The sequence below is a fragment of the Vulpes lagopus genome, chromosome 23, assembly GCF_018345385.1.
Source record: "Vulpes lagopus strain Blue_001 chromosome 23, ASM1834538v1, whole genome shotgun sequence".
Classification (NCBI taxonomy): domain Eukaryota; kingdom Metazoa; phylum Chordata; class Mammalia; order Carnivora; family Canidae; genus Vulpes; species Vulpes lagopus.
The window spans coordinates 19,783,892-20,072,249 of record NC_054846.1 but is presented as its reverse complement, the minus strand read 5'-3'; the positions used below and the strand labels follow the sequence as shown (position 1 = coordinate 20,072,249).

The 288,358-nt window shown below is 42.0% G+C and overlaps 2 protein-coding genes and 1 long non-coding RNA gene across 13 annotated transcripts; 2 read left to right on the top strand and 1 right to left on the bottom strand.

The window, feature by feature from the left end:
* The first annotated feature begins 38,521 nt into the window (after positions 1-38,521).
* MMAA (metabolism of cobalamin associated A) lies at positions 38,522-61,073 on the top strand. 7 transcript variants are annotated; one of them, XM_041738879.1, is made up of 8 exons: positions 43,015-44,068; positions 48,521-48,667; positions 49,444-49,947; positions 52,120-52,242; positions 54,697-54,867; positions 56,897-56,982; positions 58,059-58,208; positions 59,252-61,073. In XM_041738879.1, the coding sequence occupies exons 3-8, from the start codon at positions 49,503-49,505 to the stop codon at positions 59,537-59,539; spliced, it is 1,263 nt and encodes a 420-aa protein (XP_041594813.1). In that variant the 5' UTR covers positions 43,015-44,068; positions 48,521-48,667; positions 49,444-49,502; the 3' UTR covers positions 59,540-61,073. The 7 variants fall into 7 exon arrangements, with proteins under 7 accessions (XP_041594818.1, XP_041594816.1, XP_041594812.1 ...); XM_041738884.1 differs by lacking the exons at positions 43,015-44,068; positions 48,521-48,667 and adding an exon at positions 38,522-38,541; XM_041738882.1 differs by lacking the exons at positions 43,015-44,068; positions 48,521-48,667 and adding an exon at positions 38,565-38,792.
* Positions 61,074-104,514: 43,441 nt separating this feature from the next.
* LOC121481427 lies at positions 104,515-118,120 on the top strand. The gene is made up of 3 exons (XR_005985287.1): positions 104,515-104,710; positions 113,051-113,120; positions 116,238-118,120. It is a non-coding gene; the product is annotated as an uncharacterized LOC121481427 (long non-coding RNA).
* Positions 118,121-118,553: 433 nt separating this feature from the next.
* ZNF827 (zinc finger protein 827) lies at positions 118,554-287,750 on the bottom strand. 5 transcript variants are annotated; one of them, XM_041738082.1, is made up of 15 exons: positions 287,158-287,750; positions 255,876-256,919; positions 246,441-246,613; positions 240,409-240,889; positions 223,077-223,310; positions 196,638-196,877; positions 194,221-194,278; positions 177,142-177,245; positions 138,139-138,276; positions 136,551-136,722; positions 135,330-135,496; positions 126,628-126,819; positions 126,091-126,268; positions 124,060-124,071; positions 118,554-122,571 (listed from the first exon to the last, which is right to left on the bottom strand). In XM_041738082.1, exons 1-15 carry the CDS (start codon positions 287,198-287,200, stop codon positions 121,752-121,754), a joined length of 4,056 nt encoding a protein of 1,351 aa, XP_041594016.1. In that variant the 5' UTR covers positions 287,201-287,750; the 3' UTR covers positions 118,554-121,751. The 5 variants fall into 5 exon arrangements, with proteins under 5 accessions (XP_041594016.1, XP_041594017.1, XP_041594019.1 ...); XM_041738085.1 differs by having other exon boundaries at positions 122,435-122,571; positions 124,039-124,071; XM_041738084.1 differs by lacking the exon at positions 124,060-124,071 and adding an exon at positions 124,354-124,420 and having other exon boundaries at positions 122,469-122,571.
* Between the last annotated feature and the right edge of the window lie 608 nt (positions 287,751-288,358).

Genomic DNA, 288,358 nt, shown 5'->3' with positions numbered 1-288,358 from the left:
ACCCCACCAAAAAGGGGAATTATAGACCAATATCCCTGGTGAACACAGATGCAAAAATTCTCAACAAGATACTAGCCAATAGGATCCAACAGTACATTAAGAAGATTATTCACCATGACCAAGTGGGATTTATCCCCGGGGTGCAAGGCTGGTTCAGCACTCATAAAACAATCAACATGATAGATCATATTCACAAGAGAAAAAACAAGAACCATATGATCCTCTCAATAGATGCAGAGATAGCATTTGACAAAATATAGCATCCATTCCTGATCAAAACTCTTCAGAGTGTAGGGATAGAGGGATCATTCCTCAGCATCTTAAAAGCCATCTACGAAAAGCCCACAGCAAATATCATTCTCAGTGGGGAAACACTGGGAGCCTTTCCACTAAGATCAGGAACAAGACAGGAATGTCCACTCTCACCACTGCTATTCAACATAGTACTAGAAGTCCTAGCCTCAGCAATCAGGCAACAAAAAGAAATAAAAGGCATTCAAACTGGCAAAGAAGAAGTCAAACTCTCCCTCTTCACCGATGACATGATACTCTACATAGAACCCAAAGCCTCTACCCCAAGATTGCTAGAACTCATACAGCAATTCAGCAGTGTGGCAGGATACAAAATCAATGCCCAGAAATCAGTGGCATTTCTATACACTAACAATGAAACTGAAGAAAGAGAAATTAAGGAGTCAATCCCATTTGCAATTGCACCCAAAAGCCTAAGATACCTAGGAATAAACCTAACCTGAGAGGTAAAGGATCTATACCCTAAACTACAGAACACTTCTGAAAGACACAAGAAAGACACAAGGAAGACACAAAAAGATGGAAAAATATTCCATGCTCATGGATTGGAAAAATTAACATTGTGAAAATGTCAATGCTACCCAGGGCAATTTACACGTTTGATGCAATCCCTATCAAAATACCGTGGACTTTCTTCAGAGACTTGGAACAAATCTTAAGATTTGTGTGGAATCAGAAAAGACCATGAATAGCCAGGGGAATATTGAAAAAGAAAACCACAGCCGGGGGGCATCACAATGCCAGATTTCAGGTTGTACTACAAAGCTGTGGTCATCAAGACAGTGTGGTACTGCCACAGAAACAGACACATAGATCAATGGAACAGAATAGAGAACCCAGAAATGGGCCGTCAACTCTATGGTCAACTAATATTTGACAAAGCAGGAAAGACCATCCCCTGGAAAAAGGACAGTCTCTTCAATAAATGGTGCTGGGAAAATTGGACAGCCATGTGCAGAAGAATGAAACTAGACCATTCTCTTACACCATGCATAAATATTAACTCAAAATGGATGAAAGATCCAAATATGAGACAAGAATCCATCAAAATCCTAGAGGAGAACAACAGGCAACAGCCTTTTGAACTTGGCCACAGCAACGTCTTGCAAGATATATCTATGAAGGCAAGGGAAACAAAAGCAAAAATGGAACTATTGGGACTTAATCAAGATAAAAAAGCTTCTGCACAGCAAAAGAAGCAGTCAACAAAACTAAAAGACACCCTACAGAATGGGAGAAGATATTTCAAATGACATATCAGATAAAGGGCTAGTATCCAAGATCTATAAAGAACTTATCAAATTCAACAGCAAAGAAACAAACAATCCAATCATCAAATGGGCAAAAGATATGAACATAAATTTCACAGAGGAAGACATAGACATGGCCAACAAGCACTTGAGAAAATGCCCCACGTCACTGGCCATCAGGGAAATACAAATCAAAACCACAATGAGATACCACCTCACACCAGTGAGAATGGTGAAAATTAACAAGGAAACAATAAATGTTGGTGAGAATGTGGAGAAAGGAGAACCCTCTTGCACTGTTGGTGGGAATGTGAACTGGTACAGCCACTCTGGAAAACTGTGTGGAGGTTCCTTAAAGAGTTAAAAATAGAGCTACCCTGTGACCCAGCAATTGCACTGCTGGGGATTTACCCCAAAGATACAGAATCAGTAAAATGCCAGGACACCTGCACCCCAATGTTTATAGCAGCAATGTCCACAATAGCCAGACTGTGGAAGATGCCACAGTGTCCATCGAAAGATGATGGATAAAGAAGATGTGGTCTATGTATACAGTGGAATATTAGCTATTAGAAATGACAACTACCCCCATTTGCTTCAATGTGGTTCGTACTGGAGGGTATTATGCTGAGTGAAGTAAGTCAGTCGGAGAAGGACAAACATTATATGGTCTCGTTCATTTGGGGAATACAAAAAATAGTGAAAGGGAATAAAGGGGAAAGAAGACAAAATGAGTGGGAAATATCAGAGAGGGAGACAGAACATGAGAGACTCCTAACTCTGGGAAATGAACAAGGGATAGTGGAAGGGGAGGTGGGCAGGGGATTGGGGTGACTGGGTGACAGGCACTAAGGGGGGCACTTGACGGGATGAGCACTGGGTGTTATGCTATATGTTGGCAAATTGAACTCCAATTAATAAATGAATAAAATAAAAATAAATAGATTGCAAGCTATTTTCTCTGGTTATGTATGGTATTTTTTAGGTATAAAATATATTTGTGGTCACAAAAGCAGGGTATAAAATCTCATATAAATGATTTCTTGTACAAACTGGGGTTAAAAACAAAATCATACTGGAAGAATATGAGGTCAAATGTCTCCCAGCAAACCTTGGTTACCAATTAAGCACAAAGAAATATTTATCAAGAACTGGCATATAGCTCTTCCCCTAAGTGGCCTGAGGTGACCTCTGAAAATGGTTTGCTATCCTCTTGACCCAGAAAACCCTACAAAACCATGCAAATCAAGAGGTTCAAATCCTTGTGTTCACTTTAAGAACACATGTGAAACTGCCCAGGCCATCAAGGGTATGCATATCCGAAAAGCCACCAAGTATCTGAAGGGTGTCTCTTTGCAGAAGTAGTGTGTGCCATTCTGTCGCTACAGTGGTGGAATTGGTAGGTGTGCCCAGGCCAAACAGTGGGGCTGGACACAGGGTCAGTGGCCCAAGAAGAGTGCTGAATTTTCACTGCACATGCTTAAAAGCGCAGAGAGTAATGCTGAACTTAAGGGTTTAGGTATAGATTCTCTGGTCATTTAGCACATCTAGGTGAACAAAGCGCCCTAGATGTGGCGTAGCACTTACAGGGCTCTTGGCCACGAGCTCTCCCTGCCACATTGAGATGATCCTTACTGAAAAAGAGCAGATTGTTCCTATACCAGAAGAGGAGGTTGCACAGAAGAAAAAGATATTCCAGAAGAAACTGAAGAACAGAAGCTTATGGCCTGGGAGTAAATTCTGCATGGAAGAAATGCAAATAAAAATAAATTGAAAATTGAAAAAATAAAAATATAAAACAGAAAACCTGACATATAAGCACAGAGCTTAGGCAAATAAAACTTTTATCAAGAGGGCATACAAAAAGAGATCTGTGTAAAGAGTATCAACTAACCTGCCTTCAGGCTCCCCCATCCTCAATCCATCCTTTACACGCTCTTTCTAAAATACCAGTGTTATCAGTCGACTCCAAAGGAAATCCTTCAGTTAGGCCTTATCACCATATATGGCGTGTATAATAATGAGCTCAGTGAAGTGCCACCTTCTTGCAGAGCCTGGGCTGGCTGCTCCTGCCTCCTGGCATGTCCCTGAACAGGCCCTAAGCTCCAGTCACTCTGGAAAAGTTGTTATCCTCAACCACGATGACCACGTGCCTTTACACAGCCTCTGTCCGAGGTCCTTCTGCTCCCAGAAAATTCCAACACATTATCAAGAAGTATTTGGGGCCTCCCTGCAGCTGTCTTGGGCGGCGTTGCACCTCCCGCTCCATTACGCTAACCTAACACCCTTGATACACTCCCACGAACACTCCTAGGATAATTGTCTCCTTATGCTCCTCCACTCAACTAGCTGCTGTTTGAAAGCAAAGAGGAAGACAGTATCTCATTTATCTTAGGCTCTCAGGTGTTACCCGAGGTTCAGAATACAATAGGCACTCAGTGAATGCTTGCCTGAATGAAAAAATAAATTTACCTAAACGTTTATGATCTTTTGCCGGGGTAAACTGATATTCCAAGAACTGCTATTCTAAATATGATTTTTACCCTCTCACACCTGAACATGATTTGCTTTTTCCATAGGGTAATCTCACCCCGAGTCTGACTGAGATCTGTGCTGCCTTTCCTTGGGATTCTCAGGTTCTGCTTCTTCAGAATAGTGTTCAGTAAAAACACAGAAGATTCGCGGAGGCAGGTGAATATTTATGAAGGCGAAATTCGACAAGCTTTGACCAGGTGCATTTGTGACGAGAAAGCTGTCATGAGGGGGTTTCCAGAGGGGAGGACGTGGCCCAGCCTGTGGCACAACTAAGCTGAGATGGCCCAGCGACAGTCACAGGAGGAGAGACCTTGGAGAACCAACCAGAGAGAGCGGGTGGCCCCCAAGCGCTCAGACCTCCAGGTGCACGGGGTGGGGCTGGGGGGCTGGGAGGGTGGGGTGAGCTCCGGAAGCTGCGTGTGCAATGTTTTGTGCATGTGCAAAGGTGGATTTTCCCTGCAGGCGGATGGGCCCATAGCTTGCATTACAGTCTCAAAACCACCTGTGACCAGTAAAAGGTTAAGCTCTAGCCCAATATCGACGGCCTTCCGCCAACGAAGGAAGTTTCGGCCTGGGGGGTTGGGGGAGTCGTCCGCGGCCTGGCACCTGGGTGTCCTAGCTCTGGGTGGAACCCAGTCTCCAGGCATCTTTGCACGGCTCGCCCCTGTTGCCTTCCCATCAGAGAAGCCTGACGCTTCCGGCAGTTTTGTTAGAAAGGGTCCTTAAACTGATGGCAGTATTCCGTTTGCCCTAAATTAAGTAAGGAAGGGAGCCACTCTAAAGCCGGAGCTAAGGCGTCTGCACCGGCGCCTGACCTCCGTTTTACACCAGGTTATGGGACGGTGCCACCGCTGAGTGCTAGTCGATACTTTGGTTTGTCCCGCACCCCCCCAACCCCACCCCCACCCCACACCAACCCCACTTTTGAGATACTTTTAAATTTCATTTAGGGATCCCTGGGTGGCGCAGCGGTTCGGCGCCTGCCTTTGGCCCAGGGCGCGATCCTGGAGACCCGGGATCGAATCCCACGTCGGGCTCCCGGTGCAAGGAGCCTGCTTCTCCCCCTGCCTGTGTCTCTGCCTCTCTCTCTCTCTCTCTCTCTGTGACTATCATAAATAAATAATAAAAAAGTTAAAAATTTTTTCATTTAAATTCGGGCTGCAGGTCACAATGCAAATTCCCTAATAAAATTGCTGAGCTGTGTGGGAGCACTTAAAACTGTGGCGACCTGCTTAACTGATACATGGGCCGAGTCGTTCAACTTTCCTCTCAGGGACTCTGCGTTTTGTTGCTTCGTTTTCTCTGTGGGGAAGAACAAAGAGACGTTCCCTTGAAAATTCTCGTTCCAACTCCAGGTCTGTGCTTTGAGAAAGACGAGCGAGCGTCGCAGCCCTTCCGTGTGGAACGGCCAGAGGAGGTTCTCTTTTTGCTCGCGGCGCAGGCGCCTCTCTGGAACTGCGGCCTTGACGCGGCGGCGTGCGGGGCGCCAAGAGCAGGCCGTCAGGGTGCGTCCGTGCCGCCGGCCTGAGGTACCGCTGCGGAGCGCGGGCTCTGCGGGGTCGCACGGGCGCCCGCGGTGATGCCGCTCGGGGCTCGGGCTCCGCCGCTGAGGCGCCCGCACCGTGGGGAGGAGGCGCAAGAGCTCCGCGAGGTGCGTCGGCGTCCGGAGGCCGGGGCGGGGGGGCTGTCCCCCTCTCTTGGAATTCCCAAGGAAGCCGAGAGCCTGGAGGGAGGAAGGCTGGGCGGGAAGTGACGGGGCGGCCTGGGAGTGCGGGCGGCGGCCGGCTCGGGGGTCGGCCCTGCCCAGCCCCACACCCCCGGGTGCCCGCCCTGCCCGCCCCGCAGAGAGAACGCGCCCCACCCGCGCCCTGCGCGCCCCCTGCAGGCCCGTCTTGGAGCCTTTTCCCGCCAGCTTCTCCTCACCTTCCCGGGTGCGAGCCTTTGTTCGGCGAAAGCTTATCGAGAGTGGCTTCCGGGAGACCGGGGTTCACCGGGCCTCCTGCCGGGAAACCGCGAGGAGGGCGAAACCGGGCGCCGCTCGACGGCAGCGCGATCGCCCGCCCGGGTCACGGGCCGCGCGGCCTCGCCTCCGGCTTCCCCCGCGGGCGGCCGAGAGGCGGCTGGATGGGCCGCGGGCGGTGGGCGCGCTCCTCCCCGGGCTGCCCAGCGCGGCCCGGGGCGGCCGAGGGGGCCTGGGGTAGTGCTGGGTTTCCGATGGCCACGCGGCGGCGACCCCCCTGCTCTCTCCCTTTCCTTATCTCACACAGCCTTTGTGGCCTGGGGTTCGGTGGTTTTTGTTTTTTGTTTTTTTTTGTTTTTTGTTTTTTACAAATACAGTTGTTTACGTTTCTCATTCAGGTGACATGCCTGTGGTTAATTAAAGAAAGGACAGGGGATCCCTGGGTGGCGCAGCGGTTTGGCGCCTGCCTTTGGCCCAGGGCGCGATCCTGGAGACCCGTGATCGAATCCCACGTCGGGCTCCCGGTGCATGGAGCCTGCTTCTCCCTCCGCCTGTGTCTCTGCTGGGACACAGAGTGTGTACACGAGGGGTGATGGGGTACAGAGGGACAGAGGGAGCAGGACAGGCAGGCTCCTCACTGACAGGGGAGCCTCACTTGCTGTGACCCCAGGCCCCTGAGACCATGATCTGAGCGGAAGGCAGATGCTCAACCGACTGAGCCACCCAGGTGGCCTGGCCATAACTTCTAATGATGGCATTTGTTTGTTTGTTTTTCTTAGAGTTACTGTTTTTTTTTTTTTTTTTTTTTTTTTTTTTTTTTTTTTTAAGATTTTATTTATGTAGTCATGAGAGACACAGATCAGCAGAGACACAGGCAGGGGGAAAAGCGAGCTCCATGTGGGAAGCCTGATGTGGGACTCGATCCGGCGACCCCGGATGGTGCCCTGGGCCCAAGGCAGATGCTCAACCACTTGAGCTTGAGCCACCAGGCAACCCAAATTATTGATTCTTTTTTCTTTTCTTTTCTTTTCTTTTCTTTTCTTTTCTTTTCTTTCCTTTCCTTTCCTTTCCTTTCCTTTCCTTTCCTTTCCTTTCCTTTCCTTTCCTTTCCTTTCCTTTCCTTTCCTTTCCTTTCCTTTCCTTTCCTTTCCTTTCACCTGCATGTCATGAGAGCTTTGATATTGTCACACGGCTAGACTACGGTCCTATTATTCAAACTCCAATCTATGCAATGCTGTGAAGGGATTTTGAAGATGTAAGCAAAGCCCCCATCAGATGATTCTAAGTAAGGAGAGACTAAAGTGGTGGGCTGGTGTCTCCCTCAGAGGAAAAGAAATTCTTCCTGCTTCCAGATTCAGCTTCACCAGTACTTATGGTTTCAACCTGCTGCCATCTTCCCATCCTGATAACCTGTCATGTGGATTTCGGACTTGCAGAGCGAGGCCCCATGATCGTGAGAGCCAATTCCTTGTAACTGACCTCTCTTATCTATCTCTCATCCACCTATGCCTACGTCTAATCTATCAATCTTCTGTCATCTCTAATTAGTTCTTTTCTCCTTGAACGCTTCTCGTCCTTTATCACATCTTCAAGTTTTACTGAAGTCTTCATCGTTATTTTTTGGTCTACCACATGCTGCCCCCAACTTTTTTCTGGAGCTCTCCTTCCTGGAACTGTCTCCCTTGCCCCATCTATGTAAGTCAGCAGGCCTGGATGGCCACCTTCTCAGGACTTCCTTCACGGCTCTCCCAGGTTGAACTTCAGTTTCCTGGATTCTGTATCATCCTCTTTGTTGGCTTACTTCTTCGTTGTGTTGGAGTTCAACTAAAAGTTATTTCCTTTAAAAAAAAAAAAAAAAGAAGACAGACTTTGAGAAAATGTCTTACATTTCACTCTCTCCCTTGATGGATAGTTTGATTGCAGAATTGCAAGTTGAAAATATTTCCCAGAAAGAACTTTGATGGCACTGGTAGAGGTTTTCCTTGCTATCTGGGATTGTTGGTGAGAAACTGATGCCAGACTGCTTACCAATCTTTTTTAGATGATCTTTTTTTCCTCTGGAAATTTGTGGGATCTCCTCTTTCTTTGTCATGTGGAAAGTCACAATGATAGTTCTAGCTGTTATTAAAATTATTTTTTTGGTTTTGCTAGGGACATCCTAAGCCCTAGAATCTGTGAACATGTTACCTTGCATGGTGAAAGGAACCTCATGTATGTGAGTTAAAGATCTTTAGAGGGAGAGATTAGCCAGATGAGCCCAGTGAAATCACAAATGTTCTTATAAGGGATAGAGGGAGCCTGGAGAGTCAGAATCAAAGAAGGAGATGGAACTGGGAAACAGATGAGAGAGAGGGGTCGGAAGACACTGTACTGCCAGCTTTCAAAGTGGAAGAATGAGCCACAGGGTAAGGAATGCAGACAGCCTCTAGAAGCTGAAAACATCAAGGAAACTGATCCTCCTCTAGAACATAGACCTGCCCACCCCTTGAGTTTAGCCCAAGAAGATCCATTTTAAATGTCTGACTTCCAGGGTAATAAATTTGTGTTGTTTTAAGCCAGTGAGGTTGTGGCAATTTGTATAGGAATAATATAAACCAATACAGATTTCTGAGAGATTTACTTATCTTTGTCAGCCAGCCCTTCAAAAGAATGCTTTATTTCAGATATCATATTACATTTCCTCTGCCTGTTGTTCCTTGATTGTTTCTCTTCTATACGATCTGATTCTTACTTTAAAGATATACATTATATTTTATGGACATGTATCTTCTTTCAGATAGAGTATCTCAAAGTGAATTTGAAATATCTTTTATTTTCAAAATTTCTGTTTTCTGAAAAATTTTTTTAAAGATTTTATTATTTATTCATGAGAGACACAGGGAGAAAGAGGCAGAGACACAAGCAGAAGGAGAAGCAAGCTCCACGCAGGGAGCTGGACATGGGACTCGATCCCGGGCCTGCAGGATCACGCCCTGGGCCGAAGGCAGCGCTGAACTGCTGAGCTACCAGGGCTGCGCGTGTTTTCTGAAAATGTTTGAAATATCTTCTGTTTTTTTCTTCCTTGCTACAGATTTTTCCAGGTGTTTGTTGTTGCTATTGTTGTTGATTCTTAATTTTGGACTTTTTCTCATCATGGTGTTTGCTTTTCTCAAATGTCTGTTGAACCGCTACGTTCCATTCATCGTGGAGAAACAGGCAATGGAAAGGCTGATTAGAAGCCTAACACCCTCTGAGTGTCAGCAAGGGGCTCATTGACCAGCAGGGGTCCCTTCATAGGCACTCTGTTAGGGGCATCCTAAATGCCAAAATGAGCAGTGTTTTATTCTGGAGCCTAAGACCCATGCTCGCTGCTGGTTCTTTCTGGAGAGTTTGATGGAAAAGAATCCTCCAATTTCTTTGTCTTGGAGTAATTGCCAGGCTGGAGCAGTCCTCAAGCAAAAGTTGGAGAGGGAGATGAGAGAACGCTTCTAAATATTAGTCCTTCTATTCTCTGCCTCACTTCTCTTTCTCGTGCTGTGATGTCTATCATTTCCAGTCCCCTTCCCGCAGCTCTAGCTCTCACTTCTTACATTCTAGGCAGCTGCTGCTTCCTCTCTGCCTCATGGTCAACACACATCATCTTCATCACGAATTCCAGAAATGTGTTGAGCTCTCTTATCTGCTGATGGATCCCCTTGCCATTTATTTTTTTTATTGCTGAGAGGGTTGTTTTTTTTTTTTAACATTAAGTTACTTTAGTATAATGTTATACTAAAGGAGAGAATGGAGCTCCATGTGTGCACTTTGGTCTGCCATCTTGAATAAGGTCTGCTGTGGAATTCTGACACAACAAAAAGTGGGCCAGAATGTGGTCAAAGGGAGAATCCACAAAAGCAAATCTGAGGCAAATGGGCTTGACTGTGCCTTGAAGGACAGGAAATAAAACCACAGACGAAATAACATGAGGTTCCTATATATATATATATATGTGTGTGTGTGTGTGTGTGTGTGTGTGTGTGTGTGTGTGTGTATGTATAGGAATTACTAAGAATAGTTTTAAGTGGGCCATGAAGGAAGCACTTCCAGTGTTGACATGCATCCTTGTGATGGTTTGTTTTATGTGTCACCTTGACTGGGCTAAAGGATGCCCAGAGAGCTGGTAAAATGTTATTTCAGGGTGTGTTTGTGTGGATATTTCCAGAAGAGATTAGCATTCAAATCCATAGACTGAGTAAAGAAGATAATCCTCACCAATGTGAGTGGGCACTATCCAATATCCTGAGGACCGAAATACAACAAAAAAAGCAGAGGAAGGATGAATTTGCTTGTTTTGCTTGAGTTATGACCTCCATCTTCTCCTGCCTGACATTGGTGCTCCTGGTTCTCAGACGTTTGGACCTAGACCATATTATAGCCCTGGCTTTCCTGCATCTCTCTTAACCTCCACAATATGTGAGCCAATTCCTATAATAAATTTATATACATATAGATAGTTATGTAATCATGTGTGTGTTTACATTAACTCAGCATTTTTTGCAGTCATTAGCATCAGTGATCACCATTCATTCAATAAATAATTAAGCATCTATTTAGGAGGCCCCTGGGTGATTCAGTGGATAAATTAAGCATCCAACTCTTGGTTTTGGCTTAGGTCATGATCTCAGGATAGTGAGATCAAGCCATCCCATCAGGCTCTGCGCTCAGCAGGGAGTCTGCTAGAGATTCTCTTCTTTCCCTCTGCTCCTCCCCCTGCTCACACACACTCTCTCTCAATCTGACACACATAAATACATACATAAATCTTTTTTTAAAAAGCATCTAATTAGTGCCAGATGCTTTGCTAGAGGCTTGGGATATAATAGTGAGCCAAAATAGATGTGTTCTATGTCCTTACAGAGTTAACAGTCTTGTGGTCACACCAGTAAATGTGAAATTATGTCTGGGGTTAGTGCTCTGAATGAGGGGGACATTAGTCTATGAGAGTGAATGGGGGCTTGCTGACCAAATCTGAGGGATAGGTGAAGATTTCTGTGAGGAACTGACTTAGTATACTATCAATACATGCGAATACATCAATACTTAGGAATAGTATAACTTTCAATACATGCCACTGTATATTTTGTGTATATATTGCTATTGCGTACGTGGATTTCCTCAAACACACACCATGTAAGAAATGGTAGAGTAGGAGTGGAAAGTATTCAGCTGAAGTTTCCAGAGGCCTGGAGTCCTTGAGTTTCAGCTTTGCCAACAGATGGCTCTCTGGCCTTGGATGACTCGACTTCACTTCCCTGGGGCAGGAGGCCCTTTATCTGTAAAATGAAGGGGTCCAATGAAATTATCTGTTGGGTCGTTTTCTGATCTAAAAGTCTCTCAAGGGGGATCCCTGGGTGGCGTAGCGGTTTGGCGCCTGCCTTTGGCCCAGGGCAAGATCCTGGAGACCCGGAATCGAATCCCACGTCGGGCTCCCGGTGCATAGAGCCTGCTTCTCTCTCTGCCTGTGTCTCTGCCTCTCTCTGTGTGTGTGACTATCATAAATAAATTAAAAAAAAATTTTTTTTAAATAAAAGTCTCTCAAGGGACGCCTGCGTGGGTCAGCAGCTGAGTGTTTGCCTTTGGCTCAGGGCATGATCCTGGAGTCCCAGGATCAAGTCCCACATCAGGCTCCCTGCATGGAGCCTGCTTCTCCCTCTGCCTCTGTCTGCCTCTCTCTCTCTCTCTCTCTCTCTGTGTGTGTCTCTCTTATGAATAAATATAATCTTTTAAATAAATAAATGTCTCTCAAAATATGTACATTTCATTAAGAGTTTTGTCTCTGTTAAGTGTCTTAAGAAATAATTCTGCTCCTGTCATGTACATATACTTTGCAGTTCTAAGGATCATTTGTTCAAGAAGTATCTTTTAAGAGCTTATTATTATCTGATTGCATGAGTGTGTGGAGAGACAAGAGAATGACTAAGCACATATGAGTAAGTTGAGCCATTTTGAGTGAAAATAGAAATACATCTCTATGTCAGCAAATATATGTTTTCTTTCTTGGAAATGTGTTAACTAGGGGTTTCAATCAATTATTTTTTGAGCATTAATTAAGTATTCCTTTGGGACTCCTGCTCCTGGCTTCATTTTAAATTGTAAGTTTCTAAAATGTTAACATACAGTAGTGTTGACTGCTCTTGAAATATTGTTCATGAAACTAGATGGAAGCTTGTGTCTGCGCGCATGAGTGCATATTTATGGAGTTTATTTACTGACACCAAAAACCCTCGTTGGCAGAAACACAAGATACTATTTTCTAAGTCCATAGAAACATCCTTAGAAATGGTCTGAGTGATTTGGCAAATTGAAAGGGGATACTTCTACATGATAAATAAACCAAAGTAGGTTTTAGAATTAGGCTAGTTCTGTTTCTTGAAATGTGCAATCCTTCATCTTCAATCAGTTTGTGTTTATTCTTACACCTGAACACGTAAGTTCATGGTTTAGAAATGATAAGATCACTAAGCGAACCAACCACCCATATATTTTTAAAATAAAGGCAAGCACTTCCATTTTTGAATTTAATTTCAAAGTATCCCCCAGGTGTTCCTACCTTTTTTTTTTTTTTTTTCCTTTTTCGTGTTCCTACTTTTAATTCCTACTTTGGAGTAAACCCTCTAGCCTTCTGGAGCTTCAAGTCAGTGATCCACTAGGTCCTCAAACTTAAGAGAGTTTGTTGTTTTAGCAGAGGAGTGATCCCTCTCCTCATGGTCAGGTGTAGTGTAGCTAAAGTCGCAGAAGTACCTTGCTGGACCCTGACTTTCATGGGTGGTATTAAGGTGGTGAGAAAGGAGGAGTCATGATGACAAGGGCGGGGGAGGGGCCTTGCTGGAGTCCTTGAAAAAGACCTTGGCTTTCACCAACACATCCTTTCCTTCCTGAAAACAGTGGTTCCGCCAGCAGCATGCAGTCCTCAATCCTTTTTGATCTCCGAGGGCCTTTGAAATATGAACATAATTACACATAAGGCTTTGGGTGGCACATGGAAATACTTAGGTAGCATCATCTTTGGAAAAGAGGGTGATTTCTCTACAGATATCAATTCAAAAGCCAAATTCCTTTCCTGGAAGAAGGTTTGCATTTCTTCTCGCTTTCTATCTTGAACTTTGAGTTTCTGTTGCTAACCACCATTGGTCATCCAGAGGATGCAATGAGATGACACAAATCAATGCACAAATAAATATACGTGAATTGCTAACAGGTGCCTATAGACCTTATAGTCCCTTTTCAGGATTCATCTAAGAACTATGTTATAGGCAAATGTATTAGAGACACACATAACCTTGATCAGCTGTGACTCTAACTAAATAGTCAGAATGCAGCTGTTGAGGGATTAGGAAAAGCTGACCAAATCCTTTCTTTAAAATGGCATTAAAGTGAACTCGGAAGAGACAAATGAATGAAGGCCTCTATGTATTTCCTGAGCCTACAAAGTCTGTGCCAATAGTTCAGACCTGCATTTTAATATTATATGTATGTATTTACAATTGAAGTTTTTAGCCATTAGAAATGATATTGTAGACAAATACTGGCATGGGAAGAAGTTTATGCTAGATTGTTAATTTAAACATCAGGTTTAAAGTGTGTACTGAATGGTCTTCTTGTAGTAAATAAATGTATATATTTATAATAAGAAGAGGGCTGAATTGATATGTAAAAATTGTTGACAGTGATTACCCCCAGATGGTGGGATCACGGATATTTTACTCTTTTTTGCTGATCTGAGTTTTCCAATTTTTCTTCAATAAGATCGCATTGCTTTCCGAATAAGAAAAAAACCCAATAAGATTTAAACATACCATATAACAAAAAGTGTTAAGATCATTTGACAGCAACTGAGCCAATGATAGCCTGTGATCACATAGAACAGGGTGAAAAGCCAAGAAATGGTGATGTAAATGATTCCTTTAATTCTAACACCAATTCCAACATGTGGGTTTTTTCCTTGCCACCAAGCAATTCTCCAATACCAGCTGGGTGTTCTACAATTCAGTTCTGGCACTGTCTACTCAGATAGATCACCCCAGATCCCACAGGTTCAGGGTTCAGTCCATCTCCCTTCCTCCCTCTCCCTCATCCCTCTCCCTCCCTCCGCCACACATACTTCAGATGCCAAATGCAAGTCCAGGTTGTCACCTGTGATTCCAACCCTCCAGCTATAGATCAGAGGTTCCCTGGACCCCCTCCTTGGGTTGGGTTAGTTTGCAAGAGCAGCTCACAGCACTCAGAGAAACAGTTTACTTACCAGATCACTGGTTTACTACCAAAGAATATAACTCAGGACCAGACGGAAAGATGCACAGGGCAAGGTGTGGGGGAAGGGCAGAGCTCCCATGCTCAGTGAACAGGCCTTTCTCTCAGCACCTGCACATGTTCAGCAACCCAGAAACTCCCAACCCTATCTTTCTGGGTTTTTTTTTTTCTTTCTGGGGTTTTTATGAAGGTTTCATCATACAGACAAAACACAGATTGATTTAAATCATGGGCCATTGGCAATTAATTCAATCTCCAGCTCCTCTCCCATCTCGAAGGCAGTGGGATGGAACCAGAAGTATCAACCCTCTTCTCAACTGGTTGATTCCTCTGGCCACTAGCCGCCAGTCTTTGGTACTTTCCAAAAGTCACCTCCTTAACATAAACTCAGATAAGGTTGAAAGCAATTTGTTACGCATATCAACACACTTTTATTGCTCTTAACACTTAGGAAATGCCAAGGATTTTAGGAGCTCTGTATCAGAAATGGGGATGAAGACCACATATGTATTTCTTATTATAAATTACAATATCACAGTTGTATAGGGCCGGCCTTTCCCAAAGTGTGCTTCCCAGATCACAGGTCCCACAAAATGCTGCATGAAAAATAAAAAGGAGGGATCCCTGGGTGGCGCAGCGGTTAAGCGCCTGCCTTTGGCCCAGGGCGCGATCCTGGAGACCCGGGATCGAATCCCACGTCGGGCTCCCGGTGCATGGAGCCTGCTTCTCCCTCTCCCTATGTCTCTGCCTCTCTCTCTCACTCTGTGTGTGACTATCATAAATAAATAAAAATTTAAAAGAAAAAAGACAAGAAAAATAAAAAGGTCTATTTTAATACGTATGGCAATGTCAGCAGCATTGTCTCAAAACGTACTTTGGCAATAAGAAGTAAGTTCTGCAGTGAAGAAACCTATGGCAGCAATTGCTTACTTACCACAAATACCTCTTTTCATGGAACACTTATGAATATTCCATGACCCCCTTCAGGAAATACTGTCCTTTAGTAAAGCTCAAAGCTCAAAGAGAACTGCTTCTTCGTTTGAAGTCCCAAAGGCCTCTTATTTTGATTACTTTGCCTAAGAAGAAACTCCACAACCAAAGGTTTTCAGTTTAACATGCCTAATGAGTTAAAATGCAAAATAAATACAGAACTATCAAACAAACAGCAACGAATGTGCTTTGTTGCCTGACAGTGGACAGAGTTGTCCTCAGTGGGAAGAAACCCAAATGCTAAATTTCTCTTTATCTCCCCAATAAGAAGAGAGCGTATTCTCCTGGAACAAACCACAGAACCTCCAACTTTCACTTGCTGGCCTTAACTCCATAAGGCATCTTCTTGGTCATTTCCAGTGGGTTCTCATTTCTTCCATCCTGTAGAAATGATGCTTCGAATGTCCCAAATAAGACAAATTTCCAGAGCTGGCTTTCAGCATGCACAGATCACTTGCTGGATGTTGGCACACATAAGACTAACAATTTGGAGAATATTGAAATATGTTTTCATTATAATTTTAAAATAGCAATAAAACAGTTTTTTACTTTGGGGAAATACAATATTATTTATCATTTTGATCACTTTTAATTGTTTAATTCAGTGGCATTAAGTACATTTGCACTGTTATGCAACCATCCGCACTATCCATTTCTAGAACTTTTTGATCACTCCAAACAGAAACTCCGTACTCACCAACTTCCCATTGCCCTTCTTTGCCTCCCAAGTCCCTGGTAACTTCTATTTTATTTTCTGTCTCTATGAATTTGATTATTCTAGGTACTTCATATAAGTGGAACCATACAATATTTGTATGGTAACAAATATTTCATATAAGTGGAACCATACAATATTTGTCCTTTTGCATCTGGCTTTATTTCACTTAGTATGTTGCCAAGGTTCATCTAAAACAAAAGTGTTCAATTAGTAGTAAGTATCTTATATCAGTGAAAAAAGATGATACTGTTTGTAATCTTTTTCCAAGGCTTTTGTAGTTCTCTAAAAGATGGAAGGCTTGAGTCAGTGTCTTTTCTTACTCTATTTCTACTGAAATAGAAGTTCTAACCATAACTATTGGTTATCAGAATTGGCGAAATTGTTCAGGATCTCCATCTGATAATCCTAAATATATGGCTCAAACATACACCCAGAAAGTTGTTCTGATTTCTCTCTTGGCAATAAGTCAGGCACTAGAATAAAAGAACATACCATACTTAATACTTGGAATGTTTTGTTTCAACCTCAGAGATGATGGTAAATGGAATCCTACTCCACTTGGATTTTATTTGTCTCTAAAAAGTGTTTTTCTAGTTTGGGAAAAGTGTATTTGGATTGCTTTCTTTTATTTATCTTATTTTTGGAGAACATGACATATAAGGATGTCCCATACTGTGTTGGATTTCCCCAGTGAATGAAAAAATCAAGTTTTAAGATCAAGTTGTTGATTAAAATATTTATACCATAGTTTGGCTTAAGAAATACTTATAGTGACAACATTTAAAATGACAAAACTCCCACTCTAGCGTGATACCCTGAGGTTATTAAAAAATAGAATATATCATTGAAATGTGCCACTTGAAGAAACTTTTTTTTTTAATTGCCATTTCTAGTGTCACGAAGAAATGCTTTTATCTCATCCCTGATTTCAAAAGCTTGTCTAAACACTTTGACCTTGATAAACAGTTTACTTCTGTGTGGAAAGGAAGGCTTGTACTCACTGCCAGCTTCTTCACAAAGCATGCTTAAAAGGTAAACACTCAGTGACCACGGTTTGAACACATTAACTATGTTTGCCAACTATGTTGTGAGATGAAGCAATAGGTAAAGGGACAATTTATCCAAATAGGCAAACACTTCCTTGTTGAAAACATTACTGGTGCTGTGGGTGTCTTTCCAGCCTGCATCATGGCACAAAAAATCGCCAACTACATGAAATATCTCCTCTGGCACGAGAGTGGAGCACTAAACTCACCAGTAAGTCCCTGAGCACCTCCCTTTTCTACATTTCTGCACATTTCTGCCAAGTGTTGATTGATACTCTGCACATCTGTGATTCTTTCCAAATGTAAGCCAAATGTCGGCTAGCAGGCACTCATGATAGACATTGCCCTTCTGTGCTATATGCCATTAATATTACATGATGTACAATGGCCCGCTTTGATTATGAAATTCCCAGTAGCTAATTTAAGTTTCTTCCTGGGCATGGTAATTATTATCATTAGCCTTACAATTGGATTTATAAACTTTTTAGCAACAGTGTGATTCGCTTCTTTGGTTTTGGGGTTTTGGTGTACAATTTTGAATAATGTTTCTTTTGTTTGGGTCTCTTCACCTTTAAATGACAAAATTTATCAATTTCATATTAGAAAGCATTATTTTGTGCTTGTTCAGGAAAAACTCAATTGGTTTATCAGAAAGGTCACGGTACTTTGAAAGCAATGCAAAAGCTTCTGTGGCTTCTTGCCATTCTTTAACAAAGTTTTGTAACAGACAATGCAATAGAAACTAGAGGCAAATTGATTGCTGGTCTGATAAAATCCAATTTTCACATATTCATCAAGATTCACTTGTTCTAGCATACAGTTTCACATTGATATTTGCATTGGGCTCTTGTTCACTGCTTACATTTATAGGGTTCTATTATGTTTATGTTATCGTTGCAACACTACTTTTACACTTAGCTACCTTTAAGCACTTGATTTATTCCTGTGAATTGGCTATCATGACATGCAATCAAAATGTAAAATTAGCAGATGTAAATAGCACACTTAGATGTATAAATTCAATAGTCAAGGCAAAGTTCACCATGAATGGAATATTAGCTGGGATGGGCAACTTTTAGGAACACAATAATAATTAAGTATGCAAATAGATTTCTATAAAATATAATAAATTATTCTTAACTTCCAAATTTACAAAATGAACATGAAATTGTTTCCTTGCTCTGTCCTTCTATAGATAGCCAGGGGAACACCAATGATCCGTGGTTTGCCTGTGGGCAGCACTTTCCTATGGGGTACGATTTTGAGGTGTTGGGATGGCTACCTGCAGAAATAGCTCATCATCCAACTAGCCTGATATCCAAAATCCCCAAGTCATTTGTTATTCTTCCTATGACTACAAGATAGATCAACGATATTTGTTAAATATCATGAAGCACATAAAGCATAAAGGTAGACTATAGATAGAGACTATATATAAAACATACAGTCTTTACCTTCCAGAGCTTCTGATTGAGACTTTAAATAGATAAACACAAATAAATTGCAAGCTACCAACTGTGGTAAGTGCTGAAGGAAAAAGGAAAAAGATGAGAGAGAATAATAAAGTAGGTGGGTGAGAACGGCAAGGTCTAATTGAAACTGATGGGTCAAAGGCAAGTGCTGTGTGAGCTATTTCCTTTGAGATCCTCAAAGAAGAATAATCCATGGATACTTAGGACATGTTCTTTTTCCTGATAACATTTGTGTAGTGTAGAAATAACTAAATACAGGCTTGCTTGTTCCTTCGCTCTATTACTATTATTATTAGTGCTTAACTGCCTTATGGGCACTGTTCTAGACTCTGGAGGTGTACTTGTGAATGAGCTTTTCATGAAGCTTTTATTCAGGGTCAAGATGCTACTCAGAATATGAAAAGAAAAGAGAAAAATATGACTAAACTCTGGAGTGAGCCATTAGAAAAGCTTATGAAGCATCGTTTCGCTAATAACACAAGATCTCCATGGGAATAAAGAAAAGTACTCTTACCTAACAACACTCTACTGTCATCTGACGGAATATTTAGATATATGTGGGGAAAAAAAACTATATATCAGTCAAAACTGGTGATGAGCAGTGTAGGAGATAAAACCCTAAAACGAAACTGGTGTACTAGGTATTATAGATCAATAACGCTACTACTAAGATCATCTGACTCCTCTTGTGATTGAAATTTGGCCTCAAGTGGAAATTGGCCTGTAAAATTATTGACAACTAAATGTTATATTTTTATGACCAATCAATAAATTGGAATTCTGGTCACACACATTAGTGTCCATGAGTGCTTACAATGAGTCTTTACCTGAGAGATCATAAATCACATGTGAGTCTGCCAGGCTGAAGTTTGGCTGTACCCCACTACCCATGTTGGGGTGACCAGCAGGCTTTTCCTATGAGACTCCTGGCTTTAGGGTAACTTCTCTTTCCAATCAGGAATTTTCATTAATCAAAAATCATGAGATATTTTGGAGGCACTCCATCAATAATCCCTAGGGAAGAAATAATGATTTAAAATGTGAGGTAGGAAATGGTTATTTCAAGTCTCAGAATAAACCATTTTCAAAAAATTGGCTGATACTACTAAGAACTATCAGAACAGACTAGAAAATGAGGGGAAATTGTACCTGCAACTTTTGATCCTTTTTTAAGTAGAGTTACCTTCACTATCAGTAGGAAGACGGGCTAACAGCCAAAGGAAGTCTTTTAATTAAATAAACAGACATTTCTTATTTATTCTAACAAGTTGAAATAGTGTATGAGATTAAAAAAAACATTCAGCAGTTTGGTCTTGTCTCCCTTTTTTGTGAAATTGAAAAGAAACAAAATAAGCACATTGAATCTGGTGTAAAGGGAACTAAAGATATAGACAGTTTAATATTAGTCTTCTGAGACCAAAGCTACTCTTTCCAAGTTCAGCAGAAATACACAAACAATTTGATAAATATTGAATTATGCTTCAAGGCAATTCTCATACTTTAATATAATCTGTTTTTTAAAAATTTATTTCCTTCTACTTTGAAATAAAAGTCCATCACCAAATACAATTTAAAAAATACATTGAATTGCTTTTCATTTCAGTTTAAGAAAGAGCCCTTGCTTGTTTTTATACCATCACCTTTAGCAATTTTTCTCCTGAAAGAGAGGAAAGGAAGCTTGAATGTTTCCAGAGAAATGTAGTAAAAAAACAGGCAGCCTGTAAAGTGATGGGGTATTGTCAGCTAAATTGCACATACTACTGTCAAGTTAGGACAATGTATTTAAAGACATTAAATTAGATTATGGTAACTATTGTGGAAGTTTGATTTTTCATTTTATGGCATTTTGTATAAACTGGAGAATACTCAAACATTTGAAAACATTGATCCAGTTTTTCTATACCTTGCACATTAGGATTCCCTGGTTGGGAGACGGGTGAGGGGTGGGGGTTGATTGTGAAAATACTGATGCCCCATTCCCACCCCTGAGATCCTAGCTCCCTAGTTGATTGTAATCTGTCATTAAAGTTAAGAACCACTGCTCTAAGATAATTGTGGTAATTTAACCATTAAACTTCTAGAAGTCCGAAATGCATTTAGGTTTAGGTTAGATTGCCAGATAAAATAGAGGATGCTTAGACAAGTTTGAATTTCAGATAAACAATAAAAACATTTTTAGTATTTGGAATATTGCATTAGACACAGTATTTTTATTTACTAAATCTGGCAACCCTAATTTTTCTTTGCTTAAAACTTCTTTGGAACAAAGCTGTTTATCCACTATTAGAGTTTCTTTAGAAAAGACTTCTCTGAGTCAGATGACAACAGCAAAACTGGGTAAACGCATCAGATGTTCTCCTGTCCTGGGGTCCTGAATCAATTCATCTCCTCTTTATACTTTCAGAGTTTTCCTTCCATTGTGTCCTCCTGCTTCTAATGAAGTCAATTCTTTTTGGGTTCCCCAGACCCAGTTCCAGTGTGGGTTGCGGGGAACACCACACAAAACAAGTCTGACACTGTCTACCTGGAAGCAGCATCAGATGCCACAGGTTAAGGGTCTAGTTCTGTGAGACTGTCCCGTGCCCCAGTCCAGATGCCAGTGGCCAGTGAGTCCCAGGCTGGTAACATGCTTGTGACCCACTGGCTACAGACTGAAGGTTCTGGCCACCTCCTCCTTCGGTCCTTTTAATTTGCTAGAGCGGCTGGCAGAACCCGGGGAAGCACTCAGCCTGCCAGTCCATTACAGATACAATACAGGGTACGAACGAGCAGCCCGATGAGGAGATACACGGAGTGCGGGGCAGAGGTACCGAGCTTCCATACCTTCGCTTAGCTCCCTCATTCCTCTCCCCAAACACAAGCGCCTCCAACTTCAGGTAACCATGATAGTGACTTGAAAAATAATCACTTTTCTATTTTATTCCCCTTAGTTTCCTCACCCGGGTATGTATCCATAAACATTGTAATTTGCTTATTTTTGAACTTTAAATTGAATCATATAGCATAAAAATTCTGTGTCTAAATTCTTTCCCTGAATATTTTGTTGTTGTGACTCCCTAGTATTCATCCATGTAGCAGTTTATTTGTTTGAAAATATCACTATTTATCCTACTGTTAATGGACATTCATATTCATTTCTTTCTATGTTAGGGCATAATGCTTCTGTGAACATTCTTTTTGAATATTTATTTATTTATTTACTTATTTATTTATCTATTTATTTATGAGAGAGAGCACAAACAGGAGGGGCAGAGGGAGAGAGAGAGAGAGAATCTCAACCAGACACCATGCCGAGTAGCCGAGGTCGACATAGGGCTTGATCTCCTGAGCCTGAAATCATGACCTGAGAAGAAATCAAGAGTCAGACACTTAACCAACTGGGCCACTTAGGCGCCCCTGAACATTCTTACATATTTCTCCAGGGACATGACTGCCAACACTTCTTTATGGTATATACCTGGGAGTGGCATGACTGCATCATAAGACTTGCATATGTACAACTTTATTTTGAAATAATTGTAAACTGTTAGAAAAGTTGCAAAAATGGGGCACCAGGGTGGCTCAGTCACTTAAGTGTTTGACTCTTGATTTCAGCTTAGGTCATGATCTCAAGTTCATGAGATTGAGCCCTGAGTCAGGTTCCTCCCTGGGTGTGGAGCCTATTAAGATTCTCTCCCTCTCAACCTTGGCCCCTCTCCCATCTTGTCCCCATCCTCAAAAAAAAAAAAAAAAAAAAAAAAAAAAAGTTGCAAAAATGATACAGAGAGTTCCCATATACCATTCACTAAAATTTCCCTAATTATAGCATTGTAAATAATCATAGTACTATTATCAAAACCAGGAAATTAATATTTATATAATAGTAAAAACTAATTATACAACTTATTCGAATTTTGCCAATTTTCCTACTTTCAGCACTTTTGTATTCTTATGTTTTAGATGTGCCCCTTGTAAAAAGTATTGATTTTTAAAAATCCAGTCACACAATCTGTCTTTTGAGTATTAAATCCATTTACATTAAGTGTAATTGCTAATAAATAAGGGGTATATCTGTATAGATCATTATAAACTACCATTTTTTAAAAAAGATTGTATTTGTTTATTCATGAGAGACAGGAGGAGAGAGGCAGAGACACAGGCAGAGGGAAAAGCAGGCTTCCCACAGGGAGCCTGATGTGGGACTCGATCCCAGGACCCCAGGATCACGACCTGAGCCAAAAACAGATGCTCAACCACTGAGCCACCCAGGTGCCCCATAAATCACCATTTTATTTTGTGCTTTGCATTTATTTCTTCTGTTTCCTTTTTCTCTACATTTAGGTCTTCCTTTGGGTTGATTGAGTCATTTTTATCACTTCAGTTTCCCCCATTCCTTTTAGTGTTTGCATAGAAATTACAATATTAATACTTAATTTTATTGGAACCTAAAGTTAATATATTTATCTACCAGGACCTACAACACTTTTAAATCCATTTACTTTTTGTGCCCAAATAACATTTCATTATTTTAATAGATTTTAAGTCTAAGTAATTTTTCATTCCACTAAACACTATTATTTTTTGTTTGAAACGTGCAATACTTGTTCACATTTACTCATACCATTTGGCCTTTCCTCTGCCCTTTATTTCCTTTTGCCTATCAGACTCTTCCTGTCAGATCATTTTCCTTCAGTCAAAGTTGTATCTTGTAATTTCTTTTTTGGGATTTTTGCACTGGTGGTAACCTATATTTTTTGTTTAAAAATGTTTGCTGGATGTATGATTTTAGATTAGCAGTGACTTTCTTTCAACATATTAAAGATATTTCACTATCTACTGGCTTTCATCATTTGCTGTCAATCTAACTGAAAATCTTTTGAATATAATATCCTTTTTTTTTCCTTCTGGCTTCCTTTAAAATCTTAAGTTTTGCTTTCTACAGTTACACTGTGTTTCCAGGTGGAGGTTTATTTTTAGTGTTTTGGGTACTTCTGGAAAATCCTCAGCCATTATCTATGCCTCATCTCTTTTTCTTTCCTCTTTAATTGGAACTATTATTAGATGTGTAGTAGACTTTACTACTCTAAGCTCCATGTTACATAAACTCTTGTTCATACTTAACACCTCTTTGTATCTCTGCATTAGGAATGATTTCTTCTTACCTATCTCCAAATGCATTAACTCTTTTTTCAACTATTTCTTTATGTTGTTAAATCTCCATTGAGTTTTTTATTTTAATTATTTTTTATTTTTACAAGTTCTGTTTTGTTCTCTTGCAAACATGCTAGCTTATATTTTATAGTTTCCTGTTCTCCGAAAATATTTTAAGCTTGTTTTTTATTTTTTTAAAACATAGTAAGTAAGCATAGTAATTGTATTACCTGTCCCTGAAAAATTCAATAGCTAAATTCAATATATGTTTTTGTTTCTGCAGTTTGTTGTTTCTTCTGGTTTTTCTTCTTGGTGATTTCCCTGTGGCACTTGGTTACTTTTGACTGTGAGCTGCTTTTTGTTTTCCCTTGGAAAATTATTTTTAAGGATTCCTACAGGCCTAGAGTGCTGATATCTTTGTCTCTGCCTGGTACAGAAGAACACTATCAATTGAAAAACAGCTTAAAGGTTTTGGAACCATCTTGGTGATGTACTATGATTTGCAAGCTCCTGAAGCATTTATCTGGTTAAAACATCTCAGGGATGTTTTTTATTTCCCATCCCTGCTCTGCTTAGAGCTCAGGCAACCTTCCTGCACAAGTGGGGTAGGTTAACTTTTGATTCATCCTTAGATTGAGGGAATATCCTTGGGTATCTTGACTTTATTTGGGAAGGGTTTCCTTTTAGATCTTCACCTGGGCTTTGATTTCTGTTGTCCACACTCTACAAGGTCACTAAAGTGAAAGTTTTTGGGATGCCTAGGTGGCTCAGCTTTTGGGCCCTGCCTTTGGCTCGGGGCATGATCCAGGGGTTACCAGATCAAGTCCCACATCAGGCTCCCAGTAGGGAGCCTGCTTCTGTCTCTGCCTCTCTCCCTCTCTCTCTCTCTCTCTCTCTCTCTCTCTCTCTCTCTGTGTCTCTCATGGCTAAATAAATAAAACATTTAAAAATAAATAAATAAAGTGGAAGTTTGCTTAATTTAGCAAATGCTCTTAAGGGGAAAGCAACTGAAGTGCTCTGCTAACATCTGAGGGGTCCTTCTCTATTTTAATTTTGGCCCAGAAATTCCTTACAGTCTCATCAGATCTGTGTTGCTTTTAAGAACTTACTTTTTGTGTAACTCACTATTTTAAGTTGTCCTTCCTTCCAGCTGGGAGGGTTGGCCTGTATAGTGTAGCCTGCCATATGATTAGAAAGGTAGGTCTTATTTTATAATTTAAAAAATTATGTTCAACTTGTGTTTCTATCCCCTTCCTCATTCTTAATGTATTAGTGTGTGTGTGTGTGTGTGTGTGTTTTAATAAGAAATTCCCAGGACTGGGATCCCTGGGTGGCGCAGCGGTTTGGCGCCTGCCTTTAGCCCAGGGCGCGATCCTGGAGACCCGGGATCGAATCCCACATCAGGCTCCCGGTGCATGGAGCCTGCTTCTTCCTCCGCCTGTGTCTCTGCCTCTCTGTCTCTCTCTGTGACTATCATAAATAAATAAAAAAAATTTAAAAAAAAAAAAAAAAAAAAAAAAGAAATTCCCAGGACATTTTTATAGTACTTTTCCTCTAATGAAACAACTTGGTCCACTTATATGTCTAATAGTTCTTATTTCATAGTTATTTAATTTCTTTTTTTATTTTTATTTGCTTTCTTATGATTTTTAAAAAAAATTCTTCCTAACTTATTGAGTTGAGTACCTCATTTAAGTTTTCTTTTTTAAGTAATGAGTAATGAAAATATTTAATTAATAAATGTCGTTTTGACTTCAACTTTGGATGCATCCCATTAGTTCTATTGTTCACATGCTCCTTTTCTGAAGGTTTGTAGTTTTGATTTCCTTTTTGCCCTAAGACTTATTTGGAATCATTTACCTCCTCCATTTTCAAACAATTCCTTTCTTCCCCCTCTTATTTGATCATTTATTATTGATTTTGATTGTATCTTATTATTTTTTAGAGAGTGTGGCCTGTTTAGTTTCAGATTTAAAAAAAATTTTACTAAAAAAATATAAATAAATGAAATTTACTGAGTTTTTGTGGCCTAATATATTTATCAATTTCAACATATATTTTACAAGTGCTTGTCAAAAAAAAGAATCATATGTAGGGTCTAGCATTCAAGATATTTATACACATAGATATTAATCTTTAAAATTATAGTCATATGAGGGATTTTTTCCCCCTACTTGATTTGTCAGGCCATTAATTCAAATGACATAGGGACAAAATAAGCAGCTTTTTGGGAGTAAGATGTTTAAGCCTGTTCTCTTAAATTTGAAGACATTTTCCTTTACATTACTTTAGAATGCTTAATACTTTAAGTAATGATACTTGAAAGAGTAAAGCTCCTGGTTAGTGTATGTAAAAAGATTATTTTCTCTCAAATTTTTACTTCCTATACCACTTTCAACACTGAATACATCAACTCTATGATCTTTCTGTGTGTTGTCTCTCCAGTAAGCAACATAAGTACATTTCTTCTTTATGCTTTAGGCTGTCACTATGTCAACGTTCCCCTAATTAACCATATATAGAGAAACAAATGGGCAAGAATATAATCTGTAAATAGTATTTTGACTTTGGAAAGTCTAAGGTTTTTAAAAGTTGTTTAAATCATTATATTGATAGGATTGGGTTTTTTTGTAAAATGGCTTCTCATAGAAATTTTGAAAACAGCATCTGTAGTATAAAGAAGCAGAAAGAAAGATGCATATAATCCTATCACTCCAAGGCAACCATTGTTAACTGGTCTTGCTTGTTTCCTTCTATTTTTTCCAGAACTATTTTTACATAATTGAGATCAATTTTGTATTTTGAATTTTCCACTATTTGTATACTGAATTTTCCACTATTACATTTATTTTTTATTATTAAAAACTATCAGAATTGCTTAAATGCCCTGATAACATTTCATTATTTACTTAATATTCTTTTAATGTTATAAATTTCAATATCTCTGTATGAATAATGTTTTGATGGATTTCTTCTTTTCTTTGTTTTTCTTAAGTGATACAGCTGGACTTCAATCTTTTGGGTGCATCAGAAGCACTGGGAGAGCCCCGTGCCCAGAGTTTCAGATTCAGTCTGGGATGCAGCTGAAGAATTTGCACTTCTAACAACTTCAAGTGATGCTGATTGTCCAGAGATCACATATAGCATCACTGGAATAGCTGTAATTAACAGGATGTATACAGATTTGCTTCAATAAATTTCTGAAAAATAATGCTTCTTCCTTCCACAGTAAGTTGTATCTTTGATATTGCAGAGAAAAAAATAGTAATACTTATCTTGGCTAGAGAAAGAAATAGTGATGTCTATTAAAAGGTTCTCTAAAATCCTTACTCACTGGCTTTTGCTACCGCATTTGCACTTACTGTGGAATCTTACTGGAACACTTACCCATTTGACCCTGGAGCTGCATCACTATACAGCTGGTCTCTTTTTTTCTTTTCTTTTCTTTTTTCTTTTGTAAGTCACCTGCTCTCATTTAATTCATTTCCTTTGGTGTTTTCCTTCCTGTGGGAAGTCTCTGACATCTGTCCCACATACTTCTTTATGAATACAAAGGCTCATCTTTTATCTTTATTTTTAACTTTTATGAGTCAGTTACTCTTAGCCTTTTTATAGTTATGATCTTTTCATTCTTTATGTTTTAAAGAGATATTCTAGACTGTAATTCTTTGTGGCCGATTTTTTTTAATCTTATTTTTTTAACACCTTTAATTATTTTCTGTTGACATTTGTATTTAGGTCTGAGCCTCTGTCAATTACCGGCAGCACAAGGCTTCTCACTTCATTGGCACCATCATGTGGTGGAATTGTGTATAACATTAGAAAACCTGCCACATAGAGGAAGACAGGGTACCATTATAGCACATTTTATAGAGAGAGCACTGAAATTGGAGAGTCATAATAGTTGGGGGATCTGAAACAATCCTATGACTTTAGTTAATGCACAGCAAAATTAGACCTAGTAAACACCAATGATTAATTATGTGGAGACTGTAGTCAATTATAAGAACTCAAGCCCTGGGTTTCTTACTCATTATGATAGGATCTTGGGCACTTTGGTTAATCTCCTTGAGTCTCCGTTTCCTGATAAGTATGTGGACACCAGTGGTATCTATCTCATAGGAATGTTGGGAGGAACAATTAGTATTATGATAATAGCATAATGGCCATAAAATAGCTCAATAATATCAGTTATGATTAGCTATTAACAAACCATCACATTTGGTTTTTTGTGTTCAATCCTAGAATAGAAAGAGTATTAGAAAAGAAAACTTCCCATGAGATTTTAGAAATGTATGCCAAAATAGTATAACAAATTACCAAAATGGTATAATTATTTCAGAATGATCAGAAGTAGCATGAAGTTAAAAACTGCAAAAGGTAGATATTGAAAGAACAGTTAAATAAAGATATATTTTTAGAAAAAAAGGAAGGAAACTTCTGGTAAGAAAGATCTTCTAAACTATTCTTACAAAGTGAAATTTGAAAATTATCTGGTTAAATTAACCATAATTGACAGTAAAAATCAATAATTATGGGGTGGGAGGTAACCTAAAATTCTTTCAAAGGATGGAAAAAACCTTTTAATATTAAACATGATTTATAGCCCCAAATCCTCTGAAGGTCTACTAAAGAGAAATGTATACTTTTATAAATTCCTGAAAGAGATACATTTAGGATGAATCTGGATGCTGGAACTTTTTCTGTTAGAAAATGAATTGTAACTATTTCCAGAAAAATAGGATGAAAAGATATTTAAGATCAGTGAGAATATAGCATGTGGGGTATCCCTCCCTCCCCTTGAAAGCCATGTACATCATTAGACAGAATGGATAGTCTTGCCAGGATCAGAATCTTATATTCAGTTTCCAAAGTGTAGTTTCCCCAGATAGTTAGCATCATTCAAGGAATTTTTGTTATGCCATTATGCAAATGTAGTCTAGGTTCATTATCTGTTCACTTATTAAATTCATCAAAAGCTGTCCAGGAACAGATTTTCTGTTTTGTCAACTACACCCACAGTCTTGTTCCCAGATTTTTCATCACTTTTTTCAGGCTGTGAGGGAAAGAAAGCAAAAAATGGGAATGATCTCATGAATTTTAAATATGCTATAATTCTGTTCCAGTGCAATATTCAAGTATATAACAGCCGTCTACAGTTGCTCACAGCATACCCCACGCTCAGGGGAGTGCCAGGTTAGTGCAGTTGGTTAGAATGTGGTGCTAATATGTCCACAATCAATTCCTGTATGATTCAACTGGCTGTGGAGAGAAGAAACATGTCTTCAGTGTCAGCTGGAATTCCTGTGGCCAGCAGTTCAGAAAATCTATGCCTTTGATTACTGAGATTTGGAGATTTTCCAGAAACTTATTATTGACATCTATTTTAATTTTATTGTGGTCAGAAAACATATTTTGCATGATTTCAATCCTTACAAATTAATTGAGCCTGTTTTATAGCCCAGAATGTGGTCTTTCTCGGTGTATGCTCTGTGTGCATGAATAGGAGGAAAGAGAGAGAAATCCATCCACACTCACATATCCATTTATTTAGGTCTTTCATTTCAGCAATATTTTAGAGTAGTACAGTTCTTGCATGTCCTTCATTAAATTTATTCCCAGGTATTTATAATGCTATTTTAAATGTTATATATAAAAACTAATTTTCTACTTGCTGCTTGCTAATACATAGAGATACTGATTTCTATATACTGATCTGTTATCCTGAGCTCACTAATTTCCATTATTCATTCTAGTAGATTTCAAATATTTTCTACATGGACAGATATTAACCTAAAGGCAAATAATTAATAGTTTTTAAAAATAACTTTCTGGGCAGCCTGGGTGGCTCAAAGGTTTAGCGCCGCCTTCGGCCCAGATCTTGACTCCGAGGTCCTGGGATTGAGTCCCACATCGGGGACATCAGCTCCCAGCGTGGAGCCTGCTTCTCCCTCTGCCTGTGTCTCTGCTGTGCTCTCCCTCTCTCTCTGTGTCTCTCATGAATAAGGAAATAAAATCTTTTAAAAAATGAAGTAAAAATAACTTTCAATGTAGCTCCCTGTGAATAGATGGTTTTGTTCTTCCTTTCTAATCTTTACAGCTTTTATTTTATTTTTGCCTATTGCAGTATCTAAGATCTCTGACACAAAGTTGAATAGAAGCGGTGAGAGCAGACATTTTCAACTTTTTCCTAATCCTAGGATTGAATATTTCACCATCAAGCATGATAGTAGCTATTGGTCTTTCATAGGTGCTCTTTATAAAACAAAGTCAGTTCTTTTTTTTTTTTTTTTAAAGATTTTATTTATTTACTCATGAGAGAGACAGAGAGAGAGAGAGAGAGGCAGAGACACAGGCAGAGGGAGAAGCAGGCTCCATGCAGGGAGCCCAACGTGGGACTTGATCCCAGGACTCCAGGATCACACCCTGGGCTGAAGGCAGGCACTAAACCACTGAGCCACCCAGGGATCCCCAAAGTCAGTTCTTTTTTATTTCTAGTTTTGTGAATGTTTTCCACATAGATTGGCAATAAATTGTGCCAAATGCTTTTTCTAAATGTTTTGAAATTATTGTAAAATTTTTTCTCTTTTATTAATACGGTAAGCTACATTGTTTAACTTATTTAATGTTGAGCAAAACTTGCATGCTAGGAAAAAACCCCAATTGGCCACTGCATTTTATCCTTTATTGCTAGGGTCAACCTGTTAGTATTTTATACAGTATTTAAAAAAATTTTTTTTTAAATTTATGATAGTCACACAGAGAGAGAGAGAGAGAGAGGCAGAGACACAGGCAGAGGGAGAAGCAGGCTCCATGAATGGAGCCCCATGTGGGATTCGATCCTGGGTCTCTAGGATCGCTCCGTGGGCCAAAGGCAGGCACTAAACCACTGCACCACCCAGGGATCCTCTTTATACAGTATTTTTGCACTTATATTCATGAGTGATTATTGGCCTGCGATCTTTTTCCTTTAATGTCTTTGTCAGATATTTCTGTCATGGTTATGATGTTATTATAAAAGTAGTGGGATAGTATTCTCTCCTCCTGTTTTCTCAAAGAGTTTATGTAAAATTGACAGTATCAGTGTTGATAGAATTCACCAGTGAAAGCATCTTGGCATGGAGTTTCCTTTGCAAAGTGTTCTTTAATTGTGAATTCAAATCCTGTAATAGATGTACAACTACTAAGATTTTCTATTTCTTCTTTAGTCAGTTTTGGTTGAGTTTTGTTTTTCAAAGAATTTATTCATTTCTTCTAAGTTATCAAACTTTAGTACCTTAAATTTATAATATTCTCCTTTTATTGTTTTAATTAGAATTTTCCAGCCTCAATACTGTTGATTTTGGGGGCCAGAAAATTGCTGTGGGGAACTCTCCTGTGCAGAACAGCATTCCTGGCTTCTACACAATAGACACTGGTAGCAGCCTCCCCAGGTGTGATAACCAAAAATATCTGTAGACATTGTCGAATGTTTCTTGGGGGCAAAACTCCTCCAGTTGAGAACCAGTGTTTTAATGTCTGTAGGATCTTTACTGATCTTTCATTCCAAATACTGGTAATTTGTCTCTCTCTCTCTCTCTCTCTTTTTTTTTTTTTTTTTTTTTTTTTAGCTCTGTTAAGAGCTTTGTAATGTGTACAAAAGTAGGCTCTGCCCCAAATTTGGCCCATGGATCATTTTGCTGACCTTGACTTAGATCATTAATTTTCTTTTTTAATAAGGGAATAAAAGAGCTATACATATTTCCTCTAGAACACTTTATCTGTATCCCATAAATTTTTATTTATTTTTTTTAAGATTTTATTTATTTATTGATGATAGACATAGGGGGAGAAAGAGGCAGAGACACAGGCAGAGGGAGAAACAGGCTCCATGCAGGGAGCCTGATGTGGGACTTGATCCCGGGACTCCAGGATCGCACCCTGGGCCAAAGGCAGGCGCTAAACCACTAAGCCACCCAGGGATCCCCTCCCATAAATTTTTAAATGCTGTGTTGTGTTGATTGATATTAGCTAAATAATGGCTAGGGAGAGTTACTGTTTATCTATGGAGAGACTATATGAGCATTATTGTTATTCCAAATTGATTACAAATGGACTTGGGATCTGTGAGAGACAATGAAGAACAATATTAATATAAGTATTAAATATAAGTCACATAAATACACCCTCCCACATAGTTGATAAATTGATATAAATTCCTACAATCTGGGCAGCCCCAGTGGCGCAGTGGTTTGGCGCCGCCTGCAGCCAGGGGTGTGATCCTGGAGACCCAGGATTGAGTCCCATGTCGGGCTCCCTGCGTGGAGCCTGCTTCTCCCTCTGCCTGTCTCTTTCTCTCCTTCTCTCTCTCTGTGTCTCTACAAATAAATAAATAAAATATTTTTTAAAAAAATCCTACAATCTGTAACAATAGCCTTTTTGCTCTTCTAGCTAAGAAAAGCCACAATCTACAACACCAGAACGCTTATTGAGACAAGAAAATTTTAATAATTTTACAGTACCTTATCAAATATTGATTTGCTGCCACCTGCTGGGAGGCAGAAGTGAGTTTCCAGTGTCCTTAAAGGGCAAGAGTGATGACCTTAGACGTTGTAAAACTTTGCTTATCCCATAAAACGAAGAATATAGGTACCCTTGGGCCTGAAAGAAATCAATAATTTTAATTTTTTTTAGAAATCAATAATTTTAGAATAAATTAACTGCAGATAAAGAAAATATGATCTGTATATAAAATTGGGAGGCATTCTTTTCTACCTAAGAGAAATTAGATGAGACATTTGCACTTACCATGAAATGATGTACAATAAAGTCCATTACAATGGTGAGCTTCTCAAGTATTGATTGTGTATTTGTGTAAAGGTAATTAACCTCTTGACTGGGGCTAATGGAGAAACTTAAGAGGTAAAGAGCCACTACTGAATGAAGATTAGTAAAAAATAAAACTAAATCTAATAACGATGTTTGTGATGGGCAGAAAAATAGTCACACAAAGATATCCATGCTGTAATTCCCAGTGCCCAGAGTGGAGCCATTGTGAGCCCAGAGAGCAGAACCAAGAACCACAGATTATTCCTAGGCCTTGAAATGTAATGGAGATTGCCTGATTGGGTTTTGAAATTCTTCAGGGTGGTGACTACTTTTATTCTTCCACTTTCTCCCTTTTTGAATGGAAACGGCTGCACTTGTTCTCCTGTGCCTCCTCTTCCAGGGCCTGTCTGAGAGCAGACATCGTGTTTTCTAGCTTCCCAGGTCTATAGATGGAAAGGGATTTTTCCCCAGGATGGATTATCAGAGCCTCATCTATACATAATTTAAATGAGGTTGGGAATTTTGAAGTTTAGATGGACTGCTGTAATATGTTGAGAATTTGGGGGATCGAGGGAGGAGGCAAGTAGATTTTGCATATGAATGGACATGAATCTTTGGAGGCCAGAGGATGGACTGTGGTAGGAGCAATGCCCCTCCCATAGATGTTCACACCCTAATTACCAGAATCTGTGAATTATTTTATAAGGATAAAGGGATTTTGCAGATGTGATTAAGGTTAAGAACCTTGATATGGACAGATTATCCTGGATTATCTAGGTGTACCCAATTTAATCACAAGAATCCTTAACAGTGGAGAATCTTTGACCAATGTTAATGGCTTTGAAGATAGAAAGGGGCCACAAGCTAAGGAATATAAATGGCCTCTATAAGCAGGAAAAGGCAAAGCAACAGAGCCTTCCCTAGAGAGGATTCTGTCCAGAAAGGAATGCAGTCAACTGATACCTTGATTTTACCCCCAGTGAGACCTGTGTTGGACTTCAGACTTACAGAGTTATAAGGCAATACATCTACATTCTTTTAAACCACTAAATTTGTGGTAATTTCTCACCACCACAACAGAAAATGAATACAATAAGAGTTAGCAGTTACTGTGTCCTACATGTACCAGCACTACAGCAAGTGCTTCCCAGATGATAGCTAAAGGAGCGAAAACACCTCTGAAAGCATATTACATGATCTGGCCTTGGCTACTTTTCTCACCTCATCGCCTACAACTCTACCTCCTGCTTTCTACCTCTTTCATTCATTCTTCTTGGTCTCCTTGCTATTTTTGAAACATGCTAAGAGTGCTATCCCCTTCAGTCCACACTTCACTTATATCCACAACCCACTCCCTCACCTCCTTCAGATCTCTGCTCAAATGTCACCTTCTCAGTGAAGTCTTCTTTGTTCACCCTGTATAAAGTAGTATTTGCTCATCCTTACCTGGTGTTCCTTAATCTGAAAAGCCTAGTTTATTATTCTACATAGCACTTATCATTCGATAGGTATTTGCTTGTACTCTGTGTTCTTTCTTATTCCCTAAATGTAAGCTGTGTGTGGGCAGGAACTTTATCTGTACATTATTGATGGAGGCTTTATCTCTAGAACCTAGTATAGTGCCTGGGCACACAGCAGTAAAGAAATACTTGTAGGAATAAATGAACATTTAAAAAATTATTAACAGATTACAAGAGTTCATTAATATTGTTAATTCTGATGCAACATACACGGCATAGAGCAGGGATCATTAGACGATGTACATGAACATTACTCTAGTGAATAAGCCTCAGTGTAGATTCAATATAACGCCTTTAAGAATGAGGTCATTTCTCAATTTCCTACAGTTCTTATACATGGTACACCACTTCTTAAGGTCAGATTACAAGAAAATCAGTATATAAATGAATTTTGTATTTTCCTATAAATAAGCATTATTAGTATATTTTATTTCCTAAAGTAATTGCTAGCAAAAAAATAAAATAAAAGCTAGTAACTGCTAGCTACAATTTCTTCCCCGACTTTTATTTTTTTTTAAATTAATTTTTATTGGTGTTCAATTTACCAACATACAGAAAAACACCCAGTGCTCATCCCGTCAAGTGTCCGCCTCAGTGCCCGTCACCCATTCCCCTCCACCCCCCGCCCTCCTCCCCTTCCACCACCCCTAGTTCGTTTCCCAGAGTTAGGTGTCTTTATGTTCTGTCTCCCTTCCTGATATTTCCCAACATTTCTTTTCCCTTCCTTTATATTCCCTTTCACTATTATTTATATTCCCCAAATGAATGAGAACATACGCTGTTTGTCCTTCTCCGATTGACTTATTTCACTCAGCATAATACCCTCCAGTTCCATCCACGTTGAAGCAAATGGTGGGTATTTGTCGTTTCTAATGGCTGAGTAATATTCCATTGTATACATAGACCACATCTTCTTTATCCATTCATCTTTTGATGGACACCGAGGCTCCTTCCACAGTTTGGCTATTGTGGACATTGCTGCTAGAAACATCGGGGTGCAGGTGTCCCGGTGTTTCATTGCATCTGAATCTTTGGGGTAAATCCCCAACAGTGCAGTTGCTGGGTCATAGGGCAGGTCTATTTTTAACTCTTTGAGGAATCTCCACACAGTTTTCCAGAGTGGCTGCACCAGTTCACATTCCCACCAACAGTGTAAGAGGGTTCCCTTTTCTCCGCATCCTCTCCAACATTTGTTGTTTCCTGCCTTGTTAATTTTCCCCATTCTCACTGGTGTGAGGTGGTATCTCATTGTGGTTTTGATTTGTATTTCCCTGATGGCAAGTGATGCAGAGCATTTTCTCATGTGCATGTTGGCCATGTCCATGTCTTCCTCTGTGAGATTTCTCTTCATGTCTTTTGCCCATTTCATGATTGGATTGTTTGTTTCTTTGGTGTTGAGTTTAATAAGTTCTTTATAGATTTTGGAAACTAGCCCTTTATCTTATATGTCATTTGCAAATATCTTCTCCCATTCTGTAGGTTGTCTTTTAGTTTTGTTGACTGTATCCTTTGCGGTGCAAAAGCTTCTTATCTTGATGAAGTCCCAATAGTTCATTTTTGCTTTTGTTTCTTTTGCCTTTGTGGATGTATCTTGCAAGAAGTTACTGTGGCCAAGTTCAAAAAGGGTGTTGCCTGTGTTCTCTTCTATGATTTTGATGGACTCTTGTCTCACATTTAGATCTCTCATCCATTTTGAGTTTATCTTTGTGTATGGTGCAAGAGAGTGGTCCAGTTTCATTCTTCTGCATGTGGATGTCCAATTTTCCCAACACCATTTATTGAAGAGACTGTCTTTCTTCCAATGGATAGTCTTTCCTCCTTTATCAAATATTAGATGACCGTACATTTCAGGGTCCACTTCTGGGTTCTCTATTCTGTTCCATTGATCTATGTGTCTGTTTTTGTGCCAGTACCACACTGTCTTGATGACCACAGCTTTGTAGTACAACCTGAAATCTGGCATTGTGATGCCCCCAGCTATGGTTTTCTTTTTTAAAATTCCCCTGGCTATTCGGGGTCTTTTCTGATTCCACACAAATCTTAAAATAATTTGTTCTAGCTCTCTGAAGAAAGTCCATGGTATTTTGATAGGGATTGCATTAAACGTGTAAATTGCCCTGGGTAACATTGACATTTTTACAATATTAATTCTGCCAATCCATGAGCATGGAATATTTTTCCATCTCTTTGTGTCTTCCTCAATTTCTTTCAGAAGTGTTCTATAGTTTTTAGGGTATAGATCTTTTACCTCTTTGGTTAGGTTTATTCCTAGGTATCTTATGCTTTTGGGTGCAATTGTAAATTCTTCCCCGACTTTTAATCTTTAAAAATTTCAAACCTATAGAAGAGTTGAAAGACATATACTCTTCTCCTAGAACCATAATTAACACAGTGCTATGTTTTCTCTTTACATATATGCTTTGTTTTGGCCTGGACTATCTGAAAGAAGTTCCCAGACAAATATCATGATCTCTCCCTAAAGATTTGAACATATATCTCCTAAAAACAAAAGCATTTTTGTAATAAACACAATTTATCATACCTGAGAAATTAAGTCAACAACATCTCTATTTTGCTGTCGTGTTCAAATTTCTTCAATTGTCTATGGATTCTTTGAAAACTTAAAAAGAAAAACAATCCACAATGCTATCGAGTTCAGTTGCCCTAATGGCAGATCAGTCTTTTTTATTTCTTCTATGCTTCGACCTTACTGAAAAGTCAAAATAAATCACACTGTGAATTTATCTGAGTGCTCCTCACAAATTCAGGCTAAATGTTTTTGGCAAGAATGCTACATAGATGAACTTGCAATAAGCAAAATGTACGGCGTTCCCAGCACTGATGCTGGAAATTTTTTCCATGAAGCATCTATTAACATTTTGCAAAGGACTAATGTTCCATAGAACAGTTTAGGAAACACCTGGATATATTTAAAAAGAGAGAGAGAGAGAGATGAGAAATGAACTAAAGCGTTAAACAGTTTGTAGAATAAAAACCGGTAAGGATTAAAAACCATTTTTAAATTACAAGCTGCCTCATTTCCTTCGGTAATGCAAACAGAGGTTTGCTAAAAACCCCAAAAAAAAAAAAAAACAAAAACACAGGGATCCCTGGATGGCTCAGCGGGTTAGAGCCTTCCTTTGGCCCAGGGCGTGATCCTGGAGTCCTGGGATTGAGTCCCACATCGGGCTCCCTGCATGGAGCCTGCTTCTGCTCTCTCTGTGTCTCTCATGAATAGTCTTAAAAACACACACACACAAAACATTGTACAGACGAATAACCCCCAATTTAAAGAGATGAAGTAACTTCTCCCCAGTTTTTGTCCTTATTGTATTTACTGTGTTCAGGAGCTGGGATTTGAAACCAGATTTGAGTACATCCATGTTTTCCAGGACTTACTGTTTAGTTTTCTGTAACTGACTATACTCGAGTAAATTACAATTGGGGTAAAAGTGGTGGGCTTTTAGCCTCAAAAATAATGAAGACAGTGAAGAAAACCAGCAGTCCATTTTTTAAAATTGCTCTATATCCAGCAACAATGAACCCATATCAAGCACTTGAGGAAGGCCTAACCCCTCACAATGGCACATGCACATTATGGGGGGGCGGGCTGCAGCCTCGGCTTGATACTGATTATAACAGAGCCCCAGTGATGACCATTTCTATTTGCCTTATTGGTCCCTATTTATTGCCTATCGGTTACAGCAAACATTTGGGAGACTTCATTTTTCCCTAAAAACCCTAGAACTCAGGTACAACTCAGGTTTTATCACGTATTATACAATCCAACAGGCTTTCAAAAACTTAGTTCCCGCGCTGCCCCCGCAGCGACGTAGCGAGCATTAAGCAGGTTCGCGTCCATCTCCGCTTCAGCGCGGAGCCTTCGCGCCCTCGGCGACGGTCCAAGGGCAGTCGCGGGTCCTTACTTTTGGCCCGAGTTAAAATGTTAATAGCAATGGTTAACTTTTAAGAAAGATGAAAACCACAAAACTCTGCCCCGACTTAAACGCTTGAGCTGTACTTCGGGCGACATTCATGCCCAGAGGCTGGGAAGTGCTCTGCGGGGCTGGGAGTCTTCCTGCCGGGGCCGGGGGGGCCGGGGTGTCCGGGACCCCACGGCTCGGCCTCTACCCCACCCTGGAAGCCTCCGCGCTGGCGGGACGGGGCGAGCGCTACCCCCGGCTCCGGAGCCGACGGCCAACGCCCAGCCGCGGCAGAGCTCCCGAAGCCGCGAACGCCGCCCTCCCCCACCCCTTCCCGACAGCTCCCCGGCGCCCCGCCCACCGCCGCGCCGACGCGGGCCCGCAGGCCTCCGCGCGCACGCGCCCTCCCCCCCCCCCCGCCGGAATTCCGTGGCCACGTCCGCCGGGCCCTAGCCCCGCCCCCGCGCCCCCGTCCGGGCCCCGGGCGCCCCTGGGCTTCTCGCGGCGGGCGGTGCGCCTTGCGCCTGCGCGCCGTGGCCGGCGCGGGGCGGGGCGGGCCCCGTGCGGCGGAAGGGGCGGGGCGGGCTGCGCTTCCGCGGCCTCGGGCGGGTGAGTCCGGAGCCGGGGCTGGGCTGCCGTAGGGGGCCCACCCCGGCGTCGGGGGCGCCCCCTGGAGGATTTGGGGTGGGGGAGGGAAAAGGAGACTGTTACTATGTTGGGTGCTCCTGGGAATGCGGGGTATGACGCCCGCTGGCAGGCGTCGGCAAAAGGGGTTCCACAGAGAAGTTTCGTTGCTTTTTTTTCCTTGAAAAGGAAACGTTCTGGACGCTGTGATTTAAAATCTGCATCATTTTAGGCAGGTTTGTGAGCTGACCGTTCTGCCACAGTAAGGAGGCTTTTGGAAAGGGCGTTGGTCCCTCCGCTGCCAGAGCTGGCGGGTGGGTAAGCGGAGAGTGGATCGGAGAAAGCACGGAGCAGTGTAGCTACTACCAAAGAGTGAAATTAAAACTCCCCTTCCATGGAATAAAATCCAGGGTGCACCCCGATGTTTCTAGCAGCAGTGTCCACGATAGCCACACTGTGGAAGGAGCCTCGGTGTCCATCGAAAGATGATGGATAAAGAAGATGTGGTCTATGCATACAATGGAATATTACTCAGCCACTAGAAATGGCAAATACCCACCATTAGCTTCAACGTGGATGGAACTGGAGGGTATTATGCTGAGTGCAGTAAGTCAATCGGAGAAGGACAAACATTATATGGTCTCATTCATTTGGAGAATATAAATAATAGTGAAAGGGAATAGAAGGGAAGGGAGAAGAAATGGGTAGGAAATATCAGAAAGGGAGACAGAACATGAGAGACTCCTAACTCTGGGAAACGAACTAGGGGTGGGGAGGAGGGTGGGGGTGGGGGTGAATGGGTGATGGGCACTGAGGGGGACACTTGACGGGATGAGCACTGAGTGCTATTCTATATGTTGGCAAATTGAACACCAATAAAAAATAAATTTTTTTTTATTATTATAAAAAAAATCCAGGGTGTAAAAGTAGGGCTCAAACTGAAAGTCGCCCAGAGAATCTAGGCTTTGTCAGATACTCTGGAGCGGCCAAGTCCTTTCCAGCAGTCGTGCCGTATTCAAATTTATATTTGTCTTTAGCAAATGAAAGAGCATCTAAGCAGCAAGGGCATAAAATTTCTTATTTTATTACCTTTCTTAAGAGCTGTGCCCTAATACGTATACTTTGGAAAACGAATAGATTGCTGTAGCTTTTCCAAGTTGGTAGAAAACCCCAGTTTCCAGGACGCCTGTGAAGATTCTTAATCATTTCTGGGTCATCTGCAATGTCCAAAATACTCTTTTACTGGTAAACACTTAATACTGTTTTGTGTTCAAGGTAATAAGAATTTTTATAAAGGAACAACTCAGCTATTTTAAGGGCTGCTATTAGAGGCAAAAGAAACATGAAAGTTTAGATAATCACAAGAAATCTAAATCTCAACTTGAGATATTTGAAGATGTCTAAAGAAAACGTGTATTTAGCATGGAAAGGACTGGTGAGTGCCTGAAACATTTGCCCCTCAGCTGACTATTACCATGTGGGCATGTGAGTCCCTCATAGGCAGATCACACATAGGGCTCCCTGAGACCATTTTGGATTTGAACTTAAGTGATAGCAATGGGAGTGAATGTTTAATGGTGATGAAATTTAGAAAAATAGAGATTTCTCCAACAGATTGAAACCTAAAAAGTGGAAATTGGGAAATCTGAGTCTTAACTGGAAAAGTAATAAAAGGTAAAGTGGACAGAGAACCTTAGAATATTCCCTGATGAGTTCAGTATGTATTTGGTACTACTCTTATATAACAATGACCTATTTAAGGGTTGCTTGTTAAAAAAGTCATTCTTCTCTACTAAAATTTCCTGAGATTATTTGAAAAGGACAATGTAAAATCTTCTGTGGGGGATGGTGGGAAATGGGAAACAGATTATTGGCATCTGACAGTTTATCTTCAAATCAAAAATGATTAGCATTGAGAAATGGAAACACATGGTGTAACACTGTATTGCCTGTATGAACTGTGCTTTGCTGCAGACACTGACCTAATGTATTGATTTTGGAAATCCTGTATGCTTTTTCTTGCCAGAGTAGTTATTGAAATTGAGAATATTCATTGGATCAATGTCAAGACAAATATCCCAAGTTAGACTGGCTGCTGCTGAGCAAATTTTTAATGAAGGAAAACATCCATATATTGAAATAAGACTTTAAAAAGAAAGTCCTTAAAATAAACATATATTTACTGTAAAATCTAGAAAAATGTATGTTTTCAAACATTGAACAATCAGCCTAATGGAGTTATTGACCCAAGCACAATTATAGTATACGTTAATTCATTCTATGACCAATAAACTATGCTGTGGGTACAAAGATAACCCATAGTGTAGGCAGGACGAACAACTCAAAACAATGTGACCAATATTAGAGTAGAGGGATGTGACCTATACATGATGACAAGAGATAGGAGTGACAATTGAAAGGGCATGGGAAGGGGGAGCATTGTTTCTAGTTTCAAGAACTTAGTTCTTGAAGGCTGAAGAGGAATCTGTGAGATTATTAAAGGAGAGAAGGGCATTCCAATCAGAAAGAACGTCACAGACAATGCGCAAAGAGTATGTTTTTTCTGGGACCTGTGTGCAAATCAGAATAGTGACAGCAATGCGGTAAAAGTGAAGGAGGAAAATGAATTAAATTGGAAAGGTAGATAAGAGCACTCCTAAAGAGTATGTAATATTTTTGTAATAACTGTCTTCACTGGATGGTAAACTTTATGATGTTAGGACCTATGTTGGGTCCATACACCAATGTATAGCACAGCACCTAGTGTGTGCAGTAGGTTCTCAATAAATAGCTGCTGAATAAATGAATGGCTGAATTAAAGAAAAACGGTTTCTTTTACAGATAAGGCAAAGGGGACTCTAAATGTATTTTAAGCAGAGGAGTAAAATAAATTTGCATTTTATGATAAGTGGTAATATGGAAGGTGAATTAATAATGGTCATAGAGGTAGCTGTAGTAGATCAGGGTTTTTCAAACCTAATGTTGCGCCTGTGGTAGTTTGCAATCTGCATTTTAAAATGCAGAATAGAGGGGCAGCTCAGGTGGCTCAGTGGTTTAGCGCCATCTTCAGCCCAGGGTGTGATCCTGGAGACCTGGGATTGAGTGCCACGTCAGGCTCCCTGAAGGAGTCTGCTTCTCTCTCTGTGTCTCTGCCTCTCTCTCTCTCTGTGTGTGTCTCTCATGAATAAATAAATAAATAATCTTTAAAAAATAAAAAATAATAAAAAATAAAATACAGAATAGAAATATAATATTAGAATGTATCACATATACTAACAATGAGAAATGTTTTGTGAAACTTTTCTTTCACTTATGTTCCTATGTGTTGACTGATGTAAGCACATTTCTTCCTATGGGCATTGATCATAGCTTGAAAGCCTTTAGAGTAGAGAAATATGGGAAGGAGGTGGAGAAGGAGGAAATGGATATAAAAGGTATCAGAGGGGCACCTGGTTGACTCAATGGGTTAAGCCTCTGACTTTTAATTTCAGCTCAGGGCATAATCTCGGAGTGGTGAGATCAAGCCCCACTTCAGGCATTATGCTGGGTGTGTAGCCTGCTTAAGATTCTCTCTGTCTGCCCTCCCCCCAGCCCACCCAACACTTGGTCTCTCTCTCTCTCTCTCTCTCTCTCACTCTCTCTCTCTCTCTCTCTCATTCTCTGTCAAAAAAAGAAAGAGAGAATTTAAAAAGAGATATTGGAGGAAAACAAATGTGAATCTTAAATGCTGCCGTCCATATCGAACCTTTTTCCCTGAGAGGGGAAAAAGGCCTACTTCATATTTTTCATTGTATATTAATAACATCCTGGTTTATTAAGAATGGCAAGGCTTTGAGGGATCTTACTGAATGTTGTAAATGTGAAATTTCTCGTGTATTTAGGTAGTACTGAGCTTAAAATTATAGGATGAGACCTCCATGATTCTCAGGAATCATGAAAATTCATTGAAACTGTTTGATTTGATTTTTGGCTAAGTTTTAAAATGTCTTTCCATAAGAAAGCAGGAAAAGGTGCTTAGTTACACAAGTAGATGGGAGGTCTTTCTCCCTACCTCGATGATTTTGCCACTCTAGTAGATTTAGTTTTTTCTGTCGGTGACATGTTATAAGAGTTGTTCATACAAGGATGAGTTACATGTTATGCCCTTGATTGTCAAATGTGAGTTATTCTCTGGAGTGAAAAACATTTTAAAACTGTAGAAATTTGGTTGTTCTGTCAACTAATACACTATTGGGATGTCCTGCTGGTAAGGTTTGCCCAGAAAATGTAAACCTATTTTTCATTTTGGCCTAAGCAAAGAAAAGAAACAAAATGAAGAAGACAGTTTGCCATAATCATTCCTTTTTTTTTTTTTTTTTTAAGATTTTATTTACTTATTCATGAGAGACAGAGAGGCAAAGAGAGAAGCAGAGAGTGAGGCAGAGACAGGAGAAGCAGGCTCCATGCAAGGAGCCCGATATGGGACTCAATCCTGGGACTCCGAGATCACGCCCTTAGCTGAAGGCAGAAGCTCAACCACTGAGCCACCCAGGCATCCCTCATTCCATATTTAAATGTTATTTGGTATTCCCTTGGTGCAACATTACACCACTTCTCTTGTATACATCTGGATTTTTAAAATCTGTCATTTCTCCCAAGTTCTGCCGCTCGTTGTGAGGCCTTGGTCAATCAGTGTAACTTTACTGAGCCTCACCTGTAAAAGAGAATCGTGTGTACTGTTGTGAGGCTCAGCTGAAGAAATGTATGCAAAAATATCTCACACATGATAAATGGTCAGTGAAAGGTAGCTGCTGCTCTGCCATTCCCATGGTCCAGAAGGTTTGGGGGCATCAAGAAAATCAGCCTCCATGGAGAGATTTGAAGGTGTAAAAACCTTGGATTATATACATCTGGATAGCTTTTTGGTTTTAGCAAATGATGTCATCCTTTTCCTGGCTCTTTTTTTTTTTTTCTTTTACTTAAGGCCTTTTAAGATTTGTATTGGCATCAAAGAGCAGACCACTTCACAATCCCAATTTGTGCTAAACCCTGCAATATAAACCATGAGCTTGTCAGCACGGATTTTCTGAGAAAGACTTCGATTACATTGTTGTAAGAAATAACTCTTCTGTTAGAGCAACCTGCGTACTATTTATTAGACAATTTTTTCATCTCATTTAGAGACTACTGTTTGCTTGCATTATTATAAGTGGACATATTTTCATCTAGTAAATCTCATTACTAGGTCTTGATTCCTTACAAACTTATCTTTCTGTTTTTCTGTTTTGGAACATTAGATGTCAACGGTGCTTTGATTCAAAACAGGGAACAGGAACCTTGAAAAAAATTTAACACATTACTATGCTGGATTCTGAGGAAACATAATAAAATACTGTCTTTTCTTTAGGAGGATCATCAGCTGGGCTGAGGGATAAAATTAGTGGGGAGAGATCTGTAAGTGGATAAATTAGAAAACAAGATGAATAAAAGGCTGTGGAGCTTTGCAGATGGAACAGTTGATTGCCTGGGAAAGGTAGGGGAAGATGTGTCTTAGAAGACGTGATATTAAAAAAAAAAAAAAAAAGAAGAAGACGTGATATTTGAACTGAGTAGGACTTTGTCAGGCAAAGAAGTGGAAGATAAGCATCCTGGACACCTAATTTTTATTATAGCATAAAGACTTTTTTTAAAGCTGCCATGCTCAAAATGATTACTAGCCCATGTGTATCCCATTATTTCAGAGTACTGTTGAACTTCATATCTTAATGTGATGATTCTGATAGAATGTGCATAGAAGCATAGCTAAAACATGATTATCACTTTTTTCACCTTGTACATAATTCTTTTTACTAGGTTTTAAAAGTATATATGCTAATTTTATGTCTAATTTAGAAACTGACATAAATATATATTTAATGTAATGCTGATAGTCATAGTCACTGTTTAAATTAAGGACTCATCAAGTTTGATTCTCACATTATGAAGAAATCTCAATACAGAAGGAAGCAAGTTACAGGTTATAGATACAGAAGTAAAATTAAATCATGAGTAGTTATTAGATATTTCTTATTAAAAGTATACAAATTTTGGGGATCCCTGGGTGGTGCAGCGGTTTGGCGCCTGCCTTTGGCCCAGGGCGCGATCCTGGAGACCCGGGATCGAATCACACGTCGGGCTCCCGGTACATGGAGCCTGCTTCTCCCTCTGCCTGTGTCTCTGCCCCTCTCTCTCTCGCTGTGTGACTATCATAAATAAATAAATAAATAAAAAGTATACAAATTTTGTTTTATCTTTTAAAAAGATTTTTTTTACAATAGCAATTGTATTAGTTTTCTTCTGCTATAACAAATAACCACAAACTTAGTGGCGTAAAATAACACAAATTTATCATCTTACAGTTCTGTAGGTCAGAAGTCTGACATGGGTTTTACTGGACTAAAACCAAGGCATTAGTAGCCCTTTGTTAAGACATGGACATCTTTGGGGGGAGGGATCATTATTTTGCCTATAACAGAAAAATATGATTAGCTAAAAAACAACATATAAGCACTATAATACCATTTAGCTACAGACGAAGTTAACATTTTGACATATGCATTTCTGTGCATGTGTGTGTAAAATTATATGAAAAATGGTGTAACACCTCTTTAGCCACTCTTCTGCTGATCTCATTTGGTCTTATAGATTTAATTAACACCTAAATATTAATGATTCTCAAATTTACACTTAAGCTCTGACCTCTTTCTTACACTAGTAATGCAACTTCCCACTTAGGATCCCACTTGGCAGTTTGGTAGGCATCAGTCTTCCCCAGCTCATGACAGGGCAACTCCATCTTTGCTGTGGCTCAGGGTAAAACCTGTGCTGAATCCTTGACTGCTTTCTTTCTCTTCCATCCCACATCTCATTTATTAACAGATCCTTTAGAATTCATCCAGAATCTGTTTTAACACCAGCCCCACCTGATCCATGTCCTCATCAGTTCTCAGTTCTCATGTGCAGTATTGCAGTCATCTCTTAGCTGGTCTTCCCATTTCTGTTCTTGCATCCCCATCAGATCTTTTTAGAACAGAAGTCAGATCAGGTTCTCCTTTGTTCTCTTGCTTCCCTTCTTGTTCGAAGTCAAAGTTCTTCCAGTCATATCTGTGGCTATATATCTAACCCCCTCTTTGGCTTTCTCATGCTTTCCCCCTTGCTTATTCACGTCTAGCCACACTGGCCTCCTTATTTATATGTCTGTTGTCTCTCTTCCCTTACTATGTTAGCTTCAGGAGGGCAAGAACTTTGTTCTGTTTTGATCTTTGTTGTATCCCCAGTGCTAGACTATTGCACGACACATGGTAAATGCTCAAATATTCATTGAATGAATGCTTTATAATCTTGTTTCTCTCTCTCCCTCTCTCTCAGCATATACTTTGCTGTTTTTTGATCATAACTATGTTGGGTAACGAGATAGTCATGGTAAGATTTGTTAATTAAAGGGCATATTTTAAATAGCTAATTTTTTTTTCTTAGACCACATAGATAGCATCTCTCCCTAAGGGAGGGTAGGCCTAGGTTTGGTAGTAAGAATGTTCTGTATCTTGGTCAGCATTTCCTCTTCTGTGTTCTTTGGCTCTTCCTAATGCCACCACACTGCACACTTTTTTTTTTTTTAAGTTTATTTATTTTAGAGAGAGAGAGAGAGAGAGGAAGGAGCCGAGGGAGACAATCTCAAGTAGACTCCCCACTGAGCTTGATTTCATGACCCATGAGATCATGACCTGAGCCAAAACCAAACTAAGTCAGATGCTTAGCCGACTGAGCCACCCAGGTGCCCCTCACTACACACTTTAAAAAAAAATGTTTTTTACTTGCTTTGGGAAGGGCAGGATTAGTAATATCTCTTTACCTTTTAGCTAGAGGACTTTTCTTTGATCCTAAAATAATTTGTTAAGAAAAAAATGCCATAGTCAGTCCTGGCCCTCCCATTGTCTATGACATTAGTCACCTAACTCACTCTTGCTTTCCCTCCCTTGTTAAATGAGAATAAATCATCATAATAATAAATGTCAGCATAGAATTGTCTGGGAGAATAAAGTGAGATGAAGTGCTGGGATTATGTCATTTAGAGTAATATAATAAGACAGTCTGCCTTAGAAGGTGTAGTAGATTGAATGGTGGTCTTCAAAAAGATATACCCATGTCCTAATCCTTGGAACTTGTGAATATGACTTATATTTGGAAAAAGAGGTTTTACAGATGATATTTAAGTTAAGGATCTTTCTTTCTTTTCTTTCTTTCTTTCTTTCTTTCTTTCTTTCTTTCTTTCTTTCTTTCTTTCTTCTATTTTCCTTCCTTCCTTCCTTCCTTCTTCCTTCCTTCCTTCCTTCCTTCTCTTTTCTTTTCTTTCTTTCTTTTCTTTTTTTTTTCTTTTCTTTCTTTCGAGTGTGTGCAACCAGGGGTGTGCAGAGGGAGAGGGAGAATCTCAAGCAGGTTTCATGTCCAGCACAGAGCCTGTCTTGGGGCTCAGTCTCACGACTCTGAGATCATGACCTGAGCCAAAATCAAGAGTTGATGCTTAACTGATTGAGCCACCCAGGTGCCCCTAAGTTAAGGATCTTGAGATGAAATCATCCTGGATTATCTGTGTGGATCCAATTCAGTGACAAATCTCCACACAGAGGAGAGACACAGAGGATAGAAGACCATATGAAAGCCAGAGGCAGAGATTGCAGTTGTGTGGCTGTGAGCCAAGGAACACCAGGAGCCATGGAACACTGGAGGCCACCAGGAGCTAGGAGGGACAGGAAGAGTCTTCCCCTAGAGCTTTCATATAGAGTGCAGGCCTGCTAGCACTTTGATTGCTGACTTCCAGCTTCCAGAACAGTGAGAGAATAAATTTCTGTTGTTTTAAACCACCCAGTTTGTGGTAATTTGTTACAGCAGCCTTAGGAACCTAATATGAAAGGTCCTAGTAAAATGACTGGACCATAGTAAAATAATATTGTCGCCACCAACACTAACACTGTCATGATTCTTCTTCTTCTTCTTTTTTTTTTTTTATTCATGATAGAGAGAGAGAGAGGCAGAGACACAGGCAGAGAGAGGGAGAAGCAGGCTCCATGCTGGGACCCTGACGTGGGACTCGATCCCGGGTCTCCAGGATCACGCCCTGGGCCAAAGGCAGGCGCTGAACCGCTGAGCCACCCAGGGATCCCCATGATTATTATTCTTAAACCTAGTATGGGACCTGAAAAGCAGTATATGCTCAGAAAATAGTGAGTGGTTGAGTAAAAATAACAGTTCTTCCTTATGAGCTTCCAGTCTGTAGGAATGGCAGTGGTATTGTTGAGAAGTGTGCTTAAAGAGAGTTTCCAAAATAGATCCCTTCTTAACTCTCTTCTTTTAGATGTCTTTTTGTATGTTTGCATGAAGGATGTTTTTAAATTTTTTTAGGACTGGTTTTACTAGGTTTTCCATAAACTGTCCTTTTAGAATAAGACTAATTTTGTACAAATAGAAGTCCTAATGCCCCTTTGCCCCCCCTCCCCCATGGAAAAATAATGAGCAGTTGTAGTTCTAACAATAGAAAACTTAAAATATGTCTTCTTTTTCCTATTAGAATTTATTTAGTAAAATTAATTTCATGCTGATTGGCCTTGAAATACAATTTAGAGATGTACTTTGGAGCACACTGGTAATTTATTTCATTCTGCTATAAGGTAGTTGAAAAATCAAAATTTTCAAATAGTAAACCCAAATTTGGTAGGCCATATGTATCATTTGTATGTAAAGTCTAGTTTGCCACTGGAAGCTAGGTCTATGACCTAATTTGTACTAATGTTTTATAAATTGGTATAATAATAATAAAAGCTAATGTTTATTGAGGTCTTACTCTATGCTAGACACTGTTCCAGGCTTTTTACTTGAGGTTTTGTGCATGAATTAACTGAATTCATTTTCATAGCCATCCTATTCTCTTTACCTGTTTTGTTAACTCAAGAGGATGCCGAGGCACAAGGTGGTCATATCATGGTAGCTTAAGTTGGCAGAGACTCACAGTGGCCAAGGCTCATAACCTCAGCACTTTCCCGACTTTCCGTGTACTGTCAGCTTCACTGTGGAATACGGTTTGAAGTGGAGAGGATCAGTAAGTCTATGTAAAGCCTCCTCATCTAATTCCATAGTGGTTCAGACTTCAGTGTGCTTTTTTACCTACAGAGATTGTGATGCCTGGACCTGGGAATATGCATTTTTCCTAAGCACCAGGCAGTTTGAGCCAAACTTAGAAATACCCTGATCTAGTTCCCATACAAACCTCACAGTTCTTTTCACATGAAGGCCTGGGGGTGGGGTGGGGGTGGTAATGGTGTGCTTATGTTAGGCCATTATTTGCATATATCTGTGTTCGAGGGTGAGCCCATTGAATACATACATTTATCTAAACTTATGCCACAAGTGTCTACACTACTATTCACTTTTTTTATTGTTTTTTTGTAGAAAAGAATAAAAGGCTAGCATCGGAGGATTTTTTTTTTACCTTTAGAATGCAAAATAGGATGTATTTGACCTGAGGAAATTGTTAAGTCTGTAGACAGAAGAAAATAAGCATGACATAAAATTTCCACCCTAACAGGATTTTTTTAATATTATTTTTTGTTTAGAAGAAAATTTTAATGTACCTTGTATTTCACAGTAGAGCAATAATCCATCATTTGGGCTCCTCTGAATATTAACTGTCGGTGGTGGTTGGGGGGTGGAGATCTTCTCTTAGATTTGATAAGAAATTTTCACCCATTTGTACTGCCCAGAAGCTTGATTATGTGTGTTTAGAATATAGGGAAAACACTAAGCTTGCAGTTTTACTAACTTCAGTATCTTAATTGTATATTGAATTGGCAAAAACTATGTTTTTCTTTCTTCTAGGGAGTCACAAATCACATTGAGCCAAAAAACATCCAGTGTTTTCTGCGGTTACAAACAAAATGAATATTCCCATGCTACTGCAGCATTCTCACCAGCGTTTCCTAAAAGGCCTTTTAAGAACACCTTTCCGTCGTTACCACTTCATCTTTCAGTCAAGTACTCATCTCGGATCAGGACTCCCTTGTGCTGGGCCATTTAATTCTCTCAGACTCCATTGTACAGAATGGATACTGCTGTCAAATGGTTTAAAGAGAAAATTATGTGTACAAACAACCTTAAAGGAACACACGGAAGAACTTTCTGATAAAGAACAAAGATTTGTGGATAAACTTTATACCGGTTTAATCCAAGGGCACAGGGCCTGTTTAGCAGAGGCCATAACTCTTATAGAATCAACCCACAAGAGGAAAAAAGAGTTAGCTCAGGTGCTTCTTCAGAAAGTATTAGTCTACCACAGAGAACGAGAACAAATAAATAAAGGAAAACCACTAGCATTTCGAGTGGGTCAGTCTTTTTTTTTATTTTCCTTTCGGTCCATTCAGTAACTATTTTTCTAAATTTTCTGCTTTAAAATAAGTCTAAACATTTTGTAATCTAATGGAAATTCTTTTTTTCTTTCCAGAATTTTGGGCTGGATTTTAAATGCTCCCCGCCCCCTTTTCCCCAAATATTAGTCTTTTTATGTTGAGGGGAAAATATCATGGTCATTTGAGCCAAGGCTCTATATTTTAAGAGAATAATATAAGACTCCTATTTTGGCAAGAATCTGTGGCTCCCAGAATAGAATATGCATATGAATAACTGTTAACTGGTTTACTGCTTTCTCTTGGTAGTCCTTCTGCTTGATGGTCTGAAGTGAATGCCTTGTTTTTTGTATTTATATCAAGTATAATTATCCTTACCACATTTCAAAATTCTACTTCTTAGGTGTTTTATTAGTCTCCCTACGGCAAGTCTCACTTCTTTCAGGTACTTTTTGTTAAAGTTTCTGGGAGTTGCTTGACTCTAAGCCCAACGATCTCAATACCAAAATGTGTTTTAAAGGAGAGACCATATTCATTTGCTGTCTAAAAATATGAGATGTTCACTTGATTTCTTGAACAATTGATGAGGTTACATGATTGCAAATAAGCTTGTATATATTTTTTAATTGTGCATTTTTAAACAATTTAAATATGTTTGGGTGGAATGAGAGCTTTTCATGATGGCAAAGTAGGTGATTCCAACCAACCGTCCCACTGAAAAGAACTTGAAATGGTAGACGAAGTGCAGAAATTTTGTGAGGATTGAGTAAATACACTTAAAAATTGACTGTCATTATATTAGACATATATCTTAGTTTATTGAAGATATGGGATTAAAACCTTCTAATTTTAGGGTAACAGGGTATAAATTTTTAAAGATCATTTCAAAAAGAGTTCACCAACATATCTGGTACTAGTCTGCATTGTTCATACATCCTATTCTTCTGTCCTGAAGGAACTCTCATTTTGAGAGTACTGTGTTGACTGTTGTTAATCTTTATGTATTGTGTAGACAGACAAAATAGCAGACTCCCAAAGAGAAATTGCAGTTATAACAAAGTGTTTACTTATTACATCTAAAGGATATTTGAAGAGAAAACATCCCAGAAATACACTGAGTTAACCAGCAACTCAACAGTAACTAACTAGTAACTCACAAATTTTCATTGCTATTCTGGTTCTTTCATTTTGGTCTTATGGGGCCAGATAAACCTGTCTTTATTGTAGCTATTTTATCACCATCATAGATACAAGTAACAAATGTTTGTTCCGCACCCATAAAGATGTTTTTAAGAAAGAGACCTGCCCTGAAAATTACAGAAAGGAGCCAAGCATACCTATGACATATACATACTTTGGAATATAATTACAATTAAATGCTTAAATTCTATATATTTAATGCCATGTGCTGTTCTAAGCGTTGCAAATATCAGCTCATCTAATTCTTACAACAACCTGAAGAGATACGTACTATCGTATGCGTTTTATTGCAGAGTGTAGTCAGGTACAGAGTGGTTAAGTAACTTCACCAGGATTACATAGCGCATAAGAGGCAGTGCTAGAACCAAAACTGGCCACCTGGCTCCAGGGTGTGGTGCTCTTAGCTGCCATGCTCTGTGAACTCTCCAAGCAGAAAAATTTTCTGCCTTTCTTAAGACTAATTTTTTCAGGATTCAGCTTATATCCTATATTTTGAGTATGGGTAAGATGAAGAAAAATTATCTTTCATAAATAGAAAATTATTTTTGCAATCACTGGGAATTTCTAGAGTAGTGAGTTGTTTTTCTGATGGGGAGATAAAGTGTACAGCAATGGGGTAGGTGGAATAATCACTGATCATGATGAAATGTGGGAATTCGGCACATTAACAACATAGGCAATGAAGTCTGTCCAAAAAGATCTATGTTATTGTAAAAAGGCAAATCATATTTTTACAAAGTGAATTTGAAGAACATATGGAACTCAGAATTGTTTTCTTCCTATATTCCTATTACTCAGGAACTTAAATGGTTTTTCGTTTAGGAAATGTTAAAATACTTTAATGATGGCTTCAATACATTATGAGAAATAGAAAGTAATCTAATATTTGAGTAGAACTTATCATAGTGCTGATCTCATTCCTTTCATTAAATTAGGTTTCTCTCTAACATAGGATTGTCTGGGCCCCCTGGTGCTGGAAAATCAACCTTTATAGAGTATTTTGGAAAAATGCTTACTGAGAGAGGCCACAAATTATCTGTACTAGCTGTGGACCCTTCTTCTTGTACTAGTGGTGGTAAGTATTGCTGATTCTTTTTAAATTGCAGAGCAGGGGCTCATTGGGCTCCCTGTTACATAATTTAATGGGAATTTGCACAGTCCCGTGACTTCTAACCTCCAGCTGAGTTTGGTCTCACTGAAAGGAGAGAGTTTTAGGGGGCGAGGCAGAGATTGGGGCCTTGGGCTCCTTAGTTTGTGGGTAGTCCAGGAGGAACTTGGGGACTTCTTAGAGAACTAGGAAAAGGGGGCCAGAAGTTAAAAATCAAAAGCCAATTTCAACTCTGTGTCTATTCAGCTGACGCTAGGCCCCTCTTCCCTTCGTTGTTTTTTTTCCTGACTGTATCAGCCCCTACACGGTTCAGAAATTGGGTCCATGTCCTCAGTCACTTTTTTCTTATATTGTCGTAACATCTCTTAAGCTTTAAAGAGTATCTTACTGCCTTTTATAACTTGTCACCTGTTCACATTACATGTTCAGTGAAACAAAGCTCTTAGAGGGACCATGTAACACGCCACTGTTCTCCCTCCAGCACTTAGCTTGGTGTGTCCCTTCTAGGGCTCAGCAACTACGTAACTGGTTTGAGGGGACACAGTCACTCAAAGTTTAAATTGCAGCTCATCAGAGAGAATATGAATGAACTTAGTTTCCTCAAAGGATCATTTCAGGAAAATATCAAGCATACCATATGAATATTCAGGAAACTTGCTTCCCTTACCCCTCTTACATTGCAGTTCCTCATTTAACAAGTATTTGAATGTCTACTATGGGCAAGGCACTGTACCAAGAAGGCACTGTCTTGTGTGATGGTGACTGAGACACAGTCCTCTTGGCCTTCTAAAGGTTTATATCTAATGAGGGATTCAGACATGTAAACACAGGCCACTACAACATAATGTGTGTTGTGAGGGGAAAATACAGGGTATTTAGTGGAAGTGTTTGCTTTACATACTATGGGTTTATTGCTAAAAAAAAATAGAGATGATATGATCATATTTCAAGGGCTTTAGGTCAGTAGAGAGGCAGATAACAATTTCTGTTACCACCTATTGAGAACTTTAGCTGAGAATATGCACAATTTTTGATTCACTATAATAAAAATGTTAACCATAAAATAAAATTTTATTTTATGTAGAAACACTCTAAGTTTCTATATTTCTGTTATTGCTCCAGTACCATATATTTGAAAAACAGCATGATGCTAAAGTTGAGAAGTATTACTTTTCTGGCCTGGAATCAATCCTTGTTGTGCTTTGGATTCACAGACCCTTTGCAGGAGCTTTGAAACCACCCCGGCAGTCTACAACAGACAGTTTTGTATTCATTGGCCGAGACCATTAGAGGAGAGAGTAATTTCATAATGTTTAGTTCTGTATATTCGGATCTATCAGATAATAATTTCAAGTACAACTTTGGCAGATTGTTGACTTACACAGAGATGATTTCATGTAGGAAATGACTTTAGAAAAAAGTTTTGTGTGCAATAAATAAGGTAGTTAAGATATGTGGTAGAAGTATGCTCTCTAGAATTAGAACCTATGAGAACTCTAAACTGGAACCATGAGGGGAGAGATCATATCTATCTGTGAGGGACTTCTCAATGTTTAGCATCAACTTTATGTGGAAAACTTAGCTCTTAGGCAGAGTGGAAAATTAAAATCCAAGTTAGAATAGCACTATACCTTCAAATGTTGTTATATGGCTAAAGGAAAGTAAAAGTTTGAGGTAATTTCAACAGTTCCAGGTCTTTTAGTCTTCTAGAATTTGCGAGGAGTGATATTTGCCAAAATCCTGAAGTAAGCCCTGGAACATCACTAGTTTTATTCCATAGGAGGCATTATATTCAGTGCCTACTGTGAACAAGCACTCATTACACAATCTGTAAGGCATGATTCCATGGGCAGGGAGCTTATATTAAAGCAGAATTTCTCAGCCTTGGCACAAATGGCATTCTTGTTTGGGGCAGCTTCCTGACACTGAAGGATGTTTAGCCTTGCCCTCTACCTACCAGGTACCAGTAGCATCCTACCTCCAGTTACAAGTAAAAATCTCGCTAGTCATTGCCAGGTTTCCTCTGGGGGCAAACTCATCCCCTGTTGAAAACCATAAAGATAACAATGTTAAGATGACAGTAAAGAAACCATCTTGGCTGAATGGAAGATTGGTTTAGGGACTGTGGAAGCTGAAATTGGACGGGTAAGGTAGGGCTGCATCCTGAGGGCCTTTTGTGGTAGGCTAAAGAATCCAGACTGGAACCTCTAGTCAGTGGAAAACCATTACAAATTTTGAGGGGCTTGAAATGTTATACATGATTACTTTGGCATCACATACACAGTGTTGCACCAAAGCTCAATAATATGAAATAATTTTGAGGTTTTGGGAGGAATGTCATAAAGCACTTAACCTGGGAATTGGCTGACAATTGGCCCTGATAGGTGTTCCATGATTATAAAATGTAACTCTCTATTTTAGGATCACTCTTAGGTGATAAAACCCGAATGACTGAGTTATCAAGAGATATGAATGCATACATCAGGCCATCTCCTACTAGAGGTACTTTAGGAGGTGTGACAAGGACCACAAATGAAGCTATTCTGTTGTGTGAAGGAGGGGGATATGACATCGTTCTTATTGAAACTGTAGGTGAGTGTGATTTTCTATTTCATAACAATAAAATACTATTATAACAAATGCTATATAAAGATAAGTGATAACTAACAACATTGTGTTCACTCACCGTATATTTACTAAAGGTAGCTTGGATTCTATAGGAGATATAAAAATACAGGCTATAATCCGGACCTTAAAAGAATAGCCATGTATCTGGAGAACTGTTACACAGAGTGGTATGTTGTAAGTGCCAGAGGAGTACTGTAACCATTGGAAACAATACTTAATTCCTGTTTTGTTTAAGTACATTTCACATGTCTACAATATTTGCTGAGAAAATTCATGTAGTTGGGTATCTCTTTAATTCAGGGCCATGTTTTATTTCATCTTTATATCCCTAGTACATAGTTATACACAACGAAAATACTGAAATGGAAACCCCAAGAAATCCACCTGCTTATGGAAAGACAGTCTCCTGTTACTGAGTGATAAATGTTTGTGACACAACCTGACTCAGGTTTGAGGGATCAGGAAGACTTCCAGGAGGAGGTGACAGTTGAACTTAGTGTTGAAGGAGGAATTGTAGTTAAATAGAGAAAGTGGAGGAGACAGCCCCTTTACAGAACCATGGTTTGCTCAGGATACTTGGCGTGTAGAGTGTGGAGGTGCATAGAGGGTAAAGAGAGATGGGGCTGGAGACCAGAAATGTACAGGCAAGTAGTCCCAAGCAGGCCCGGTAGTTCCACCGTACCCTCAGTGTCTCTGGCTTCTGTCCCTGCTCCCCATTCTTAGCGCTTAGTTTCCATCCGCAGGATTGCTCTTGGGGCTCTGACAGTCACATCTGCATTGCAGGCAGGAGGAGGAGGGGGGAAGAGGGAGAGTCAGAGGGAGGGGACCAGGGCCTGCAGAGGAGGTGTACCTCCTAGCTGGGTTAGCCCCCTTCAAGAATTTTCCTGGAAACCCCATCTAGTGACTTCTGTTTTTACTCATTAATCATCTTTAGATGAACTGGGGTCTGGTGATGTGGGCTTTCACCTGGTGTGTAGGTGCTCCTCACAACGCCGGGGTTAGGAAATGGGGAAGAATAAATATGGGCTGGACAACTAGAAGTCTCTGCCAACCCAACACAGGACAGAATTTTGAGAGGAGTTTCAGTGTAGCAGGTGATGTGGAAATCAGATTTAAGTGGATTGAAATTAATGTGAAGTAATGAACATTGATTTTTTTTTTTCTGGATACTTAGCTATAAAGAGAAAGTGAGAAATATGGTGATAATTGGAGGAGGTTGTGAGTTTTGTCCTGCTTTTTTCTTGTCTTGTTTAGTTTTTGGATGGAAAAGACATGAGCACAGTTCCTATGAGGTGCTGAAGGGACAAGAGGTGGGGGACTGAGGAGAGGTCAAAGACAAAGCAGAGCAAGGGCCCAGAGGAAGTGGGAGGGAAGGAGAGGCTAATCCTCAGAGACCTGAGAGGTGCCAGGGAGCAGAGCTGGTATTGGAACCTGCCTGTCTGTGGAGGGGCAGAGGGAGAAGCTGAGGGAGCCCTCACCTTTATTTCACTGCCAAGTGGGTGCCATGATCCTCCTTGTGGGGGAGGTCATGGCACTGTGACAAGCGTCTGGAAAGCAGCTGACTGAAGGCGCTCACGGTCATTGCTTTGACCAGGCGGTGCAGGGCGGGTGGCAGATGGTAGATGCCATGGCCCTGTGGTGGTGCCTCTTCTTGGCCATTTCTCCGGCATACTTACAGAGGAGAGAACACAGGGAGTTGGACTGACCCATGGGTGGGTGGGGGTCTGCAGGGCTCCTAAGACGATGACAAGACCAGAAAGCTGAATGTCTTGACAGGCATGGTCTAGGTTAAGTGAGGGAGAGAGGAGAGGTCACAGGGCTTCTCATAGGGAAGGCAGTGCATTTAATAAATTCTTCAGAGGTGGGGTGTTTAAAGTGGGATCTGCTTGAGTGTGTGACCATGAGTACGAGTGAATGAAATGATGGTCAAGGTAGTTGAGAAAGTCTAATCACTATGAATATTTTAGTATATAGTTGTGATTTACAATTTCAGGTGTGGGCCAGTCGGAGTTTGCTGTTGCTGATATGGTTGACATGTTTGTTTTACTGCTGCCACCAGCGGGAGGAGACGAATTGCAGGTGATTATGTTGACTTTTTCTCCTTCCAAAACACAAAGTATACATCTCTGAAAGTACAAATTTCCAGTGTTGTGATTCTGTAAAATAAGTTGCTGTTAATGTAGGAAAAGAAATAGCATATTTCATATTGGCTAAAATAGCTAAGTCAAAGGCAGATTCTCTATGTTTCTTCCCAACTTAAAGAATTTATGACCTAGGGGATCCCTGGGTGGCTCAGCGGTTTAGCACCTGCCTTTGGCCCAGGGCGTGGTCCTGGAGTGCCAGGATCGAGTCCCAGGATCGAGTCCCAGGATCGAGTCTCAGGATCGAGTCCCGTGTCGGGCTCCCGGCATGGAGCCTGCTTCTCCCTCTTGCTGTGTCTCTGCCTCTTTCTCTCTCTATGTCTATCATAAATAAATAAAATAAATCTTTAAAAAAAATAATTTATGACCTTGAGCTAATCATACAGCTTAGATTTTTCTACCTGCAGCTGGGAGTGAATGGAGTACATGGAGAGCTCCAACCAAAAGAGACCACTGCAGTGTAGGTGTTTGTAGTACAGAGATTGGGGTATTTTTAGCTATAGGGTCATTTTTCCTCAAATGCAAATTGAAAAAAAATTTTAAACGTGAAGGAAAACTTCAAAGACTTTGTTTATGGAAATGCAGATGTTAGCGATGGGTGTCTTTTCTTTCTAAGCACTTGATGCTGGATGGTTTTGCATTCTGCAGGGTAGCCCCCCCCCCGCCCCACCCCCCAGACGGAATCCATCACGAGACAATTGGAATTGTCTCCTGCCACTCATTCAGGTTGTGTCTTGATGGTATATTTACTGGAATCGTGAATGTATTTTAACATGTTAGTCTCTAAATATGGAAGAGAGAGTATAGATGACTTCCATAATCCCAACAACTGGTACTTTTGAGTAACTTCTCTTGAGTAATCGTGATTCCTGGTACCCAAGGCTTGGCCAGTTGCAGGGGAAAAGTTAGCTAATGAAGTGTGTGACTCTCGAAATCTTAGCATTGACTGGTGTCCCATTTTTTGCTATAATTAAATGAAGTATTTCTGACACATCACTGTCTTTTTCACTTCAGGGTATCAAAAGAGGTATAATTGAGATGGCAGACCTGGTGGCTGTAACTAAATCTGATGGAGACTTGATTGTGCCAGCTCGAAGGATCCAAGCAGAGTACGTGAGTGCACTGAAGTTACTCCGCAAACGTTCAGAAGTCTGGAGACCAAAGGTCAGTTTGCATTCCGTTCCGCGTTTCTCAGCCTGAGTGGACTGTGCACAAGGTTAGGAGAGGATGTGAGGCCCAGGCTAGATATATAATCCATCTTTGTTTGCTTGGATGTGAGGTTACAACTTTAAAAATTATGACAAAACCAGCACAGGTAGTCATGATTTTAAATATAATCCTTCAACCGCTAGGTGTCAAAAACTAGATGCAAGGAGATAGATTAGATTACTTAATGCCTGACTTGAGCCATTAGGAAGTGATAGCAAATCCATTCTGAAAGGAACCATTCTTAAGATTATGGAGCAATTAGTGATTTGATTATCTATATTAGAGTTTGAGTAGGAGAGAAGAAGCTTTTGATGTGATAGCTTCCCTTCCCAGTATGCTTGCTGGGTGCTATCTTCAGTAAGAAAAAAAAGAAAAGTTCTGTAATAAATGGTATGATAACACTGATGTGGGCAGCTTTCTGTGCAGGAGGACACAGTAATTAGAGAGTAAGCTGTACTCACTAGCGTGAGAACAGCAATGACCTCTCTTATTGTCCGCTCCCCACAGTCACGTTGTCTACACTGGGTATGGGGCCATCTTGCCTGTGAGTCTGTGCCGGTGCAGGTGCGGGGTGCTTGGCTCTTAGCACTTGCTGAATCAGGGAACTCTGACACAGGGAATGGGGCTATTTTCCCAACTTTGTTTCATTTTCTAGCACTCAGACCTACCCAGCATTGCCCTCATCATCCTCGTGACCCTCCCACAATTCATCTACACTTCCTCTGAAGACCAGCTGAGCAATCCTAAGTCAAATTAACCCTTGGGCTAAAAATTTTGCCCTGAAATCAGTATCTTGTTTCTGCACGTATTAGTAATCATAGTAAGTGACCTCAGTCTATTTCTGGGTATATTTTACTTGACACAGTGATAAAATGTCTCAGTTTTCACTTACCTATTTTCATACACCGTAAGACTCAATTGGCAGATACCAGAGTCCCTATGAAGATGTTTCCTACCGTTTTAAGTAAAACAGTTTTGGTTTCTTAACTTTTCAATAGGTAATTCGTATCTCTGCCAGAAGTGGAGAGGGGATCACTGAAATGTGGGATAAAATGAAAGAGTTCTGGGACCTCATGCTTGCCAGTGGAGAGCTGATGGCCAAACGACAGAGGCAGCAGAAAGTGTGGATGTGGAATCTCATTCAGGAAAGTGTGTTAGAACATTTTAGGACCCATCCCACCGTCCGGGAACAGATTCCTCTTCTGGAACAAAAGGTGCTCAGTGGGGCCCTGTCCCCAGGACTAGCAGCAGATGTGTTGTTGAAAACTTTTAAAAGCAGAGACTAATGGAGTTTATCCTATACAATGACTTTATCTATCATTTCATAAAGTATTTTAATATTAACAGTCACTTGAATGCTTATGTTTTTGGTAATTCTTTTGTGGTGCCCTTGGCCTCGTTTGTGAACCATGCTTAAAAAGTTGAAGAACACTGGATATGGCTGGCAAAGTTCAGGCCGTCGGCAGTATTTATAAGGGGCCTCTTGTATGTTACTGATTTCCACTTCTTTCTCTTCTTATACCCATGGTAGCTGGTAGAATAGTTCCTTCTCATCAGTCACCAGCAGAGAAAGCTGAAGAGAATGGGGAAAGCTCATGTACCTTCAAATGTTTTCTTTGATTTGGTATTCTCTTGAGTATCCAGAGAAAATGTAACCAAGACTGACCACATTTCTGAATTCTTACTTCAGGCCAGAATCATACACAATGGGTTTCTAAGAGGTGAAAGTCATGACCGATACTTAATGTACCAGACTATTCTAGGAATTTCTGAAATGGGCATGTACCTGAGTAACAAAACAAATGGGATGTGTAGTGATGTGAACACAATTTTAAAGTCTACTTGTCTAGACTTGTGCACCACCCCCGCCCCCATAATAGGTAGCAGAGCCTGAAGGGAATTAGGGGAAATCAGCTTCAAATAATGAGGCCCATTAATCCCTAAGAGTTGGAGTAAACCCTCAAAAGACCCAAGTGAGGTCCCAGTGATTCAAGAGTTATTCAGTTTGAAATTATCAAAGTCTTGCTTCTCTTCCCTCTTGGTCATTGGACTTCATAGTAGCATCTTAAAAATCTATCTTACTCCTGATAAGGAGGAACAAGTTTTGTGTTCCAGAGGAAGCATGGCACAGTAATAAGGGGTTGGGTTCTGGGGTTGGACTGTGTGGGTTTAAACTTTAAACCTAAATCAGTTGTTTATTAGCTGTTTAAGTTTAGACAAATAACCTACCTCTAAGTTTTAGTTTCTTCCCTGCTAAAAGGGAATTGACATGTTAACTTTATAGGTTTGATGAGGATAAATGAGATAACTCAGGAGAATCATTTTGCTACTGTGATGGTACATGGGGAATATCCAGAGACTGCTTGCTATTATTATTATTTTAGTTATAAATACTTGAAGCTGTACAAATCTTATATATAAGTTGAATTTTCTCTCGTGGTCTTACAATTACCATCATGCTCTTGTGATGTTTTATAATTCTCTTTAAAGTACCTGCTATAGTTAATCTTTAAATATATTTTATACTGTTTGATGGTAGGTATAAGTATGTACATCTGAATAAAATTACTTCTAACCATAAAATTTCTCCATTGCACAAAATTTCTTCCCAGAAATTCCAAACCTATACTATTCTGAATCCTTTAGAATATTTTACATAGTATGTCAGTTTTCACTGTTACCCTCTTATCTGGAATTAAATTACTTGAGTATTGGGGATGCCTGGGTGGCTCACTGATTGAGCATCTGCCTTTGGCTCAGGCCATGATCCCAAGGTCCTTAGATCAGGTCCTGCATCAGCCTCCCTGCACTCTGCCTATGTCTCTGCTTCTCTTGTCTCTCATGAATAAATAAATAAATAAAATATTTTTAAAGAATTACTTGAGTATTATTTTAGCAAACATTCCATAATTTTTTTTTTAATTTTTTATTTTATTATTTATGATAGTCACAGAGAGAGGCAGAGACACAGGCAGAGGGAGAAGCAGGCTCCATGCACCGGAAGCCCGACGTGGGATTCGATCCCGGGTCTCCAGGATCGCGCCCGGGCCAAAGGCAGGCGCCAAACCGCTGCGCCACCCAGGAATCCCCACATTCCATAATTTTTAAAAGGATTTCTGTTAGTGGCATACTGTTAGTGGCATCTTATATGAGGGCCAGGAGAAACCAAAAGATTATCCAGTCAATTCACCTAGTTTTAGAAAGGACAATCATTAAACTGGATGAAAACCTGTTTTTAGAATCTTCCAGAGAAAGAATTTCATAATTTCTCTTAGTAAACTATTACAAGGAATGACAAACCTATCATTTGTGGCACAGTGTAGGTGGCAGTGGAGCATATGCATCTTGCATTATGAAGAAGGTGGCAAAAAGGTGGCTTTTGTTAGCCATCAACTTAGCTATGCATTTCTTCTCAAGTTTGAATTACTTTTAAATGTCACAAATATAGTCATAAAAAGCATTGGAACCCTCTCCCCTTTGTCCTGTTTATGTGGTTATTGGACCACTGGTTATAATATAGAGACCAATTTCTAAGATATCGTTTACTTTTATTTCTGTTATTTGCTATCCTGGAAGCTGTAGAATATACGAAAATGTTTGTGGCCTTTAAAAAGGGAAATTCCATGCTCCCTTTTGTTACACTTGAAAATGCCATCCTGCCCTGCCATCTGTGATTCTATCGTGCGAAACCCTTTGCCTGGTCAAAAGCATAGGTTCTGACTTGTATTTATGAGGTCAGATTTCAGCTGTCACTAACTAGCCATATGATTTGGGGCAGGTTTTTGCTCTTTTATAGGCACCACTTTTCTTATATTTACAATTAGGGTAAGAATAGCTACTCTGCAGCATTGTTGAAATAATGAAATGAGAGGTTGTATGGAAAATGTCAACACTCAATAATTGGTAGGTGATGGGAATATTATACACGGATACTCGTGACAGCTCGTTGTTCTATAAAACAGACTAGCATCATTTAAATTGAGTTTGGCCAAACTACTTAATCTCCCTGTGTCCCAGTTTCCTTGTTATGAAATGGGGTTGACAGTGGCATCCACCCAGAGCTATTGAAAGGACTCTTAGTTAATATACACGCAGTACCTGGACATAGCGCTAAATAAATATTTAAAGAGTAAAATATTTAACTTCTTAAGGTGTTTTAAGGATTAAATGAGTTAGTCTCCCCTTATCCTAAAAGAATAATTCTTTTCTGAAAAAACCTCCTGGGTTGATTTTGCCTTTGTCAAAAGCATAATTACCATTAATTTCTGTAGGTAGGTAAAAGGTGCTCCGTTCTAAGCTGAGCTCCAAAATTGATAGACATTTTGCTAAAACAGTACCAAATTTCATTAACTTGACTACAATTATTTGTACAGTTATAGCTGCAGTTAACATTACCTATCACAATACAGCCTAGCAAAGAAGCCTCTCTTTATAATCACTCTATAATATGGCTATTTACTTCTTTCCTGAGCACACGTAGCTTCCCAGTATACACAGAAGACAAAAGCTAATGAACAACAGGCATAGGATACTCCGTGTTTATGCAGTTTAACCTTTTTTTAATACAGAAAAAAAGGAGCAAGAGGAAAAATCAAAGAAAACAATTGTTAACATTCTGCTCACCCAGTAGATTGCCGTCATAGAAGTCATGACACTACCGCTAAAAATTAATAAACCTACAAGGACTTTGAGAAGTGAAGCAACTTCTATGATTTATATGTTTGTGCAGATGGTGGAGCTCAGCTGCTCCCAAAGCCTGGAAGGCCATGTGGGACTATGCTCAATAAATGCAACACAAATGCATCCTAAGCCAGACTTTAGGTACCTCCTCGGGAAGTTGAGCTCTCATCCTCTAAGGGGTATATCTAGGGCACCGCTGGCACCACTGTAACTCACGTAGAATTTTGGAAGTATGGCTGGGACCAGTACTTGCTAAATGTTAACACTGTTAGGTAAAACTAGGCAATTTACTTAGCCACCTCAACTTCTTGATGAGAGTGAGGGAGGGCACATGAAAGTCCATGAACTGTTTTACTCACAGCAAAGCTAAATGCTTAATCTCAAATAGTGTTGCTTTTAACCAACACAGAGGATATCATGTGACCTCATCCTCAAAGCTCTGTCATACCTGCCTGGCCAATCGTAAGGTATGGCTAGAAGTCCACAGATAGCTTATGATGACAATAAAGCCATTTATCGGGCTCCTACTTAAATGCCAAATCTTGTTACATAGAGAACCCAACTATTTCAAGTTGGTTGGGTTCAACCCAACTATTTCAACTATTTCTCTTTTCTTGTGACTAAACTCACATTAGGTTTGATACTCAAATTTTGCCGACTTGGGATTCCATCATATCATGCAGGATCTCAGTCCCCCGGGAAGTCCTCTTCTCACATGTTTCTGGAAGTCTCAGGGGCTCCTCGCTGATTTACAAATAGGCTCATACTCTTGGCTGCAGCATGCTCCTCCCAGGCTTCTGTTGGGCCTCCACTATTTTAGTTGCTGCCGTTCCTGTAGGATAATGCTGCCTTGCTTTGATGTACCCAAACTGTGAAACTCTTAAGTTCCCAAAATAGTTCTGTGTTCCCAGAGAACAGGATGCTTTCCTGTCTCCTCATAGGGGCTGGTCCCCTGGGTTGGGGTAGGGACCGATTACCACACATTTCTCCTTGTACTTAGCTCTCCTGTCTCCTCTCCCAGGACTTAAGCACACAATCTCTGCGGAAAACTTCCCCCTCACAAGTCCCCTTTTCATAAACATCATAAACGGTTTCAGGGGAACTTCCCTTCTCTCCATAGATCCAATTCTGAAAATCTTAGGGAAGCACTCAGGCTGACCTGCCTGAAAGGTCATAAGTTCATCTCCGTGGTGAGTGGTGTGGATACTATGATTGCCTGGAAACACCTGGATGGCAGGAAGACTCCAAAATAACTGGATTGCTAATCATAGAATAAAGTAGGATGCCAGGCAGACCAAAAACATGTTTACTACAGATGCTTTTTTCTTTTCTTACAAATTTTATTTATTTATTTGAGAGAAGGAGTGTGTGTGTGAGCAGGGAGAGGGGCAAAGAGAAAGGGAGAATCTCAAGCAGACTCTGCATGGAGTGCAGAGCCCAATGCAGGGCTCGATTCTATGCCCCTAAAATCATGACCTGAGCCAAAACCCAGCATCAGAAGCTTAACTAACCGAGCCACCTGGGCACCCCTACTACAGATGTTTTCATCTGTTTTGTCTATTTTGGACTAAGATGAGATATAAATAAATGTTATTAATGCATTACATTAAGAGATGTAATCTTTGTGAAAATGATTTTTAACCTAATTGTCAGTAATATATCACCAGAACACACAAGTGACGTTCATGTAGTCAGCTGCCACTTACATTCATACTTAGGTGGCTCTGCTACTCTTATTTGTTGCAAGTACCTTTCCCTAATCCAGTTTTACAAGTAGAGTATTTCCCCACCCCCACCACTAGGTTATTTTACCTTCCTTAGAGTGAAGATGCATCTGAAAACAAGAAAGGATCTATACCCTGGAAAGGGATGGTTTTAAAAAGTGTGGTATCTTTAAAGTATTATTTCCCTTTTATGTCAAACTGATTAATAGGATTTTAGCATAAGTATCCCTTCATACAGTTGGAAAAGCTGCAACTCATGGCAGGCAATAAATTTTGGACAGGGGTCTTTTGATTATATGGCTGACCCACACAAAACAACTCAGGAGAAGATAGATTCATTTTGAATATGGTGATATCATGAAAATCCAAAGACAGGAATCAAAGTTCAGTCTTCAGGAAAAGAGGCAATGACAAGGACTTACATTTCAAACTCTGATATGTGAAGGACTTGGAAGTCTTCACTCCTCTCATCCTTACAACTTAGCAAAAACTGGCCAAACTAAAAATTAATTATTTTTCTTGGACCTATAGAGAAGCCACCACCCAGAAATCTGGAGATACAGGTATGGCGAGAGAGTCACAGCCAGGCTCTGCTTATCTGGAGCAGAGACTGTTAGAGCCATAAACTGGTAGGAATGCTTTAGCCGTTACTCTGAAGAACTGCTGAAGTCTGAGTGTGACCCAATGGGAGCTTGAGAAACTCCTGGGGCTGTGGTCTTGTGGGAGCCCACACACTTTCATGGACTTTACCTGTAGGAACTGTGCTGTCACAGTGAAGACCCAAGAAAAATCCCCTTGTGGCTCTGGAAAGAAGGGAAGAGTAATAGTCTGCAGGACACCCAGGATCTTCTCTGTAAGGTCTGGTCTCCAGAAGAGACTTTGCTGGGGTCTTATCCCAACTAGGATAAGGACATTCCTCCCACCCCCCAGGGTTTGTTTTGTTTCGTTTCTCCTCACCTAATGTGGGAAAGGGAACATGGTCAACAGTGGTCAGGTCTTCAAGGAAATAGATTGGAAATCCTGTAGCCAGTGAATGGAGTGCCGAGTGCGGGGAGGGGAAGCTATACTACAGGAGAAAGCCTGTAAAGGTCATAGCCCAAGGACACAGGAGACTGATACTTAAATCAGTAAGTATCAGACTGATATTTAAATATTTAAAAGACTGATGTTTAATCATAAGATTATAGAACACCCCCCACCCCACATTATTGTCATGCCAACAGGGCTTTGGTGTAATGACAGTGAATCACAGTTGAAAGAGTTCTACAATGCAGACTCTGAGGAGGAGTACCTAGGGAAGCCCAAAGTCAGGAGGGGAGGCAAAAACAACAACAGAGACAGCTGTGGCCTCTGGGTCGTCCAGCTGCAGCATGCACGAAGTACACACCAACCTTAGCCAGATTAGCCTGCTTACCTCAGTTCCTGTTATTCAAGACATCGTGTCTGGATTTCAGCAACTACAAGACATGCCAAAATGCAAGAAAAAAACAGTTTGTAGAGACCAAGCAGTCAGAATCAGACTCAGATATGCACACGTTTTTTGTTTTTTGGTTTTTTGGTTTTTTTTCATCCTTTTCTCTTGCATTTCAGTTTGGAAAGCCTATTTTTAGGCTTACTGATCTTTTTTCTTGGCCATGTTGAGTCTACTGATGAGCCCATTGAAGGCATTCTTTTCTGTCAGGGTTGTGTTTTTTTTTTTCCTAGCACATCCTTCAAAAAAAATTTTTTTACGTCCCTCCCCACCCTAAATAATCTACTCTTTGACCTCCCGATTTCTGCCTTCCCTCAAGACGGTGAAAACCCACAAAACAAAAGGAATACGAGAGATTTCTCGTGTTTCTCTTGTGATGGTAACTTGTTTCTGTTGGTATTCCACAATTTCTATCATAGCTTGTCACTGAACTCAGGATTGGCTCTTATTATCCCAAAGGATCTAACTTTTACAAGTCAGGGAGGTTGAGTTCCTTTAAGAGGGATTCGGGGAAGTACAGAGTATCCTAAGTGATTAGCCTCGTGAGCAATGGAAAAGCCATCTGCAATGTCTGGCCACTCCAGGCTCTTCTGCCTTGAAGAAAAAAAGTCTGATACTCACCAGAGGGTGCGGAAGGAGTAGAGTATATAAAAAAAGGTTCTGTCCTTATAAAACTCCCTCTGGGTTTATTCAGCTTTTTATGATGTGCATTAAGCTTCTCTAGCATCAGGCCCTATCATACGGTATCTGCAATACAAATTTTTAGCTCAAAATAATGTAGCTGAGAAATTATTATACGTATTTGTATCTGCAAACAACAAAAGTTACCTCACTGCACTTGGTTTACCTACTTTCCAACACTTATTTATTTTTAATTTATTTAAATTATTAAATTCCAGTTAGTTAACATGCAGTGTAATATTAGTTTCAGACATACTATATAGTGATTCCACACTTCCGTACAACACCCGGTGCTCATCCTTATTCCCCATCACCTATTTAACCCATCCTCCCACTCACCTCCCAACTTTCCAATAAATTTCCAAATAAATTTGTATGAGGTTTATGCTACCTTTTTACATAGTTCCCTACCGGAATTGCTCTTGATTAGTGAATGAATCCTAACCAGGGTGACAGGAAGAATGCCATAGGTGCGGTGGCTATCACTATATGTGGAGGGAATAAAGCTATATGGCACAAAATAATACATGGTGTTGTTCGGTGGCCCAAGTGGATGTACAATAAATATTTATTGAATGAACAGATGAATGAACAGATTCTGAGTAAAGCTCATACATAGCCACAGAGACAGATAAAGCCGCATATTGAACAGCTCCTACAAAGAATGGGCAGACGTCAAATCAAAGAGCAGGAATAGATTGAATTAACCCGATTCTCCAGCATACCCTAAAATTGCATCTGCCAGGGTACCCGCATTTCTGTAAGACTAAATACTGTTGTATGTCTCTTAGCTCAAAGCATTTCTCAGCATCACCCTGGAAATGCAGAAACAGGCATGTAAATAAATATCTGGGCACATTACAAATCTACCATCATGCAGATTCAGTGTCCACAGGAAGTGGAGTGAAATCTTAATCTGATTGTTCTAGGGTAGTCTATTCTCAGGTCTTACGCACATCCCTTCTTGTGTGTCTCCATATCTGTGGACCCCAAATCAACACGTAGTCAGGTTAAGTAACAGAGAAAAGGAAGTAGAACTTGGATTCATATTTGACTAAGTTAACAAACATATAGGCAAATACACTCCCCTTTTGAACAGGGAGGGAAGATCTGTCAGTTACACAGAGAGGATTTCTCTTCTATTAACTGATCATTTTAGTGACTTTATTTGGTTCCTCCTCCCTATACCTGTCATGACCTTCCAGGTAGGATTTGATTTTTTTTAAAGCTGTGAATTCATCTACCTATTATTTGTCTCCAAGCATTTAGAAACTAGAATCCACTAAGATTAATTTCTTTTCAACAGAGAATATTCTAGAATCCCAGCTAGGAAATATGTATGGCTGATATTTTCCTAAAAGCTCTCTTCCTAGCTTGGAAGATTTATGAGCTTGTGAGGGTTTGTTAATATATTTTTTAAAGATTTTACTTATTTATTTTAGAGAGAGAGAGAGTGAGTGGGGGATGAGGGAGTGGGGCAAGAGGAACAGAGGGAGACAAGCAGACTCCTGCCATAGGACTGATATCAGGACCTGAGCCAAAAAAAAAAAAAAACAAGAGTCAGATGCTTAACTGACTGAGCCACCCATGGCGCCCTGTTGCATGTTAATATTTAATTGACAAGATTTGATGTATAGTTCTTCAACTTGACTTCAAAATCTTCAAGGTATTTAAATAATGTGTGTGACAAGAGGCCATTCACTTCCTTCCTTGTAAACAAGTCTATGATCTCAACTTGGGAGCATAAGCTAGTTCATTTAAAAAGTAAAGACGAGGGGATCCCTGGGTGGCGCAGCGGTTTGGCGCCTGCCTTTGGCCCAGGGCGCGATCCTGGAGACCCGGGATCGAATCCCACGTCGGGCTCCCGGTGCATGGAGCCTGCTTCTCCCTCTGCCTGTGTCTCTGCCTCTCTCTCTATCTCTCTGTGACTATCATAAATAAATAAAAAAAAAAAAAAAAAAAAAAGTAAAGACGATGTTTTTTTGGTCTTTCTTTTCAGGGTACCTTTATTGGCTCATTGATTAGAAACTTCTCTGAATATGAAGGTCAGTAATATACAAGTTGTTGTGGATGCTTTTGAACCAGACTAATGAGAAGGGAAGTGGTCAGTGGGTGTGGGACCAGACAATAGGTGAGAAGGGAGTATTGGGCAGAGATGGGAGATGACAACAGGGAAAGAGAGTAAAACAAATTAAAGATATAGTTTTAAGTAGCCTAAAATAGTAGGATTGGAAAGATGTGTTTACTTCCCCTGCACTCTCCTTCAATGAGCTGAAGAAATCAGCTATCCTTATATGATATTTACCCCAGGAGGTACCACTGGGATGTCAAAAAAGCCTTGAGTATTATTATGGCTCTGTTAGTTACAATTATCATGAATCTTTTTTGTTTGTGAGTGTGAGACATGCTCTGTGGATTTCCTTGAGTACCTATTTATAGGTATTTCCTTGGAGAACAACAACCGTTAATTCAAGTTTCATCACTTTGGGGTCTACTATATATATAAGTGATCTTGTCCTGTTTCTATTTTCTTATTCCCTATTCCCTCCCACAAACACACCCCCCCACACACACACCGTTGAAAGAGCTGTGGGTCTTATTTTTTTCCCTACCTCTGATTACTAGACTCAAAACTAGAGGGAGAGATAGTTTAAGAAACATCGTATTTGATTGAATTGACTCCAATTTCTTTGCTCTAGAGTTGTTTGTTTGCTTGTTTTAAAGGTTTGGACTCTGGAGAGAAGCGGAAGAGAAAAATAATTTTAAACCTGAAAGAGATTCTTTGCAAGATTTGGAGGTTGATTAAATATGGATGTATTCCATTTGTTTGAGTTTTTGTAAAATAACATCTGGGCTCTGATTACGAGTTACATATATTCATTGTAAAAAAGTTTAGACAATAAAGAAAGCAATGTAAAATATAAAAATCACATGTAATCTTCCCACTCAGCTATAATAAGCATTAACATTTTTATATATAGCCCCCTAAGCCTCTTCTTATAAATATATATACACACAGATATCCTTTTATTAAACAAAATTGGGATCACAGTGTATACATTGTTTGTAATCAGTTTCAGTTTTCAAACTTTAAACATAACCAAAAATAAATTTCAGGAAAGACAAAAGAGCCTTCCTTTTATGCTTCTCCTCGCTAATTTTATTGATTTTATTTTCCTGATCCTTTGCATTTTACCCTTCTCTTACTTTCATCTAGCCCTGTTGCAACCAGTTTGTCATGTCTTTTAGGCCATGTTTTTGATCAGTAAGCTAATAAAAATTTCCAAATCACAGAATTGATAAGTATGAAGAAAGTATTCCAAGATCAACGACTAGAGAATTAATATTATTGTAACTGACAAACAGTTATTAACTGTAACACAGTATGCATGCTCATTCAGCTGTTGGCTACACTTATCCAAATATCAGAATTTGGCACCTTGTGGAGAGGAGACAGATTTTTGCTGAGATGGAAGCTTCAGCTTCATATGGGATCTTTTTTCTCAAGGGAGTTCTGCTTTTTCTGGCCTTTATATTACTTGTTTTCCTCCTGGCTTCATCTTGGAATGGCATCAGTAAGTTTCTGCCTCCACAGAATACAGCTGACGTATCTAGTCTGTGGTGACAGAAATGGGAATAGTGGTTATGTGTGTGTGCACGCATGTGTGCACATACACGCATGTGTTGTTTTGACTGGAAAGGGACAAGAAGTTGTATGGATGTACACATATGTAAAGTATTTTTGTGCACCTTTCTATGTGATGTTATAGCTCGGTTAAAAAAAAAAAAAAAATCCTGCCTTGATTCATCCTCTTGTGAGGCTGTCTGTGGTTTGGGCTGGAGACCCAGTCAAGATTTAGTAAATTCCAAGGACTACAGACTAGCCATTGTGTGAGCTATAGAGACCATTAGCCTTTTCAATTGCTGGACTGTTCCGCAGAATGGCAATACCCAGAGATGCTCTCCACCCCCAAAAGGAGTTTTGTGGTCAGGTAAGTTTAGAATTGCTTCACTATCCAAGGGCCTTTGAAAGATTCATAATGCACACTGAAATATCAAAGGCTGTGAGTCCTATGGCAAAGAAACATGTTCATTCCAACTTGTCCTAAATTTATTTAACCATGAAACTCTTTTAATTAATACCTATTAACACCTTAATAGAATAATCAGCTTGTGCTTGGAAGCCTGGTCAAGGCCTACCCAACCTGCCAGGACGCCACCTGCTGGCTTTACTGGGTATGAGGTTACTCAGGAAGCTTCTGTTTTCATAAATCTCATTCACAATACAGAGTTCATTGTCCTAGTGCTCTAGATTAGCTTTTTCTTCACATTACCAGGGACTAAACAACATAGTTTGCCATAATTCAGTTACAAAAAGAGGTTTTTAGAGTGTTCAGACTCTCGATTTGGAAGTCAGACCATACAAATCAGCACTGAGTATCGGTGTCCAAGAGGAGTGAAGCATCTGATCAAATGAGAACAAAAAATGAGTGCGAAGTCCTTTAGAATTCCAGGATTTTACAGATTAAATACTTATTTTCATAAATTCAGTTAGTCTGTTCTATTTATTCTCTAATTTGAAGTCTGACTTATTTTTAACATATGTGTTCAATAAAATCCCACCTAAACCCAGTATGAGTCATTTTCACTTAAATTATGAAGTTTCACTACTCTTGGTTTGTTTGTTTTTTAATTACTTTTTTGTTTTGTTTTGTTTTTTGAGTGAAAGAGCACATGTGCGCATGAGCTGGGAAGGGGCAGAGAGAGAAAGAATCTTAAGCATGCTCCATGCTCAGCACAGAGCCTGATGCAGGGTTCAATCTTGTGACCTTGAGATCATAACCTGAGCCAAAATCACAAGTCAGACACTTAACAGACTGAACCACCAAGGTGCCTCTCACTACCCTTGGTTCTTGAGGTTATGGTTTGTTAAAGTGATATCATAATTGATTTGGGAAGAAGAAATAAAAATAACGTAAAGGATAGCAATGTTATGATAAAGTACACTTATGCCATAATTTATTTTTTCAAGAACTTATTTTATCCCATATTTGTTTATAGACTGCCACACAACCTAACAAGAAGATTTTAAAATATTTTCTACAAATAATCTTTCACAATCTGTTCTATATATGTTCCTGTCTCTAATACACATCGCTAGCAGCGATTTCTCTAAAACCATCATTTTTGCTAGAATGGCTAACAGTTGAAGCATATGCGCAGTTATTACCTGACGCTGGGTAGGTGAAGGGAGCTGGGCAGCCAAGGTTTCGGTCCTCTCCTTCCTTCTGCATCTCCATCTTCTTACCTGACATGGATTTCTCTAAGGAGCCCCAATTCCATGGGAAAAAAGCAGCTGGGTCTGAAACCTCCCCCTAATTCTAGGGTGAAGGTGCTTATGTTCCAAATTGCAGAGTTTGAAGGAAAGAAACTCCTAATTTTAAATACTACCAGTTATTGGCAAACAACTTAATTCTCAAAGACACCTGACATGGCCTGTGGTGTGTCAGCCTCGCTATAAAGGACTGTTTGAATCCAGCTCCTAGAGCAGCGTTCCCAGTATTCAAGAGCAGTTGCATTCACATCACGCAACAACGTTTGTATGCTGATTGCTGGGCTTTTGCTCAGACTAGTCGTCTGCGGAGGCAGGGCTGAGGTCTCTGCATGTGTAACGTGCCCCGAACACCTAGGGAGATGGTTTTTTTTTTTTTTTTTAATGATGATGATAGAGCTACTGGCAGAGTTGCTGATCCGGGTGAGGCATGACATCGACTCTTACAAAGGATTCCACAGGTTCTGTGAATGGACACAGAAGGCTGAGAAATGCTCCCAGCACTGAACGTTGAGAGATCTATTTTGATTTGTCAATGAATTGCTTGTTAGCATGGAGGAGGACAGGCAAACACGTGAGGCAGGTTTAGGGTATTTTTTAGGGAGGGATGGAGGCAATCAGGTGAATGGAAGACTGACCACCATCACCTCTCCTCCTAAGAAAGGCTCACAGTGATATTTCAGGGACCTTAATTCTTAACCCTGGCTGTCTTGAGAATTCTCCAGGAGGCAGCTTTTAAAATATACCAGTGCCTGGGCCCTACTCCAGACCAGTTAAATCAGAACCTATGGGGGTGGAAGGCGGGTGTGCGCGAGCTCTGAGCTTCTGCTGATTTTAACAGCTCCTGGGGTGACGCTAGCGTGCAGCCAGCTTAGGCACCATTGCTCTACGACACACGGGGCGCGGCCTGGGTCACCTGCTATTGCTGACATCACAAGCAGTCCGTTTTGCTGCCAGACCCTTAGAGCCCAGTCTTCGGAAGCCATGAATGTCTGGCGGCGTCCCACCTCTTCGTGCCACCTGCTTCCTCGCCACCGTCTGCAGCAGTGTGCCGCTCCGAGCGAAGGCCGGGAAGTCCCGTACCTTACAAATTCTCTGGTTAAAATTGGGGGTGGGCAGGAGGTAGGGGCTTGCACTTGTGCGCTTCTGTGATCGGCTGCTTGGCAACTTTTTTTTTTTTTTATAATTTCTTTTTAATTTATTTATTTATGATAGTCACAGAGAGAGAGAGAGAGAGAGAGAGAGAGGCAGAGACACAGGCAGAGGGAGAAGCAGGCTCCATGCACCGGGAGCCTGATGTGGGACTCGATCCCAGGTCTCCAGGATCGCGCCCTGGGCCAAAGGCAGGCGCCAAACCGCTGCGCCACCCAGGGATCCCGGCAACTTCAATAAGAGACTCAAGCTCTGCCTCCCGTGCGGGCGGGGTCGCAAGGTTCGGGGAGCGCAGTCCCCCGCTCCCGCGCCAGCAGGGCAGGAACCCTCCGCTGCGCACGTGCAGGCGGCGTGGGCAGCGGCCCCCGCAGCGCCCCCCCCCGCAGCGGCCCCCCCCCACAGCGGCCCCCCCCCAGCGGCCCCCCGCAGCGGCCCCCCCCGCAGCGGCCCCCCCCGCAGCGGCCCCCCCCACAGCGGCCCCCCCACAGCGGCCCCCGCAGCGGCCCCCCCCACAGCGGCCCCCCCCCACAGCGGCCCCCCCCCACAGCGGCCCCCCCCCAGCGGCCCCCCCGCAGCGGCCCCCCCCACAGCGGCCCCCCCACAGCGCGGCCCCCCGCAGCGCCCCCCCGCAGCGGCCCCCCCACAGCGGCCCCCCCCACAGCGGCCCCCCCCAGCGGCCCCCCCCCAGCGGCCCCCCCCAGCGGCCCCCACAGCGGCCCCCCCCGCAGCGGCCCCCCCCAGCGGCCCCCCCCAGCGGCCCCCCCACAGCGGCCCCCCACAGCGGCCCCCCCCAGCGGCCCCCCCCCCAGCGGCCCCCAGCGCCCCCCACAGCGGCCCCCCCACAGCGCCCCCCCAGCGGCCCCCCCACAGCGGCCCCCCCAGCGGCCCCCACAGCGCCCCCCACAGCGGCCCCCCCGCAGCGGCCCCCCCCACAGCGGCCCCCCCCAGCGGCCCCCCCGCAGCGGCCCCCCCACAGCGGCCCCCCCAGCGGCCCCCACAGCGGCCCCCCCCAGCGGCCCCCCCAGCGGCCCCCCCACAGCGGCCCCCCCACAGCGGCCCCCCCCCAGCGGCCCCCCCAGCGGCCCCCCAGCGCCCCCCAGCGGCCCCCCCAGCGGCCCCCCCCGCAGCGCCCCCCCCAGCGGCCCCCCCACAGCGGCCCCCCCAGCGCCCCGCCACAGCGGCCCCCCCAGCGGCCCCCCCCACGCCCCCCACAGCGGCCCCCCCCAGCGGCCCCCCCACAGCGGCCCCCCCACAGCGGCCCCCCCCCACAGCGGCCCCCCCACAGCGGCCCCCCCCCACAGCGGCCTCCCCCACAGCGGCCCCCCACAGCGGCCCCCACAGCGGCCCCCCCCACAGCGGCCTCCCCCACAGCGGCCCCCCACAGCGGCCCCCGCAGCGCTCGCACCTCCGCCCCCTGGCTCCGCGGGCGCTTCTGCCTTCAGCCCTCGTGCCCCCAGGAGGTCCACCTGCTCAGACCAGGCCCGGGCCTCCTGGCAGGAGGAGACGAGATGGCCGGACTCTTCCGCGACAACCTACACGGGCAGTTCCCGGGAAAAACAACGGGACAAGTCCACGAGCAGCCGCTTTTCTTTCAAGGCAGGACAGCGCTGGCCGAGCGTGACCAGTAGGACTTTGTCGTCTGCACCTGGACACGTCGCTGTCAACAGCCGAGGGCGCGCCGGGGAGGAAGCGAGGGCCGCGCGCTGGGCCCTGGGGGCGGGAGGCGCGTGGCGGGAGGCGCGTGGGGGGAGGCGGCGTGGGCGGGGGCTCATGGGGGGAGGCGCATGGGGGAGGCGCGTGGGGGGAGGCGCGTGGCGGGAGGCGCGTGGGGGGAGGCGGCGTGGGCGGGGGGCTCGTGGGGGGAGGCGCGTGTGGGGAGGCGGCGTGGGCAGGAGGCACATGGGGGAGGCGCGTGGGGGGGAGGCGCGTGGGGGGAGGCGGCGTGGGCGGAGGCGACGTGGGCAGGAGGCACATGGGGGAGGCGCGTGGTGGGGAGGCGCGTGGGGGGAGGCGGCGTGGGCAGGAGGCACATGGGGGAGGCGCGTGGTGGGGAGGCGCGTGGGGGGAGGCGCGTGGGGGGAGGCGGCGTGGGCGGGGGGCTCGTGGGGGGAGGCGCATGGGGGAGGCGCGTGGGCAGAGGCGGCGTGGGCGGAGGCGACGTGGGCAGGAGGCACATGGGGGAGGCGCGTGGTGGGGAGGCGCGTGGGGGGAGGCGGCGTGGGCGGGGGGCTCGTGGGGGGAGGCGCATGGGGGAGGCGCGTGGGCGGAGGCGGCGTGGGCGGAGGCGACGTGGGCAGGAGGCACATGGGGGAGGCGCGTGGTGGGGAGGCGCGTGGGGGGAGGCGGCGTGGGCGGGGGGCTCGTGGGGGGAGGCGCATGGGGGAGGCGCGTGGGCGGAGGCGGCGTGGGGGGAGGCGGCGTGGGCAGGCGGCACATGGGGGAGGCGCGTGGTGGGGAGGCGCGTGGGCGGGAGGCACATGGGGGAGGCGGCGTGGGCAGGAGGCGCGTGGGGGGAGACACGTGGGGGCAGGCGGCGTGGGGGGGAGGCACATGGGCAGGAGGCGCGTGGGCGAGAGGCGCGTGGGGGAGGCGCGTGGGGAGGAGGCGTCGTGGGCGGAGGCGGCGAGGGCGGGAGGCGCGTGGGGGGAGGCACGTGGGGGGAGGTGGCGTGGGCAGGAGGCACATGGGGAGGCGCGTGGGGGGGAGGCGCATGGGGGAGGCGGCGTGGGCGGGAGGCGCGTGGGGGGGAGGCGCATGGGGGAGGCGGCGTGGGCGGGAGGCGGGCGGCTGCGACTCTGCCACGGTGTCTCCTAGTCCCGACCCCACCTACCCTGGCAGAGAACAATGCAAGCATCTGATCGACTTGCAGGTATTTCGTGTTCTCTGCTTGGCAGAGACGTGCTCCTGAGAATTTCACTGTTTCTCGCCTGGTTGTTCCACTTTCAGAAGCTGAAAACTTGGCTCCGAGCAGGAGCGTCTCCTCCTCCTGCCGCACCTTGCGCTGTGCGTCAGGAGGTGCAAGCCTTGAGGGCCTGAAAGACGTTTTCTGAGCGTTTAAGCAAAGTCTTACGAGAGGCCCACCGAAAAAATTAATTAGTTTAATACGGTAGCTGAAACTACCGAAATAAGTAATCACAAAGGAAGGAGATTTTATCAGTGTCTGTGGTGGGGGAAGAGGCATTGTGTTTCTGGAAAGATCTCAGGAAATCAGGTTTCCTCCGAGTTGGTGTAGGAGAGAGCAAAGGCAGACTGTGTGAAGGACCGAGTAGGCACAAAGGCGAAGAAGGGCTTAATCCCAGGCGTTGTCAGGGAACGCAAATAGCTCAGTGAGTCTGAGGCAGAGACATAGGAGAGACGTGGAGAAAGATAGATGAGGACTTGTTACGGAATATGTCCCGCTGCATATTGTCTAATATCCTGTCCGAATTCTGGAAATTTATTTGACAATCAGTTGGACTTTTGGCTCCAACTTGATGTGATTAACAACTCAAACAATGCCCTAAATAATTACTAATTATATTGCCTTCCAGGTCTTTCCAAATCATCAAAATAGTGCCCAAAGCTAAGATGTCTCAGAATTAGTTTTCTATTGGATGCCTTGTCTAGTCTATTCCAGCAGATCATAGTCTCTGTATTTCTACTGGCTCTCAAGTACGTTGACACTTAAATTAATTTTGGAAATACCTGGGCTAATTCTGCGAATTTTGAGGTACCTTGCGGCAGATTAGGGGACTCTTTACGCACTGCCAGGGTCCTCTCTGACCTTAATGTTTGAAATCTGGTATCGAAACAGATCCACTCAGATCTCCAGAGTAGAAAAAAAAATTTGATAACTAAAAAGGTGCAGAAATATTTTCTGGTGAGAATTTCCAGGACTTTGAATCTGTGTCCTGTTCAGACCATGGTCGTTACATGCATCATTCCAACCAATGCTCCCTGTGACCTTGCAAACCACGGAAGACCCCAAGCTTGTGAGATCTGTTTTCTGGGACCTCAGAAATGGAAACGTAGCCTTGGTGCAACTACAGCTTATTCTATTACAGGTGAAGAAGCAGCCACTGTTATAAATGAAGATAAAGGGCAGATTAAGCTCATTTTGAAAACACTGATTATATTCTAAACTTACTTTTGTTTTTATCTTTTTCTTGGTTAATTTTAGCCCCAACGCAAATGTCTTAGGTTTTGAGCAAAAACCGTTTCATTAAAATTTTGTAAGGCTATAAGCAGACATTTTTACACTACAATAAAATCAAAATTGTCCAAGGGAGATTATTGAATAAAATATAAAATGATTATTTAGAATGTGTTAAATTGGGAAAATATTAAGGTGTACAAAACACAATACTATTTATTTATGTATTTATTTATGTATTCATTTATTTATTTATTTATTTATGAGAGAGAAGAGAGAAACAGAGACATAGGCAGAGAGAGAAGTAGGCTCCATGCAGGGAGCCCGATGTGGGACTCGATCCTGGGACTCCAGGATCATGTCCTGGACTGAAGGCACATACATGCTCAACCGCTTAGCCACCCAAGTGTCCCTGATTTACCTTCTAAAGTTGATGCTACAGATACTGTAAAACTTACCAATACTGCTTCTAAGTTTATACACAGCTGAAATGCATTTCACACATGCACCAAGAGACATGTATGTGCAAGTGTGTTTATAGCAGCGTTTTTCAATATAGTAAAAAAGCTAAAAGGTGAAAGGTAGAAATAGTACTATTGACTTCCAGCAGAATGGATAGACAGTGGTATGTTCAATGTCAATGAATATGAATAAACTATGGTTACACCCAGTAATGTCACAAACATAATGTTGAGCCAGACGCAATACATATTGTATAATTCCATTTCTATGTATTCCTCTCTCTATATTTTTAAAAAGCTCAAATCACAGGGTTTGGGTATGTCTGCTTAGGTGATTAAAAATATAAAGAGAAGTGAATATTTCCATAGAAGTCAGTAAACTGGTTTACTGCCTACTTGTATCAGACCACCTGCCCTAAACCTACTGAAATTAATTACTGGGATTGGGTTCAGAAATCTGCATTTTAAAATTACACCCTCAGTTGACTCATCTATTGCAGGCAAGGAGAAGAAAAAAGCAGAGTGGGCTAGCAGCCCCTGCCTCAGGGATGATTAGGGCTAGTTTGTTGGCTGAATGCACATCCAGGAGCATTTTGGGACTGTCTAGGCTGACATCAATTCTGCTCTTCTACTTCACACCATGATTCCAGGTCCCAGGAGCTTGGAGACCCTCTTATGCCCCTAATCAGAGACCAAAAACAATGTGGTGAACTCTAGAAATTGAGGACTGTCCATTCCATACAAAATAATGGTGCCTCCCACCAAGACCATACTTGCCTAAAAAGAATATCACATCTGGATTTGGGGAAACCCAGCTAGAGATGTGTTTCGAAGGACAGACACAACATCTGTAAGTCCCTGAATTACTCCTCTGCTACTCTGTTCTACACTTTCCTGGGAAATCAGCACAATTGCTGTGATATTTCCTGTTCCATTCATAGCACTTAGCTTATTCTGAAAACAACTACCTAGAGAAAGACCCACACATCTTGTTAAAACAATTATGAACTTCATGTTTGAGCTTTTCACGTATAAAAGCTGAACATTTTGCCCTTTTACGACAAAACGGAAGAAACAAATCACCAAAGACAATGAGAAAATCCAACTCGGGTTGATTTCATGGGAGTTCAGGGTTATGGCTGGGAGTGTAGAACAAGGAGAGGAGAAGAAGCAAGAGTTTACGAAGCCAAATGAGAAGAGGAGTGAAAATTCCTCTAAGTATGTAGGCTGTGGCTTATAGATCCATGAACTCATAACTTGTTTCTTCTACTTGCTACAGGATATCATCACCTAACTCTTCTGCCTTCAATCCCATAGTCTGTAGGGCCGACTCCCAAGAGAGCACAGATGCTAAGGGTAAGTGCGACAGTCAGGGGTGAGCACAGCCCTTTTGCCAGGGTTGCTGTCTTTGTGACTTTTAGGTTCTTGACTGTAGTCCATTCGTTTCCATTTGCCTAGTAAAGGCAAGGTGTCTTTAGCAAGAAAACGAGTATGTTGTACTCTGGATCTGTCACTCTTAAAAATGAGTTATTCCAAGGCCCGAATGTCTTCTTCCATATAAGTATCAGAATGTTCCTTCTGCCAGAGTTTGGAGCTTTAGGTAATGTAATCTGAGCTTTACTGGGTACATTAAAAAAACTAAGAAGAGAACCAAAGCTTTAAACCGCCACCTAGTAAACTGTATTTACTAATCTATAACCACTTCCACCCTGTTTTACTTAAATTAGAATAACACTAGCTGCTATAATACGTAAATCTTAAATTCTAGTTGTTTAACACAATAAAAATTCATTTTTTTCTTCACATAAAGGCCAAAGTAGGTATTTTGCAGACATATGTTCCACGTAAGGATTCAGGGACACAGATTCCTTTTATCTTGGGGTTCCACCATCCCCTGGGGAGCCAGAGTCCTTTGTAAAGGGTAGTGAAGGCACACCTGCTTTCTTACCACTTCAGCCTGGAAATGAGATGCATCTCTCCTGCTCACATTCCAATGGCAGAAGTACCCACAAGGCTCCACCTAGATTCCAGAGAGTTCAGAAGTGGTTCCTCAGCTAGACAGCCACTTCCTGACAACTGCATACTGTGGAGGGGAGCAACTGGCCCTCTGATTTTGAGGAAGAAACACAATAGATTTTTCCCATATAATTTCCACCTCTCTGGGTCCCACCTTCAAAGGCTTAATAAGACTAATAATTAAAATATCAAATTAGGACTTCCTAGCACTTTATAAAATATTCTGGCTATCTGTTTTGCTGTAGCATGTAAAGGTCTAACATTAATGTGTGTGTTGTGATGGGGGGAGGATGGATGGTAAAAAGTATCCTGCAGCCTTCTGGGGTTTTCCTAAATAATGGAGATATAAGTTTTTAATAACTGCCTTAAACAATCAATATTCTGCTGGCTCTCCTAATAAAACCTGGATTTATCGGAGTAGTACATTTGAGGTGGGTTTTATGTGTTCTTCTATGGTCTGTTGAGGCAAGAAGACAGGACAGCTGACTATTTGTGCTGTTGTTAAAATCAGGAAAGACTGGGCAGCCCAGGTGGCTCAGCAGTTTAGCACCATCTTCAGCCCAGGGCCTGATCCTGGAGACCAGGGATGGAGTCCCACATCGGGTTCCCTGCATAGAGCCTGCTTCTCCCTCTGCCTGTGTCTCTGCCTCTCTCTCTCTCTCTGTGTGTCTCTCATGAATAAATAAATAAAATTTAAAAAAATCAGAAAAGACCATCTTTCTCCTCTTTTAGTAATGAACATAAAATTAAAACACACTGCATAGCTTGAAGACAAGTCTGAGCCAGGGTACGGGGAACTAAACAGCCTGATCACGTCCTTCACAGAAAGTCAAAGTGACAGTGCATTTGACCTGAGTGGCACAGAGTCCAGTCCTACTGCATTTATTCTACTTGCCATGCCCTTCAGAATGCTGATTATCCATGCTAATCGCCGGTGGCCCATGAGTGCTGGTTGCTGAGCAGTCCTGGAGCTGGATGGGTGGAAGTTCCTGGAGGGTGATAACACAAGCGACAGAAGCAATACTTTTCTACTCCATGATCAGTATTACTGTGTTTTCCTGCCTCCTCTCCTACTGTCATGGTAAAGTACTGGTAGGAGGAAAGGTAGAGAGGACATCGGTGCATATTCATGATGACGACTTCTTCAGGGACTTGGCCCATGTTGCCTTTTTCACTCTCCTCCAGCGGTCGTTTTAATTTAACTGATAACTACTCTTTTCCTTAGGTGACAGGACGTCAAGGTAGAATTATTTAATTTGGTCAAGTAATAACTTCTTCTTGTGCTACTTCTTTTCAATTTCCATGCTTTTTTTGGATTATCAAGTGTAACTGTGCTAGAAGTCCCTAATGGCGGGAGTTAAAACATGAAGTCAAGTGAACCAATGTTGTCTGTTGATTGTCTCTTTGTAGATATATATCCATTTACAGTTATGCAAATCAGGTGGGCTCTCCTTAAGTGGGATGTATGATCATCATAGGAAATATATTCTCAAATCCTTCTTCACAACTGCCTTTCAAAGAGTTCATTCAGTTGTTCTGCCCACATTAAGGTGGTTTTCCTTTTGCATTACTACTAGTTTTCTTCCCAAGTATTTGATTTGGTTATGGCTTTCCCTCCTGCGGTCTATCACATGCTTGTCTCTCATGTTCAAAGAACAAAGCAATAGCTACTGAAAATTAAAATCTCTTTTTTCTTATTGAAGTAAAATTGGGATATAATCGGTATATAAGTTTCAGGTATATAACATTATAATTCGATATTTGTATATACTACAAAGTGATCACCACCATATGTCTAGTTATCACCTATCACCATACAGTTGAGCCCCTTTACCCATTTTGCCCACCCCAATTCCCCTTTTCTTCTGGTAACTACCAATCTATTCTCTGTATCTATGAATTTGTTTTTGTTTGGCTTTGTCTGTTTTGTTTTTCAGATTCAGCACAGAAGTTAAATCATATGGTATTTGTTTTTCTCCATCTGACTTATTTCAGTTGTGACATCCATGTTGTCACAAATGGCAAGACTTCAGTGTCTTTTATGGCTGAGTAGTATTTCATTATATAAATATCACAACTTTATCCATTCAATGGATAATTAATCAATGGATACTTAGGTTGTTTCCATATCTTGGCTATTATAAATAGTGCTGTGATGGACATAGGTGTGCATATATTTTTTCAAATTTGTGTTTTCATATTCTTCAGATAAATACACAGAAATGGAATAGCTGGATCATATGGTAGTTCTATTTAATTTTTTGAAGAATATCCATACTGGTTTCCCTAGTGGCTGTACCAATTCACATTCCCACCAACAGTGCACAAGGGTTCCCTTTTCTCTACATCCTTGCCAACACTTGTTATTCTTGTCTTTTTGATGATAATCATTCTAACAGGTGTGAGGTGATATCTCACTGTGGTTTTGATCTGCATTTCCCCAATGATTAGTGATGTTGAGCATCTTTTCATGTATATGTTGGTTATCTGTATGTCTTCTTTGGAAGATGTCTATTCAGCTCCTCTGCCCACTTTTTAATTGGGTTGTTTGGGGGGTTTTGTGTTGTTGAGTTGGGTGAGTTCTTTATATATTTTGGATATTAATCCCTTATCGGATATATCATTTGCAAATATCTTCTCCCATTCAGTAGACTGCCTTTTTGTTTTGTTGATGGTTTCCTTCACTATGCAGAAGTTTTTTTATGCTTGATGCAGTCCCATTTGTTTATTTTTGCTTTTGCTTCTCTTGCCTTTGGAATCAGATCCAAAAAGCATCATAAGGACCAATGTCAAGGAGCTTATCACCTATGTTTCCATCTAGGAGCTTTATGGCTTTGTGTTTTACATTCAAGTCTTTAATCCATTTTGAGTTAATTTTTGTGTATGGTGTAAGAGGTGGTCTAGTTTTATTCTGCTGTGTGTGGCTGTCCAATTTTCCCAACAACATTTATTGAAGATACTGTCTTTTTCCCCCCTGGCTTCTTTGTTATAACCTAATTGACTATATATGTGTGGGTTTATTTCTGGGTTGGACAAATAAATATCAAGCATTATAAAACTGCGGTACAGCAAACAGAAATTGCTAAACACTTCAACTTTCTCTCCACTTACACCCTAAGACAGACACTAACAAATTATTTTTAATTAAAGCTTCTCTCCTGCAGAAGCAATTTATGAAGAGTGTGGTGGAATACAGACTAGATGGCAGGCCTTGCCAGCTCTTTTTCCCTTCTCCCACCCTTGTAGTCCTCGAGGATGTGCCCAAGCTACCCTTGCAAGGGGGTACACTGGCCTCTTTATTCTTGCTGTTCAGGAGGTGTAATTTATACTAGGGAAGAGGTTTTTTGTAGTATGACCACATCCAAGCCCAGATGTGACAACATGTGTGAGATCTCCTTGGGATATTCCCTAACCACAGACAACAAATTCTAAGCCCCCGGAGCATGTCTCTGGAACTGTTTTGTATGGTATATAGCCTCTTATAAGGATGACAATGTTTAGAAGAATATTTACAAGAACCAAATATTTTAAGAGGGCAACCTAAGATAGTTTGTCGCGTTAGTTCAAGAGTATTTGTGCCCATTTTTAACATCCTTTTTTACCCATTCTTTTACTCCCACTTTTAATCTATGAAGCCTTCTCCAAACCTCAAAAGACTCCTATAGGCAGTAAGAGGTCACCAGACTACCCTATAAGTCATGTCTTCACACAAGGGGAGCTTAAAGCATAAAAACGATGATGTCACTTCTCTGTTTCCTATCATACTTGCTATAAAACCACAATTCCTTACCAAAAAAAATCTTGCACGGACGTGACCTTACCTATCTTTCGAGTCTCACTGCATGGCCCCTCCTTTTTGCTCACCTGCTGTTCTAGTTACATTGGCTTCTTTTAGTAACTTGAAAATGCTAAGCCATTTCCCACCTCAGGACCTTTGCACATATGTTCTCTTTGTTAGAAGGCAATTATCCCAGCTCTGCTTAGCTGTATCCTTTAGGTATGGGTTTAAATGTCACCTCTTCAGAGAGGTCTTCCCAGCCCACCATATTTAAAGTAAGTCCTTCACACTCTTTCCCTCTTAATTACTATCTTGGTGCCTTGCTTGCTTCCTATGTACTATTTTATTTGTTTACTTGTTTATTTTCTCTGTCCTTTCCTACAACATAAGTTTCCTGAGACCAGACTTGTTTGTATTATTTGTCTCTGTACTTCCAGCACCTGGAACAGGGCTCAACATAAACCAGATGCTCCATGTTGTGTGTTGAACCATGGTGTTTATGGACCTTCCATTGTAGACTTTTCCCACCACACTCAACATATTTTCTTATATAGGAAGTTTCTTATTCATAATTTGTCTTCCAAAAGGGAGTTTATAAAATACTTTTAAAAATGAGAATGTAAAAAAAAATAAAAAATAAAAAATAAAAATGAGAATGTAAGGACATCTGGATGGCTCAGTGGTTGAGCATCTGCCTTCAGCTCAGGGCATGATCCTGGGGCCCAGGGATCGAGTTCCACATCGGGCTCCCCTTGAGGGGAGCCTGCTTCTCCATCTGCCTATATCTCTGCCTCTCTCTGTATCTCTCATGAATAAATAAATAAAAGCTTAAAAAAATGAGAATGTAGTTTTCACAGAAGCAACCTTACAAAAACTTGTGTTTCCAATGGCAGTCTTTAGAATCCTGCATTGTAGCACATAAAATTGTAATATTGTAAAAACTGAGGAAATAAATAGTATATGGGACTGTTGCCTGTATACGTGGTTTTAGTTATTCACACTCTTTCATCCCCCACCCCAGATCTGCAGTGGACTGAAGGAGATACAGCAAGGCTAACCTCAAATCTGAAAATACACGTGCAGTTGTGCCAACAAGATATGGCAAACGTGATTCAGGATGAGAGGGAGAGATGAAAGAAAAGAGTAAGTGGTGCCTTAAGGCAGGGGAACTGCCACCGATTTCTTAGTGTTGTTGGTGTCTTGTGGCTTCCAAGCTTTGTTAATCTTGTTTCCATAATGTCGCAGGGATATGTGCCCCTGCTACTGTTTTTGGAACATTTCCAAAGCTTATTGATTCTGGCGGCTGGGGCCCCAAGTGACGGTGGAAGCAGATGGGTTAGCACAGGCCTAAATAGAAGAGGCTTTTTCTACAGATTTTCTAGTCTACCTGACAAAGGAGCAATAGGCTAGCCCTGGGATGGAATAAGAGAGGAGCAAATAGCCAAGTCAGGCAACCTTCCCCCTACTTTCCCAGGAGAGACTCACAACTCCCCAGTCAAGGCTCCTTCACAACTAGGGCAGCTTTTCCCAGGCAGAGGCATCAGGGCATACCTCCCCACTCCAAGGCATCCTTGCAGGTGCAGAACTGGGGCCAACAGGAAAGAGCTCTACTCCCCCTCAGCTAGCAGGAGAAACCCTGGAATGAAACCTCCTCCTGCAAACAGAAATAAGGTTGTTGTCCATCTCTTCCACACAGTCCTGTGCCTGGAAGCTGAGCTGCTTCTACCCTGAGACCCCATGCTTTTCACTCCTACCATATGCACTGGCAGTGGCGTTCTTGCTCTGTCCCCACTCATCCCTCCTCACCTGTTGTCTGACAGGGACTAATTTTACATTTTTCTCCTAATACAGCCCTTCCAGATTCATTCTGTTGGGAGAAGGAGACTCCTCAGGCTTTGGTGTGAATGTCTTCATTGTCTTTTCTTAGGGCCATCTTGTTTGCCTTCCATTGTTACCGGAGGAAAGCTGCCCCCTCCTCCCAACACTCAAGGGGGGCCAGGCCGCAGGCAGGCTGCTCCCTCACGTCATCATCTAGTGCCCTCATTCTCCTCCCTCTCCTCTCTCACTGCGGAGCTCGGCTCGATAGCCACTGGTTGCCCAGGGTGTGCAATGGAGGAAACAGAGTGACTTAGAACAAGCCTCACTCACTGCAGGGTTCCCACATTCACTCCTGCTGTGGGTGGCACAGCAGCAGAGGGACCTTGTAATACTGGGATGTAGTTTGTTCTCTGGCTCATTTGTATGCCTTGCTGTGGGAAGTGCATTTCTTTTAAACTATAGGAAGAAAAAAATCTCACATTGGCCACCAATATATCTCGATAGCTTGATAAGCAGTTTGCCTCGTATTTACATCCTCACCACATTAAAAATGACAAATATGCTGAGTGATTGCCAGCCCACCCCAGACAATCCCAGGATAGGGTCCCCAGATTCAGGAAATACCAATGTCCCTTTCAGGAGTTGGGAATTCTGTTTTACTCTCTCTGACCATTTTAAATTGGGAACCGGTCTATAAATGGTTAAACAAGTTTGCCAGAAAATATTCAAGTGTAAGGCAACAGTTTCCAAATTCCCTGCAGAGACTGGACACAAAGGAACATTGGCAGCCAAGCCTGTTATTAAGAAGGTCACAAGATGCCATCTGTTCCCATGTGCACTTTACTGTTCAAGCATAACATCAGCTAGGAGGTGGCTGCAATGGATTCTGTCTGTGGATGCAAAAGTCAGCACCGTGGTGGGCACTGCAGTGATTTTAGTGGACTTGTGTGAACAAACTGTCGTCTGCCTATGGGATGCACAGGGTTATGGGGGAGAAGATGGGAAGATGGCAAAGCTCTGCTGTTAGGTCTGTTCTTGGTTAGGAGTAATTTGGGATGATACTGGCTGGCTTTCCAAATCTTTTTCTGCCTGATGTTAGCCATCTATAAAATATGATAATAGCATTCTTTCTTTACCTATAATTATAAAATTAAGGTAGAAAAAGAATGCCTTATTCTCATATTTACAACTTCATTTCTTTTTATCCATGGAGAAGTTGAAGGAATAGCACCATCAATATTCACTTACTCTTGCCTAGATTCATCAATTGTTAACATTTTGCTACATTTGTGAACATGGAGCTTTATCTCTGTCTCTTTATACCTGTACTTGTATACACTCCTTTGATGAACTTTTGAGAGTACATTACAGGTATCATAACAGTATATCTTTAAATACTTCAGCACTAACCTAGAGCAAGAATGTTCTCTTACATAATCATCGTATTATTATCACACTCAAGAAACTTACTATTGATAGAGTAATTTTTAACTAATAAACAGACCATGACATGCTTTATTCTTAAAAATCTGTCAGGAAAAGACTTGCTCTGTCATCTATCCAAATGGTTAGCAACTCTTCCTTTAAGACATTTCATATTTTTTTTTAAAGATTTTTAAAACTTATTTATGAGAGACACACACAGAGACAGAGAGGCAGAGGGATAAGCAGGCTCCATGCAGGGAGCTCAACGTGGGACTCCCTGAGAGAGACCCATCCTGGGTCTCAAGGATCAGGTCTTGGGCTGAAGGCGGTACTAAACCTGGGCTACCCCACTTTATATTTTTGAGGCACTTTGAAAAATCTCACGAAATCTCTGGGCCCTATCTTCAGAAAAATATCCATAAAGACAGCTTTGCAAGCCAACAACACATCTATCTTGGACGCCTAAGTGTTGTTCATCTTTGATCTAAATTCTCCTTTTTTGTATACATACAAAAGTCTATACAAATTGTATATATAGAATTTAAGACCACAGTTCTCAGAAAAGGTTAAGAATAGTTTGTCTTCACTTTCCAGCATTGTTTTGTGTTCAGAAGTTTTCATTTCAAGAAACTCAGAGTTTGGGATGCCTGGGTGGCTCAGCGGTTGAGTGCCTGCCTTTGGCCCAGGGAGTGATCCTGGAGACCCGGGATCGAGTTCCACATCTGGATCCCTGCACGGAGCCTGCTTCTCTCTCTGCCTGTGTCTCTGCCTCTCTCTCTCTCTCTGCCTGTGTCTCTGCCTCTCTCTCTCTCTCTCTCTCTCTCTGTGTCTCTCATGAATAAATAAATAAAATCTTAAAAAAAAAAAGAAACTCAGAATTTTAAGGAATTCAGAGTTGGGTAGGTAGGAAATTATATTGTCTCCCATCTGTGAAAAGAAAACTCAATCAGAAATATGTCTGAGAGTTATATTATGACAGACACACAGTAGGTAGACTAAAGGATTAGAAGACCTAAAAGAATCATTCTAAACTTGAGCATATGTGATTCTGAAAGCACTGATGCTCACAATCCTACACTTGCTTTCCTGACAACATGCTGTTAGAAACCAAATACCTGTAGCATTCCATCAGTCTTGGCACAACATTTAAAGACCCAATATGTAAAAGTAGAATTTGTTGGATGTCACTAACATTGTTAGTTTCATCAACAAAAGTGCTCAATTCGGTTATTGTTCTAGGACTAGGAAGGGGAAGCAGGGAGATGGATCCACACTAGCAAATCAGGGTAATATTAAATGTCCTTAATTAAAAGGCTGGCTAAAACTACCACTGTCAAGTTGTACTGTGGGGTCTATTTTGACAACTGTGAACTCACAAAGAAAAAAAATCACTAGCTAACTATACACCAACATATGTGGGCTTGCTGATGTTCCTCTCCATAAACAGACTAAAGAAAATAAGAGACATTTCTGGTTCATAAAAATGACCAAGTTTGGGTAAAAGATGGACATATATGTGTAAATCCCTCACACATGGTCTAGCACAAATTCTAAGGGTTTTTTCCCATAATCCACCAAATGCCTCAAAAATACTTTCTACAAAACTTTAGTATTATAGAATCATATCATTTACTAATTACTGATTATCTCATATAATTCTTGAAAGGAAGGGTGACATAAAACTAGTTAAAGCCTCTGGCAGGCCTGTGGGATTTATAAAAGCCTTATAGAGCTTTGAAAGGCTAAAGATTCACAGGCAATGGAGTAATCAGAACTAATTGTGCAGGATAAACTTCTTATCCACCTGCTTTTACTTTAGCTCTGAAAGTGGGTTTTTCTTGAATTTAACTAAATAATTGTTGAACTTTGTATTTGACATTAGCTTAAGATATATTGTTTAAAAATTCATTCAGCATAAAATTGCACAAATAGTAATGAGCATTTGACAAAAACTTCCTCTTCCTAGACTTATTCCTAATAGACTCCATCATATTATGCCAAGCAAGGCCCCCTTTCTTCTTATAAATCAATATTTATTTTAAAAGATTTATTTATTTATTTATTTATTTGAGAGAGAGAGAGAGAGAGAGAACACAAGTGGGAGGAGCAGAGGGAGAGGGAGAGAGAATCTCAAGCAGCCTCCGTGTTGAGCACAGATCCTAACATGGAGCACAACCCTGAGACCACGACCTGAGCTGAAACCAAGAGTCGGATGCTTAACCACCTGTGCCACTCAGGCATCCTGATCTTTATTTTTAATCAAATATTTTTCTCTCATTTTTTTAAATCAAAATACACAGAGAACTCAACATGATTAGTCATTAGGGAAATGTAAATTAAAATCAATGACATACCACTTCACATGAGAATGGCAATATCCACAAAGACTGACAACAACAAATGTTGGAGAGGATATGGAGAAACTAGAACCTTCATTCATTGCTAATGGGAATGTAAAATAGTACAGTCACGTTGGAAAACAATTTGACAATTTTTTTTAAGTTAAACATAAATTTACCGTAGGATTTAACAATTCCACATATAGGTATATGCCAAGAGAAAAAATACATATCTACACAATGACTTGCACATGAACGTTCACTGCAGCATTATCTATAATAGCCAAAATTGCAAATAACCCTATGTCTATCAAATGGTGAATGGACAACAAAAATTGGTGTATTAATCCAATGGAATATTGCTCATCAATAAGAAGGAACAAAATACCAAATAGCTCCAATATGGATGAACCTCAAAAACATTATGCTACATAAGAGAAGCCAGGCATAAAGAAACCACATCGTATATATAATTTCATTTATGTGAGATGTCCAATAAAGGCAAATGTATAGAGAAAGTAGGGTAGTGGTTTTCTGGGGCTGAGTGCAGAAAAGGAGATTAGCCATAAATGGGCATGAGAAATCTTATTGGGATAATGAAAATGCTCTAATACTAGATTAGGGTATTATGATGATGGCTGTATAACTCAATAAATTTACCTGAAATCATTAACTATATACTTAAAGTGGGTCAACTTTCTGATATGTAAGTTATATTTCAAAAAAACATTTTTCAATAAAATTGTTAAAAATAAACCAGAGCTTTTTCAGACTTAAAGAAAAATTTACAGCCTTAGAATTTCAGCATAGACTTGGTTCACCCTGATTCTAAAAGCACAAGCTGTGTACTATAGAATGTTCCAGGCATAAAAATGTTTACCTCAACTTCTGGTTTCTGGTTCTGCTTGTAAGGAGCTTAGAAGATGCCCCTCCCTTCTAACAACAGGTAAAAAGCTGAACAGAATTAAAACTCAACAACTCTTCTAGATTCATAAGAGAGGTGAGGACACAGGACAAACTGCTGCCCTCAAGATTGGAAAGATGAAGAAGTAAACATAGGTAGTCACAGCTTACCAGAACAGAGACTCAAAAGCAGAAACCACCATCAGCACCAGTAACAGGGTCTGAATATCTGAACTGTGATTGATGAATTGCTGGAGACTTAGGACAGACAAGTCTGGGATTTAAAACCCCAGGGGGACCCAGGCATAGGAAAGCCCCTAGAGTACTGTGAGATTTACTGCCAGGAATTTGGCCAAGCCACCCCAGTAAATATCAGTGAAAATTCCCTAGTGTTTCCAGCAGGGGGAGAGGGAAAGTATCACTGCAACGTACTCCAGAGTACTATGTTCTTTTTAACAAGGTCTGCCTCAGGAGAAACTAGTTTACCAAAGCCTAATGTGCCAGGGTATTATCATAGCCTAACTGAACTGAGGGAAAAGAAATACCAAACTCTAGCCTACTCTAGCCTTCCAGGAGAGAAAAGAGAAATAGTCAACTCCAGCCCACTCTGGACCCTATTCCACCTAACAGGGGAGGAAAAAAACCTTAGAAACATTTACGAAGTTCACTATCCAAAGGCATAAGCTCACTGAAAGACTGAGGCCTACTCATAGGACTGCAGAATGCTTCCCCTCTCCCTACACCCTGCCACTTCATTATTAAGGGCCTATTTACAGCTATTTTTTTCCCTTGGAACACCATGTCCTGCTGTCAGGAAAAAGTTACAAGGCATACTAAAAGGCAACAACACAATTTGAAGAGCAAGCAAGCATCAGAATCAGAACGGCAGGATTTGGTATTATCCAGCCAGGAATTTAAGACAATTATGATTAATATGTTAAGAGCTCTAATGGATAAAGTAGCATATAAGAACAGATGGACAATGTAAGCAGAGAGATGGAAATCCTAAAAAAGAACCAAAAAGAAATGCTAGACATCCAAAACATTGAAAAAAAAAAAAAGAAGAATGCCTTTAATGGGCTTATAAGTACCCTGCATATAGCTGAGGAAAAAAATCCTGAGTTTAAGGTTATTTCAGTAGAAACATCTAAAATTGAAAAGTAAAGAGAACAGGGACACCTGGGTGGCTCAGTGGTTGAGCGTCTGCCTTTGGCTCAGGGTGTGATCCCTGAGTCCCGGGATTGAGTCCCTCATCAGGCTCCTTGCATGGAGCCTGCTTTTCCTCCCTCTGCCTATGTCTTTGCCTTTCTCTCTGTGTGTCTCCCATGAATGAATAAATAAAATATTTTAAAAAAAGAAAAGAAAAGCAAAGAGAGCAAAGACAAAAAACAGAACAGAATATCCAAGGATTGGAACTACAAAAGATGTAACATATGTGTAATAGGAATACTGGAAGGAGAAGGAAAGGAATGGAAGAAATATATGAACAATAAAGACTGAGAATTTCCACAAATTAATGTCACACATCAAACCACAGATCCAGGTATCTCTGGGAACATCAAACAGTATAAATGTAAAACAAGCAAAATAATTACAGCTAGGCATATCATTTTCAAACAAAATAAAATAAACAAAAAAGAAAATCCTGAAAGAAGCCAGAGGGATAAAATACCTTACCTATAGAGAAACAAGAATTATATCCAACTTCTCCTTAGAAACTACAGGAGCAAGAAGAGAATAGTGTGAAATACTTAAGTGCTGAGAGAGAAAAACAAAACAAAACAAAAAACCAACCCAGCAACCTAGCAATTCCATACCCTTTGAAATTATCCTTCAAAATGAAGGAGAAATATTTCTCAGACAAAAGTGAGGGAATTTGTTGCCAGTAGATCTGCCTTGCAAGAAATGTTAAAAGTTCTATGCAGAGAAGGAAAATAATAGGTCAGAAACTCAGATCTATATAAAGAAAAAACAATGAAGAAGGTATAGGTAAAGATAAAGTAAAAACTTTTTTCTCATTCTTAATCTAACAGATAATAGTTTGTTCAAAATGATTACAGTAACAATGTATTCAACTATATAGGCTTACACATGTGTATTATGTATGTACAGTTGATCTTTGGATAACGTGAGGGTTATGGGCATTGACCTGCACAGTAGAAAATCTATGTGTAACTTTGGACTTCCCCAAAACTTAACTACTAATAGCCTACTGTTGACTGGAAGCCTTATGATAACACAAACAGCTAATTAACATATATTTTGTATGTTATATGTATTATATACTATTCTTTCAATAAAGTAAGCTAGAGAAAAGAAAATCTTATTAAGAAAATCATGTATCAGGACCTTTGCAGTCCAAAACCAAGCTGTTAAAGATATGTGTATGTTTTTATGCTTAAGTATAAGAGAAATGAATGACAGCAATGCTACAAGGGATTAGAGGGGGGGAATTAGGAATATTTTGTTATTATAGGCTACTTGCACTACTCATGAGTGGTGTAATGTTATTTGAAAGTGCATTTGGATTAGTCGTAAAGATATACTGCAAACTCTAAAGCAACCATTAAAAATGTTTTAAAAAGAAGTATAAGTAAAATGCTAAGAAAGGGGAGAAAATGGAATCATGTAAAATGCTCAATTAAAACCAAAAGAGGCAGAAAAAGAGTGAAAGACAAAAATAGGAACAAGAAACAAGGGCAACTAATAGAAAACAGTAACAAATATGGTGGGTGTTTGGGGTCCCTGGGTGGCTCAATGGTTTAGCGCCTGCCTTTGGCCCAGGGTGTGATCCTGGAGACCCGGGATCGAGTCCCATGTCGGACTCCCTGCATGGAGCCTGCTTCTCCCTCTGCCTGTGTCTCTGCCTCTCTCTCTCTCTTTCTCTATATCTGTCATGAATGAATGAATGAATGAATGAATAAATAAATAAATAAAATCTTTAAAAATATATGGTGGGTTAATTCAGTTATATCAATCACTTTGAATATTGATGGTCTAAATACACTAATCAGTAGGCAGAGATTGTCAGTGGATCAAAAGACCAGACCTTATAACATGTTGTTTACAAGAAACCCACTTTAAACATAAAGACACATATAGAGTAAAAGTAAATGGTTGGAGAAGAATAACCTATTATAATACTAATAAATATAAAGCAAAAAAGCAAGAATAGATATATTAATTTGGATATGTTATACAAATATATGTAATAGATCATATTATATATAATGTTATATATATATGATATGTATGATATATATGATACAGTAATTTCAGACTTCAAAGGAGAGACAGTTATCAGAAATAAAGAAGGGTACTAAATAATAATAATTATAAAGGTGTCAATCATCCAAGAAGACAAAATAATCTTTAATATGCATGTGCCTAACAACAGAGTCCAAGTATGTGAGGCAAAAACATGAAGTTATAAGGAGAAATAGATGAATCCACTATCATAGTTGGAGGCTTCAGCACATCGCTATCAGAAATGGACAGATCCAGCAGGCATAAAATCCATAAGGACATAGTTGAACTCAATGACGTATCAACCAATTAGATATAATCAACATTCCTTAAATGACTTTATCCAACAACAGCAGAATGGACATTCTCCTAAAGCTCACATGGAACACGGACCAAGTTAGAACACTTGGTCTGAGACATAAAACATACTTAAATTTAAGAGAGCAATCATAAAATATTTATTCTCAGACCACAATGGAATTAAATTAGAAATCAATAACAGAAGGATAAGTGGAAAATCCCCACATAAGTAAACAACACACTTCTAAATAACATGTGACTCAAAGAAGAAATCCTGGGAAGTTAAATATTTTGAACTGAATGACAATTTACTAATCTGTGGAATGTAATAAAAGCAATGCTTAGAGGGAAATTTATAGCATTGATTGCATATATTAGAAAAGAAGAAAGACCTAAAATCAATCTAATTTCTATGTTAAGAAACTAGAAAAAAAATTAAATCCAAACTAAGCAGAAGAAAAGAAATCATAAGAATTCGAGCAGAAATCAACAAACTTGAAAGCTGGAAATCAACAGAGAGAATTAAGGAAACCATATACTGGTTCTTTGAAAAGATAATCTAGCTAAGAAAATAAAGAAGACATTAATTACTAATACCAGAAATGAAAGAGAGGACATTGCTAGAGACCCCATGGACATTAAAAGAATAGCAAGGGGATATTATGTATAACTTTATGCCCCCAAATTTGATAACCAAGATATGCTTTCCTTGAAGATACAAGCTGCCAAAACTCACACAAGAAAAATAGTCTGAATAGACTCATATCTATTAAAGAAATTAAATCAGTAATTCACAACCTTCCCAAACATAGCCTTAGGTCCAGATGGGTTCGTTGATGAATTTAACAAACATTTAAGGGAGAAATCATACCAATTCTCTGCAATCTCTTTCAGAGGAGAGAAGGTGAGAAAATACTCCCTAACTCATCTGTGAAGTCAGCATTACTGTAATACCAAAGCCAGGTTAAGACATTACCAGGAAAGAAAACTACAAATATCTCATGAATATAGATGCAGAAATCCTCGACACAATATTATAAATAAATCCAACTATATTTAAAAAGAATTCTACACCATGACCAAGTGGGATTTGTCCCAGGCATGCACGGTTGGTTCAACAATTAGAAATCAATTCATGTAATCCATTATATCAAAAAGCTTAAAAAGAAAAATCACACGATCGTATCAATAGATGCAGAAAAAACACTTGACAAAATCCAACACCCATTCATCATAAAAAGTGTCAGTAAACAACAACAGAAGAGAACTTCCTCAACTTATAAAGAAAACCTGCAAAATACCTACAGGTAACATCATCGTTTTCTTTTTTTTTTTTCTTTTTAAAGATTTTATTTTTTCATGAGAGACACAGAGAGAAAGGCAGAGGCATAGACGGAGAAGCAGGTTCCCTGTGGGGAGCCCGATGTGGGACTCAATCCCTGGACCCCAGCCAAAGGCAGATGCTCAATCACTGAGCCACCCAGGCGTTCCAACATCATAGCTGTTGAGAAACATCAAGCTTTTCCACTAAGATCGCCTAAAGGTAACTCCTCTTACCACTTCTTTCAACATCATACTGAAAGTACTAACTAATGCAGTTAAGACGAGAAAAGAATATGTAAGTTATAGAGACTGGAAAGGAAGAAATAAAACTGCCTTTGTTCACATATGACATATTGTTTATGAAGAAAATCTAAAAGAATTGACAAACCCTTCTGGAACTAATAAATGATTATAGTAAGGTTGCAAGATACAAGGTTAATATACAAAGGTTGATTGCTTTCCTATAAACCAACAATGCACAAGTGAAATTTAAAATTAAATTCTTGTACATTTAGTCTTCACAAGTTATTTTGTGGATATCAACAAAGTGATTCTAAAGTTTGTATGGGGAAGCAAAAGAGCCAGAATGGCAAATACAATATTGGAGAATAAGAATAAAGTTGGAGGACTGATATTACCCAACTTAAATACTTACAATAAAGCTACAGTACTTAAGACAATGTGGTTTTGCTGAAAGAATAGACATAAAGATCAATGGAACAGAATAGAGAGCCCAGAAATAGACCCACATATAGGCAACATATCTTTGACAGAGGAACAAAGGCAATACAATGGAGAAAAGAGTCTTTTCAACAAATTTTGTTGGAATAACTGGACATCCATATGCAAAAGAAAAAAATCTAGATATAGATCTTACATTCTTCACAAAAATTAACTCAAGATGGACCATGGACCTAAAGGTAAATGCAAAAGTGTAAAATTCCTAGAATATAACACAGGAAAAACTTAGATGACCTTGGTATGGCAATGACATTTAGATACAGCACCAAAGGCATGATCCATGAAAGAAATAATATATAAGCTGGACTTTATTAAAATTTAAAACTTCAGCTCTGCAAAAAACAATGTCAAGAGAATGAGAAGCCACAGATTGGGAGAAAATATTTGCAAAAGACACTTAAAAAAAAGATTTTATTTATTAATGAGAGGCACAAAGAGAGAGGCAAAGACACAGGCAGAGGGAGAAGCAGGCTCCCTGCGGGGACCTCGATGTGGAACTAGATCCAGGACCTGAACTAGATCATGACCTGAACTGAAGGCAGACGCTCAACCACTGAGCCACACAGGCATCCCAAGCAAAAGACACTTTTGATATGGAATTGTTATTCTAAATATACAAAGAAGTCTTAAAACTTAACAAGAAACAAAAACTTGACTAAAAATGAGCCAAAGACTTTAAAAAACACTTCACCGAGGAAGATATAAATGACAAATAATTGGGGTGCCTGGGTGGCTTAGGTGGTTAAGTATCCAAGTCATGATTTCAGCTCAGGTCTTGATCTCAGGGTTGTGAATTCAAGCCCTGCACTGGGCTCTGCACTGGGCATATAGCCTACTTAAAAATACATATATATATAGCAAATAACCATGTGAAAAGATGCTCCACACCAAATGTCATCAGGGCAATGCAAATTAGAACAGCAATGAAATATCATTACACATATTAGAACGCCCCAAATCTGGAACACTGACACCACCAAATGCCAGCTGGTGAGGATGTGGAACGACAGGAACTCTCATTCATCGCTGGTGGGAATGCAAAAGGTGCAGCGACTTTGAAAACCAGTTTGGTGGTTTCTTGCACAATCTAGCAATTGTGGTCCTTAGGATTTATCCGAATAAGGTGAAGACTTATGTCCACACAAATACTTGCACACAGATATTTACAGCAACTCTATAATTGTCAAAAAACGGGAAACAACCAAGACATTCTTTAATATAGGTGAATGGACAAACTGTTGTACATCCAGACAATGCAAGATCTATTCAGCACTAAAAAGAAATGAGCTATCAAGCTATGGAAAGACATGGAAGAATCTGAAGTACATATTACTCAGTGAAAGAAGCCAATCTGACGAGGCTGCAAACTATATCGTTCCAACTACCTAACATTCTGGAAAAGGCAAAACCATGGATAAAGTAAGAAGATCAGAGGTTGCCAGGGGCTGAGAAGGAAGAGGGATGAAAGGACAGAACACAGAGGATTTTTAGGGCAGTGAAAATTGTATGACACTGTAACGATGGACACATGTCATTCTACATTTGTCCAAACCCATAGACCGTGCACCACCAAGAGGGAACTGTAATGTGAATAGTGATTGTGATGTGTCAGTGTAGGTTCATCACTTGTAACAAATGTCCCACTCTGGGCAGCCTGGGTGGCTCAGCCGTTTAGCATCGCCTTTCAGCCCAGGGCGTGAACCTGGAGTCCCAGGATCAAGTCCCACGTTGGGCTCCCTGCATGGAGCCTGCTTCTCCCTCTGCCTGTGTCTCTGCCTCTCTTTCTGTGTCTCTCACGAATAATAAATAAAATCTTTTAAAAAACAAAAACAAAAACAAATGTCCCATTCTGGTGGGGGATGTTGATAAAGGGAGGCTATGCCTGTGTGGAGGAGGAGTATATAGGAATTCTATGTATCTTACTCTCAGTTTTACTGTGAACTTAAATTGCTCTAAAAAAAAAAATCTTTTTTAAAAAGAGCAGCATTTGAAAGGTTAACTATTTTTAGAAGGGAATGGGGACATAGATAATTATTTGTAGTTGAGTTAAAACTCAGGAAAATTAACAAAGACTGAAACACAGCCTCTACTTTACACTTACTTCAGAAAAACCTCATAGAGAAAGCCAAAGGACATGTAAAACTGAATTATTTTGATAACTTTTAAATTATAGGCTTGTGTAATTTCAATGTCCCCTTAGCCGTTATCGGTATGGTTTTCTTTTTAAAATAAAATTGAAATGTATCATAAAAAAAATACCTCCACCCTCAAAAGCTCCAAAGTATTTACTGAGTTAACTTTTAATCACAGCTTTTTTTTTTTTTTTTTTTTTTTTTTTTTTTTACCTGCCTGACTCATTTTCTGTTGGTCAAATTCTAAAGGGAAATAAGGCATGTGTGTACAATTTGTTTGGATGGTATAATTGGGAGTGTAAGAAATTTCATTCTAACACTGGGTTTAATCCTGGTTTCCCCTCTTTATATGCATGCAGGACTATTTCCTCAAATAACGAATTCTTTTAAAAATTCACATGATGTCAAGCACAGTGTGGTAAGTCCAATATTTCTCACCCATCATTTACATGGAGAGAGCTTAAATAATTGTACCCTGCATATTTCATAAAAAACCAAATGAGGGGGATCCCTGGGTGGCGCAGCGGTTTGGCGCCTGCCTTTGGCCCAGGACACAATCCTGGAGACCCGGGATCGAATCCCACGTCGGGCTCCTGGTGCATGGAGCTTGCTTCTCCCTCTGCCTGTGTCTCTGCCTCTCTCTCTCTCTGTGTGACTATCATAAATAAATAAAAATTAAAAAAAAAAACCAAATGAGGGAATGGATTGGAGTCATTGTTTAAAATTATTTATTCATTAAACACTTATTTATGAGTGCTTATTGTGTGTGTAGCTTTCTTTAAGGTGGTGAGGGTACAAAGATAAACAACCAAGATTATAAATTGTTAACTGATGATGTTGTATCTTTTTCAGAGTCACCAACCTCTCCTCTTTCCCATGTGAGACAATAACTATATATATTATATTGACAGTTTAAAAACAAAAACAGCTTTTCTCAGATTTTAAACTTTCAAATAATACAGAGGAATAGAGAGACAAGGGGAAAAATTATCTGAAATCCTTTCCCTTCCCACCACCCCAGGGATAATCACCGTTAACATTTTATTGAACTTCCTTTGAAATACCCTCTATACTTATGCATAAAGATGCACACACATATACACCCACAGAATGTATTGATGGGATCTACTGTCCTCTGATCTGCTTTAATCACTGAATTTTTTCATGGCATATTCTTTCAGTGTTAGCAATAATACTTATTTTAATGGATATGTAAGATTCCATTGACTGGATATATCACTATTTAAAAATATTCCAGATTGCTAGGCATTTTGGTTTTTCAAGTTGGCAACTATTGTAAACAATGCAGAGATGAGTAGATTTAAAGATAAATTTTTGCAATTGTACAATTATCTCCTCAGGGTACTTTCTCATAGGTAGAGTTCTTGGATCAGAAGTTACACTTATTTTAAATTTTGACATATGGCCAAATTGCCTTTTAGAAAACTGGCCTCATGCACCTGCAGCCCTTAACAATGTCTGTTTTCATATATTTTCTCCAACCCTGGCTTAAAAAAATAATTTTAATATTTCCCAATTGGATAAGTGAAGATATTTTAATTTCCTTTTAATTTTTAATTTGATTATTAGTGAGTTTGAGCATCTTATGTTCATTAGTTATTCATAGTTCCCTGTGACTATAGTCAATTCTCATAATTTGAGGTAGTTATGTTTTCTAAAATCCCTACTAACACTGAATTACCAAACCATTGCTCCTAGGAGAAATGTAGGGCCAGGTTCCTATGAGCCTTTGGTCAACATTTTCATCAACTGTAAATCTGTGTCTATGTGTGTTTCTGCTTAAAGATACCTTATTTCATAAGTATTGTTGATTCATTAATGTTGAACTTACAGCCAGCAGCACTATAACTCATGCCTAAATGAAGTTTAGCTAACAAATGTATTATCTCTATAAGGCACATCAAAGTCTTCTAGTACTTAGGAATATCACATGGCACTTCAGCATTACACAGGGGGCCATTTTAAACAGTGAAGTCACTAACAAAACACAAAAGAATGCAGAAAATGTGGCACTAAATAGGCCACAAAAAGGACACTTGTTTAAAGATGAGAGCTAAAACAAGAAGACAAAGTGTTCTCTTGATTGACCTTGATTGGGAACATGTGTCAGGTGACTCAAATTGTTTTCTGCTCTGTGACTGTCCCTGAATACCTCAAAAGTGCTGCATATAGTGACTTTGGTGTTACAAATAAATTGTATTGAGTAGGAAAACTGGAAAATCTGGAATCCATGAAATAATGAAGACTGATTATGTTCATTTCCTTTGCCCATATTTCTATTAGGGTACTTAGCTTCAGCTACATTGATTTGTTTGTATAAGCTACTTCCATATCAGGATAGTACTCTCTTGCCTATCCTATCTTATATATTCTCCAATTTTGTCTTTCTATTTCACTGTTAGTGTCTGTTATTACAGTGGTTTTGACAGCAGTATCAAAAACTGCCTTTTGAATGAAGAAGCACAACATAGGAATTTTATTAAATCTCTATTCTTGTGAAGGTGGTTAGTATTTATTTTTCTATCTCTTTTTTTTCCATAGGCACACCAAATTCTGTTTGGTGGTTTTTCTCCAGCACCTCCAAATTATGAAAAACCATGTAAGTCCTGTCCCAACTATCACTTTGTATCATGCTCTGCCTTTAATTATGGTCTTCATCTGATATTTTCATCCCTTCCAGAGTCTGAGGCCATTTAAGGCCTTTTGCATTTCTGCTTCTTTCCTCCAGACATGCACCTTGTTACTTTGCTGTATCTCTCCTACTAAACAGTAAGGGTGGTAAGATGCAGAAATGAGGGAGAAATTCCAGCGAGACACTTGCTAGCAGCAGTTCTGAAAAAGAGTGTACATGTAAGAAGGTTGTGGGGGTAGCAGAAGTCGGGTGGGGCTGGGCGTTAGTATGTACATGAGTATTTGGAACTATTGAAAGTGACTTAGAAACATTAGTCAATTTCATTCATGTCATGGTGGGCTCTACCACAAGCACTTACACATTGCTTGTCTCTTTATACCAGGTATGAGAAGTAAAAAACCAGCATCTAAGAACCTGATAAACTACCGTCTACGAAAGAAGGACTTTCTGAAGACTGTAATAATCTTTTTGCTTGTCATCCAACAGTGGATCCCTGGGGTAGTGTCAGTAAGTGTGCACAGTGTGGCTGTGAGGATGGTGGTGTATGCATGTTCAGTGTTGGTATGAAGGTGATCCCAAATTTACAATCAAGTGACACAGAGAAAAGCAGGCTGTTCTGATGAGCATTCTTTCTTAAAGCAGCATGAACATCCTTGTATAGATCTCTCCAGTTATTTATATTATATAAATAGTTATATAGTTATATATAGTTTTAGTTATTATAACTCTCCAGTTATAAGCCTCTGTGAGGCTTATGGAAATCGGAAATTTCTCTTGTACTGCCCACATTTTCATCAGTGATATCAGTGATTTGCTGGATTTTTCATCTTACAAAAAAGGCAATGAGTTCTCAGACTGTCTTTCTTTCCTGGGACCCACTCTGGGTGCCCACTGTCCTGGGCTTAATTTCCTCAGATGCTTGTTCTACTACTTAATATCCATCATCTCTGTTCCTCCTTGACATGGCCCTCCAGAGCAGGGGCTTTGTCTCACCTGAGCAGACTTTCTCAAAATCCAGTAATTTTTTTTTAACAGGATGTTAAAATGGAATTCTTTTCATGTCTTAAAAAGATCTAGCAGAGATTCCTAAGGAATGATTTGGAAAAAGGAATAAAAACTAATTTCTGCTTGCAGAAACTCCACTGACTTCACCTCATTTAATATCAAAGTTACAATTATTCTTACTATCCTATTACTTTTGTTTATTAAGGTTTATCTTTAAGTTGACTAGAAAAAATCTCAGCCTCACCCTAAGTCATTATATTTGCAACATCATGGATTTGGTATTCTAGTTATGTGTGTTAGAAAAAAACCCTGACCATTAAAATAAGAAGTGTTACTCAAGTACCGCCTAACATTATACACACGTATCACCTTGGAAAATGCTAGTCTATGGGCACCAACTAGCTAATCTGACAAAGTTAGCTAATGGGGTAGGGTTGGCCAGCCCATCTGGATTCCCAGGTAATTAGTCTATTTAATGATGGCCTTCCAGAAATTGTGCACTTTTCTTGATTTTTCTGCTTTAGGAATTGATAACTCTCCTATGGAACATTGCAAATATGAGAAGGCAGGGCTGTGGCAGGCTGTGGAAGGAGTTCTTTGGGGGCATCTGAACCTGGGCAGTCTACTAAAAGATGGATATATTGGGGGACCTCCCTTCTCTGTAGGGTTGCTGCATCCTTCTAGGAAGGGTAGATGATTTCCTGAAAGTCTATTTACTGCTATCTGGGCCTCCTGGGAGTTGCTTGGGAGAATCATTAACTATTGCTAAATAAATAAATCCCTCTTGCTGCATGGAGCTGTACTGGTGCCAAGCGATTCCACTGCCAGTGGCTGCAGCTGTTCTGGGGAACAGTTGCCTTTCTCTGTGAGGTACTTCCCGACCCCCTCCCCTAAAGTGATTTTCCTATCCTCACAGTAGCCTCTTTTCAGTGAACAATTCCTGACAAATTAGTGGCATTACATCCTACTCTTGTTTTATAGTACACAGAAGGCTAAAAGTCCTCCCCCTCCCAACACCCCACCCCCTACAGCTCACACAATGAATACCGGGTACTTGTTTGGGAAACCCTGGGCCTGAAATTCTGACCAAAAAATACATCATGACCTTGAACTTACTAGACAAGGCCAAATCTTAATCCTTTTTAGAGGTGCTATATCTTGGGGGAGGAGGACACACATTGAGATGTAAAATGTACAAATTCCCACATCAGCAACAAGAAGGGATTGAAAGACATTTTCAGCAACACCAGTAAGGACTGGATGAAATTTTCAACCATCATTAACAATATTCTCACCTTTCAAAGTATCTGCCTGGTGTCTAATGCCTTCTTATTCTAATGCCTTGCTATTTCTGGGTCCTATCTTTAAGAAACTCACAGTGTAAAACTAGAAAGCAGAGAAATTCACACCCTGGCTCTAGCTTAAAGGAACAGTAAGGGAAGTCAGGGGAAAGAGTCTTACCACTGAAGGATGATGAGGCAAGGTCAGTAGAGGAGCAGTGATAGTTCACCTGTGATTCCAGAGTTCCTGCATTTTTTTCTCCTCTCTCTCCTGCTTATTGGCTTACTTTTTTTTTTTTAACACATTTTTTTAAAAAAGATTTTATTTACTTATTCATGAGAGACACAGAGAGAGGCAAAGACACAGGCAGAGGGAGAAGCAGGCTCCATGCAGGGAGCCCGACGTGGGACTCGATCTCAGGTCCCCAGGATCACACCCTGGGCGGAAGGCAGGCGCCAAACCACTGAGCCACCCGGGTGCCCTGCTGATTGGCTTACTGAGTGGCCTTCCTGACAGAGACACGATATAGGGACAATTGCAACTCCTGCTCAAGAATGAGGTTCTAGCAAACCTCATTCCCAGTTCCGTGCAAAAAGTGACTTCTGCGGATGGATGAGCACTACCAACCAGGCCATTTTTTCCCAGCTTCAGAAACAGAGTAATTCTGCAAGCAAGGTTGGCTCGTCCGAAGGCTCAGAAGGTGATCAGGACTCCGTGGATGGTCTGAGCGGACCGTTATCGTCACTTAGCTGAGTCGGACAACCAAGTCCCAAAGGTGGAGGCCTGCAGCTTTTGCCTAATTAACGGCTTTGAGGTAGGAGAGGACCCGCACAGTGTAGACCTTAGCAGGTTGGCTTTCTTGAACACTTCCCCGGGCTTCAACACCCTCATCCCTCAAATTTTCTCTCTCTCAATATTAGAAACGAGAACAAAAGTTATCGTTATCATCATTACTGATTTTTTTTAAAAAGTAAGTACTTGTGGCCACCCTTCTTCGCAAGAACCGCAGAGATGGTGCTGCGGGCCCACAGCCCTGGGCTCCAGCGTGGAGGAGGAGCCAGTCCCTTCGGCTGGGAGTCGCGGGCGGGCAGGGGCGCAGGGGGCGTGAGAGAGGCTATTCTGGATTCCGAGCGGTAGCCCGGAGGCAACGCAGCCCTCCGCGGCCGGCCTGCCCTCCGCTGGGGGAGCGGATGCGCCCGCGCCGTAGGGCGGGTGGGGGCGGGGAGCTGGCGGCCTCCCGCGGCCCGAAGCCCCGCCCCGCCCCCGCCGCGGGCTTCCTCTCCGCCTCCGTCTGCCCCGCCTCCTCGCCATAGCCCCGCCCCCTCCCGGAGCCCCGCCCCCGCCCGCCGCGGGCTTCCTCTCCGCCTCCTCGCCATAGCCCCGCCCCCTCCCGGAGCCCCGCCCCCGTCCCGCCCCCGCCCGCTGCGGGCTTCCTCTCCGCCTCCGTCTGCCCCGTCTCCTCGCCATAGCCCCGCCCCCTCCCCGGAGCCCCGCCCCCGCCCGCCGCGGGCTTCCTCTCCGCCTCCGTCTGCCCCGCCTCCTCGCCATAGCCCCGCCCCCCGGAGCCCCGCCCCCGCCCGCCGCGGGCTTCCTCTCCACCTCCGTCTGCCCGGAGCCCCGCCTCCCCGTCTGCGGCCCGTCCCCCGAGCGGAGCGCGCTGGAGGCGGGGACCCGCCGGTGGCGGCGCGGGGAGGCGGCGCGCGGTTAGCAGCTCGCCGCGGTCCCGGGCGGCCAAGGGCCCCAACGGCTGGTGTCCTTCGAGGGCGGGCGGAGCTGTGTGGTCACGAAATAGCTGCCTCCTACCCCTTCCTCCCCACCTTGCGCCCCGCCCTCTGGCCCTCCCGACGTCTGCCGAATAGAAGAGGTAATTCATTAAAAGTCGTAGCACCAGCGCTCCCTCCCCCGCCGCCCCCAAGCCCCTGGTGGTGGTTTTTGTTCTTTAGCCCAGGTTAGGCTAAATACATTCCCAGGAAGCCATCTGGTCCGGTTCCCGGGATCCCTTCGTATGGTTTCCACGAAGCTCGCCAAGCCGTGCACTGACAATGCAGCCCTGGAGCCGCTCGGGAACCTCCAGGAGTTTGGCCTTTGCCAGCCTCGTTTAGAGAATCTTAGGCGTGGGGAGGTGGAGGCCCCTGTGTAAGTTCCGAGTCCAGTACCTTAGGGTCCTGGTCTTTGCTGTAATTAATATGCTTTACTCCTCCAAGAAAATACCATTCTCCCGTTAACTGGTATCAGTCATTCATTCATTCATTCGGTATTTGCTATATGCGAAGCATTGCTTATTAGAATTCCGTTTTAATTCTGAAACTCTGCGTTAACAATTTTACAGATGAGTTTACAAAATAACCTGGCCACAGAAATTGAGTTCGACCGGCAACATTTGTGTGGTTAGGTCTACACCTTTTGTCTTTGTTGTCTCCCGTTCCTCTGCCCACCACTGAAAAAAAAAAAAAACAAAAAAACCCAAACATGAGCTTGTGGGAAAATATTCCCTTAGCACATGGATTGGGGTTTGTGGTCCAAGAAAAAGAGGAAACAGCCAGGTTCATAAAATCATAGTGTTATAATCGCAAAGTTCTTAGAACTCATCAAGATGTATTGATAAGACTGAAGAGGTATAGGGGCTTCAAGGTCACTGGCCTCTCAGTACTGTGGCCTAACTTGGGGAGGAGACCCAGCCGGCACTTGCCGCAAGTATACTGCAAAAAGGACTTGGGGCCAACAATTCAGTTGTAGTACATCCTCTCCCCCAGGCTCTTCCCTCTGCCGTTCTGTCTCTGTTCTGCTCTGGGTCACCCTGTGGGGGTGGCAGCCCTTTCTGGCTACCCCTACCCTAGGCTTCGTTCCCTTCTTTCTCTTTCTCTTCCATCTCCCCACCCTACGCCAGGCCTGACCATGATATTTTATTTGGGTTTTTAAAATGAAACCAGGTGCTGCCTAAAACAAAGACTAAGTAATAACAAGGAAAGACTATCCAACGCCTAAGGAATGTGCTGAGTTTTATGACTCAGGCTGTCCTGGCAGAGAACTCCGACTTACATGGAGAGGTGGGTGGCACGAAGCTCGGACCATACATGGCAGCCCTGGCCTCCCCAGATAGGCACGGGCAAGGCAGCCTGTGACTCATTTTCATAAAACCAGAGACTCCTGTTCTTTGTGGAGCAAGACTTCGGGGGGGGCGAGAGCCAAAGGAGCTTCAGCTTTTCCTTGGGGCCAGTTGGGGCTGACATGGCAGGGGCCACCTTGAGGCCTGCAGGGGCAGGGCGCCTGGGCAGGACGCGGCCCCTGGAAGGAACCCGGCTTGCGGGGCCTGCAGGAGGGTTTTAGTGCGCTGAAGGGATGGGTAATGGTCTGCTGCCAAGGGACGTGAGATTAGCCCGTGTGGTCCTGGGAGACAAGGGCTCGAGCGCCAGGTGACCGGGTTGCCACAGGGCCTCGGAGGAGGGGAATGTGGCTGGGCCGCCGCGAGCCCTTGCAGCGCCGCCGCTGCCCGGTCAGGAGCGGGCACGGGAGTGGGGGGCTGCGGGTAGGCCCCCGGGGCCCCCAGGCACACGGCGCACGTTCTGGGAATTCCTCGCCCATGAGTGTGGTAACGGGGTGAGGTGTACATTTTTCTGTTACTAAGAGACAGGCTGAGAGCACTCGGAGAAGGTGGTGGGAGGGGTCGGGGGTGACAAGGAGGCGTTTGTGCTTCCTTCGCTACACAGGCCGGGTGGAAGGGCACCCACAGTGCCTCCTCGGGTTTCCGCCACCTCGGAGAAGGCTGTCACTCTCTGAATGAGAATGGATCTTGACTGGCATGAATGAGATCTCCATGCAGCAGCCTCTTGGAACAGGGCTGTATTTTTCCTTTTTTTCTTTCTTTTTTTTCTTTTTCTTTTCCTTTCCATGGAATACCCTGTTGAAAAGCTACAGTGACGATTCCATAATTGCAGGAAAAGCTCTGCTCCACTTTTTCATTAAAGTCTACTTACCTGGAAAAAAGAAAGTCTTTTAAGAACCATGACTTCATACATATTTATAGTGTGAACAGGCGTCACTCTGGTTCTGCCGGAGAATGGGCTCATTCAGTTTTATTTATGATGTGACACTCGAGTGAGTGACATCCGTCATCTGGGTCGGTCCTCTGTTCCACTGAAGCAAGTTTATGGAGTGATTATGCCTGCAAATATTTGCTATATTTAGTCCCTCTCCTCCCCTAACCCCCTCTTAGCCCTTTAAACTCCCCCAAACCAGCCAAAAGCCAAGCTTGTGGTCTAGGGAAGGTTTGAACCCTAATGACAAGGCACAGGGGCTCAAACAAATGCCGTGGGAGCCGGGAGGCAATTAGAGCGGGAATGATGGCTGTTACTCTAGCGTTTGTGCACTGAGGTGCTTTGGTTGGGCCGGTGTCTAGCAGGTGAGGGCTCTCAGCTGGGCATGCAGGCTTTGACAGGTGATGGGCACAAGTCTGAGTGACAGATGCAGATGGATACTTAGGAAACTTTCCTTCCCAGGGAGCTTTCTCTGGACAGGCTCTCACAGCCTGCAAATCTGTCACAGCGCACCCTGGGGCTCTGGGGGCAGGGGACGGTAGGAGCTCTGTGACCGCTGCTGGGTCAAGGTTTCTGGTGGAACCGGAGACTGTCCCCACTCAGCCACACCTGGCCCCTGGCTGGGAGGGTGACGGCTGCCCTTCATCTGCTAGGGAGGCAGGAGGGCCACCTTTGGCTTCTAGCTTTACAGCTGCACATGCCCCGACCTAGGCATTCCAGGCTGGACCCAGGCCTACCCCCCCCTCACCCCCCCCCCCCTCAGTGCTCGCCTGTGATCAGCTTGGCCACCTATTGTTTATCCTGGGAAGGGCCAGGTCTTGGCACAGAGGCCTGAAGTGTTGCCAGCATTTTATTTTTAGAGACAGGAAAATGTTTGCTTTTTGGCAGCTGCTTTTTTTTTTGGGGCGGGGGGGGGGGGGCATATACCGTGATGGTGTAAAAAAGTTCAAGTGAGAGATTCCAAGCCTTAAACTCATGGCATAGGATATAGGCAATAGTACCATGAACCTCTCAACAGAAGCCTTTGTGGAGCTAAGACCTTTCATTAGCAGGCCCCTTCTGCAGAGTCCCGCCAGCCCCACCCTGGTGGCAAGAGGCCTCTCACATCCATAGACCCCATGGACTGGACGTTTAATGAGTCCCTTTGCAGTGTGTCAGCTGGTCTGAGATTTTGTAGCTCTTACTTCCAAGTCTTCTCCTTCTATACCAATTCATAACGTAGTCCAACTTGGTAGAGTAAGAAAAACAATCAGCCTGCTAAGTCTGAGGTTTATCATCCCTCCTCAGACCCACGGTCATTGTTATCATGATCAGTGGTGCAAAGCAGCCAGCTTCCATGGCAGAGAGTGCATTACTACATTCAGAATACATTTCCAAGTTTTATTGGAATTATTATTTACCCCTATATGGTCTCTCTTAAAACATATTTTTGTAGTTCCTGTGATTCTGGCTACTGACTATTTATCTGAAAGCATCTTGTAAACTGTAGTAACATACTATGCGAAAAGGTAAAATGGAATGGAAACCAAAAAAAACCAGAAACAGACTTATAAATACAGAGAACAAACTGGTAGTTGCCAGAAGGGAGGGGGTGGGGGGATGGGTGTAATAGGTAAAGAGAATTAAGAGGTGCAAACTTCCAGATATAAATAAGTTACGGAGAAGAAAAGTACAGCATAGGGAAAATTGTCAATAATATTCTTCTAACACTGTGTGTGACAGATCGTGATTACACTTACTGTGCTGAGCACTGAGTAATGTGTAGAATTGCCGAATCACTGTGTTGTATGCTTGAAACTAATATAACATTATCTGCAAGTCATACTTCCATAATAAAGTTTTTAAGAAGTAAAGAATTGAAGTCTTCTACCTTCCTTTCTCCCTAATCTTTTAAAAAATTGCTTTTTTCCTTGAAGTATAGTTAACACACAATATTACATTAGCTTCAAGTGTACAACACAGTCGTTTGACAAGTCTGTATGTTATTCTGTGTCCTCACAAGTGTACTTACCATCTGTCTCCGCACAAGGCTATTACAGTACCATTAACTATATTCCCTGTGCTGTCTCTTTCATCCCTGTGATGTGTTCATTCCATAATAGGAAGCCTGTACCTCCCGCTCCACCATTTTGCTGATCTCTTCCCACCTTGCCATGGGAATCACCACAAAAATAACCTTTTAATCGCAAAATAGAACCCACATACATTTGGGGCACCTGGCTGGCTCAGTCGGTAGAGTGTGAGACTCTTGATCTTGGGGTCATGAGTTTGAGCCCCATGGTGGGCATTTAGCTTACTTAAAAAACATGAATACATTCTTCTTTGCCACCTGATTACCTTTTATATTCATTATTCTTCTTGCTGGAGTATATCCTTTGGTAGGTTTTCTTTTCCTCTCTTTTCTCTGCTAGAAAGTATCTGTGGAAAATAAATTTTGAGGGTTTGTATGTCTGAAAATATATTTTTATCTCTCTCAGGTGTGAATGTGGTTTGTTATACAACTCTGAGTTGGAATTTATTTTTCCCGAAGCTACTGTTCCATTATTTTCTTGAAACTTCAATGGTTGATCTGAATTTCACTCCTTTGTAGGTAATCTATCTGTATCCTATTTTTCTTTTTTGGACTTTTTCATTTTGAAGCTCTGGAGTTTTATTTTTCACATCTTTCTCACCTTGATGTTCTGGAGTTTTATGACGATATCTCTATATGTCAATTTATTTTTAAAGTTTATCCTCCTTGGAACTGATAGGCTCCTTCAGTCTGAGGGCTCCAGTCTTTCTTTAGTTCTAGAATGTGAAGCAGTAAGGAAAAAAAACCCAGAAAAGTTATAGGGATCTATATACTAAAGTGCTAAGGAGGGGAGAAAAGGGACTGGGTGGCTTGAGTATTGAAGGGGGAATTTTAAGGTTCTAGAGAGAGGGAGAAGAGTAAGGTTTGGAGGGATTCATTACCAATAAGGTGAAGAAAATGTCCTCAAGATTTTTAAGAGTTTGCGTGTACATTAAGAATATATTCTCCTCTTTGGTTCTGTGGAGATGCTAAGAGTTGAATTGCTGTTAATTCTATTTTTCCTGTGGGACTGTGTGTGTGTGCGTGTATGTGTGTGTGAGAGAGAGATTTGGCGCTGAGACTGAACCACAAGATTGTCTTGGATTAATTAGTTACAAAAACGACTATTATTATTATTATTGACTGTTAAGCAAGTTTCTTTCTTTCAGTCTTTCTCTGTGTCCTCTCTTAACTTCTCCTACCTAGTCCAGGCCAAAGGTTCTTCTTTTATATGATGAAGAAATGGAATTAGAAGCTCTGAAGTCCCACCATTTCCCTCTGACTCATTCCCTCTCTCTTCCTCATCTTTGATTCACCTACTTACACATTTTCTTAATGGCTAATAGCTTATAAGAAGCTTAGACAAGTAGTTTGTTCACTCATTTCTGTAATCTAATTAGTCACTAAATGAGCTGTCATGAATAGATGATAGATTTGGAGTGAGAAGACAGCACATGAGCAAGCTTACAGCAGGTGAGAACTCCTGTATAAGATCTGGCACGTGAAACTCTGCCAACCTCCTCAGAAACTACTCCTCTAGACCAAGGAATTCATTCCATAGATTCTCTTGGTCCACCCATTGGAGTTGCTAAGTGGCACAGAGGAGAGATTTGGAAAAGGCTCAACTTATAACAGCATCTCTGAGCAAACAAAGGCAGAAGATGGCAACAAAATCATGTTATTCTTCTTGAAACGTAATCATTGAGGCAGTTTGTATTTTATCATGTGCATGCCTTACCTCTTACACAGTACTACAAGAAATAGTTATTAAACTTTTCAAAGTATGAGGAATAGTGGAGTAATCACCGAGGGCCTAAATTCTCCTGGGAGATTCGGATTGCATGACGGCTATTTCTTCCACTTCTAAATATACACACAAAGGTGTTTGATATGAAGAAACAGCAAACATATGTAGCCTGTGTAATCTGAATTACTCACTCTTGGAGCTCAACAGTAATTAGGGCTCAAGTAGCTACAGCCCTGCCACCTCTGACAAATACTGAGTTCCGAGTTGATAGATGTGGCTATTCTCATTAGAATTTGAGACATGCCTAACTAGGAGTGCAGTGTATCATATTAGTAGCATTTTGATGTGCAGTGTGGCCCTTTTCAGATGACTCCAGATATAGCGATTGTACGTTGGCAGCTGGATGCCTAGTGGTCTTGGGTAGGATGGGAGATGATGATGGGAATGAACTCCCAAGTGCTGAAACTCTACCAAGGTCAAGGTCTGCTGGCCCTCCCTATTCTAGACTGAGGAGTTTGTTCAGTAGATTCTCTACGTGCACCCATTTGGAATTGACGTGGGAAGTAGAGGAGAGAGATCTGGAAAAGGGAAACAACTGATGTTCAACCGACAATAGCATCGCTGAAGGCAGAAGATGACACAACATTAAGTTCAGGAAACCTATGAAAATATAGGGCAGCCAGGTGAAAGCGGTTCATCTGGGTCCTGAAGGGAATGGGATGTTTCTTCGAGTTGCCATCAGCATTTCTTCTTTTTTGGAATGTAAGTTTTTCTCTACTTTGTGCGTGCCCAGTGCTGTGCCCATCTCCAGAGAGGGTATGTACTTTCCAAATTATGGATATTCCTGTCCTTCTGCAAAAAGTGTGGCAACACGAGGTTTTAAAAACTGCGCTTTACAAAAAAAGAACCATGCATTTACTTTATAATCTCATGATGCTGTAGGGTGTCTTCAGTTCTCCGTTAATCTATAATTGACCGTGGCTCCCAACTCTTTAGATTTCCTCAGTTCTCCTTCATCTTCGGTGTAGCCTTTATGCTTAACAATCAGTGCTCCATGCATTTATATGTAAATACTCTTCTGGAATTTGGTGCCCGAGCATCCATTTTCAAAGGGAGAGATTCTGAAATAATACCCACCCCTCGTTTTGAAAATGTCAGTTTTCATAGAACAACATTTGTATAAAGCAGGCCCACCTCTCAAGAAATATGTGAAAAGTATCTAGCAGATGTCATTACTGCAAAGCATTCCCCTCAAAACCCTCACATTTTCACCTCCTCTGGATCTGCTGCTTTATGGAAGAGCCCGCCGCCGTGACACATACCCTCTGCTTCTCCAAGTGTGGTCTGCGAGGCCCTGCCAGATGGTCTCCTTCAGAATAAATGCTTTCAATATGATAATGTTTATATTTGTGTTTCTGGCATGAATTAATAATTTTCTCATGATATTTAATAAAAAACAGATGATTTCGTTTCTATCTCATAAAATCCAGTACCTTTCTTTCCGTTATGTCTGATGAGGGTGATTTTTCTCCTGTTGTGGGATGACAGCAAGCAGAGGTAGTAAAGTGAGTGAGCTGCAGCTCTCTTCCTCAGCTGAAGCTGCGTGCAGTCTAGAACAATTTGAGATCTGTTGCTTTCCACAAAGGTCGAGTTTGCAAAACCTTAGAAAGGGACAGTTAGTCAAGGCTCCAACATAAACAACCTTTCTTAAGCTTCAAGATTTACCCCCTGGGTCTAATATTCTGGAATTTGGTGACTATGTCTGTGCTCTCTGGCCACATCCATCGTGGTTTTTTTTTTTTTTTTTGAGACCTATCATATTCCCCTCTAAGCCTTCATCTTTCCACACTGAAACCCTTGTTTTATAATTCTAGCCACAGTAGAGAGGGGCTGGGGAGTGACTTTCCATCTCTTGACCATCTTTTTTTCATTTCTCTAGACTCGCATATTTAGAAGAAGTGCTACTAAATTTTATCCGTGCAGCCCATTTCCTGTGGATGTCTCTGGCTAACAGGAACTGGTCCAGGCACAGCAATAGCAGGCATGGTGGTCCAGGCACAGCAAAAGCAGGCATGGTGTGAAGACAGACTTGATGCACCAAAGGATGAGTTATATCCAAAGTGATATGGAAAATTGGTCTGGAGTGTGGCTGAGGATTGTAATGTCAGCAGTTTATGCTTCTCCTCTTTGAAGGCATGTGGGGTAGGGAAAGGAAAAAGGGTAGGTTTCCTTGAGAGAGAAGGGAGGATTGGGCATTTTTTGGCAAGGGCCAGGTATATGTGATTTTTTTCTTTCACTACCAAACTTAACACAAGAGCAATCTTTTCTTCTTGTCACCAGTTCCTCACCATCAATTCATTCTTTTCCCTATAGGAATTCAGTTTTCATCCCCAGTCGGCCACTGAAACTGAAACCTCAAGGATCACCGAGGACCATCAAATTGGTAAAGACTAAAATCCAACTTCAACCTACTCATCCCTCCGTCCGTCCAGTGTCATATAAAAGTCTCTCTAACCTTGGCTTCTCTAACAATGCTGCATTTACCTCTAACTTCTCTGGTGGTTTCTTTTAAGTCTCCGGAGTTGCTTCCTCCTGCTTCTCCACTAAGCTGGCATCTCCCAGCATTCTGTCTTTGGCGCCTCTGCCACTGTTTTGTTGTTGCCGTTGCTACCATGATGTTATCATCCTGTCCGCTGGCTCCACCTCTCATCTTTGTGTCTATGAGTCTGATCATGAACTTTCTTCTGAGCCATGGAATAAATTGTTTACAGTCTTTCCTATGCAAAAAATGTCCCACTCAGACAGGAAACTATTGCAAGACACCTGGCAAGGATGCTAGGGACCTGCATCAGGATGTTAAGAGTGGAAAGACAGATAGAGTCATGAAATACTTGGCAGATAAACACAGCTCTGATGGACTGGCTATCCAAAGAAAGGAGGAGGAGAGATAGAAGTTGAGGCCAGGTGTTGTAGCTTAGGTCATCTGGAGGATGGGCTGCCCTTCCTGAGCTAAGGACTACGTGGTTAAGGGGTAGGGGCAGGTCTGAGGGACAGGATGATGGCTCCCCTTTAGGACATTCTGGACATACCACATCTCTCCGCCTTTTTTGTCATTCAAGTCTTCCTTTGGTAGTGCTGCTAGAATTCTCTTCCTTAAACAAGAGTCAGATCATGCCATTTTCCTCTTCAAATGTTTTTTTAGTGCTTATTAACTACGGAATAGCTTAGACATTCAGTCTCCTTAACAAGGGGTCTGAAGCCTTGCACAAGCTGGCTTTGTTTGGTTTCATTTAATCCCCTAGCACAACAGAATCCACCATGCAATTTCTCACCTTTTTGCTTTTTCTCAAGCTGTTGTCTCAATCTGGAATGCCCATCCCCACTTTTTCTGCCTAGAAAATTCCACTCATCGTTTAGATTGCAGGTTGCATGGGATTATGTCCCTCATAAAGCCTCCTCTCACCCTGGTTGGAACTAGTAACTCTTTATTCATTTTTCCCACAGCAATTTATGTATATTTTTCCTGGTATTATAATGCACTTGCTCAAACGTGCATTTCCTCTGCTGGCTGATAAGCTTCTCAGAGCTGCATATTCTTATATGTCTTTTTTTTTTTTTTTTCGGGGTCTAGGTTATATATTTCTTCAGTGTCATTGTGTTTTTTCATAATCCACAACTTAAATTTACAGTAGTTTCAGCATTCTTTCACAAAAAGTTCATCTCTTTTTATATTTATCAATCTACATCTTTTAAAAAGAGAAAAGAAAAAAAGAGAAGAAAGACCCAAACTCCACAAATTGTGAAAGAAAAAGCAGATTTAAAGTGTTAAGATCTGGCAGTTTCTTTTTATTTTTTCAGAGAGGGAAGGGGGTTGGGGGAAGTGTGGAAGGAAAGAGAGAATCCCAAGCAGACTCCATACCCAGTGCCAGGCCCACTGTGGGGCTTGATCTCATAACCCTGATATCATGACATGAGATGAAATCAAGAATTAGACACTTAGTGGACTGAGCCACCCAGGCGCCCCAAGATCTGGGAGTTTCAAAGTGTATAATAATAGCTGCTTTTATTTTTTATTTTTTATTTTTTTAAAGAATTTTATTTTATTTTATTTATGATAGTCATAGAGATGTCTTATATGCATCTTCTTATATGTCTCTGTTTCATACCAGCTGCTTACACATGACTTCCCACATACTTGTTGCTCATTAAATAATGAAGGCAAAGCAGAGAAATTGGTCAGGGTTAGAAGGAAGGGGAGTCAGGTGGGGGAGAAGTGATTGGTAGGATAGGCTTGGACCTGCTTTAGAATATGGCCAGCTGGGATGGATGCTCTGTGTGAAGAACAGATGTAGGGTATAACAATGAGTGAGGCAGTGGATTCTGGGTAACGTGCAGGGTTCATATTTAAAGGCAGGATCTCGTGACACAAAATCATGCATGTATACAATTTAGCCTTACTCACAGGCAGACAAGCCAAGTTGTAAAGTCCTTCATTGGCAGGAAATTATTATTCTGCCCATTTAAAAAGATACATGGTCTCTTTATGTAACCAAGACTCCTGCATATTTAGCTCTTGCAGCTGCTAGGTCTATTGTCTGATGCCATAAAGAGATGGGACCTTGACTGATAGTATGGTGATGACCCATTGCTGTGTCCATCTATTTAATTGTAGAAAAGATGGGCAGGGGGATATTCTGATTAATGGGATTTCTTTGACCCTTAATTATTCTTTTCATATGTTACTCTTTCATCAACCTATATTTATTTTCAGCAGCACAAAGGAAAAATGAAAAAAAAATTATCTTTTAATAATAATGTGAATCCCAGAATAATAAAATTCACGGCCTTCCTACAGGATGCTGTCACACAAATACATATCTATTATGTTTATATCTGTATTATGTGTATACTGTATGCACTCTTTATATATATTTTCTATATAACTATCCATTGGTCCATGCTTAGCCCAATCCTCTATTAGCAGAAGGACTGGTAGTTGTGATCTAAGCGTGATGATTTAGTGTTTAATCAGAAGAGAAAAATTGTAGACCTCCCAAACTCTGAAGTGGGCAGAAAAATATTTTTAGCCAATTTTTTTTCTCCCTTGAGTCTCTTGTGGTTTGAAAATGTTGAGATGTCATTTTTGCTTTAACTGCATTGCAAGGATTCTGCTTTGTGACCACTTTTGTTTCCAAAGACTGACTTCAACTCGTTTATTATGTTATGTGTTGCGGGGGGGAAGGGGCCTTATAGATCATCTCGTTCAGCCTATAATTTCTGAGTCAGTCCTCAAACTCTGGTGATCTGATTGCATGGCATTGGCCCTCGAGGCTGGAAAAGACCATCTGCAATCCAGATAGTCCCACCGACTAGGGCAGAGAGCCACCTGTTAGGGATGGACTTGGGGGAATGTAAGCCTGAAGTGAGAATTGAGGTGGACTCTGCTCTGGGTCAATAATTATATTGAAGACTAGGAACTAATTAACGAATCCCTGTCCTAACTCTTATTGAAACAATTCCAAAGGGGTATAGGACTTGACCTTCTTTTTCTTCTTTGCAGCTCCGCCCAATGATGTCAGCAACATTTGCATTTCCTGTTTTATAGACTCCCCCAGCTATCAAGAAAGAATTCTGAATAGGATATCTGCTACCTCCTAAAGAAGAGGTCTTGCTTGATAACTTGAGACCAGTCAGACCTCAGACAAGGAAAGAATGTACCCCTCAGGCCCCACAGTCATCACACTTTATTTACCCCCAGGGACTGCTTTAGGGATACTTGCTTTGTCAGTTAATGGTAGTTCTTTGCAAAAATAAACCTCCTTTTGTGTAGGACTTTTCTGTTTTGAAAAAGTGGGATAAGTAAGAATGTTGGTGGGGTCTCTGGAATATCTGTGGTTCATGGCTCTTCAGAATGGGGTCTGAATCCCCAAGGGCATTCTTTTATTCCGTGGATTGTGCCCACAGGTTCCAAGGCACCATTGAGAAGGATTCCAATTTTACATTCTGTCTTCTGCAAGCATGATGTAGTCACCCAGCTGCTCTCTCCTTTCATCTCTCCCCCCCTTTTGTAGACCTAGAGCTCCTCTTGGGTCTCCTTCTTCCCCGCAGACTGAAAGCTACAGGTGGGAGTGGGGTGGGGTGGGGGGCCTTGAGTTCTGTTTCAGCGGTTAATGAGATGTGCCTTCTCCTTCAAATTGTTCACAAGCCCCACATCAGCTTTGGCGGGTAGGAGTTCTAACATGATGCTTCATGTGGTAAGGAGGTACCTGTGCTCATCAGACCTTCCTATTTCTCCCTGTGCCCTTGTCTGTGACCAGCACCAGGGCTCTGTTAAATCATCAGGGAGCTTTTGGTGGCCAAGAAAGGGAGCCAATCAGCCTAGACACATTATAGGAAACATGGCCTTGAGTCTTAAAGTATATTTATTTAACATGACGTAGGAAAAGTATGTATGATTTTGGATTAAATTCAAGCAGGGGTGGGGCACCTGGGAGGCTCAGTGGTTGAGCATCTCTGCCTTTGGCTCCAGTTGTGATCCTAGGGTCCTGGGGTGGAGTCTCACATCGGGCTCCCTGCGGGAACCCTGCTTCTCCCTCTCCCTGTGTCTCTGCCTCTCTCGGTGTATCTCAGGAATGAATAAATAAAATATTAAAACAAATAGTTCAAGCAGGGGCCACAGTACGGGTTTGGAGCCGCCCCGGGGCATGAACAGCAAGCTAGGTAAGCAAAGATGTTAGGGGCTGTGGTCTGTTCCATCACGGATGGCTCAGATCCCAGTCATTCCTCAGTCCTGGAGGCTTTTCTCAATCACAGGACAAATGTGAGGTAGGTGTGGGATTGAAGAAAAGAAAATATACAAAATGAAAAGTCACTCTGGCCTGTAGTACTAGCAAAAGGCAAGGAAGTCTGACTTATTTGAATATTTTTCAGTCAGTATCAGCCCCCGCCCCGCCCCCAACAAAACTGGTCTTGAATCAAGTTCTCGCACTTGATTCGATCACCCAAAGGAGCTATTGGATGAAAAAGTGAAAGGGAAGATGGTGTCTGGTTAGTGACTGGTCATTTTCAAAGTGGTTTCTTCTACATCATCTCATTTTATGAAAAGTAAATGTGATCTTTAAAAATGTTAGAGTGAAGCAGTTCATAATTTCGCACAAGGAGCAAAGGACATTATATTTATAAGCGTGCAAGCTGTGAACCAGATAGAACATTCTCTTTTGCTGCTTTGTATTTTTTTTTATCAACTGTCACAGATTCATAGGGAAGATCTCTAAGAAATAGAACTTCATGAGTGATTTTTAAAAATTATTGTTTGAACTCAGTGTGCTCTTCATGTTTTATTTTGGCCTCAGTTTCTTTCTCTGGTATCTTCCTTTGAATGGCAAATTATTACTTGGATTTGGATTATTATTTAGCTTGCAAAATAGACCATTTTCCCCTTCATTAAAATCTCATAGTTGCCAAACTTCATTAGTATAAATGGAATTATTCATCTGTTTCCCCCCTGCCCTTTGGCTATGGGGTCAGTAAAATTATGTTAAGCAGGAGAGGGGAAGGCTGGTGAACACTTTTAAATGTCACTAAGCAATTTCAGGAAGGAGCCGGTCTGCAACTGTACTGAGTGATGGATATGCTCTCAGCCTTAATGGCTATTAATGACTTACGTAATGACAGTTTGCATCATAACATGGCTGTTTGAAACTTGCATTTTGTGATAGCTACAACTAGTAGTGGACATTTCCTAAACTTATTTAAAATACACTGAAAAAATGGGAACAAAGCAAGACAAATAAGACCTTGAGACTAACAAGTAGTCAAGGATGGCAACTGAGGGGGGGAGAGGGGAAGAAAGAAAGAAAAAAAAAGAAACAAAGAATATAGCCAACCTTTTTTTTTGTTTTAATTAGAGTATATTATACTTCCAAACTGGATACACTAGAAATTGGCAATGCAACATAAGATGCAAAGAAATATACCAGTTACTGTCAAAATGACCCTGTACAGCCTTGTAATGCAAAAAGCTTTATACAATACAAATTTTCAGTAATGTACACAAACCTTGACAGTATGATCATCTGAACATAATATGAGGAGTTAAAAAAAAGGATAGAAGCAAGAAAGTGCTGAGAACGCTAACTGCATTACTATATGGACAAATAAGCTAGCTTTCATTGAAGAATGCATAGTGAAAACAGAAACGAAGTTAGTTGGCAGGTGAATTTCTCAAAGACGTTAGTGTTTTACACGGAAAGGATATCTATGGAATAATCCTTCCCTGAGTATCGAACTGCAAACCAAATTTGGGGGTATATATTATCTCGGTGGAGTCTGAAAAATGCTGTAGATTTTTCTTTATTAATAACAATAATAATAATATAAAAAGTCAAACAAACTCCAAACACACCTTTTCTCACTCAGAAAACTTTTATAATTTACCAGAAAGATTGATGACTCTTTCCAAAGTGCTAAAAAAGTTGCCCAATTACATTAAGCATAACTAAGTCATTCAAATACAAGTTCAGTGGCAAGCAGTGAAATGCATGGCATTTGAGCAGTAAACATCTCCTTCCAACACCCCTCTCAGTCTTGAAGGTTTCGACCTAGGACCTCATATTGCACAAGTGGCATGCTGTAAAACCTGTAGTCCCAACCGTCAGGGCCACTCTTTCAGGTTTTTAACCTGCTGGTGCTTATGTGCGATTCACCTTTCCTGCCAGCCTCTATGGGATCACCATGTCCCTCTTCTGTCATCACTGAACTTGTAGATTTGAAAGCACATTATTAGCCAAGTGGCACATTCTCCATTACATGGGGATAAAGACAGGACTTTTAAAAAACCAACCCACCCATAAGCCCAGTATTCTTGGAGTGTATTGTCCATAACTGTCTAGTGTCTTTTACTGAGACATTGACATGGCGAGGTTGAACGACGCTTCTAACAGAGCCAAGGACAAATGTCTCTGCTGGAGAATGACCGAGGGTTCAGGAGCTTCCTGCCCTAGCTGGCTCAGCCTCCCTGCCCCTGGGGACATCTCCTTAGTGTAAACAGGTTTGCCAGGGCTGGATGACTGGCAAAGGGAAGTGGAGCACACCTGCTAGGTCTGAGGGGGAGGAGGGTGGGTATGGGGTGGGGGAGCCCATGGTGTGGACAGATGGTACAGTCTTCTGGCTTCCTGTCGAACTGTACCAGGTTCGAGGGGGCTTTCAGTGAAGCAAACTGACTAGAGAAGAAAATAAGGGATGCTTTTATTTTCCCCTGGTGAAACAGATGAAAGGAAAAATCCCAACTCTAGGATAACACATGATGGAACACAGCAACGCAGTAAGAAAGCATTCCTCTTGTACACCAGTTCTTCAATAGATAAATAATATATAGACTTTTATATTCCAAACTTCCCATTATTATACAAAGCACATTTCTTCCTGCTCTTTCAGCCTGTTTCATACTGGAAATTCTGTTGTCTTACAAATACAAGCGATTAAGATAGTCGGCCAAAGATTCTTTTCCTTTTCTTTTTAAATCACCCATACCTTTTTAAGATTTGCAAGGGGCTATGTAACCAATCGACATCTGCTTTTTGCTGCAATAAAGTGCTGCACATAAGTTGCCATTTTAATGACCACAAAATAAAAGCTTTAAATAAGTATAAAGTTAGCCTCCTAGCAGGTTATATCTACCAGGCGTTAACAAAATGGAATACAGAATAATTAATAACATGGAGAATACCGCTATAGCCAGACGATCTGCAAACACAAGGGAAACTTCTCAGGGGCATGAATTGAACCGTAGGACTAAACAGCACCTTTTTTGTTGGGTCGTTATATGTCAAAGAGGTTGTGACAAAATTTTCAAACATACAGTCTACTCATTCCATATAAAAGGTACATTTTCTTCCTTTTATTTTACTTTTTTTTGCAGATGAGAAACAAAAACTAGTGCAAGACCAAAGCACTGTGCAAAACTGCCGTTTCTTTTTTTTTCTTTTTTTTCTTTTTTTTTTTTTTTAGTCTGAGCATTTATACCCAGAATTTATCCAAACCCCTTTAATCTCCTTGGCTGGATTTATCAACCATAAAATTTTTCACTCATACCATTTTTTTTTGCCTGCAAATGAACGGTAACCACTGAATTAATACATCATATATATATATATAAATATAGAAAATCATATATATATATATATATATATAATCTGCCCTTAAAAAATGATGCACTGTGTGTGTGCACCATACACATTGTATACATATGGACACACACACACACAAAACACACTTAAGTTTTGTGATATTGGCTGCAGTGCTGCGAGATATTTCTTCCAGAGCGGACTCTTGGTTCTCGCATCTTCATAACCAAGAAGATCTGAGCACAAGGTCTCTGGCGCTCGGTTGGAAATCTCAAGCAGCACTGTGGGTGTCTACCAGTCTTTCATCGACTAAGCACCAGGCCCTACCACTCTGTAGCTATAAAATAGAGAGGGAAAGGTGATGAAGGAGCTTGGGGAGAGATTGTAATGGATGAGAGTTCTCATCCCAGGAGGGAAACAGAATGTTCATCGCTGTTAAGGAGGCCAGTACAAAGAAATGTGCAACAGAAATGTCATGGCACACAACACACGGCTTTCTCCTCCAGAATCCACGACACCCATACACCCCATTCACCCAACAGAAAACGAAATGCACCAGTATATAAGCTTACAAGTGCTGATTGCTATTAAGGACACTCTCTTTAGGGTTTAACAAGACAAAATTCCTTTCAGATAAAAATACGGAAAAGGGCTGAGAATGGGAGTGGGTGGCTGGGGAGGCATGCCTCTGAAGGTAGAAGTATGCAGTAGGTCACCTCTGAAGATTGGATAAAGCAGCTTTCAGGTCAATGCAATAGGTATACACACAGAGCCAATTCTCTATTCCTTACTAAAGATATACAGTACACATGGTTCAGACCCAGGGGGTCTGTAGCTTTTGCAGCAACATACACCTGCTGGGGTTGTGTTTTTAAGTTTTGTGGGTTTTGTGTTTTTTGTTTTTGTTTTTGTCTCTGTCTCTTTGTTTTTGGTACAGAACACGGCTGCCCTCAGACAGTCTCTGCTCGTTCTCTTAGTCCGAGATAGGCGAGGAAGGAGTGTTTGGGGGAGGGGATGCTGGGCGGCGCAGTCTGAGGTCGGGGAGGGTGGAATGTGAGATCCAAGTGGTTCTTGGGGTACAACATCGTCAAGGGAATGAGATGGGCAAAATCCGAGTTCCGGTACTTGTCAAAGCGCACAGGGGAGCCGTTGAGGGCCAGAGCCTTGAAGGCCAGGTTGGGCTCTGAGCCACCACCGTGTGCAGCCGACAGGGCCACGGTCTGCAGAGCCTGCGAGGCGGACATGACCGACAGGGGAGACAGGAGGCTCCGGGGGCTCCCGACAACGAGGAGCGGGGCGCCGGGGCCAGCTGGTTCCTTGGGGGCCGGACACGGGCCCTTCTTGTCCTCCTCGGGGCAGTCCCCACTCTGGTGCTTCTTGACGTGGCGGCTGAAGACGAAAGGGTGTGTGGTCTTGAACAGGCACTCCTCGCAGCTGAAGGTCTGGCGTGGGGCGTGCTTCAGCTTCTTGTGCAGGTTGAGATTGTCCTTTCGCTTGCAGCTGTAGCTGCACTGGTCACAGTGAAAGGGCCGCTCCCCGGTGTGGACGCGCACGTGCTCGATGAGCTTGTTGGCGGTCTTGGACAGGTAGCCGCACTGGTCGCACTTGTAGTGGTTGCCCAGGCGATGCTCCCGGGTGTGCGTCTCCAGCTCCAGCTGGTTGGCCTTCACCGTCTGGCAGATCCGGCACTTGTACTCCATCCTGTAGTGGGTCTTGAGGTGGCACTCCATGGCGGCGGGGCGGTTGGTGGAATAGATGCAGAGCGGGCACCTGCCGGGAGGGGGAGAGCAGGGAAACGGGGGATCAGCTGGGCCTGGCAGCGGCACCCAGCTGCTCCTCCCCTCCTCGCCGGCCTCCCCTCCTCCACCCCCCTCCACCTCCAGACTCTGGGGCCTGGCCTGCCCCTACCCCTGCCCTGCCGCCTCTGGGGGGGGGGGTGTTAGGACCACCCTCTGGGCTTCTCTGCTGACAGAGCTATCCCCCCAAGGAGGAGCTCTGGCAAGGTGCGCTACCTACTGTGGGTCTTCTGGCTGGATCCCTGAGCACCAGCCCACAGGAAGGGGAGCAGAGAAAGTGCGGGGAACAAGTAAGCAGCGGCTCCCCTCCGACCATCCGCCCACCCCATTCCCTGTTCCCGGGAGCCCGCCCTGCACCCCCCCAGACACAGCAGAGGTCTAGACCTCGTGACCTCCCCTCTAGATGGGAGCAACACAGAGAATCGACTTTTCATGCACCACACCAAGCACACGCAGAAAGGCTAAGAGTTTTGAAGAACAGCTTATAGGGGGAGAGCTACCTCCAGCAAACAGAAAGTCGTAGGGGTCAGAATCGTGCTTATTAAAAGGTGGTTAGGATGAGAAGGCCTATGGGGTGTGTGTGTGTGTGTGTGTGTGTGTGTACCTAAATCTGTACTCGAGTCCTGTCTCCTACAGCCCTGGTTCTCCATCAAGGAAGGCAGCTGAGGACCAGGACCGGGCTTGGCAGAGGAAGGCCCACCCACCAGCCCATCGCTAATGAAGGAGGAGGGAGGGAGGCAGCTGCTATCCAGAGTCCAGAGACATTATTAAAACAGTATCACATCGTGGAAATAATAGTAATCCAGGTGGATCATAAATTCTCAGTGGGCAGGACCATATCTTACATTTCTTCTCCGTTCTCTGAAGTGCTCAATAGGCACTGATTCAGTACTGGATTGGTCTCTACACAAAATTTTGGCAGATTCTGGTCCCAGCTCCGTCACCTTATCGGGCTATAGCTGGATCTGCCCTGGGACGAAGCATGGGCCTCTCCGTGGCTCGGTTTCTCCACCCTATGCAGTGAGGCTATGCCACCCCCTGGCCTCCTGGCTGTCCAGAGGGGCTAGGAGGAGCAGTGAGGGCATGTTTACAGATTTTGCTGAGCTTCTCTTTTGGAAGCTGCAAGGCTCAAGTTGGTGGCTGAAATGATAGCTGTAGCGTGTTTGCTCTCTTTACAAAAAGAATGCAGATGCAAAAGTGGCTGCCTCAGCTCTGGCTTGGCACCTGCAGGGCAGGGGCCCAGGAGTGAAATGTCCCCTGAGGGTCTGGAGAGGTGTTCAGCAGAGCCCAACACAACCAAGTGCACCGTGCACTGCTCCTCAGCGCCAAGCTCGCCGTTAGCCTTTGAACCTCAGCTCACAGAAGAGTGCACACGAGAGAAATATAAAGCCCATTCCCAGGTCAGGTGCACACACAACCCCTACGCCAAGCTGGGCCTTACCTAGAGGAGTCTGAAACTCACCACTGTCCTGAGCTACGGCAAAAGAAAAATAATAGTATAATCTTATTTGATCTGCATTATGAACAGGATATAGAGTACAAGCAGTTCCATCACAGAAAAGCAATTTAGACATCGGCAGTCCGTTTCATTTTAAGAACATTTCTGTGACCCACAGCTCAATCTTTCTTCCGCTGCTCAGGCAAAGTGCTAAGGGTTTTCCGTGCTCCCATTATTTATTGTAAAGACACTCTCTCAGCCAAATTAATTCTCTGATATAGCAAAGGGAAAACAAAACAAAACAAAACAAAGACTCACTGTATAGCCAGAAGGCATTATCAATTTTTTCAAAGTATTCTTCTACTTGGTCATCCTAGAACATAAACTATTACACAGGGGACCGTTAGCACCACACCGGAAGTGTCTGGACTGGCAAAAGCATCAGCATTCACTGTGCATTCTCCCCAATGGGACGGAGGCTTGGGACTCCGTAGGTCCCCAAGGAAGGGCTAACTGACGAAGCCACAACTGGCAGGGGCCGCAGAGTTAATGGGTGTGATGGGGCTGCTGGGAAGGGCAACGAGCGCTAGTCCAACCACAGAAATACATGTTTTTTGTTTTTTTGTTTTTTTTTAAATAAGAGTATACAAGTATTTAGAAAGGGACAGTGGGAACAAACCAAATCAGATTCCCAAATAAGCTCTTGCTGGGCATTTCCCGTTTACTGGCTGGCTTGAATTATAATCTCCCCTCCCCCATCCCTGTAAACCTCCCCTCCCTCTCCCACCTAAGTGCCCCCAAGTATGAAAGAAAATAGAATTTGACAGTCAGTGCTGCTCATTGACTCCTCTGTGTGGGAAAATTTTTGAGGAGGGTGCCTCTGACCAGGCAGGAGCCTGGAGGGGTCAACCCTGAACTGCTCCAACACTTGACCCACAGGATCCTTTTGGGGTCTCTCCATCCCTTGCCCATTCAGAAGAGTCATGCCAACCTCTCTGGCAACTTGTTAGTTTCAAAGATAAAAATGTTTAAAAACAAGAGGTTTTTTTTTCTTGTGTTAAGTAAAATATAAATTTTCATTCCTTTAATTACATGATTATTGCAGCTAAACAGGAATAATTGTGCCTTGAAACTTGGGTGTCTTTGTGTACTAAATGACATATGCTTCTTTCTCTACTAGATCATAAATGCCTTGTGAACAGGGGCTGATTAGAAGAATCATTGGGAAGATTAAATTCTGCTAGTGCTAGGACATACATTTCCTGAGGGTGGGAAATTATGTTTTATTCCTCGTTTGCCCTTCAGCGCCTATTATCAAGCCAGACACACCGTGCGTTTGGTAATAACTGACGGGTCTCACTTTAGACCAGAGGGCTTCTTGCAAATATTGGTTAATGATAATGCTTGTTGTCTAGGTCTTTGGGGATCTGTGAATAACGTGTGCCTGGCGATGTCAGATCTCATGAAAGCTAGTGAGGGAGATCCCAATTGCCGCTCCTGGGAAGCCATAAGGCATGTTTGCAGGAAGACATGAGACACGTGATCTCTGCCTGAAAAACACTGCTTCCTGCCTGTTCAGAAAGGCAAGGGTCCAATATTTGGGGGTGGGGTGCAGATGGGGTTGTTGTAATGCTTGTTTAAAAAGATATATGGCAAGTTATCTAAAAAAAATAGAGGTGGTAAAGTGCTGTGACAGTGTAATGGTTTACACTTGGGGACACTAACCCCTGAGTCCATAAAATCAAGTCTGAACAAAACTTAAGCAGTGTAGGATGAGTCGATCCCCTGCATGCTGAGCTGCTCCGACAGGTCTTCTTGCTTGCCAGGAATCCTGGGAAATTTGTGAAATGGATTCTCCTGCTGCGTCTGCTGACCCCCTGGGGAACAGGTCTGATTCATGTCCAGCTAAAGGTAGCAGAGGTGCCTAACTAACTAGCCCCATGCCAAGCTCTCCCTTCTTCATGACCCAAAACCTTCAGGGGAGGGGGTAAGGGAGGGATGGGGGAGGGTGTTTAATAACAACACAGTAAAAGGTTTTGTACTTGCTTTCCTTACTTGAGCCCACCGGTGGGGACAGTGTGGCATTTCTTATGCTCCAGCAACTGTTCAGGTGTCTTCATGAACTTGTGGCACACGTCACACTCAAACATCCGGGTGATGAGGTGTATCTGCAGATGGCGCTCAAACATGTTCTTCGTCTTGCAGACAAAGTTGCAAAAAACGCATTCGAACCCTGAAAGGACGGGAGCTAGGTTGTATTGTACAGGGGGGTGGGGGTGGGGCTGCTGTGCAGCATGGGGCAGAGGGACAGGAGGGCAGGAGTGGGACAGACAGCTCCTGGTTTCTCCTCTTCTCAGCTATACCCTTTCAGGCACTGTTCCCTGCATCTCTGTGGTAAAGGAGTTAAACATACAGTTCTAGAATCAATGCCACACTGGCCATCCATCCACCCCATATTTGGATGCAAATAAAGCCAAAAGAAATGAGAATTTTAGGTGACAGCAATATGCTGTTCCTAGGCCTAATGTCTGTTTTCCAACATCACTCCTCAAGGGTTTATTTTTAAGTAGGCCAACCCACCTCCTCCCTTACCTTTCTCTGGCTTTTCCTCACTATTCACTGAGGGCTGGCTCCCAGGCACAACAGAGATGACCAGCAGGTTGTTCCCACTCTTGTTTTTCTGAGAGCTGTCTGAATCATCTTTGCTGTTGGCTGAATCACTCAGAGCTGAGAGAGAGGATGAAGAGGGGCTATTTGATTCACTGGGGGTCTTCCTGTCTTCTCCTGAAACAAACACAAAACCCCCCCAAAAAAACCCAGATCTGTTATTTGGGAGACGATAACACTCTAATAACAGCAATTAGGGGTGGGAGAATTGGGTCTCATGACTACACCATCATTCAGGGAACACAGGTGAGCTTTTCAGTGGTCCCAGGCACCACTGGGATCCTAGTTCCCCCTCATCTACACACTTGATGACACCTGTGATATCTGGGACGTCTGTAATGCTTTAAACACATTATCTCATTTTATCTTCTCAAAAATCCAATGAGATACAACTGTTATCACTCCCATTTTACAGATGAGGGGCAGGGGTGGCATAGTCAGGGTAACTGGCCTAAGTCACATGCTAGGAAGTGGTGGAGCAGAGATTTCAGATGGTTCGACTCCAAGATCCATGTCTTCATCAGGGCACTGGATTCTCCCTCAAAACCAGAAGTAAACCAGTCAGTAGGCCATTAAAATCTAGTGTCAGGAGACTAATGATTCCACTCAAGATGAACTGCCAGAGACTGGATTTACCACTGCTATGGAAATAACTAAAACAAAACCAGACAAACTATATCAAACAATAGTTGTTGTCCCCCCGCCCCCCCCCCCCAAACAGTTTTTACAGCATTGGACATCAGACACTGAAGACTGATCCCTGAGAGACAGGAAAGAGGTGGTCCACTTCCTGCCTTGAGAGATTTTACTTTCCTAGGCTGCAGTGCAGGGATGGGGAACTGCCCGTCAGATTCATATTGAATTGAGAGGACAGCGCTGAGGGCCTGAGGAGATCAACATGGCTAGATTGGCAGGGCAGGGTACCAGAGGGCAGAGAGCTGTACAGAGGAAGAACTCAAAGACCTGCAGAGGGTCCCCCATGAGTAATTCAGCAGAGTAGGGACCAGAGCACACGTGTGAGAAAACCACCCAAGGCTGCAGGGAAAAAAGTCCTGTGAAAGGCTTGGAAAACACTGCTGTTTCCATTAGTAGCCAGATTAGAAAGACTTGCTATTCCCAAGGCATTGGGTAGGAAACTGAGGAAGATCTCTTAGGAGTGGGTAATGATCGGCGCTACTTGGATCACTGCTCCAGACCTGCCTGACCAGCCACAAAAGCAAAATCCAAAGGAGTCAAATTTTCCAAGTGATTAACTGCATCCTAAAACAAAGGTCAAGAATTTTTATGGGAATATAAAATATCCAGCACCCAGCAAGGCAAATCACTATGTTTGACATTCAAACAAAGATTAGCAGGTATGCCCAGAAACAAGAAAACACAACCCAAAACAGGGAGAAAAACCAACCAGTTAAAACTGACCTAGAACTGACACAGCCATTAGAATTTGCAGTCAAGGGCATAGGCACAATTATAACTATATTCTATAGATTCAAAATGTTAAATAGAGATATGAAAGATATAACAAAATAACAAAGATCTAAATCAATTTCTAGAGATGAAAATTATAATGTCTAAGATGAAAAGTACACTGGATGGGATTACCAGCAATTTCAACATGACAGAAGATTAATGAACCTTGAAGATAAATAACACTGATAGAAATTATCTGCAATGAAACGGAGGGGGGTGGGGGAAGTGTATAAAAATGAAAAGTACATCAGTGGATTATGGGGTGCCTTCAGGTAGCTTAATATAACTGGAGTCCCTGACCAGGTGGAAAGGGCAGAAAAATCTGAAAGAGTGAAAACTTTTCTATATTTGAGGAAAACCATAAACCTCAGATCCAAAAGGCAAAACGAATCCCATGCATAAGAAAGATGAAATCTAAAGCAAGGGATATCATAATCCAATTGCTCAAAACCAGTGATAAATATCCAAAAAGGCAGCCTGAGGAAGAAGGATACATTCTGTGTAAAGGAACAAAAATAAGGATGACAGCAGATTTCTCACTGGAAACAATGCAAGTGAGAAGTAGTGGAGCGCCATCTTTAAAGTGCTGAAAGGAACAACTGTCAATCTGAGATCTCATACCATGTGAAAATGTATTTCAAAAAATGAAGCTTCCCTCCCCACCCCAAAAGCAGGAAGAATTCATCACCAGCAGACTAGAATTACAAAAAAAATTCAAAGAAAATTTTAAGGCAAAAGGAAAATGACATGAAATGTAAAAAGTGAATCTACGCAAAAGAATGACAAGCACAGGAAATGGCAACTATATGGATTAAATACATGAGGTTTTCTTATTTAAATCTCTAAAAGATAAGAGTAATTTTGTTAAAAAAGAACAATGTAATATAGGGTTTATAACATATATAAGTAAGTATTTGACAGTGATAGCATAAAGGCTGGGAGAGGAGACAGGGAAGTATGTTTTTGTCAGGCTCTTACACTGCACCCGAAATAGTATTATATCACTTGAACCTGTATTGTAATGAAAACAACGTATGTTATGCACCCCAAATAACAGGAGGGCTCTACATTATTCATGGTTTAGAAGACTTGATATTGTTAAGATGTCTGTTCTCCCCAAACAAAATTGAAGCAGTCCCATCATTTTAGGTTAGGGTAGGAAATATGGGGAGACTGTGCATCAGTTCCCTTCAAAACAGTCAATTAAGTAAATCTAGTCATTGTAAACTCTAGAAATGAACTTTATTAGGAGATTAAAAAATAAGTCATATATTATATATGGGCACTAAAAAATCCAGAAGTAAACAAAGCTGATGGTGGTTACAGCTAGTGCGTGAAATCATCGGCGGTATGTTTGTTTTCTTTTATTTGGTTTTCAAAATTTTCTAGAGGGACCATAAATCACTTGTCCAATTTAAAACAGTTTTTAAAAAGAGGAAGGAAAAAATATTTACCCTCTTGTAATGTTTCCAAGTCTTGTTCCTGGCAGAACTGAACTTGGTTCCTGGATAGACACTGTGACCTCACTCACTGACTCACAAGGAAGGATGGAATACACCTTTAAAGTATATGAACCTCCCCATCTCTTGGTACAAGTCTCTTACTAGTCTCTTACCTAAATATATAACCAGGGTAGTCACATTTTGTAGACAAACAGAATATGTTTGGTGGGGGACCTGAGTCTATTGCTTCATCAAATCCATCATCTAAGGTGTGTCTTACTCATAGAATCTTGCAAGTGATGATTTTAAATTAGTTTTTAGAATCAAAGCCTATAATTTTAATTACCATCTTTAGCAATAGCTAAGTATCCTCAGGCTTAAAGCACTGGGGAAAGCTGCCTAAATTAATAGATGTACCAATATACAGGTGCCACGGCAGCCGTTCTGTGATTCGGCATGGGGAAAGAGCCAGGGCAGCTCAAGTTGGAATCCTTAGCCCCACCGCTTCCTCTGCTCTCACTCCTGTAGGCTGTGACCCGGTGCCCTTGTCAACTCAGTCCATGGCTCACTTCGATCCCAGGGGTCATTCACTTTCAGCAGCACACAGATTCTTGGTGAAGGACGTCTGTGCACAGGTAATGCAACCTCATACTTCAGGACAGCCAGCTAAAGAGAACTTAAAACTAAATATTTCATAATCTAAAATGACACCAAATGATAAATTGAGACTATAAAAATTACCCATTGTCTTGCTGCCTCAATATAAATGTCATATTTTTGATATACTTTTTATATTTTTTAGAAGTAAGCATATCTGTTTTAAAATTGTTGCCATTAATTGCATAGTAGTTAAGAATAAGGACTTCAGATCCAGAATACCTGAATGCTGCCCGTACCACTTAATGGCTGAACGACTTAAGACAAGGGATTTAATTTAGTGCCTCAACGATCTCATCTTAAAAATGGGGATAATATCAGCAGCTTCATATGTTTGTTGTAAGGGTTAAATGGGTTTTTATACATAGAGCACCAAGAACAATGCCTAGCTCATTGCAAACATTATAGAATGCATTATTATTTATAAAATATAAGTAATGATAACAATAATGAACACTTCGTGTTTTCCCATGCAGTTTTATATACCCGGCACATAGTTGGCTCTCAAAAAATTTATGAAAGTAATAATAAAGGGGATCCCTGGGTGGTCCAGTGGTTTGGCCCCTGCCTTTGGTCCAGGGTGTGATCCTGGAGTCCCGGGATCGAGTCCCATGTCAGGCTCCCTGCATGGAGCCTGCTTCTCCCTCTGCCTGTGTCTCTGCCTCTCTCTCTCTCTCTCTCTCTCTCTCTCTGTCTATCATGAATAAATAAATCTTAAAAAAAAAGAAAATAATCATAAATTAATGGTTTCAAAAGGTAGTATTGGAGCGCCTGGGTGGCTCAGTCATTTAAACATCCAACTTTTGGTTTTGGCTCAGGTCATGATCTCAGGATCATGAGATCAAGTGCCAGGTCAGGCTTCATGCTCGGTGGGGATCCACTTCTCTCCCTCTCTATCCCTCTTTGCTCACATGCTCATGCTCTTTCTCTCAAATAAATAAATACATCTTTTAAAAAAAATTTTTATTTTTAAAATATTTTATTTATCTATTCATGAGAGATACAGAGAGGCAGAGACACAGGCAGAGGGAGAAGCAGGCTCCATGCAGGAACCCAATGTGGGACCTGATCCTGGGACCCCAGGATCATGTCCTGAGCTGAAGGCAGGGGCTCAACTGCTGAACCACCCAGGTGTCCCTAAATATATCTTTGTAAAAAATAAATGATAGTATCATATCCATGGGGTAGACTTATCCTACACTACTGAAAATATTGCCTTAAAATAGAATTTTATTATTTATTTTTTAAAAGATTTTATTTATTCATGAGAGACACAGAGAGAGAGAGAGGTGGAGACACAGGCAGAGGGAGAAGCAGGCTAAGGGAGCCTGATGCAGGACTTGATCCCAGGACCGTGGGATCATGACCTGAGTCAAAGGCAGAGGGAGAAGCAGGCTAAGGGAGCCTGATGCAGGACTTGATCCCAGGACCGTGGGATCATGACCTGAGTCAAAGGCAGACGCTTAAGCACTGAGCCACCCAGGTGCCCTAAAAGTGAATTTTAAGTGAATATTATTAGTATTTCAGGGGTGCCTGGGTGGCTCCCTTGGTTGAGTGGCCAACTCCTGATCTCAGCTCAGGTCATGATCTCAGGGTGCTGGGATCGAGCTGGCCCAAATCAGGCTCTGCACTCAGCAAGGAGTCTTCTTGAGATTCTCTCTCCCTCTGCCCCTCCCCCTGCTTGTTCATGCATGCTTTCTAAAATAAATAAATGTCATTAAAAAAAGTTACAAATCACATGTAACTCCTTAAAAAAGAGAGAAAAAAACTAATATTCCATTGGTTGTTTTTTTCCCCCTATAGACAGACTCCCAGAAGGACTACAGAGTTACAGGCATTTTCAAGTCACTTGGTCTATACCACCTAATGAGTTTTCAAATGTTCTCCCACTCTGTAGGGTCATGGCCATAAAAGTATCAGCAGCATCCAGTGACCATGGGTGACACTGTAACACACTCCTAGTGCAATCGGTGAAACATAAACCACTCTTGAGTTTTAATTTGAGGGCTAGTGAGGTTGAATATTTTTCCTTATGTTGAGTGGTTAGCTTTTCTTTTTTTGTGTGTATTGACGGTTTTTATCCTTTTGTAAATTCTTCACTTAGAGACCTAAAGTGTTTCCTACCAGTTTATATGACATTTCTATGTAGCAAATATATCAGCCTTTGTCATTTTTACAAACACATTTTTCAGACTGGTTTTTCTTGGTTTTGTTTTCCTTCTCTTTTCCTTTTCTTTTGCAAATAGAAGACGATATTTTTATGCATCAAATCTCTTGATTCTTTTCTTTTCCCATTTCTTGATTCACTTAAGCTTTCACAAATCCTTCTCACTCTGGAAGTTTGATAAACATTTAATTTGCTTCAAGCGTTTCTAGGGCTGATTTGTTAATGGGGATTGTGTAAGTCGTCGGATACTTATTTTGGTGTTGGTGTGAAGTGAAGGTATTGATGGTTGTATTTTCCAAATAGCTATTCAGATTCCTCAATGCTGTTATTGCAACATTGAAAAATTGCAGCAAAATCTGCGTTGAGGAAATCAGGAAAACCAGAGGGAATATTTTCCCCTTGATGTTCTCTGCAGACACAAGGAGCCAGGGAGTGGGAGCAAGAGGGTAAGGAGGGGTCACTGAGAAGAAACTACCTAAACAGAGGGCAGTTCCTCAGGTGCCCACTCAGCAGCACCCTGTTCACAAATGTGCCCTGGGTGAGAGTAGCCAGGTAGGAAGTAAAGAAAGCACATGGATTCTGTGGGAGACAAAGCTCATCCTGTAGATCACAGCTTCACGTCTGTAACAAGAAAGCACCACAGATTTCTTGACTATTTCACTGAAATAATAGGTGCCCATTCCTAGGACAGGGAAATCAAGTTGGATGACAAGGTCCATAGAACTATAGAATCATATGCCTGTTGGGCATCCCTTGCACATTCAAAAAGTCAAGGAATGGATGGAGGCCCAGAGAAGTTAAAATGAATTTCTGGAAGTGCAGCGCTATTTATGCTACCATGGGGTCTAGAACTAGGATCTAGAATTCAAAGCATGTTTTCCTCCATTCCAAGGAACTTCTTCCACATAGATTATAACGCATAAGTCTCTCAGGGTTTGATAAGGGCCTCATCAGAATAATTTTCTTGCTTAGCACACACAAGCATGTGTAAATGTGCTTGCACACACATATTCATCCACTGAATGAACGTTTGTTCCCACTTACACAGTGCAGGCACTGGTCCAGGTGCCTGAGAGACAGCAGCAACTTAGATACGCTTCCTATTCTCAGGAATATGTAGTATAATATGTATCACATAGCATATATACTGCCTTATATCAGAACTTTGTAATTATACAGCTTATTAATGAACCGATGAAGATCGACATATCTTGGGTCAAACTCAAACACTTCAACAGCAACTAAATAAATGCAAGAAACTCTCACTGTTGAAGACCATTAGCTTATAAAAGCGGTCAGCAAATTATAGCCCTAGATTTGGCCAAATCTAGCCTCCTGTTTCTGTAAATAAAGTTTTATTGGAACAGTGCCAGGCTTGCCTTTTTGTGTATTGTCTACACTACTTTCAAATTCCAATTCATTCCAATGAATGTAGTGACAGAAACTGTATGGCCTGAAAGCCTAAAATGTTCACTATCTGGCCCTTAAAAAAAAAAAAAAAGAAAAAAGAAAAAAACAAAACAAAACGCAATTCTGAGTTTCCCTGGCTAAAAAAACCTATAAAAGGGTTATAACCTTATTCCCTAATAGCAGCACTGTTCAAGGCTTCTACTGTATTAAAAAAGCAACTTCTTTAGTGCATTTCACTCTGGTCTCTGCTAACAAACGGGGATATTCTTCCCAGGTAGACAAGGAGCCCTACCACCTCGGAGGGAACAAGATGTCTCTGTTTCTTGTGGCAATGAGCGTGTTTGCATTGGTTACTTGTGAATGTGAGGTTTTCATCCGTGACAATCAAGTGATTCTAAATCCAACTGCTTTGCAGCCATTATGGTTTCTATGGTTTCCTTGAGGCGGGTGGTGGCAGAGGAGCTGGAGCCTGGTGGGGGAGGAGGAAGGTTCCTGAGCGGCCTCAGGCAAACCTGGGGTGTGGGAAGGGCTGGAAGAATGGGAGAGTCACGGGAAGGGGGGAGAGAATATCTGAAAAGCCGGCAGAAGTGGAAGAGGGTCGGCCTCTGCCTCCGTTAGCCGCTCCCGAGATGCTGGCTTCCGTCGGTCTTCGACGCGGGTTTCCCGCCCGCCTGCCGCCCGGCGCGGCGGTGGCTCGAGCCGATCCCCGACTGGGAAGCGGCGCCTCCGCAGACCTCCGGTCACAGCCGCTCGACGCGGGGCAGAAGCTTTCACTGCTGCGGCACCACGGAACCAGAGCAGCCGTTGAAGCCCAGCGACGACCTCAGGGCTGCGAGCGGCGCGGAGGGCGGGGCGCGCGAGCACGTGCGGAGAAACTCCTCGCGAGAGGCCCCTCCCTCGCGAGACCTGCGCGGTGACGTCACAGCGGGGCCTTCGCGGGACCGAGGTTAACCCGAGGGGCGGGAGCCCTACGCGAAGGCGGCCCCTGCCCGCGCCTTGGCCCCCGCCGGCTCGTCGCGGGAATGCGGCGCTCTGGGCCCCGAGCAGCGCCGACAGGCGGCCTCGGGGAGCCGCAGGGTGGCGTGCGGGGCCAGGCCCAGGGGGCACCCGGGGCCGCGCCTGTCACAGCAGCCGCGGTGCGGAGGGTCGCGTCCGCGCTGCCGACCGGGCAGAGCGCCTCCCTTCTGGAAAGCCGCCTCCGCGGAGTGCGGGAGCGGGGAGCCGGGTGCCCCGCGGGAGGCTCGAGGCTGGGGGCGTCGCCTACGACGAGGACCCGGGGAGGGCCACGCCGCCGGCTCAGCACGGCCCAGCGACACGGGAGCCGGGGGCGTCCGGAGGCGATGGCCCTGCGGCCGCAGAGCAGCGGGGCTCTGCCACCCGGGGCCTTCCCTGTGGGGGAGAAACGGCCCGGGTCGCGTGGTGATAGGGATGCTTCCGCCCGGGCGGGCGTGCAGGCGAGGAGGGCGGACAGTGACGGTCACCTGTGTGCTTGGAGCCAATGTGAGCCTTTATCTCTGCTTCCTCCATGGTGACGAAGTCGCAGGCGGTGCAGCAGATGGAAAACATCCACTGCTCCTTGTCCACGTGGAGTGACATGTGGCTGACGAACTGGACGTTGAGCTCAGTCTCAAATCCACACACGTGACAGCTAAATGACGGGATGAAAAAAAAAAAAACGAAGAGTGAGAGGAGTGAGGCTTCGTGGTACACTCAGAAAACTGGACTTTGCACACGTTTCTCCTCCCGCCAAAAGGTTTTTGCTTTAGAAAATTCTCCCGCTTTCCGGGACGGCTCTGAAGTGATCACCGTGCCAAGTGGACCAAGCGCCAGCACAATGTAACAATCCCATGCATGCTATAACGATGCTAAATAATCATAAAGATAATTAAAAATCAGAGATTCCAGATGCTGCACATCACCTTACTGATTCCTTTGGGCAAGGGGATGCGGCGCAGCCTTGCCAAGATGTTAGCAGCGGTGATACACTGATAAATTCCGAGCACCCCGCATACCCTGTGAGCCTCTCTCTGGCCCCGGAAACCTTCCGTGTAGGACCGAAGGCACATGCAAGTCCTCGGATGGCTCTGCAAGCAGGAGCAACTCCTGTCTGACAATTCCTGATAGAAGCCACCCATCCACGGGGACATTTCATGAAAAAGCAAGTTTCCATCAGTCTGTATGGCCTACGTCTTGGGCAAGATGCTGAACCCTGGGATCATACAGCAACCAAACCAAATATGGATTCGTGGTCGAATGTGGAAGGGAAATACAACATTTCAGGTGCTGAAGACAATACGACTGGGGAAAACAGGCCAATGCTTTCAGGGCGATTTCCTCAGAGTTTCAGATTTATTTTCCCTACTCTTTTCCTCCTTAGGACAATTCTCAGGAAGCAGCAAGGTGTTCTGTTACAAAGGTAGAAACTTCCCAGCTGTACAAACCTAAAAGCTAATAATTCCCAGAGCCCTGTCACTCTCCGGAGTTCCACCCCAGAAAGCCACCTCCAAGACCATGTCCCTTTCAATTAATCCTCCTGGGGCCACCCAAGCCAGAGAGGAGTCAGCGCCGCTTCCCGGTTCAGCCTCAGCAGAGCAACTATTAAAGCGAAGGTTGGCACGGTGACGGAGAAGCAGCATCTCATCACCTGTGCCCTAGCACACAGGCAGGGAGTGTGCAGGAAAGTCGGGGAAGGTTCCACTCACCTGTAATAATAAGGGTGCTTCTTCCCATCACTGCCTTCAGAGGTGACGGCGCTGACAATGTCCTCAGTGTCCGTACTCACCAGCTTCACCGAGTGGACGGTCAGGTGCTGGTTAAGGTTCGCACGGCACTTAGCAGCATAGGGGCACAAGTGGCATTTGTATTTTCTTTCCTCTGGGGGAGAAGGAAGAGGAGAAAACCCAAACCGCTCTCAAAAATGAAAACCCAACACCTTGCAAGAGACTACTTAATGCTGTCAAGCACGGGAGAGTTCACATCTCTTTGCAGACGGCCACAGAGGGAACACCTTGGAACTGTAGTCTCTAAAAGTCATTATGCAGCAGCTCACTGCTGGATTAGTACTTTCAAAGATAAAGTCCCAGGGCAACTGGACCATCTCCTTTTTTCCTAGACACCCATAGGTCCCTCTTCTTGATAAGGGGAGCCCCCTAGGAGTAAAAGAATATTGTGTATGTGTGACTGTGTGTGTGCACATGCTCCCCACGTGTCTGCCGAGGGTGGGCGCTTAGCTGTGGAAAGGAGAATGGAACACAGCCTTCCTGGTACTGGTGTAAGAGAACCTCATCATTTTCCCTAAGCTCCAGGCCTAGGTCAGCCAAGAAATCAAAAACTAATGAAATTAAAGGGGGGAAAATGACTCGTGTGAAATAATTTAATGGGAAATTTTCATTTTACGTAAATAAAATTAAAAATTTCAATTAATTTCTTAATGAAAAACCTTTCGTAAAACTGACAACGTTTCAGGGCTCTTTCCAGAGTGGCATTCTGAATTCATTCGATTAATCAAGCAAATTATAGTAAAAGGAGCAGGCTTTGCTTTCATTGTGCAGATAAAGGTAGCAGGCGGTAGCAGAAAAAGCAAGGAGCAACTTCATTTTCTCTCCTGGATTCTTACTTTGTATTTCTGGGCTTGCCTTTACAAAATGCCCGTGTTACTCACCTCACAGCAAAGAATGAGGAAAAAAGTTTTTCTCATCATTATCACTATGGGGGGTGTCCCACATGTTAAGTGCTGGTGGCCTGGGGCTTGGCAGGGCAGGGGAGGACCCCCACAGTGAAGATAAAATACAGTCCTTTCTTCTGGGGGAGGAGGAACTTATTTTTGTTGCATTAATTAAGTTACTATTTATTCCTCCTTTATCCTGTCTTAATTTGGTTGCCTTCCCTTTCACAACACGGAGAATCAGCCACATTTCTCTACTATTACATGAAGGTAAAGATAGCAACAGTTTCTCCACCAGCTGCTCTGTCCCTCTGCTGCTCCCATTTACCACTCTAGGATGAAACCAGTAAGATGGGGTGTGTCCCCATCCCCTGCACCCTCAAGATGACAGCAGTACATTACTTAGAGTTCGAGAACTTTACCTGCACGAGCCCACATGTATCTTTTCTCATCCATCCTACTTTCAATATAAATAAAAACCTTTTCCAGGGCCTTAGTTCGAAAGTGCCAGGACAGAAACATTTCCACCATTTTCTGTTAGAATCCTCTAGAGAAACTCAACTTGTTGAGAAGAGAAAAGCTGGGTGATCCAGAGTGCAGAAAACAGGAGTGAGGCCCTGACTCACCTGTGTGCAGCGAGAGATGTCGGGACAATGTCTGCTGGCGGCCAAACACTTTCCCACACACATCACAGGGGAAAAGCTGGTCATTGAATTTCCAAGATGGCAATCCGTTTCCTGCCTCTAGTACTATCTTTTCTGTTTCTGGGCCAAAAGAGCAAAGCATCATGAGGGGTAAACAAGGCATCATGAACAAATTTCATTTTAGTCAAAATTCATCAGGACTTTAGCAGAGGCTTCCTTCTGAAGACTGTGGCTGGGCACTGCCAGTAAGTCCCAGGAAACTCCAGGCTTCATGTTCATTTCCTGTTTCAAAGAAGGCTATTCTTGAAAGTTGTGGTGGCAAATGGATTCCAATTCTAGTCAAGAATCCCGTGTTTTCTCTGTCACTAAAGGTCAGCCAACCAAACCTTCCAGTAGGTTGATAGCAGGGTTTAGCGCTGTGCCCAGTATACAGTTGGTACTCAACATATGTAAGTGAGCAAATGGTTGGTTGAGTCGCATGTCAGAACTCCAGACATGCACATTCTTGCCACAAGACAGTAAAGAGGGCTGGATCTCGGACTCTGATGGGAAAACAAATGGTTCGATCCCTTAAAGGAAATACACTTTCACTGCCCTTTATGAAGAAACGTTTTGCTCTATGTCCGGGGTGGGGCAAAATCCTTAATGAGGAACTTAATGTGTTACACGGACACGGAGATGCCAACTGCATCCTTCTTGCTGTAGTCTGAATGCTTGTGTCTCCCCCAAATCCATGTATTGAGACCCTACTGCCCACAGTGATGGTATTAGGAGGTCATACCCCTGGGAGGTGACGAGGTGGTGAGGGCGGGGCCTCATGAATGGGATTAGTGCTCTTATAAAGGAGATCCCAGAGAACTCTCTTGCCCCTCTTGCCCTGTGAAGACAAAGTGAGCAATAGAGAGCTGGAACAAAACCCTTACTTCACCATGCTGGCACCCTGATTTCAGACTTTGGGGCTCTGGAACTGTGAACAATAGACTTCTATTGTTATTATAAGCTAGCCTGTCTGTGGGATTTTGTTGTGGCAGCCTGAATGGGCTCAGACACTACTCCACAACTAGAATTTCCCCAAAAGTCTCATCCTATTGGGGAAAGTGATGAGTATTGCCAGTTATCTGTACATAATTCACAGCCATGACTGAGGTGTGTGGACATTAATACACCTTCTTGTCATCTTAAAAAGTTTTTAACTTCTCATCATCGTCCATAGAATTACCTCTGATTTTCTCATCTGTATTTCCTCTCACTGAACTGTAATGGGCTGCACAAACATAACTTCTACAGTAATATAGGGAGATGGGTGACAGAATCCCCAAAAAAGAGTGATGGGGACACATTAATGAGGACACTTGTCTGGGCCACTAAGAGGCCTTTAGGCCTCACTCTGAAGAATAAAACAGTTTACTGAATTGACAGCTTGTCCTTTACTTTAGGAAATTATTGTGAAACTTCTTAAAGTGCATTAGATGTTGCTTTATAGAACATGCCAAGTGGTGAGAATTAAATGGTACAACTTTTTCTAAGGATCCATGCAGATGAAAATGCTGAGACCACTGGACAGAGACATCACAAGAAAGAACTTTATTTCTCACAATTGGGTTAACACTGCTTCCCAGATACGGGCTTCCACCTGCATTGGGGTGAGCGGGCGGGATCAGTTTTTGTTTGAATGCAGATGTGCCAGATAGTGTGATCTACAGACAAGCAGAAACAAATCCAAGTATGTTTGGGGGGTGGGGGAGGGGACCAGGAGGATGATGGCATCGCGGTCCTGTTTGCTCTGAGGCACCTGCCAGCAATCCCAACACTGATAAGGCACATTTATTGATTTATCTGTGTTTGTTAAAACACAGCTCTTTGGGCCTCGGGGAGAACAGCCAGTTTTATTAAAGTAGGACCATGCAGCTAAAACCTTGTCGGGCATGGGGTGGGGTTGGGGAGGGGGGCACGGAGACCAAAAGGGAGGTACTGGCTACTGGGTGGTTGAGAACACAAGAACCACTGTTGGATGACTGTCCTTAGGCCCAAGCAGCGGTGAGAGGGCATTTTAGTTCCTGTTAAGCGTGTAATCCAGATGGTGCTTCAAAGGAGGACCCCGGTCATAATTATAAGGAGAGGTCTAGAGGGTACAGGGTCTTCCAATAACATTCACAACAAGAATGAATTAATTGGGTCACATACCGAACAAGTAGATGCAATTAGAAATAAAGAAGTCTCCTAATAATTCTTTCAAGCATTAGCCACACACTTGAGAAGTTGAAGCATCATCAGAAGTCCAATTCCCTTCATGGGCCTTAGGAAACTCCTAGAACTACAAGTACGTGCTGCAGCCCAGCAGGGAGAAGAGCCCGGGGCCTCTGGAAGCGGCTGGGCAGCTGCGGGCACTAGCAGCTGCCTTCGGGGCGCAGGCGAGGGAGCCCACGGGGCTCCGAGGGGGCGCGGGGCGCCGCGAGAAAGCGCAGAGTCCGCTTGGAGTCCCCCTCGGCTGCTCTGGCGCAGCGAGCCAGTCGCCGGAAGCTGTCCGTGTGGCTCCAGAGGTTGGTACCCAGCAGGGCAGGCGCCCAGGCGTCCGCGCGCCTTTCTGCAGCCGCATAGGCCCAGTTTCCCCCGAGAGCCACCCACCGCGCCGCAGGCTCCCGAGGGGCCGCCAGCACCCAGCGGCACCTGCCGCCTCTCCTTCTGGGTGACCTCCCGGGCTCACAAGTCCTTTATGACGCCGGGGCGCCTGCCTTCGGCTCAGGTCTGATCCCGGGGTCCCAGGATGGAGTCTCCCATCGGGCTCCCTGCTCAGCGGGGGGCCTGCTTCTCCATCCGCCTCTGCCCCTTCCCCTGTTCTCGCCTGTTCGCTCTCAGATGAATTATAAAAGATTTTATTTTATCATGAGAGACACAGAGAGAGAGGCAGAGACACAGGCTGAGGGAGAAGCAGGGTCCCTGCGGGGAGCCGGATGTGGGACTCGATCCCAGGACCCCAGGATCATGCCCTGAGCCAAAGGCAGACGCTCAACCAGTGGGCCACTCAGATGTCCCCCACCCCCACAAAAACTTTAATAATACTTTAATATTTAATATTACTTAAATTGTGAACTTAGTGATACGGAAACATTTATAAAAACTGATACGTAGGCCTGCCTATACTAGTCTCTATGAATTAGCAATAGTGACTGGAACCCTACATTAGGGAGACCACTGGTGGGACAGCAGCAAGTATCCCAAGTCGTAGATGCAGATGCCCAGCCCCATCGCTGTCCTGGGCCTTGAATGAGTTGGCCTGGCTATCACTTGTGGTCATAGGCTACAGGTTTAACAAAGAGATTTCAGGTTCCAATGTGTGTATGTAGACAACACTGTGGAGTGAAGATTGACATATTTTTAAGTAAAGTTTTTCTCTTATTTGATTCTTTAAAATCTTTGGAAATGAACAAACGAATCTGAAAGATCTTTCTGTGACTGACCTGACTGCACTGCCTGAATGGAGTCCTCTTCTTTCACCAGGATTGCTAATAAAGCCTCTGGCACAGCTCCTCCCCATTCCAATAGCTCCCATCACTGGTTTCAGAATGGTCTTTTGAAGGCACAAATCTGACGTGTCTTGTCCAGTATCCCAATGGCCCCTCCAGGCCAAGCTCCTTCCTTCACGTGCCTTCTGAAGAGTGTCAAAATCCTTGACAATCCTCCTCCACCCACCTCCCACCTTCAGCTCCCCACTTCACCCCCAACCAGCCAGATACTCAGCAGAGTGGGCTACTTGCCCTTCTGGAAAACAGACCAGTCCCTTCTAAGCCAGCAGTACTTTTGAATCAATTGTACCTGCACTAGAAACCACTCCCCATCCCAGCATTTCTTTTGCATGGCAAAGTCCTGCTCATGTTCAAGCCCTGTCCAGGTTTCATCTCCTTGGTAAAGCCTTCCCAATTCTCCAGGGAGAGTTAGTCATTTCCCCTTCTCTGTCCCAAAGCACTTTTACGAATACTTTCATTGCACCTCTTTACCTATTATATTATTTGTTTACACACCTTCTCTATTACATATATCTTTTTCACATAAAGCAGCCAGTGAGTCCAGTATGCAGTAGTGCTCGATAAATGCATTCTCTGGCCTCTCTTTCCTATTAGAATGTGAGTCATTGAGCAGAAGGGGTTCTACATGATTTACTTCTGTATCCTCAGCACAGTGCCTGATACATAATAAGGATGTAGTATCTATGTGTTGCATACGTGAATGACTGAATGAAAATCTAAGTAAGGCAGGGAATAAACACTATTCTTATTTTATAGTGGGATAGACTGAGGCCTGGAGACAGCATATGTTAAGGTTTATGGCCAATTCAGGGTGAAAACAAGGCTACTTGCCTTCTGAATAGGTGTTTTAACTCAACCCAAGAACTGTGATTTAAAGATTTTATTAGTGAAAATATCTGCAGGTCTGAGCCATACTCCAAAGGTTCTTTATCCTTTCTTCCTCCCAATAACAACAAGCCAGAAGATTATTCTTTTCTTTCTTTCTTTCTTTCTTTCTTTCTTTCTTTCTTTCTTTCTTTCTTTTTTATTTATGATAGGCACACAGTGAGAGAGAGAGAGAGAGAGAGAGAGAGAGAGAGAGAGGCAGAGACACAGGCAGAGGGAGAAGCAGGCTCCATGCACCGGGAGCCCGACGTGGGATTCGATCCTGGGTCTCCAGGATCGCGCCCTGGGCCAAAGGCAGGCGCTAAACCACTGCGCCACCCAGGGATCCCAGATTATTCTTTTCAAGACAAACTCTCTGGCAGATATTGTTTATCAGTTAACCACAAAGCTCCAGCACCCTATGAAGAACTCTTCACATTTATTGTCAGTAGCAACAGCGTGCAGTCACTTGTCACCTGAGCACATTTCCACCTCAATTATCTCCTATTCTGCTAAAAACAAAACCTAGTTTCTTTTAGATTAATAAGGAGTTTGCTTTATAAAACTTTTTAGGCAGTGTAACATTTAACAGAAAATTCCACTTAACAGGAACTGCTTTTTAAAAAAAAAATTTTTTTTTAAATTTATTTATGATAGTCACACACACACACACACACACACACACACACACAGAGAGGCAGAGACACAGGCAGAGGGAGAAGCAGGCTCCATGCACCGGGAGCCCGACGTGGGATTCAATCCCGGGTCTCCAGGATCGGGCCCTGGGCCAAAGGCAGGCGCCAAACCGCTGCGCCACCCAGGGATCCCCAGGAACTGCTTTTAAACTGTTCATACCCACGAATTAGTTTGGGATATAGGTATTATTTTAAAACATTTTTTTTCTTCCCTTCTTTCAGCTGGGACAGGGATTAGTTTCTGGCGCAGGTACCACTGATCCAAACCATTTTCTTCTTTATCTTTACTCCCATATCCTTAGCATTTGTTTCACTATTTTAAGGAACTGTGAATAAGGATTTCATTTCTTCTAGAGCAAAATATTCATCTAGTGATGTCTTTTTGATATAGAGTCTCAGAGGATTTTGTTTTCTACGAAGCATTTTATTTTATCTTCATAGTCTTAGGCTCTGATCCCAGGATATCCATTCATTGTTTCCACAAATTCCCTTCTACTCAGTTTTATCTGATCAAATGGTTTTCTCTCTACTTTCCCACCTGTGGTTTTTGTCTTGGTTGTTATTTGGGACTTTCCCTCTTTCTTAAACAGGTTTTTGTTTTACATGAAGTAAATACATATATAGGAGCAAGTACTTTGATCCTCATAGTACAGTTGGAAAAACAGGAACCTAGTGAGAGTCTCTATCTTAGCAGCCCTACCTCAAGGTCTCAGCTCTTCCTGTTTATGATGAACTGTGGCCCTTCGTTCATAATGACCAAGAGATGGTATGCCAAACTGTGCCTCTTATGACCCGGTGATCCAAGGGTACACATTTCATTTCATGCGTGGGTCCTGGGAAGATGAACCCTATCAAACATTGCTCCAAAAATTTCCATGAAATAAACCCAGCTGGTTGAATCTGGGAGCGAGTCCTATCAAACTCCACTCAACAGAACATTACATCAAGTACAGGACTCAGATTTCTTCGAATCTATCTCTTTGATTTCTGTGAGGAAGAAACCAAGGCATAAATTCCAGGCCCTCTCCCACTCCAAAGCACCCCACAACTTGTACAGGGTTGAATACCAAAATCAGGGTTTTCATAGTAACGAAGACTCCATCCTGCCCCAAACCTTAGTTCAGGGAGGAACCTTAAGAATCTTTTCTTTTCTTTTCTTTTTTTCTTTTCCTTTCTTTTCTTCTTTTCTTTTCTTTTTTTTTCTTTTCTTTCTTTCTTTCTTTCTTTCTTTCTTTCTTTCTTTCTTTCTTCTTTCTTTCTTTTTTATTTTTTTTAAGATTTTATTTATTTATTTATGAGAGACACACACGGAGAGAGAGACAGACATAGGCAAAGGGAGAAGCAGGCTCCTTGCAGGGAGCCTGATGTGGGATTCAATTCTAAGACCCCGTGATCATGACCTGAGCCGAAGGCAGATGAAGGATCTTCTCTTTCAATGTTCTCTTTTGACTTATAAGGAAACTGAGGCCTAGAGAAGTAAATTGCCCCAGGTAATCTGGCTCATGAATCTGGGAGAGCAGAGACTTCAGACCCATGGGCTCACTGAAGCTCCTCCAAGCTTTGTGGGATCAATGCCAAAGTCTACAACAAGCAAGGAAGGGATTTTTCTTCTCCTCCTGTTCTTTGGCTCTGAGTTTAATATTCTTGGTTACAAGTGGACATGTGCAGATTTAGCAACAATTCACAGACACCAGGATTTCTTTCCGTTTTTCTTCTTGAAAGTGTCAGCCTAGAATATTTCTAGTCAGAGAGAAGTTAGAAACTACAGTATGTCAAGAGTCAGAATAAAGAAGGAATAAGAGAAAGATCCAATGGGAAAATCCTAAAAGCCAATTCCCTCTGAGATAAACTAGTTATTACTGAAGAAAATTCTTTTGTACCTTTCATTGAAACTTGGGGAGCATTTTTGGTAAAACAAACAAATACCACCACCACCCCCATCCCCACCAAGGCATACCAAAAAAAGATCAAGCAGGGCAAAGGAAAGGACTTGAGTTTGCTTCTTTTCCATCTGAACACTATTTAGCCCCCGACTAGTGAACTGGTTGGCTTTGTTGGTGCATTTTGCAGTGTGAGAAGATCTCTGTATCTCCTGCCAAAACAATCTTCTCAAAGAACCATCTCTCAACCTGACTTTGGCAAGGGAAATGCGGAGATGAGAAGGCTTTATTTGGTTCAAGCCGTAAGCAAAAGATTGGCCAAAATGTGACCTCAACGCATAAAGAAGTGTCCAGATTGACGAAATCTGCATTGGCTGCCGCATGAGGAAGAGGCTCTGGGGCTGCCTGCGTTTTCCATTATGACAGATGGTATTTTGATCATTTCTTTCTTTCATTGTCAAGCCTGGAGTTTCAAGGCCTATCTCAACTGAAATTCTGCAATCCTGTGCATTTACCATCAGAATCCCAGATAGGTGATTATCTGGCTAGATCCTGGCCCTATGGGCTCTGTCCTTTGATTTCATGGCTCTGCAGGCCTCTGCTTAAAATAAGCTGCCACCTTCTGAGGGCTGCTTATGAATTAAGGAGTCAGCTATGGTGAAGGACTCTGGTGGGTTGGCATCTTTGCTTCAGTGCTTGCAGTTCTTCTATAGCCTTTTTTTCTTTTTAAAGGTCACTTCAACTTGGGGTAACTTGGCTGGTCCTACCAGATCTATAAGGTTCCCTAGGATCACCTCTCTGCAGGTCTTGGTGTAACCAAATCCCCTTTGAGGACCATTTCAAACACTCTTCCAAAGCATGGGAATTTTTTGCAGATCAAGATGTCAATTCAACGAACAGCTAAGATAGCAGAATTTAGTGATAGTTTTGGCCAATCTGTGCCCAATTAAAAACATTGGGTGGCGATTCTTAGGCATAAGAGTTCACAGGCTTGATCTTCTTTAGGCTCATTTCAAACTTTACTTCTTAACTAACTTGGAAGAATCCATGCACAGGTCCTGGGAAGATGAAACCCATCAGGCATTTCTCCAAAAATTTCCATGAAATAAACCCTGGCAGGTAGAATTTGGGAGCGAATTCTATCCAACTCTACTCAACAGAACATTAGATCAAGTAAAGGATGCAGATTCCTTTGAATCCAAATCTTGTATTTCAATGAGGAAGAAACCAATAACAGAGCACTGAATAACACCAAATTCCAGGCCCTCTCCCACCCCAGGGCACCCCACAACTTGGACCAGCATCAAGGTTGAGTACCAGAATCAAGTTATGAAGGCTCCATTCTGCCCCAAACCTTAGGTCAGGGAAGAACCTTAAGGATCCTCTTCTTCAAAGTTCTCTTCTTACATTTAAGGAAACTAAGCCCAGAGTACTTAAGCAATTGTCTCTAGGTTTCATTCAGGCCCCTTTCAGCCTTGAAAAATCAGTGCCAAAGTCTACAACCAAGAATGGTTTGTGAAACTGGTTCTTGATAAACATCCTGGGATCAACTCAGAAAAGTTAGATGACATTTTTTGCTTAGTGCTGGGCAACAGTTAGCCTCAATAGAATCCTTAGATTTGTAATCTCTTAAGCTGGTAAAGATTCATAGATGCTTCCTGCATCTGTGTTTGTTTGTTTGTTTAGGTCATTTTAAGTCAATAGAAGAAAACTGAACTTAAATGCCTCTGGTAATCAAAAACGGCTAGGACTTGGTATGCCTAATTCCAGGGAGGCTGATCACATAGAATTGAATTCTTTAGCGAACTTCTCTAAGCATCCAAACATGGAGCTTCACTGCCAGCCTCTGTCATCTAACTTAACCTTAAAAAAAAATCCATTGGGATTTCAGATGTTGCTTCTGTATTTTCCCCTTACTTGTATTTCCAAGCTCAGTGAGTCCTCAATACATGCTTACTGAATAAATGAGTCATATCACCAAGATCATGACTGTTGAACTAAATGGCAACCTGATTCTGCATTGCAGCGTGAAAGCCAACGGAGAGTATTGATTTAGGAGTCACATCTAATGGACTTTCGTTATTATCTTGCCAAATCATAGATCAGTGACCATCTCTCTTCCTAACGATGACCGGAGGACGTAAAGTCTCAGCAGATGTCCTCAGAATGTCTCAATGTTGAGGATATTTATAAATCTTTGTTAGAAAACCATCAGGCTTGGGAGCTGTGTCCTTCTTGTGGCTTTGTAGCAGACAATGCTGATTGCTTACGTAATATCTGAGATACAACTTTTTTTTTTTTTTTTTAGGGTGGTATGTGCCCAGTAAACATGCTCTTCCTTTCCCAGCCTCCACTGCAGTTAGAGGCTAGCAATGAAACATAGTTCGGGCCAATGAGATACAGGTGGGAGTTCCTAGAGTGAGTCTCTCTGACATTCCCCCGACTCCCGGAAAAAAATGACAATCTTGTCACCCTGGGCTGTTCTTCCTCAGATATCTGGAGGTAGAGCAGCCCTCTTTCAACCATGAAGATAAAAGCCATCTAATAAGGGTGGTAGAGCAGAAAATTAGGAGCTTGGGTGCTCAGACAACTACAACAGCCCTATTCTGTCTATTTCTGAATTCCTTATTGTGTGAAAAAAAAAAACAGACCCCCACTTGGTTAAGTCACTGTGGTTAAGCTATAATTGTAACAGATAAAGGTAAAACTGTATAACTAGTTTCACCCCATTTTGAAAGTTTATCTCCATTATGCAAAAACAGAATTAGAGTTTGTTAAAAGTATATCAAGGAGATAATGCATAATTAACAAAATAGCTTATGTTTATGGAGGGCTTACCATTGTGTGAGCCACTGTACTATGCAGCTTACACATATTATGTATTGAGCCTTATAACAGCACTATGCATTACTGATATTACCATTCTCAGTTTACAAAAAAAAATTTAAAAAGGGAGTAGCAGGCTTAGGCGCTTTGAACAATGAATTCAAGGTCACCTAGCTAGTAAGTGACAGCCTACCACAAATCCAAGTCTATCTGACACCAAGGCCCATATAAGGATATTTACCATTCATTACGTTATACACTATTCTTTACTGTAAGAGCAAAGAAGAAAATGCAGGCCTTTTGGTTTATTTTACCAAGGACAAATCTGTCACAGTCTTGATTTGTTCTACATTAAGTTTTTCTGTATTCACCAATCATAAAGAATAAGCATCTATGATCACATAAATTTAAAGGGGGCTTTACTGGGGCAACCCAAACACTTCCTCCAGGACCTAAATGGACAGAGTGGTGGCTTCAGAGCTTCCTCCTCATTTCTCTTGCCCATTTCCTCCGGCTTTTTCCCAGCTCTTGACTGCTGGCGGCTTGCTACATATCAAAACTCAGACCACCAATTATGTAAATTTTAATTACCAAGTTCCCTTCAGGTCACCTTTCACTTGCCCCAGAATGAGGCCCTATAATGACTGATCTTACGACTTGGCCCAGGGAAGGGAAAAAAACAGCCATTCAAGTGTGGAGCTACCCCACCTAGTAGTAAGTGATGGCAAATCTTTAAATCTGAAAGAGTTTCCTTCTACAAATTATTAGAAAGTATGGGCACACATGAGAACATCTTGGGGAAAAAAAGCATTGCCATTGGGCAAATAGAATTCCCTCTTTTCTTGTTTAGCGTTGAACTAGGTGCTCAATCCTCAATACGTATTTATTGAATAGATGAGGGAATGAATAAACTTAAGAAAAATAGCAGAGTACGATAAAATATGAAAATTCAGAATTTGGGCAGCCTTGATGGTCCAGCGGTTTGGTGCCGCCTTCAGCCCAGGGTATGATCCTGGAGACCCAGGATTGAGTCCCACGTCAGGCTCCCTGCATGGAGCCTGCTTCTCCCTCTGCCTGTGTCTCTGCCTCTCTCTCTGTCATGAATAAATTAAAAAAATATTTTTTTTTTAAAAAGAAAATTCAGAATTTCAAAAATATCTCCTAAGGTACGAAGGTTTTTAAAGTCCACTTACTCCTAAAATTGTATGATGCACTATGCATCACACCTCTAGAGTACTTTAAAAATATTTAGTATGTTTCTTTTAAAATTCAAGTCACAGCCGTTTCCAAATATTATTCAAGTAAGCCTCTAAGGGATTCTGAACTTCTCTTCACTGAGATTGGAATCCACTGGTATTCTCAATTATTCTAGTCCTCTTTTCTTATGGACAAGCTTTGATCATATCATCCATTCCTTTAAAGATTTCTAAATTTCCTTAAAGCCCTTATCAGCTCCCAGACACTGTAATATTCTTGTGTGACTACATCCAGTTTCAAATTTTCAGTCTTCTTCTCTCTCTGCTCCTAATCTATTGAATTCTGTATTAGTAGAAAATATAACTCTTCTATTTTGCCTTTCTCTTGACCTTGGGCTTTAGCACATTATAAAATTTGTGTTGGTTGATGCCAGCTTTGACATTTTAAGGCAATACAATACTCATCACAAATATTTTTCTACTTGACCCAGAAATACTATCTATTTGATTAAATAGAGTTGTGTGTTTTCATATGGTGGAGACTTCTGTTTGTTGGTTTATTTAATGATTTTTTTTTTCCCCAGGTAGGGATCACAGACAGGATCGGGAAATACCTTGTTAGCTAGGAAAGAAGGGAAAGGATTGTTAGCATTTTCCTATGAAAATATGCCATAGTGATTGGCAGCACTGGTAATTTGTTACCAAGAATAATAAGTAACACAGTTGGTAAATATTTCTAAAAGAAATATATCAGACCATCTCCATACAAATATCATTGTCAATAGTTTGAATATCTATGGCTAAAATTTACCTAGCACTTATTTTGTTCTAGGCATTGTACTAAGGCTAAGTCCTTTACTTACATTATTTCATTTAAACTTCAAATAATGAGATTGGTCTCATTATTATTATCCTCATTTTATAGATGAGAGAAATAAAAGCTCAGAACAATTAAGGAATTGGCCTGTTCTCACACAGCTGCTTAGAGGCAGATCAGGATCTGAACCCAGGATGCTTAATCTAGAAGAGTGTGTACTCTATGCCTCCCTTATATGGCACTAACCATCTAGGTGTGTCCATGGGGTGTGTCACTCCTTTAGTCTCTATATCAAAGTAGAAAAAGGCTGACAGCTGCTGGCTTTGAGATTTTCATAGGCTAATGACCTTGATTTGGACCAATCCTATGGGGGCCATGGTCACCTGTTTAATTCTTCTCTTTCCCAGGTGGCAAGTGTCACTGTATTCTATAGTCTCAGATGAAAATACAGCCTTATCAGCTGCCTTGAACACAAATGTCCCTGTTGAATGCAGTGTGGAAGGTTTAATGTAAATTCAACCTTATTCCAAACAGATATCCTATTGACAAGGGGTCTGAAGAATTGAACTTGTATTTGAAAGTTACAGCACCACCATTATCAACATAAATAAATGGAAAATCTAATTCTATTAATGAAAATATCTTCTATTTAATGATTTCAGGATTGAAAGAATGAAAAATAGATTTTTTGCTCATAAACCCAACATGTAAATATCTAATAGCCTGAAAATATTAAGAAACAGATGATACTCGAAGATACAACTCCAAAGTAGTTCAGCCAAAGGAGAAACCTTAAAAAAAAAAAAGGAATCTTCCATTTCAATTTGAAAATTGAAGAGGAAATAAAATAAATTAAATACAAAAATATCAATGTAATATTTCAGCTACAACTCAAACTGTTAAAAAGAAATCAAATAATAGATTTGGAAAAACAGAGGCACTACTTTCCACCATACTGAAAAAGCAATATATTCTTGTTATGTGTCCTGTATTACTGCAGATGCTATGTATGTGCTTTACTTATGTATTCTGACTTGGTCGTCTTTGAAAGCATCTCTACTTACCTTTTGTCTTTACACAGATCTTGAATATAGTAAACAACAAATATTTGTTGCTTTGATTAAAATTTCACTAATTATAGACAAAGGAGAGAACATATGCATCGATGCATGATATATGTAAATTAATATAAATTACGTGCAAATAGACAAAACTGAGAAGTCCTACTCTTTGGGGTGCCACTTCCTACCCCATAACAGAAAGCCACTACCTCTAACTTTGATGATGAAAGTTCAACATCGTTTGGAGACTTCATCTCAGCAGATTCTTTGCCTCACCTCCTGTAGTTTGGGAGAACTAGAAAGAAGGTACATTATTACTTCTAGTTTCTAGAGAGCCTGAGGTGCAGGTCAACTAATTGCTTAAAGTCATACCGTAAAATCCTGACTGGCAGTGAACCAATCTTAGCTTAGTAACGTCTTCACCTTATCCCTCCTGCTTCCCCACATGCTGAAGTTCAGGGTTCTTAATCACACCACATACCAAAGGCTTTGCATAACTAATCATTCTTCAAACTGTACCCTGTATTATAGAACATGTACTATAGTGGAGAACAGATGTCACCATGAGAATCTTATTTTCTGCTATTTCCCAATTTTGGCATGTGCACATTTGTAACCTTAACGTTGCATCAACAAAGATTCTTACATTTAATATTAATATGGGGACTCACAAATGCTCCTCGAATTGGAATGCTGCCACATTCTGATTAACAGCATATGGCTCTTTTTTTCAACGTATGAATTTGCCTCAAGGTCCCGTTGATGTGTTCAGAGCTGAAAATGTGGTCACATTCTAATCTTACAAGAGATAATGTCAGGTGAAACTCCTAGAGATATCTACATTTCTCATATAAAAAGCACACACATACCCGATACGGTAAAGGCCAATGGAAAAGCTCTTTACTTATCAAGACCAAATCCACAGAGCTATTTCTACTGCTCAAGAGACCAATAACATCCTCAGCAGGACAGAGCACTGAATAACACCAAATCCCAGATACTTGTTTGGGAGGTAATCCTGGGTAAAAAGTGAGTTTCCAAAGGGAAGGTTTTCAAACAGACAGGCACACCTATTCTTCTAAAGTGAAGGCTTAACCAAAATGGCAAACCATGATACCCTACTAGACTAGGTCTGTTAACCATGCACGGGCCAGATGACACCAGTCACCATTAGCTGCTTATGCAGAGTGACCTCGTCTGCTGCTGCTTCCCTCATTGCATTACTTACAGATAATATTACCACATTATTAAGGCACCATAATAATCATAAATGTGCTTTTTTAACCCATTTTTGTCCTGAGGGACAGAATGTGGAAGTGCTGAATCACGATTTGATTAGGTTCTTTTATATAGGGCAATGGGCATGTTTAAAAGAAGAGAAGTGGCTGTCATTTTTCTGAAATTCTTTGCTGTACCTGTTCAGCTAGAGTAGGGTGTCTTATACCAGTCTTCAATTAAGGCTTCCATTTTCCTTTCAATATGGAGCCATTCAACTAATATATAAAATATATAATAGAGAGTTGGTTGTTGATTTTGGGCACCCATATATTTGGCCGAGTAGTTAAATAATCATGTCTCTATATAGAGATAAAATGGTCTACTGAATACAGTAATATTCTTCAGCATGGCTCCACTGAACCACTTCTTTGGGCCTCGATGTGCATCCTATCAATAGGATGCTAACATCCTCTACCTCTAGTTAAATGGGGAAGGATATAACCATTTGATTCCACAGGGTAGAAGAACTTGCTTGCCATTTGCAACCATAGAGGAAAGAGATTACTTCATTTCCCATTTTAATTATCAGCTGGAAAGGGGTTTTTTTTACTCTTTCAAGTGAGGGCTGCTTATGAATAAATGTTCCAAAAATAAATATCAATATACACAGATATGTTTTCACTTTTCTGTATATACAGTATCTCTGGAAGGATGCCATGAAAACTGGTAACACTAGTCGAGTGGCAGAGAAAGAGGGAGGTGGGGGAGAGAAGAAATGAGGGGGAGGGTGGTAGGAGCCAGGAGCAGTGAACTGGTGGTGGGAAGAAGGGTGGCAGGAACACTTTATTTCATCACTTGCAAATTGAATTTCTAACCAACTCTAAAAAGTTGATATCATCTTTCCATTTACCCTCTTAACACTTGTGCAGGAAATTTGCAACAGTACCAATAATAAAATTTATTGAGAGTTAATGATGTGCCAGGCACTCTGTAAAGTACCTGATAGAAGTTCTATCATTGCTCTTCCCAACAACCTATATGGTAGGTGCTGTCCCCTTTCCATAGATCCATAGATCCAAACCACACACACTGATCAGAAGTAGACATACTGGGGGTGTCCTTCTAAGACAGCCCCAAGTTACACAATCTTGGGACTACATTTGCAATAAGTATTAATCAATGGAATCTTGGTATGATTTCATATTCCAAAACTAACACTGAGGTGCTGAAGAGTCTCCCACAAACAAATCATATGGTTCAAGTAAGAGTATGAGTCTCTGTCCTGGGGAAAAAAGACTCTGCAGAACTGAGAAAGTACAGATCTTGCTCTTAAAGGCAGACTCTTTGCCTTTATGTAAAATTATTTTCAAAAGTTTCATGCTGACCTTTTACAGACACTCCCTCTACTGTTCTTATATAATATTCGTTAGAGGATTATCATTCTATCAAGTTACAACTATTTACCTAGTCACTCACATGAGTCTTAGGCTTTGTTCAAGTTGGCCAAGGAAAGATTTGTGAAGTCTCTAAACTTTTAAGAGCTTATTCATAGCCCCCCTACTCACAAATGCTGCCTTATGGGAAATGGATTTTGCCCCCTTTTCACTGGAGCTTGTTCACCAACATAAGGCAACCAGTCTCCATTCCCATCCATTCCTTCTATGCCTTTCTGTTTCCTGTATTAATTTATTTTAAAAAGAAAGAAGAAACGAGTGGAACTCTTCTTTTTCTGTTTGGAGGAATTAACACTCTAAGACCTGTTTCTTTAAGTCATGAATAATTTTTCAGCTTATACTATAATATGTTGAGTTTTAAGAGATCAAAGCTTCTGTGGTAGAAATGGAAATGATTTATCTGAAAATTCCCATTATGCTGTTATTAAACCCACACGACTTCTGAGTGCTTACTATCCAGCCTACTAAATATTTTGGCACAGGTCAGTCTAAATAATTTTCATTTCCATATGACTTATGAAGTTGTTTTGTCATTTCTTGTTGGTAAAGTAATAATGCTATGGAGTCATCACCATCCTTCTTCACTGAATTTAATATGAAATGGATAGAGAATCATCCTGTTAAGTTTTATGTTGTGAGGACCAAAGGGACTTAGAAAAGAAAATCAAGACAAAGGTTTATGTATAGAAGTTCAGCTGCTTGCACTAACTTCACATTCACTCCAGAGTATGTTACAGCCTGTAGAAAATACATCCGGTGCCAATGCAGCAATATACAGGATTTGCATTTCTATCACTCCGTATAGAGGTAAAATAGCCACATGCTTTCAAAAGTTACACTAGTAAAAAGTATGCAACAACCTAACAATGAACAATGGATGTTTTAGGGGCCAAACTACACTATCATCAATATAGGATTTTCTCTGATACACACACACACACACACACACACACACACACACACACACAGACAGACACACAGACACACACACACAGACACGAGCATGTTTGCAGCATTAATGATACTCTAACTTTATTTTGAGTCATTTGCTTCTTAAAGCTGATGAGACAGGATGTCAGGGAAGGATATTTGCTACAAGATGTTAAAATATAAAATAGTGTAGAAAGTCAGACAATTACAGCCATTTGTAGATCTTCTGACTTGCAATATTTTTCTTGTGAATTCTTAACTTCCTTTACTAAGAAGTAAAGAAAACTGTCAAGTTTAGTGTACTTTGTTGGATCAAACCAGAAATCTCTGACCTCTGTTGAGAAATCAACAAATGTGGGCAGCCTGGGTGGGGGTAGGGGTTGGGGGGCTCAGTGGTTTAGCGCTGCCTTCAGCCCAGGGTGTGATCCTGGAGACCCGGGATCGAGTCCTATGTCAGGCTTCCCTGTATGGAGCCTGCTTCTCCCTCTGCCTGTGTCTCTGCCTCTCTCTCTCTCTCTCTCTCTTTCCCCCTCTCTCTCCCTCTGTGTCTCTCATGAATAAATAAATAAAATCTTAAAAATAAAAAAGAGGGCAGACCCAGTGGCTCAGCAGTTTAGCGCCGCCTTCCGCCCAGGGCGCGATCCTGGAGTCTGGGGATCGAGTCCCACGTCGGGCTCCCTGCATGGAGCCTGCTTCTCCTTCTGCCTGTGTCTCTGCCTCTCTCTCTGTGTGTCTCTCATGAATAAATAAATAAATAAAAAATAAAATAAAATAAAATAAAATAAAATAAAATAAAGAGAAATCAACAAATGAGAGGCAAGGTTATATGTTGACAAAGCAGCTGGAACATTAGTTGTCTACACCGACTAGCTTGTCCACTGATGTGGCTTCATTGTAAGAAGCTGGCAATCCACTGATTCATGAGCTAGCTCAAATCTACCTCAATCCCAGTTTAGCTTTATCTTCATTTCATATCAAATCCTACTTTAGTGGATGGAACTGGAGGGTATTATGCTGAGTGAAATAAGTCAATCAGAGAAGGACAATCATATGGTTTCACTCATATGTGGAATACAAGAAATAGTGAAAGGGATTATAGGGGAAAGGAGGGGCACTGAGTGGGGAAACATTAGAGAGGAAGACAAACCATGAGAGACTCCTAACTGGGAAATACAGGGTTGCAGAAGGGGAGGTGAGTTGGGGGATGGGGTAACTGGGTGACAGGCACTGAGGAGGGCACTGATGGGATGAGCACGGAGTGCTATACTGTATGCTGGCAAATTGAATTTAAATTTAAAAAATGTAAAAAAAAAAATCCTACTTTCTTTTTTACTGAAATATAGTTGACATACAACGCTACATTAGTTTCAGGTATACACACAGAGATTTCACAACTCTGTACATTATGCTACCCTTAAAAGTGTAGCTACTGTCTGTCACCATACAAGGCTCTTAGGATATCACTCACTATATCCCCTGTGCTGTATCTTTCATCCTCATGACTTATTCATTCCATAACTGGAAACCTGTACCTCCCACTATATCCTTCACCCACTTTGCCCATCCCCCCCTCTCCCTCCCCTCTGGCAACCAGCTATTTGTTCTCTATGTTCATAGGTCTGATTCTGCTTTTTGTTTGTTTATTCATTTGTTTTGTCAAACACCACATTTTAATACTTTGTTAGGGGTGAGGGTACAACTCAAAATTAGATCAAATTAATACATATTCGTTGAGATTTTATTTTATTTTTTAAAGATTTTATTTATTTATTCATGACAGACAGAGAGAGAGGCAGAGACACAGGCAGAGGGAGAAGCAGGCTCCACCCAGGGAGCCGGACGTGGGACTCGATCCCAGGTTTCCAGGATCACGCCCTGGGCTGCAGATGGCGCTTAACCGCTGCGCCACTGGGGCTGCCCTCACTGAGATTTTAAAACCAAATGAAATTAATAGATATCTTTGTGCTTAATAAGATAAGGCTAAAAAAAAATTAAGGCTCGAATTAGCTGATAAGAAATCAGTTAGCCAGGTGCAGGAACCCTCACAATAATAATGATGTTTAGAGCTCTTAGTGGTACTATGTTAAAGACTGTTCTGAGTATTCTACATGTATTACTTCAGGAATCCTTACCATAACCCTGTGAGTTAGAGATTATCATCATTAACAATTTACAAAAGGAGGAAATCCAGGCACAAAGAGTGGAAATAAACTTGCTAAAATCAACTCAGCTAGCAAGTGGCAGAGCTAAGATTTGAACCCTGGTGGTTTAGCTCCTGCCCTAGGACTGCCTCTCATGTGATTTAGGATTAATATAACAGTGAAAAACCAGGCCACGGTGGACACCATCATAGTCTATGACCTCTATCCTCACCAAAGGCCAACTGGAATTATTAAGCAGTCTCTGGGTTCCTTGACCTTGAATTAACCTAAGACAAGATACTTGAGGCAGAGACAGCTAGCTGTCCTCCAACATCCATGGGTTTCTTCTTTCTTTAATAATAAAGGCACCTCAGAGTTTTAGCTGGACACGTGGCTCCATAACAAAACAGTCAGTCTTCCTAACGGGTAGCTATAGCCATGTGAGCAAGCTCTGGACAAGAGGATGAGCAGAAGTGGTGTGCACAGCCTCCAGATCTTGCCCTTAAAAGGGGATCATGCCCTTGACTTCCTTCTTGCTTCCCCGCTATTTATGATATGGATGGGATGGTGGGCACTGGAACTGTCATATTGGACCATGAGATGGAAACTGTGTGCCAAGGACGGCAGAACAAGATAGAAAGCAAGAGCCTGAGCACCCTGATGCCACACAGTAACCCCGCACTGATTCTGCTCTGGCTGCTACATTAAGAGAAAGATAAACTTCTACTGGTTTTAAGCCACTGTTATTTGGCCTTTTTACAGGCAAAACTTTATCCTAACAAATACACATAATTTCTTGGATCATTTAAAGTATGTTCAGCTAGTTTATGGTGTGTAAGACTCTCAAACTGTTTCCTGAGATTTTAATGATAATTCATGAACAAGATCCTGTCATGTTTAATGCTTGTTTTTCATACTACTGATCTACTGAAATAGTGTCAAAATTGACCAGTTGTTTATTATGGAACAAGTGCAAGTGTTAATAGAGCTATTAAATAACCAAACTGTCATTTAGAAACATTAAAATTTTTCTAGAAATACATGTTTTACACACAGTTGAAGTGGTATCATTTAATTTGTTTATCTGCTCAATGAGCTTAAGCTTTCAACATGCCCTTTGTACACATCTGCTAACTCCTAAGGCAGAGTTTCTACCTTAGCCCTATTGATATTTTGGACCAGATTGTTTTATCTTTGTTATAGAGTCTGTTCCACGCATGGTAGGATGTTTAGTAGCATCGCTGGCTTCTACCAACCAGATGCCAGTGGCATCTCTCCCCTTAGTCATGACAATGAAAAAAAATATCATAGACTCTGCTAGCTGTCCTCTGGGAGGCAAAATCACCCCGAGTTAAGAACCCTACATTTCATGTATCGCAGGTGGCAGCTTTTGGGAAAGCAGAGATTGTGACTACTTAAATTCTAGCAGGGATCCAGACAGGTAGATCCTTAATATACTTTTTCATGAGAGTGGTGCCCTGGTGATTACCAGGGGCAAGGAGCATGAGCTGATTATTATTTTTCAAGTTAAGTTTACCAAGCACTCAATAAGAAAATTCACAGGGTAGTCAAAAAGTCAGAGGCATAATTCCAAGCACATTTAACTATTAGTCCAACTTCCTCTATCCAAGGTTAAGATGGAAATAATTATGTGAAGTAAAAAAAATAATAACCCTCTGGATGAAGAGAATTCTTTTATAGAAACTCTAATAACAGTTGAAAATCTGACCCTTCAGAATTGAGAGCATTGCCCTATTCAGCTTCCAGTTTCTTTTAGCCTTTATATGTTGCTAGCACCGTATTTTCACATATTTGGATATTATGTATATGTAATAAGTGAGAGTGATTTGCAGGTATTGTCAAACATGTAAGCTTTTTTAGCCCTACCAGTCAAGTTTTTCTACCTTGATACCTCTCAGAATACTTAGCATTGAATCTATTTTGGCGACTGGAACTTTGCTAAGTTCCATGGGATCTGCTCATTCAAAGCGAATAATAGCTTCAAAAATCTCTTTCCCATGAGAAAGTGGGGGAAGAAATGTACTCTGAACTGATACATCAGGCCTGTCACCTGTGGAACTCTGGGGGTGAGGTGAGGGAAAAGCTGTCACCTTGAATTTCTTTTGGATCACTACACTCATCAGGAAGGTCCCCAGCACCTTTGGCATAATTGCTGATTGTCAGGGTGTGGGAAGCCCATCAATTTGATGTTCATTTTCATCAACAAAGCAGAAGTAATGCCCCAAGGGTGGGATGAAAATGACATTATGTTTTAATTGAAAGAATTCTCTCTTTTGCTGATTCCTGGAGTGGGTGGAATCCAAGACCTATCTTCTTTTCTCTTTCAGTATTACATATGCTTTTAAAATCTTAGCTCATTACTGCAATCCATCATTTCTGGCAAACAAAAACTTCCATTAATTCAATCTGAGCATTTTACCCTTCATGGAGGTTGGGAGTGGGGGGTGGAAGTGGCAGGAGCAGTGATCTGCTATTCATAGGAAGAGATTATTTCCAATAATGGAAATTAAAGGCAACACACTGGGGAGAGGGGGTTAATTATCCCTTATCTAACACATGAATAAGAGGGAAGGCTGGGCATTGTCATAGCTACCTATATCCAAGGTACAAAACCAGACTAGTTTCAGGTACTGAGGACCCTAATAGTTCAATTAATGACAGAACTTTAAACATTTCTTCTATCATTTTCCTTCCACTTAAGTCCACTTTGACATTACTTTGAGATTTTGAAAAGCCATTCAGAAACATTTGTTCTTCAGTGAAATTCACTCAAATGTAAAATCATTACTTTCTCTTTCTTACCTAGATACAAAGCCAAATATTACCAGACCACACTGGGAAAGGGTTTGATTTCTTTTGTTTTGTTTGTTTTTAGTACAGCAGGGCACAGCTTCAAATTAACTGCAAATTCTGATTCTGGAGTGATTAATTCACTACAATTATTTCACTACAATTATTTCAATACAAATGGGAATTCGGATCCACAAGGTGTTTGGCACAAACCAGCCTGCTGAGTCAAAACCTAAGATGGTAGTTCTCGGATTTGCCAGAAGGGAACTCAAAGGTGAGAGGACTCTAGGTATCCTTATAGCCCAGTGATGTCTGAATGTCCAGTTGTGACCCACTGGCAGATCGTGAAATGAACTTAGTGAGTGGGTCTCAACCAGTATAGAGAAAAGGTGAAATAAAATTGGATAGATTAGAAAATGTTACATATGGTACATATGTAAATATTGTTTCATTTATTAACCAACCAATCTCTCTCTGTATATTTTATATTGTCATTTAGCACATAGAAACACACACTCATATATAAACATGAAAGTTACTCTGGGCTTTTGTCAAAAAAGCTTGAAAAATATACCATCTCAGTACATCATTCCACCTACTTTATTATGATAAAGTCTCTTAAGAGTCCAGCTCTATCAAAACTGGTACATAAAACAACAAATATCCTTTTCCTAGTGCAGACTTACAGGTCTTTCTTCCAGAAATTTCTTTAATCCTGCCTACCTCAGCAATTAAAAAAAAAAAAAAAAAAAGTGAGCCCAAGCTTGTTACCACCTGCAAGAGGGTAAGAAAATCACTTCTTTGCTAGGAAACAGTGTATCAGAATCACTTCCTAGTTCTCAGTTGCACAAACCAAGAGTCATGTTGGAATCCAGCTGTTTGCAAAAGGATTTGGTAAGTGTTATGGATGTAATCTGAGAGGAGTTAATATCATCTCTAGAATGCTGACCACAAAATCTGACCTGTGAGGCGTCTTCTCTGCCTTCCTTCTGAGCAGAGTTTTTTCCAATTCATCAAAGGATTCCTTATGAATCAGTGTATATGACTCCCCAAGACTCTAAGAATGTAATAGAGTCAGCAGTATCATTTAGCTTGAGCCAGTAATGATTTCCCAAAGGTCTAACTGCAGGTTTATCCCAGTTCCCCAATAAAACAAAAATGACTTCAATGCATTCAGTGTGCTAAGCACACAGGAACATCCTGGTTGGGTTATTTATGCAAACAACAAAAAAAATCCACTTTCTCAAAATGGTTGCAGTTATCCTTAAATTAATTTCTTTTTATTATGACTTGTTCTAATATATGGTGTGTTACCCTGAAGAAGGGCCACCATTGCTAGGGTACAACTAGTTGACTAAAACTTCCATTTTTTTAACTATAAAATCTTTTAGGTAGAAATTTCTGTTTAAAATTGCAAAGCCCTTTTAGAGATTTTTGACCAGTGTGCTCTCGTTTGGAACAAGGAAATGAACATGCACACACACAGATGAAAATGGACCTCACTGGACTACCAACTGGTAAAGGTTTGTCTCTACACCCTCTTCCCTTGCTCCAGTGAATTTTGAAGCTTGCTTGCATCGTCCTGGAGGAAACTGCAATTCATACTTACTCTCTAGCATATTAAGTAGTCAACCTCATAGCTTGCCAGCAAGGAGTGGACTGTTTATTTTATCATTGAAACGTATTATCTCACTCCCTATCTCAGCAAACTGTCTGAATGGGTTGGCTGAAAAATGGTATGGCAGTAGGTCTAGACTAGAGAATCACCTACTCTATTCTGATGGCAAACAAAACAAAACAAAACAAAACTCCCAAAACCACTTTAAAATGTAGTGGCTGAAAAATATATTTGTATAACACAAATCTTGAAAAATCTACATTTCCTCAGATAATACGGATAATAAAATATTTTTTATTTTTATTTTTTAAGGATTTTATTTATTTGAGAGAGAGGGTGAGCAAGAGAGAGCACAAGCAAGGGGGAGCAGCAGAGGCAGAAGTAGAAGCAGGCTCCCAGCCGAGCAGGGAGCCTGTTGCAAGGCTCCATCCCAGGACCCTGGGATCATGACCTGAGCTGAAAGTAGATGCTTAACTGACTAAGCCATCCAGGTGCCCCAAAAAAATATTTTTTAAAAGGGATTTCAACATCTGAGGATTATTGGTGATAGGTGAGATGTGGCATATATGCCAAAAGGTTGTCTTGAAACTGCATCCCTCAGTGATGGTGGTGGTGATCTTACTTAGTAATGAGGTTTTTGATAATTTAGTAGTTGGTGGTCTTTCTAAGAATGGAAGACAAATTCCTTATGCAATACTATTTCCATGATGGGACAGAGGTGAATCCCCCACTCCAAAAGATTCATACTATGGTGCTAGCAAATATGAGTTCTTCTGATCGTCAGTAATGCATGTATATAACAAATATTTAGGAATTCTGTTGTAAATAATGAATTTGTTTTTCTACACAATATAATTGGGTATAACATTTGTAAAATGCCATCATTAGTGGTTTTAGGATTGTAAATCTCATCTTCATTGCCAGAACTGGCAAAACGAACATATACAATAGCCTCTAGGCACACTTTGTAAGCATCTGTTAGAGTAATTTGCAGTTTTATTGGTGAATTCATAGTTCCCTGACATAGCTCTTTACAAATAATACTGGAGCAATTCTTATGTGAAGCTAAAGTCACCTTTCTTATGAAGGCATTCTCTTTTCTACAATGAATTCTAAATAATGAATTTGTCTTGTTTTAAAAAAATTCTGTTTTCAAATTCTGTAACTTTCTGAGCCTTTTTATTAGGTTGAGTTTTGCAGCCTTTTTCCAATAAATATTCAGTTAAATATCTAGATAGCAATTTTTAAATAATTGAGAAAGAACATCAAAATGTCAACCAAACATAATAGAAATCTAATCTCTTTTAAAATAACTTAATAGTAAGAAAGATTAAATGAGGCAAATACCAGGCAACGCTTACTATCAATACTTAATTATTAAAGGGATATGCACAGATTCTACCCACTATAAAAATAATACTCAGCAAATTAAATTAACTCTCTTTGCCTCTCTTATCTTTCTGCAGGGCCTCTCTGTTTCCACTAAACCCTTCAGGGGACTTTATTTGGGCTTTAAAGATTAAACAAGAAAGAGTCGGATTAACTCTTTAAAATGGAAGTGAGATTATGCCATTTCTCTGCTCTAAACATTCCACTGGTTCCTGGCATACTTGCACTAACAGCCCAAGTCCCCGCTATTCACCATGAAGCCCTCCCTATAAGCCCTTCTCCTTTATTTCCCACCAGCCTTGCTTCTTCTCTGGCTGTCACTTCTGCCAAATTCGCCCTCCCCTCAGGCCTTCTGGTTACTGCCCCCTTAACCCTGAACACTCTACCCCACCTGGTGTATGGTGCGACAAGACTTGCTCCCACGCTTGCTGCAGGTCTCTGCTAGACACCTTAGGGAGAGCTTTCTCCACCACCCCACCCCCTGCCCACCTTGCTTAGTTTTCCTATGGTGTCACTATGTATTACATATAAATATATATAACATGTTTTTAGGATGTTATTATATATGTGTGTGTGTACATAATTATATACACTCTGTGTAATTATTTGCTTATTGTTTACTTCTCTCCCTTAAGTGTATACCCCATAAGGACAGAGACTTCGTTTTGTTCACTGCTGGTCCTCAAGACCAAAAAGTACCTGGTATATAATAGCAGCTCCTTAACTATTTGTTGGATGAGTGAATGAACTTTCTTTTCATCCCACTGGTACATACCTCTCACCATGGCTTCTCACACTGTTTACCAGATATTTAATGATACTCACATCCTTTTATTTTTATTACATTATTGTTGTTATTATTTTTTAAGTGGTGCTCCACACCTATAGTGGAGCCCATTGTGGGGCTTGAACTCATGACCCTGAGATCAAAGAGTCGGACCCTTAACTGATTGAGCCACCCAGGCGCCCCTAACTCAAATCCTTTTATACATCATCCTCATTTCATAACATCTCGTTGTCCCCCAACCCTGATGGAACAGAATGCAAGCAACAGAAGGGGAGGGTCAGTGAACCTGTCTGTAGCCACTGAGAGTATCCTTGTAATTGACTAAAAAGATATAATAGAAATGTGAATGCTCATTGTTGTTGTTTTGGTAGAACTCCTGAAAATCTCCTCCAGAGCAGCTATCATGTTATTAATAATGCCTAAATGAATGACATTTATGAGGCCAGCAGTGTGATGCAATCCTCCAGTGAAGTGTTCCCTAAAACACTATTTCCACGGCCAAGTTAAATAAGATAGTGTGCAGTTCTGCTCCAACAGTGGGTGCCCTAAGGTAAACTTAATTCATTAATCTTCCTTGTAAGGTTCAAAATAAGTAACCATCCTGAAGCTCTAACTGGTCCTCAAGTGAGCTGAGTAAGTACCCAAACCAAAATATATATTTAAATGAATGTGGTCATATACGAATTTCACATGAGGGCTTCACAGCTCTTTGTTAGTAACTTGCAGGATATTTAACAGAATATTTTAGAAATGACTCTGCCGATATTTGTTCATTGTAACACATGACGTTTAGGAGCCTTCAACAAGACTCATCTTGGGTGTGACCGTAATTATTAGAGTATAACTTAAAGCACGGTGAACCTTCTCTCTGCTCCTTAACACCTTACTCCCTCTAATAAATTAGTTTTCTCTCTTTATAAAAGTGTTCCATGGTGATGATAGAAAATGAGAAGAACAGAGACAAGTGGAAAAAAAATAAAAAGGAACACAACCACAGATCCATCACCACTCAAAGACAACTGCTATGAACATTTTGGTGAACTTTCATTTTTATTCCTTTTTCATGTCCAAATGCCTTTTTTAAAAAAAACATTAATTACTATGAAAGGCATGTAATTCAAGGCAAGTCTTAGTATGACACCAGTGATGATATTTTTAAAATACCACATTTTCGAGTGATAAAAGTAACAGTTGGGAGATAGACCGGAGTGCTTTAAAAATTAACATTTTTCATAAAAATGAAAACCAATTTGGCCAAAAATAGTGTCAAAAATAAGTTTCACATACCGAAAGCATGCCTACATGTTAAAAGCATTTGCAAGAGTACACATTTTTTTTTTTTTCTGAGTAAAATTTTCCCCTGCTATTCTTTTGGCATGTACCTACACAGTACATACAAAATTAGTGAGCAAGAAAATAATTGGTATGAGTCATTTTGCCTGAAAGACAAAATACTTACCTAAAATCCATATAACCAATTAATTCCTGCTGCCATCCTCTAGCAAAAACTGACAGCCAGAGTTTGGACTTAATCTTTTTCTGTAAATCATTCTCCCTTTGGGCTGTCTGACTCCCTAAATTATTCTGTTTCCCCAGCCTTTTTCTCATTTCTATAATACAGCTGATTTCCCAGATAACCTCACCACTGCCTTTCCCGGGACCCACCCATTCATGAATCTTTCAAACCAAAGTCCCTGAGCCTAATTCCATTCAAGTTAAAAGAGAAGCAACCGAATGAGTGACTCATTCCTGGATACTTTAGGCAGGAATTAGATTCTGCAGATGGATGAGTCATTTTGACTGGAAAGCCTGGATGGGAAAAAGTACCCAAGGGTGCGTGTAACAGAGGATGGGGAAATCGTGAAGGTAGTAGGTGCCAATAAACACAAGGTATTGAAACAGTATGCCTTACTTAGTCTGAGGTGCTTTTGATAACCTAAGATGGGTTCTACTTCCAAACACCACTTACAAGCTCTTTTTCCCTTACATTTTCAACTCTTCTAGCTTAAAATATTTCCATTCATATTTGTTGCTTTTAGGTAAAAGTCTAACATTTTTGCTGGGGTTGCATTTTAATGTGGTTCTGCGGAAGCTGATCTCCTTGTCCAAAGCTCCACATCCTTATGACAGAAACTTCCAGAAAGATCTGGTGTCAGGCATTCAGCACCAGAATATACAAGATAATCTCTCCTTGTTCAAAATGAAGGGAGCTTGTTGATGTTTTCTGATTATAAAAATAATATATGTTTATTTTAAAACAGAAGTCCATAAAATACAAGTAAAAATCACTTGAAATCCTAAGTAGACAGAAACAGCAATTAATATTTCTACATTTATCCTTCCTGAGTTTTATATACTGTGGGATCATACTATTCAAGGGGATTTGTAACCTGCTTTATATTCTCATGAACTGTACAATGTACAAAACAGTCACTTCACTGGCTTCCAGCTGAGGTTGCTCCCTGAAGAAAGGTGGCTGAGAATCACTGCTTTGTCTATTACTTTTAGTAGTGCACTTAATTTACAGATTATTCATTAAGGTTCTAAGTCATATGTGTAAACAACAGATTCTAAAAAAGTGATTTTAACACACACTTCACTTTCTTTAATTTATAGAAGTTATAAAAGTAATGCAAATTAATGGTAAAAACAATAGAACAAAGGATATAAACTGAAAAATAAATGAATACCTCTCCCTTATTATCCCTCTCCACCCAATCCCAGTCCTTTTCACTCCTTGGTGGTAGTCACTGTTAACAGTCTATTGGTTGAGAAATTATCAATGCACATGCAAGCATATTATGTGCACATAAATGCATCACTTCTTTTTTTCTTTTTTGAAAACATAAATGGGATCATGTTATACCTGCTTTATGTAACCAGTTTCTTTTTCTGTTTGTTTTTTTCAATCTAACATTATCTCTTGAACATCTTTTTAAATAAAATTCCTACAGATTTCCTTCATTCTTTTTTTAGATCCCTTCATCCTTTTTTTTTAATGGCTGTGAAGTTTTCCATGCAATGGTCCCATGGCTCATTTCATCCACTCCCTACCTATGGACATTGAATCTGTTTCAAATCTCTATGCTGCAAAGCACATCTCTGTCTGTATACCTTACATCTTGTCCATATACTGTAGTGTTACTTATTCAAGTCTATTTGTTGATTAAATTCCTAGAATGCGACATCAGGTTCCAAGCTCACAAAGTAACATGGACCATCATATTTCTCTGAAACTGTGAGAACGCATTTCTTATTTACGTGTTTAATAGAGTTTTCAATGAAGTCTTGCCTTCTGTGAGCCCCACAATGGCTCACAGTAGAAAAAAAGGGAACCAAAGGTTTGAGATGAGATAGGATGCAGAGGCACTGAGAGAGGAGGGAGCTGAGGGCAAGAATGGCTGTGCATGTGAGTTCATTCCAGCTCTGGGAAGGCCAACTCCATGGTCTTTCGAAGAGGTGAAGAGGCGAGGAGAGGGTTGTAAGACCAGAGAGCTCTGCAGCCTGAGAGCTGTAGAAAACAGCTTCTCTCTTCATGTGTAAGAAGCAATGGAAGAAGTGTCAGAAGATTTGTGGAACGTGTTTCCCAGCAAGAGGAAAAAGCCATGTATAATTTTTTAATGATTTGAAATGGGGGGAGGGGAGATGTTTTCATTTCCAGGGAGATTCAGGCCTGAATTCAAATCTGTCTCACACAAAATTTCTCTTTAGTATTTATGAGAGACTCCTATGTGAACTCTTGCCCTATTTGGATCAAAATATAACACTGTCCTTAAATTAAAATAATTTATATTAAAAGAGAAACTCGTTTGATAAAGCAGCTGGCTCGCAGATGGGAAAAACATTCTGTATGAAATAATTCCAGGCTTTTTAATATGAGATTAATGACATAGGGGATTTTATGCCTGGTAAGTTTATTATTACAGGTGAAAATCAGTGTAATAATAACAGTAATTCAGCTACTGGCCTTTCACATCAAACCTATCTAAACTCTTCTTGTACTTCCATTTCCACTCTCAGACTTCAAAAATGCTGCCCTATAGTTTCTTTGGTGGTTGAAAGTTAGATCTATATCTAAGGTGAAAAAAAAAATGAATGCAACAGCACAGAAATCTTTCTCTTGTCAAGCTAAACCATTTAATTCTAAAAAAGAGAGTTACATCATGGTAGTGTGCTACTCACATTAGATAGAGAGACCAACTATATTTGGAAAGGGTTTTACTGCACATCTTATATTTATAAAGGGATCCATTTTTATCTGTAGTCAAAACCAGATCTGTGTTATAATCAAAGCCTTATCAGACCTCTCCTTCGAACATTTAATACTAGTTCTTACAAACAACATGGTTTTTCAACAATATGTTTTTGTCCTATGATTTGATGGGCAACTATATTAGGTGCTAGCTTCTGGGAGATAGAATGATTAACAAGACTGTTTATGCCCATCAAAGAGCTTGCAGTTAATCAAGAAGGTGATGAGTAAACAGGGAATTCTGAATATCCAAGGATATCAAAGAAAGTGGTGGCTAATCCAGTTTTGGAGTGGCAGGGAATGATTTCCAAAGAAAACAGACTCTTAAAAAAAAAAAAAATCCAAAAAACCCAAACCAACAGGTAGTGTCCAGGAGAGTGTGTGTGCAAAAGTTAGGCTTTATCCAGAGGGGAACGGAAGCCAACAGGGCTGGAGTGACATGATGAGATCCACTTTCTAGAAAGAGCATGACTGCAGAATGGAGAGAAGGGACTGGTGGGGGTGACCCTAGACAAAGCAAGATCAATCAGAGGCTGCTGTAATCCAGAGGACCAATGCTGGAGACTTGAATGAAGTTATTGGTGGTTGGGACTGAAAGAGAAGAATGCATTTCGGAGAGAGCTGTGGGGGAGAATCCACTCTGGGGGAAAAGTAACTGAGCAGAAGTGGAAGGAGAGGAAGAGGTAATCATGAGAGACAGGCCGCTAATACATCATCATCAATGATGGCCGTTACCGCTTCAATGCCTGCCTTCCAGCTGCCAGCACCTGCATATGTTTCCAAGGGCTCCTCTGGCCCCTGAAGCCTGCTCTGTCCTCCTGTGTAGGAGGCCAGAGTACTGGGGAGTTGACTCTTGAGAGTAGGTTTGACTGATGGATGACTGACCACATAAATATCCTGGCTCTCTGACCTCCCGGGGAGGAAAGCTGAGGTGGGCACCCTCCAGTGCTTCCCAGAAGTAAACTCTAGTTGTCCATAGAAGGTGACCCGTGCGATGACATTCCCTTTACTAACTGCCTTCCTTTCGTTGGCTCTCTTCCCTATTCCTCTCCCAGTGCTTCCTGTATCACTTGCTAGAAAACAACATGCACTTGAATCTTTGTCTCAGGATCTGCTTCTAAGGAAACCCAAACACATGGTGTCCAACCTTCAGGTTTGTGTCATGGTGGGTGACGATGATGATGCTATCCACCAAGAAAGAAAACGCAGGATAGAGAGGAGGGCTTTAATCAATTAACAAACCAATAAACTGATTAATTATTTTTGGAAGGGTCAGGGGAAATGTTATGCTTAGTCTGGGACCCGTTGAGTTGGAAGAGCGTGAGGGACTTCTGCACGGGATATCGCAATTGAACTCTAGCAGATGGTACAGGGAACCAAATATCATTAAGCAAATTCAACTGCCCATACTTTTGTGCCTCTAGTTGACTTTTCTTTTCTGGATGATACGTGGACAACAGAAATGATAAGTACTGGAAATGGAAAGATGCTTCATGAGGGGGAACTGCCAAAAAATGAAGCCCGACTGTCATTCCTGTAATGACATCAAGAAAGGGTTGGGGTGTGATGTGGGGGTGTCCTTCTTATCACGGAGAAGCACTCATTTGGCCTACATATGGAATACAGAATGGCTTTGTTTCAATGAAAATACGTGGTCTAGTTTGCACTGACTGTTTTTTCTACCGGGGTTACTGGAGGGCAGTGGCTGCGCTGCAAAGAAATAAACACAAAGTAGAAATTGTATGAAATGAGAATATGTATTTTTGATATAGCAAAGGGATGGAAGAACATATTGTAGATACAGAAAAGGCCTTGCAGATTGAATTAGCCGGTCCCAAACGGAAGCCAGAGGTTACTACATTCCAATTTTTAAACAAATACTCTTCATCATCCATTACACATTCTTGAGAATTTGGCCTTTTATTCATTCTTGAGGCACCTCAATAGTCTTTGCAAAGTAAAAATCATGGCTACAAGGCACAGCCGAGGCCTTATAAATGGTGTGCAGAAAATTTTATGTGAGCACATACGCATCTGCTGTGCTCGCAGGAACACACTCAGCCAGGGCCAAAGTGGCCACGGCCCCCAGGGCTTTTGGCTGTTACATTCCCCACAAAGAACAAACATGAAAGTGTTGATGATTATCTTCAGTACCAAGTGATTCAACCCCTGTGCCATGTGGGCAGAGATAAAGAGGCTTAGCCAAACAACCACAGTTGTTTTTCTTTTTCCCCCTGTCTTCGTGGCTCTTGATAGATAGCTCAAGTGAGGCATCCAAACTGGGTACAAATTTCTCCTTGGCAAAGCTTACCACCCTTAAAAACCGTGGGCCTACACTTTAGTGTGTGAACCCCACAAATGCTGGTCTGCAGAGAACCCATTAGTTGTAGTTTTGAGAAGGGCTAACTGTGATACAAAGTTGACAGTGCCTGATGCAAACACTTTTCTCTACAAGGAGTTTTGAATGGAGTCCATAGCTCTCTTTTGAAATTTGCCCATGTTCTAAGACCAAACGAGGCTGGTGAGGGACAGACGAGGCTAGTTGTGAGCACATCTCTTTTAGCCTCAAATAGCATTATCTGGATCAGGAAGATCCATCACAATGAAAACTTCCCCCCTCTGGTAAACAGTTGGACAGACTACAGCTCATCTACTGCAAGTACATCAAAGAAGTGCTATAAACCGTACAGAATAGCTTTCCAATTTGAAACACAACAGGAATCAGATCTATCAGCCTCCACGTCATTTAGTTCAGGGCAATAAGTTCGTGCTACAAATGGAAATGTTCCTGCAGACTAAAAGGTGGATAATTGAAAGGATGCTGTCCTCATCATCATTGTCGTAGTCTCTGAAGTGAAAGTGCACTCAGATTGATGGCTTGGAGGTGACCGCTTGGCATGGAGACCCACCTATTTGTGAATAAGCCAATTAGCCCTAACAAATGCAGAAGTACTGTCAGAGCACACAGCTTGGTGAATTTTCACAAAATTACATATGCATGCAATCAGCAGCCAGAGAGAGAAACAGAACATCCTAGCTTCCTAGAAACCCTTCTTGTGTTCTTGTGCCCCTTCCCAGCCACTACCACCCCCAGGACTGAAGTACTTCTGGTGACCGTCCCTCCCCCAATTCCTAGTGGGAGGGGTGGAATTTCAGGGACAGAGACTCCTGTTTTTCTTTGGTCCCGACAGTCTAGTTTGGGCCCTACAAAGAAAATAAAGGCACCTGGGCTGAAGTTCCAGATGGCAGAGTTTTTGAAAAAGAAGGGATATGGAAGAAGCTTGGAGGCCTTCTACTCTCTTTCTCCTGGAAACTGGACTAGAATTACACCTGGGTTCTCCTGATTCCCAGTCTAGAACTTTTCCTTCCACACTGCTGACCAGATCCCCCCACTACCTTCAGCGCTACGTGTTTGATTTAATCAGGAGGGTTTTTACAGTTTCCTGAAACTATTTCTATGGCTCAGGTGCTCTTAAAAATTACTGAAAACAAACAATAACTCTTTCTTTAGTTTTTGTAACTGAAAGAAACATTTTAAGGGACTATGATGACCAGATATCTCAATATTAAAGGAAGATAGAAAAGAGAGAAATGGAAGGGAAGAGGACAAAATTAGAATTACATGGATAAACAGTATATTCTTATCTTAACTTCTTTGAAATATCTTGTTAAAAGGACTACTTTTTACTCCTGGTGAAAAGAGGGCAATCCACCAGTGATACTTCAAATGCCAAGTGTGGGTATGTGTGAGCAAACACTGTAGAGACATGTTCCTTTTGCTCACTGACAGACACCTCACCTGACTTAGGTGGCATGGTGGGCAGGAAGAGAATGTATCGTGCAGTTCTGGGTTGGAATTCCAGTGCTGCCACTCCCCAGTGGCAAGACTTTGTACAAGCTATTAAATCTCTCTGCAAAAGGTTCAAACTTCCAGTTATAAGACAAATAAGTCATGGGGATGTTACGTATGGCACGGTGACTATAGTTAACGATACCGTATTGTTGGTTTTTTAAAAAGATTTTATTTAACGATACTGTATTGTTGATTTTTAAGTTGCTATGAGAGTGGATCTTAAAAGTTCTCATCATGAGAAAAAAATTTGTAACTATGTATGGTGATGGATGTTACCTAAACTTACACTGTGGTAATCATTTTACAATATATATATCAAATAATTATGTTGTATACCAAAACCAGAATCTTATATGTCAATCATATCTCAATAAAACTGGGAAAAAAAAGTTATTATATCTCCCTGAACCTCCAGTTAGTCATTGAGATTCCCATGTCTCAATGAGTTGTTTTCAGAATTAAATGCGATGACATATGTCCTGTGCCCTAATAACTCATGTGACCCTTGAACAACACAGAGGTGTTAGGGGTGCCGACCCCATGGAGTCAAAAACCTGTATATAAGTTCTGACTCCCCCAAAATGGAAGTACTAGTATCATACTGTTGACCGGTAGCCTTACCAGTAATACACAGAGTCAGTTAACACATATTCTGTATGTTGTATGTACCCTATACTGTATTCTTACAATAAAGTCAGCTAGAGAAAAGAAAATGTTATTAAGGAAATCATAAGGAAGAGAAAAATACATTTACAGTTACCATACTGTATTTATGGACAAAAAAAAAAAAAAAAGGCTGCATAGAGGTGGACCTGGGCAGTTCAAACTTGTGTTGTTCAAGGGTCAATCATATTAGCTTCCTTCTCTGTACACAAGGAATTGGTGCAGTCAAAACGGGACTTAAGCTACAAAATGATACAGCCAACAACACTCAACATTCGATTGTTTATCTGTGACTTGCCCTGAATTTAAAAAGAATCTGCTGTGTTTGAAAAAGGATTAAGGAAAACACTTTGCTGTAATGCAGGACAGTACTGTCTGTCTGTCTGTCTGTCTGTCTTTCTCTGAGCTCGTAAGTGTTAACCTGAAGGAAGGTAACCTGCACCTCTTCTAAGCCAGCAGTCAGAAGGCGGCTCTCCCTGTCTGGCCAGTGGCAGGACGGGCTGACATCAGCCCCGGTGGCACTCCATGCAAGGCTGGCGTTCCTAGGCCTCAGCCAAGTGTATGAGGTGCTACCACTTGTATTAGATTGACGGGCAGAAAGGAGGGTGGAAAATCAGTCGAGATTTGGCCTGGTGACAAGGCCAGCCGCTCCAAACCAAACCAGTCTTTTTAACTTTATCAGCCAATCCCGATCGGCAGGGCAAGTCCTGCAAGGGACTAAACCTTCCCGGTTCTTTACGGCTTGTTTCTGTGTCATAAACAACAACGACCACCACCACCACCACCACCACCCAAAGTGGTGTTTTCTTTTTAAGGGGCGCTGGCAGATCATGAGGGTGGGGGTTTAGAAATGTAATTGTCTGTACATCGCGCATTGTCTGGCTCTGAGCTCCATCTGAACTATCAACCAGAAGCATCAGTGGCTCCAGGCTCCGCGAGAGAATTCCGCGCAGACCCACATTTCCCTTCACACTCGCTCTGCTTCTGTTTTTGTTTTTTGGCTTAATACAGAGCAAACATACTGTGCCTTCAGAATCATAATAAAACAGAATCGAAGCTCCACATTGTCTGAAAGCGATGGGGCTGAGACAGAAGTGCTTCTCCTGAGAGCCTCTGCTTCTGGAAGGCCGCCGGGCAAGCGGGGAGTGGCTGCGGGGGTGGGGGGGCAGTAATCTGCTCCCGACACGGGGCAGCCGCGCACCCAGAGAGCACCTGCCTGGCCGCCTGGCCGCGCCGTCTTTCCTCTACGAATGTAAACCTTCTACAAAGTGAGACAACTGCAAGTTAGACAAAATACGTTAGACGATACGCCGCCTGGAATTTCTATCTCCTCCCTAATAGGAAAGCTCCGCTGTTTCTCTTGTAAAATCACCATCGGCATCACAACACCCAGGGCGCACCCAGTCATCTATTCGTGGCTTTAAGGATATCTGGTGCCCACATCCCTCCAGCAGAAGGTGACAGCAGCTTTTAACTCATTTTATTAAGGACTCTGGGTGTTACCTCTGTCTAAGGCATTCACAGCAAGTAAAAATGTTAGGTCTTGGCACGTGAATAATCTCTGGTTCTCAGGAAAGTCAGTCTAGAAATAGTGGCACCAACGAAGGCCAGGACACCGTGAAGCTCTTGTGTTTATTCTGTTTCTCTGGGATGGTGGCAGCTGTGTGTCTCAGATACCATCTGCCGGAGGCAAATGCCTAGTTAACTGTGCTATTCTCGATTTCTTCACAGACCATGGTCCTACCCACCTCTCCCCACTTTGCTACCCCCCACACTGCTTGCCTCGTTCTCCATGGGCCTGAGGCACGATCGCAACACGCTGGATGGATGCCTCTGGTCTGGAGCTGTGGAGCCTACGGGGTGCTCTGTGGCATACCTCCTCTGCTCCAGGGTCCGACTCCATAGGTATTTGGAAGAGAGCTACATCCTATTGACTGGAGGTTCATAAATACATACCAATACATATTGCTGAATTAATGCTATGGGTCCTCAGCATTTGCAAAGGACTTCTTAGATTGGAACGAGGCATGTTAGACCTCATTGATTATGGTGTCTCCTAACTGGGAATCTGAGACCATTCTTTGGGACGATATTTATCTTTGCATTCTCTCTCTCAAAAGAAGAAGTTTGTTAAGTAAATAAAAAATAGAAATAATATTTTAATGGTAATGGTTAAACTGTTGAAGATTTTGAAGGACTGTGAGGCTTTTATTTACACACTAACAACAAGTTATTTTCAGCCTGGTCACTGCCTGTCTCCTTCCTGGTTTCCCCAATTCTGTACAGAAACTATTGCTCCCTAATTCCACCTGCCTAGGATAAAGCTAACTAGTCTCCCAAACCAGTGAGCTAGCCCTTTGTCTGCCTCTCCTACCCACCTCTTCCTTTTCTCCTTAACCCAGGCCCTTGTTAATAATGCCGCCTTAGTGAGAGAACATCCCCATTGGACGCTTCCTGCCTGGCGTATCTTCAATGACTTAGCAATCTGCTGCCCACTAAGTCTTCCAAAATGTTCTATAAGAATCCACGACTGTTATACCTTTGAACCTTCAGTTCTTCAGCTGTAGCTTTAATTTCTTTGCTTCCAGCACTGCACTTAGCAGAGCCCTGGAATAACTGTAGGTCCACAGTATCTACCTGAGACTCCTGGGCTCTGGTGTATTTGGGGATTCATACTTTTTCTTATTTCAGAATGCTAATATGGTGCCTAAGACATATTTTATGTTAACACCCCAGTGGGCCTTTATAATCAAGCATATTGATATTTCTGTAGCAAAATGTATGAATGTCACCCTTGGCAGTACATAGTCTATAAATAGCCTCCCATTAGGTTTTGCCACCAAGTAACTTATTTAAAAAATTGTGGCTGGAAGAGCTTTTTGGATTTCAGAATTGAGGATAAGAGACTCGGAAGCTCCAGTAGGAATACAGTGGCCATTTACTGCTACCCAGACTTGAAAGAGATGTTTTCTTGAAAAGCCTCCGGACTGCAAGCTCTTGTTAATTCAGATTGGTCTTCCCCACAATTAGTCCACGTTATTGAGGCTTTCCTTACAAAACATGTGTTCAGATTATGAGAACTTTGTGACTACAAGGTTGTCCTTATCATTTTAAAACTTTTCTAATTTTGATTCCATTTCTAGAGCATTTTCTCACCTTGTTTATTTTTTTAAAAGTCCCTTTTTAGATGTCTACTTTAGCAAAATGTAAATATAGTTACTTTGCTTTTCCTTTGCCTAAATGGAGGCTTTTTGAAGTATAGAGTGATTATCTCTCAAAACAGTGGATTTAAGTTTTAAAAATCCCAGTTATGCTGACTTACCACCCAAAATAAAAGTTAACTTTTTAAGTGGGAGTTTATCTAATTTGCAATATGTCTATCAAGCAAACCACAGAAACCCCCTCTCTACACAAACACACTGATACCACTCTTTGAGGCCGAGTTGTAACTTGACCAATAAACCCTTCTTTAAAATATAGCCAAGCCAAACATTAAGCCAGCAATGCGGGGTTTGTATATACATCATGGGATGCTGGCTGTATGGGTCACAGCACTCTGACAGGCAGGTCCTAGGCAGTTATTTTGACATTAGAAAGTCACAATCCATCAACTTAACAGCAGGGTGATAATTTGGGGACCAGGGAGATGGCTATTCAAAATGACACTGTGGGAAGTAAACAGTAGTTCAAATAGCCTCAAATGTTTGAGAATGAAGACATCAACTAAGTAAAATTTCTCTCCACCTCAAGAACCAGATATTATGTAATTAATGTGTTTTTGTGTAAGCATGTTATTTATGGTGTTAAAATTAAAAAGTCCTGCAAAGCTAAAAAGCATGGACTCTTTGGGGATGAGAAGAAATGGATCTGTCATTAGAAGAATAAAGGGTGACAGAGAGTTGCCTCCCCCCCACTGTTTGTCACAAACTACTTCCAGTGACCTGTGATACCCCAAGCCAATATTTCATAAGATGCTACTTGGCTCTTTCTGAATTGCAAAACACTCAGATCTCCAGCCATCTGTGACACCAGGCTCCTTGGGTGTGTGGAGGACACTTGGACTTTATTCTTGCAGGCATTCCTGGTCAACAGCCCTGCTGTGAGCTTCTCCTGAACACTCGTAGCTTTGGTCTCCCACACCATCCTGGACAAGTAAATGGGTGGAGAGGCCACAGGGAGCTTCTGAAATTCTCTCAATGGCTGGAACTAAGGTTACAACAACAGGAAGTTTCCTGGCTGTTGCACTGGTGTTAGGGGGTGGGGATGGGAGGCCAGTGAGGAAGATGGGATACAGTGCGGTTGGTCCTCAAATGTTCTCATCTCATAATAACTCTGAGAACACACACACAAGCCCTGAGGGTTGGCCACGCTGTTGATAACGGGACAGCAAACACATCTTGCCCTCTTCTCTGGAAAGGAGAAATGCTAAAGGAAGAGTGGATAATACATTAATTATGTATTGATGCTGAGATTGCAAAAAGGAACATTAGATGGATATATATGCAGATACTCTGATTAAGAAGAGAGGCGGAATCCAGGTGGCAAGATTATCTTAATGAGCTGTGCTGCTTCCATGGAAACCAAAGTGGTCTTTGTGGCTACTCACACCCCACTCGGGTCATGACCTTCCCTGCTGGCGATTAGTTCTCGCCACTGCCCTTCCATATCTTCCTGCCTGCCTGCCTGAAATACGAACAGCATGTAAAGCAAATTATTTGCAGGTTATACTTTACTCTTTCAAAGAAAAAGAAATTTGCTATATGAATGAAACATCAGCAGGTAAAGAACAATAAGCTCTGAAAGCAAAAATGAAGCACTTTATTACTGCCTACACTTTAATAAACTTTTGTGGCTGTTTAAATTGAGTTTCTCCTCTTTTTAAAAACCTGGCTTCATATGAATAACCTCCACATCTAAGCTGAAAGTATCTGATGAAAATTTACACATTTCAGAGGAGTAATTTTAAGCAACCAACAGCAGAAGCAAAGTCAATAATGTTTCCATACCTGGCGCTGATATTCTTCCGTGAAGCACAGATTCACTGGGCAGCAGGTCTTTTGAATTAGAGGTGAATGGTGATTGTCTAAATGTATCTTCTGAAAAGAAAGGGCTGGGGTGGGGGGAGGGGGTGAAGTTTAGTAAATTAAAGTTACTTACATTATCCAGAGCATCTGGCCCCAAATATATACATATATACACACTCATATATATATTTATATGCACCTACAAACACACACAAATGCAGGATAAGGTATTTCTTTAAAATGGAGTTTAGAGAATATAAGAAGATTGTGTTTAAAATGGAATAAGAGAAGAATCTATGACATCAGACAAGTGCCATCTGTATATTCTGCTGGTCGGTTTTAGACTTAAGGTGACTATATGAAATATCATCTTTGAAACATTGCTAAACCCACCGTCCAGACGGTTGAGCAGTAACTTTTACTCTTGTGCTATGGTGTCATGCAAGCGTGTTGTAGCCAAATGAAGACAACTGTCTGAATCAGACAGTTCTTGAGGTTCTTCCCAGAGAGGCGACAGATTTGCCCTGGCTCACCCACATTCTGTCACCGGAGCCCTCGGGACCAAGAGCATGCAACACAAAGGACAGAAGGCAGGCCAGAGTCCGGGGCCATCGCGCTGACAGAGACAACTCACTGGTCCCCACGGAAACTGTGACTGCATCCTAGAAATGCCTTGGTTTGGAAGGAGTTAAGCCATCTAACTGGGGAGACCTTGATTTCCCATGAAACTGAGGCTCTAACCCGATTGATTCCTAAGTTCCATGAGTGACTCAGCAAGAACTAGAATCAGGGATGTCAGACACCCAGCCAGGGTTCTGCTCTACTACCACAGCAACCGTGAACACAAAGGTTTTGGACGTTTTGAACCAGAGGATGTCAACCCAATGGTAAGCATCCACTATCCATCCCTCTAAAGTAAACTGCAGATAAGTACCGCGATCACATGTGAGAATACTGCAGTTGTCAACTCCAGCCTGGAGAACAGAAAGCCCAATTCATTGGCAACAGAGCAAATTTACTGGAGGGATCTGGTACACAGGTGGTGGAGGGCCCATCGGGGCAGTAATGCAGCCCAGAGCCACGATGAATGGGAGGCAACCATCACAGAGGCTGGGGGAACAAGGAAAGGGGGTGAATGGAGCCCAAGGCTGGGGACACCTGCGGGAGCAGGAGCTAGGGACCTTCCCAGAAGCCGGAGAGAGGCAGCCCGCAGGGATCAGGGACAAGACAGCGGAGCAGGGGCAAGGAAAAGATTGCAGGGCACACAAGACTAGGACTGCCATGACCGCTGTTGCTTTTCTAAACATGCTTCAAGGCTATGGTTACTGTCATTAAATATTGAAAGGAAATATTAAGATAAAATGGGAGACATATTTATTTAAAAAGACATAATTAACAATATGATTTTATGTGACTGTTAGGCTAGATTTAACACCTGCTTTTTACTTATATCTTAAATACAAAACCATTTAAATAGGTTTAGAGAGTGAAACGGCTATAGGCTAGTAGGTGATGGGAAATGGGGAAACATAGTGTTTTATGTCAGACAGCTCATCACCTGCAAGTGATACAGCATCCTTGAGAGGACAAGGCAATGCAGTATGGTGGTTAACAGCATGTGCTCAAAGGTGGGCAGCTCTGAGTTCAAATTCCAGCTCTATTGCCTTTGGCTGTGTGACCTTACACATATGACCTAGCTTCTCTGAGCCTCTGTTTCTTGCCTGTGTAGTGGGATGATCACAGCATCCACAGCTCACAGAGAAGCTGTCAGGACTGAGTAAGACAGCCCATAGAATGTGCTTTCATAGTGCCTGGTAAACACGAAGTGCTCAATAAATGTGAGATACTTTTTATCCATACCTCTGTCTAACTCAAAGAGGAGCATAAATGAACCAACTTTTCCTTACAAGTTGACCGAAAGCGTGGAGTTTTCTTGTATAAAATGAAGAAAAAGTCACTCTGATTTTGAAGAGTTGTTTTTTTTTTTTTTTTTTAAGATTTTATTTATTTATTCATAGAGACCCAGAGAGAAAGAGACACAGGCAGAGGGAGAAGCAGGCTCCACGCAGGGAGCCCGACGTGGGACTCGATCCCCGGTCTCCGGGATCACACCCCGGGCTGCAGGCGGCACCAAACCGCTGCGTCACCTGGGCTGCCCTCGAAGAGTTGTTGACTTCTGGGTGACGAGGTTAATGTCCAACTCTTCCAAGTAAGAAAACTGTTTACAATCAAAGGACTTCTAGGGACGTAGAGACCATGGAGGATTGTGGGTCAAACCCAGAGTGTTAAGATTTCTGGGTTCCTACCTCATGAGCTCTGGAGCTTCCATACAAGAGGGCAGAGCTACCCTTGTATCTGAGTAGACAGTTCACAAGGAAAACACCAGGGGCTGGTCCCCAGGCACATGGTAAAGGTCAGGCAATGGGCCTCCATGTTACTGTGACTCTGGCTATTGAAAGCACCTAGAAATCTGAGAGTTCAGGAAAGCACACCAATTGTTTGGCCTGAAATGTGGAGATTCCCTCTGAGGGCATCAAGAATCCCAAGAGGGGTCCCCTAACAAGTATCTCCAAATATTACCCTTCTTGCCACAGAGAAACACGTGTAATTCCCTCATTCCCTTGGCTTGACAGTAGCCATCTAGTGAGTGCCCACTAGGTGCAAGGCCCTGGGAGCAAAGTGATCAGCAAAAGTGGCTGCGGTTGCAAATCTCAGGGAGACCTGTGTGGGTACAGGAGAGGGAAATGTTCGGAGAGCACTGCTATGCAGGAGAGGGTATGGTGTTACAGTGGGGGTCTAGCCTGGCCAGGGAGGCCAGCTACGGCTTTCCTGCAGACACGGCAACCGAGCTGAGACCTGAACGGAGGGAAGGGTGGTCAGCGTCCAAGGGGCTGGGAAGTGTCCCCTGCAGAGCCAGAGAACTCAGCCAGGCTGCGCAGCTCGCAGAAGGTGCACTGAGGAGGGACACGAGGCCCCAAAGCCTCGGGCAGGCACGCTGCGTGCAGGGATCCTGACTTTGTCCCAGTAGCAGCAGAAAGCCCTGCTGTACTTCAAGAAAGTGGGGGATGGAATAAGATTTCAGTCCCGGGAAGTTCTGCCTGGGGGGCTTGCTGAAGACAAGAGAGGGGACAAGAGTAGCAGCCCACGTGGGGCATCGTGACGCCGGTGGCCAAGGCTTCAAACCAGCAGTGACACAGGCAGATGGAATAACAGTTTAAGAGCTAGTGCAGGTAAGGACCATAGGTGCGTTTAAAATCAGCCCTCAGGTTTCCAGGTGAGCTGGGCCAAGGCTGCCGCACCGTATGCTGGGAATAGCCTCCTAGGTCTTGCTAAGTAGTGGAAGTGGGCTAGCTCTGCATCTTCACATCTTCTTTGCAACAGCGCAGGTTTCCACTGATGTGAGGAATGAAGCCCTATTATCACCAAGCCATTCATAAGAAATTGAGTCGAAAGGGAGAGAATCATTGAGGAAAACAACATTCCAAATAATTTTCTACCCCGGGTGCAGCTTTATCCTGCATAGAACAGAAAAGTCTTCTTCTGAGGGAGGGGGAGTCACACTGAATACTAAAGAGACACAAAAGGACAAGTAATGTTATGGGGCAAGGAATCAATAAAGAAACTTTCACAGGTCAAGGCAGCATAAGTCTAGTGTGAGGTCTTATCTAAAAAGAGACGCTAGAAGGTCAACGGAGAGCATCAGTCCCAGGCCACATGTGCAGCTGCAACACTGCATTCATTCATTCTGCGGAGTGCAGTGGTTTAGCACACAGTTTGGCATCAGAAAGATCTGAGTCGGGAACCCTGGGTGGCGCAGCGGTTTAGCACCTGCCTTTGGCCCAGGGCGCGATCCTGGAGACTCGGGATCGAATCCCATGTCGGGCTCCCGGTGCATGGAGCCTGCTTCTCCCTCTGCCTGTGTCTCTGCCTCTCTCTCTCTCTCTCTCTCTGTCTCTCTCTCTGTGTGACTATCATACATAAATAAAAACTAAAAAAAAAAAAAGAAAGATCTGAGTCTGAGTTCCAAACCATTTAATAGTTAAGTGCCTTCTGATCACATAAGCAACCTCTCCAGCATCAGTTTCATCACTGGAAAAAGCTTTTAAAATGCTTTCTTTCTAAGGGTGCTGCAGGGGTTAAGTATGGTATTTCACATTCAAGTCCTCAGTACATAGGACATGCTCAATAAAAAGTAGCAACTGATGCATATATTGCTACTATCTGGCACTGTCCTAAAATACTTTGTGTACTTTAACTTCACTTAATCCTCACAAGGTCCCTTTACCAGCAGGTTGGCACTGAAGTCTGCACTCTTACCCACTAAGCTGCGCCACCTCTCCTGTGATCTCTTAATATCCAGGGAGCTCATGGACAGTACAGAACCGCAGATCCTCCTTGGAATGGACAGAGCAAAAGGAAGGGAGAGGAAGGAGGGCTGAAGGGGGGATGGGAGCAACCATTTCAGGATGAGGGATCTCAGGTAACTAGAGGAGAAATCCCCCCCCCTTTTTAAAAAAGATTTTATTTATTTATTTATTCATAAGAGACACAGAGAGAGAGGCAGAAACATAGGCAGAGGGAGAAGCAGGCTCTACGCGCAGGGACCCCGAAGTGTGACTCAATCCCAGGACTCCAGGATCATGACCTGAGCCGAAGGTAGGCACTCAACCGCTGAACCACCCAGGTATCCCTAAAGGAGAACTTTTTCAATGGAGAAATAGAGCAAGTGAAAATGATTTAGTCTTTATTTCCTCTAGAAGATATGCCCCAATTTTCTAAAACTTCTGCAACCCTGAGGCCTGTCAATTTGCAATCCTAAACATTCCCTACTGCCAGCACGCACTGCTTTTGAGGGCAAGCTCATCTCTGCTATTAAGCGTAAACAAAGAGGTTAGAGTAACGAGGCCATCAGGTGTTCAGAAGCCTCTATTTCAGCACAGATATGAAGCTCATGGTGGCAGTATGGCTACAGACACATTGTATATTAATCTTTCAGCCACCTAGATTGGCATCTATGTTTCAGGAAGAGGAGGAGAAAAACCCACACTTGGAGCATGCTTGCATAGTATGTGCTTGCTTAATGGGATTAGATCTCCAATGATGTTGGTCATCTTCAACTCTGCCCATGTTCTGAGGATGGAAGACATAGCATTTGCAATCTGGAGCCGAGCAATGCAATTTCCAGAATTCTGAGATCGTATTCTTTAAGCTTCTTTTCTTCTCCCATGCCTCATGCGTTGGTAAAGCACCGCCACCCCCAACCTGCTCTTGGCGGAGGCCCAGGTTTGCAGCGGACAAAGCCGGCACTGCGTTCATGCTGCAGTGATGGCAACGGTGGGAGAAGGTGGCAGAAGAGGGGAGCTCCGGGACGTGCCCAACACAGCATGAACTGGGTCGGCATCTCCCCAGGGAGGAGAACAATAAATGAAATACAGACTTTCTGATATGCTCAACTCTGAAGCACATTTGTACTATCCTTCAACTAGTCACTTAGACGGTTCCCAGCTCTTCCAGAAAAGCAGCCAGCTTGTGACTGCTGCATGGCTCTCACTTCCTGACTCCCAGCTGCCTGAATTTTAGTCATTTCACTATGAAAAAGCTTCTCCAACAGAAAGTGAACTAGAGAAGGGGAAAAGGGAAAAACTGACACAAAGTGATTTATTTCTGGTTAACATTTTTGCTGAAAAGTTGGTAAAGTAAGAGGTTGAAACTAATGGCCAGTAGGAAAAGGGATCATCATTTGTCCTCATATAACAAAATCCCCACCTGCCACGGCATATCCCCTTTGGGCCCAGACATAGACAGGCTACCTGAAAGACTTAGTTAATGAGTATAAATTTTCGGAAGCAGCATCTGGAAGCTACCAGTGTAGACTCCCCCATTACTTTTCTTGCCTTTTGCTACTTAGAAAAGACAAGATGTTTATTTATCCAAGTTTTTTTCTGGATAAAAGTGAAATGAACACTGAAAGTGTATTTTCATTTGTCTCTTGTAGAAAACTGAAGAGTTAAAACTTGAGGGGGCATTGTTGTCACCGTGGCTGGACAGTTCCAGGCATCAGACAGCATGGACCAAAGGGTCAACAGCACGGGGCTGTGAGAAGGAAAGATTTACAATAAATAATAAAACAGTTCGTAAAAGATTATGGCTGTAAATAGTGATACATTTTGCTAAGTGCCGATTGTGGCACAAATATTTCCACCTTTAACATCTCAGTGCCAACAGGGAGCTGTGCTTCATGCAGAACAGAAGGCCCATCTACTTAAAAGCCACCCTCCCTGTGCACCAGCATTGAAACCAAACGTTACAGGAATTCTCATGTTGATAACAACAGCAAAATAAAAAGGAAAAGAAGAAAGTGGATACAGTATATAAAAGAAAGTTGGAAAAGGTACTTTACTTTTTTTTTTTTAAAGATTTTATTTATTTATTTGAGAGAGAGAGCATACGAGTGGGGGGCAGGGCAGGGCAGATGGAGAAGGAGAAGCAGGGAGCCCATTGTGGGGCCCTATCCTGGGACCCCAGATCATGACCTGAGCCAAAGGTGGACACTTAATTGACTGAGCCACCCAGGCGCTCCAGGAAAAAGTACTTTAAATAACGACACAATTATTTCAAAGGAGCAACAGAGAAGAAATATTTTTTCCTCTTCTAAAAGACAATAATAACTCTTAGGGCTGCACTTGGGAATGACCAACAGAAAAGAAAGACTAAACACGGGAAAGAGACTGCTCTATAGTGAGAATAGAACCCAGAAGGATCTCTATACTTCAGGATAGAATGAAATTCTATTAATGTAAGAGTTGCAGACACATCATGCTGAAGGGATATTCTGACTTCATTTGCACATTTACAAATTTTTCTTTATTATATTTTTTTTTTTACAAATTTTTCTTTAATCAATTAAAAAAAGATGGTGTATTTTCAAGTAAAAGTACTTGATTATCTATTCAGCTATGTATCACACAACATAACAGGGCCTCAGAATTTTTTCCAAGAGCTGCAAAAAATATGTCCAAAAGAATCTGGGTTAATTTTTGTTTTGTTTTATTTTGTTTTGTTTTAAGGAAATCTTAAGAATAAATGATTTGACTCAGATATTTCTGAGAAGTTATATATTGCAAAAGGAGAACCAAAAGGGCCATTCTGGAGTGGAAAAGTTCTGCGGGGGTCAGCATCTTCTCTCTTTAGCTGCTACCCACTCCCAGCAGACCCTGGCCCCTGGGCCACCTCTCCAGATGGCCTTGTTTACAGGGCTTGCCTCAATCTTCACTAAGCCTCAGCTATTAATTCACATCAGTACAATACTAGTTTTCTGTATTGATATATCCTGTTATTTTTTAAAGGACTGAAACTCCATATATTAATCTAAAACCACTGCACTGGGTTTTCAAAAACTCTGACCCCTAAATCACTTCGACCTGGAGACACACCCCAAGAGTGACACACCGCATTAACTTCTTGAAGTGAACAGGAAGCACTAGCCACAAAAGCAATCTTCCGTGCCTCCAGAAGCCTCCAGAAAAGATAGGCAAGAGACCTGGCTGACAAAAACAGAAGACGGTCCTTGCCAAAGAAAGGGTTGCTTTGTTTTTTTTTTTTTTTTAAAGCTTTTCCCACATATCCAATAAAATAAAAAAGATGGGATTATTCGAAGATAAGGAATAGAGGAACTATTAGGATTAGCTATAACTCTCTTAACATTTCCTCAAGTACTTTAAGGTCAGAACAAACGTTCTAAGAAGCTGGAGCAGCTTGCATGAAAATATGCCCACAACTAAACAACAAAACATCACTGCACTTTATTTTTCATATTTCATTGTTTATAAAAGATCAAGTAACATTATTTCATTTTCAACTTAATTGTCATGATTAACACCTGAATTTTAAGGAAGTGTTTTTTATCTCAAATATCACTGGCCTTAATTAATTCCTCTGCTAACAATTTATGAGATAATAGATGCTTAATCCATTTTTTATCTATTTACATATCTACTACATATTTTATAACATTTATACATGATTTTATTTGAAATACACAAAATGCTCAGTTCTACAGATCTCTGTAAAAGAATTTTTAGGACTTTACAAAACCCTTGTCAGGTCATTTTGCTACAGTGTAGCAATCAGTCCATGTCATCTTAGACTATATGTGGTCCTCCCAACTTCCAACCTGGGCCCTCAATTTCATTTTTTTTTTTTTTTTATTTATTTATTTATTTATTTTTTTTTATTAATTAACTTTTATTGGTGTTTAATTTACCAACATACAGAAAAACACCCAGTGCTCATCCCGTCAAGTGTCCATTTCATTTTGGATGAGACATTAGCTGCTGCTTCTGAAATGGGCCCAGATATTAACATTTTAGGTATAACAGTCAGTGCCAATTTTCTTATGAACATTCTAGCAGTCAGTTAAAAAGGGAATCATCTACAATGAAAGAAAACAGTTTTAATGATGTTCATGAACAGTGCCTTTCCCTTTGCAACACCACAGAAATAAGAACCTCCTATTCTTGAATGATTTAATGTATTTTTTTTAAGATTTTATTTATTCATGAGAGACACAAAGAGAGAAGCAGACACATAGGCAGAGGGAGAAGCAGGCTCCCTCCAAGATCACGACCTGAGCCAAAGGCAGATGCTCAACCGCTGAGCCACCCAGGCATCCCTATTTTAATGTATTTCTTTTAATAAAAGAATTCGAACATGGGGATGGGGAAGAGTGCTCAAGACTAAAAATGACTGTAAGCCTCTGACCCGAAGACAACTCTGACCATCCAAAATAGCAAATTCCCTACTCAAGCTTGAAAGGGACATGACAGAGACCTACAACCCCAGTGGGCAGGCCTAGAAACCCAGTCGTCGATCATGTTAGGTACACACATTTTCAAAGAAAGAAGGATGGTACTGAATAAAACGTGAATAAATTGCTATACATTGGCAGGCTTCAGCCAGGACATTTTATCTACAAATTGAGGCTGGCACTGCAGACTCAGTGGGTTTCTAAATGGGGCTTGTGGGCAGATGGAGAACCAAGGTCATTCTACACCAGATTTTCATCTTTAATTTTCAGAGTTGACAAGAAAGCTAAGATGTGTCTCCTCCTCCTAGTCCATTGATATAACTGTATACTTGCTGGTGCTGATCAAATAGAACTTTCTTGGCAATTAAAAACAATCAAATATGTTGTTAATTCTGTATAGTGTTAAATGGTACTGTGAAAAAGATTCTTATTTCTTAGAGAAATACATCAAAAAATCTGAGAGTGAATGTTATGATGTCTGGTATGTGATTTAAACTGTACAGAAAGGGATGCCTGGGTGGCTCAGTGGTTGAGCATCTGCCTCTGGCTCAGGGTGTGATCCCGGGGTCCCAGGATCGAGTCCCACATTGGGCTCCCCATGGGGAACCTGCTTCTCCACTGCCTATGTCTCTGCCTCTCTCTCTGTGCCTCTCATGAATAAATAAATAAAATTTAAAAAAATAAATAAACTGTAGGGAAGAACAGGGCCATGAAATAAAGCGTGGCAAATGTTTTTTCAGTGGGTGATGGGAGCATCGTGGTTTATTTCATTATTCCTTCTACTCTGTTTTGAAATTTTTCATAATAAAAAAATCAATAACAATCAAACAACAAAAATTCCAACCCAGACAAACCACCAAAGAGAAGAATAAATGACAGTAAAAGAAAATATACAAAAAAACAAATACAAATGCCTCCCTGTGAACAAAATGCTTGACATCACTAAAAATCAATAAATAAAAAGGTTTTAACTATAAAATATAATTTTTAGTTTCTCAATTGGTAAAAAAACACATTTTTCTAACGATAAAGCACAAGACCTTTGAAATATTTTCTTGATCTCTTAATTAGCTTCTGGTAGAACTGCAGATTGACCTTTTTTGAAAGTCCATTAGATAAACCATGCAAAAGCCTGGAAACTGTATTTTTTTTTTTTGTCAATTTATCCTCAGATTGTTTATATTAGCAACAACTTGGGAAAACAAAACAAAACCAAATCCTTAATATCTAATAACAGGGGATTGATTAAATACATTGTGACACATGCAAACATTGAATACTGTGTAAACATTAAAAGAATAAATATTGAGTTACTTTTATTAACATGGAAAGAAGTTCTTAGTATATCACTAGCTAAAAAGAGATATCTGAAAAACTGTATCTATAGTAGGATCTAATTTTTATAGGAAAGTATATGCACATACACAGACAAAAATTCAGCCAGGAGATACACCACCAATTCAGCAGCAGCTGTCTCTAAGTAGCATGATTATTTTTTCTTCTTTATGTTCTCCTGTATTCTCCACCAATAAAAGTTATTTTTAAAACTTAAAAAAAGACTAAGTTTTATAGTTCAGGATCCTTTGTTTTTAAAGAGCCTCTCAGTCTTTTAAAGAGTAAGCCGAGGAATAATGTAATCGAAGGCAGTTTTAAGACCCAGGCAGACACAACTGTATGTAAGTCATGACTCCACCAAGTATCAGTCACTTGAGCTGGAGAAAGGCCAAAAGCTGTGGACGGGAGAGGCTGTTGAAAATAATTATAGAAGAACAATAGAGCATCTTGGGAGGAAATATATATTGGTAACTTATTATTATTATTCTTTAAATTTTATTCTTTCAAAAGTACAAATGCCTTCTATTTAGGGTTGTCTCAGAGGCAGGCCAATCTGTACAACCTAACACCAAGTTTTCAAGAAACAATTCCTGCGGCTGCAGCTTGAGCATTCATCTACTGCGGGGCCAGGAAACTTCTCAGGACAAGGAGCACAATGCCAGGCCTTGTGGAGGGCTGCTGCGGCGAGGAGGCCAGACCCGGGGAGCCGGAGCCAACTGCAGGCCACGGAAGTGAACCTGCATGTCCGGATCTGCGAAATGTCAGCTTGTGAGGGACCTGGATCTCCCACGGGACTCTGACTTTGTGCTCCAGCAGGGACAACAGGCTTTCTGCTGAGGTGAGCAGAGAAGAGCTAAACTCAGTCTTCCCTGCAGTGACACCAGACTCTGTCCTGTGGACGTTGTAGGCAATATGCCAGTGAAATGGGGATGCTCCAAGGTCTGCTGCATCACCCAAGAGGGCTTTTTATCCTGAAACAGAGGTCACCCCTTGCATATCTGATATGTCTCTAGGAGACACTCTTGAGAGGAAAATCCCAGATGAGAAGAACAGGATTGAGCTAGCACCTAAACCACATATACCTCCTGGTCATGTCACCCATGCATAACTTGTCAAAGGCGGCAAAGGGAGAAAGCTAGATGTCTACTTACAGAGACTTACACATTTATATTTCATCCCTGGCTATTTTGAGTTACACAAACAAGACGGAACACTGTTGCAAGCCAGCAGAAGCAAAGGTGGCAGAGCTGGTGGGAAATGAAGAAAAGGTACAGCCCTCTTTAGATCCTCCAAAGGAGATTGAAACTTGTTTCCTTACAATAACACAATACCAAATGGTTCTGGAAGCACATTGTTTCAACCACATCAGTTCAGTATAGACATCTCAGGTGGGAAAAAAAAATGGCAGGGGTGATACTTACAGGACAATGGAGGGCAGGAATAGAAAGTACTGAGAAAGGTGTGGTGAAATAAGGAAAAAAGCCAAGTGGAGCCATGCACAAAACAATTGCAGGCTATATGTATATATATAAAAAAAAAGATTTACTGTTTTCAAGGATGAGTTTAATTTCTTTGAAAAATGAAAACTCAAAGTTAAGTTGAAAACAAAGGTAAGTTGAAAACAATGTACTGTCAATGAAAAGACAACTCAACTCGACCCTTGTATCAGAGCAGCTGCAAGAGTGGTGCAGGCTATGCACTGCACAAAGGTACCACATTTAGAAGAGCCTGCTTCACATCACAGATATCAAAAATTTATGTACTTATTGTGACAGTATAACAGTAGGTGGCAGTACCTTGAGGAAAGGTGTCTTAAAATTTGCAATGGCCCCCCACGGGCCTTGACTTCACCCAAAAAAGTACTACATGTCTTAACTGAAGGGACTCCATGAAATAAGTAGCAATTTCCATTTTTTCAGAAGTGGAATCTCAATGCATTTAATTTTAAAGTCCTAAAATTTAAAGGGTAATGAGAATAGGCGGAGAGCTACTCAAAAATTACCAATTTCATGTGCTCTGTTTCTTATTTTCTTAATTGCTTTTGTCTAATTCAGTGTTCTTTTAAGGTAATAGAGTATTATTCTCTTTGGCCTTCCAAAAAACTAAGAGGAGATTGTGCAAATTGAGGCAGCACATTATGCTTTTCCAAATGTGTGTATTCTCTATTACTGAATCATAAATATTTAAGGACATGCATACAAACCATCACACGGGAAAATTCTATATTGGACACTTCCAAGTGCATACGTCTTTTAGTGAGCACTTAGAAGTGCCATTATCTAAATCATAACAAAGAGCCCACATTTCAAGTTCTGAAAGTTGGGCAAATTAAATGTTGGTTGGCATGGCATGATATGAGTCGACCTTTCTCTGATTTTCCCACTTCTGCTTTTTGTCTTGTAATAGGGAAAAGGCCAATTTGGGCAAATGCTTCCTTGCTTTTGGAATAAAGCAAGCCAGGTGTGAGAAGTTTTTCTTAAGGCCTGCAATCTTATATCCCCAAGGACACTGAATTATTAATGGGTAAAAGAGAGAACAAATAACCAAGAGAGGGTTCTTGGCAGCCATTGTTTGACGTTCATGGTGTTACACAACATTGAGCATGTCCAATTCACCTGCCAGGAGCTATCTGATTCTTACTCTAGGGTTCCATTTTCCTATTTTGATCTTATCCAGCATCTGGCGGGGTGATGGTCCATGTCAGAAGATGTAGATCTTCTTTTTATTCCATTAAACTTTGGGATCTGGTTATGATATCATGCCTCATATATTTTCATCAACAAATGATCATATTAGCTGGTTATCTATTCCCTGCAGAATCTAGGCTTGTGCTAGGAACGGAAATAAAAAAATCAGGATTTTATTAGTCTCTTAAGTGTTCAGTCCTTCTGTTCTCCTGGGTCTGGCTGGACTGTCTCCTCATCTCATTTATCAAGTAGAATGGCATTAAGAACACTCAGTCCACACACTATCTCAAAGGAGATGCACAGCCTTCTTTACACTTAGATTGAATTTGCTAGACTCTGAGGTTAAACAGGCAAAAGAACTGCTGTTTTAGCATTTACAGTGAAGTTCCAACTCAAGGACTGATTTGGTGGAGGTGCCCCTAGGAGGGCACAAACAAGGGTAGGAGGGTTAAGGTCAAGGCATTGGTGAGCAAGACCACATGATCCAATCATTCCAGCTGTTAAGTAGATTGATTTCTCTGCCTGGCTACACAATGCACTTTGGTAGATTGTTTTTCTCCTTTACTTTTGGAAGATGATACTAATTTAAGCGGCTGAGTCTCAGTTCTTGGAGTAAAAAAAAAAAAAAGGCATTCTCAAACAAGTTCTTAACATGATGTCTTAACAGGATTTACTTTAAAATAATTCAGGGTGAGTGAGAACAAAAGGAGGCGACCTATCAACAAGGGTCATGAGATGGTATTTGTTTAAACTGAGTGATGGCTACATTCTCTACTTTTGTATATGTTTGAAATTTTCCATTGGAAGAGTTTTCTAAAAATGAGGTAGAGAGCCAATGATCCAGAAACTTGATAGTTATTAGTTTCAACCTTTAGCTTCATCTAAACCTTTTTTTAAAAAACTGCTAACAAAGAATGCTGTCTAACATCATTTTCTCTCTCCGTATCTGCCCGTCTTATAACAGAGATATTAACAAACAGCAGAGTTGCCAATTGAAAGGACTGGTCGAGGAGGGAGGTGCAATTATCGGCCCAGGAGATCCACGCCCCATGTCTCCTTGGTAAGCACATACTGGAATGGCAAGCTACAGTTTTTCTTCCTAGGCTGCCACACTTTTCCTTAGTTCTTGTGGTTGGAATGAGAGTCAAGACCAAAAGATGACAAACAACTGTGGAGAAAGTTGTGGGTTTATGCAGGAGAGGAGAGAATTAGCTGCTTTCTTCTGGTCTTGCACATCTCTTCTTTGCTTTCAGCCCCCTGGATATCCAGACTCTAAGGGCAGGAGATCTCACTCAGTGGAGGAGCTCAAGCACCCCCTGGCATTTGGAAGAGCTTGATCCCAGTACCATGCTGTGGCCAGCGTACCATGGCCCACCCTTCAGAATTAAACTATCTTCAGTACCTAGCAACTCTCAAACATGGAAGATTCTGAACTTGACTGCAATCATGAGCCACCATTCCGGCCAGCCAGCTTCTTCTGGAAAATCTAGAAGAAGATCCCACTTAAGCACCTAAAAATCCAGAGATAAGGCACTTTGGAGGCTTGACATCAATCTTTTTGAAAAGTATCACAAATCCTACCTTAAAACATAACCTCCTTAAACTGACCTTGCGCATACAAAATAAGAGTTCCTTCTAAAACAGGAACCAAAAAAGAGAGGGAGCTGACTTTTTTTTTTTTTTTCCTAGCCCTGCTATCAGTTAACTGAGGTTAAGGAGGATTTCTTGGCACAAAGCTGCTTGATTCTATTCCACCTGAAGTAATGAGGTGAGAAGGTAAAAAAGAGATCTATTTGAGGAGAGGCTAATTGAACAAGTTCCTATTCAGAGGAAGAATAAAAACACCAAGGATTCTATAGAAGGAGGATAAACCAAGAATTCTGCAACACTGCGTTATGAACACTGTACTATGTTGGGGGCTCACAGCAAGAACCTCTTCCTTTTCTTTGGGAAAAAAGATCTGATTTTGATTTCTTCTTACTCATAATTTCCCAGCAAGAGAGGAATTTAAAGATTGCTTCATTTTTGCCAAATGGCTAAAAAAATTTCTCTTCTTTCCTATAATTATGCTCTAGCTCCAGCCAAGGCAATTTAGGCTATGAGACGCATTTCACTCATTTGGGGCAAGTTCAAACGTCCTCTTACTCTTCCCAGAGAACACCTGAAAAGCATAAAATAACATGGCTTCACAGCATACCTTTCTGTTGTATAAATATTATTATGTGATCTTAAAGATCCAGCAGGAAAACCACCACAGGGGGTGCTGTTGGGTCCTGCCCAGAGCTCCGTTACTGTTTAGAGCGAGCAAGTGGCTGGCAGTGCTGGCAGTTCTCAGCAAGCGAGAACTGCCTTCACCCTTCGCGCCCCTGCAACGAGGAGGATGACCCAAAGCTAGTGAATAGTATTGGGGTCCTAAGAGCTGGCCCCCTTGCTCCCAGGCAGAATTCTCCCTGTCGTGCAATTCGTGCTTCAGAATTCTCTGTGGAATTGCGCTACAGCTGGAATCCAGCAAAAACCACATCCTTGCTCCACAGCTTCCCCTTCCCTCTCCTGCTACCTTCGTTCCTGGCAGAGTCCTGGGCGAGCACTCCCTCAATAAGCCCCATCACCGGAATCCCTGCCTCAGGCTCTGCTTCTAGGAAACCTGACCTGTGATGCTTCCAGAAACCTATGGAAGCAAATTAAAATTAACATTTATTATGTTTAGTCTGCTGTCTTTCATTATCTCCCAATCAGCACAACTTCATGTGTTGAGACCCACAGACATAAGCATAGATACTGAGTAGTCTTTTGATCACATGTAGAAGGGTCAATGATATCTGTAATAGGTAACATCTCCTACCCCGGCATCCAACTTGGGAGAGAGACAGCCCTCCCAGCCCTGAGACCCGTTTCCCCAAACAATGTGCTGACCAGATCACCAGGCCCACTTTCCATCTGTGTGCTTAATATAAAGAAACAAGGCTGGCACCACTCTTCTGTTCTGTTACAGTAGGTTTCGTGTTCCTAATCCTATATGAACTTTGTGTGAGGGCAGCTGGCTCTCTTAATTACTGTTAGATATTTGATATTCCTAAATTCCAAGTCATCGAATTAAAAAGAAAAAAAAAAAAAAACTCAGGGTAAGGTTCAGATGAGCACTGTTCACTTGCCTGATAATGCTCCGAGGTCAATTCATACCACCTCCAAAAGAAAGACATCATTTATCTTTCATTGCAAGAATTAAAAACACAAAACCAGTCAACTGTTCCCATTAAGAAGAACCTAAGTTTGCTCAGGTAAGCAGAGCTCCTTGATTTAAAGCTTTTTTGGGAGCTCACACCTCATTCTCCCTGTCCCTCTTTCATCTGGTAAAGCCTGCATTGTGGGCAATTCAGGAACTGGAGGGTGGTCTGAGTGCAGGGAATGGTCCTTCAAAGCTAGAGCTCCTATCTCCTCCAGGGTTCCTTTTCTGCAGTGGTGCGGTGTGCACTCGCCAGAGCTCACATAGTTCAGGTCTGGACGGCTTTCCAGTCTGGGATGGGTGGTGCCACTGGCCAGTCCTCCTCCTTCCACATGGCAAATGGATGAGCAGCCCACCCTGGCTGACCTCCTCAAACTGCCTATGGCAAATGTCAAGCTTCCTTACCTACAGCTGTTAATGACAAAGGTTTTCCTGCAGCCCTTTAGAGCATTTTTCTCTCGATTTAAAATTGTCTGCTCTTCTAACAATGCTGTGAGGTAAAAAGTTGAGATATCCTTGGTGACAAATGATCAGTCCACACCTGCGGAGCTATGTAGGTGCACAGGTATAGTAAGAACCTGGTCTACTGACTGGGTGAGGCCTTCCAGAGGTATGGAACCCAGCTCCTGATGTCAGCTGGGCCACCAGTTTAAACTCCCAAATCAAGAAACTTGTGCAGGGAGGATGATAATATGATCTACTTCACAAAACCATTATAAGGAATAAAAAACAAGAACATATGGAAAATTCTCCAGCCAAGTAACAGCTATTAGATGTTTGATGATTATTAGTGATATCCCCCTTGGCGCCCTTGCTTTTTATTGAAATTCCTAAATTTCCACAAAATTTCTAATACACACTGGTGGCAAAGGGCATGACTCCTTTGAACTCCTTTGACTCCTTTGAGAAAATAGTTTGGGGAACACTGCGCCACACGTGACTGTGCCTGATGGCCCACACAGGGGGGTGCTCTGAGGGGATTCCCCACCCCCCTCCATGAAATGGCCTACCTGGTGGTCGTCCGAATGGTGTTTTCTTTTGTGTGATTGTGCTCTTTGCTCACTTTTTCTGTAAGGAGAAAGAATGAAACGTTCCTCAGGTCATTCTTATATTCAATTTGTGTCTCTGAGGCTTAAACAGAAACTCTCTCAACATTTTTCTTTCTTGTGATTTGCTTTGGGTTTCTTTTTCTCAATATTCAAACCCTCCCAGTCTTATTCGTAAAGACAATCATTAAAAGCATATAGACAGCAGCCACAAAAATATTTTAGTAAAAACCAATCAAAGGGAAATAGTCACTGACAAATTTCAAGTTTGTTGTCTGATTTTAATGAGGCCTTAAGAAGTACACATACACACAGAGAGACGTGCACAGAACCCGTTATTTCTACTACATCTTTCCCCAGCTGAAAATTTCTGCTTTCCTCTGATTCAGCATGAAAATTGCAGTTGTTGCAACTGTTCCGCTTCTGACTTTGATGGCAACCTTTAAGCATTCTGTATTGTCAGGCCCCTTTGTGAGAGGGGATATAAAAACAGCCATAAGACCTCTGGGTTCCGCAGTCATCGAGCGCTTATTCTGATAAATGTCACAAGGGACAAAAAATATCATTAGACAAGCAGAGGTAAACCCTCCCTTACTCTGTCTTGAGGTCTGTATCTACCAGCTGTCAGAAATTATTTAATTAGCTTTCAAGAACACAAAAGTTGAACTCTGGCCTTCCCAATCCAGTTCAAATGTGAGGATTGTGCCCTGACTGTCACAGCTCTCAATGGCTGGAGCAGGCAGAGAAAACCTGGCCAGCTTACAAGGGTTTCAGATTTCCAAGGCAGGGCAAGTTAAAAACTCCTGATCTTAGGGATTTCTGAAAAAAATTTAAGGAGATACTTGGAAAAATTAAAGACTTACAACATCTGCCCAATACTTTGTGACACCAGTCTGAAGCCGCTGCATGCAAGCTGGTGTGGACAGTTGCTTTCTGTCCACTCAACAATGACAACGAGGGTGAGTTTGGATTCAGAGGCAGTATTCTTTCAGAGAGTAGGAAATCGGGGCTAAAAGACTTGCCTGAGGTCACCCAGGCAGTGAGTGACAGTGCCAGGGTGAGAACTCTCAGACACAAAGTTTTTCACTGATAGGAGACAGTGATAATGTACTGTTAGAGACAGAGACTTTCTGAAAAAAACCATACTGGCCTCACTTCTGCAAATTTTAACTGCTAAGTAATTTTCAAAGTTATATTGTTTTTAGATATGCTTTCAGCCTGTTTTTTTTTTTTTTTTAAAGCATCTTGTATGATTTGGAGCTTTGGAGGGCTTGCACAGATCTCTGTGTCCTGTTAAATTTAGAGAATTAACTATTTCCATTACTGCAGGGCTCTGCACAAATAACAATCCCTGTTTGAGAACTAGGAGGCCACCATTTTTGGGACCAACTGATAGTTTCAAGCTCTGGGGTGGGTCACGAGGCCAACGAGAAGGTGAACTATCATGATGGTGTCCAGATTTTAGCTTCCTTTCCCTGACATTCTTCTTAGTGGGGAAAGCGAGTGAATCCTTAAATAATGAGGCATCTCATGGCGTTCTGAATATGTTATCCACAACAAAAGAGAGCTTATCAGATATTAGTAACAAACTTGGCCGATGCGTGAACTTCCATATGCAGGTCAATGCTTGACTACAGACAAGCTATGTGTATTTCATATGAATCTGAACCTTACCTGTGTATATATCTTTGATCTCAATCATGTTCAAATAATAACAGCATGATAAATTTGTTAAGGACAAACACTATCCAGCTTGAAAGGGCTAACAAAGGAAACAAATAGGACTCTCAACTGTTCTATCAAGACACTCAGCTGAGCTGGTAATTCCTAAACCTGTGAATTCCAAGTATTCAAAGTAGAAACAGTTAATTTACAGAAATATGCTCTGCAAGGGGATGGCTGGAAAGAGTCCTTATATTTTTGTCTTTTCCCTTTCCTTGATTTTTTTTTGGCAAGATACAGTAAAATCGCCTTAATTCAAACTACACTAATGTGGAATTCATGGTAATTCAGTCACTGCTGGAGTAAATGGAAGTTTATCTTTTGAGCATTAGAAAAAAAAAAAAAAGGCTGTTAATCAGATCAACTGCCTAAGCAAAAGTAGAGGTGAGATGTTTAGCCTAGTCAACAGGGATCATTTGCACAAAATTGAATAGAGTTCTAATTTCAAATGATTCTGAACTATTTATTGAAGAAAGTTTGGCAGGAGTTCCACTTGGCAACATTTTATTAACTGTTAGTTTGAGTGGCAGTATGCACGTTAAAGTAACAAAATTGATTTCTGTCTGAAAAATCCTATAATGCCGGTGTTTTTACTTTGTTAGAGTGGCTTTCCTTCCAATTATTCCCAATTATTGACATTTTTCTGCACAGAAACATACCTGACAGTTGAAAGAGAAGCTCGGAAGCCATCTTCACAGAGATATCCTGACTGAAGAGGTTTCTCTCTGGGGGCACTCTGCCCTCTGGCATCTTCTGTAAGGGTTCGGTTTTCTCTCGCCCGATTAAAGTGCTATAGCCAACATTCCGGCTGGGTGATACCGAGACATGTGAGTCCTGGATGTCAACCTCCATGGGCTCCTCTTTAATCTTCACCATCTGAGTTTCCTTGTAGCTTTCCGCTGCAAGCAAGTGAATGAGGAGAGACAAAAACACCATGGTTTCAAAATTCTGAACCAAACCCAGTTTCTAATCCCAGAAGAGACCCACAAGGATCATGTCTGGGCGCAGGTGAGAAGAGTGCCACAGCACATGGGAACGGAGTTTGAAGACCTACTAGTTTGGCCCACCTGGTTTCCTGAGAAGGTGGGGAACTGAAGCCCAGAGAGGTTAAGTGACTTGCCCAAGGCTACACCAGCGGCAGCAGAATCAGGCTTAGGTCTCTGAATTTACCACTCTTGTCCGGTGACCAGGGTCTCCCGACCACTCCCTCACATGCTCTATCCTGCCATGCTGCTTCCAGAATTAATGGAGAACATGGTGAACGTCGGTCTTTGTTTCAGAACTTACTCAATTTCAGCAAACCAAATAAAAGCAAACATATTATGATTGTCTCCCTCTATTGTTAAAGCTCCAACTGGGACACCTGGGTGGCTCAGCAGTTTGGCCCCTGCCTTTGGCCCAGGGTGTGATCCTGAGGTCCCAGGATCGAGTCCTGCAGCGGGCTCCCTGCATGGAGCCTGCTTCTCCCTCTGCCTGTGTCTCTGCCTCTCTCTCTGTGTCTCTAATGAATAAATAAATAAATAAAATCTTTAAAAAAAATAATAAAGCTCCAACCAATTTTTTTCTCTCTCTCTTCTAGGGCACCTAAATTAATAAAGGGTAAATAGGGTCGATTCAACTGAGATATTAATACCTTGCTGGGAGCTAGCAATCCTCAAAACCACCTAGGAAGTTAATTGCAGCCCAAGGACCAACGCTTAGAAAAACAGCAATCTTACAGGTTATAATAATGGTTCAATTTACTGACTGTTGTTGCTTTAGGTGTGACTACTAGATGTTAGATCTTTAGTCTGAAACTTACATCTGCCTTGCAAAGTTGGACTGTTTTTAGGTCCATGCATTTTTTAGAGCTAATGACAGAGCATCTTCAAAACAAGGTGGGGCAATCAGCCCAGCCATTAATTTGGGTCACTTTAAAAAGCGCACACTTTCAAATCAATAAGCATTTATTAGTAACTATACTGTACTCAGCATTCTGGAAAAAAAAAAAAAGAGGATACAGATAGATAGAACAGTGGGTTGAATGGTGGCCCCTCCAAATATGTCTATGTCCTAACCTGGGAAACCTGTGAATGTTTCCTTATTTGGAAAATGTGTATTTGCAGATGTGATTAAGTTAAGGATCTCAAGATGAGATTGTTCTAGATTACCCAGGTAGGCCCTAAATCCAATGATAAGTGTTCTTATAATAAATAGATACAGACCAGATACAGGGGAAGGGCATGTGAAAACAGAGACAATGCTATGGATTGAGTATGTGTTCCACCACCCCCACCCCCGCACCCCAAAATTAGTATGTTGAAGAACTTCTTTTCCAGTGTGATAGAATTTCGAGGTGGGGCCTTTGTGAGGTAATCAGTCATGAGGATGGAGCCCTCATGAATGGATTAGTGCCCCTATAAAAAGACCCCAGAAAGCTCCCATACAGCAAATATTTGAGCTCTTGGATTTTGGATTTGCAGCCTCCAGGTCTGTGAGAAGGAAATTTTTGTGGTTTATAAGCCACCCAGTCTGTGGAATTTTGTTATAGCAGTCTGACCAGAGCAAGACAAGAGAGTGGAGTCATGCGGCCACAAGTCAAGGATTTCCCAGGGCCACCAGAAACTGGGAGAGGTAAGGAAAGAGGCTGCCCTTAGAGCCTTCAGATTTCGGGCTTCTGGGCTCCAGGCTATGAGGGAATCAATTTATGTTGTTTTATGCTACCAAGTTTGTGGTAATCCGTGGTGGATGGATGGATATAGCAATAAGAAGTGGTAGGAAGTGGATGGGACAGGTGTGAAAGGGGAACTTCATTGCTATAAGCTAGGTAGTTAGAGAAAACTATGCTTTCCTTACAAAGCAAGAGACAGGTGAGAGCCAGGCACATGTACAGTTTGTTGAGTTGTAGTAAAGAAGACACAGAAGACTTTTAATTCAATGATTTCAGTTAATATAGTGTTGTCAATAAGAGCCATATAAGAAGTGTGCTAATTGTTCTTTTCTCCTTCCCGACATATTACACATGGTTTTCAGGGTAAATGACTTTTTTTTTTTTTTGTCAGCAACTAAACTGCAAGCAACTGTTATATTTAATTTAGGTCCCCCCCCTTCTCTATTCCTGCCAAGCTGTTGTCTCTCCGCATATCTGTGAAGCTCACAAAAACCAAGTTGATTCAATCATGCTAAAAGAAAACAAAAAGAAAAAAAGAAAAGAATATGAAGCTTTCAAAGTTACACGCCTAGCTTCTTTGCCTTGACTTGTAGTCCACCTGATTCTTTCTGGAGTGCTGACTGCACCCCTTGCAACCTCTTAGGGATTTGGTGACCTGATAGCCAACCTGACCTCTAGCTACCTCACTCATAGGTGCAGTCACAACACGCATTTCCCTCTTTGTGCTCCCACCAAGTACTTACTATTTGGAAAATAAACAGTGAGGTCACTGACACAGGTGTGTAATGATGTCTCTGAACCCTGCAAGTCATTCCAAGGCTTGAAGACAAACACAAAAACATACTAGAAAAGGATTCACTTAATTCCACAAAAATCTCAATGATATGAAGAGCAAAGCTAGAAAGAAGCTCCATTATCTTTATCTCTTTCCATCTCCTTTCCCCAGCTTTGCCCCTGGATTGAAAATCATCTGACTATGTGTACCACTAACTTGAATGGTATCAGGTTTTGAAAGCTACTTGGGATAATTTCAAGTATGATTTACATGAAGTGCTTTCTGCCCTTTCTTATGACAACTCTTGACCTTTCACAAATGCATAAAACACTGATTACTGATAAAAAAAAATCTTTAGCATTTTTAATCTACCTGATAGACTCCAGACTTAAAAAGAAGAGTTCTCAAACTGACATCTCAATGGGAAAGTGAGACATAATATAAGAAATATTTTTGTGGTCCTTGCTTTTCTGTGCAATAGCATTATTGCCAACTGTTCTCTTGCCTTTTTTTTGTTAAAGCAGGGTTTCTTAACTTTATCACTTCTGACATTTGGGACCAGATACTGCTTTATTTCGGGAGGCTGTGCAGTACATTGTAGGATGGCTAGCAACATCCTTCAATTCTACCCAGTAGGGACAGTAGGACCCATCCTACAAGTGTGACAACCACTATGACTCCAGACATTGCCAATATCCTTTGGTGGACAAGATCTCTCCAAATGAAAATCACTGCTGTAAAATTTTTGTCACACTTCCGTGTTCAACCCTCTTCCCCCAAATTTAATCAGCACCCAAGGCAAATAATAAAGAAAACCTCCTCTTAAGTTCTAGCTTAAGGTTCCCCCACATATTAATCACCATCTCAGGCTGGTGCCTGGACAGGTCGGCCTAGGAGGCAGGAGACAGGCTGATTTGGAAACAGATCCCAAGTCAGCAAGAGATCCCACTGTTCCTCTCTTCCTTTGCCTTAGGTGTCTTGACAAAACAATGGTTGAATTAATCATTTCACTCACCCTTAGCTTTGAGCCCCACACCCAGGGACATGTCTATCCATCCAGGGTTTATTCTTTCCCATCATCTTCCCTCTTCGCATATGTCATAAATCCTTTTAGAATCTCTTCTTAAGGGGCAGCCCCGGTGGCGCAGCGGTTTGGCGCCGCCTGCAGCCTGGGGTGTGATCCTGGAGACCCGGGATCGAGTCCCACATCGGGCTCCCTGCATGGAGCCTGCTTCTCCCTCTGTCTGTGTCTCTGCCCCTCTCTCTCTGTGCCTATGAATAAATAAATAAAATCTTAAAAAAAAAATAAGCTTCACACAGTGAAGTCCAGAGAATTGTTATATTTAAAATAAAAAAAGAATCTCTTCTTAAAATAATAAAGTGAGTACCCTATTCTGCTATTCCAAGAAAAAAACTGGCCCATGGAAAAAGATGAGGGACAAGTTAACAGTAGGTTATGCCTGGGAGGTGGGTGGGTGGTAGGTGACTGCTTATTGCAATGCCCATTTGTATCTTGTAATTTTTCTATGCTAACTACAAATATTTTGTCATTTACTTAAATTTAAAAAAAATTAAAAAGTAACTACATATGCCCATAAAAAGATGATTATTTCCTTTTAAAAAAAATTAAAAAGTAACTACATATGCCCATAAAAAGATGATTATTTCCTTTTTAGAAGCATTTAGAACACTGTGTATGCCTGGTAGCTTCAAGGAAGAGTGGGTTTGCAAATCGGATAAGTCCTATTCAAACTCTGCTTGGCGGCCAAAGGGACAAAAGCAACGAGAATATAACAATCCTGTCTTTTCTACTTTTGCAAATACAGTACACAAAAGTAATTATCAATTAGCATTATTTCATTCATCATTTGGTCATTCCACCATTTTAAAAATGTCTATTCTATGTACTGTGATAGAAGATACGTGGGATACAGATGCAAATAAGACATGGCTCTTGCCCTCAAGCACTTTATATCTAAACAAATGATCAGACAAGTATAAACAGCCCTCTAATAAAAGAGGTAAAATTAAAATATGGTGTGGGAAGAGGAGTCCAGGAAGATTGGGAACCAAAGCACAAAGGTGGAATTGTACTCTACCTGGGGTGTTCAGGGAATATGTTGTCTGGTTTGGCTGGAAGGCCAGAATTGAGAGGTGGAATCTTGAGTAAGTGAGACTCAGAGGGTGTAAACATAGAAGCAACCCTATTCTGTCTTCCACTGTCTCTTTAAACCTGCCCTGTAGGAAGAGTTCCTCTCCTGTCCCTGGGTGAAAACTCAGGCAGGCCCATAACCTGATAATTCTTATATAATACAAAGTGTGATGGTCCTTTAAACAGCAAAATGGTCTTGATTCAGAATCCAGAAGGTCCGATCCACGTGTTAGTCCACCAGTTCCCCTTCCTGGGAGGGTGAGTCTTGGGCCCTCCCTGGAAGGGTCTACAGGTAGCCTTTTTTTGGGGGGTGGGGGGAAGGAATTGGCTCCTTCTCCCTCTCTTGTTGCCTTCTCCCCAGCACACCCAGCTGTCTTTTCAGACCCTAGGAAAGAGTGAGAGGAGCAGGGGGGCAGGGAGGGAAGGAGAGAGGATGGAAAGCTCTTGGCTATCCCATTTTAGAATGTTTTTACACTGTGTAGGCCAGCTGGCATTTCTCTCATGGGATTCAGGCATGGGGTCTTTGGAGACCTTTACCTTCAAGGTGATCTTTCCTCTCAAGTTCCCTTTATGTGGCTGAACTCCCTCTTGCCTATGGTCCCTTATTCCCTCCACTGCCCTAGGAATCCACCTGTTGGCTTCCGTTCCCCTTTGTCATTGTGCAGCCCCCAATTGTCTAGGTGGCCCCACTGGAAGGCATTTAAGACCATCCCCATGCCAGCCCTCCTGTGGGAAAATGGCCTACACTGGGGCCACAGCTGACTGGTGCCTCTGTACCTGATTAGGACAGACCCAGCAGGTTCAGGCCCCCCGCCCAGCAAAGCAGCGTCTCTGGCACATGCAGTCCTCAAAGCAGCTTGCCATTTCCCATCTTCTAGATTTCCCAGGCAGACAGGGGACATCAGTGCACTAGGCTCCCCACCTGAGGAAAACACATGACAAACACCCCAGGGGCTGTCCCTTAAGCTGTGCTCTCTAGATCTAGGGTGAGGCCAGTAGCCCTTCCCTCATCCCCGCCACCCTGCAGTAGGGGGCTCATGGAGGGCTCACAGCACTGTTGTCTCTAAGATCCCCTCATCCCCATCTTCAATGGCCTCTCACTTCTATCCTCTCAGGTCCAGTGGTCCAAGAGTTGTGTGTGGGGTCAAGTTTATCACTTTAGTCATTTTTAAGTATGCAGCTCAGTGACATTAAGTACATTCACATTGTTGTGCCATCACCACCATCCATCTCCAGAATTTTTCATCTTCTCCACTGAAGCTCTACCCATTAAACACTAACTCCCCACTGCCCCCTTCTCACAAAGGTAACCACCTCTCTACTTCCTGCCTCTGGGACAAAAGTTTCCTTCCTTCCTCCCTCCTGCCCTCCCTTTCTTCCCCTTCCTCCCTACTTCCTTCCTTCTTTCCTTCTTCCCTTCCTCCTTCCTGTTCTTCCCCCCCTCCCTCTCCCTTCATTCCCTCCGCCTCCCCTGCTGCCCCTCCTTTCCTTTCTTCTCCTCTCCCCCCTTCTCCCTCCCTCCCTTCCTTTAAAATTCCTCATGCTAGGGATCCCTGGGTGGCGCAGCGGTTTGGCGCCTGCCTTTGGCCCAGGGCGCGATCCTGGAGACCCGGGATCGAATCCCACATCGGGCTCCCGGTGCATGGAGCCTGCTTCTCCCTCCGCCTGTGTCTCTGCCTCTCTCCCTCTCTCTCTGTGACTATCATAAATAAATAAAAATTAAAAAAAAAAAATTTAAAATTCCTCATGCTAGAACCTTGCTGCTGAAGCCAAATCCTCTATTGAACAATCATTTAACAAAGGGAGTCGTATTATATTCCAGAGAAATATAACTGGGGAAGTAGGTAAGGGCAGAATGTGGAATCTTAGGTGGGGGCCCAGAAGCCTCTACAGAATGGGGGCCAGCAAGGTGGCTCCTTTGGGAGGTTTGCACAGGGGAGGAGCACGATCAGATTGCACTTCAGAAGGCCAACCTGGCAGTGGCACTTGGAAGGCCTGGGAGGAAGTGGAAATGGGGGCAGTTGTTAGGAGCTTACGGTGGTAATCCAAGCAAGGAGACGATGAGGGCCTGAACTAAAGGTCACAGGGATAGAAAAGATTCACAGGATATTCTAGAGGTTGAATGGGGAGGAACTGGAGGCGACTGCTAGAAGTCTGAATAAAGAATGAAGAGACCAATGTGAAAGAAATTACAAAGAAAGTTTGTACATAGCCTGAGGCAGTGTGATTAAAGAAATATTTCTATGACCTTTAAGCCTTGAGATTTGGGAGAAGCTATCAATGGGAGTAGGAAAATAGAAAAGTTGGGCTGTGGGGAAATACGGGGGGAAATTTTCAGTTCTGTTTTGGCTAAGTACTTAAGATTCCTGCAGGAAGTGGAAGTCGGGGATGTCTGTGGGCAGTAAGAGGGGGAATCAGCAGTGACACACACACCAGAAGTCATCTGACTCCAGAGGACTTGGTAAGATCCAAGGGAAGGTGAGTAGAGAGCAGTGGATGGGGTGGAACTGTTACCCCTACCCTTAGATAGGAGGAAGAAAGAGGGAGGAAAAGAGGAGGAAAGGGAGTGGCCCAGCATGGTGTCCATGGAGGTCCAAGAGGAGAGAGACAGGCCAGATGCTTCATGAGAGCCTCCTGCTTCAGCCTCTAGGACTGTTGGAGGCTCACTGCATTCCTGCCCTTGGGTTCCTGCAAGTTCCCTTTATGTGGCTGAACTCCCTCTTGCCTGTGGTCCCTTATTCCCTCCACTGCCCTAGGAATCCGCTTGTTGGTTTCCATTCCCCTTTGTCATTGTGCAGCCCCCAATTGTCTAGGTGGCCCCACTGGAAGGCATTTAAGACCATCCCCATGCCAGCCCTCCTGTGGGAAAATGCCTACACTGGGGCCTACACGATTCCTTCCCTTAGTTCCTGTCCCCTGTAAAGCCCCAGCCCCACCTCCCTGCATCATCTCTCAGCACACCTCCATGTGCCATTGTGCTCTTTCAGTACTGCAAATATTCCAGTTCCTGAACATGACATGCTGTTTTTCACCCTATTCCCTTCTAAAACACCCGATAACATCCTTTTCAGATTTCAAAAGTACACTTGACCCTTGAACAATGTGAGGGTCAGGGATGGTGACCCCTCTTCCCCCATCACAGTTGAAAATTCACACATAACTTTTGACTCCCCTAAAACTTAACTAGAACAGCCTACTACTTACCAGAAACCTGACTGATAGTATAAACATCCGATATTTTAGATGTCATATATATCATAAACAGTATTCTTACAATAAAGTAAGCCAGAGAAAAGAAAATGTCAAAAAATCATAAGGAAAAGACATTTAAGGCGACTGTACTATATTTATCGAAAAAAATCCACGTATACGTGGACCTGTACAGAAGTGGACATGCACATGCCAGTCCATGTTGTTCAAGGGTCAACTGTATTCAGGTGTCCCCTCTGTGTGCAGCATTCCTTTATCCCCCCGTCCAGTGATCCTCTCTCTCCCTGCTCTATCCTACATCTAGATCGGATGGCCTCTGCAAATCCCATGGCACGCTACTACTATCATTCAGGCATGTATTTCCCTTCTGCACTGAACTCAGGGATGAGTGAGATTCTTTTTTTTTTAAGATTTTATTTATGTATTCACGAGACACACACACACACACACACACACACACACACACACACGAGAGGCAGAGACACAGGCAGAGGGAGAAGCAGGCTCCATGCAGGGAGCCCCATGTGGGACTCAATCCTGGGACTCCAGGATCACGCCCTGAGCTGAAGGCAGATGCTCAACCACTGAGCCCACCCAGGCATCCTGCTGAGTGAGATTCTTATTCATCTTTCATTCTCAAGATGTCGCACAGGGCCTGGCACATTAGATATGCTTACTGTATATCTGTCACACATGTCACCTAAAGCACGCGTGTGATGCTATTCTCTGTCTCTTGACTCCTCAATCTGCCATTGATGTTATGAACTCACACATGCTATGAACTTAAAAACAAAATATGAAAAGATGAATCACTGGCAATGGCACTGAAAGAGACAATGAAAACTGACCCTTCTCTCTCTGGGTGGCTCATGACCATGATCCTGAGCTAGCATTTTAGAGTAACAAGAAGCTTAAAAGAATGTGTGTAGAAGCAATGCCAACTATACCACGTGGAAACAGTATGCTTTTTAGAGTGATGTTCGTATCAATTAGATAAATTAAAAATCTTTCATCTCCAACTAGCCATCCTCAAAGAGACAGGGTTCTCATTGGTTATAAAAACACCGTCCAGGTATGAAACCTGATTCCTGTAGACAGTGGGTTTATTCCTAACACTCTGTGAACAACAGCGCAGGTCAAGAGGACCAGGTGAAGTGACATGAACAACCAGGAACAAGAAATGAGATCACACGGTGGCATCCTATCGCAGGGCCTGCACCCGCTGGCATCTGATAAAGGCAGCCGCTTTCTGCCTATGCTTTCTCTTGCTTGACTTTGCCCTTGCCAAAATCAAAATGGAATGAAGAGTTGGATTGGGTTTCCTTGGCCGCTCAGGGAAAGATGGTGCCCCAGGCCTCCCTAAGCAGAGTCGAGGATGGAGGGAGAAATGGAAATGTTATTCCACAGAAGTGGAAGCGAGACAGCCCTGGCCGGGCAGCCACTTCCTTGCCATGTGATGGCAGTTGGGTCCCCAGTGAAGGAGAGAGAAACCTAGCTGTTCTTCCTATGGTAATTATGAACCCGAGTCTTACAGGCTGTATGGAATTCTTCCTTTCCTCTTTTATAGCCTACCCTGTCTCTCTGAAGGAGTGATCACACGGGACACAAGCACACGCATCCTGATACAATTTTCCATTCTTTAGGGGACTGGATTGGTATAGGCTCCTCCACGGGAAGTTGTATCTTTAAGTCTCATTTTTTCCACGGCCTGGCCCTTGGCTCATCTCCACAATGCCTAGAGTGCAGTGGGTCTCAGTGGAGAGAAGCTCCCCGTTTCTGCTCTGAGGAACGAATTCTGAGGCTGTGGCTTTTCCATGGGTGCAGCCACACCCCAGAGAGAGGCAATACAGGCTCTGACCAGTTTTCTTCCTATGGACAGGTTGGTCATCTGCTCCTAGGGAAAATGAGAGTAAATCCTCTCTGTGAAACAAAGCAGTGGTGCAGCAGATTTTTCCCTGGTTCTTCTAATATAATATATAAGAATTTTCAAGAATTTTCTAATAATATATAAGAATTTTCAGCAGATTTTCCCTGGTTCTTCTAATAATATATAAGAATTTTCAGAATTTTAAGTATTTTCCAACAGGAGAGCCCTACAACCTCCAGTAGACACACACACACACACACACACACACACACACACACACACTTTTGATTTCTAAAACAACCTCAAAGATGTTTTATCAGAATTGGCCTTTTGAATTGCCAAAATTGAGAGTTACCAGTGTTTCCCCTCTGTATCAGTATACTGCCTGGCCAATCAGGAAGGAGAATTCACAAGCCTCTGAAGATTTAGCTATGCACACTAGTGAATTATTAGACAGAGGTAAGCAGGGGATCAACTTAGAATCAAGTTTTTAAAAACTACAATGAGGGGATCCCTGGGTGGCGCAGCGGTTTAGCGCCTGCCTTTGGCCCAGGGCGGGATCCTGGAGACCCGGGATCGAATCCCACGTTGGGCTCCTGGTGCATGGAGCCTGCTTCTCCCTCTGCCTATGTCTCTGCCCTCTCTCTCTCTCTCTCTCTCTCTCTCTCTCTCTCTTTCTCTGTGTGACTATCATAAATAAATAAAAATTAAAAAAAAAAAAAACTACAATGAGGAGCACCAGGTGTTCTATCTGAATCTGCAAGGAATAAATATGCCCTAAAAAAAAAGAACTTGAACTTTAAAAGTAATAAAGAGTTAGTAAGCCCTGGAAGTTCTTTCAAGGGTCCAAAAAACATTAATTTCCATCAGAGCAAAACACTTGAAGCTTTATCCTTCAGTCAATTTTTAAACTTGCCTTCACATCCTCCATACCAGCAAGCAATGCAACGGGTCCTTGTCTGAGATAGCTCAGCTGGGCATTTGCTGGTGTTCTCAGATTGGCCACAAAACCAGGCCCAAGGTTGCAGCACAAGTTTTGGACTCGATTCTGGGTATGGTGTTGCCTAGTGTTAGATGACAGAGGAGGCTCACGTGACGAAAAAGAGGTCCCTCCATGGCCACGCAGATGATCACAAGTCAGAATATGTCCATCACACTAAAAAAATTCTGCATTCAATTTCATTGTGTCCAATCACAATCAAGAATGAAAATCCTTCAATGGGGGCTCCAGAAGATCAGCTTCTCCAAGCAGCAGATGATATGGAGTGGCTCCATCATTATCTGTTGACCTCTGAGTGTCCCGGTGTTAATGTAAAACCTCTCCCAATCATCTTGTTTTCTTTTCATTTGATGATTTCACTAGAAATTAGCTAAAGAGGCACATTTAAACTGTATGTCTGCCATTTGGTAACATTCCAAATGATCTCATTTTTAAAAAATTAACCTATTTTTCATCTAATATCCAGAATATACTTTGCTATCTCACATGAAAGAAAGAAAGAAAGAAAGAAAGAAAGAAAGCAAGAAAGTCAATTAAAGTATCTGATCTAACTTTAAATCTATTTAACATTATTATCCTTTGCCATTTAATAAATCTAAGCCCTGTCCACCTCATCTGCTGTGATTAATAGGCCTTTATATATCCTTCAATGAACCTGAATGCTGGGTGGGGGTGGGGGTGGGACTGGGTGCACACTTAGGTTTTAAACAGACTCCCTGAAAGATTCAGTAAAATTCCTGCTGACATGAAAATAACCAAAAAGCAAGGTCCATCTCTGTCAAGTTATCACTTGGCCACTGCTTTATGCACAAAGAGGAGGGAGAAGGACGGAGAGAGTCTGTAATACCCAAAGAAAGGAATGAGCAAGGGAAGAGTTTAATTTTTAATAGCTGAGAGTTTTACTAAACTTTTAAGTATTTCCCATTAAAAGATGGTCACAGGGCATAAGCATATAGCAGACAAGTTTAAAGTGTTTTCCTTGGGTGGTGCTAAATATTACTGAATCATGCCCCAAGGCTATCTCTGTTGAGAAGCCCGGACTATTTCTCTTCCACTGGTTGATGTTTTCAGCAGGCAGGGAAGGGCTGATCAGCATGGGGCACAGAGCAGGACCACACATACCAGGAGACACTGACCCAGGCACTAACCAACTAGAGTGAGGGAGTGAGGTATGGGTAGCGATAGATGAGGTGGGAAGAGAATGCAGGACCTGTGCAAGAGAAGGCACTGTTTTAGTCCCCATTATGCCCCTAGGACCTAAAGCAGAACTTAGAAAATAGCAGGAGCTCAATAAATATTTGTCGAATAAATGAGTAAGTGAAAGCAAACAAACAAAAATAAGGAAGGCCATAAAGAAATATAAAGAGGAGAACTAAAGTATAGAGTTCATTTAAAGCCCAAGAAATCTTTACATACTTGTGCCAGAAATAAAATCCCTCATAGCCAATGATAAAGGAGCTTTTGTTTTTGATAGAGCACTGTCCCTAGTACCATGCTTGTGGGAATCCTTAGACAGGGTGGAGGGCTGGCGGGGAAACCATCTGATGGTGCAGAATGGTCCCTCTGGACTCTTAATTCCCCTTGGTTCTTGAAGGCATGGGTGCATGAGTATCTTCACAATGTATTCTGGCTGTTTCAACCTTCTTTTCCAAATGTTTTTTAAATCAAAGCTCCTTACAAGTAGCAATAAATGACTCATTTTAATTTCCCTTCCTTTCTCTGTTCCCATGTCCTCTCCAGCGCAGGTGCTGAAGAGCAACAAAACAGCCAACTGGGGGCAGAAAGGGGTAGGGAGGTAGGGAAGTGGGGGGGAGGAGGAGGAAGGGGAAGGTAGTCCCAAAACTGAGAATGAGGCCCTAACGCGTGAACACTCACTGTCACACACAGGATGAAGACTTTTAGCTCTGGGTGTCACCCGGAAAGCTGAGAAAGAATCATATAGGAAGAGCTTTCTAACATATACAATGTGTTAGGAGAACATATTTTAAACAGCGTTAAAATAGGATCAACAGGGCGCAAAGGCTTCAGTACAAGTAATTGAAAGGAGACCACCATCTGTCTCGGTTAAATCATCCTCCTACTCCCCAGTTTTCTCCTTTATTTTCCACAGCTCTTTAAAACAAAGTGGAGGAAAAAAGGTATTATATACATATTACCCAATATGTGAGCCAAATAAGCACTGATGAATTCCAAGTGAAGACTAATACCAATATTCAAATGTGCACAGTGAGGCATGATGCTTTCACCCTCAAAATAAGTCCCACAAATCAATGCAATCTCACCTTTCATTCTCAGTGCTTAGGCTCTGCAGAGAGCCTTTCTCCCTCTCAACCTCTCCCTCTATGAAGATACCTCTGGCTACATACATGTGGACCACAGGAAGCCTCCAGTCAGGCTGTCTCTGTGAATTTCCCCCACTCCAAAACACTACGAAGGATTTCTGGTAGCAACAGTAGGGAACTGTGTGTCTATGTTTAGGTAGGTTTATGGAGGTGAGTATGGTAGTAACAGGAAGTAAGGAAATGAGCTCATAATTCATTCTTTAAACAATGATCCTCACCACCTGATTTTTGCCCTAAAATGAAATGTGGTGGGTCACAAATATATTCTATCACTCCTCCCCATTTCTCCAGCTGTGGAGATAAGTGATCCAGGCATATGGCAAGTCACAGGAAACCAGGAAATGTGCTTGAATCCAGCTGCTATCCTAAATTTAGAAAATAAGAAGTAAATCACCTTACAGCACAAACTCAGGATGGCTTAGATTTGGGAAAAATAGATACATGGGTGGCATATATAGAATCATGAGGAGGGAAGACCAAGATCCCTTCAGAAAGAATGTCACTGGTCCTCACATTTGGATAAAGCAAAAATGCCACTTTTCAATCCTTTGTTTTCATGTAAGAATACTAGAAGCGGTAAGGGAGAAATAGAAACAAGCAAAGCCTGAAGTGAGTAGAAGGAAGGAAATAATAAAGATTAAGGCAGAAATAAATGAAATAGAGACTAAAAAAAAACAACAGAACAGATAAATGAAACCTGAAGCTGGTTCTTTGAATGAAAAGATCAACAAAATTGACAAACTTTTAGCTAGACTCATCAAGAAAGAAAGAGGACTCAAATGAAATCAGAAATGAAAGAAAAATAATAACTATCACCACAAAAAATACGGAGGATTATAAAAGATTATCATGAAAAATTATATGCCAAAAATTGGATAACATAGAAGAAATGGATACATTCCTAGAAACCTTCTAAAACTGGATAGGAAGAAATAGAAAATTTGAACAGACTGATTACTAGTAATGAAATTGAATCAGTAATCAAAAAACTTCCAACAAACAAAAGTCCAGGACAAGATGGTTTTACAGGTGAATTCTACCAAACATTTAAAGAAGAGTTAATACTTATTGTTCTCAAACTATTCTAAAATACAGAACAGGAAGGAGGCAAGAGTGCACAATGGGAAAAAGACAGTCTCTTCAATAAATGGTGCTGGGAAAAATGGACAGCTACATGCAAAAGAATGAAGCTGAACCATTTTTTTTACACTATACACAAAAATAAACTCAAAATGGATTAAAGACCTAAAGATGAGATCTGAAACCATAAAACTCCTCGAAGAAAACACAGGCAGTAATTTCTTTAACATTGGCCATAGAAACATTTTTCTAGATATGTCTGCTGAAGCACGTCTGCTGAAACAAGGGCAACAAAAGCAAAAGTAAACTACTGGGACTACATCATAATGAAAAGTTTTTGCACAGGGAAGGAAACATCAACAAAACAAAAAGGTAACCTACTGAATGGGAGAAGATATTTGCAAATGATATATCCATAAGGGGTTACTATCTAAAATATATAAATAACTTACACAACTCAACACCAAGAAAATTAATAATCCAATAAAAATGTGCAAATGACACGAACATTTTTCCAAAGAAGACATACAGATGGCCAACAGATACATGAAAAGATGCTCAACATCACTACTCATCAGGGAAATGCAAATCAAAACCACAATGAGATATTACCTTCTGTCAAAATGGCTAAAATCAACAATACAAGAAACAACAGATGTTGGTGAGGATTGGGAGAAAAAGGAACCCTCTCCCCACTGTTGGTGGGAATGCAAATTGCTGCAGCCACTGGAAAACAGTATGGAGGTTCCTCAGAAGATTAAAACCTGAATTACCATATGATGCAGTAATTCCACTACTAAGTATTTACCCAAAGAAAATGAAAACACTAATTCAAAAATATATATGCACCCCTATTATTTACAATTGCTCAGATATGGAAGCAATCCAAGTGTTCATTCGTAAATGAACAGATAAAGATGCGATGTGTGTACATACACACACAGAATATTACTCAGCCATGAAAAAGAATGAGATCTTGCCATTTGTAACAATACGGATGAACCTACAGGCTATAACGTAAGTCAGTAAGTGAAAGACAAATAGCATATGGTTTTACTCATTTGTGGAATTCAAGAAAAAAACATATAAACAAAGGAAAAAAGACAAACAAAAAACCAGACTCTTAAATACAGAGAACAGACTGGTGCTTGCCAGAGGGGAGGTAGGTGGGAGGATGGGTAAAATAGATAATGGAGATTAAGAGTACACTTATCTTGATGAGCACTGAATAACGTATAGAATTGCTGAATCATTAAATTGTACACCTAAAACTAAGAGAACACTACAACTTTTAAAATTTAGAAAAAAACAAAAAAACAGAAGCCATAAAGGAGAAATCGTTCACTTCATGAAAGTTTCCCATTCTTGGGCCATTATGGACATCCCCTACTCCACGGATACGATCCCATCGCTCTCAGATTGTGGGTGTCTTCTGGTACTCAGTGCACTGAGTGGCCTAGGCACTGCCACTCACTTGAGTCTTGGGCAATGTGGCCACTCAGCAGTGGATAGGCCACCTGGCAGTGGAGAAAGGATTCCTTTCTCCAGGGGTAGATCGGTGATACCAGTTTGTATGAAGGGGAGCACGGAATCCATGGGGTTTAATTATACATGTGAATGTACCCCTTCCTTGATGTGCATAAGTTGAAGGTGAAAGGTTAATATGGCAATGAAGAGAAAAGCTGTGGAATGAGAACATTTTAGATACTTTGTTGAGGGAAATAATGGTCACGCTCTTCCTCACAAGACTATAACTGTGGTAACAACATATAGCCAAAAAGGCTGAGGTAAGAACCACAAAAAGCTAGAGCAGTAGAGGAGATCCTAATGCAGTGATAGGATACACAGCTTCCACCTAGCAGGGGCATTTGTCCTCTGTGTGAAAAATGGAAGAGAATGTTTTCACTGGTTACTCAAATATTTATATCCACACTGCAACTGGATCCCTCAGAAAATAAAGCTTCTTCTTAGAGTTGTCACCATTGAATAGTATCTATTAATGGTTTCTCAATACAAACTGCGCTACAGTTTGTGCCCTGGATAACATCTGTAGTCATTTATGCAGGGAAACAGAAAACAACAGAGGAATCAGGAAGGCACACTATCCAACTGCAAGCACATTTTCTAGGTGTCATTCTCCATTCTTTGCTCACTATTACAAAGGAAGATCTGGAACACCTCCACGTCATCCTACCCTGTCTGTACCCCTCCCCACCCTATAGCCCCACCCTCAACCCTTGCAGCAGTGATCAAACCCCTCCCTCCCCCAGATCGGCCAAACAGAAAAGGAATCGTTCATGAAGGTGGAGCCTATGAAATTCCTTTCAGAGTTCTTGCCTGGTTTCTGGAAACACACGCCAATACAAATTTTCGTGGCTACATTAATATATGCAGCTATGCATTAGGGAGATGATAATAAAACAAGAGCCCTTTTGAGTGCAGTCTTTCTGCGTCCCAGGCCGCGCGTGTGGGAGGCGGAGGAAGCCAGGTCAAGAAAGCAAAAGGGTGACCAGTGGGGTGAAGGGTCTAGGGGGAAAAGGAGGTGCAGAGGTACTGGCCCTGGGGGCATCAGCCAGAAGAGTTCCCACAGGAGGTGGGGAGCAGCATCAGCTATTCAGGTGTGTGCCTCCAAGATTTGTAAGCTGTGTGTGAAATTCTGAAAGGAGTAGAAGGGTACCTACTAGTCAAAGAGGGAGGGTAATACCAGTTAATGGTGGGAGAATTTGTTCCAAACAAGTTCCCTCTTCTTGCTGGGAAAAGCTGCACAGAGCTCAGCGCTAGCTCAAAAGGCAGGTCAATAAACCACTGTATTTCTGTTGAGTTTAACAAGATCTAGACCTTCAAGAAAAGGATTCTCTTTGGTATATAAGCATGTCACATTTTTTATCTTATTAAAGTGATCTAGTCCCTGTTTGTATAAGACATAGTTTTCACACTGAAAATACCTTCAATTCTCACTGAGTTTTCAAGTCCTAAAAGAAGAGTCTAATTCTTTAAGATTTAACTCAGGGCACCTGGGTGGCTCAGACAGTTAAGTGTCCACCTTGGGCTTGGGTCATGATCTCAGATCCTAGGATCGAGCCCCATGTTGGGCTCCCTGCTCAACGAGGAATCTGCTTCTCCCTCTCCTCATGCTCTCGTTCTCTCTCTCAAATAAATAAAAAAGTCTTAAAAAGAAAAGATTTAACTTCCTTAATTATGGGTTTTCTGTGTATATGTGTATACATGCATATACATATTCACATACATATACATACACAAGCATATCCCAAGAGTTGCTTATGATGTATATGGCATGAGGAAAGTGATCTGGCCATTAGCTGTAAACCCATTACTCACATTCATTATAAGCCATTTAAAAAGTTGACATATGGGGCACGTGGGTGGCTCAGTCAGTGAGGCATCTGATTCTTGATTTCGGCTTAGGTCATAATCTCAGGGTCGTGAGATCAAGCCCCACGTCAGGCTCTGTGCTCAGCAGGGAGTCTGTTTCAGATTCTTTCTCTCCCTCTGCCCCTCCCCCTACTCCCTCTCTCACTCTCTCTAAAATAAATAAAGAAATCTTAAGAAAAAAAAAAGAATTGACACACAAATATTCTTTGCCATCAGGTGAACTACAGAATGCTATTGCAAAAATATAGAAATCAGGTCAATTCCACTATGAGGTCTGTATTCAATAAATTAGTTTTCATAGGCTTTATATCTGAAACTTAAATGCTGCCCTCATATAAGTAAAGACACTATTTCATTTTAATATTAAACAAGTCTCCACTTTGACTTAAGTTTTGGAAAAAGGAAAATGTGATGGTGCTCACAAGCAACAAAAGAAAAGCGGTAAACTAGACTACATCAAAATTAAAATATTTTGTGCTACAAATCATATTATTAAGAAAATGAAAAGACAATCAGCAGAATAGGAGAAAGTATTTGCAAATCATACATCTGCTAAGAGGCTTCTATTCAGAATATTGAAGAAACTTTCACAACTCAAAAATAAAAGGACAAATAACTTAAAAAGCAGGAAAAGGACTTGAATAGACATTTCTCCAAAGAAGATACACCAATGTCTGATAAGCACATGAAAATATACTCAACATCTTAAGTCATCAGGGAAAAGCAAATCAAAACCACAGTGAAATACTAGTTCATACCCACTATGATGGTTATAAAAAAAAAAGACAGACAGACAATAATAAGTTTTGGCAAGTATGTGGAAAAATTAGAACTCTCATACATTGCTGGTGGGGATGTAAAATGGTGCATCTGCTTTGGCAAACAGCTTAGCATTTCCTCAAAATGTTAACCATAGAGTTACCTTTTGATTCAGCAGTTCCACTCCTAGGTATATACCTAAGAGAAACTAAACATATGCCCACAAGAAAAATTTGTACATGAATGTTCATAGCAGTCAAAAATTGGGCAACAACCAAATGTTAATCAGCAGATGACTCAATAAACAAAATGTGGTATGTATCCATTTTATACCATATATAAAATCAACATTACAGTATTGGCATATTTATTCCAATAATATTCGATGGAATATTATTCAGCCATAAAAAGGAATGAAGTACAATAATTAGATGAACAACAGAGATGAACTTTAAGAACATTATGCTAAGTGAAAAAAAAAAAAGAACATTATGCTAAGTGAAAGAAGTCAGTTACAAAAGACCATATATTGTATGCTTTCATTCATATGAAATGTACAGAACAGTCAAATCTATATAGAGAAATAGCAGATTAGTGGTTACCTAGGGTTGGGGGGTGACATGGGATGGGTAAGGAATGGCTGCTAATGGGTATGGAGTTCTTTTTGGGGTGATGAAAATGTTCCATAACTAGATACGGTGATGGCTGCACAATTCTATGAATATATTAAAAACTACTGAACTGTATACTTCAAATTGGTAAATTTTATGGCATATGAATTATCTCTCAATAAAGATGTTTTTAAAAATGAAATAGTGCTTAAAAATCAGTCTAGAAGTCCCCTCAAAAACGTATAACAGTGTGAAATAAATAAATTCTTAGAAAAGTAGTAGACCACTGGATTCAATCAATTCAATTTCTCCAGGTGCTCAAAAAAGTTGAAGTGAAAAAAAGAACTTCTCATTTCAGGCTGAGTAGGCTATGCCACTTGACATTTTTATGCCCTCAGATTCTTCGGTACCCTGTACTTGACAGTGTGATAAATAGACAATATTAATAAAAGAAATAAAGTGCTTTTAAACTAACTTCAAAATTATTCTTTACATCTTCTCCATAACTTTGCTGATATGTCCACCTGTTTGCTTTTGGACTGAACTCTACTTTTGGCCTGATGTGAGCAAGTAGAACCACCACGAACTAGGTGCGATGAGGCCTTCCATGTTCTTTCCACCACTTAATTAGGTAACTTATAGGTCTGAGGGAGGCAGATGTGACCTGACATTAATATAAAACTGAATCATCTACTTTCCATCCTTGTAGATTATTATAGAAGCCATCCTGTTCATCAAGTTTGATGGACTACAATTTTCCAAAGGAGAAATCCTAAATAGAACAGTGAATAGGGATCCCTGGGTGGCGCAGCGGTTTAGCGCCTGCCTTTGGCCCAGGGCGCGATCCTGGAGACCCGGGATCGAATCCCACGTCGGGCTCCCAGTGCATGGAGCCTGCTTCTCCCTCTGCCTATGTCTCTGCCTCTCTCTCTCTCTCTCTCTCTGTGACTATCATAAATAAATAAAAGTTAAAAAAAATTAAAAAAAAAAAGAACAGTGAATAGTTTTTGCTCTGAAAAACTGTTTAGCTAAAATCTCTTACTTATCTTGAGGAATTCTTTAGAATACGACAGTTTCTGACAGGGTCTTTGATTTGCAGGGGAGGGAGATAGGAGGAGCTTTTTCTTCTTAAAAACTAAACAAACAAGACAAAAGCCAACATCGTCCAGGAACAATCATGAAATTTAACAACAAAGAACACCAAAAAAAAAAAAACAAAACAGTATTAATCTGAGGCTCACAACCAACACTATCTTGATTAGGTGCATGTTCCCTTCCAAAAAAAGGTTCCCAGATACCATTATTGCATAATAAGTGAAAAAGAATCTCTACTGAAGAGATGCTCTTCTTAAAAGTAAAATGTACATTTGATAGACTTGTTTTCTGTCAGCTTTAGTCTAAGGCAATCTTCTCAGATGGGCAAAACTTATTTCTTTAATTAACCATTTCCTTGGCACGATGCTTCTCAAAACTTAGCTGTCAGTATCACATGGAGGGCTGGCAAAAACACAGACAGCTGGGCCTCCAACCTCAAGAGTTTCAATGAGGTCCAGAGTAGAGTTCAAGAATTTGCATTTCTCCCCCACCTATGCTGATTCGGCCAGTCTGAGGACCGAGGACCATACTTTTTTTTTTTTTTTTTCCTGGGGACCATACTTTGAGAAGCACTGCCTCAATACTGTGAGAAGCTGGCTAGGCAAAGTCCTGGCTGGGTGGGTCTTCCCCAAAGACTCGACCAGAAAAGAAAGGTAAAAGTCATCCGAAGGCCAAAACACATTTACATTTAGTATTTAAATAACAGCAATTATCATGGTCTGCTCCTCAAACTTTTGTGGTTCATACATATTGTTTGTCTTCCTGGTTTCATGCCACCCCCATCCTTGCCCACACAAGATGCCTTTCTAGGGGGTTCTTCTCCCTCCCAGCCATCCTGTATGACCGCAGCCATGTCTGCCCAACATGCCATTAGCCCTAGTGGCAGTACAAGTTTCCATTGGTGGATCCCAACTGGACCTGAGGCAATCAGCTGGAATTTGGAATTGGGACTAAGAAATTTCTGTCTGGCTCCTTTTTTGAATAAGAAGCAAACTCGGAAGCTGCAAGAAATTGTCTTTTTCCACCATGTGACCTGGGTAGCAGAAAAAGTCCATTTGCCCACACAGAGAAGCAGGGATGAGGTAGGGAGTGAGAGCTTCCTGGTTTCCACGTGGTCCTCCAGATCCTGGCTTATGTGAAGGCCTTACAGCCTTCTCCATCCCTGTCCTAGGATTCTGTAAATTAACCCCAAACCTGCATGTTCTATTAAATTCCCCTCGTTTGCCTGAACTGGCTGAAGAAGATCTATTGTGTACAACCACAAGGGCCCTAATTAAAACTATTCATAAAGTCAATTTTGGGGTCTCTCTGTTTCAGTTCATCCCAGAGACTAAGCTCACCTTAAACTTCATCCTACTCAAGTTTACCTGCTTCTAAATATTTCATAGCTCTGGAGCACCTGGCTGGCTCAGTTAGTGGAACATGCAACTCTTGATTTCTGGGTCGTGAGTTCAAGCCCCACACTGAGGGTAGACATTACTTAAAAAAAAAAAAATACTGGGGGGCCTGTGTGGCTCAATTGGTTAAGTGTCTTCCCTAAGCTCAGGTCATGATCCTGGGGTCCTGGGATGGAGCCCTGCCATCGGACTCTCTGCTCAGTGGGGAGTCTGCTTCTCCCTCTGCCATTCGCTCAGGCATGCACGCTCTCCCTCCCACTCTCTCGCTCACACTCCCTCAAATAAATAAATAAAATCTTTTGAAAAAGTACTAAATAAATAAATAGATATTTCAGAGCTGAAGCCCTATCTTACTCAGGAGATTTCCTGAACCCAACATCTCTATGTATTTCAAATCCATGGTCTACTTGGATTTTTCTAGGTGAGGCAATTATAATTTATATTTTTCTCCAAGACGAGACTGGGATAAATGAATACAAATCAGAAATGAATATAAATCCACTTGGTTTCCTTCTTTGTGCACAGAAATAAGAAAACCTACAGAGATGTCTCCAATTAAGGCCTAATATGAAGTTTTATTGACCATGTTAGGTAAATTTAAGTGCTTAATTTTTCACTGGTTTCAAAAATAACTTCAGCCTTTATTTTTGTGGAATTCACGTTTCAAATGGCATTCTCAATCTGCTTCAACCACGTACACTGTACATTTTATGTATTCATTCCCACACAAACATGTGGCTTCCCAGAAGAAGGGGCATTTCTTTATCTCTGTGTGCCTAGCTACTTCTCTTACAGCCCACCAGAGACAGATCAGATTTTGTGTCATCTTCAGTATTGCATCACATTTGTGATAACACATCTGTTCCAGAAGTTTGTGAAGTCACTTGATGTTGCAAAACCAGGGTTTCACAGCAACCGGATTTTCTTCGTCTGTCTAATGTTACATATCCTCTGTACTGAGCTTCAGGATTCTGGCCTCCTTGAATCACGACTTCTGGGAATTATCTTTGGCAACTCTGCGCGTTAGCAGAAAAGTCTGATTGTTTTGGCTGCCTTGTGTCACATAACAACAGGTAGTCACAGACATCCAGCAGTTCCCTCAGAGTGGGTTGCTTTCTTTATGGTAATCAATTTACTTGGCCCAGCTGTCAGGCACTTGACTTCCCAATTAACAACTGGAAGGAGAAATTGAGCCCCAGGAAGGACGAAACCTCAGATTTTCCCAACACACAGTTAATGAAGAATTTAGCCTAGCCTCTACCTCATCTGTGTTCTTCCCATAAAATGTAAATGTCAATTTGAAAAACAATATACCTACAGACATTTCTCCACACAGGAAAGTTTCACATGATGTTTGACTGGGCCCTGTGCCTAATGTCCATCATTAAGGAGTTAACATAAATTAATTTAAACCTGGAAATGAAGCAGCCAAAACTGTTGACCCATTTCCTCTTATGGATTCAGTGAAAAGACTAAGAGGGCCTACACTACAGATCATAGCTTTTAATCTCAAGGAAACAAATAACAAAGCAGAAAAATCCTTTTCTTCCAACATCTTGGCTGTTCCTTTGGTCAATACTGGAAGAAGTAACAAAATGTGCGATATATGCATGGGGCATACTTTTCGAATTCACCCAACTCTTCCTGGCCAAAAGGATTTCCCTCAATGTGGTAAAAGGCTATAAATGAAAATTGGCAAGGCAGGAAGCAACAGAGACTCACGTTCATGAGAATGCCCACAGCAAGGCTCTGGGGTATCAGCTGAGGTGAACCTAAGGTAGCCCTGACTAACCTGCATGGCTGCTTTGGGAAATTAATCACCCCTCTTGTCTACAAAGGGACAGGAACTATTGTGGAAAAGGTACCTTGAAGACACCGACAGGTCCTTTCCGTGGATGTCTTTCAAGACATGAATACTGAAATTGCTAAACTGCATCTTGAGGAAAGAGAGCATAGGAAGTTTTTCCCTAACATCCTTCCTCCAAGAGCACTGATCCACCTATGATTAGAAACCCTAGTATCCACTTTAAACCCAGTAAAGGGTGAGTCCCCTTTACCTTGTGGCTTAGGAATGAAAAGACAGTTGTTTTTAAGTCACGTGTCTATTTTTAGGACTAACTGGAAACTTCTTCACAGTTTACCTGATTATAGTCTGCTAGAGTGTAGAAGCATGGAGTTCTAAGTGCAAAACATTTATGGAATGGATTCCACTGCCCTGGACTACTCCCGACTAGACCATACACATCTAGAGGACAGGGGCTGGGATGCTTTTTCTTCTACCTAAGTCTCTTACACAAAGAATGTTGGGGCATTTTTTTTAGCCCCCCCCCCAAAAAAATTATCTTAGTCTTTCAAACAAGTTTTCGTTTCTACACTAGGAAGCAGGGCAGATACCCTTTGGAAATATGACTATGTCATCCAATCAACTGTCGTTGAACCCCACAGCACAAAAACTCAACAAAAGTCAACATTTAAAAGAGCCATTGCTGTCCACAAATATCACTACATGTGCATGGCTGTATGGCCATATTCTATTTGAGGGATCTCATTATTATCTAGGAAATGATTTCATACTTCAGTGTCCCAAATCACATCGGCTAAAAGGATTAGGATAAAATGTCTTCCTGAAGAAAATCTTCCCTGAAATCTCATTTTTGCATATTATCTTTTGGTGCCATCCCATCTTTCTCTGCTCACAATACAGGTGGCACAGCCACCTCTGAAACAGAAATAGCACATGCAAGGAGCCTACTAACAGGAGTCACCATTGGAAGAGGGTCACTGCAATGGGAAAGTCTATGCTACAGAAGAAGAATCAAAGAGCTATGTGACTCCTGTGAATTGCTTGGAAAAACAACAGACATATTGTTCTATATCACTGAGACCTTTTTTTTTTTAAGATTTTATTTATTTATCCATGAGGAGGCACACACAGAAAGAGAGAGAGAGAGAGAGAGAGAGAGGCAGAGACACAGGCAGAGGGAGAAGCAGGCTCCATGCAGGGAGCCTGATGTGGGACTTGATCCCGGGTCTCTAGGATCACACCCTGGGCCGAAGGCGGCGCTAAACTCCTGAGCCACCCAGGCTGCCCTCACTGAGACCTTTTGACACAGGAAGGAGGGCTTAAGTATAAGAAAATATGTTGGCCTGAGCATATTTTTAAACTTTCAGCTTTCAGCAATCAGCTCAGTCTGGCTAGGCCTCCCATCTGCTAGAGAGAAGCTTCACTATCATTGCGAAGTTTAGAAAAATGGGGCTATAATAAGGATGTAATAACTGTAGTATGCTTTATCTATACCAAATCATGTTCCCTTGAAGTTCCAGTGCGTTCTAAATTAACATCAAAGGGAAGAATTCTTAACCCCACCAACTGGCATACACAGGAATTTCAACTGTTCTGACATAATAATGGCTCTAAGTAAATCGCTCTTAATTTCTTACTATCCAACCTACTGTTCGACTAGAAATAGTCAGAATTGCTGAGAGGATTACAGGGAAGGAGTATCCCTAATGTATCCCTTGCTTTCATCCTCCAAGTACAGCAAACTGCAAACTGAAAACAGCTTTCCATTCATATTAGCACTCTGAATAGTTTCTAAAAAAAATCACCTTTAGTGAACTGAGGCTGGGATATGGCCTGGTTAATATTATTGATACAATTCTTCATTCCATGCTCTGGAAGTCATATTTTGAATTTACTTTTTTAAAAAAGATTTTATTTATTTATTCATGAGAGACACAGAGAGAGGTAGACACATAGGCAGAGGAAGAAGCAGACTTCCTGCGAGGATCCTGATGTGGGTCTTGATCCTGGGATTCTGGGATCTTGACCTGAACCAAAGCAGACGATCAACCACTGAGCCACCCAGGCACCCCATACTTTTGAATTTAAAAGACACTAAATTTTTTATCTGTTTTGAAGGGGCAGATGGGACACTGTGTGGAAAAGAACCCAAAATACAGGAATTTCAAATTATAACCCATTTCCCAACCTCCGACAGGCTGGGATTACATTTAGAAACTACTAAAAAATTATTCATTCATTGTTAAGAACTTGGATTAATTATTGTAATAGTCCACTATGACATTTTCTCTTCGTAAAATCTCTTATTGCTATTTTATTGCTAATTACTTCAAGCACCACCTCAACTGCTTATTAAGTTAAAAATACGTTTAATGGTTCTTAAAGAATACAGAATAAATACACACAAAAAGAAAGGCAGCCCCAGTGGCCCAGTGATTTAGCGCTGCCTTCATCCCGGGGTGTGATCCTGGAGACCCGGGATCGAGTCTCATCAGGCTCCCTGCATGGAGCCTGCTTCTCCCTCTGCCTGTGTTTCTGCCTCTCTCTCTTCTCTCTGTGTTTCTCATGAACAAATCTTTAAAAAAAAAAAAAAAAAGAAAGAAAGAAAGGTGCTCTATTAAGAAAGAATAGGTATTTTGATCAATTTGCAGAAATGCTTTGAATATCATTAGAACCCACTTAAGATTATGACCTGCATCGTCTTAGAAAGCAGCAGTGTTTCCCAACAATTTCCAGGGAAAGAAGGCAGTATTTAACAAGACAGGTACACAGACAACATCCGCAAACAAACTCGTACACACAACACAGGAATGTAAGGCAAGTCATCCAATCATTCCTGAATTTGTCTCAATAATGTGATATTGCTGCCATTAGGCTAATTATAACCCATGCAGGAAGCAGCCCAGTTGGCTGCAAATGAAATGATCAGAATATTTTAGAATATTTTAGAATAAATCAAGTACCTGATAGTTTCATGAGAAGTTCAGAGGCTGCTTTGACAGACATATCCCGCCTTAGCACATTCCCCTTCCCTTCCTGGGGCTTAAGGGTGTCTTCAGAGATGCTGGGGGCTGGCACTTCCGATTCCGGGCTGAACACATAGCTGGACCGAGGCAAAGTGGCGCTTAAGGCCTCCTCTTCCTTAGGCTCCTCTTTCACTTTAAAATTAAGATTCATGGGCTCCTTCTGATTCGCAGCTGTCAAAAGAAGAAAGGCATTGTATATATATACATATACAAAAGGCCACTCCCCCTCTGAGCTGCCCCGGACTTAATGAAATACGGAATGCACAATCACAGTGTGCTAGCAGCAGGAGGGACCACAACCTCATCAAAATAGGCTGGGACCTGGGCAGAAAAAAATACGGTACACTCCATGAGCACAGGACTCTGAAGAATGTGGGCTTCTGAATCTTCGGAAGCTATCATCTTTTAAGAAGTGCTGCCTCTACAAAGTGGACATTTTCTCTCTGGTTTCCCTAAATATCTTATTTCCCGTGTATGCTGCTGCCTCCCTGACCTATGAACCTTCTCCCCACTTAATCCTATTATAAAATAATGCTTTCAGGCAATTATTCTGCCATAAAATATTCAATATAAACATGAGTCAGAGGCAATACCCAAAGCCAAAACCTGGAATGGGGTAGTAAGGTGATGAAGAATCTGCCAGAGAGAAGCTCAGACTAGAGATACTCCAATTCTCGTTATTATGAACGGATGCTCCTGACCCACGAACCCTGGGGCACACATGTGGAACTGTTTTCCCAGTCACAGTGAATAAAGCCATATCTGTAGCTCAAGTCATCTTTGGGTCCATGATGGGCCTTTTTTTCCCCCTAAGATTTTATTTTTAAGTGATTTCCACACCCAATGTGGGGCTCGAACTCACAACCCTGAGATCAAGAGTAGCATGCTCCACCAACTGAGCCAGACAGGTGCCCCTCACAATGGGCATTTTTAAAAAGGAAAATCTTTTATTTTGAATTAGTTTCAGGCTTATAAAGAAGTTGCAAAGATGGTTCAAGGAGTTCCCATATATTCTTCACCCCGCATTCTCTGATGTTCACATCTTACATAACCATGGTGCATTTGTCAGAACTAAGAAATTCACATTGCTATGATCTAAACTCCAGATTTTATTCAGATTTCACCAGTTTTTCCACTAATGTCCTTTTTCCATTTTTAGCATGGTTGGTTCGTGTGGAGAGTGTGGTCAGGGCAGAGCTAACTGGCCTATTATGGGATGGCTTCTGTGGCTTGGCTACCCCATAGCATCAGGCCTTCACCCACTGAGCTGTATGCTCCCAGGGAAAGACCAAGGAGGAGGACAAGCATCCTCTTCCACCACTGGCCACTTTCCCAAGCATCTAGCTCCCCTTTAATGCGCCATGCAGTAGAAACTTCAGGTTGGTTGTATTAGATGTGTTTGTCTTTTAAGAAAGAAGATCCATCCTAATACAGAAGTCTTAGTAACACTTATGAGAGTGAGCCTGAAGCCCATTTCTGCTTAACAAGTAAGAATGAAAACAAATCCCCAAAGCAAGCACTTTTAACCTGTTGTCCACCACCTACCCTAGGCCAGTACTCAAGCACAAAGTCCTTTCTCCCTTGTGCCCTCTAAGGGTATACATTCTGGAATCACAAGTTCACACAGACCAGCATAATTAGAAACTGGACTCTGGAGGGCTAAGATGACAGCTTGGAATTTTGGAAGTTTTAGAACTTTTACCACCAGAAAGATGCAGAGCAGTTCCAAGAGCTGCCCACCTTGTGTCCCTTACCCATTTTTACCTTTACCTACCTCCACCATACCACTCCTCCACTTCTGGTCCCCGTGCTATAACAACACTTGACTGTAAATTGACCTTCAAGCACTGCCTTCTCAATGAAGTCTACCCTGACCATCCTGTCCAGAACTGCAATTCCTATCCCATGGTATTCCCAATCTCTCTTACCTTACTCTTATCCTCCTTTTGCTCCAAAATACTTGTCACTTGATAACTTCTGGTTAAGGATTGAATTGTGCCCCCCCCCATTCTTTTTTTTTTTAATTTAAATTCAATTAGCCAACATACAGTATATACTTGGTTTCAGATGTACTGTTCAATAATTTATCAGTTGCATATAACAACCCAGTGCTCATCACATCATATGCCCTCCTTAGTACCCGTCACACACCTGCCCTCCAGCACCCCTTAGTTTGTTTTCTAGAATTAAGAGTCTCTCATGGTTTGTCTCCCTCTGAGGACTTCCTATTCAGTTTTCCCTGCCTTCCCCTATGATCCTCTGCACTGTTTCTTATATTCCACATAGGAGTGAAACCACACGATAATTGTTTTTCTCTGATTGACTTATTTCGTTCAGCATAATGCCCTCCAGTTACACCCCCATCAATTCTTATGTTCAAGCTCTAACCCAGGATGTGGTTGTATTCTGCAATAAGTAATTAAGGTTCAATGAGGCCACAAAGGGGGGAGATGTAATCCAGTATGATTGATGTCCTATCAGAGACACCAGGGATGCATGCACAGAAAAGAAAGATCATGGGAGGACACAGCAAGAAGATGGCCATCTTCAAGCCAAAAAGAGAAGCCTCAGGAGAAACCGAACCTGCCAACACCTTAATCAGACTTCCAGCCTTGAACTGTGAGCAGTGAGTTTCTTTTGTTCAAGCCACCAAGTCTTTGGTATTTTCTAATGGCAGCCCAAGCAGACTCAATATATACCGTATAACTTTCTTATTATTATGTTAGCCATTATGATCTGTTCCCTTAACTCAAGAGTAGGCTTCAAGAAGGCAATGATCTTTGTTTCAACACTGATGTACCTTGAGGGCCTCGAACAGTGCCTGGTACATAGTAAGCGCTCAATATAGATCTTGGAATGAATAAAATATGTTGGCTACAAATTAGTGACATCTGATGGTGCTTCACAATTACCCACGGGAAACAAAAAGTAAAATCCCAAAATATTCCACCAAAGGTAATCAGAAGTGCTTTCCCTGGATCTGATCCTTAGACTGGGAATAAGACCTAGAGATAAAAGCTTTGCTATCTACAGCACAGCACTTACTGAGGTGTCTATGATAATCATTCACTTGGACTCCCACATTACCTAAGGAGGAGTTCAGACAATTTTCAAGAGAAGCACCTAAAATCTGGCTCTTTGGTATGCCTGGTTGGCTCAGTCAGTAGAACATGGGACTACTGACCTTGGGGTCTTGAGTGTGAGTCCCACATTGGATGCATAGACTACTTTTAAAAAATTAAAAATAAATAAAATGAAGTAAAATAAAATAAAATAAAATTTGGCCCTTTGAGGACAGTGCCAATAGAATCTGAACCAAAGAGAGCAATGATGGTCTCTAGAGCAATCTGCACATATTTCTGACCTTAGCAAGGAAGGTAGCTCCTAAGAGGACTTTGTTTATTTAGCATACTTCTCCCCTTTCAAACATTTCCTGAGAGGGGGCTGGTTCCTGGCCACCTCCTAAAGCTTCTCTCACTCTATGCCTCTCTTCCAGAACACTTTATATAAAATCCTTTTCCAAAAGCATCCTAGTTAGTCACAACAGAGTAATTAAGTGGTGTGTTTCTGTTAAGTCTGAAACTTTGACTCTTCGGGAAGCAATAATATTAAGTTATGCACTTTTTAAAATGCTTCTGTATCTTTTATTTTGAAACTTTAAAAAATTCTTTTTTAAAAAAAGATTTTATTTACTCATGAGAGACAGAAAGAGAGGCAGAGACACAGGCAGAGGGAAAAGCAAGCTCCATGTGAGGAGCCCAATGCGGGACTCGATCCCTTATCCCAGGATCACACCCTGAGCCAAAGGCAGACCCTCAATCACTAAGCCACTCAGATGTCCCTGAAACTTTTTAAAATTCTAAGGTGAGGCTAGGAAAAAGATAAGAAACTACTGAAGCCCTAGAAGCAAATCCCAATTTTTAGAGAGAGCAACCTTAAGCTGATGCTTTCTAAAGATATAAGTAGCATCTAGAAGTATTAGTCACGATACATGCTACATAAGATTTAAGAAAAAAATTTTAGCATTGTTAGTACAACCCAGATTTAACAGAACTTCAGTAAGACACATAGAAAAACAAGAGGCAAACTAGTATGTTGCTGGATTATAAATTTGTAGGTATCTCATACGTGGTTTTTGTTCTGACAATATCAAAAATGACATAAAACTAGTAATAAATTGGGTAAATGTAATAATAACTAATAAGAGATCACACACACACACAAAAAACCTGTGGGAAATACTCATTTGCCCACGTTTTAATTTCCCAAACACTCTAGGTCTAAATACTAGAAATATTTATACTAAGAATGGTACATAAAGCCTATATTTTAAAATTAATATGATTGAATAACTGCCATAGTTTTTTGTTATCTTACTTTTGTTTTTTATCTTACTTTTAAAAAACCCATTCTCTTTCTACAGTAAAGGGTGAAATTAAAGACATTTCTTCTTTTCTCTTTGGGGAAACTGCTAAGAAAAAAAGGAACCAATCACAATTCACTGCCTAGTCTTTACTTCATTCTGATTAACACAAAGATTTTAGCACATATGGATCTCTATTCGTAAAAGACTTTCACTGCCCTCACCTTGACTTCTCTTTATGTATCTTGAGGTTTCCAGATACTCTACTTTTTTTTTTAAGATTTTATTTATTTATTATTCACAAGAGATACTGAGAGAGAGAGAGAGGCAGAGACACAGGCAGAGGGAGAAGCAGGCTCCATGAATGGAGCCCCATGTGGGACTCGATCCTGGGACTCTGTGATCACGCCCTGAGCCAAAGGCAGACACTCAACCACTGAGCCACCCAGGCATCCCCAGATACTCTATTTTTAATGCAGTGAAGAAACTCCACTAATCAAGAGGCCCCTTCTCTCTTTGTTCCAAACATTTTAGGATCTGAGCCACTTTGATTATAAATTATGTATATCTGTAAGTTCAAGCACTCAGTGGAGCTGAGCCACCATTTAAAGGAAACAAATCAGCTTTTTGAGGATTTATAAAGGATGCAAGATAAAAGCTAGTATGGGAAAGCCATTGGGACAAAATGATTCCAAGTTTTCAATTCTAATGGGTGAGTATTCATTAATTAAAAAAAAAAAAACATCTTAGAGCAAAGTATCATCGTTTCACACTGATATGCCTTCTAAGTGCCCCCTCTGCCTACGACTATTCTCTAAATTTCCTTAAGAATGATGCACATACCTAGCATTTGCATAGTTAACAGGAACTGGTCCTTCCATCAATCACAGGAAATAGGTTTTACTATACGATCTTCACTTAATGAGTGAGGGAACTAGGGTCCCAAGAGGTTAACAGACCAACCCCTCCAAATCACAGAGACACAGACTTCAGGGTTTCTAGCTGAAAATGCACCCAACCTCTCTCTTTTCTCTCCAAGTGCCTTGGAGAGAGATACTATCCTAAGCAGTTGGACTACGGGCTTTCAAAATAAGTGATATGGAGTGAACCAGACTTCATTAGTGAGAAAGGGAAAGGTGGGACATTAACCACCCTAAGAGGCACAAAATGACCCTTTTCAGTAGAAAGGAGATCTGACTAAGAACATAGAAGAAGAAGAACGGGCCCTACCATGACTGCTTCTGCTCTGCTTTGTCTGTTCCCTCTGGTGAAGGAAGGGGACACTTTCCTTGAATTTAATAAGACAGAGCCCTCTTTCAGCTCAGAATCTAGCAATTTTGTGAATGCTGAAATGCTACATGAAAAAGGTAGGCCATTAAGAATTTTATTTACCACCTCACCCTAAGGCAGAGCCAAAGACTCCTGGACCTAGAGATTGGTGGTTTTCAAACAGTGTTCCAGGGACTCTTAGGATAAGCTTCAAAGGGTCCCAACAAATGTTCGTTTCAAATTTAAGTTTTTAGGATCATTTAAAGTAATTGAAAATTTAATATAAAAATATGTACCTTCTCTTCTGTGTTAGAATGGACACCACTAATATTTACTTGTGTTGACAAGTTAATTCAGTCTCATATCACTTGTAATGAAGTTCCTCCTGTTATTATAGGAGTAGTAAAATTCTAGTAATATGTCATTAATAAGGAGGTGGTTGGCTATACACTGATCCTTCAAAAAATTTAAACCTGTGAACGTGTGTCCATGTACAACTATACAGTTGTGGTCTTACTAGAGTCTATGTGCATGCCTTGTATCAGGCTTTCTCAACATCACCACCACTGACCTTTTTGGTCAGGATAATTCACTGTTTAGCAGCATCTGTCCACTAGCTGCCAACAAACAGTACTGCCTCTGTCCACTAGCTGCCAACAGTACTGCCCGATCATGAAATAAAAAATTCTCTAGACACTGCCAGCTGTGCCCAAGGTACACCTCTGGTTAAGAACCACTACCTTGGGTTAAATTCCAGGGTGGGTTCAAGTGTATCTGCTTTGGTGAAGCTTCTCATCATGGCTGACTGACAGACAGACACAGATATGTAAGTCTATCTGGGTTTATCATTTATAATGCACTTAATAGGGGCCAGGGGGTATGCTAAGTGTTAAATTATTTGAATTAATTTATTTGATCCTCACAGCAACCCTATTATTACCCCCATTTTGCAGTTGAGAAATCTGAGACTAAGGAGGGTAAATAAATTTCCAAATACCAGTTAATGGAACAACATTGAAGTAGTTAATATGGAATTACAGGTGGCTTTACTGCATATTGCAAGTGTTGAATTGCTTCTGGCCTAATGACAAGGAATGAGGGAAGTTGCTAAATGTTGTCAACTTTGAAGCAACAATTTTTCATTATTATACCCTTCTTTCCAGCACCTGAATAAATTTAAAGGCATCTTGAGATACAAAGTGAATTGTTAAAAATCTATTCTTGTTTACCACAACATCCCCATGGAAGTAGTATTTCTGGAAACTGCAATCAGCAAAATTAATGTAGAAATACACTAGAGGTTTATGCTGCTATATGACCCCCCCACCCCATCATAACGCTAATTCCATGCTCTGTGCTTATCAAATAGCAACTCTGCTCTGATTGCTGGACTTTTTGAGTAAGTAAATGCAATAAATGTGAACTTAAAAAATAAAGTTATATTAAAAAATACACATTCTCTGTGTTTTATATATTGAGTCGGCCCTTAGGATCATGTTTGACAAAATGAATTTATCGTGTAAAAAAATGGAGTGAAAACCATTATTTTTACTTTCCTTATATCACGATAAGTAATCAGAGGCTCAGAGAATGATACGACCTATTTAAAATCACACAGCTCATTAATGATGGAACCAAAATCAGAGCTCAACTCCCCATATTACAAATAACCACCCAAGTTCCCTTGTAAGTATATGTGAGTACGTATGATCTGGCAGGACCAGGGGTTATTTGAAAACCTGATGTGCTTTAGGTGAGAGAAAAATAAATTACCTTATAAAAGTATAAGGAAAACCAAGATGTAGTTAAATAATAATTAATCATAGTGGAACACTGTTTTTAGATGTTAAGCATATTATATTCAAATAGAACATTTAAAACATGAGCTAAATATTTTTAAATCTTGCTTTCTAATAAGGTAAGCTACTCAATGCCTTAAGTAGTTTTATAATTAATGTTTGGTGAAGTTTGAGCCATCTCCTATTTCTCAGTAGGCCCCACCTGGGCTTATCTTTGGACACATTTCGGTATCAATGTCCCCAAATCAGGACCACACAGGTCCCCTATGACAGCTACTACCACTGTACACACAGTGACGAAGGAAAAACAAAACAGGGCAGGGTCAAGGGTATTAACAATGAGCAGTGCCTCAAGAACTGTAAAATAAATAAATAAGGTTTTCCTCCATGAACTAAACTAGCAAATCAACACATAATGAGCAAAAGTAGCTCTGCAGTAATCCGCTTAACAGACAGGATATCTCCCTTGTCAAAAGCAGGAAGGACAAGTCCGGGAAAACCAATCAAGTCATGAGTAAATGTGAAAGAAAGCTGTATTTTAAATTCATTCTATTAACACGTACAAAGAATGAAATGTATGAACAGCAGTGAAGTGATTTTTATGTATGAACAGCATGAAGTGATTTGAGACTAGAAAAAAGAAAACCTAAAGATTGGATAATATATTTCCAACACTCTTCAGGGAAGTTGGTGACCATCTGCCCCAAATGACATCTCCTCTTGATTGTTACACTTGTCATTCTAAATTACCATGCTGACATTCTGGTTTATACATCAGTTTTTAAATTATTTTTGACATTGTGGAACACCCAGAGAGTCTGAAGAGCTCTGGGCTGTAGTAGACTATAAAATGGCCAGGATAGGGGGTGCCTGGCTGGCTCAGTCAGTATAGCATGTGACTCTTGACCTTGGGATTGGAAGTTCAAGCCCTATATTGGGAGTAGAGCTTACTTAAAAAAAAAAAAAAAAAAAAAAGCCATAACTATTCCCCTTCCTGAAGCCCCATCCCTTGTCATGTGACTTTGCAGCAACTCCCGTCAAGAGGTGGAGTGCAGAGCAGCCCGGGTGGCTAAGTGGTTTGGCACTGCCTTCAGTCCAGGGCGTGATCCTGGAGAACCGGGATCGAGTCCCACTTGGGGCTCCCTGCATGGAGCCTGCTTCTTCCTCTGCCCGTCTCTCTGCTTCTCTCTCTCTCTCTGTGTCTCTCATAAATAAATAAGTAAGTAAATAAATAAATAAATAAATAAATAAATTCTTTATAAAAAAATAGAGGTGGGGTGCATTTTCCCACTCCCTGAATCTTGGCTGGAGTCGTGACTTGCTTTGCTCAGTAGAAGGTGGTCAAAATGGTCTTGGGGCCAGTTCTCAGTCTAGCCTCCAGAGGCCTCATGCACTTCTGCTCTCTCCTTTGGAACCCTGCCCAGCTGTCATGTGAATGAGCCTGGGTTAGCCCACTGAAGATAACAGACCATGGAGAACAGGGAGAAGCCATCCCTAGCTGAGGCTATCCTAGACCAGGCTGGCCCCAGCCCATGTGGCAACGTACCTTAGATAGATGAGTTAGCCTGGAGAGACTCGAAGAAGCACCCTAATCAAACCATGCCCCAAATGCCAATCTACAAAATCATAAACTAAGTCAATGGCTATTATTTTGAGCTGCTACACTGTGGAGTGGTTTTTTTACTTAACTGTGTGATGGACTCCAGTTCCTAGATTTGACCCTCCCAGCTGAGGGCCTGGAACATGGGACATAAGAAGACACCAAGGGACTCACAGCCATCAAGCCTCTCTTTGAACAGCCTGCTTACTTTCCACAGATTACCACTCTGCTCCATCTTCTTTGTTATAATACTAAGAAGCTAGCTGCAAATTTGCAAATCTTTCCTAAGTGAAGTAATATCACAACCTCAGAAAACTTGACTTCCAGAATATGACTAATGGAATATCTTTTTATAATTTGTTGTGGAATGCACTGTGGATGCTATAAAGATAAAGATGTTACAAGAGAAACATTATCTGCCCCCCACACGCACACCATAGCAACTTGAAATAGTTCAAGAGACAAAATTAATCTTACACAAGCAATCAAATGAACTATGCAATAATATAACCACCAACCTGGGTGATAAAGACTCTAAGTATCACCAGAATTCATAGAGGGCGATGAGAGGGTTGGCTGTAAAGACCAGAAAACAGGAAAAGGTTTTGCTAAAGAAATCGGAACCAAAATATTCTTTGAAGGATGACCAGCATTTGCATGGGGCAAACAGTAGGAGGAAGACAGGAATGGGTCCCTACATTGCTAGAAATTCTCTACAAAGATACAGAACCACTGGGTGGTTCAGAGGAGAATTAAAATTTAAGGATGCCTCGGTGGCTCAGCAGTTGAGCATTTGCCTTTGGCTCAGGCCGTGATTCCGGGGTCCTGGGATGGAGTCCCATATCGGGCTCCGCACAGGGAGCCCACTTCTCCCTCTGCCTGTGTGTCCTCTGTGTCTCTTATGAATAAATAGTTAATTTAGTTTTAAGAACATTATTATTCTTTTTTGAAAAGTTCTTATTCCACCCCCCCCCCCATTTCTTTCCTAACAAGAGAACGATAACAGGGAATTCCACCATCAAATTACCAGACCCCTAGAACATGAATGAAGGCAGAGAACAGCAATGAGAGGGTATATATATGAGCTGGTGAAGACTGTCAACATTTTTCTGGAGAGCAGTGAGGATATGGTTCCTCTGGAGAAAGGAGCCAGGCAGAGGCATATCTAATGCAAGACATATTAGAAGAAGAGTTGTTAGAATGAGTTGGAGGGCCTGGGTGGGGAGGCCAGGGTGGAGAAGGCACCAGGGAGGGAGCTAAGAAGGCAAGCTGCCTAGGTGTGAGCTGATGGCCAGGAGAGGCTGCACGTGGAGGGATGGATATATTTTCAAGACACAAAGAATTTAACCAGATTAGTGACTGAATTAGCATGCATTAGAAATGATGCCATGGTTTGGAGCCAAGGAAAATAAACAGTGAAGCAGACGGAGGTCAAAAGACAGTTCGCTCAACTGAGAAAAAAAATTAAGTAATAGCTAATTAAGTGGTCATGAGCCAAGGCTTTGCAGTTCGGCAGAGATGAATCTTTGCTCTCTCCTGTGTAGCTAAAACCTTTTAAGCCTCAACTTCCTCATCTGTAAAATAGGTTTAATATTATTGACCCCCTTCGGGCTTTTAAGAGGGTTACTGGAGAAACATGAAGTTGTGGGCTCAGCGACTTGGCTCTCTGTAGACACATTTAATTAGTAAGTAGTAGAAGTAGTAACAATAGTAATAAAGGGCAACAAGTAGAAGACAATGTACTTCTGAGGGAAGGAAGAAAATGGCTTGGATTCAGATTTGCAGAAATAGGCTTTGATAAATTTTCCCAGGAATCTGTCAAGATAAAAAATTAGTCTCAGAGCAATTCTAGAACAGCTAGGTATATTCCATCCAACACTGCGAGGGAAAAAAAAGACCTGGATTCTAGTTGTGACTCTTTTACAACTAATCTCTTTGAGTCTTGGTCTTTGTCTACATGCTTGTCATGAGATGATGTATTTAGGAAAATGCCATACACTCTAATGCCCTACAGAAATATTAGTTGGGGGCAGCCCAGGTGGCCCAGCAGTTCAGTGCCGTCTTCCGCCCAGGGCGTGATCCTGGAGTCCCGGGATCGAGTCCCACATTGGGCTCCCTGCATGGAGCCTGTTTCTCCCTCTACCTGTGTCTCTGCCTCTCTGTGTGTGTGTGTGTGTGTGTGTGTGTGTGGTGAATAAATAAATAAAATCTTAAAAAAAAAATATTAGTCGGCCTTACTGTTATTAGTGTTTGCACTAAGTAATTCCTGAAAAGCCTAAAAGAATGCAACTTTCAAAGGTGTCTAACATACAGCAGTCAGAATGGCTCCGTCCTGGGGACTGTAACTACACACCAGCAAACAAGGAACACCTAGGTGGCTCAGTGGTTGAGCGTCTGCCTTTGGCTCAGGCCGTGATCCCAGGGTCCTGGGATGGAGTCCCATATTGGGCTCCCCACGGGGAGCCCACTTCTCCCTCTGCCTCTGTTTCTGCCTCTCTCTGTGTGTCTCTCATGAATAAATAAATAAATAAATAAAATCTTTAAAAAAAAAAAAACAGAGCCAAGTTCAGTTGCTCTGTCCCCTTGTTTTGTGATTTGAGGTACAGGCAGCCTAGGGGAGGGAATGTTGGACCAGGCCCCTTGGATTAGAATCCCAGCTCTGCCACCTAGTAGCAGCATGGGCAAGTCTCTTAGCCTCTGTTTCTTGGTTTCCACCTGTAAAATGGGAATCCTCATACTATGTACATATAGAATGCTTATGTTCAAATGAGTTAAATGGCACAGAGTAAGCACTATGTGAGCGATTGTTAAGGAAAAATAAGAAACAATGAGTAGACGTCATGAAGTCTCTACAGAAGTTTCAGTCTGCATGTGTATAACTCCAGGCCTCATTTTCTTGTAATGTCACCTCTTCTTTTGTAACTCTGATCAGTCCTTGTCTCATAGAATAGCAAGTCACTGAAAAACAGGAGTCACCCTCTCTCTCTCATATGAATCACCACTAGGGTCAATAAAATCCAAGGTTTCAAAAGGGCATTCAAGCCACCTATACGTATACGGCCCTAAATGTAGCTTTTGACACCAGGAATTTCGGTCAATAAGCAGGTGAGTGCCAAGCATGAGAAAAGCAGAGCACAGTTAAAAAAAAGAGCCAAGGGGCCTGGCTGGTTTAGTCAGTGGAGTGGACAGCTCTTGATCTCAGAGTTGTAAGTTCGAGCCCCACGTTGGGTGTAAACATTACTTTAAAAAAAAAATCTTAAAAAAAAAAAGTAAACATGAAATAAAAAGAAGCACCAACTGAAGGAAGGCATAAAGGAAGACTCTTAAAAATAAAACCACTGGGGAAGGCACTTTTAGAGAAGGGAAGTGGGAGCCCCTGGCTACTGGCGCTGAAATCTTATGACATGACTGGCACAAGGATGGCATTTACTTACAAGAAGGCTCATTTGTAAAGATGTTTTACAGAAAGCCAATCAGAACCACCAGGCAAAAAGGACTACCTGGTTTACCAAGCATCTTACCACTCCTTCTCCAGCAGTGCACACAAAGCCTTCACAGGATAGGGCAGAAAACTGTGTGAAATAGATAGAAGCAGAAGAACAAAGGCCTGCAGGAAACTGCAAGATAGTACACAAACACATTCACCAACTCACCTGCATTTATACAAGAAAGCCTCTGCTATTTTATAGCAGAGCTCCTCATATATCAGCAACAATTTAGCCTGTACCCATTTGTAAGTCACTGCCTTAAACATGCCTTCTCTCCTAGTTAAAATTATTTTGGACTCCATTTTACAAAATTAATATAATGTGGGAGACAGTATGAAATTTTTTTTTGCCAGTTTCCAAATTAAAAATAGTCAAAATGACTTGTATCTTTTATTTTGGAAAACCAGGGACAAAAAGATATTCCCAGCCTATAACTGAGGTGCCAAGTTTCTGTCAACTGCTTGGTTACAATGTGGAGAGTTAGAATTAAATTTTGTATCTTGAAAAGTGTAGCTTTGAAGAAGAGAAATGATGTAAAGGCTGTTGCAAACAACTTTTAAGGCATCTAATGATGACACTCCTAGCTCCTTGATGCTCTAGATAAGTCTTGAGACTTTCTGGTTCTAACTGGAGAACACAAAGATGCTTCTTCTAATTATCCTGTCATGAGGCCCCACGAGGAAAAACAAGGGGCTCAGTGGCCATGAGTCACCCAGGCCTCTTATTTATGTCAACTTTGACCTATGGGGAATGCCTCAGACTCATCTCACACCACCCACCAGGCCCCTTTTTGTGATCTGAGATAGAAAAGAAGGAAAGAGGGCTTCACTGAAAAAAAAAACAAAACCAAAACCAAAAAAACACCACAAAACCATAGCTTTACTGAAAAAAACTGTATCAGGTACCAACTTCATATTCCACATCAGTGGGCTTGAGTCCCGGCTGCACATTAGAATCATTTGAGGATTTTAAAGAAAATGCCAATGCCTAGGCCCTTTCCTAGGCCAATTAAATCCTAACTTCTGGGAGTGACCCTGGGCCCTGGCATTTTTAAGAATCTCCCCAGGTAAGTATAATGTGCAGCTGAGTTTACACTCACAGCTGCTAGTTACGGGACAGAGTCTCAGAAGCAGCAGGAACCTAGGTGCTCCACGGTCCAGTGAGTGCCTTTCCCCTGCACGCCCCAGTCATGTGACCACTGGCTCCCTTGCTCTGGCATTCCATGACCCGCCTGGGTCTTCTGGATCCAAGAAGAATCTATGCAATACACGGGGCTGCAGCCCTCCAAGGCCTGCCTCCTGGGCTGAAACCCCGAGTGAAGTTTACAAAATTATTTTTTCCATCAGCCCAGAAAGCCAGCAGCAGGGGCTTCCCCATACCCTTCCCTGAATCAATCACAGTGTTAAGCCCGGGAGCCTCGGTTCTAGGGAGCAACATCAATCTTCAAAGACTATGGAATGTTAAGTATTGGCTCAGCAGAGGGATAGCTGACGGATCGGAGAAGGGGTTTGATTTCACCATCACATATACTGGGAAACCTTAAAACAGAGGTGGGGTTGGAGGAGGACTCAGAGTCTGTTTAAACAGCATCCTGCCAGTGAGTTTTTAATCCCACTGGGTTCCATTAAGTCATCTCTATGCTTAGTTTTAGTTGAAGGAGCAAGAAAGACTTCCCTTAATAACCAAGCAAGAAAGAATCAAGTGTTTTCCATCTCTCTCTGGGAAACAAGTAGGTATGTACACGCCTGAATCTGTCACTGTGCGCCAGTTCTGCAGTGATGTGGCTGGCACAGAGACTCACAGACTTGGTGCCCACAAACAGCTGCACCCCACAGAGCGTCCCAGCAGGTGCACGCACAGAGCCCAGCTCAAAAAGTCGTTGCGGGAACAATGCCGCCGTTATGACGCCGAGAGACAAGGCGACAGTAACCACTACTGCACTGCATTTGGTGATGGCAAAGGGCTAGAAACTCGGCCGCAGCTCCCTGAGATCTGGCCTTTTGGTCCCAGGATCACATCCACAGACACAGCCAGGTAGAGCACCACAGTGACAGCAGCTACCAATTACAAGGCCCGACCAACCAGAGAGTTAGTGGAAATTAAAGAAAAAAAAAAATCCCTCCAGAAAACGTATTCCTCTCCTCTTAACATATCTTCTCCTCCTGTGGGCTGCACTGCCACAGTCACTAAGTTTACATTTACATCCGAATATGCACGCACACACACACAAAATTACCGATGCATCTCACTCTCTCTCACTCCCCGGTGACTTTGTAACAGGTTGCTAGGTAACAGTGCATACAAGTCAGGTTTCAGGACCTCTAGTAAGCCACCATAAAATAGCTGCACGGGCCTTTTGCATAAATAGTGTGCATTTGTTATCTGTTTTCTTATGCCAATTGATCAGTCCGTAAATACTCTGACTACCAAACTGTATAAATAAGTCCCATCAATAACTGAGAAAAGAGATCACAGTGTAAGGCTTTGGTGCAGTCTTTCACCCCAACTTTCCGACCAGCTTCTCTTGAGTCTCTCCTCTTTGCAGTGGCAGCGCTCGGCAGGCCTTATCGTATGCTCCCTGAGATTGGGTCTGGAGCTAGTTACAGCCATAGCCCAGCAGGAGTAGGGTATCATACACCAAGCGTTTCATCCAAAGACCAATCTTCCTTCATCATCTCTCCCCTTCCTTCAGATTTAAAAACTTCTTGCAGTCTTGGAATAAAAGCAGCAACCCCGTACTAAGAGCTATTCACCCCCACTTAGTCTCTCCCTGTCTGTTAAGTAAGGAAACGTCCCGTGTTTAAGCCACGCTAAGTGAATATGCCATGTGCATTCCTTCCCTTGGGAATGCACTAGAGGAGCCCAGAAAAGGAGCCTGCTTTTGCTATAAAATTGGTAGGAGAGATCAAGGAAAAATCCAGAGACACACACCCTGCACAGCCCCACCCTGCCAGAGGTGAAGCCTAAAGGATTAGCAGTGAAAGGAAAACTATCAGCATGCATTTCCTCCACAGTTTCAAAAATGTTTAAATATAAAACTCGAAGATGCTACAAGCTTATTTTGCCCTAGACTGGGGTAGGATAAGGCAAGTGGAGGGGTGGAGAGGAGAGAGGCCCCTGTTCTTCAAGAGCACAGGCTTCCTGTGGCCTGTTTCCAGCAGAGGACTCCACACTCATGCTGTGGGTTGGTGGACTGGAGCGCCTAGCTGTACCATTCCTGGCTCCCGGTGACTCCCCAGATCATTTCTGACGCCTCATTTCATCCCCCACCTCTCCTCGTTTCTTCCAACTAGCATTGCACACTCCTGAGGGGCAAAGATCTGGGGTGCGGGGGACATTGCAAGAGACCTGACCAGAAGAGTCACTGAGCAAAGGGACTTCCAAGCGAGTGAAGCTGAACCTCTAATTCACCTGGCAATGACATTTAGTGAAATGCGACTCACAGTCCATTTAAAGGAAGGCGGTGACCAATTATTCTCCATTTAAAAGGGTATTGTCAATCTCCAAAGAGCTGAAATGGCATTTGGAAATCATCATGAGGACTGCCATCTTCACTGAAAGACAGAACCAACTCTCAGCCGACCTTTCCCCACCCTCCACATCTCTTTTACAATTTAAAATCATACTTCTAAAAATGTAAAGAGTAGCAGCACAATCCCACATCATGTTTTATCATTCCCAAACAGTCAGGAAAAACAGCGCTCCCTCAATAGCACCACCCCCTATTCAACCTCACAACTTAAGCAAAGAAATTGGGGGGCAGGGGGCGGGGAGGACAAAAAGACAAGAAACACCATGTATAATTTGATGATGAATGTGATGCCAATTAATAATAAATTTTTATAACATATTTCATCTTTCTTCCAAAAGGCAATGGGGTAGCTGGGAAAGAATATTTTTTAAAAAGTTAGTTTTGTTTTTGTTTTAATTTCAGTTTACATGAGGTGCCTAAAGTAGTCAAATTTATAGAGGCAAAAAGTAGACTAACGGTTACCAGGGGCTGTGGAGAGGGTGGAATGTGGAATTATTGTTTATGGGTGCGAGGTTTCAGTTTGGGATGACAAAAAAGTTCTGGAGATATGGATGGTGGTGATGGTTATACAACAACAGGAATGTACTTAATGCCAAAGAACTGTATACTTAAAAATGGTTAAAACAGTAAATTTCATGTTAGGTGTGTTTTATTTCAATAAAAATTTTTCTAGTGGAAAAAATAATGTAAAAATAATCTTTTTCATTTGCTCAAATTTTGAAACTCTAATTCCTAACAGTTGTCTCTGTATATATGTCCTTTAAAACTCTTTCCGATTAAGGCCTTTATTAACTTGAATAATGCAAAATGAGATATTATGTACAAGCTTAAAAGAATCAAATGCAGAGACATGTTAAATATGGCCCAAGGTCACACAAAGAACTGTCACCAACTTGGCTCACCATGTGACCTGTCCCCAACTTGGCTCACCATGTGACCTGTCCCCCACAACAAGAACCCATAAAAACGAAAAACCGGAAGGAAATCAACAACCCCTGTTATTTCTAGACCCAAACTATAGTAATGCCTACTTCTAAAGGACTTCAAAAAAAAAAAAAAAAAGTCAAGGAGCAAATTTATGAAAGTGCAAACGATTTAAAGCAACCTTGAAATCATCTAGTACTACCAGCTCACTTTACAGATAAGACTCTTGGTAGAGAGAGAGAGAGACAGACAGACAGAGAGGAAGAGAGAGAATATACAACCCTATTCAAGTACCTGACAGCTTCATGAGAAAATCAGACGCCATCTTAACAGAGATGTCCTGGCTGAACAATGCTGATGCACTGTTGGCCACATACTCGGAGGGGTCTTTCAGCTTTGTGTGGTTGGCCGGCCTGTCGGCAGCATTCAGAGTAAAGGAAGTTGGCAGGCCGTTATCTTCCTTGGGTTCCTCCTTCACCAGCAAAGGCGAGACGCCAGCCCCACCCTGGCTAGTCCTCTCTGGAGTGTTGGACGTCATCATGGTCCCCACTAGCTCTGTCCCTCCTCCTTCCCTTTGCTGCCCCAGGCAGGCACTGTCACTGAGGTGGGGAGATCCCTTGACATCTGGGTCTGGGATCTCCTCCTTCACCTTGGCTTCTGTCCTCAGGAAGTGCTGATGGCAACGCATGTGGAGTTTCAGGCTGAAGTGGCGTGAGGAAGTGAAAGGGCATAGCTGGCACTGAAAGGTCTCTCCCCGGTCCTGGTGCTGATGAACCTGATGAAGAAGCAAGAAGAATGAGCTCTCCACCACCTGCTTGCAAAAAATGCCTTGTTGTATATCCAGACTATTCATCGACCATTTCCTCACAGTACCAAGGGCTGGGCTGGCCCAGGAAATAAAATCACCAGAGGAGTATTTCATTTCCCTGCTCCAGGTAATGAGGTTTGTCCCTAAACATAACATGGGTCCACGTAGGTTAAGAGCCCATTATTAGAGCCACACTCACAACTGAAGATGCTGTCTGCCAATGGAGGCTGTTTTTAGTAGAACTGTCCTAATATTCTAGTCATCTCATCTCAGTGGGTCTTCAAAGAAAATACAAACCCAGCACAGTGCGAACTTACATAATTACTGGTTGGGGGGGTGTCAAAGGAGGCAACCTGTCAAGTAATTCCTTTCACAATAATAATAAGTCATACGCACCCGATTATTCTCACTTGGAGAATTCGTTATGTTTTGCAAACATAATTTCAATTTTCAAAACACTTCTCCAGGTAAATTAAGAACATGGAGAATGATATCTCTGGAGTATTCCCGTTTCATAGACAGGGAGACTGAGACCCCAGAGTAAGTGGCTTGAGCAAAATTACATACAGAGCAAGCAAAGTAGAGTGGGAGAAAAACCAAGGTCTGATCCCCACCAAGTATTCTCAGCAAGATGAAACTAATGTTTCCAAATGTGGTTCTATCAGGCTCCAGATTCTGATATCTGCAATGAAAGAATGCAGACTTTTAAATCCAGTTCCTGTCTCACATGCACAGTACCTGTAAAAATTGGAGGAAACTTTTTTCTTCCTGTCCCTACCAAATTTAGTGCTTGGAAAAGTGAGGAAATCATTGCACTGGACTGAGCCAGGCTTGGAGCTGGCAGGTGCTGGTAAGCTTGTAACTTCCCCATTCAGCTCTGCCAATGTACTTCAGTGCTGACCTGCTACACCCTGCTATTTCAGGACTGCCCCTCCCTGGCATGGAAACTGCCAATTGTGGAAATCTGGGCCAAATGATTTGGGGAGTTGTGGGATCTGGACAAACAAGTGATTAGGATTCAAAACCAAAACAGCACCGATACCTCATCGTCCAGCGGTGACCCAAGTAGGATCTGAACCCAGGTCTGACAAAGGTTAAAGGCTAGTTCGTTAATTCACTGCACCACCTGGCCCCTCTGCGTAGGCTTCCTTTCCAAGACAGCAAGTTTTACTACAGCTGTTTATGCATTCTGAATGCAATCCAAGAGCATTATTCATCAGCCAAAACATACTTTTAAATATTGTTAAGTGACCAACAAAAGCAAAGAAATTAAAACTTAATGGTGAGATCCTGTCGCTACAGCACCCCACTGTGGCTTTTTGAAAAAAACAGCCAAAGACATTCTGGGTCCCCCATCGCATGAATTTCTTTCTCAGAAATAACCATATAAACTTCAATTTAGGTGCAGCAAGGCCTCGCGCATTAAAAGGTTTCCCCTCTGCCAGGTCGGGAGGGACCGAGGGTTAGGGACGCGCTCATCACTGGCTGTTAACATCACGGCTCTCTGTTCTTTCATAACAAAGGGATTTCACTCTGGAGCTGATCGTTTCATTTTGCTTTCTCACAGAATCATGAAGATTCCTCCCCATCTCCTCCACCCAATTCCCACAGAAGCAGGCACCTTGGGGGCTCGAGTCACAGCCCCACAGGACCCTGACAGGTGCTGCCTAAAGCATGCCCAGAACCAGGTGGTAAAGGTCACAGGGGAGACTGCTTCCGATGTCCCGGGAGCAGTGGGGGCAGATTCCATTTCAGAAGCGCCCTTACATCTATCAACCCAGGAAAGGAGCTAATCCAAGAACAGAAGCTCCGGAAGCAGCTTCTGGAAGAAGGGAAGGACAGAGAGTGAGCCCAAGGGCTCTAAAATCAAAAGGGAGCCTTGGACTGAAGAGTTTGAGCACAAGTATTTTACGTGGCTTCTTTTCCACCAGATCCCAGCCTTGTTATATTTAGTTGTGGAAAAATCAGTGTCAGTTTAAAGGAAAAACAGTGGCCATGGTGTTGACTTTCGCACTTATCATTTTATTTGAGTTACAACTTCCCAAAGAGGCTATATGTCACATTGGGCCCTTGAAGAAGTATTCCCACAGTCCTCCTGATGCACTTTCCTCCCTTCTGTCCTGACAGAAAAGCACTTTCCATTATAACTTTTAATCTCTTTCGCCTAACACTGGCTTTGAGATCCCTCTAAGTCCACTACTGTGCAGAAATGCTTGTCTAAAGCATATCATTCTTTCCAGGCCACTTAAAGACATGTTTATTGACTGGCCATTTTGTACCAAGAGCATCTAAGGGGCGGGAAGTAGAAAGCACTGTTACATCATGAGGTCCATCTCCCAGTGGTGGCGGGATGAGCATGAGGAAGCTTTGGCAAACATCTGCTCCATGTGCCCCCGTAAGGGACCAGGCTGGGCAGGGAAGGCATTTCCTCAGGAACCACAGCTCCTTAAGTGGCAGGTCCCAGGCCATCAGGACTCTGTGCTCTGACCCTTGCCCTGTTTCTTGCCATTACTTCCTCAGTGTTCTTTATTTCAGCAGTCCTCACCTTTTCTGTTCAATCTTGGCTTATGAATTTCGCATTTAATTCCTGTATGCTCACTCATCCAGGAAAGTTGTAAAAGACTTAATGGGAATCTAAGATAACCCGGAGGAAGCTGGAGGCATTTACAAGCTCCTTCCTCAGCTGCCCATAAAAACGTTTGCGAGATATACAGAGGGAGGAAAGGCAGTTTTTTAAAAAAAAATTGTACAGTGCCCAGCACCCAGTGAGAACACAGTCAATACTGTCCGTGTTGAACAAATAAAGCAGAATCCCCATTCATCTTCAATGGGTCTATATCATCAATGTGCAAGGATATACGTTAGAATAGTAACAATGGTTCTCTCTGTGTGATGGGATTGAGGGTCAATTTTAGATTCTTGGCATCTACCAGTTTTTAAAAAATTCTCACCATTAAAGATGGATCACAAAAAGAAAAAGGCAGCAATAAAATTTAGAGTAATTTTTTAATCCCACATCATGATTTTCGCATGTAAAGGCTAACTCAGAGAACTCTTGGGTAACAGTGGCCAGGTCAGCTACGTTAACCGAGTGTGCTCCATGCAGCCACTGTATTCAGTTGCTTCATGTCCATTATCTCATTTAACCCTTATAATGACTCTGGACTCCAGGCGATAGATCGGATGATTATCTCCATGAGTGGAAAGAAGGCTGGGAGAGGTTAAATGATTAGCCCAAAGTCTCACCACTACTAAAAGTCGTGGAACTGAGATTCTAACTGAGGTCTTTCTGACCGCACGCAGCGTGAGGTCTTAATCTATAGGCGACACTGCCCCCACTTCATAAGCTGACTTTGTTTTAGAAGACCTATTCATATTTTTAGTCACCGGTGAATGCAGCAGAAGACATCTATTGACAAGACCACTGCCATTATACTCTTATGTAGACTGTTGACAAAATTTCTCAAAATTTGAGTATGTCAAATCAAAACAAAAGCATGAACTCTTTAATTAAAGGAAGAGAAAGGCCCATTCGGGAGGTGGAGAAGAGAGGAAAGAAAGACTAAACCATTTGATAAAATTAAACTTGCATGAGCCCTTCTCACACTTCCCTTATCAAAAGCTTGAGTCGTAGCTCAACAGGTTAGGACACCATGAGTTTGAATAAAGTAGTAATTTCACACAACTGCTTTATTGTACTGGTTATTGATTTGTTCTGAAAGCATTCTGAGACCCTGCGACCCGCAAAGCCCTGGCCGCTCTCATCTGTGACACTGTCATGGCCGACCGTCTGCATCATCAAGGCACCCAACTCATCTCCCTATGGTTTCAGGGTCAGTAGTTCCTGCTATTGAAAACCCATCTTTTTTTCTGTGGGTTTATAAATAGGTTGTTTTATGTGACCCTGAGCTGAAACCAAGCTTACAAGGTGTCAGGCTAGATGCAAGTTTTCTGCTCACTGAAGCTTTAAATTTGCCAGACCTGATTTCTAAACACAGTGTAAGACACAGTAACGAAAACAAATTTTAGTTTTAAAGGCATTCCTTTTGAAGGCTCATCCTGCTAATGAAATCCACTTTGCAGGTGTAAAATACGAGATTTTGCTTTGGGAAGAGGTGACAGAGAATGAGGAGGGGAATGGAAAAACCAAGTAGGCTCAGTAAAATCCAACCAACCAGAACTCCTGGTTCAATGGATTCTGAAGATGAAAGGCAAGCTACTCCCGGGAGAAAAAGGCAAATGATAGAATACAAATTACATCATGGATTTAATTTTTCTTTTTAATCTTCTAAGCTATCTCCTAAAATCAGGAGAGGTGCTGTCTGAACACACATTTTTCGAGCTACAATTCACAACGATCCCTGATCTATTCAGAAAGATTATTAGGCTCCAGGGTTTTGTATAAAAGCAAATATCTCAATTACGTAAATACACTATGCTTCTTATGGCAGGGAAGTAAAAACGTTATAAACAATGTCGACAGCCAAACTATATTGAAAATATCGGTGGGAAAATCAAGGTGTTCAAAGACAGTTATCGAAATTAAATAACCACTACTGAACATTTCGATGTCAGATACTTGGCTAACATTATCTCCTTAAATACTAATGATAACTCTTTGAGATAAACATTATCGTTCTCGTTGAACAGATGAGAAAATTGAGAGCCTAAAGTTCATTTGCTCAAGGCCACTTAGCTAGTAAGTTGCACAATAAGATTTAAATGCAAGTCTATCAAATTCAAGAGCCCATGCTGTTTTATCTAGTGATTTTCTTCCTTGAGTTTCAGAGAAAATCTTTGTTAGTAGTGGGGTCTCCAGAAAGATTTCAAGATGACTAAGTTTTCTCCATCTCACTTAAGAGTGAAATGCAGTTGTTTTTAATAAGACATTGAAAACAATGTCCTTAGATGTTTGATAAGTGTGATCCTGGGAATTAGGACAGCACAAACAGAGACAGCCTCAGGAGGGCCCTGTCTTGTCAGAAATAGCCCCCAAGTCCCACACAGGGCGAAAGTTAGAGCCCATGTGTCTTTCAAGGTCCTCACTTCTCCTCTAAGGAGCCTCTGGGTGTTCCTGTGGGTTTGTAAGCTGGAGAACAAAGCAACAGCAGAAGAGGGCAGTCCCTCTCTGGGGTAGGGGTGCAGCAGCCCATCCTGTACTGGTCTTTCCTGCTCCTTGCTCTTCCCTAAGTCATCCTCCTAGCGCCCCAGACGTGCACTGCCATGCAAGGTCAAGGTAGGCTGCTGCTCCCCAGTCAGAAAGGAGGACTCTATATTATGTCTGTTAAAGTCTTTGCCTTTAAGTTCTTGGTTGTAAAAAGGACAGGAATAGCATCACAAAGGAGACCCTCCTCAACATGCTTCATTGGTGCTGCACACGACCTCGGAATCAATGAGCGCTTCATTCCGTAGGCTCCACCACGGCCCCTCTCCTGTCTAGAAGCCGCCAGCACCAGGCCATGTGCAAGAGCTTGGGCTGTGCCTGCCTCTCTGTAAGGCCCGTCCGCAGTTGGCTTACCTTCATGTGGGATTTGAGATTGTCCTTGCGAGCACACCGGAATGGACAGAGCGGACACTGATGACTTTTTAAACCTGTGTGAATCACCATGTGCCGCTTCCAGTAACTCTTCCTTTTTATAACCAAACCACATATTGGACACTGGAAAGGCTTTCCGCTTTCCTCTTCAGAGGCTTGGAAGAGGGAGAAAGAAAGAAAAATTGAGGAAAACAAAAAGGGACACTGCATCCAGCATTCACTCACATGCATTACTATATAAAGAACACTAAAAATGATTTGGTATTTTTCCTGGGCAATTCCAAGACTTTATCCATGAGGGAGTTTTATTAAGGCTTTTCTTCAAGTAGAAACCCATGTTCATCTCATTACTTCCATGTGGGTTCCATTTTTCAAAATCTGACCAGGCTGCTGTGTGACAGTGTCACTTTTGAAGGCCATCCCACACTTAGGAAAGTGTCTGCAAAGGGGCTTTGCCTGACTTGTCCTAGTTCAGCTCAGAAAAGCTTGATGTCAGGGGCTTTGTTTCTTGAAGGAAACCTCCAAACCTGAGGCCATTTCTGAGTTCCTAAATTTAGAAAACAGCAAGAAATTAAGACCAATCAAAGGGGACAGGGAATGACGCATTGCACCACACTGAAAACCAAACAGCCATCATAAACCACTCCAATGGAGACAAATTTTAGGATCCTACTGTTGACTTGTTTAGTTATGTCTTGAGCAAATGCTACTGCCAGTTTGGCCATCAGGGGATCTTAAGGCTAGGGTTTTTCACCTACTTTTTTTTGTCCCTCTGGTTGTCACTAATAAGATCCACTGCTTTCTTCTGCACTGGGCCCTACCACCCACTTGGGAAAGAGCTACAAAAAGGCAGTCACAAATGCTTCCATTTTTTTCAGGAAAGCAGACAAACCAACTACTTCCTCCAAGGAAAGCTAAGATAACTCTCACCTCCTCCATCCCCACAGCAAAGGGTCTGTGTTATGATACTGTGTTGCTACACCTCTGGTCTATCAATTTATATTCTCAGGAACACAGTAGCTTCTGCAATTTGGGGATATAGTAAATAAAAACAAGTAGAGTTGAAGACTCAGACTTTCCTTTTTTAATCATGAGGGATCAGAAATATTTCCAAACTGATTAACTAAGTCGTAATACACTCATAAAATAAAATATATGAAGCTGTTTTTTAAAATGAACTAGATCTAGAGATGCTGATAGAGAAACCTGCCCAAGATATTACAGTTAGTGGATAAAGCAAGAAGATTGAGCCTGTACGTCTAGGTGGATTCTGTTTTTGTTTTCTAAAAAACGGGAATCAATTGTTGCTAATACAGTGAGGTGAAAGGTTGAGAGAAAACTTTATAAAGGATTAATCAAGCTGACAATACCTACAGCCACTCATTAAGCTTAACATTCCTAAAAAGGGGACAGACATTGCAGGCCTTCTGATAAGCCACCTATGAAATATTCCTACAAAAAGTTTAATCAAGCCTCTATATAACTAGAAGGCTACCAGAAATATGATTAAAATAGCAACAACACATTAAACCCACATGCCCAGGGGCCAGAAATCAGCCAAATCCAGAATGTGGGCAATTCTACAGGACGGATGACAGTCTCTTCAAGGAAACAGCGCTTGGGAAAGGGACATGGTTATGGAGACATATCAAACAAATAGAAGGTGTGAAACTGATTTTGATCCTAACTTGAACAAAGCAATTATGAAAAGACACTTCCGAGATACTGAGGGAATACTGATTGTAGCCCAGGTGTTCCATAAAATCATGAAACAAACGTCGATCCCCTTAGATGTGATAATAGTTACTGTGTTATTATTATTTTTTTAAGTCCTTCTCTGGTGGAGATAATATATATGGTAACACTTACAGGCAAATGGATACAAGGTCTGGGATTTGCTTTTAAATGCTTGAGCAAAAAAGGATAAGGAGTAGAAAGAATGGGATGAATAAATGAAACAAAAAATGATATCTTTTTATTTGTAGGAAAATGGTCTGGAAGCATACCCAAGAAACTATTAAGCAGTTACCTTTGAAGAACTGTGGGTTAAAAGGAAGGGGTCAGAAAGGGAAACTTGTTTTTATTTTACATTCTTCTATGTACACTGAAATTTTTAATGCACATATTATCTTTATAATTTTAAAAGGATACAGTCTCATGTGTCAACTTTAAAATCATCTTATTATTTATTCATGGCATCAACTGAGTCTCTGTATGCAAAGGACCACTTATCATGGATGGAACCAGAAAGGTTCTGGAATACAGTCAGGGTATTCCAAAAATTCTGTTTTACTATCATGAATATAATAAGCAATCTTGGTTACCATAACCAAGCAACCTGAAAAAGAATCTGCCAAAAATATACCTTCAAGTCTGGAAACTCTACTTGTGATGCTTCCATCACAAGCATTTCCTTTTCTGATTGGGGGCTGGGGTGGGATTGAAGGTTCTCTTTCACTCTAGGACAAGCATGCTTTGTAGAGGCCTATCAACAGGACTTTTTTTTTTTTTTTTAAATTAACCTGACTTTAGCTTTCCTACTGCTTTTGTTGATTGCCTCTGCTGACCTGGCGTCCTATCCCTAATTTGGCCTCTCATTTTCTATCCTTCATTGTCATTTCTTCCACTCTGGTATCTTGATCACAGAGACTACACATTGAACAATAGATTTGAGAGAAAAGGCTGAACCAGGCCTCTAGGTGAGATTACTGTTCTAAACCAGAGGGGGGAAAAATGATAATGATGTCTATTTGGGATTGTGAGAACATCAAAATAGTAAGAAAGATACATGCAAACAGGCTGCCACTGATCTTCATTTTTCCCATATCAAACCCGCAAACTGCCTAATTTTATAGAACTGTCTGGAACAGGAGAGGAAAATGGAGATGTCTTCCACTGACCTAAGGTTTCATGGTACATCACAGGAAGGCAATAAAAGGCATTTGGACAAAGACAAAAGGAACATGGCCAGTGTCCCCTGGATATCTTGTTTTGCTTAATGTGACCAATTTCCTTACTTTTTCTGATCCCCCCTGCCCAGGGCCCCCTAGGGTGTATTACAGAGCACACCACATTAAATCTTGCACATTAGCATTTCATATAAATCTATTTTATTTTGGAGCTATGCTTCCCTAGTTTTAATTAATACCAAAAGACACACGAATCATGTACAAATTAGGGTGTCCTTGGACTGAATGGGAAAAAAAATTAGAATACTCATAACGATAAGAAACTAATGGCAAGATATGTGCCAAAGCACTACATTATTAGAACTATTTGAAATTTTTAACTGATCATGGCAGGAAAGGAAGAAGACAGGAGCCAAATGATAAAAATAACCATAATACAATGATCGATTTTCAAAGTTGGCCATTAATCTCCCCGGGTTAACATTTGCATTTTTATTTATTAAACATTTTTTGATATTTCAGTAGGATGCCCTCCCCATCTATATGATGTTGATAACTACTCTGGAGAAGGGAGGAAGTAAGAATGTGTTCTAGTTCGTATGCCAAACTATTTTCAAGGAACTGACAGCTGTAAATTTCACTCAAATTTAGAGCCTAAGGAAATATGACCACTTCCTCAGACTAACCACACATTCATAAGGCAATAGGATTGAAACATTCATTATTTTACCCGGTTTACAACTGTCTGATAAACAATTTCCCCCAAATATATCACTAGCTGGCTAATATCACCACAAACAAAACGAAATCCCCCCAAATGCTAACAGACCCAGGGGCATCAATAGTTGCTACTTTGCTTCTTTGGAGAAAACACATTCTCCTTACAGACAATAGTATTACTGGAGTAAGGGAGATAATAAATGTGTGTAAAATGCCTGTCACACAGTAAATGGAAGCTACTGGTAGTAGCTGTTGCAATAATAATAGTAATGATAGGCTCTAGTCATACCTTCCAAAGCAGGAAAACTCACCAGGAGAGCAGATGTAAATTTAAACAACTGACATCACATAAAATACATAGCTAGGGGCCTAGCCCCAAATGTTGATTTTTCACAGGAGCCCGGAGAAAATAAAGGGGCAGGAGTCCACTGTGCTATGCAGGTAGGGTCCAGCTCAGCCTAGGAAGAACTCTGATGGGCAAATTCAGCTCAGCAGGGAAAAGAGAGAGGTGGAAAGACAGAAGGGGAGGAAGGGGCAGAGGAGGAATAGGCTGGGGGGCAAGGCTAGAGGTCTTTACCTGTGTTTCTCCAGCACCAAACAGTACTGGGTATGATGTACAATTCAATAAATGTGTGTTGGACTGTAATGAGAGTAATTGGAAAGGGCTGGGTCAAGAGAGTATCAGAAAAATGAAATGAGTACTGGAAATGGAAGAAAAAGGTACAGGAAGCTGCCAGCAAGTCCCAGTGGAAGCGGCTGTCAGCACAAGAGTGCATACTTTTCACATAGCACGCCAATACATGTCTCAAATGAATGGGTGTGGAGAGATGTTTATGTGCTTACATCTCACCTATTTCTAAAATGAATTAGGAGCAGCTGATATTTAAAATGCATACAGTATGACTACACCAATAATAAGGTACAATGGTAAGTGTTTAAACTATTTACCATGGACAAGAATCTGCCCAAGGCTGAGACAATCTTGTGGGAGGTTTGATGGTGAATTTTAAGAAGCAAGATAGTTAATTCAAAAACTAGGGGAAAAAACAAACGTTTGTCTTGAGTTGATGGACAGGAGTTCAAGAATAAGAAAGGAAGAGCAAGGAACCTTAGTACAGGAAGGAATCTTGGAGCTAATTCCCAACTAGCTCAGTTTATAGATGAGGAAGCTGAACTGAAGTGTAGGCTTAAAATCCCTCTGCTAGTTAGTGGCAGGTTGGGATTGGAGCCAATATCTTCACTTCTGGTTTGGTGTCTATATATAAATCCACAAAGCAACAACAACACATATCATTGAGGGAAAAAAAATCAGGAGGCTCTCATTAACTTACTTGCTTTAACTCAAGGTAGGAGTTTTCAAACCAACATAACTGTTTTATAGGCCTTGAAATCAAACTTTCTCTTGTTAGATACTATGTGCCAATTTGCAGAAAATTGAGCTAATTTGCAGGCAGTTTGCAGGTGGTATCTGCATATACACCCGACTGCCTTACTATACACATCGAAGGAGTTCAAGCCGCCCAGTGACCCTGGCTGTACATTAAATCATCCCCAACTCCACTCCAGGCCCACCAACCCACCAGGGCACATCAGCGTAGGAGGAACCATTCTCCTTTCTAACAATACACATGGAATTTGTATCTTTTAATAGAATTTCATGGGCATGTCTCTCAAATGCTATTTCAGGGTGTAAAACCTATGTTAGCAACGGATATCACTGGGTTTATCTGTCATTATTGACGCTGATGTTACTAATGCATATTTTAACAACTGGGAAGTATTCAATAAAACTAAGAGGTTGTAGATATCTGGATATCTAGATGAGAGGCAGTCTAAGTTTAAATGGCTGGGGAAATATAATTGAGGTCAGTGACAGCTAGTTCTGAATCTTGATTAAAAAGTGAATTTTCTAAACAAGTTCCTGTCTTGTGATCATTCCCAGATTACAGTGATAATAACTGTGGACCTAATGGGAGTAGAGGAAGAGGTTGCCTCACTTTCTGGACTTTCTATGGCTTTGCAATAAATTTTAATAGCATCACGTAAATATGAAAGAAAACAGTACCCAGAAAACATCTATCTATTGACCCAGGAAATATTCTGAGCCTTCGGTTGCATGAGACCAACAGGCTTCTAAGCATACCTAAATTTAGTAAAATAAAGATGTTTCACAGACGTTCCTTCTGAAACTCTCCTCTTAACTAGGAGCCTGGCATCCTAGGAATCTTGGTGGCCATTTACAAGAAAGTTTGTCTTTAAAATAAAAACCATTTATTTTATTCTGAGAGGCAACAAACAGTAGCTTCAAAGAGAATTGAGTCAATGTGTGACATTTATCTTTATAGCAAGATATCCCTTTCAGAGCAAGTGCAGCATGTGCTGGGGCGCAGGGTCACATGAAAGAAACCTCCTCCTCAAGTGTCACGTCTCTCTTGCAGGGGGGAAAGGCTACAGAGTGGTGGACTCTTTAAAGGAATTAAATACACCATGACCTGGCAACAACTGAATTCTGTTCAAAAAAGAGGAATAAGGTCAGACCTAAAAGACACTTTTTTTCCCCCATGGTTTGGACTTCCCTTGACCTAAAGGAGGTCAAAGAAATGCTGGTGTCTAAATTACTCAATACAGATTGGCTTTTCTAGCACATATCTCTTTGTAACTCCAGAATCAACTTTATATGCCCTTTTTGCAACATTTTGGGAAACAGCTAAGACCTGCTGGACATAAGGATGGTGTATAGTTATTTTTAAGGATTTTTGGTTGGGTTATCACTTGTTTGTTTAAATTATTAGGCAACAGACACCCTAACTCTGCTGCCAGAAGCCAGCCTACATATCTGTTTTGAGTTAAAGGAAGATTTCTTTCTAAGGTAAAGGGGAAAAAAAATAATCACGAGAAATGTTTAGAAACATGGGTGACAGCTCTCATGACATTCTCATGATGCTTTCTCAGTAAAGCCAAATTACATCTGAATCTAGCCCTGGATTTCCCTGAAACCAAGAGTATAGTGTGTAGAAAGGGGAGGAGGGGGCCAGATGGAGAAGATCCACCTTTCCTTCCACTCCTCAGATTCAAAAATCTGTAAGAGCAACCAAATCATCTCTCCACGATATGAAGATAAATAACAGAATTAAATAGTCCATCAACTCCTGCGTAACCCATAATCTAGTTAGCATGCTGTGAAGTGATGATGTTCGCTTTAAGTGAGAAGGGTGCAGAGCCACCCTTTCTACTACTTCCAACCCATGCGGTAAGAAACCAAACTTGAATTTAGGATATGTCCACACGGACACACGGAACATATTCAGATGGTCCATTTCAAGAGCCCTTGTGTTTATCCTCACAGCGATCTTCCCTCTTGTGTGAGTTCTACAAAATGAGTGATTTTTTTTTTTAAAACCACAATTACTCATCAAGGGAGCTGCTTCACCAACTCTTGGATTTTGTACAGAGGCACGGGGAGAACAGGGGGCCACGGGTGCCAGTCAGCCAGCAGGCGGTTGCAGAGACGCAATCCAAGAAGTTCTTTTGTCTCCCCTTTCAATTTAATCATTTTGAACATTCATTGATTAAAATATTAAGTGGGGGTTTTTTTTTTTTTTTTTTTTAAGATTTTATTTATTTTTTCATAAGAGATGGGGAGGGGGGGAGGGGAGGCAGAGACACAGGCAGAGGGAGAAGCAGGCTCCCTGCAAGGAATCCAATGTGGGACTTGATCCCAGATCCGGGGATCACGACCTGAGCCAAAGGCAGACGCTCAAAAGCTGAGCCACCCAGGCGCCCCTAAGATATTAAGTGTTTTGGCAACAGAAGAAATTCAGGAAAAAGGAAAGAAAAAGTGATTGTTCGTAGGTCTCTGTAAAATTCTGCTGAGAAGCTCGTTGAGATGGTGGCATGAATTAAGTGCATTTAAACCATAAAGGGAACATATCTTTTCCCTTGGGTGTATATCCTATAACAAAACAGGCAGAAAGTCTACTGTGCACTGGAAGTTCATGACCTCTTTTACATCTTTACATGCATCTAAGCACTTGAAAGAAAAAAAAATTATACTTCATCACTATTGTTCCCTACACCCAAGACACTTCACGGTGATAAAGCTGCTGCGATTTGCCTTCAGGAGCCACAGTTTTATCAGTTATCTCTTTCCTGAGTCTTCAGTCGACTAACACTTATTAATTTTGTATAAGCTTTTCCAAGTAACCAATGTCCAGTTGACTTTATAGTGTAAACACCATAAATACACTTATTCAATAACGAGACACAGAGAATATTTATCAAACTTCATGTTACATACAGTCATACCTCTCTTTCTTCTGCTATTCCTAAATGAAATTTCTATAAATGAGGGGTGATTTCTATAAATGAGGAGCAGGTAAATGCAGAATTACCTAGCTCCCTTTGCTCTTCTCCTGGTTTCCTAATTTTAGCCATTTCTCTCTTTATTTCACCAAATGGCAGGTAAGAAGTAAGGAGACATGAAACTCAGAATTGATAAACGTTTCGGGATTTTATGGACACTTCAGAAACTCTGGAGTGAATGGTTTGGATCACTTAGAGTCATAAAAGTTCCAGATATCCATTTTCCTAGTTCTACTCTGCTGTTTACACAAGTTTTAAAATAATTAGGTTTAGTGCATATAGCCCACTCAGCAATTTAAATGGAAATTTGTCATAAGTGTGTCAAACTGACGTGAGCTGCGATCGTTCAATTATTTGCCATTCTAAGCACTCTTCATCAATGTGGCTGCAAATATTCAAAAGCTGGCTAGATAGACACAATGGCAGTGTTTATACCAATGAGGACACACATGGCCTACATCCTGTTCCAATCTGACAGGATATCCTTGGGAGACATCTGAAGCTCCGTACATCCATCCCAATACCATGAATTTATCATACACACTATTTAAAAACAAACCAGTACAAGAAGTGATGCTTCCACCATGAGAACTCAAGTGACTAAATTTCTCCCTCAGATGAGTAACTTGTGAATGTCAAGGCTCCATAAGACAAGCAACTTCTCCTTTGGAAAGACTGCCCTCACAAGAAAAACTTATGATTCAAATTTTCCACATGCCTTCAGGATCCTTCAGGATCTGATTGGATTTGAATTTAAAAAAAAAAAAAAAAAAAGCATTTGCAGGAAATGCTTTGATTATGTCTGAATGACAATATTCTTTAGAGTTCTTATGTGACAAGAAATTACAGAAGAACAGGGTAAGTGGGAAAGGCTTAAATTCCACACACACAAAAAAATAATAAAAATGCTAACATAAAAGTGTATAGTGTGATAAATTAGGGCAGAGTAGTTACTGTATACAAAAGTCCATTTGTGATGGGAGGCAGCAGGAGGGTGGGCTCTCCCCTTGTCCACTGTTTCAAAAGCAGCAGGGTTTTTCTATCCCCCTATGTTCAGTGATGCCATGCACTCCATGACAAAGATGCTTTGATCTTCTCCCATTAAATATGTCTTGTATGGACCTAGCCTGCACTTGGTAAGAAAAAAAAAAAAGATCATTTATATGAAAGGGAGGAGTCCTGTACGTCTCCAAGATTATTCATTACCTTTCAAAAATGAAGCTATTTGTGAAGTCTTTGTGTAGCCCACACATGAAAGCCCACGACACTGCTTACTTAGAGTATTTTCTGGTGCTCCTGCTTTTTTTACTCCTGCCACAGATCAGATGGGGAGCCCAACCGAATAGAGCGATGAATAAGACATTTGCAATTTACAGTAAAAAAAAAAAAAAATCTTACAGGATGACTGAAATAAAAGATTCCATACCTGAATTGGAGGGCTTAGAAACCCTTCCCTTAGGAACCGGGAGTAACAATAATTCCAAGGACTGTGGCGGTGGCGGCGGTGGCGGCGGTGGCGGCGGTGGGGTCACTTTCTCTTGCTTCTTCTCCGAAGGCGGCGGCGGTAGAGGGTCCTCAGGCACCAGGGACGATTTCTCAGCCAGAAGGCTCCCAGCAGCCCTGGCTGCTACCTCTTTCAGAAGGGCGGCCGAGGAGGTCATGGAAGCCAGGGAGAGGAAGGGGCTGGCCGGAGGCGGGTGTTCCTGCCCGGGAGTCAAGCTTCTCTCACTGACTTTCTTGGATAAGGCTGCCAAGGTGGAACTGGCAGACTGGGAGCTAAAAGGGGAGGGAAAGGACTCAAATCGCATGGTCTCCTCAGTCCTGGTGAGGGATTTGTCCTGCAGAACAGCATTGGCTGCAGCTTTCAATTTTAAGATGGCAGAGTCCGGGGACAAGCTGCAGGTGGTGGTTGAGTTTGACAACCACTTACCTTGATTCCATATAAAACGGTTACTTGGAGTGTATTGGTCATTCTGTTCCTGCTTCTCAGCCAACTTCCTGGCAAGAACACTGAGCTGCTGGGCATGGTGGGATGGTGGGGAAAAGGAGAGATTCGAACCCACGTTTACCGGGGACTCCACTCTGCCATTGGCCGTGGCTGTGGCATCGAGTTTGAGGGAGCCGGCTTCCAGCAGCCGCCGCAGGTTGCTGCTCAAGGGCTTGGTGGAGCCTGGGGGGTCATCTTCACACAAAGAAGACACGCCAGGGGAGAGGTGGTCTTGACACTGCAGTGAGTCTCGCAGGACCTCACCGTCAAGTCCCACCAGCTCCAACGTGTGACTGCTGGGAGTTGCACTTCCCAAGGAGGTGTCGGGGGAAGTGGACTGCTCCTGGATCCGGTCCTCCAGAGACAACTTATAGTTCTCCTGGACTTCTCCATAGGACGCTTCTGACGGAGTCTCTGAAGAGTTTCCATACCAGTGCTCTCCTTCACTGAGTTCTCCCTCCGCCTCCTCCAGCCTACTAACATCTGGGGGAATGAAGAAGATCACGTTTACTCCCCAGTGAGCAACAAGCAAGTCTGAAGACATTCATATGGACTGGTTGACATGCTTCCTCTTCCCCTCCCCCTAAGAACCACAAGAAAGACAGCAACCACCTTACTAGAATGTCAGGTGCTGAGTCAGACGGTCTTGGCATAAGCCTGGAAGAAGGTAAAATACTAAACAGGCAAAGGTAAAAACACACCCACCAGGGAAACATATTCATCTTTCTATAATTATTCCAGACAAGTTGAAATGGAAAGGTGGCTGGGGGTGGAATGGATCTGGTCAAAAAGTAACTGCATGAAGAAAGAGCCTGCTATTCCCAGTGGTGGGGGAAATGGAAAGAAGCTTGCTCCTTTGTAAAAAACAAAAACAAAAACAAAACAGCATGATATCTTTAGTGTTGCATCAGAATTGGAGAGGCGGCCTGGCAGGGTGGGAAAATGTTGTCTGTGAGGCACATGACAGTGGGAAGCTACTTCCCCACTTTCTGATTCCATAACCTCAGGCAAGTCAGGTTAGCTGGTTAGACAGAAGATGCAACTGATTTTTTTTTGAAAAGTTCATCCAAAAATGTAAGTAATACCTGCTGTTACATATTACAACTTCACCCAGTTGTTAGGAAGCTTAAATCATAAGAAGCATGTGACTGATTTGCAAACAGTCAGGTTCTATACAAAAAATCAGACCTCATCAGCAAATACTATTCACATTACTGATTCCTTCAAGTGACAACATCTCCCATGTTATGGATGCTACTTCTTTGAGAGCCCTGGATTCCAGTTACCAGCATGCCCACCATCTTGTCACAGGCAATGATTAGGAATGTGTCCCTTTACTCCACTAAGAGTCCCCTTTAATTATTTTCCATCCATTAATTTATCTACCCACGACTACCTCTCTGACTGCCCCCTAAGCACCGCTCACTTAGGACTCCCTGCCATTCCAAGAGTACCCATGAGCTCTGACATTTTTCTACCTTTGCTCAAGATATTCCTTCTATCAGGAATGTCTTTCTTTCCCTAGAAAACCTGATTGTCTATCCTTCAACTTCCTACCTCAAAAGTTTCTTGTGATTCTCCCTGGAATTCTCCTTTTCATTCATTCATTCATTCATTCATTCATTCACTTATTCAACAAATAACTGTGAAGTACCAGGCATTGTTCTAGATCATTCTAGATTGAACCACAGTGAACAAAACAAGATCCTGCCTTCTTGAAGCTTACATCTCAGGGAAGGTAGATAGTTTGTCACACAATACTTAAAAACTAGTAAGTCATCTAGTAAGCCAGAGGGTGGTAAGTGCTATGGAAAAAGATGTAAAGCAGGACACGGAGGTTTGAGGGGTAATGGGTAGGAGGGGAGTTGCAATCTTAAATACCATGGTCAGAATGGGGCTTCACTGAGGTGGTGACATCCGAGCAAAGACTTGAAAGAAGTGAGCAGTTGTTCAAGCAGCTACCTCTGGGACAGCATTCCACACAGAGGGAGTTGCTATAAAATCCCTGATGTGGGGACATGTCTGGTGTGTTCGTGACACAGCAAGGAGGCCAATGTGGGTAGAGTGGAATGAGTAAGGGTCAGAGCAGTAGGAGAGGAAGTCAGAGAAACAACATTAGAGATAGAGAGGGAAGAGGGAGGGTAAGGGGGGCTGTGAGTGTGTTGTGAGGCAGCAAGGCTCTGCAGACCAGCACAACGCCATAAACTGCTGAAAGGTCTTTTGCATCTAGTGAAATTGGGAACTACCAGAGAGGGCTTTGATATGATGTGACTTACATTTTCAAAGCACTGTTCCAGCTGCTGTGTGGAAAAGAGGCTGCAGACACGAGGGTAGGAGCAGGGAGACCAGCTACCAGGCTGGAACCCTAGTGAAGGATGACTGGCTCAGCTCAAGGCAACTGCCAGTGGTCAGAAGCAGCCAGATTCCATGCATCTTTTGAATACAGGGCCCACATTCCCGTGTTTTGTTTATATTGATTTTATATCACTCTAAATTACCTGTCTACTATTGGCTTGTCTTCTAAAAGGTAAGTGGTGGTGTTCCTTGAAGGCAGAGATCAAGTTTTATCATCCACACATCCCACACTGTGCCTAGCACAGTGCCTAGACCCCAGCAGAGTTCAATGAATGTTTAAGGATTGAGCCAAAACTCCCCATTGTGCCAAGTTTTGCTATATAACATGCTGTTTCTTTTCTGAATAGAAATAGCTAGAACTAGTAATGCATGAGCTACCAGCTAATACATTGATCTTCCCATGCTATTTAGAGAAGAAATGTCACAAATGACAAATTCTCTTTCACTAAGCTAAAGTTCTGCAACTCCTTCCTGAGATTCTTTATTAAATTATCAAGAAAATGTAAAATATCAAATGGAATTTGCTGAAAAAAAGCAGATAAAATTGAATTTTCTCTGTTAAAAACAGTCTGGTTCCTTGTGATGTGCCACATTTCCTTCTTCCCACTCGATTTCAACATTTTTCATCTTTGCTGAAACCAGCAGGACCCTGAACTACTCATCTCCCCAATGGCTCCTCGAAGAGATGCTTTTTACCAAACACCAAGCAGTCAACATCAATTTCAACAATAGGGCTAATTTTAAGTTCCTTTGGCAAACCACCTTTCCTGATTTCAGTTTAAATACCTCATCCTTCAGAAAAATCACATGGGAACTATCCTGTACATAGTAAGAAAAGTAAAAGATTTAAAAATCACTACAATAAGAACAGTTGAATATCTCCTCAAAGAGTCTCCTTCTCTAATCTCTATTGACACTCACTAAATGAACATGGGAAAATAAATGATTCAGAAGTAAATACTTTCAGATTATATTTTTGTCATTCTAGAGTAGCTCTAGACAGTCAAGAGTGGTCTAGAACCAATGTGATAATCAGTGTCAGATAACAAGGTATATAAAATCAGGGTTTTGAGAACTGCGAAGAAATCATAACCACACATCCAGGCTTGTCATTTTATGGGACTATTAAGTTCTCTGAGATGCTACCTGCTGTGATCAAAGACACAACTACCAACTGCTAATGCTGGAACCAAGAACCCAAATCTCACAACATCTGGCCAATGCTTCTCTGCAAAGCCCCACTGTACTATCTGCCCAATGCCCTCTGAATGCAACTTCTAGTGAGCTTGGAGCAGCTCCCCTCCCACCCCCAGTCATCCATCCATCCTTCCACTCTCTTGAAACAGAAATGAGCAAGGGAAGTCTCATAGACAAGGACAGTATTCACTCCTTATCTTGAGATACAACATTAAGAGGTCAGTATCCATTATTTCTACACACAAATCTCCCCATTCCGTCCCTACAGCTTCTTTGTTGCAGTGGTCAAGAACTGATTCACATGTCTCAGGAATTCAGCACATCTACTGGCAAGGCCCCAAAGACAAAGCTTAATCTCCTACCCCTTCCACACCCTTAGTGAGCAAGAATATTCCCGCCTCCAAACGTGCTGAGGTGTCGAGTGTATCAAAAACTAAAGTTGTCAATTCAGGTTCTAATCCTATCAAGCAGTGGTAAGGAGATCCGAACATTCTTGAATGATACAAACAGCTAATATCTACATTTAGAGAACTTTCCCAGCCTTGCCAAAACAGAAGCCCCAAACAAGCAAAGCATTTCTTTTCTTTTCTTTTTTAAGATTTTACTTATTTATTCATGAGAGACACAGAGAGAGAGAGAGAGGCAGAGACACAGGCAGAGGGAGAAGCAGGCTCCATGCAGAGAGCCTGATGCGGGACTCGATCCCTGGTCTCCAGGATCACGCCCTGGGCTGAAAGTGGTGCTAAACCGCTGGGCCACCAGGGCTGCCCCAAAGCATTTCTTAAACAGACCTATTTACATCCTGTAAAACACCTGGGTAGTTCTCAGTCATCAATAACTTGGGTCTTTGTAGACGCCGCCGAGATACACTGTCTTCTGGACTACAAGAAAACTCGGATTCATAAAGAATGTTTTCAAGCTCAATACTCTATTAATCATTTTTTCTGAAGATGCTGCTACTAAAACTGAGGTCATTCAAGTAATAAATCACCAAATAATTTTAATGCATGGCCTAGGAGGAGCCAGACCAGAAACCGGAGAAGAAACATTTTTGAAATTATTCTGGCATCACCTGAGGTCCCGCGAAAAGTCGGGGAAGCTTTTGGAGAAATGAATGCAGGAGAAGAGGAGACCCGCAGAGGCTGGAGAACAATCACGAGAGCCTCAAACAAATATGCTTTCAGTTCGCAAACCAGCAGCAAACCAGGATTTTCTCCCGCAAATATTAATTCTCTTCCCCCTGCTGGGCTGCTCTGTGCCTCGCATTTGATTGCAAGCAGCAGGTGTCCTCACAGGCCGCATGGGTGCGGTTATGGGGGGCCCCCTTGAGCGGGGTGAGCAGGAACCCCGGGCACCTTTGGCCCACCATTCTGAGCAAAGATGCTCTCACCAGAGAAGCTCAAAACAAAGCATTCCTGCAATCTAGGGGATTAATTTGTTGGACACCACGAACTTCTAGAACAAGCTAGGCTTGACTTTGGACTCCCTCTCACAACTCGAGAAGCCCCTGGGCAGCGACACCGCCCCATTTTCCGGCGTGTCACCTGCACAGGATCAGGGCACCTCAGCGCAGAGCGCGCCTCATGCGGGGCCCGAACACGCGGCCTGCCCGCCACAACTGTGCCTTTCACAGCTTTCCTAACTAAGGCTCCGGGGGAAGCCTCTAAACGGCCAATGTAAATAACTTCCTTCTAAATACATTATTTTTAACCTTCAGAATAGGAAGCTATTTCCATTGCTAATTTTAAAACAACCTATGTCTCTGACAGCCAGGTTCACACTCGTTCCTGTCAATTTTACACAACAGTCTGTTTTTGTGTTTTTTCACTTTAAATCATAAACTCAAAGAATTAAGAATAGAAATGGTACAATTACAGAATGAAAATATGCTGAATAAATTTTGTTTCCATGTGGTGAATATTTCTCCTTTGGGGAAAACAAAACAAAATTCCACTACCTAACACATTTATTTATAATTCAGTTCTCAAGCAAAAAATCGGTAACTTGATATTATCCACAACTCTTGCTACAGGTTTGTTTTGTTTTTTCCCCCAACTCACTTCCTTTTCGGTTTGACAGTTTTAATCAGATGCATTTAATTGGACACTCAAGTCAGAAGATCCTTGATCAGAAAGATAGGGAGCGAAAAGTGGGGGGAAAATGCGAGAAAGAGACACCTATTAGTTTTCAGGCCTTTTGGCTGAGGTTAAAGTGAGTGGGGATGGAAATCTCAAAGCCCCATTTTCTAAATCTACCCACAACCCATTCCACCAGTTGGTCCACCGTGAACTCTAACCAGCATGGTTTGAAGAGAGCAAGGTTTAAATTCCAGACTTGCCTGGAATGAAGCCAACTCATTGGTCAGTCCTCCGAGAGTCAACACCTTCTTGTGATAATAGGTGTGTTCACCTGGTACTTACCAGCTGTCTGGTTCGTTTTCAGCTAAAAATCTCCCCAGTCTTATTCCTTTCCAGCTACCACACATCTATAGCTAGATGTCTATATTGAATTTTAAGGTCACGCATCTTTATCAGTATTAATCACTTATACCCATCATACCTACCTCAAATCGTACAACCAACTTTTCCATGCATTTTAAGGCAAAAGTGGTGTGTAAAAAAAGTGGTTTGAGCAGCTGGATACAAAAGCTATTAACAAAACCAATGCTAATTATGGACTTGATTCGACAAACATTTACTAAGCATTTGCTATGTTCCGGGAGCTGTTCTTTGCCACAGCGAGCCTCAGGATTCAGCAGTCTCTTGCCCAATGGCTTATAATCACCAGGGAGCGAGGGTTGCACAAGCATTCGAAGCACGATGATCAGTGCCATCACAGAGCAACCGAGCAAGAGTTGTGTGTACATAAGTTAATTCCAATGGTGCAGATGGCTTTTTGAAATGGATCTCAAAAGGACGAAGATGATTTTAACAGACAACATTGGAAATTCACATATCGGAGGGCTGGCTCTTCTGAAACTATGAGACGGGAAATAGCCCCGTCACAGAGTAAGCTAATATTCAGGTGACATATGTTAGATAAACTAACCTCATGAAACATTTTTCATATTCTTAGTTCTTCACATTTAAAAAAGAGACCATCTATGGATTTGTTAAAGGGCAGATCTTACCAATTTTCCTACTGTACCCACTAGTTTGGAAATCAGACTATCCGATTAGAAATGCCTGAGGCAGGACCACAAGTGAGTCAATTTTGTATTCCTGCTCCATACTCTGCCCAGAGTAGGGGTATTAGGGTCTCTGGAGTTGTAGTGACAAGCAGGACCCACGAAGCGACAGGTAGGGCTCTCAGTCCCTAGACCCAGCACAGAAGGGGGCCCAGAGAGAGCCTCAGACAGGGTGTCAAACTCACCATCACGGCTCCCTCTCCCTGCTTCTCGTCCCTTCTCAGAGGTTAGCCTCATCCTCTCAGGTCACCTTCCCCTGGAGGTTGAAAACCTGGCTACACAGGTTCTGGATTTTCACTCTCATCCACTTACCACTAGAGAAAGGTCTTTCCCCTCGGATTAGCCCACTGGAGGCTAGGTTCTGCTCGCTGGATTTATCCCTGAAGCCATAGGGTGGGTTCTACAATTGGCTTAATGGGGGTCACAGAGGAAAGAAGGGGGAAGAGACCTTGGAAGACAAGAACGACGATGACCTCTGTAATGTTTGATAAAGGTGTAGCATGTGGCACATCAGGCTGTTCTGAGCCAGTTTGAGGATTTTAAGCATAAAACACATCCTCATTTAGGCCGATCTTAACCTCCAATTTTTAAATTGTCCCTTGAAGCCCAAAAGCCTCAGCACATCCCCATGCCAGGTCTGCCTAATACTAAGAGACCTCTCAGGGGTTCAAGGCTCTGAGGCCACAGTGTGAGTGAAACACATGGCGTGGGAGGGGAGCAGAGCCTCAGGGATCACAGTCATCAAAACATCTCGATGCCCAGGTACCCAACCGCTGTCAGCCTGGCCAGGACAAAAAGTTAAGAAGAGCTACTAGTTATTTAAAACTGCTATGGTGGATGACAACCAGACTCCTGTCACAAGTCCAGCTGGGGAAAAGGTGACGCGAGGGCACAGGGAAATGGGAGGAAGTCTGGAGAGGATGAGCGTTCACAGGCCGAGAGCCCCGAGAGGCCCCCTGCATCAAGACGCACATTTTGCACACAGCAGTATGTTCAAAGTACTGTTGCAAATGCCCACGAGCAAAACCAAGGCAACACGAATGAATGCGTCACTTGCTATCTTCAGAGGGGGTTGCAAACAGTATCTGAGCAGGTTCCAGTCTCTTCATATATAAAGTTGCCAGATCTTCCAGTGACCAAGGGGCTATCCAATCCTCCATTAAACTGCCCATCTCAACACAAATGGCAACTCCTCTATCCCTGTGATCGCTCTGAACAAAAACCCTGCAGCCAGCCTTGACTCTTCCCTTTCTGTCATACCCCTCATCGAATTCATTTGCAGATTTTTGGTTTTACCTTCCATGTACATCCCGAATCTAACCACTTTCACCATGTTTATCATTCTGCCCTGATATGCGGCACTGCCATCCCTCACCTAGAGCACAGCAGGAGCCTTCCAGATGCTCTCCCCACTTCTGACGCTTGCCCCACTATGCTTAGCCAGCAGCAGCCGTAGTAAGCTTTTAGAAATATATATCATACCCCAGGACCCCCATCCTCAAAGCCCCCAAAATGGCTTCTCATGTTCTCAGAATAAAATCTAAAACCCTTACCTTGCCCTCAGGGCCCTACATAATCCATATCCCCCTGACCTCATCTCCTACCCCACTGTCTTGCTAATAAATAATAAATAAGTAGCGAAATCTCCCCCAAATAGACACACAGCTGACTCCTTTACTTCCTTGGGTCTCCCCCCAAACATCACTCTTTATTAGACTAAATGCTTCACGAGAGAGAGGACTTAGTTTTGTTTGCCGCCGTGTGCTCAGCACTTGGAATGCCATGGAGCATGGAGCAGGTGCTCAGTTATTATTTGTCAAATGTATGAATGAGACAGAAGAATGCGCTTAACAATCAGAAAGGCAGCACTTGTCAGTACTGGAAATGAGGACAATTTTCAAAATTACAAATGATAATCCTATTTTTCTCATGTGAGTCAAACATGAAATGGGGATAAGAGCATGTTTTGCAAACTTTTCCACCAGTCTCCCTTGCGGCCAGGAAAAGAGACCACCACCCCAGGGGAACTAGGGACCAAAGCCGAAGCCCCTTCCAGGAAGCCCCAAATTTGTTTGACTCTTGGCTGAGCATTTCAAGTGAATTCTGCATTCTACTATATAGCATAGCCATGCTTGTTCTTACTAAATGCTAGAGAGGTGTGTCTCACAAACCACTGAAGAAAATCTGTTCTCGGCAAAGATGTACCACATTTCTCTGGAATTCCCACATGCTCTGGAGAAACATGTACCCTATGTAGAGAAGCAAGGATATATGAAAGGATCTAGCACAGTGTCAAGAGCTCAATAAAGGGTGGCTATCATTGTTACTATTAATACTACCAGAAAGCAGATAGTATGATCCTATTGCTGCCCCCACTTCAGAAGGAAAAGCTAAATCACAGAGGGTAACTTCCGCGGACTATACCATGGATGTGTAGGAAACCAAGGACTATAACTCTATTTGCTAAATTTGAATTTTGTTGTCTGAATTAGAGATGGAAAAGCCTTGGAGATTTAGTCCATATGGCTGGTCTCTAGGCAGAGGCCTAGAAAGGGCCAGTGATTAGCCCGTGGTCCCACAGCTGATTTATTAACATAGACAGGACTTGAGCTCAGATGTCTCACTCCAAAGGCCAGTGCGTCTACTACTAAATCATGGCATAATCATCATGAAGTGAACGAGTGAATTCTAGAACAAGCCCTGGAACACAGTAGCCTTCCAACAAACATTTGTTGAATAAACAATCATGCATAATGCTCTAAAAACCATACAGGCTACTTTATTAGATGTTTTAATATTCATCAGCAACTGTGATCTTCACGATGATTTTATGTGGCAGGCCATACTCTCTCTTCATTTTACGGACCAGGAAACCAAGGTTCTAAAAGTTAATGACTTACCCAATGTATACATTTAATGAGCAGCAAAGCAAGGTTCAAACCCAAATCTTCAGGATACCTAAAAGTATGAGTAGCTTCACAAAAAAGTAATTTTTCAGGTAATCAAAAAGTACCACAGTACCTTCAAGTAATCAACATTTTAAGTTTTATTTTGATGCAATTTCAAAATATATAAGTCCCTTCCTTCTAAATGTGTGGGGTTTTGTCTGCCATAGTTGCAACAATTACCCAGCTTACTAAAACTGTGTGAAAACTAAAGATGAAATCTTAGTGTCACGCATTGAATTGTGTCCCTGCAAAAAGATGTTGAAGTCCAACCCCTAGTACGTCTGACTGTGACCTTATTTGGAAAGATGGTCTTTGCAGGTGATCAAGATAAGGTGACATCATTAGAGTGGACCCTAATCCCATATGACTGGCGTCCTTATAAAAAGGGAAATTTGGACACGAGACAGACATACACACAGTGAAGGCTGGAGTGACACTGTCACAACCAAGGAGGCCTGAAGCAGGTCCATCCTGTGTTTTCCTTGTGTCTCTGCCGACACCTTGACCTTAGACTTCTGGCCTCCAGCACAGTGAGACAATACATTTCTGTAGCCACCCAGTTTGTGATACTTTGTTACGGGCAGTCCCTGAAAACCAATATACAGAATTCTGGATGAGGGCCTGAGACTTTTTGTTCTGGATTTGCTCACCTCTGGATTCTAAACCGTAACCTTTGTGAGTGCTGTAGTTTTTATACAAGCTGGCTATTACCACACAACACTGACCACGCTGCTGCTCACTGTGAAGTCCTCTGAGGCTGCAAGGGCTGTGAGCAGACTATTAAGTTATTTTTACCAACCTCTAAATTTTAAACAAATTTTGTTCAAACGAAAGATTCTGGGAAAGACATGAGGTAAGAGAAGGCTTCTATGACTAAAGCTACTTCAAAATCTCCAAACAAAACATATATATATATATATATATATATATATATATATATATACTCATCACCATGTATGCTGTGGCAAATTAATAAGAAAGGGATACTTCAAAATACAGCACAAATCCACAAGCCGAAAGGCCAATCTAGAGACCAAACCACTACTGGTTAGTCCACGGATTGATTACCTGTTCCTTCAGCCTTTCCTGCACCTCCATGTTACAAGAAGCATATAGAATCTGTCCCCTCAAGCAATCAGAAGTAAATTTACCATGGCTACCATGGCGTTATCAGAAAAATTGTCTGTTAAGGCTGATAAATCAGTCGATTATCTGCTTCCTTGACTTTTATTTCCACTTGTATAAATGTTTTCATCCCAACATTACCAATACCTGTTATAAGATGAACAATATATTACCAAACTACTGAAATCACCAGGAAATTCTTAATAGATCAAAAAAGAACTTAACTACAAAAAAAAAGCCCTAATAACATAATAATGCACTCTATAGTCTATGAACAGCACTCTATAGAGAGATAAATGGCTACTTATTGAAATCTTAGCTTATACATAAAATGATACATTTCTTCCCAGGCACATTTGCCAAGCATTGACATCACGTACCTTGTAATGAAACAGATTATGCTCATAATCGTTCTGCCTGCCAAAGGAAAATTTCACACAGTAAGTCCTTTATTTACTAAAAATATAGGTCTATACTGGAAGAAAATGGGCCTTTGGGGATAAGAGATTTACCAATGGAAAGGAGATGGAATTGCTTTTTATTTAGTGCTTAAATACATACAAAACAAAAGCTGCAGAGAAAGCAGCTCCCAATGCCCCCTCCCCCCCGAACATTTTCACAAAAGGATATTGGTATAATGAATTGGGAGAGAACTTTTTTTTTTTTTAATTAACCACACCAATCCACGACACTGATTATAAGGACAACCCTAACTCAAAGTTAACTTTAAACACTGATTTAGGCCAACAATTTTGACCTTTACTCTGACCAGACTTTGAGCCATGGCTGCTATCAAGTGATCAAATGTATTCTTATCCATTCTCTCCTTTTATTTTCCCTGCCTGCCTTCTGGCACACACACTCAAGAAGTCAATGATGGAGGGCCAAAGACAAGGAAAACAACAAATACTACAACCAACCAACAAACTGGGCAGTTCAAAGGATACCCGGTAGCTAGATGAATATCACCTCAACAACTGGAAGTCTTATGGTTTCACCCACTTCTCTTTGAAGACTCCAAAGCCAATCAGTGCTCCAAAGGGAGCATTCCACAGGCACATTCACTTGGGGTTTCACCAAGAAATCTTCCCTAGGTCTTTTACTCGAAAACTTGGCATTGCTTTTTTTTTTTTTTTTAAAGATTTTATTTATTAATTCATGAGAGACACACAGAGAGAGAGAGGCAGAGACACAGGCAGAGGGAGAAGCAGACTCCATGCAGGGAGCCAGATGCGGAACTCAATCCCGGGACTCCAGGATCACGCCCTGGGCCGAAGGCAGATGCTCAACCTCTGCACCACCCAGGTATCCCCTGGCACTGCTTTCTAACTGTCTATCCCCATAATTGATGCTCCGCAGGAGAAAACATTCATTCCACTTCCCAACAAAGCTCCGATGCCTCCGGAAATGCATCAAGTGGTAAGGATGAAGCTATGTGCTCTAATGACCACTGCTTCAAATGGAGTCTCAACTCAAAGGTAGAGGCTCAAGACAAATCCCTCTGGTGGGAATAGGTAAGGACCCAAAGTGACCAGGAGGGATTCACATCATTCCTACTCTTGTTCCTTTTATTCTGAACCTTTTAGGGTGGTCCATAAAATGCCCTTATTTTGTATTTAAATATGTATACTGCTTCGTTTTCATCTTATAGAACTTAACAACTATAGGCAGCCCTCTGGTTGCAATGTCTCCTGCGTATTTTAAGAACTTGATTAACCAGCCTATCCTCCACCAAAACTTCATGTTTGAAAAGAGGGATGAAAATGTGTTGGGCAATTTAAAGAAGTTCATTGGAGGAATACAAGTTTGAAAAGCTTTTTGATGTGAATATGCTCAACTAATCAGGGTTTGTTTTTAAATCTACATGTTTTCAAGTTACTTAGAGAAGGCCAAATTCTTTTGGTACTTCCACATTAATATCAGAAGTAGTGAATCCAATAAAGCAGGGTCAGCAATCTTTTTCTGTGAACAGAGAGGAAATATTTTAGGCTTTATAGGGCACCTATGGTACCTATCCCATATTCTTTGGTTTTTGTTGTTGCTGTTGCTTTTTTTTTCTTTTTAACAATGGTTTAAAAATGTAAGAACCATTCTTAGCTCAAGGGGCTGCCCAAAAACAGGTCAGAGTTTGCTGACCCCCACTCTAAAGAATAGGTACTTTACTTTTTCTTTATAATAAAAGCAGAATGGTGTTTAAAACAATATTGGAAATTTGGATATATGGCGACAAGCTTCATTATCATCTTAATCCAACCACCTCTGTGGGTCACTGAGCACCTTTGTGCCTTGGTTTCTTCACTATAAAATGAGGGGTAAGAACAGATCAGTGATTTACAAACCAGACCGTCAAGCAGCCCCAAGGACTCCAGGGAAGGGCATAGCATTCTGGATCTACCCCTACCTCCCACCTTAGCACATATCTAAGTGGCACGACCTGGCTTTGCTCTTGTCTATGTATTGGAGCGCCCCTTAAAGACAAGGGTTCCACTATTTTTTTTTAAGTTTTGAAAAATACTGTATTAAATGATCTCAAGAATCTTCCTGGTGTTAATCTTCTATGATCCATTATTGGATTATCAATCCTTTTCAAGTCATTTCACTGGGAAGTTATCAAGTATATAGGAAACTATTTAAAATCGTATGTTGAGGTATTTAAAGGAAAAGAAATAAGAATAAGAGAGCTTATTCTAAGGGTGCCTGTACTTATTTAGATTTGTGGAAATTCACCAGATAGCCCTATCAGAGGGTTCCTGAATCCTGCAGATTAGGGCTCTGGGAAAAGCAGAATGGTTTAGCAGTGGAAAGAGATCTGAGTTCAGACTTGGGGACCTGGATTCCCATCTGAATTTGGAACTTACCAGCTATATAACTCATATTTAATTAACAAAAACCAGACAGCCTAATAAATACTAACCTCTTGTAAGAGGTGTTAGGAATATGGAGATGAACCAGACAGATGTGGAACATTCTGCCTCCCAAAACTCGATTCCTTATCTGTAAAGCAGGGTAATAACACCTATTCCCTCTCCCACACCTCATGGGCCTGCAGAGATGGCAAAGCTTTGTAAGCTGCAAAGCACGGACAACGTTAAACCAGCAAACTGCAGCTTCTCTTCCTTTTAAGTACATAAAATAAATGCAACTTCAAGAATTTACCAAATTAATAAAATAAGGCCACAACAGGTTTTGCAGAGAAAAACCATTTCTAGAAGCTGAAGCAACGTGACAAAACAGAAAGGGCATAAGCTTAGACACCAGACACACTCCCACTCTGCTTCCAAACAGACCCACCTGACATCCATTCACAGGCCTATTTTCTCATTTATAGAATAGGGTACTAATACCTATTATCTGACAGGTAAATCAAAATCATGTAAGTAAAACACCTGACACAAAGTTAGCACTTAGTGAATAATCGTGTCCCCTTGCCTTCCCTCCCAGGCACCTAGAAATCTCAGACAGGAGAAGATTATATTTTAAATAGTAGGGCTTACCTCAAAACTGTTGATATTGCTACCCAGCTCTATATCATAATCACCTCAACCAAAGAGGACAGGAAACTTCTGGTTGTTATGACCATGGGATCCAGATGTAGAATATGCCCAGTCATCAGGAAAATCTTACAGTCTTGGCACAGTTTGAGGACAGAGAGAGAGCAACAGCCAATAGCTGAAGGGAGACTCTACAGTTTGGAATGTGCCACAGACTTCTAACCACAAAAGTTCTCTTTGCACTTCGACTGTGGTATCCCCCTGTGGTATAGGCCGTGGCCTCTGCTCTTCTCGGCAAGTCTCCCCCGGAAGCACATGACTTTCTCCAGGCATCTCTAGGCCACATCCATGTGAACGTCTGTGGCCTGGTTCATCACCTCCCACCAGGCCGAGTTGTACAGTTTAGGCAAATCATTTTCTCATTTCTGAGAGAGGATGACAACAGGAGGTGTTCCCCAAAGTCCCTTCTACCTCTAAAACCCTTTGATTATATGACCCACTCTGAACTTCGTTCATTCAACTCATTCATTCATTCAACACTATTTATGGAATAACTCCTATTTCTTTGATTCTGTGACCCATTCTTAATTTCATTCATTCATGCATTTATTCAGCAATATTTGACCACCTCCTACATACCAAGTACTGTTACATGCAAGAATGTATAAAAATGAATACAGAAGAGCCCATGACCTTTAAAAGCTCATAGTCAATAATGACATAGAGGAATAAGCAATTAGTGTAGCATGGGAGGTATTATGAGAACAATGGGAGCCAGTGGAGGGGATGCCTAACACTGCCCAGTAGTGGGACAATAGTAGGGGAGAAGAAAAAGCATGAAAATCTTCCCTAAGAACTGAGTGCTAATGTATAGGTAGAAGGTAATGGGGGAAATCTGATGGCTCGAAGACATCCCAGAATTAGAGAAAATGAATCTGCCAAAATAAGGAATACAAACATGGTGATCAGTAAAATAAATAATTCAGTATGAATGAAACAAGGGGTAGATAGCAGGGCAAAAGAAAGGAGTCTCAGATGATGAAGCACCTTCTCTCTCTTTTTTTAGATTTTATTTATTTATTCATGAGAGACACACAGAGAGAGGCAGAGACACAGAGAGAGGGAGGACTTGAATCCCAGGACCCCAGGATCACGAAAAAACATTTCTAGTGCCAAAGGCAGATGCTCAACCACTGAGCCACCCAGGTGTCCCAAGGAAGTATCTTCTAGACTTTGCTAAGAAGAACAAACTTTATCCTTTGAGGGGATGTCTAAAACATCCTAAATAAATACATGAGTGTTTTAGAAAGTCTACTGTGGTTGCAGTGTGAACACTGGGCTAAATAGAGGCCAGAGTAGGGGGGAGGAGACATGACACTGAGGCAAAAAGAAAAAAGAACCTATAAATCCTTAGAGGAGAAAAGAAGAGTATAAGCTACAGCAGTGGAAGGGCATGGGCATGATGAATTCCAAGATATACTGGCAGTAGAGTCAACAGACCTGGCTAGCAGTTTGATGCGGGAGGAAAGGCAGAGAGCATGGTCTCTAGGATGGCACTCAGGTTTTTGTCTTGAGTGAGGGGGTTAATTCTTGGTGAGCACAGCAGCCCAGAGAGAGTACACAAGAAGCCCAGAAATACTCCCAGATTCCTAGGCCCAAAACCCTTGGCTATCAGTGGTAGGCAGCTATGCACTCTCCATGATGAGGCATGCTGGCCCATGGCACCCAGTAGAGTTCTCCTTCCCTAACAGGGACACCAGGGAGTCACAGGGTAAGCATCAAGCATCTTCATAAACCAATGGTGTTTATATATATATATACATATTGTGTGAGGAAGAAAAATATTAACTGCTAAGTTTATTTAAAACATTCCTTTTATTTCAAAACCAACAGATACACAGCAAAATACATATTTGCATTCCCATTTGCAGACAGAACAAGAGACTTCAGAGAAATCTCATAGAAGCTGAGAACACTTGTGAGCAAAAGATTTCCTGTCTTCAGGACTCTGCCTTTTGGGTTCTTCAGTGCAACTATTCATCAAGTCTTACATTTTAACATTATCAAGGAAAGCTGAAGAAAGACAACTGCCAAGACTTGCAATTCCATTGCTAAGTAGACAGCTTAGATAGTGGTTCTCAAAGTGTGGTCTGCAGACCCCTAGTGGTCTCGGAGACCCTTTTAAGTGTCCTCAAGATCAAAACTGTTTTCATAATAATTCTAAGATGGTATTTGCCCTTTTCACTCTATTGATATTTGCAATGATGATACAAAAGCAATGATGGGTAAAACGCTGGTACTTTAGTTCAAATCAAGGCAGTGACACCAAACCATACCAGTAATCACTGTACTCTTCACAGTGACAAACTCATAGTAAAACAGACACATACACCCCCAAAGTAAGTAACCCTGTCCATATCACTTAAGAATGTCTTTGATGAAGCAACAGTAAAAATTATCCATTTTATTAAAGACTGAGCAAACATCTTTTTAATATGATATGTAATGAAATGTGTCCGTGAAGCACTTCTGCCATTACTGAAGTGTGATGGCTATCTCAAGGAAAAGTAAATCTGTGATTTAGTTGGCAGCTGAACTAGCCACTCTTTTCATGGAACATCACTTTTAATGAAATAACTGATGAACTATGGTCATTCAAATTTGGGTATCTGGCACACTATTTCTTGGAAATGAATGAAGTAAGGCTGATACTTTAAGGAAAAACTAACAGTATTTGTAACCAATGAGAAAATTCAAGCTGGCAGGCAAGATTTAAAATTTTAGAAAACCCCTATCCTACCCTGTGAACTTGACAGTCCCTCAAGACAAAGTGATTTGCATGTGCATGTTAGCCAGATGGAGAAACAAACCATATAACCATGGGGCATGTTGCGTCAGTATATTACCAGAGAGCACAGACAGTGAGTGCTCCACAGCTACAAGCAGAGGTGTGGCCATAGCTCACAAAGATAACAGTCAAGTGAAAAACCAAGGTGCAGAATGCATGCCGTGTGTTACCATTTTTATAAATTCCAAAGATAAGCAAAACCAAATAGGGTAAAGCTAGGGGAGCAATAAACAGAAAATAAAATTTAGAATAAGGGAACAATTAGCAGGAGAAGAGCACAGAAGTTCAATAGTATTGAAATGTGTTAGGTTGGACAGTAGGTTTATAGTTGTTTTACCATTACGCTTCATTATCTGTGTATAAATGTTAGATATGTTGTTTTTTGTGAATAGCACATACTTTATGACCTTCAAAGGAAGGCACTGCATTAGAGCTTTCCTTGCCAAGGAAAACCAAAGAGGTGAGGAAGGAGGTAGAGGCATGGTGCAAACCCTGGCTGAGGGTCTGCAGCCCTGGCCCCAGAGAAGCCCATCGCTGGCAGGTCTCTTCCAGAGACACCTTCAGGGCAGCATCCGTGCCATTCATCTATTTGGGTTTTCAACAGCCCTCCCTATTTAAAAAGCCCTCCCTATTTTTTTTTCTTTCAGGCAATCATCCTCCATCTCTTTTGTTATCACAGTGAAAAAAAAAAAAAAAAAACTACTACATTTCACAGTTGATTTTGTATTGTATCCAAACTACAAAATTTAGTAATCATAATCTCTTATCATCTGGACCAGCTCCTACTACATTTTTCCTACCTCCCATCCTTCCATCACCAATATAACCCTTCTGATTCAGCTAAGTTTCTTCTCTTAGTGTCTCCCACATACTTTTGGCTTATTTCAACCTCTTTTGGCTAATGCCATTTCTTCTGCTTAGAATGTTCTCTCCTCTCTTCTCAAGATCTAAATCCATCCCTTCCTCGAGGATGTTTGAAGTATTGCTTCTCTCCAAGAATCTTTTAGCCATCACTCTCACTCAGTTTCCTCGAACATTTACACATCTAATTCATATTACATTGTCTTGCACTTGTTAGCATATTGATTTGTGCTTATCCTCTGTGATTGTTTTGTGTCAACATTTGAAAGAACTGTCATCAGGGACTGCATTCTATACAATTTCTACCAGCCAGGTAAATGCTCATAACTTTTTCTTAATGAATGAGCACTCAGTAGGGACTACAGCTCTCAGGGGATCGTGTCCTCAGTGTGCCAATGTGACACCATGTAGGTTAACATATACCCTTACTGCCTGAAAAGGCTTTCAGTCCAGCCTAGTGAGGGATGTTTTCCTCTGCTGTAGGAACAGATCTCCCATTCTGTGACAGAAACCAAGCAAAGCAGCACTTGCTTTATAGAATTCTTTTTCATAATATTCAGTGATTTCAGAGTTCAACATGTCTCCTCCCATCGTGACCCTCTTTGCCTGAAGTCCTTAGAAAATCACCCCAGCCAGGTGTGGTTGAACCAGCTTCTTTGTAAACACAAGATCTTCAGTTTCATTTCTGCACAGTTGTATTTACTCAATAGTCCCTTATCTTAAAAAATCAGTTATTTTCCCTGTAACTTTTACCCTCTTGGTCCTGGTTTCTGTTTTCTGCTCAGCATTTCATAAATCTGTGAAAATACTTTTCAAGCCAAATTTTAATTATTTGTTTCCATCTCTTTCTCTGCCTCCTTGGCTCGAGCCCCTTGCAAGCAGAGACCATGCTCTATTCAACTCCACTGATCCCTAGTCCCTGGTACAGAAGCACTCAGTTGCTGCTGCTTGAATGAACGAATCAACAAATCAATCAATCAATCAACTATCAGTTATCAGACACAAACTACAAATTTAGGAGAAATGACAATTAAGATTAAGTTTACTCCCTTTATCACTTGACAGAACTTTATATATTTGAATGTAGTTACCAGGCATGACTCTTATCTCTCCTCACTCTCAGCTTCAAATTAAGCATTCCCAATGTCGCAATAATTAATTCCTCCTCTCATCATTTCAAGAGTCTAGCTGCTAGTTGCCTCCCTTCTGGTGCGTAGTTTGCCAATTTCCCCCCTTTAAGTCGGGACACCCAATCCAACAGTCCACGTACAGATGTGATCTAATCAGTTTACAAGTCCAGTGTTGCCACCCTTGTTCTGAATTCAGTACTTGCATTAACTCAGCCAACTCCGCTGAAATGCATCCATTTTTCGAATGAAGGCTGAATTTTAAATGTTGCTTATTATCTTTCTGCTTGTTACTATGAATATGGTTATCTCTGAGGATGGAAGTTGGGAAAGGGGGCTTTCACATTTTGGTTTAAACATTTCCACATCGTTTACATTATTTACACTAAGCATGCACTATGTTTGCCATTAAAAGCCAATACAGACTTCTAAAAATAAAAGAATAAAAAAATTTAAAAACCTAAAAATCAAAAGAATAAGCAGAATTCATACCTGTGATTTCTATGGTTCAGTCTCAAGGAGTACACTTAAGTCATAGTTAAAATACTTGTACTTTTTTTTTGTATACATTTTCTTACCTAACAGCAAGTATTTGAGTAGCCACTGGTGCATAGCACTTCTCTCTAAATATGAACTAGTGGTTTTGCCAACCCAAACCCCACTTCTAGATTGTGACATTTCTCTCTTCCTAGCAATATCAGAAAGCAGCTCACTATAATTTGGTTCCTCTCTTTCTTAAGGGCAGATTAAAATCCAGAATGTTATTATTTGAGGTTTGCTTTCCCCTAGAAGGGAGAAATCATGTAGCACATTTCAGGAACATTTCCTGAAGCAGAGGGTGTCCCACACTTTGTTTCCTTCCAAATACAGCTGTGTTTCATGCTCTGGAGAGGACTGTTGGGTTAACAAGTAGGGCCAAACAAGCACAGATTAGAAGACAACTATAATTCTAGGCCATTACCCGAAAGCAGTGTTCTCCATATGGAGCACGTAATTCAGACCCCAGAAAGTGTCACTGCATGGGACTCTAATTCTCTTACCCTCCGCTGAGTCTAAGGTCAAGATAAATCCTTGAGGAAAAAAAATATTGTGGCACAAGTTCTCATGAATCATAGAGTAGCGTGCTCTATCCGTACCTAAGGGCTCCTCCTACAGCAGAGGGTCTGTGAAAGGAGCGCAGGTGGCCAAGACATGTCCTTCACGTATGGGGCCCCACGAAGGTTTTCCAGTCCTTCAAGATGCCGCAGGCCTCGGGAGACCAGAAGATGATCCAGCCCTTGATGGTGCTGACACTGGGGACCTCAGGCCAGTATCTTCCTCTCCGTGGCTCAATTTCTACTTCCATCCAAGTGGTGGGAAAAGAAGTCCTTCCTGCCTGCTTACAGGCAGAGGATTTCAGGGAAAATGCTTTGTGAACAATAAAGTATCATGTAAACAGAAGGTGGAGGTAATCCACTATTATCCGTTTTGCAAAATGGTGCTACTAAGCACAGAGAGGTTCAAACACTTGCCAAAGTCAAAAAGCTAGTGAGAAACCCTGGTGATCGTGATGGGAGAGGAGGACAGAAAACACTGGAGTCCTGCCCCCTGCCTAGTGCAAGTCCCTCCCTGAGCCTCTGGTTTCAACTTGGAGGAGTCAGAGTCAATGAGCTATTTCTAAGGTTTTAAAAGTCAAACAAATTATCGTCGATAAGCTGCCCAGGCTCAACATAACATGTCTTTATTTTTGGCTGAAGTGGCATCAGCCCAGCGTGGGAGTTCTGGTAAGTTCAGGGGTCCTCAACACTGGCTCGCCATTCAAATCACTCAGGGAGCTTTTTAAGAATGTCTGCACTCAGGATCCATTCTGAGCCATCAAATTTAAATTGCTGGGGGGGTGTCTATATTTTTTTAATCTCCCAGGTGATTCTAATATGCAGCCGGGGTTGAGAATCACTGGGCTGGCTAATGGTGATCAGAAACTTACAGGCAACAATAGTTGTCTGACTGATTACACAGCAGTTAGAGCAATCTTTCTGAGATCCTTAGTTGAAATGAATTTGCACCTCACACCTATTAATGTGGCTGGCATTATTAATATGGCCAGCATTTACTGTGTACATATGACATGCCAGACACAAGTCTACGTATCAATATGTACGAACCCAGTTCATATACACCTACAACGTTAGCCCATTGTACAGATGTGAAAACAGGTGGACAACTGCACTAACCTGCCAAGGCCACGGCTAAAATGTGGTGCAGCCAGGACAGGAATCTGGTACCAGGATCTTAATCCCCACCCTATACTGCTTCTTAATACTGCCGTAGAATGTGGTTCACAATACCTTAGCCTCAATGATGAATGAAAAGATCACACAATGTTGGAAAATGCAGAACAGTTTTGAATCCAAATGCCTGCAGGGGCCAGGAGGTAATATCCATGAGGAGGGCGGGCAGGTGTATATGCAGACGGGGACATGGCAGCAGAGTGGTAGGAGCTGTGGCAGACTGATGAGCACATGCCCGGGCAAGGGAGACAGCCGCCACTGACTACAGCAGATTGCTGCCATGTGGGGAGGTGGGCCCCGTGCTGCTGACTCTTCCAAGTTTTCAAAAGAAGCTAGAAATTTGGATTTTTATGGGAAACCGCCCATTTCCAAATGCTGTCTCAAGTTTTTAAACATACTGTGTAGGGCAAAACACATCAGTACGCCACTAGCTTGTAACCTCTGATATGATCTATTTCACACACACAACACAATACACACACACACACCCTTGAATCCTTCATTTAAAATCTATTTAATGTGTTCTCTTGGACTGGTTCTCAGCAATTAGAAGCAGCAGACCTTGCCTTTCCTTCTTTCGTACAAAATTTAAACTATTACCTAAATAACACATGGAAAAACCAATATAAATTTCCCCTGGGTAATTTTAATCAGTGGACTGACTGTTGAATAAATGAATAAATAAACATTTATTAAATACCTATTCTCTCATTTGAATCTCACTATAAATCTGTGGGCATGGATTTATTGTCCTCACTTTACAGTAAAACCCAGTCATAATTCAAATGATTATTACACAGTTTAGATATAATTCAGGTCAAATCACAAACACAGAATATACTCCTTTAGTAAAAGTCTAAGTGTGATATTGTTGGTCTATGTTGGCCAAGTGTTAGTCAAGCCCTATTTTAACAGCCTTAAAAAAGAATTTTACCGTATCATATTATTACTCATCACTCTAATGAGAGAGATGGGAAAAAAAATGTTTAAACACAGAAATCACCAAAATGTCCTGGGTCAGAAATGCCTGTGGTCTCGCAATCTAAGCAAATGGAAACTTATTTCATATACATAGTAAGAGTTAATATTTCTTGAGTTCTATGGAGCAGGCTCTAATTAGGCATGGTTTTATGTGTATGTGTATTATTGTATTTATCAATATCCATACTTATCAACCAAGCCTTACTAGAATCTATGATATAGGAACTATTATCACTAGTGAAAGATGAAGAAAGCAAAGACAGGAAAGTTCAGTAATTTCCCCAAGGTCACACAGCAAGTGAGTGCCAGAGTCTGTACACTTAACCACTATGAAAGCATGTGTGTCTCTGTTTTCACTTAAGTCGTACCATATACAGTAGACACAGTGAAAAGAGGGCAAAATCACGTGATATTTTCTCCCTCTCGTTACAAACAACAAAAGCTTTTTAAAATATACTGCCAGACAACTGAAGATGCCAGCACTATATAACTTCAGAAAAATCTATCACCCTCCACAAGTGCAGTAGCTTGTCTCAAAAGCTCAGATGGGCGAAGTGCTCCTGATCAATTATCCCCCCCCCACCACCACCACCTTCTCTGGTCCACTTTGAAGGCCAACTTTTTCAGGGCACTCAAAACAACTCACCCTGGGATCCTCCTCTCTCACTGCTTGCCTTTTTTCCTCCACACCACACTTCTAATGGGGTCTAACCCCTTGTCTGATCCATGCAGAAATTATGAGAGAGAGAGAGAATAAGAGAGAGAGACAAAGTGAGAGAGAGAGAGAGAGAGAGAGAGAGGGATTATTTAAGGGTCTGCTCTTCAGGCTCAAGCTTCAGAGAAGGTCCATACATTTCTTCCTTGATGATAGAACTTGGCTGAATTCGGACTTTCTTAAAAACAGAAGCAATGAGTATCTAAGTTTTAGTCAATTCAGAACTCTAGAGACAGAACTTTAGGGGTGGAGGTTGTTTTTTAATAAGAAGGGAATGGACGGCTGGAAACAATATCCTTTTTAGGCACACAGAATCTGCTGCATTTAATATAACCCTGGGTCAGTCTGTGAAAAGCAGAGTTGCTAAAGGCCACATGCTGATCTCAGACCGTGGGCGTGTATCACTGTACATTTTACAAAATTAGATACAGTGCAGCCTCTATGTGTGTGTGCCTGTGTGCGTGTGTGTATACACGCAGTGAAGCTGACTTTTATAAAAAAAAAAAAAACCACAAGATGCACCCATGCAGCTAAAGATTAGTATCAAGCCAAAGTCTGATTTTAATTTATGAAACTACCTTGTAACTACAGCAATTCTATCCCAAAGGTGGGTCCTTGGGGAATGATAAGAGTCATCTGAGAGGCCCCTGCTTCAGCACCTAGTCATGCACTATTCTTCGATATCATAAAAATGTAATTTACAGACAGGATAGAAATACAAAACTTGCTCCTGCACAGAAGAGGGAAAGCAGCTAGTAACTTCAGCCCATAGAGTACTCTTGGCTATTTCTAAGGTCTGTACTTTGCACATTAGTTTCCTATAAAATATGACAGAAGACATTTCAGCAACCATGAACCATAAAGTATTTTGTACACTTGGCCCTAGATGGTGTGAATTACTGAGCTACACCTTGCAAAGTAGGGAACAGAAACGAATACATCAGAAACAGGACACAGCATCTTCACTTATAACCTCTATCTCTAAAATGTGATTCTCGAGTACCTTAACTAAGCTAAAATACAGTAGTAATAAAGTCCAGGGGGGAAAACAAAACAAAACAAAAAACCACCGCATGTCTTACCATAATGAGGCTGGGTCTGGATTTCTTTGCAATAGGAGAAAACTCAGAATCTATTCCTTCCTCACAAAGCCCATGGTCTTGTAAAACCTTATGCTAAGAAGACTTTAACGCCCCCAAACGTCCTCTTTTGTAGGTCATACCATTATTATCTTGTTCTGCGATCGGTCTGATTAAATTATAGAAAATTACTAATACATCATTCAGAATGGAGAGATCCGTTCCCGGCCTGTTGTGTTTGTTTCAATCCTCCTGTCCTAATGTTTCAGCTGATACTTCAAAAAGGATGGAGGAGGGACAAAGGAACTTCACACAAGGAAAGCGAATGGGATACGTGAAACTGTCCTGGGGTACACACTGCCCTTCAGCTCTCTCAGGTGGCACTGCTGACCAGTCACCGAAACCAAGGGAGCTTCTTTACACAGTAGCACCGCTTGTCACCCTTAAGTCCAAAGACACCACTTTGCGTGCAAGTGACCAGGGTTAGTTACACTGGGTGAGTTTTTCTCTTTTGTCAAACTGATTGATTTATCCAGACCCTGCCTGAATCCAAACGACTGGGACTACTAAATAAACTGGCTTACCAATCCAGCCAGGCAGCATGCACCGCTAACCCAGTCTTCCCTACAGGACTATCTTGACATTAATAGGACTCCTTGTATTTTAAGCCACCTTTTGACCCCAAAAGAAGCTTGCCTGGTTGCTCCACCAACACAACGCTGTCCCTTGGGTGTTTCCACGGCTTCTCTCCATCTAATTTTATAAGCCTCGCAAGACAGAGATTTTCCACACCTCCCTTGGACCTCTCCTAATAGAGGCCATTCAAAGGCTCTAAAAACTCAAATGCACAGTCAGCCCTCACACTGACCGAAAGCTGTCCAATTTATACTTCTCCAGCATGATTTATTAACACTTTGTGCCAGAGACTTGTCAACTCGCACCAGCTGTGTCATCCCCAGAGCGAGATGGCAGCCCATAGATAAATTAAAAATCAATTTTTTTTATTAGAAACTATTTTGAAGCATTAGGAGAAATGTGATTTTGAACTATCTTCCTTCTTTTAACAGGAAAGTTCAGTGTACCCTACTTACTATATTAGGAATACACGGATTTCTTTTAGGAGAACAGATGAACATTATTGCCCAGAATCAACCTAGCCTGCTATGGGGTATTTCAGAATCGTTAGCTCTGCCTGACAGGAGCAGTGAAATATTTTATTGCCTCAGACTCAAAATGTTTCCCTGTGGTTCCTATCATAGGAGGATGTCCATCGCCACTGAAAAAATTAATAAGAGTAAGTAGGGAAAAGAGTTAAGTCTTCTACCCTTCGTCTTCCAACAGATATATAAAGACAGGGAAAAATATAAATATAAGGGCCCCTGTTGCTTTCTTGTCATTTTTGCTTCCCGCATTTACTAGAAAGCAGGAGACGATTTTTAAAGTTTTGTTAATGAAGAACACAATAACCTGTTCTGGTCTTGACCCACAACTGAGTAAACAATGAAAATACTAGAATAGCAAAACAACTGTTCTATTAACTTTTCCTTTGTGCTCCCCCCTGGGAATAGGCATCAGGCAGATTTCCAATGATAAATATAATAGGATCTGAACTCATACATGTTCATGGGTTAAGTTGCAGCTAATGAGGAAATCTTAAAAGTGCTGATGATGCCAATGGTAAAAGGATTTACAGATGTAGCAAACATAGGGGAAAGCCCTTCCTGACCCTTTCCCTCCTCAGTTAGTGATCCCAAATGTAATGATGTTCATAAAGTGCTGAGCCCCAGGCCTGGTAAACAGACACAGTATCACTTTTCCCCTCTTCTTCTTTCTCAGACTGACAAACATTTTTAAGCCATGCAGTTTGGGATTCTGCTACAGATAAGCACATGGTCTAGTGCAAAGGATCTCTAGGATTTTTTTTTTTTTTTAAGATTTTATTTTATTTACTCATGAGAGATACAGAGCAAGAGAGAGAGGCAGAGACACAGGCAGAGGGAGAAGCAGGCTCCATGCAGGGAGCCTGACGTGGGGACTCGATCCTGGGTCTCTCTCAGATCACGCCGTGGGCTGCAGGCGGAGCTAAACCGCTGGGCCACCGGGGCTGCCCCTTAGGATGTTTTTTTAAACATGGTACTGAACCTTGTTGATGGAAAGAACTTTCAGAAAAGAGCCTTCAACAGCAGCAGAATCATATTTAAGTCTCCAAATGATGACATTGCTGTAGTCCAAGAAATAAAGGCTTTACTTGGAGTAATAATTTTTAAAGCCACTTCTCAAAAATAGTTTAGGTTTAACACCTTTTGTTGGAGGTCACCTCCAAAAGCTAGTGCAAAACTTCTTTTTGATTTGGGGCCAGTGGAATCAGTACACAGCTCTATAGGATGGGCCATTTTCTTTTCCACATATATATGAGGCCCATGTAACACACACACACATATACACTCTCTTACTTCAGAGGCCCAGGAGAAATGACTATGTAGAATTTTAAATCAGAAATCTAATGCCTAGGTTAGTAGTGTCAGGTTAAAGGCTCACCCATCCCCAAAGCTAATTCGGTTCTGAACAATCCCTTGGGTGTCTCATGGAACAGAACGAGCTAGGAAACCTTAGCAGGCCGAAGCCTAGCCTGGGGAATTGCTGCAACTCCGTGCCAGGGGCTGAGGTACACCCCAGACTCCGTATCAGATAATACCAAGTGCTAGTCTGGATTTCCAGGACTGATCTATTCGAGGGTGAACTTCCAGGTTCCTTGATGTCTGCGCTGTAGAGTGGGAGGACTTTGTCCATCCACACTGTGCCTGCCTAGTATTATATTTAATAACAGAAAAATTAGCTCCATACATAAAGTCTATTAGTAGCAATGGTTTATGAGGGGGTGAGGAGGCGAGGGGGGGGGTGGCTATGGGAAAGGAGAAAGCGTTCTGAAGTTTCAATAGATTCTGTTTTCACAAGTTTCTTTTTTGTAATCTAATTTGTATTCTACTTCTAATTTTAAATGTGTTTATAGCTTCTCTAGATTCTTAAAGCTGTATCAGTAGTGGCTATTAGCCACTTTTGTGTTTACTCAGAAGGGTTCTTTGGTTTCAAAAGCAAGTTTCTCCACCTCATTCCTTCACCAACCTCCTCCCCCGCCCCCAAAGCATACACCTCTCTCCTTTCCTTTAGGGTCAAGTTTAAAACCTAATGCCGTATAACTTCCTAAAACCCTGAGATGACTTCTATCAGGGCAGCCTTAATGCCCAAAGTTACTTTAACTTTATACAAAAAGGTTCTCCACCTTAAGAAAAAAATCCCCCCCCAAACACATACAAACAAATAAACAGTTTAGCATTAAAACTGGGATTTAAGACTACAATTATATTCTACATTAAATACTAATTTACACTAATTTTACCAAAGTCAATATTTATTACATCTCCCCACCTCTGCAAGTTTAAGACTCACTCAGCACTTAGGAAGCTTTGGGTTACTATGTCTGAATTGCAAAACACACCATTTGTCCAGAAACTGCTCTTAGTCCAAATGCAAACTGCTTACAAAACATGTGTAAACCATGCTTAGAACAGGCAGCCACATCCACAAAAATCCATTCAATGCAAAGGTAAGTGGAAAAGCTTTGCAAATTAGGCTTCCCTTTAAAAACTGGAGGGACATTTACCGCTTTTCCAAAAGGTAATTGCTTCTTACTTCAGTAAAAGTGGCTTTATGTGACTGGAAGGAGTTGCTTGCTTTCTTTCTTTCTTTCTTTTTTTTTTTTTTTTTTAAGTGAGCGGATAACAGTGTTCAATTAGAGAACAGGGTGGGAGAGCCCACTCTTAAAATATAACTTAATCACCAGCCACCAGCAAGCAGGAGAGGCCCACCGAGCACACGAGCTAAAATGGAGCCTGAATTTCCTCCCAGGCTGAGGGTAGTCGCACGAGGTCAGGGTCAAGGTCACCAGCAGGGCAGGCTGCAGCTGCCCGAAAGCGCTACACACAACGGGAGGGAAGGCGTTCCATCTCCGTCAGAGCCGAAAACAGATAAATCCCTTCTCCTCTGCTGCTACCCTCCCTCTAACCCCGCCAACATTTTTTTTTTTTTTTTTAAAGCAGGGGGAGAGGAGAAGAAAGGAGAATGACCAAATAACCTCACCGCCCTGGTTTTCGCACACAAGCTCATCAGCTCCCAAAGTTGCCATCTAAGGGCAAGTTCGCAGAGAACACTGAAGCCCATTTTGTCCGAGCAGGGCAAGCCTCCCCCGACCCCCCCAGGATTCCTGCCTCCTCTCCCTCCCCCGCCACACGCCCCCGAAAAGAGCTGGGGACTGGCCGGCCGGCCCTGCGCACGCACACACTCTCCCACCAACTGCTGCGAGTTTTCTGTGAATCGCAGCGCGGAGCCTCCCAACTCGCCCTCCCCGACTCCGCCGCCTTCTCTTCCCTCGCACAAAATTTCCCTACACACGCAGCCGCCTGCGAGAGGTTTTATGTGCATATATATTACATATGTGGCATTATCCTCAGAACCTCTAGCGGGCAGGCGAAGAAAGGACTGCACAGGGGCATTTTTTTTTTTTATTTTTTTTTTAAAGGAAGGGGAAAAAAAGCACAACCCAAGCCCTGTGCGTCGACTCCTGCGTACCGGGAAGGGGAAAGAAAGAGGAATGTTTGCGGAGCGGGCTGCCTGCAAGTGCCCTTGCTCGCCACTCCGGCCGCGGCCCGGTGACACGGCGCCCCCCGCGCCCCCCGCGCCCCCCGCGCGTCCCCCGGGGCAGGCACAGCCGCGGATATTTCGCGAGGGGGAGATCGATCGCGCTGCCTGTCTGCAGCGGAAACGCACGAGCTCGCACACAACCCGAGCCCGAGACACCATAACCTTAACCCTTCCCCCACCCTCCGTGAACTTCAGGTGACCGACCACGTCGGCCTGACACCCGGGCGGGCGGGCGCTCCGGCTCCGCTCCCGCCCCCAGCCCGGGTTTTGCAGGCTCGAGCCGCGAGCAGCGCCAAACCGCCGGGAGAGGGGCGCGGAGCGGGGGGAGAGAGAAGAAATTGACCCTCGGTCTCCCCCGACCCCTCCCTCCGGCGCCTCCGGCGTCCCCTCCTCCCCGTCACCCCGCCCCGCGCCTTCTCCCCTGCCCCCTCCTCCCTGCATTCAAGGAGCCCGGCGGCCCCGGGGGATATTTTTAGTTGCTTCTTTCTCCTTCACTTTTAGCTTTAGCAGCATCTCGGAACACTCAAAGCGGAGAAAGATGGGGGGGGGGGGGAGCTGGAGAGGGAGTGGGGGAAAAGTTAAGAGTCTCGCAAAGAAAAGCCGGAGGGAGGGCGGAGAGGGACCGGGGGCGCGGGTGGAGGAGGGGACGGGACCGGGCCGTGCCGGCGGGCGTGTGTCTCCAGTTGGTGTGTGTGGCTGCAGCCGGGGAGGCTTGTGATGCACTTTAGTCCTGGACTCTGCTCGGGCTCGCCGGGGAGGGGGGTCTGAGAGCCCGAGTCTCGCCTGGCTCCGTCTGCTCCCACTGACCCCGCATTTTATTGCGGCCAGGAGCCCTGCTCCTCCCTCCCCTCGGCTCTGCAGGGACCTCGCGCGCCGCGAGCCGCCCTGCCTCCTGCCTCCTGCCTCCTGCCTCCGCCTCGGCTCAGCTCCCGCACCCCACATCCGCCCGCCGCTGCCCGGCCTCGCCCCCCGCCCGGCCGCCCCGCGCCCCCCGCGCCCCCCGCGCCCCCGCGCCCCGGCGCCGCGGGAGCAGCCGCCCGGCGGCGCGTGTGCACCGGCGTGTTAGTGCGCGGTGCCCCCCACACCCTCCCCGGCCGCTCCCGCCTCGCCCGCCCCCGACTCCCCTCCTCCGCCGCCGCCGCCGCCGCCTCCTCCACCTCCGCCTCCTCCCGCGCCGCCGCCGCCGCCGCCGCCGGCTCGGGGCCCGACCAACCCCGGCGCAACCTTTAGCCGGGGACGGACCTCTCCCTGGGTCCCGCGCCCTCGCCCCGGCAGCCCCGAACGCCATGTCACGGCCCCCGGCCTCCGCGCGCCCCGACCCCGCACCCTCGGGCGCTGCGATCCGCAAGCGAAAAAAAAAAAAAATTTTTTTTTTTTTAAAAGATTCCAACCTCTCCCACCTCCCCCCTCACACACACTCCCCGATTAAAAAAAAAAAAAAAAAGAAAAAGCAAAAAAAAAAAAAAAAAAAAAAACACCCGGCATCCACACTACTCCCCTCCTCCCAGCTCTTGCCCCCTCCCCCCAGCAACCCGGAGTGAGGAGGGGGAGGGGGAGGGAAAAGAGGGAAAAAAGCCCGATCGCAAGGGAGAAAAGAGGGAGGGTGAGAGAAAGAAAGAAGAAGAGAGAGAGAGAATGGAAAGGGCACGGGGCTGATCATCACCAACATGGCTGCCTCGGCATAGACCTAGACGAGGAGTAACCCGGGCTGTGCCTTTGTCGGCTTCACCTCTGTAACCCTAAACTAATGCAGAAAACAACGGACGAGGCTGCAGACGCGAGAGAGGAGAGGGAGGGCGACAAGATGGCACGAGAGGAGGTGGAGAAGGGATGACTTACGTGAGGGAAGGCGCTTGGGCTGCTCCTGCTTCCTCCTGGGCATTTTCCCCCTTTTCTCACATTCTCCTCCTTGGTTAATGTGAGATCAAATAAACCCCCGTGGGGGCAGAGAGGCAGACACTGGCAGGAGCGGGGAGGTGGTTGGGGGGCGGGCGGGCGGGCAGGGGGAAACCCCTTCTCTCCGGTGTGTGCAATGGGTTGAAGCTTGTTTCCTGGAGCCAGATGAGGGGTTCTCTTCTTTTCTTTCCTTTCTTTTTTTTTTTTCTTTCTTTCTTTCTTTTTTTTTTTTTTTTTGGATCCTTTCTTTTTTTTTTTTTTTTTTTGAGATTTTTTTTTTTTTTTGGTCGTGCACCTGGCTTGTCCCCGAGCGTAATATTCTTCAATGGAAACGGATCTAATAGGTGTGAGTGTGCGTGTGTCCTGTGCCCGCGGGTGCGACGGGAGGTATAAATAAATGAGAGCCGGTGCGGCGGTGTCTATGGCCGCGCGGTGTCTCCGAGCCCCTAACACTAATGTCGGGATCAAAGGGCAGCGGCGGCGGCGGCACAGCTCACAGCTCGCTCGCTCGCTCTCTTTCTCGCTCGCTCTCTCCTCTCGCGCTCTCTCTCTCTCTGTCACACACACACACTCACACATACACAGAGGCACAGACTGAGGGAAAGAGCGAGAGCCAGACACACACACACACACACACACACACGCGCGCGCACACACACGCGCGCGCAGAGCAAAGAGGAAGGTGCCCTAAGGCTCCCAGGGCGGACTCAGCCTGGGCTCTGCAACCGCTCGGTCTGCAAAGAATGGGGGGCGCGCGTGCGGGGGGGGGGGGGGGACGGACTTCTGCGAATTTATCCCGCTATTCGCCAAATCTAGGTGGGGGGGGGGGGGAGTTTTCCCCACTCTTTAAACAACGACGAGTTCATTACTCTTGCGGATTTTCTTTCTTTCTTTTTTTTTTTTTTTTTCAAAGAAAAGAGATGTTTCTCTTAACTTTCTTTTGTGTCCTCAAGTGCATTTTGTTCTGTGTGAAGAATTTTTCAGGCTTTTTCACTGTGACAATGGCTCTCTTACCCCATCACCTTTGAGTGTGTGGAGGTTACAGTTTCCCCACACCCTCGTCCAAAAACATTGTAATAAAAAGAATTTTTTTAAAAATAAAAAAAAATAATAATAATAATAATAAAAGATAGCATATGGTGAT

Bases quoted from the DNA above. Each gene is read 5' to 3' on its own strand.
- ZNF827 (XM_041738082.1), bottom strand. From the start codon at position 287,200: ATGCCCAGGAGGAAGCAGGAGCAGCCCAAGCGCCTTCCCTCAC. The intron at 223,311-240,408 runs GTACTTGAATAG...TTCTTTTGACAG, and splicing joins TTTTCTCATGAAGCTGTCAG to CTGCGAATCAGAAGGAGCCC. The intron at 194,279-196,637 runs GTATGTTTCTGT...TTCTCCTTACAG, and splicing joins GCTTCTCTTTCAACTGTCAG to AAAAAGTGAGCAAAGAGCAC.
- MMAA (XM_041738884.1), top strand. From the start codon at position 49,503: ATGAATATTCCCATGCTACTGCAGCATTCTCACCAGCGTTTCCTAAAA. The intron at 49,948-52,119 runs GTCAGTCTTTTT...TCTCTAACATAG, and splicing joins ACCACTAGCATTTCGAGTGG to GATTGTCTGGGCCCCCTGGT. The intron at 54,868-56,896 runs GTGAGTGTGATT...TTACAATTTCAG, and splicing joins CGTTCTTATTGAAACTGTAG to GTGTGGGCCAGTCGGAGTTT.